Here is a 205,714-nt window from a genome sequence, read left to right on the forward strand (position 1 = left end):
CCCACTCTCCTGGACCACAAACTCCTGGAAGACAAAGCTCTGTGTCCCTGGGCTGTACACCTCTGGCTGGGGACGAGGTCTGGCACCAACTCGGCCCACAGAAGCATTTACTGCATTTCGGGGAAGGGGGGCCAGGCCGGCACAAAGGGAGACAGAAAAATGGTCTCAACCCACACACCCAACGCTGAACCAGAGGCTCCGCTTCACGCTGCGTCCTCTGCTGGCCCCTGTCTCTGCTGAGTGACCCACAAGGGTCCCAGCAGGACACCCACCCCTCATTCTGCCTACTTTTTTTTTTTTTTTTTTTTTGAGACAGAGTCTTGCTCTGTTGCCCACACTGGAGTGCAGTGGCGTGACCTCTGCTCACTGCAACCTCCGCCTCTCGACATGGTTTCACCATGTTGGCCTGGCTGGTCTCAAAGTCCTGACCTTGTGATCCGTCCACCTCAGCCTCCCCAAGTGCTGGGATGACAGGCATGAGCCACTACCGCCGATCTCTCCACTGATATTTACTGTATTAGACATAAAAAACAAAATTTAAGGCCGGGCGCGGTGGCTCAAGCTTGTAATCCCAGCACTTTGGGAGGCCGAGGCGGGTGGATCACGAGGTCGAGAGATCGAGACCATCCTGGTCAACATGGTGAAACCCCGTCTCTACTAAAAATACAAAAAATCAGCTGGGCATGGTGGTGCGTGTCTGTGATCCCAGCTACTCAGGAGGCTGAGGCAGGAGAATTGCCTGAACCCAGGAGGCGGAGGTTGCGGTGAGCCGGGATCGCGCCATTGCACTCCAGCCTGGGTAACAAGAGGGAAACTCTGTCTCAAAAAAAAAAAAAAAAAAAATTTAAAGTTGTATTTATTTAGAAGGAATAGTACATTCATTATATATTAACAAATTTTGTGGGTTTTTTTTTATGAAACAAGGTCTTGCCCTGATGCCCAGGTTGGAGTGCAGTGGCGCCATCTTAGTTCACTGCAAACCTTTGACCTCCTGGCTGAGACTACAGGTGTGCACCACCACGCCCAGCTATGTTTTTTTATTTGTTGAGATAGGGTCTCGCTATGTTGCTGAGGCTGGTCTCAAACCCCTGTACTGAAGCAGTGATCCTCTGCTTCGGCCTCCCAGAGTGCTGGGCTTCCAGGTGTGAGCCACCGTGCCTGGCCCATGGTAATTTCTTTTTTTTTTTTTTTGAGATGGAATTTTGGTTTTATTGCCCAGGCTGGAGTGCCATGGTGAGATCTTGGCTCATCGCAACCTCCGCCTCCCAGGTTCAAGTGATTCTCCTGCCTCAGCCTCCCGAGTAGCTGGGATTACAGGCATGTGCCACCATGTCCAGCTAATTTTTGTATTTTTAGTAGAGACAGGGTTTCTCCATGTTGGCCAGTCTGCTCTCAAACTCTCGAACTCAGGTAAACCACCTGCCTCGACCTCCCAAAGTGCAGGGATTACCGGCATGGGCCACCACCCCCATCTCCAGTAATTTTTTATTGTGGCAAAATATAGATAACATACAATTTATCACACACACACACAGAGACACACACACACATATATAGAGAGAGAGCTAATTTTTGTATTTTTAGTAGAGACGGAGTTTCACCATGTTAGCCAGGCTGGTCTCGATCTCCTGAGCTCAGGTGATCCACCTGCCTCGGCCTCCCGAAGTGCTGGGATCACAGGTGTGAGCCACTGCGCCCTGCCTGTTCCTCCTGCTTCTTCAAGGCTGGGGCTTCTTCTGGCCATGAGCATCTCAGGTCCCCCTGCCTGTGCAGCCGTCAGCCAGAGGCAACGCATGTGACATCACAGCTCAAAGCCCTGCCTGGATACCTAGGCTGGGCGCGGTGGCTCACGCCTGTCATCCCAGCACTTTGGGAGGCCAAGGCGGGTGGATCACCTGAGGTCAGGAGTTCGAGACCAGCCCAGCCAACATGGAGAAACCGCATCTCTACTGAAAACACAATTACCCGGGCATGGTGTGGCGCAGGGAACCCTGCCCTCTCCCCCTCGGGGTGCAGCCTTTCCTCTGCTTCCAACACCTGCGAGGCCTGCCTCCCCCACCTCCCCGCCCCGGCACCCCACAGCGTCCCCGGGGCTGCTCTTCCGCGGACCTCGTGGAACCTGCCTGCAGGCCATTTCCTGGGGCCTCCCCGTCGCCTCATCCAGAAACAACCCCGGCGCTGCTCCTGAGGTCAGGCCAGTGACCCGCCCCGGCAGCGCCCTCCCTCCTCCCGGCCCCGCCGCCCCGGCCCCGCCGCCCCGGCCCGGCTCGCGGCAGCCGCTCAGCCACAGACCAGCCGCGTTCCTGGGACTCGGTTCTCTGTGGCTTCCAGGACGTCCTGAGGCCGCACCCACGTGGCGCCGGTGCCTGCCGCGCCGCCCCCCGGAGCCCACACCGCCAGCGGGGCCTCGGGCTCCAACCCGGGACCAGGCCGCGCCGCGCCCCTTCTGCGCGCGTGAGCGGCGGCGCGGGACCGGCAGGCCTCGGGCGTCCGGGCCGGGGGCGGGGGCGCGGGGGGGCCGGCGGCGGGGCCGCGCCCTCGGCCACTCCCCGGGGCCCCCGGGCGGCTCCACACGCGCGGCCCCGTCGTCCGCGCCGCGGCCCCGCAGGATGAAGAAGGACGAGTCGTTCCTGGGCAAGCTGGGCGGCTCCCTGGCCAGGAAGCGGCGGGCGCGCGAGGGTGAGTGCGCGCCGCGCCCGCCGACCCCGGGGACCTGCCCGGCCGCGCCCCCCGCGCCCCCCGCGCCCCCCGCGCCCCCCGCCGCGCCGCGACCTTCGGGACGGGCCAGGCCTCCGCCCCGGGACCCGTGAGCCGCGGCCGGGCCTCCGGCGTCTGCCGATCGCGCGTGCGGGCGCCTGCGCGTCGGGGGCCCGGGGTCGCCGTGCGTGTCCCGCGCCTGCTCCGGCCGCCGGGCGCGTCGCTCCTCCCTGGGGCGGCGGTTCGGGGCGCGGCCGGGGGGACTCGCTGCTGGGGGGTGGCGGGCGCCCTGCGGGGCGGGGGTGCCGGGCGTGCGGCCCCGAGGCCTGCGAGCGAGGATCGCAGAGAGCCCATGGCGTGTTTTAGAACGTGTTTCGTTGCGTGTGCTCACGGAGCACCACCGGCCTGCTCGGTGATACAGATTGTCGGAGCTGCCAGGGGCAGTCTGGCGTCTCCAGGTGCCTGCGCAGCGCCTCCCGGGACAGGCGTTCTGGAATTTTCTGTTGGGTGCGGAGGTTGTGCCCTTGGGAACCGGCCGTACCGTGGGATTTCGGATCCGGATCCGCGCGGAGCTTACGAAGAATGGAGGTGGGGGGCGGCTGCGGAAAGGCGCGGGGAGAGGCCGGCCTCAGGCGGGTCTCCGCGAGGGAGTCCTCCCGTAGCGGGTTTCTTTAAACCGCCTGGGCCTGGCACCTCCCCTGGGAACTCCGTACCTCCAGGGCTGAGAGTCCCCCAGGATGCAGGTCCCCCGTTCGTTTCTTCCCTGGGACTCTTGTATTCCTAGGCATGTGTGTGCCTCGGAAACACGTGACAGATGTGCCTCTAGGCATGTGTGTGTCCCCCACGCACCCCCTCGCCAGGCTTTGCGTACGGTGCAGGGAACGCCTGTGTCCCCAGCCATTTTCTCCCAGGGCTGCCTGTGCCCAAAGGGGATGCGTGTCTTGCCACCCGTGATCCTGTTCCAAGAGGGCAGGGTCTTGTCCCCTTCGGTAGGTCTCGTCGAGGGCAGGCCACTCTTGTCTCAAGCCTTACACTGGAAGACCCACGGTGGCCGGTGTTAGTCTGTCATCGCTCCTAAATGAGACGGTCAGTGACCGTCACCCGTCACCCTCCTCTCTGTCATCACCTCCGTTCCTCCCTGCAGTCACCAGCACCCTTACCAGAAATCATTTCAGTTCCTCTTTGGGGCTTGCAGCAATTACAGACGCCGGTGGCTCTCCCCTCCCGGTTCAGCCCACAGCCTGCAGACGCCTGCCAGGCGCCAGGTGCAGCTAATAGGAAGAAAGCGGGCGGGGTGGCGGGGGGCTTGCTTTCGCGGAACCAGGACTGAATAAATAGACAAGTGGCACTGTGGTGACCTGTGCCTGGGAGCACAGAGGACAGGGCGATCGGGCAGGGCCAGAGGAGGCCTCTGAGGAGGGGACCCTTGAGTGGAGGCCAGAAGGAACCAGAGGAAAAAGCCTTTCACAGAACGGCGAGGAACCGGAGTGTTCTGGGCTACTACGGCTGGTTATAGGTGCCATTTATGCTCGTGGAACCCAAAGTAGCGGACTGGGCGGAAATCCTGCAGGACGGTGCTGCTCCTCCTGGCCTGTGTGATTTGATGTGTGCCTAGAACATCCAGGGCCCGCGTGGTTTAATTCAAATGCACCAGAATTCCAGTGGCGGGAAGCCTCCTGTGCAGAATAGAAGGCGTGGAGGCAGGAGGGGGAGCAAGCTTTGCTGGGGGTGAGCTGGGCGCCCTGCCTCGGCTCTCAGGGTTGGGGTTCCTGTCACCCTAGGGGTCTGCCGTACACACACAGGGCCACAAACGCTCCTTGGATCCAGACACAGGAATTGAGGGACAGACTGGATCGGGAAGGATTTAGTGGCTTCTGTGTGGACTCCTGGGAAGGAGAGGAGCCGGGAACGCTGGGTCATGAGGCTTCAATAATCGAGAGTTGCCAGTATTTCTGCCGGCCCGTTTGCCTCGGCAACGTGCCCTTCCGGCCACTCCAGGGTGGGAGCAGCCCCTGGCCCTGACTTTGGGCCATCAGAGCTGTGCTCGGTGGCCTACCAGGGAGTGCCAGGAAGAAAAGGAACTGGAGAGGTTTTCACAGCCCGGCCCACTGCCCCGCTGGCTGCGTTTCCTCCTTTGTTAGAAAGTTGAGGGTGGGTTCGGGAGAGCAGAGCTGAGCGGGTGTGGCTGCCACGCGTTCCGGAGTTGAGGACTCTAAGGGAGGAGGGGAAAGCTGGGGGAGGGGGCGGGATCATCCGTGAGGTTCCTGATTCGGACAGGGGTGTGACCAGGCGTGGAGGGACTTCAGTGGGGGATGGCCTGCTCCAGAGGACGGGGTTAGGGAATGTGGGGCGCTGGGGTTTGGAGGAAGCCTGCAGGAAGTGTCTGAGAACGGGCTTCAGGACGGCGGGATTAAGGCTGATGTGCTACGGGAGGCGTGTCACGTGGTGGCCCAGGTCAGAAAAGGGAACTGTGACCAATTGTGGGCATTCGGAGAACGGAAAGGGGTGCCGGAAACCCCCAGGGGTCCCACAGAAGCGCTGGTGTTTCAAACCCGCGTTCAGTTTTACAGGGGCTTGGAAGACCCCCCAATTGACACGCAGGGTCCCCCACTGTGACTGTGGGATGAGAGGCCTGTAGGTCCAGTGGGCCAGGACGGGGGTCAGGGACAGCCCAGCTGCTGCAGGAAGTCCTCAGAGGTGGATGGCCAGCCCCGGCCAGCAAGGCCCTGCGTGGAGGGCTCCACACCTTTGCCACGAGAGGCCCGTTCTGCGCTGTGCCAGGCCCCGGACCGCAGGCACCGCTGCCCAGTGGCCAGAATCGCGTTTCTCAGAGAGAGCCAAAGCCACCAGGGCCAGAGCAGCCAGTCTGGAGGCTCTGCTGCTCTTTTCTGAAGAACACATTAAGGAAGTTCCTATCCCCTCATCCCCTTAGAAGTGTAGATACCTGTGGGCCGGGTGTGGCCTGTCATCCTGGCACTTTGGGAGGCCGAGGCGGGTGGATCACCTGAGGTCGGGAGTTCGAGGCCAGCTTGGCCAATGTGGTGAAATCCCGTCTCTACTAAAAATACAAAAATTAGCCAGGCTAGTTAGCTGTGTGCCTGTAATCCCAGCCACTTGGGAAGCTGAGGCAGGAGAATCTTTCAAAACCTGGGAGGTGGAGGCTGCAGTGAGCCAAGATCATACCACTGCACTCCAGCCTGGGCAACAGAGTGAGACTCCGTATGAAAAAACTTATATATACACACACTTATGCATATATACACATATATTTAAATATGTATACACATGTACATTTAGGTACAGTTTTAAAGCAGTTTTAGGTTGACAGTGAAATCTAGCAAAGAATACGAAGTGTTCCCAGCCGTCCCTTCTCCCTCCATCAGTGCCCCAGGCTGTGAGCCACAGCCGCGAGCCAATGTGGGGACATCATCATCCCCCAAGCCCCGAGTTTACATTAGGCGTCACTCCTGCCGTTGGCCGTTCTGTGGGTGTGGCTGGATGTCAAGTGACCTGGATCCACCATTACGTCACCTCCGGAGCGGCGTCACGGCCCCCAGAATCCTCTCTGTGCTGCCTCCACTTCCCCAAAGCCCCGCATCCACGGACCCTTGTTTTTTGTCTTTTCGAGACGGAGCTTTGCTCTGTCACCCAGGCTGGAGGGCAGTGGCACAATCTCGGCTCACTGCCACCTCCGCCTCCCGGTTCCGGGGATTCTCCTGCCTCAGCCTCCCGAGTGGCTGGGACTTCAGGCGTGTGCCACCACGCCCGGGTAATTTTTTTGTATTTTTAGTAGAGACAAGGTTTGACCATGTTTGTTAGAGCTTTTTTCTTTCTATTGTCTCTGTGTTTTGGCTTTTTCTAGAATAAGACATCGTTGTGGTCACACAGCATACAGGAGCATTGTCCTTCTTCCTTTCAGTCACATGCGTCGAAGGCTCCTCCATGTCTTCTCATGGCCTGGCAGCTCCTTCCTTTTCAGCCCTGAATAATATTCCGTTGTCTGGATGCGCCACGGTTTGCTGATTGATCACCTCCCGCGGGACGCCTTGGCTGCCTCCAAGTTTTGGCAGCCGTGAATGGAACTGCGGTGTACGTCTGTGTGCAGGCTTTGGAATTCTGACAGGTGTGTCGTGGTGTCTCATTGCTGTGTCACTTCGCATTTCCCTGATGCCGTATGAAATGGAACGTCTCTTCAGATGCTCGTTTGCCATCTGTGTGTCTTCTTTGGTGAGGTGTCTGTTAAGGGCTTTGGCTTATTTGTATTTTATTTATTTTTATTTTATTTTTGAGACGGGGTCTCACAGTTGCCCAGGCTGGAGTGCGGTGGCCCGATCCTGGCTCACTGCGGCCTCAGCCTCCTGGGGCTCAAGTGATCCTCGCATCTCAGCCTCTGGAGTAGTTGGGACTACAGGCACATACCACCAGGCCCAGCTAATTTTTGTGTTTTTTGTACAGATGGGGTCTTGCTGTGTTGCCCAAAGCTGGTCTCAGACCCCTGGGCTCAGGAAATCCACCTGCCTTGGCCTCCCAAAGTGGGGATTACATGCATGAGCCACGGTGCCCGGCTTTGGGCTGTTTTAAATCCAGTCTGTTTCCTTACTGTTGAGTTGGAAAAGCTCTTCAGATATTTTGGACACAAGTCATGTGTTTCACAAATATTTCCTCCCAGGCAGCAGCTTGTCTTCCCCTTCTCCTGACCCTGATATCTCTTAAGCATTTGATGTAGAAATAGTGATTAATGAGCAAGCTATTGAGACCTCATTAACTAGATCTAAGTAAATCACTAGGCCAGATGCATAATCCCAGCACTTTGGGAGGCTGAGGCAGGCAGATCACTTGAGGTCAGGAGTTCGAGACCAGCCTGGCCAACATAGTGAAACCCTATCTCTACTAAAAACACAAAAAGGAGCCAGGCGTGGTGGTGCATGCCTGTAATCCCAGCTGCTCAGGAGGCTGAGGCAGGAGAGTCACTTGAACACAGGAGGTGGAGGTTGCAGCGAGCTGAGATCGCACCGCTGCATTCCAGCCTGGGTGATGGCGCGAGACTCTGTTTCAAAAAAAAAAAAAAAAAAAAGAAAGAAATCACTAGGTAGCTGTGACATTGAACTGAAGGTTGAAAATACTAAGTTTCTTTGTGGACTTTCAATAACCTTGAGGAGTGAAATCTCAAAGCCCTAAACCAGCAACTGAGAATTTCCTTCAGAGCTTCCGTCTTTTACGCAGAGCCTCAGTCAATCCCCAAACACCACAACACATCAGTGAAGGGGATGGGCTGTGGCATTGGGGCCTGCCCTGCCCCCACCTTTACCCCAGCAGCGCCAGGGCTGGGAGCTGGGGGTGGGTGAGACCCTGGCTCAGGCCCCACACAGGATGGTTTGAGGGGCAGGCAGTGGGGCCACTGACCCATGAGGATCTCACCACCCAGACTTAGGGGTTCTGGGCTTCCTTGGAGGAAGTGGTCCTGGCTGAGTACCTAGGATGGCTGGAAATTAGCCCAGGAAGGGGGAGGGGGCTCCTGAAGAGACCCCCAGCCAGGGTCCCAGTGGCTGAGCCACGGTGTGGCTCATGGCCTGTGGTCAGTCCCCGTCAGGGGCTAGAGAGTTTACCAACCGTGGTGTCTCCCAAGCAATGGGAACTTGGAACCCTTGCCGGGGTTTGGCAGGGGTGGCCAATTTCAGAGAGGGGCTTCAGGGAGTGGGGAATGGACGGAATGGGGAAACCCGGGGCGGGTGGGGGTGGGCAGAGGCCATGCCCTGAGGAGGCGCGGGTGGGCTCAGGGTGTGGCCGTGATATCCATGCCATTTTCTCACGGGCTCCAGCCCCTCTGACGCTGACCTTCACAAACAGGAGGACCCAGATCCTTGTCTGTGGGAGGTGTGGGGAAGGGATTGCAGGAGTGTGGTCTCTTTTGGAGGATTTTTCAGACTCCTCATTTCCAGGCCCTCTGTGCTCACGTGACCCTCTGATGATGTCAGGGGCCATAGGACGGTGGCTGTGGCATGTCGGGAAGGCCAGCGGGCCTCCTAGCCAACGAAAAGGGCAAGGGAGTGGCCGGTCCGAAGCGGGGGTTTGTAGGCAGGTGCGGGACCAGGGCCTCGGTCCCTGTGGTTTCTATGGGGAAGGGGGGACGTGGAGGCCCTATTTGGGGCGGTTGTGTCATGAGGCTCTTTACAGACCCTGCCATCAAAGAGAAAGACAGTTCCACACCCCGTTCATTCTCCAAACCCAAACCTCTTTTGAGCAGAGGCCGCCTCCACTGGGGCGTGCACAGCTGTGGGTCCGAGACGGAAAGGCACCGTGAGGTCGCTGCGAGGCTGCCCAGCGCCTGCCTGCTTGGGGACCCGCCTCGGGGAGGCGGGTGGGACTCTCGTTGTCCAGTTGTCCAGCGAGGGGCTGTTTCTTTTCTCCTGGGCTGAGAGGAAGTGGGCGGCTCAGCTACGTTTCCTTTGATTATTCTTCTGATTACTGATTACGATCTGCAAGCCCTGCATTTCTCGTTCTGTGTCCCGCCCATGCAGTCTGTTGTATGGGGTGGCAAAGTCGATCTGCACCACACGGGTTTTTTTTTTTTTTTCCCTGAAGGCCTACTAAGCGCTCCTGGAAACTCTGCTTCTGTAGAAAAGGTCAAGGCACTGCCTGGCCGCAAAGTGATGGCTCTTCCCTGCCTTTCAGGGCTTGGAAGGGAAGGAAGGGCAGCTTCTCGGGGGTTCTCCCAGCACCTCGGTTACACATCTGCCAGCAGAGTCAGATCACCTTGGCAACCCCACACTCATCAGAGGGTTCCTGCCTTGATTCCCGCCCACCTCTGTGGAATGAACATTGATTGCACATTCTGAAGTTGCTTACCCTTGTGCTTCCCTGTCTGGCCGTCAGAATAATTAAGGGGTGTTTATTGGATGTGAGTGGGTCCACCCCTGCTGCGAACATGGGTTTTAAGTGCTCCACTGGATTGATTCCTCCCTGCTGTGGTTGGCACAGGGCAGGTGCCTTTACCTCGCCGTTTTCTTCAAGTACGTGGTTCCGCCACGTGAAGGATGTACAGAAAACGTCTCTGCCTTAGCAACACGCGTTACACTTTAGGTTTCAGGTGCAAAAATTCATTTATCCCCTAATGAGTATATTTGCTACTTATGACATCACAGAGAGGCTGCAAGACAGATTAATGAGCTTTGGAGGACGTTGTAAGCACAGGCTGGTCCGGTGGTGGTAATGTGCTCATCCCTGCTAATTGCTGTTGTGGTGAAAGAATGCAGACACAAGGCAATCAATTCTAAAAGGGTCCCGTGGCTTTGCGGCATTGAGATACCTCAGGCTAAGGCATCGGGGAGTCACCCGATCAGCCCCGGGAAACCGGCGGAGTCTTTTACCTCCTCTGATGTTCTGACCAAGAGGGCCTGGGCCATGGGAACTGAACACACCCTTTGAGGCTGTGTGTGTTCAAGCTTGGGGGCCCGTTTCTTCATTTCTAATATGGGGCAGTGTGGGCAGATCCCAGCTGTGCGTTTCTGAGCTGATGAGTTTGCCCTGGCTCTGAGAATGCCCTGTGGGCGGTGCAGCCCGCACCTTTGCCGTGGATCTGCTGCTCCATCCCCGCCTCGGCTCCTGACGGTCCCTTGTGAAGTGGAGCAGCACTTGTGATGTGAGGCAGGGAAGCCTCGTGGGAAGCAGAAACGTTCCTCTTTAAAGTTTCCTTTCTTGTTAGAGAATAAATGTGCTAATAACTCTGTGAAGCCCTGTCCTCTGTAGCCGTTGGACACGCCATGCTTCCAGGCACGTGGTACATTCTACGTCCTTGTACTTTACCCAAGATCTCTGTGCTGGACGTGCTCACAGGCCTGTCCCAGCTCTCCACTGCTTTTACCTGTTTAGAAAAGTTCTAAGTTGTTAGGCAATCGGGATTTAGTTTAGATTGTGAGGTCTGGCTCCAGCCAGCGGAGAGCAGACACAGCAGTGAGGACGACCCCAAATGCGTAAGGAATAAATGTGTGTTTTCCTTTGTTCGTTGTACTCTTGTGGCCTGATGGTTAATGAGGGTCCCTTCCTGCAGTCCAGGAAGTAAAAATTGCGTTGCTGAAAGATCCTTTGTCTCCGTGCTGATTTTTCTTTGCTGCACCGAACATCTATTTCCAATAAGCCTCACCAGCAGTTGAGTGAGCGCTCAATAAGCATTGGTTATGGATGAATGTGGATGGCCGGGGGCATTGCCACAGACACCGGACTGCAGAGCTGGTGTGCAGTTGAGCAGAAGTGGCAAGTCAGTGCGTTTTATGACGACTCTCTAACCCTCTGTCGAGAAAGATTCTTTGTCTGAGTCTGGGCTTAGGGAAAAAGAATGCTGGGACCAGTCAGCCACGTGACCAGTGTGTATGGAGTGTTAGTTGCTGTGTGGCTGTCATCCCCGGAACAGAAGCCCTTCGCAGCTCTAGTACCATGTCGTTTCAGCAGTACTGGCTGCTTTGTCCCCACTGGGTTCCATGCATCAGCTAGTTGGCTGTTTGTAACAAAAGTTACGTAACTCCTTTAACATAGTGCAATGAGAATGTTGGTACCTTTTTGAAATGGAGTCTTGCTCTTGTTGCCCAGGCTGGAGTACAATGGCACAATGTTGGCTCACTGCAACCTCCACCTCCCAGGTTCAAGTGATTCTCTTGCCTCAGCCTCCCGAGTAGCTGGGATTACAGGCACGCGCCACCACACCCAGCTAATTTTTGTATTTCTAGTAGAGATGGGGTTTCATCATGTTGGCCAGGCTGGTCTTGAACTCCTGACCTCAACTGATCCTCCTGCCTCAGCCTCCGAAAGCGCTGGGATTATAGGCGTGAACCACCACTCCTAGTCTCCAATACTCTTTTGAGATCTATTTGGCTGAGTAATCGTTTCGTGTGTGCAGAGAAGCAGGTGTTTCTGAGCTGGAATTCCTTGTACCCAGAATGTGAGAGCAACTCAGGTGGGCATCGGGAGGCATTCCTGCTTCCTCGCCAGGCTGCGGGGTCAGGGAACATTTGGAAGGGTCTGAGTGGGAGTTCTCTGTGCTTGCCTGCTAGTAGTTGGTGGGATGCTCCTTTAAGCTTTGCCATTTGAAATGGTGAGCTTGGTTTTGGCCTTTGAACCTTCACCTGCCAGCCACCCAGAATCAGTCAGTGACGTTAGTTTCCCCAAGCAACACCATCCTAAGAATTTCTTTAACTTGTTCTCTTACAAAGTCATGCATTATTATACTTGTTTTCGTTTGAACAATTACAATTCCACAGGATCTAGACTTGAATGTGAAGTGATTAGAAAGTTAAAGTGGGGTTGGGTGCGGTGGGTCACGCCTGTAATTCCAGCACTTTGGGAGGCCGAGGCAGGCAGATCATGAGGTCAGGAGATCGAGACCATCCTGGCCAACATGGCAAAACCCTATCCCTACGAAAAATATATACTAAAAAATTAACCAGGCGTGGTGGCACATGCCTGTAGACCCAGCTACTTGGGAGGCTGAGGCGTGGGAATCAATTGAACCTGGGAGGTGGAGGTTGCAGTGAGCTGAAATGGCGCCACTGCACTGCGGCCTGGGTGACAGAGTGAGACTCCATCTCAAAAAAAAAAAAAAAAAAAAAAAAAAAAAAAGAAAAATTACAATTCCACAGGATCTAGACTTGAATGTGAAATGATTAAAAAGCAATCCCATTACTGGGTATATGCCCAAAGGATTATAAATCGTTCTATCGTAAAGACACGTGCATACATATGTTCATTGCAGCACAGTTCACAATAGCAAAGACCTGGAACCAACCCAAATGCCCATCAATGAAAGACGGGACAAAGAAAATGTGGCACATATACACCATGGAATACTACGCAGCCATAAAAAAACGATGAGTTCATGTCCTTTGTAGGGACATGGATGAATCTGGAAACCATCGTTCTCAGCAAACTGACCCCAAAACAGAAAATCAAACACCCCATGTTGTCACTCATAGGCGAGGGTTGAACAATGAGAACAGGTGGACCCAGGGAGGGGAGCATCACACACTGGGGTCTGTTGTGGCTAGAGGGCTAGAGGGGGGACGGCAGAGGTGGGGAGGTGGGGACGGATAACGTGGGGAAAAATGCCAGGTATAGGTGACGGTGGGGGGATGGAGGCACCAGTCACCTGGCCATTTATGTACCTACGTAACAATCCTGCATGATCTGCACATGTACCCCAGAACCTAAAGGATGCTTTTAAAACAGAGTTAAAGAAGGGGGGCCTGCTTACGTCACTGGCTTCAGCCCAGACCCTCCCGGAAGCAGCTGTCTCAGCAGAGCCCCGTCTGTGCTTGTCATTTGCAGCTTCTCAAGTTACTTGACACCAGGGAACGGGAACTAACCAGGCCCCGCTGTGAACATGTGGATAGAGTGTCCCCTGAGAAGGCTGGAGAAAGGGGGTGGTATGCGCAGATGGGGCCTCACGCACATACAGCGTTCAGAATTTATTTTTGCTACAAATGGAGTTTGAGGGATATATATATGAATAGACAAAAATATAAATTATACGTGTATAAAGAATATCTATATAAGTAATATATATACATACATATATTTGAAATGGGGGTCTTGCTGTGTTGCCCAGGCCGGAGTGCAGTGGCTCTTCACAGGCCAGATTATCAGACACTGTAATCTTGACCTCCTGGCCCCAAGGGATCCTCCTGCCTTAGCCTCCTGAGTAGCTGAGACTATCGCTGCACACCACTGTGCCCAGCTCTTGGGAAGCATAATTTCAAGTTTCTTCATCCCTGTCTTTTTTCTTTTCTTTTTTTTGAAAATTAATAGAATTGACCCTTGAACAACACAGGGGTTAATGGGCACCAACCCCCTGCACGGTGAAAATTCACGTATAACTGCTTTTTTTTTTTTTTTTTTTTGAGACGGAGTTTCGCTCTTGTCACCCAGGCTGGAGTGCAATGGCGCGATCTCGGCTCACCGCAACCTCCGCCTCCTGGGTTCAGGCAATTCTCCTGCCTCAGCCTCCTGAGTAGCTGGGATTACAGGCACGCGCCACCATGCCCAGCTGATTTTTTGTATTTTTAGTAGAGACGGGGTTTCACCATGTTGACCAGGATGGTCTCAATCTCTTGACCTCGTGATCCACCCGCCTTGGCCTCCCAAAGTGCTGGGATTACAGGCTTGAGCCACCGCGCCCGGCCAACTATCTGTTTTTTAAGCCAGCCTGTGGTCTGTCATGGCAGCCCCAGCAGACTCATCCCGCCAACTTGAAGTGCTGCAGTGTTCCCAACACAATTGATGGCTGTCCCTGACCCCAGAGACCTCCTTGGTCAACTGTGTGTCTGTGTCCTGTCCCATCCACTGGCTCTTCCCGTGTCCTGCAGTCCAAGCCCCACCTTGGACCTCCATTGGGGCTGTTGCAAAAGTAAAGGCAGCCAGCAATGAAGAGCCTATTGGAACATGGTTCTTTTTTTTTTTTTTTTTTTTTGAGGCAGAGTTTCGCTCTTGTTACCCAGGCTGGAGTGCAATGGCGCGATCTCGGCTCACCGCAACCTCCGCCTCCTGGGTTCAGGCAATTCTCCTGCCTCAGCCTCCTGAGTAGCTGGGATTACAGGCGCGCGCCACCATGCCCAGCTAATTTTTTGTATTTTTAGTAGAGTCAGGGTTTCACCATGTTGGTCAGGCTGGCCTCGAACTCCTGACCTTAAGTGATCCGCCTGCCTTGGCCTTCCCAAGTACTGGGATTACAGGTGTGAGACGCCGCGCCCGGCCACCATGTCTAACTTCAGACTCCCACAGAACTTAACTACTGACAGCCTGCTGTTAACTGGAAGCCTCACTGACAGCATAAACAATGAACACGATCTTGTACGTTCTATGAATTGTGTACTGTATTCTTACCATAAAGTGAGCCCAAGAAAAGAAAATGTCATTAGGGAAATCATGAGGAAGGGAAGATGCATCTGTGGGGCTGTGCCGCGTTCATCGGGGCTCCGACATCGCCGGGAGGGACGCTGTGCAGGGACTGGCAGCGGCAGCTCAGCCCTCAGCCTGCCCCTCGGCGCCTCCGGCCGTTCAGCCTCCTGGGAGGTCGCGGCTCTTCTCTGCGTCTCGAGAGCACGTCCAGCCTCCCCCGTGGTGCTCTGTGTGGGTCCCGTGTTGTTCACGGTCTATGATGTTGCACTAAACACGAGGAACAATGTGTGAGAAGAGAACCCAGAGAGATCACTTTAAAAAAAATACGATACGCAGTTTACTGGAGCGGTGAACTACTCAGGTGGAGGTGACAAGCACGAAGTAGTTCTAAGCAGGGGGGTGGCCTCTGTTACAGCAGTGCGGCGTGGACTGCAGTGAATGTTACACAATTATTGTCAAATACGGCATCTCGGCCGGGCATGGTGGCTCTCGCCTGTAATCCCAGCACTTCAATTCTGGAGGCAGATCGCTTAAGGTCAGGAGTTCGAGACCAGTCTGGCCAACATGGTGAAACCCCTGTCTCTACCGAAAAGGTAAAAATTAAGCAGGTGTGGTGGTGGGCACCTGTCATCCCAGCTACTCGGGAAGCTGAGGCAGGAGAAGCGCTTGCACCCAGTGGGCAGAGGTTGCAGTGAGCCGAGATCGTGCCACCGCGCTCCAGCCTGGGTGACAGACTGAGACCCTGCCTCCAAAATACAAAAACAAAAACAGGCAGATCAGAATGGAGTCTACAGTCGTCGCACTGTAGCTGAGAATCAGGCACGTCTGATGCCCCAGGCGCCGGGACAGGTGCCTCCTGCGTTATGACCTGGTTGACTCCTCACACCCAGCGGGGAAGTCGGCGTTACGTGATTATCCCCATTCTGCAGCTGGGCAAACCCAGGCTCTGAGAGGCTGAGGTGGTCCTGCCAGCGGGTGAGGTCTAACTCCAGGCAGCGTGGCTCTTCATTTCCGAGGACACTGTTAAACTGGAAGAATGATTCAGATGGGAGGCATCTTCCCAGCCGGCTCCCAGTAAGCTGCTCTCGTTCCTGGCCTTTGAGCCGCACTCGGCCCCAGGGTTAGGAAGATTCGCTACAGGAGACAAATTGGAACCCTTTTGTGCTGAATGAACTTGGTGTGTTTGGGGAAAAAGAACCCTGAGTGGCTTTGTGCTGCTCCAGGACCAACTCTGGATTCTTGCCAGCCACACAACACCTGTCCAGCCCCAGCCCCAGCCCCAGCCCCAGCCCAGCCCCAGCCCAGCCCCAGCCCCAGCCCCAGCCCCAGCCCCAGCCCCGCCCCAGCCCCAGCCCCAGCCCAGCCCCAGCCCAGCCCCAGCCCAGCCCCAGCCCCAGCCCCAGCCCCAGCCCCAGCCCCGCCCCAGCCCCAGCCCCAGCCCCAGCCCCAGCCCCGCCCCAGCCCCAGCCCCAGCCCCAGCCCCAGCCCCAGCCCAGCCCCAGCCCCAGCCCCAGCCCAGCCCCAGCCCCGGCCCAGCCCCAGCCCCAGCCCCAGCCCCAGCCCAGCCCCAGCCCAGCCCCAGCCCAGCCCCAGCCCCAGCCCAGCCCCAGCTCCTTCTCTCCCTCGGCCTGGCCATGGGGTCTTTGTTCACTTTCTGTGGATCCCGTGATCTTCCTTGGCTCAAAGCCCTCACGCCTGCTGTTCTTTCTGCTCTGGCAGCTCTCTGCCCTGTTGACTTAATTGTCATGACTCCATCTGGGTGGGGGTCCCTCGTTGCCCACTGGCACCATCATGTCTCTGCTTCCTGCTTCAGGTTGTTGGTGCAGTGCCTGTTTTCCTGGGGTGCGGTGTGTCCCCATTTCACTGGGAGAAAATGATGACCGCTTACAGTGATCTTTGCGTATTTGCCCAGGACGTAAGAGGCAGTCTGGTGTCGTGGTTAGGGTGAGTGCTCTTGAGGCCACACTGTGTGGGCTTGAACTGACCCTTCTGGGCTCTGGAGCTTTGACCCTGGGAAAGGTACTTCCCCGCTCTGCCTCAGTTTCTTCTTCTGTAAAGCATACTTAATTCATAGGGTCATTGGGGAATTGAGTGAGTTATTAACGAAAATGATGTACTTAAAACTGGACCTGGGGCCGGGCGCGGTGGCTCACCTCTGTCATCCCAGCACTTTGGGAGGCCGAGGTGGGCAGATCACTTGAGGTCAGGAGTTCAAGACCAGCCTGGCCAACATGGTGAAAAACCCCGTCTCTACTAAAGATATAAAAATTAGCTGGGCGTGGTGGTGCACGCCTGTAATCCCAGCTACTCGGGAGGCTGGGGCAGGAGAATCACTTGAACCTGGGAGGCGGAGGTTGCAGTGAGCCAAGATCATGCTGCTGCACTCCAGCCTGAGTGACAGAGTGAGACACTGTTTAAAAAAGAAGAGGAAGAGGAAGAGGAAGAGGAATAAGGAGGAGGAGGAGGAGGAGGAAGAGGAGGAGGAGGAGGAGGAGGAGGAAGAATCTGTAAGAAGGCTTATGGTCAAAAAAAGGAATCTGTATGAAGACAGGTTGTACAAACATGTTCATAGCATCTTCATTCATAAGAGCTGGTACTTGGAAACGGCTTGGGGACCTTCAGTAGGTGAATGGATAAGTGGACAGCGGTAATTGACAGGACAGAATGCCACTGGCCAGTGACAAGGAACCAGGTGCCAGTATGTGAAATCACATGTGACTCTCAAAACCAGTATGTTGAGCAAACCAAGACAGACCAAAAGAGTACACCCTGTATGATTTCATTTCGTCTCATTTTTCTCAAAGACGAGATCTCGCTTCAGTGCCCAGGCTGAAGTGCAGTGGTGCAATCATAGCTCACTGCAGCCTTGAACTCCTGGCCTCAAGTGATCCTTCTGCCTCAGCCTCCCGAGTAGCTCGGACCACAGGCGTGTACCACTATGCCCGGCTAATTTCATTTTTACTATGTTCTACAACAGACAAAGCTAATCTGTGGTGGTTGCCTCTGGGGCTGTGGGCAGGAGTTGCTTGTGGAGGAGCAGGAGGGAATTTTCTGTTGTCATGAAAATATTCTTTGCGGGGAGAGTGGTTTGAGATACACAGGTGCAGCGTTTGTCAAAACTCTTTGAATGTGCGCTTTAAATGTGTGCATTTCATGGCATGTGAATGTTAACTCCAAAGAAATAAAAGAACTATAAATAAACGCTGACATCTAGTTAGTGATGTGTGTGCTTAGAGGGAGAGCTACTGATGTCTGCAACTTACCTTGAAATGCGTTAAAAAAAGAAGGTACGGTTGACTGAATAATGGCCCCAAAATGTCTGTATTCCAATAGCTGGAACCCGAGAATATGTTCTCTTACGTGGTCAAAGGGAATTTACAGGGGTGATTAAGTTAAGAACCTTAAGATGGGGTTAGCCTGGATGATTTGGGTGAGCCCACTGTGATTACCAGGGTGCTTACGAGAGGGAGGCTGGAGGGTCAGACTCAGAGAGGAGATGTGACGGTGGAGGTGGAGGTTGCAGTGATGTGGGGCCAGGAGCCAAGGAATGTGGGCAGCCTCTAAAAGCTGGAAAAGCCAGGAAATCGATTTTTTCTTGAAGCTTCTAGAAGGAATGTAGCCCTGTCGACACGTTGATTTTGGCCAGCGAGACCCATTTTGGACTCCTGACGTCCAGAACCACAAGATCGAAATTTGTGTCCCCTGTAGCCCCAAATTTGTGGGAATTATTTCCAGCAGCAAGTGGAAATGAATGCTGATGAGGATCGCTGGATAGATAGAGGGATGGATACATGCGGAATAAAGCAAGTATAGAAAAAGGTGGGTGGTGGACTGTAGGCTGTGGGTGTACAAGTGTTCACTTGAAACTTGACCAGGAGCGGTGGCCCACGCGTGTAATCCCAGCACTTTGGGAGGCCGAGGTGGGTGGATCGTTTGAATCAGGAGTTCGAGACCAGCCTGGCCAACACAGCGAAACTCCATCTATACCAAAATACGAAGAATTAGCTGGGCTCAGTGACATGTGCCTGTTGTCCCAGCTACTCAGGAGGCTGAGGCAGGAGAATCGCTTGAACCTGGTGGGTAGAGGCCACAGTGAGCCGAGATCACGCCATTGCACTCCAGCCTGGGCGACACAGCAAGACTCCCTCTCAAAAATAAAATAAAATAAAATTCTTTACAAGTTTCTGTGTTTGAAACTTTTCATAATGAAGTACTAGGGGAAATGACAGGCCCTGATGCCTAACAAAAGCTCTACAGAGCCGGGCGCGGTGGCTCACGCCTGTAATCCCAGCACTTTGGGAGGCCAAAGTGGGTGGATTGCCTGAGGTCAGGAGTTCAAGAGCAGCCTGGCCAACGTGGTGAAACCGTGTCTCTTCTAAAAATACAAAACTTAGCGGGGCATGGTGGCCGGCACCTGTAATCCCAGCTATTGGGGAGGCTGAGGCAGAAGACTTAACTTGAACCCGGGAGGCAGAGGTTGTGGTGAGCCGAGATCACGCCACTTCACTCCAGCCTGGGCGAAAGAGCAAAACTCCGAAGTGAGGGGGCTGCGGCTTAGGAATGTAGAGGCTCATCCCCCGCAGCGAGCTGTCGCTTCGGATGGAGTCCTGGCTGCGGGCATTTGCAGAGATGGACGGGAAGACTCGCCACCCTGGGAGCTGGCCCGCGTCTTCACCGTGCTGTGCTGCCGCGTCGGAGAATGCCTGCACTTTGTTGGGGGAAGAGAGTGTTTTAGTTAAATTTATCTGGAAAACATATTATTAGTATAATGAGATTTTAATGATCTGAGATTTTGCTGGAGCCGCGCACAGAGAATTTGAATCTTCGCGTGTGCAGCTGGGGCGTTGTTTCTGTTTTATTTCTTTGCTTGGGCCTCGTGGCAAGGACATGTTTCTACAATTATTATTTAGTTTTTCTTTCATGGAGCTCTGCTTTGATGCAATGCCTTTTTCTTTTGTTTTTTTCGAGACGGAGTCTCACTCGGTTGCTCAGGCTGGAGTGCAATGGCGCAATCTCGGCTCACTGCAACCTCCGCCTCCTGGGTTCAAGCAATTCTCCTGCCTCAGCCTCCCGAGTAGCTGGGATTACAGGCATGTGCCACCATGCCTGGCTAATTTAAAAAAAAATTTTTTTAATAGAGACGGATTTCACCATTATTGGCCAGGCTGGTTTTGAACTCCTGACCTTGTGATGATGCAGCTCTTAATTTTCTTGTCTAGAAGATCTGCTGGAGAAGAAGAATATTCTTTTTGTAAATACTTAGCTGGCTTGATCAGAACCAGAGAATGTATGTTGTTACCAAAGGAGGCTTGTGTTTGTTTAAGGTTTACGGGAGCACCCTGTGGTTGCCGCGCGGTGGACCCAACCTAGATGCCCGTTAACTGATGAGGGGATAAGCAAACTCTGTTCCATCCATGCAATGGAATACTACTCAGCAATGAAAAGGAATGACACACTGATTCATGCTACAACGTAGGTGAACCTGGAAAGCATACTTAGTGAAAGAAGCCATTTGCAGAAAGAGAAATACTGTGTGTTTCCATTTGAATATCTAGACTAGGCAAATTGATAGAGACAGGAAGTAAGACTAGTGGTTCCCAAAGCCGGGGAAAGGTACCGTGACCCCTGATGGGTACAGGGATTCTTTTGGGGGTGATGAAAGGGGTTCTTACATTGACCCTGGCGATGGTTGCACAACTCTGTGAATCATTGAATTACACATTTTAAAAGGGCGAATTGTATGGAATGTGATTTCTGTCTCAATAAAGCTGGAAAAACAATAGCATGGTACTGTGAGGTCGCGCTCAGAGCCTGTGAGATGTTTTTCTTCAGTCGGTGTTTCTTGTGTGTTTCCAAGGTGGGATCCTTCACCCTGGAAGGAGGGCGGGTGGGTCCGGGACAGACCCATCTTCTTCAATTTCCTTTAGCAGTGTTTCGTGGTTTTCAGGGTACAGGGCTTTGTCTCTCCAGGCGGATTTGTCCCTGGGTGGTTTGTACTTTCTGATGCTGTCGTTAGTGGGACTGTTGTCCTTGCCAGTGGTCGCCGAGCCTGGCTGCTGCCTTGTCTTTCACTGCAGGGTCTCTGTGTCCCCCACTTTTCTTGCAGGAAGTCAGGAGTGTGCTGATCCGGCAGAGAGCCGTCAGCACAACAGAGCTGCTCCTTGGTGCTCGGAGGTGCATCCCGAGGCTGGCCGTCCATGTCAGAGGACCTGGCACCTCACCCTCATCATGGGCTGTCACTGACCACCTGTGGGGGACGCACCTCTGCTGGGCTTGGCCTATGAGATAGGAGCTGACCGCAGCAGAGGGGAAAGAGCCCTGGCCCCTGAGGGGGCCCACAGTTGGCTCTCCTGTCATTACTTGGCATGTTTGATAGAGCTGTGGGTCTAGCATGGAGAACACTGCCCAGTGACAATCATGAAGCCTGGGCAGGCCGGCCTCGGTGACATGTTATCTCCCCACACAGCCCCTGGACACACTTGATTGAAAGTGTGCCCTGTTGATGCTCCATTGAATGATTTTGGCACCATTGCTGAAAATCAATGGATCCTCAATGTCTGGATTTATTTCTGGGCTTTCAATTCTATTCTGTTAATCAGAGGGTCTGTCTTTATGCCAGTACCACACTGTTTCTATCACTGTAGCTTTGCAGTATGTTTTGAAATTGGCAAACGTGACACCTCCCACTCTGTTCTTCAGTCTTGTGTTGGCTATTTGGGATCCCTTCAGATTCTCTATGAGTTTTAGGCTGTGTTTTCCTATGACCTTCATAGTGTTGGCTGGAGGGATGTGATAACTCCAGAAGTTTCTTGCAGAATCCCAGACCTCGGGGTGTTCTCACCAGGGTCTTTGTGTTCAAGGTTCAGCACAGTGTGGGATGGGAGATGCGAACTTGGAGGCTGAAGCCAGAGTCTGCTGACCGGAGCGTTTAGCTGAGGTCCTTAGCCATGGTGAGAGAACAGCAGCCTCGTCTCGAGGTGGTTTCGAGGTTGAAGCGGGGGTGTGCACACAGAGCTGAGAACTGGTTTGTGGGTGTGCGGGTGTGGGGATGGGCCGGGGGTGGCACCTGCAAGGTGTCTCCCTTCTCCCACCGGCAGGGGTGAAGAGAGGTGTTTTGTCCTGGGGCCGCTAGGCCTATCCGTGGAGGAGCAGGGATCCGCGTGGAGCCTGCGCCCCATCTTAGTCTATTTCGTGTTGCTATAAAGGAAAACCAAGGCTGGGTCATTCATAAAGAAAAGAGGTTTATGGCCAGGTGCGGTGGCTCACACCTGTAATCCCAGCACTTTGGGAGGCCGAGGCTGGTGGATCACAAAACCAGGGGATCGAGACCAGCCTGGCCAATATGGTGAAACCCCGTCTCTACTAAAAAAATACAAAAATCAGCTGGCGTGGTGGTGGGCGCCTGTAGTCCCAGCGACTCAGGAGGCTGAGGCAGGAGAACAGCTGGACCCCGGGAGAGAGCCTGCAGTGAGCCGAGGGGCATCTTCTTCTCGGGAGGCCGCAGGGGCTTTTCCTCGTCGTGGAAGGTGGAGAGGGAGCAAGGAAGGCAGAGGGAGGCGGTGCCAGGCTCTTTTCCAACATCCAGATTTCAAAGGAACTAAGAGTGAGCTGGTTAATCCTGCGGAGAGGGAAGCAAGCCATTCATGAGGGATCCGGCCCCATGACTCACAGGCTTTGCACCAGAGCCCACCTGCACCACTGCGGCTCACATTTCAACGTGAGATTTGGAGCGTCAAACATCCAAACGGTTTTCAGCCCGTACCACCGAGCGACACTCAGCGCCTGTCACCCCGCGTGGGCCACTGTCCCTCTGCCTTGGCTTCCTGTCTGTTGGATGGACATGAGGCCTGCCCTGTCTCCCTGAAGGCTTCCGGGAGGATCAGCTTGGGATGGTGCTGTGGAAGCACAGGGAAGTCTACAGGGGCCTCAAGGCCGCCCCAGGACACAGGCTTAAGGACCTCTTCCCCTGACACTTCCTCTATGTGACCACGCGCAGAGGGAGCAATAGGGTTTGGATCGTGTCCCGCCAACTCTCCTGCTGTGTGTTTGCTTTTTGAGATGAAGTCTTGTTCTTCCCCCAGCCTGGAGTGCCGTGGTGCGATCTGGGCTCACTGCAACCTCCGCCTCCCGAGTTCAAGCGATTCTCCTGGCTCAGCCTCCTGAGTAGCTGGGACTACAGGTGTGCGCCACCATGCCCGGCTAATTTTTTGTATTTTTAGCACAGATGGGGTTCACCATGTTAGCGAGAGTGGTCTCGATCTCCCGACCTTGTGGTCTCCTCTCCTCGGCCCCCCAAAGTGCTGGGATTACAAGTGTGAGTCACCCCCGCCGTCCGGGCTCCAAGTTGCTTTTCTTCGAGAGGAGTCTGGCAGGGTGGCTGGAACAAGGCAGCCTTGTTACCACCATGAAAACGCGGAAGCAGAGCTGGGGATTTGGGGCGTGACCTTTGCTGCTGAGAGTGACCGCTGCCTGGGGCAGACCATGATGTGTCCAGGGGCCACTGGTCATGGGTGTTCACTGCCCAGTGGTTACTCAGGGCACTTGGTACTCCAGGGAGGCAGCCGCTCCCAGGAACCCCACAAACAACAACAACTCCCCCTACCCCAAACAGAACAAGTGCCAGGGCCTGGGGCCTTGCATTGGAATGGGGTAGGAGACAAATCCTCCTGTTTATCTTCATGTGGAGGCGAAGTCTTAGCTCTGAGTGACTTGGGAGAGAAGCTGGTCTGAATTGCTGAGGTCGTAAGAGGCAGAAACACAGCTGCATTATTTTAAGCAAAAAACATTTTGGCTTAGGTCACTGCATTCAGCTCCCAGGGCTCCTGTGCCAAGGCACTAAACGTCGGGCAGCTCTTTGGGAGGCTGAAGCAGGCGGATCACTTGAGGTCAGGAGTTTGAGACCAGCCTGGTCAACATGGTGAAACCCCATCTCTACTAAAAATATAAAAATTAGCCAGGTGTGGTGGCATGGACCCGTAATCCCAGCTACTTAGGAGGCGGAGGCAGGAGAATTGCTTGAACCTGGGAGCGGGGAGGTTGCGGTGAGCTGAATTCACACTACTGTACTCTAGCCTGGGTGACTGAGCCAGACTCCATCTTAAAAAAAAAAAAACCCAGGAGAAACGGATTCCCAGTTCTGGAGGTTAGCACTCCAACATTTCTGTTTTTGGGGAAAGGAGCGTAATTCCCGTAGAAGAGCCAGTAATCTCAGGGAGCCCTTACCCCGATATTGGTCGTTGGTGTAACCTTCTGCTTGTGTGTGTGTATTTGTGGGCATGGGGGACTGGCCTCACATCCCTTTAGCATCTCGGGGGTGGGGTACCTCCCCTCCCACTCCCCTGCTCAGCCCCAGGGAAGAACGATCGTGGGGTTGGGTGGTGTGGGAACCCCCGGCCCCGTCCTGTCTCCAGCCATCAGTGAGGTGTGCTTGGCCTCCGCTCTCCCTACAGAGCCAGTGGGCGCGGTGGGGCAGCGTCGCAGCTGCAGAGGAGGGGCCTCAGGCACAGGCGCAGAGGAGCTGTGTAGATGTGGAGCCGGGCTTCCCGGAAGGCCGGTGGGAGGCGCGAGACTGAGGTCTCCACGCCTTTCCACTGGGACCTGAAAGCTCACTGCAGAATGAGACTGAAGGTCCTTGTCTCTTCGAGCACATCATTCAGGCGGGTTGTTTCTGTAACTGACGTGATTCCAGGCATTAATTACTTGGAGAGCACCCATGACCACGTGGACACATCTTTTTGGGGCCCATGAACCGTCTGAGCCTAATAGTTTTGCTGACATTGTTTTTTTGAGACGGAGTCCCACACTGTCACCCAGGCTGGAGTACAATGGTGTGATCTCAGCTCACTGCATCCTCCACCTCCGGGTTTCAGTGATTCTCCTGCCTCAGCCTCCTAAGTAGCTGGGATTACAGGTGTGCGCCACCACACCTGGCTAATTTTTGAATTTTTAGTAGAGGGGGGATTTCACCGTGTTGGCCAGGCTGGTCTCGAACGACTGTCCGTCCTGGCCTCCTAACGTGCTGGGATTACAGGTGTGAGCCACCGCACCCGGCCTGTTTTGCTCCATTCTGCAGAGGCGGGAATAAAAGCGTGGAGTCCTCCCAGCCATACAGTCTCAGATCTGGGCTGCAGGCCCAGGCTTTCTGGCTCCAGGGCTGGTGACCCCTGTCCGGTACTGCTTCCCCTGCGCAATGAGATGAAAGTGAGTCTCATTTTACAGGTGGAGAAACCGAGGCCTCGAGGCGGGGTGCGAAGCCAGGTCTCTGGCTGAGTGCACCTCTCAGGGAAGACATCTCTGGGTGGAAGGCTTCTTCGAGCTGCAGCGCGTGCTGCCGTCAGAACGAACAAGACCCACCGTGCACGGGACAGGCAGCCGGCAAAGCCGGGGACCCGTTTTCTACTCTCCACCCCCTTTCTCATTTCACATCCTACGCAGGAATTGGAGATCTGTTTCTCAAGTTTAGCTCCTGCCTGATTAAATCTGGACTTGCTCCACTCTTTCTAACGGGCATAAAAATATCTTCCAAGTGAAGATGTGTGCAGAGGAGGCGCCGAGTGCCGGCTGCAGCCCGAGGGGGAGCAGATGCCTCCGGCGATCACAGGCCCGCGAGGAAGCGCCCCGCCACCAGCGCAGCCCTGTCTGTGGGTCTTTATTTCCCTCCGTTGTCGGAGTGCTCCAATTTGAAGCGCTGCTTCTGAGCATGTTGCAAGCAACTCTAGGGGCTACAGCGGCCCTGGAGATGCCGGCTGGAAATCAAACTGAAATTGCTGCTTTCTTTCTTTCTCTTTTTTTTTTTAGACGGAGTTTCGCTCTTGTTACCCAGGCTGGAGTGATCTCGGCTCACCGCAACCTCTGCCTCCTGGGCTCAGGCAATTCTCCTGCCTCAGCCTCCTGAGTAGCTGGGATTACAGGCACGCGCCACCATGCCCAGCTAATGTTTTGTATTTTTAGTAGAGACGGGGTTTCACCATGTTGACCAGGATGGTCTCGATCTCTCGACCTCGTGATCCACCCGCCTCGGCCTCCCAAAGTGCTGGGATTACAGGCTGGAGCCACCGCACCCGGCTGAAATTGCTGCTTTCTTCCCATTAAAGCGGAGACCTCTGCCCGGGAACGGGGCGTTTGCGGGGCTCAGCCAACCGGGACCTGGAATATGTGGGTTTTATTGCCAAAGCAGTCCCGGCCTCGGCCTCAGCCTCTGTGTGGCTCCATGTCGCACCATGAATAAACCCCGTGCCTACTTGAGTTTAGGGTTTCTGTTTTACCACAGTTCTATATCGTGGACACAGGAGGCTGTGGAAATGTGGCTGCACCTGAACTCACTGGCACTCAGCGGCTTCTGCTGGCACAGTCTAGGGAGGGTCGTCCCAGCCGTACTCAGTTCCATCAGATGAACGGGCCTCATCTCCCAGCTCCTAATCAGGAGGGTGGAGCCTTGCTGGCTGCTCTGTCCTCCTGCTGCCGCTGCCTTTACACTTCTTCAGATGCGTGGCTATCTCCTGGGGCAAAAGCGTTCCTCTGTTTTCAGTGCTTATCTGCAGCAGGGCTTGGCAAACTTACTGCAAAGGGCCAGATAGGAAATGTTTGCGTCTTTGTGGGACATACAGTCTCTGTGACGGTTATTCAACTCTGCGAGTATAGCCCGCACGAGGCCATAGAAAGTACTTACATGGGCCGGGTGCCGTGGCTCACACCCATAATCCCAGCACTTTGGGAGGCCGAGGTGGGTGGATCACTTGAGGTCAGGAGTTCGAGACCAGCCTGGCCGACATGGTGGAACCCCGTCTCTACTAAAAATACAAAAATTAGCCGGGCATGGTGGCGGGTGCCTGTAGTCCCAGCTACTTGGGAGGCTGAGGCAGGAGAATTGCTTGAACCCGAGAGGTGGAGGTTACAGTGGGCCGAGATCGCGCCACTGCACTCCAGCCTGGGCGACAGAGCGAGACTAGGAAAAAAAAGAAAATACATACAGGAATGGATGTGACTGTGTTCCAATAAAGTTTTATTTACAAAAACAGCCCATTAGGTTGGATGCAGCTCCCCAGGCTGTAGTTTGCTGGCCCCTGATCTGTGACGGATTCTACGCCATAGATTGGGGTATGTTTCTGGTTCTCTTTCTTTCTTAAACTGTTAGTAGACGAGACATTCCAACAGGTGGCCCCTTCCGGACGCGTCCTGCACTCTCCAAGGCACAGCGTGTTGCTGACAGGTGGGGTAGCAGCCTCGGTCAGAGAGGCAGGACCGGGGTCGCTTGTACCCTGTTAGCTCAGTGACCTTGAGCTCAGCCCAGCCACATTGTCTCTGCACCACGGGGTTGATGGCAACACCTCCCTTACCTGCCTCGCAGGATGATTGGGGGAATTAAATGCAAGAACCCGGGAGAAAGTCCTGGTATGAAGTCAGGGCCACAGCCCATCACCGGGGGCTTGACGGAGGAGAAGGGGGTGTGTATTTCCGCCTGTGCCACGGTGGCACCCCTTTCAGGCACTGGGCATCTGGCTCCTGCTGTCTCATCTCCTCAGAGAGTCCCGGGCGGCCTGAGACTCCCTCACTGCCGCGGGCTCAGAGCAGCATCTGTGCTGAGTAATAGCCACGTGGCGGGGAAGCGGAGATCTCCCATGATGGCACAGCTAGGCAGCCGCAGAAACCCTGCCGCCAGCTCGTGGACAAGGTCTTATCTGACAGGTGTCGTGCCACACAGGCCTGCGCTCCGCAGCTGCACATTCCTGGCTGCAAAATATCACTACTTCTCACAGAGGGAGGGGGGAGCCTTGCAGAGCTGTCGTGTCTCCCCGTCCGTCTGTACGTGCTGGGGGGATTGATAACGAGGTGGGGACCATCCTGCTGGCCACGCTGCCGCTGTAGATGGCCTGTGACTCCTGGCTGGCACCCGGCTGGCCTCAGTCCCAGCTGGGACCGTGTCTCCGTGGAGAGATAAGCCGGTGATGTGCTGGTGGCCGAGGCTGTGCTGGTGACCCGCTTAGCAACAGCAGGAAAAGGAAGAGGATACACCCCCATCCTTTCTTGATGGAGGGAGCCCTTCGTATTGTCGGCACTGCACGTAATCCATGAGGCCAATGTCAGGAGGCATTTGGTTTGTGTGAATCAGGGGAGAGGATTGTGCAGAAGTCAGAGAAGCGACCGTGGAAAGAAACCGAGCGAAGGGCTCTGTGAGGGGTTTACGTTCCCCGAGAATATGTGGCAGTTTCAGAAAGCAGCACTGGAGAGACACACGCCCTGGCTGAGTGGCACCTCCTCTGCCTACCTGAGCCTCACGGGATATCTTTGCTCTTTTTTATCCTCTTTGAAGATCTGTTTAAGCCTCTGTTGTTCTAATGAGGGCAAGTGGGATTGTGACACTGGATTCCAGCAAATCTGTAAAAGGAAAAACATTCTATGTGGTGTAGGCAGAAGAGACTGGAGAAAGAGAATCGAATTTCTCAGCACGGAGGGGAGGCCGGTGAGTTTCACTAGAGACCCCGCAGGCCCATGTTCGTAATCTCAGTAAGTATGTATCCCCATCTGCTTTTGAGAGGTGGGATTTAGTCTTTGCATAGTTGAGGGAAACTGAGGTCCAGGCACATTGAACTACTTGCCCAAGGTTGTTTTTGTTTTTTTTTGGAACAGTCTCACTCTGTCGACAGCCTGGAGCACAGTGGTGCAATCTCTACTCACTGCAGTCTCTACCTCTCAGGTTCAAGCAATTCTGCCTCAGCCTCCCGAGTAGCTGGGATCACAGGCACCTGTCCAGCTAATTTTTTGTATTTTTAGTAGATGGGGTTTCACTATGTTGGCCAGGCTGGTCTTGAACTCCTGACCTCGTGATCCACCCGCCTTGGCCTCCCAAAGTGCTTGGATTACAGGCGTGAGCCACCGCGCCCGGCCCCAGGGTTTTACAGCTGCGTTCGTTCAAGCAGACAGGAGGGCTGGGGCCGTGGGTCAGGAGCTAATAATGGCTCCACAGGATCTTCTGTTCCTCTCATCATTGTCAAACCCCGGTGGGTGATGCCCTGGTTAAACTGGCCACGTGGAGCAGGCTCTGTGGCAGAACTGTGCCTGGTGTTACGGACACACCTAAAGGGTCCTGGTCTCCAGCTCTGGGGACTGATAGCTTATTTGGAAATAGGATCTTTGTGGATGTGCTTGGGATGACGTCCTCCTGAGGTGGGGTGGGCCCCTAATTCAGTGTGACTGGAGCCCTTACGGTTAGGAGAGGCAAGACACAGAGACAGACGCAGGAGGCAGAGACTGGACAGGGACCAGAGGGATGTGGCCGCAAGCCAAGGAGACCCAAGGACTGACGGCCACCACCAGAAACTGGGACGAGGCCAGGATGGAGCCTCCCCTGGAGCCTTCAGTGGGAACATGGCCCCACCCACAGCTGGAGCTCAGACTTCTGGGCTCTGCAATTGGGAGAGAAGCCATGTCTGTTGTTTTAAGCTGCCGGTTTGCGGGACTTTGTGACGGCGGCCACAGGACACGAATATGGTCACCAGCTGGCCTCTGATGCTCTAATTACCCCGCAGTTCTTCTGCCAGTAAGGGTTGTCAGTGAAACTTGAAGGTCACAGTTGGAAATCAGGTTAAAAGAATGAAACTGGACGTGCAGCATGAGAGTTCGTGCCCTGAGGCAGCGTGGGTGCCAGAGACGGGCAGGCAGGGCTGGGTCCGCACAAGTTGTGGGTCCAGAGGGAAAGGCCCGGCCTGCTCTCCTCACTGGATCCTGGGAATGCTGAAAAGATTTGTGTTCCTGATATCACCCCGATGCCAACTTCCCACCCCCTGAAAATTTCGAAACATCGTGTTATGAACATTCTTCGTTGAAAAATTGCAATCTCTTTCTGTAAAGACACGAAGAATATTTCAGGTTCCATGAGCCATCCTGCCTCTGTAGGGATGAATCAACTCTGCCACTGAAGCTCGAAAGCCCCCACCGATGGTTCATGAACACAGCTGTGCCTTCGTCCCCGTGAAGCTATTTACAAAAAGTAGGTGGTGGGCCGGGTGGTGGCTCATACCTGTAATCTCAGCATGTTGGGAGGCTGAGGCGGGTGGATTGCTTGAGCCCAGGAGTTCAAGACCAGCCTGAGCAACATGGCGAGACCCTGTCTCTACGACAAATACAAAAATTAGTCTGGTGTGGTGGGGCGTGCCTGTAATCTCAGCTGCTTGGGAGGCTGAGGTGGGAGGATCTCTGGAGCTCAGGAGGTCGAGGCTACAGTGAACCATGATTGTGCCACCGCAGCCTGGGAGAATGGTAAAGAAGGCTGGTGGGCCAGATGTGCTCACTGGCTGCAGTTTGCCAATCCCGGGTTTAAACCAACGATTTAAATAACACACACGCATGTTTGTATGATGTGACACATTCTGGAAGTTCTCAGCGATGGCCATTTAAAGGGTTCTGCTGCTGCTCCCGATGGCCTTGACAGTGCCGCCCTGAATGGGTGTTAGGGCACTGTGTGGGCAGCTTTCCCAAACCCGGGGAAGCCCAGACCCTTTGTCCTCTGCACACAGCGACACAGCAGCAGTTAAGAGACTTCCCTGACCAGGCCGGGCGCGGTGGCTCACACCTGTAATCCCAGCACTTTGGGAGGCCGAGGCGGGTGGATCACGAGGTCAAGAGATCGAGACCATCCTGGTCAACATGGTGAAACCCCGTCTCTACTAAAAATACAAAAAATCAGCTGGGCATGGTGGCGCGTGCCTGTAATCCCAGCTACTCAGGAGGCTGAGGCAGGAGAATTGCCTGAACCCAGGAGGCGGAGGTTGCGGTGAGCCGAGATCGCGCCATTGCACTCCAGCCTGGGTAACAAGAGCGAAACTCTGTCTCAAAAAAAAAAAAGGAAAAAAATAAAAATAAAAATAAAAATAAAAAATGAAAAAAAAAAAAAATAAAAAAAGAGACTTCCCTGACCAAATGTGCGGGTTTTTCCTACGCCAAGTGGTGGATACCAGCGGGGTGTCCTGTAATTCAATTCAATTCAGTTCGTTCTGACTCTGCCTACCTGGAGATGGCATCAGATCCCACAGGGTGAGGGCTCAGTCCCCTGCGACTCTGAACAGGCAGGGTTCCCACTGCCCCATCTTCGGGTTCAATTATTTGCAAGGGCGTCTCACAGAACTCAGGGAAACGTTTACTGATTTTCCTGGCTTATTATAAAGGATATTAGAGATGAAGAGACGCGTAGGGTGAGGGGTCGGGGAAGGGGCGCGGAGTATCCATGCCCTCTCCGGGCATGCCACTTTCTAAAAACCAAGTGTCACCTCTCCGGAAACTCCCTGAATCCTGCCCTCTTGGGCGTTTTATGGAGCCTTATTGGATAGGCATGATTGACAGCCATGTAGAAATGGGACTGGACAGAAAGGGTGTGATCTCACACTGACAGACGGAGCGGGGAGGCCCCGCAAGGATGTCTGTGCAGCCTTCCGTGCACCAACGTGTGGGGCAGGCCCCTCTCTGGAGCGAGGTCTCATTACTCACGATCTGATGAGAGTCCTGCCTTGGGCAGGAGAAGGTTAGAGAGATTCTGTTTCCTGAGGCATGAAGTGCACCAACATCTTTTACTATTATTATTATTTTCATTTATTTATTTGTATTTGTTTGTTTGTTTGAGATGGAGTTTCATGCTTGTCGCCCAGGCTGGAGTGCGATGGTGCGATCTCGGCTCACTGCAGCCTCCCTGGTTCAAGCATTTCTTCTGCCTCAGCCTCATTAAGTAGCTGGGATTACAGGCATGTGCCACCATGCCTGGCTAGTTTTCGTATTTTTAGTAGAGACGGGGTTTCACCATGTTGGTTAGGCTGGTCTTGAACTCCTGACCTCAGGTAATCCGCCCGCCTCGGCCTCCCAAAGTGCTGGGATTACAGGCATGAGGCACTGTGCCTGGCCCTATTATTATTACTGAGACGGGGCTGGAATGCAGTGATGCAATCTTGGCTCACTGCAGCCTCTACCTCTGGCTCAAGTGATCCTCCCACCTCAGCCTTCTGAGTAGCTGGCACTACAGGGGTGCACCAGAATGCTTGGCTAATTTTTAAATTCTTTTGTAAACACAAGGTCTTACTATGTTGCCCAGGCTGGTCTTGAACTCCTGGGCTCAGGGAATCCTCCTGCCTTAGCCTCCCAGAGTGCTCAGATGACAGCATGAGCTCCTCAGCTAGAGGAGTCAAACTCATAGAGACAGGAATGGAAAGGCAGGTGCCAGGGCCTGGGGGAGCGGGAACAGGGAGTTAGTGTGTCTGCCTTGCAAGAAGAGAAGAGTTTGGGGGGTGGTAACAGCGATGGTGGCACAGTGGTGAATGTCCTTAGTGCCACCGAACTATACACTTTTAAAAAATGGTTAAAGTGGCCGGGCGTGGTGGCTCATACCTGTAATCCCAGCATTGTGGGAGGCCGAGGCGGGCGGGTCACCTGAGATCAGGAGTTTGAGACCAGCCTGGCCGACATGGCAAAACCCCTTCTCTACTAAAACTGCAAAAATTACCTGGGTGTGGTGGCACGTGCCTGTCATCCCAGCTGCTTGGGAGGCTGAGGCAGGAGAACTGCTCAAACCCAGGAGGCGGAGATTGCAGTGAGCCGAGATTGCGCCATTGCACTCCAGCCTGGTGCCTGGCGACAGGGCAAGACTCTGTCTCCAAAAAAAAAAAAAAAGAAAGAAAAAACAAGGTTAAAGTGAGAAATTGTGTGGTAAATGTACGTTCTACAATTCAAAGAATGAAAAAAAGTACCGGAAGAGATATGACTCAAACAGAAGAGTGTACCTATGTCTAGTTTACAGACTAGTTTTAGAGACGTACCCGGGATCCTGCTACCCAGCTTAAGAATTAACGTTGCCTGTCCCCCAAGCCACGTGTCCCATACCTCCGGCGTCCCTTCCTCCCCACCAGAGGTGACGGTGCGGTCCTGAAGGTTGTGTTTGGCATTTTGTATTAGGGTTCGCTGGAGAAACAGAACTGACGGGAGCTGGGTATGTGTGTCCGTCTGTCTCTATCCGTCTCTCTCTCTATATATTTGAAGCGGTGGATGGGAAGGGGTTGGCTCATGTGGTTAGGAAGCTGAGAAACCACAGGATCTTCAAGCTGGAGACCCAGGAGGGCGGATGGCGGATGGTGTCAGCCCGTGTGGGAGGAGACCCAGTCCCGGCCGAGTGAATTCCCTGTGCCCTGCCTTTCGGTCTATTCGGGTCTCAAATGGATTGGCTGGGGCCACCCCCACGGGGAGGGCCATCTGTCGTGCCCAGTCTACCGATTCGAATGCTGAGCTCATCTAGAAACGCCCTCACAGGTACCCCTAGAACAATGTTAGCCACGTCCCGGACGGCTCCTCGCCCGGCCCAGCGGCTCGTCGGCGGGCCCGGACCCACCTGCTGGTCTTCCCTCGCGTTCGGCAGGTGCACGCGCCACCGTCCCGCACACTCTCCAGTTCTGCCAGACTTTGACCCCGACATGACGGGACCCCGTGTCCTCCCACGCGGCAGCCCAGCTTTGGGGCACAGCCCCGGTGACTCGGGGCACCGTTGCCTCTGCTGTGTGGCCACATGGGAGCCCCCACCGGGAGCACCGTCCCTCTGTGGCCTGGGAAGGGTGATTCCAGGCCTGGGTTGCAGTGGATTTCCTCCTGCTGAGTTTTAATTAAGAGGCAGGGAGCAGGTGGGTGAAGGGCACACATGCGGGGTTGCCTGGGTTCGAATTCTGCCTGTGCCATGTTCTACCTGCTGAACCTCATTGGACAAGTTAATCTACCCCTCTGTGCCACAGGGTTTTTTTTTTTTTTTTCTGTTTTGTCTCCCTTTGTTTTTGTTTTTGAGACAGGCTCTCCCTCTGTCACCCAGGCTGGAGTGCAGTGGTGCAATCGCGGCTCACTAAGCCTGGATCCTGTCGGCTTAAGCAGTCCTCCTACCTCAGCCTCCTGACTAGCTGGGATGACAGGCACACACCACTCCTGGCTAATTTTTTTTTTTTTTTTTGAGTCAGAGTCTTGCTCTGTCACCCAGGCTGGAGTGCAGTGGCACGATCTCAGATCATCGCAACCTCTGCCTCCCAGGTTCAAGTGATTCTCCTGCCTCAGCCTCTTGAGTAGCTGGGATGACAGGCACGTGCCACCCACCCAGCTAATTTTTGTATTTTTAGTAGAGACGGGGTTTCGCCGTGTTGGCCAGGATGGTCTCGATCTCCTGAACTTGTGATCCACCCGCCTTGGCCTCCCAAAGTGCTGGGATTACAGGTTTGAGCCACCATCCCAGGCCCCCTGGCTAATTTTTAAATTATTTGTTGAGACAGGGTTTCACTATGTTGCCCAGGCTGGTCTCGAACTCCTGGGCTCAAGTGATTCTCCTGCCTCAGCTTCCCAAAGTGCTGGGATTAAGTGTGAGTCACCTCATCTGGCCTCCGTGCCGCAGCTTTCTCAGTCAGGCGGTGATGCGAGCTCTCAGGTGAGGTGCGGGTGACTTCGTGAGATGCCTGTAATTTGCACCTGCTCTGTGCCCAGGGAGGTAGAGGCTGGGGCCGAGCTGGGGGCTAGCGTTTCTGTTCCACGGCGTTCCTGCTGATAGTTCCTCTGTTTCTCATTTTTTTTTTTTTTTTGTTGTTGTTGCTTGTCTCAACCTGACAGAAATGCTCAGTTTAGAAGCATGTCGTTCAATTTGTGGGAAAAGTAAACACATTTAAGAGTAAATTAAATGAAGGGACTTGTGATCGTTAACTAAATTATATTTTTTAAAAATGTAATGTACCAAGCAGAGCTGGCACATGTGGCCCACTCAGTAAATATTTGTTAGAATGAATGATAATTTTATGAGCCCATCCATTCATATCTAATGGGATTATTTGGTTCTAGAACTAATGAAGTGACTGTTGACTGTAGAGCAATAACGTCTTCTAAAACTAATCTCCATGCTTGCCAAAAATCCAAAAATGGGGGAAGAGGCTCGCACTGGATCTCACCCAAGAGCGAGGCCCGGGAGCCGTCCGAGGGGGCACCTGTGACTTGGCGGGGGTGGCTTTGAAGCCTGAGTTTGCCAGCAGTCTGGGTGGACGGGGTCTCGGGGGAGGCCTGCCTTGGCTCAGCTCAGGAGACCGGTGGATACCGCAGGATGCCCACCTGCATCTCATGGTTTAGATCATGCCCGATGTGCGGCAGCCCGGGGTCTTAGCACTTGGCGCCTGTGGGACTGAGAGGGGAGTCAGTCTAGCGCTGGACCCCTGCTTGGTGGGGGAGGGGAGTGGGAAAGGAGGGAGACGGTCGAGAGGGGGCTGGAGCCCCAATCCCATAGCTTAGGTCCTGGGAAGCCCTGTGGGTTCATGCTTGCCTCGTGGGGAGCTTGGGCAGCCTGAGTGGGAACCAGGAGCCTCCCAGTGTGGCAGGGGCTTTGCTGGAAGCCCGGGCTCTTGGAGAGGGGTGGGGCTTCACCCTCCTGCCTGCCTTTCTGTCTGGGCTGTACCCTGGGAAGGGACATAACCTCCCTGAACCTTGGTCACCTCCCCTGTCCAGTGGAAGAAAGGACGACACCTGCCTAACTGGGCTCTCGAAAATAATAAACAAGATAATACAAAATCTGCATCAGTTTCCTAGGCCTGACGTAGCACCAGGGTACCCCACACTGGCTGGTTTACTGAGCAGAAGTTGATTCTCTCTCAGCACTGGAGGCTGGAAGTTCAAGATCAAGGTGTCAGCAGGTCTTGCTCCGTCTGAAGGCTCCAGGGAGGAAAGCTTCCTGCCTGTCCGGGCTGCTGGGGATGGTGGGCAGTCCTTGGCATATCTGGATCAGCGGCCACCTCACTCCTGTCTGCCTCGGTTGTCACAGGCGGCGTCGCTGCAGACCCTCTGTGTCTTCCTGTGGGCTTCTCTCTGCCTGTCAGCGCCCGCACTTCTCTCTCCCACATGGACACCAGCTGGGCCCACCCCGGTCCCGTATGACCTCATTCTAAGTTGGTTACATCTGCAAAGACCCTGGTTCCAAATAAGGCACATTCTCCGGGTCCAGGTGGACGTGGATTTTATTTTTTTATTTTTATTTTTGAGATGGAGTCTCACTCTATACCCCAGGATGGAGTGCAGTGGTGCGATCTCGGCTCACGGCAACCTCCACCCCCCCAGTTCAAGTAATTCTCCTGCCTCAGCCTCCTGAGTGGCTGGGGTTACAGGCACACCCCACCACACCCAGCTCATTTTTGTATTTTTAGTAAAGATGGGGTTTCACCAAGGTGCCCAGGGTGGTCTCCAGCCCCTGAGCTCAGACAACCCACCCGTCTTGGCCTCCCAAAGTGCTGTGATTACAGGCGTGAGCCACTGCATCCGTCGGACGTGGATTTTGGATGGGACAGCATTCAGCCCATGGGACCTGCTGCTCAGTTAGTGACTAAAACCCACTAGTTGTGGCCACTCTTCTTATTACCTTCACAGATGAGGATGTGATGTGGGGAAACAGAGCAGGGTTGATTGTGTCTCCCCAGTTCTGCACCCACTGTGGTCCCCCGCCCTTTTTTTGAGAGGGAGTCTTGCTCTGGTCACTCAGGCTGGAGTGCAGTGTGCCATCTGAGCCCATCGGCAACCTCCATCTCCCAGACTCAAGCGATTCTCTTGCCCACCACCACGCCTGGCTAATTTTTGTATTTTTAGGAGAGACAGGGTTTCACCATGTTGGCCAGGCTAGTCTTGAACTCCAGACCTCAGGTGATCCGCCCCGAGGTGCTGGGATTACAGGTGTGAGCCACCGTGGCTCATTCTGAAGACTCTTCTAGGTCTTGATGGGAAATCGCAGGAGGACTCGTTCTTCTCTGTGGATTAAATAAAAGACGGTGAGACCTGAGTTGGCACAGTGCCCACAGCTTACCAACTGCCAAGCCCTTTTAGGCCGACTTCTGCTGAATCATTTCATCCCGTTCCATTTGTCAGCCGTAAGGTAAACAGCAGTTTTTCTGACATACACTCCTTCTGAGTAAATGCTACTCGCTGTCAGCCTTGGGAGGCAGAAGGCACCGTGTGCTATCCCAAGCTCATCCTCAGGGGAGAAGAGAGGGCCAGTGCCACACAATGTGAGTGCTGGGGGCACATTCAGGTGTCACATACATGGTGCTGTCTCAGTGTAAGAAAAAAAAGATGTCGGCCGGGTGCGGTGGCTCACGCCTGTAATCCCAGCACTTTGGAAGGCTGAGGTGGGTGGATCACAAGGTCAGGAGTTCAAGACTATCTTGGCCAAGATGGTGAAACCTCATCTCTACTAAAAATACAAAAAAAAAAAAAAAAAAAAAAAAATTAGCTGGGCGTGGTGGCACATGCCTGAAATCCCAGCTACTCAGGAGGTTGAGGTGGAGAATCGCTTAAACCCGGGAGGTGGAGGTTGCAGTGAGCCAAGATCATGCCACTGCACTCCAGCCTGGGCGACAGAGCGAGACTCTATCTCAGAAAACTAAAAACTAAAAATAAAAAAAATTTAAAAAGACGTTGTACACCTTTTTTCTTTAAAAAGTCTCACTTAGCTTGTTTGACAGGCACAGATGTGTTATTAAACACTTGCAAAGCCTGCTGTCATTTGGTTTTCAACAGCATGCGTCATCCGTGCTGGAGTGTGTTAGCTCAGCGCCACGGAAGAGAGGTGAGAGCCGCCCAGCCTGCAGATTCTCCACCGTGATGCGTTCTCTGCTGGCTCTCAGGAGAAATCTTCTTTCCCTGTGTTCTAGGAAGGCAGAAAGGGACTCAGACACGTGAGGTGGTTCCTTGTGTCGGAATTTCATGGCTGAGGCCAGGCGCAGTTTCTCACGTCGGTCATCACAGCACTGTGGGAGGCTGAGGCAGGCCGATCACCTGAGGTCAGGAGTTTGAGGCCAACCTGGGCAACATGGCAAAACCCTGTCTCTACTAAAAACACAAAAAATTAGCAGGATATGGTGGCAACTGCCTGTCATCTCAGCTACTTGGGAGGCTGAGGCAGGAGAATCACTTGAACCCGGGAGGTGGAGGTGGCAATCAGCTGAGATTGCACCTCTGCCCTCCAGCCTGGGGGACGGAGCGAGACTTCTTCTCAAAAAAAATAAAAAATAAAAAAAAAATAAAGAAAAGGAAAAGAGTTTCATGGCTGATTGTTACAGGACCATCTTTAGTCCCAAGATCTGAGGCAAGGGAACCGTTTTCAACAGGAAACTTTTAAACGTTTGAGCAACAGAAAGCGAGGTTGAGCCGGGAGAAATTGCTGGTGGAAGCTGGGAGCTTTGAGGTTCAAAAAGCCTGGTGTGTCGAGTCGGGTGGTGGGGAAACCAGAGCTTAGGGTGAGTGACAGCTGGTTGTACTGAACTGGGTGACTGTCATCCTGTAACCCAGCTACATTAGCATTCATGTCTGGACAAAAGGTGGAATACACCTGAGTTCTTTGGGCCCAGGCCAAGGAGACGCTCATGGTTTGATGTTGCTCAAGAAGAGAAACAAGGCCGGGTGCTGTGGCTCACGCCTGTAATCCTAGCACTTTGGCAGGCTGAGGCGGGTGGATTGTTTGAGGTCAGGAGTTCAAGACCAACCTGCCCAACGTAGTGAAATCTCGTCTCTAATAAAAATACAAAAATTAGTTGGGTGTGGTGATGGGCATCTGTCATCCCAGCTACTTGGGAGGCTGAGGAAGGAGAATTGCTTGAACCCGGGAGGCAGAGGTTGCAGTGAGCTGAGATCATATCACTACACTCCAGCCTGGGCAACAAGAGTGAAACTTTGTTTTAAAAAAAAAAAAAAAAGGAACTAAGAGTAATGCTGGTGTTCCCTGGTTATTATAAAAAGGTGGTAGACTAGGCATGGTGCCTCACACCTGTAATCCCAGCACTTTGGGAGGCGGAGGTGGGTGGGTCATGAGGTCAAGAGTTCAAGACCAGCCTGGCCAATATGGTGAAACCCTGTCCCTACTAAGAACACAAAAATTACCTGAATATGGTGGTGGGTGCCTGTAATCCCAGCTACTAGGGAGGCTGAGGCAGGAGAATTGCTTGAACCCAGGGGGGAGGAGGTTGCAGTGAGCCAAGATTGTGCCACTGCACTCCAGCCTGGGGACAGAGCAAGACTCCATCTCAGAAAAAAAGGAAAAAAAGATGGTAATGGGCGCAGGTGAACTGCAGAGGAGACACAGGACCGGGCCTGGGAGGGCCCTGAGCACAGAGCTTCTGCCGCCCCGGAGTTGGGGTGCACCACCCTGCTGGCACCTGGATGTGTTCACCGATCCGGACGCTCTCTGCACCCTGTAGTTCAGGGATTTTTATGGAGGTTTCACCACGTAGGGCGCGTCTGATTATTAGCTCAATCTCCAGCTCCTCGCCCCTTTCTGGAGAGTGGGATGTTGCGGGGGGGCTTGGGGGGTTGGAGCTGAAAGCTCCAGGCTTCTAATCATGTCTGGGACTTTCTGGTGCTCAGGCCCCACCCGAGAGCCACCAAGAGTCACCTCATTACAATAAAATATGCTTTCATTTCCCTGGAAATTCCAAGGGATTAGGAGCTTTGTGTTAGGAACCAGGGTCAAAGACCAAATATTGGAACAAAAGGTTCTCTTGGCATCTGGAAATTACAAGGGTCTTAGGGTCTGTGTGCCAGGGACCGGTGGCAGAGACCAATATGAGTATTTTTTGTTTGTTTTTTTGAGACGGAGTCCCACTCTGTCACCCAGGCTAGAGTGCAGTGGCATGATCTCAACTTACTGCAACCTCTGCCTCCCGGGTTCAAGTGATTCTCCTGAGTAACTGGCATTACAGGTGTGCACCATCATGCCCAGCTAATTTTTGTATTTTTAGTAGAGACGAGGTTTCACTATGATGGCCAGGCTGGTCTCAAACTCCTGACCTCAGGCGATCCACCTGCCTTGGCCTCCCAAAGTACTGGGATTACAGGTGTGAGATATCGCACCTGGCCCAATATGAATATTTCTTCTGATTTCACAAGCATCTACTGTGTGTTCTCTGGTCCCTGTCCTCAGTGTGGTGGTTTAGAGGGTGCCCGACAGGGAGGGTACGGGGGTAGTGGGGCTGGGGAGTGGTTTCCGGGTACAGTGATCCCCCAGGGTTGTCCAGTTCACTGAGTCCTCGTGACCTGCTCGGTCCTGGGGGTCCACAGTCACAGAGGGCACGGTCTATGCTCCAGGGGGTCGGCAGCTGCTCCTGGTGCAGATGAGTCGGAAGGTGACTTCCTTCAGGGCATGTGAGGGGCTCTCAGCAGGCCAGCTCGGAGCCCCAGCTTTGGCTGAGCTCATACGCTCGCTGTCACCACATCCCATGTGGCTTCCCAGGCCTCCCCTGCAGCCCATTCTCGGGGACAGGGTGTGTTGCCGCCTTTGATGCCAGAGGCCTGGGGTCGCTTTCCTCCTCGGTTTGTGTGGGGTCAGTGGCGTTCTCACCCGCCTCGTGCCCCGCCATGCCAAGGCAGAGGGCTGGTGTCGGGGTGGTGCTGGGGACTGAGGAGTGGAATGACCCTGTGCGTGAAGACGCCCGGGGATCGCGTGTGTGACGCCGGCCACGTCAGCCAGTCTTCCTTCCTGCCCAGGCCACCAGCCCTCGGGACAGCCAGCCTGGTTTTAGTGTCGCCAAAGCCCCGCTGTTGGGGAGGCTGGTGTTTGGAGGCGTGGCTGCGGGGTCTTGGATTCCTTTTCCTTCCCATGTGTTTTGTGGAGAGGAGTAACCCAGACGTGGGCCGTGCCAGGTGGAGGTGAGGTCAGGAAAGCAGACAGGAGCTCAGAGCAGGGAATGTTTGTGGACTTGTGTTTATTGAAGGGCCTGGCCGAGTCCCCCAGAGGCTGGGGTTCGTGTTCAGGTTCTGATGCTTCAGACCCGGAGGCCTTTGGAGGTCAAAGGACGTGACCTTGAAGAAGAGGCAGTTCTCACCTGTGGGCCTAGGACAGGTTGTTGGCTTTAAAACATCACTTTAGGTAATTATAGGTGCTTCATACCTATAATGCCAGCACTTTGGGAGGCAGAGGCTGGAGGATTGCTTGAGCCCAGGATTTGGAGACCAGCCTGGCAAACAAAGTGAGACCCCTGTCGCTACGAAACAAACAGACACACAGAAACAGTTAGCTGGATTTGATGGCATGTCCTGTAGTCTCAGCTACTCAGGAGGCTGAGGTGGGAGGGTCACTTGAGCCCAGGGGGTTGAGGCTGCAATGAGCCGTGATTGCACTAATGCGCTTCAGCCTGGGTGACAGAGGGAGACCGCGTCTCAGAACAGCAGGGGTGAAACCATTAATCCAGATCGTTCTAGGATGGGGGGACTCAGAGCTAGAGGGGCCTCTGCAGGTCCTTTCCACGGATCCCCCGGTTTGGTGAGGAACAAACCTCCCCAACACCAAACCGAGGAAGGAAGGAAGTGGCTGAAGCCTCCTTCACTCGCTGCCCGAGCGTCAGCTGCTCTCCCCTCTTCTAGGCTTAGGACACTAAAGGGGAAACTGAGGCAGAACTCTGTCATTGTCCATTTGCTGGACGTCCGACCTTACAGTCTTTTGGCTTCATCGATTTGCTAATTCGCATGCAGCAGGAGTGGGGACCAGCAGGGGAGGGGGCTCGCGGAGATAAGCCGGAAGCCGCAGGCTGCCCGTGGGCCGTGGACACGCGGGGGCGTGGCCCGGTGCGGGCTGCAGCTGGTGGGGTTCACGCTCACCTGCAGCTCTTGCAAGGCTGACAGACAGCAGAGACGCCGGGAACTAACGAGGGAGTCACGTTCTCAGCCCTTCGGTATCTGATTTTATTTTTTTTCCTTCTTCACCCTCCTTCCCATCTGGAAGAGGGGGAGGGGGAGGTGAAATAGAAGGAGGCCAGGGGGTCTCCCCTCCCAAAACCAAGAGAAAATGTACACAAACGTGGAGAAAGGGAAGTGTCATTTCTCTGGGTTTTACCTTGAATGGCAGTGGGCGAGGCCCTCGGAGCTTATGTGGGGCCAGCCCAGGCTGCCCCGGGTGCCCCGCTGAGACTCTGGAACCCGGGCTCTTTCTCCCACTGGGTTCCCAGTGCTCACTGACTCATTTTGGTGTTTTGTGGGGACCCTTTATCGCTCTGCTTCGTCTTCCGCAGATGAATCGGGGGAAGCGGTGCTGAGGGCTGCTCCTGGGTGGGGGTTCTCAGAAGGAGAAGTTCTATTTTATTACCTTCTCCCTCATCTTCTTTATTTACTTGCTATTTTTTTTTAGAGGCTGGATGTAGCCTCTCTCCATGTAGCCTAGGCTGGTCTTGAACTCCCGGGCTCAAGCAGTTCTCCTGCCTCGGCCTCCCAAAGTGCTGGGATTACAGGTGCGACTTTTAGAAGCGGTAGATTCCACCGTAGCCCCCCACCTGCTTCACAGTGTCCTTTAACTGCTTTTTCTTCCCTCCCCCCCTCCTCCTCCCCTCCACCTCCCCCTCCCCCTCCTCCCCTCCTCCCCTCCTCCCCTCCCCCTCCCCCTCCCCCTCCTCCCCTCCTCCCCTCCCCCTCCTCCCCTCCCCCTCCCCCTCCCCCTCCTCCCCTCCCCCTCCTCCCCTCTCCCTCCCCCCTCCCCTCCCCCCCTCCCTCATCCTCCCCTTTCTCCTTCCTCCTCCCCTCCCCCTCCCCCTCCTCACCTTCCCCTTCTCCTCTCCATCCCCCTCCTCCCCTCCCCCCTCCCCCTCCCCCTCCCCCTCTTTTGTTCTTCTACTTCTTCTTCAACAGGGTCTCACGCTGCTGCCCAGGCTGGAGTGCGGTGGCGTGACCCCAGGCTCAGGTGACCCTCCTCAGTGACTGGAACTGCAGGTGTGTGCCATTGTATCTGGCTGCGTTTTTATGGAGACCGCGTCTCACTCCGCGGCCCAGGCTGGTCTCCAACTCCTGCTTGAGGAGGGCTCAGGCCGTCCGCCTGCCTCGGCCTCCCAACGTGCGGGGATTGCAGGTGTGAGCCGCTGTGCCAGGCCGCCTTCATTTATCCCGAAAGTGGCACGTTAGGAGCTGGGTCTTGGCCGTGTTGCCCACACCGTGAAATCCCCTCGCCTGGCAGGTGGGAGGCAATCGATGCGTACGCGGTGAATGAATGAAATGTTCGTTGCGTTACGTTGAAATGGTCTAACCCTGACTCTAAGACGTGACTACCAGGCTGCTGATTCCTTTATGATTTTTCAAGTGCGTAGTTATTTTCCTTTTAAATCTAGTCACGTTTCCTTTCCTCACTGACCCTATGTTACTTCTGCCTCCTCCCGCAGGGGCTGAGCACCAGCCCCAGGCAGCGTCTTGGCCAGCTGGGTGGACGCACACACGTCAAGAAGCCCCCACAGGTGCTCCGGGCACCATCCTTTGTGGGGGGCGCTGGGCAGACGGAAAGGCCCCCTCTGTGGAGCGCTGGGCCGGCGAGGGCCTTCCTGGCTGTGCCCGCGCGATGTCCTCACTTGGCTGTGGGGGCGTCTCCTGGGCCACCAAGTGCCATTTGCTGTCCTGGCCTTGGATTCCTGCATCAGGTCTCCCAGCAGGAAAACGTGTTTTTTTTTTTTTTTTTTTTTTTTTTTTTTTTTTTGTAGACAGTGATCATTTAAAGAGAGACAGAGAGAGCAGAAGGAGAGAGAAAGAAACAGGTAACTCACACTGAGTGAGAGAATCCAGAAAGACGGAATCCAGGAGAGGAAAGCAGCTTCCACACTGAGTGGAAGGGAATAGAGAGAGAGATGGAGTTGAGGAGGGAAGACAGGCTTCCAGGAGAGCGTGTGGAAGGGGACCCCAGAGGGGAAATCCCGGAGAGAGAAAGACAGCTTCCATGAAAGGGCGTGCTTCTGGAAGGGGATGAAAACTGTTCAACCAAAACCAGTGTTAGGGACCACATCAGCATTGGGGACCCTCATCAGTGTTGGGGACCCTCATCAGCATTGAGGACCCTCATCAGCGCTGGGGACCCTTATTAGCTTTGGGGATCCTCATTAGTGTTGAGGACTGCATCAGCACTGGGGACCACATCAGTGTTGGGGACCCTCATCAGTGTTGGGGACCTTCATCGGCAGTGGGGACCCTCATCAGCGTTGGGGACCTGCATCAGCATTGGGGACCCTTATTAGTTTTGGGGACCCTTATCAGCGTTGGAGACCCTCAGTGTTGGGGACCCTCATCAGTGTTGGGGACCTGCATTGGCATTGAGAACCACATCAGCGTTGGGGACCCTCATCAGTGTTGGGGGACCTCATCAGTGTTGGGGACCCTCAGCAGTGGGGACCCTCATCAGCGTTGGGGACCCTCATCAGCATTGGGGAACCTCATCAGTGTTGGGGACCCTCATCAGCAGTGGGGACCCGCATCGGCATTGGGGACCCTTAGCATTGGGGACCACATCAGCAGTGGGGACCCTCATCAGCGTTGGGGACCTGTTTTGGCATTGGGAACCACATCAGCATCAGGGACCCTCATCAGTGTTGGGGACCCGCATCAGCATTGGGGACCATATCAGCAGTGGGGACTCTCATCGGTGTTAGGGACCCTCATTGGCGTTGAGGACCCTTATCAGCAGTGGGGACCCACATCAGCAGTGGGGACCCTCATCAGTGTTGGGGACCCTCATCAGCATTGGGGACCCTCATCAGTGTTGGGGACTGTCATCAGCGTTGGGGACCCTCATCAGCGTTGGGGACCCACATCAGCGGTGGGGACCCTCATCAGCGTTGGGGACCCTCATCAGTGTTGGGGACCCTCATCAGCATTGGGGACCCACATCAGTGGTGGGGACCCTCATCAGTGTTGGGGACCCTCAGCAGTGTTGGGGACCCTCAGCAGTGGGGACCCTCATCAGTGTTGGGGACCCTCATCAGCGTTGGGTACCCTCATCAGTGTTGGGGACCCTCATTGGCATTGAGGACCCTTATCAGCATTGGGGACCCACGTCAGTGTTGGGGACCCTCATCAGCGTTGGGGACCCTCATCAGTGTTGGGGACCCTCATTGGCGTTGAGGACCCTTATCAGCATTGGGGACCCACGTCAGTGTTGGGGACCCTCATCAGTGTTGGGGACCCTCAGCAGTGTTGGGGACCCTCATTGGCGTTGAGGACCCTTATCAGCATTGGGGACCCACGTCAGTGTTGGGGACCCTCATCAGTGTTGGGGACCCTCATCAGTGTTGGGGACCCACATCAGCGGTGGGGACCCTCATCAGCGTTGGGGACCCTCATCAGTGTTGGGGACCCTCATCAGCATTGGGGACCCTCATCAGCGTTGGGGACTCTCATCAGTGTTGGGGACCCTCATGAGCGTTGGGGACCCTCATCAGCACTGGGTGTCGCTCTGTCATTGCCACAAGTCCTGGTTTCTTCTTTGGACGGAGCTTGGCTTGTGCTGAGTTCTGTGGGAGTGGAGTGATGGGGTCAGGGGTGACCGGCAGGTTGAGAGCCCTTACTGCTGATCCTGGCCTCGAATGGCAGGGGGGCACCAGCGCCCCTGGGAGTGGGCCATGCCCCGGTCCACTGCGTGCCCCAGAGCCCCCGCCTGGAGCAGCTGCGGGGTTGAGACATGGGCCTCTCCTGAACCACTTGGGGGCCTGATGGCTTCAGCGGAGCTGGGGATTGTTAGTCCAGCAACGCCTCCAGGAAGCCAGCCTTGGGAAGGAGCTTCCAGGGGGTGCTGGGGGAAGGTGATTAGAATAAAGAAAAGCTAATCGTGCTTCCTGGGTGCCAGGCACCACTGAAATTCATGGACTCCTACAGCAGCATTTGAGCTTGGTCATTGTTATTAACCCCTTTTACCTACCAGGGACCCAGACCAGACAGGGAGCCCACCTGTGTCACCTGGTGGGGAGGGGCTGGGCCTGGTGTCGAAACCCGGAGAGGGTTCAGGCCCAGGAAATGGGGAGCAAGTTGCCGGCCAAGGTGGGTGTCATGGGATCCTGCCACTCCCCTCATTCCAGGACCTTCCTCTGGGGAAGTGAGCGCTCCGGAGAGCAACCCCCGTGTTGGGGCGGCCTCGGCTGGGCTTCTGGTTTCTGGGTTTGCTATTTGACTTCTGTTGTTGTGGAAACGGAGTGACCAGTGTTCCTCCATGTCACAGTCGGCATGGGGGAGGTGCAGCTGGGGCGGCGTGTGCCCACGGCAGTGCCACGTCTGGCTGGGGGTCAGGCGGAGACCCAGACCCGTGCCAGCCTGCAGACCCCCGATCACCTCTCCTGTCTCGGGGACTAGAGAGCAAAGGCGATGGGACGCCAACATCTGTTGTTCAGTTTTCTCTCTGAGCCACGTGGGTCTTCAGTCACTCTGGGGGCCTTCCTTCCTCCTTTGTGCGTGGGGGTTTCTCTGCGGAGCAGTTGCCCTGGCCCACGAGGCCGTTGGGATCAAGACAGAAATAATGGTCTGTGGTCAGCAAGGCGTTATCTCTGCAAACACCCTGGTCTTCCTGCGGCCTGACCTTCTTGTGGCCTTCCTCAAAGCCTCCCGAAAGAGGCGTTCTCTTCAAGTGCAAGTCATGGGGGCACCCCTGCCAGGTCCCTATATGAACGGGCTGTGCGTCTGCGTGCCCTCCGGCGCCCGCCAGCCGTGCTGGTCCGCAGAGCCGCCGCCGGCCGCAGCCTCCTCGCCAGTGAGTTCTGTCTGCCTTCTTACCGTTTTCAGCAGGAGTGAAGCCCAGGCCAGCTGCTCTTTTCTTTTCTGACAAAAATGACAGAGTTTGGTTTTGTAAGAATGGACCCTGGGTGGCTGCCTGACTTTTCCCAGGAAGGCGATGGGGACGTTGGTGTTAGGACGATGGGGACGGGGGTCCAGATTGTCTCACCGCGGCCCCAGATGGGTGAGAGTCTGACTTGTGGACTGAGGTCTCCAGCCCTCCGCTGGGGCAGGCAGATCTTTGGGCCCAGAAGAATGTGATCTGGAACATTCTCAGGGACACGTCGTAATTCAGATTTTCTTTTTCGTGGGGGTACATGGTACTATGGGTGTCTCTCTCTCTCTCTCTCTCTGTCTCTCTCTCTCTCTCTCTCCCTTTTAGATGGAGTCTTGCTCTTTCGCTCCTGTTGCCCAGGCTGGGGTGCAGTGGCTCAATCTCGGCTCGCTGCAACCTCCGCCTCCCAGGTTCAAGCGATCCTCCTGCCTCAGCCTCCCGAGTAGCTGGGATCACAGGCGCCTGCCGCCACGCCTGGTTAATTTTCGTAGATTCAGTAGAGGCGGGGTTTCACTGTGTTGGCCAGGCTGGTCTTGAACCCCTGACCTCAGGTGAGCCACCCACCTCGGGCTCCCAAAATGCTGGGATTACAGGCGTGAGCCACCGCGCCCGGCCGTGGGTTTCTCTTTAGTGGCCTTCAGCTCCGTGTCTCCCTGCTAAGCAGCCCATCGTGGTGGCCAGTTTGTGGCTTTCCCCTGGTCACCGCTGGGTAAGACATTCGGTCTGTCTTGTCTTTGGGAGACAGAGTCGGTAGAGGGTACTCTGCACTGGGCACGGCTGGGGGTGAGCCCAGCTCTTCCGGGAGTAGCACCCATTGTGACAGTCTGCCCCGTGTTCAAGGTTTCCTCCTGTAAAATGGAAACAACAGTAGAGCCGATGTGTCTTGGGCTTTCTGTGTCCCAGGGGCTGTCCCAGCCTCTTAATGTGCTTTGCCTGGTGCTGTCCTCCTGAAAACTTTTCTTTTACAGTTGAGGAATCTGAAGCCCAGAGAGGTTACGTAACCTGCCCAAGGTCACACAGCAGATGGGACTGGGAGTCAGGCGTGTACCCAACCACCTGGCACCCCTAGTCAGTGCTCTTAACCTCAGCTTGAAGGCTGCCTCCCTGGGCCCTGCTGAGGGACCCAGTAAGATGATTCCCCTGTTTCTGATACCAAGCACATGCCTGGTAAATGCTCCTTCCCCTCTTTGGTGGAATAAAGAATATCTATTTTATTGCACTCGAGGTTCTGGGGTGCGTGTGCAGAACAGGCAGGATTGCTGCATAGGTGCACACGTGCCTCCATCCCCCTGTCCCCTATACCTGGCATTTCTCCCCGTGTTATCCCTCCCCAACCTCCCTACCCGACTCTGTCCCTCCCCTATTCCCCCCACAGCAGACCCCAGTGTGTGACGCTCCCCTCCCTGTGTCCATGTGTTCCCATTGTTCAACACCCGCCTATGAGTGAGAACATGGGGTGTTTGGTTTTCTGTTTTTGGGTCAGTTTGCTGAGAACGATGGTTTCCAGATTCATCCATGTCCCTACAAAGGACACAAACGCATCCTTTTTCGTGGCTGCATAGTATTCCGTGGCGTATATGTGCCACGTTTTCCCTGTCCAGTCTATCATCGATGGGCATCAGGGTTGGATCCAGGCCTTTGCTATTGTGTAAACAGTGCCGCAGGGGACGTAGGTGAGAATGCACGTTTCTTTCTGGGCTCTGCCCGCTGTATCCTTAAGGAGGGGGACGCTCCGCCCAGGACACGGATGAACAAGATAGGAGCTGTTTCCCGGAGGAGCGCCCAGGCTGATTTCTGCCTTTCACCTTCTTTCTTTCTCGTGGGCTTTCTGTAGATGTGTGGGGATATTTCTAGAGGAGAAAGCAGGGGTGGAAGGAGGGGCGTAAGGAAACCGAGCGCCGGGCAGCTCTTAGCTCACATTATCTGAGGCTCTTAGCTGCTGTTACTGCAATAGACCTTGCAGTAAAAGGCAGAGAGGTGACTGCACCAGGCAGAGTGGCTCTTCCTGCCCAGGGCTGGGTGGGGCTGGAGGAGGGCAGACCCTGCCTGCGCCTCCTGGGGCCTGTGTGCGGACTTGACTCACCTTGCTCTTTCTAACCAGGGTGCCAGATTCTCTTCACTCAGGTGTGTCAAGTTTTTTTTTTTTTTTTTTGAGACGGAGTTTCGCTCTTGTTACCCAGGCTGGAGTGCAATGGCACGATCTCGGCTCACCGCAACCTCCGCCTCCTGGGTTCAAGCAATTCTCCTGCCTCAGCCTCCTGAGTAGCTGGGATTACAGGCACGCGCCACCACACCCAGCTAGTTTTTTGTATTTTTAATAGAGACGGGGTTTCACCATGTTGACCAGGATGGTCTCCATCTCTCGACCTCGTGATCCACCCGCCTCGGCCTCCCAAAGTGCTGGGATTACAGGCTTGAGCCACCGCGCCTGGCCAGGTGTGTCAAGTTTTAACCCTTGAGGCTAGAGCCTTGCCAGGCTTAGGGCTTATTCTAAGTCGGTGGTTCCTAGTCACAGGCCCCCTGCCCGAGACCCCAGACCAGGACCCTTCCTACCTTGGCCTGCTGGGGCAACAATCACTGTGAAAGGGGTTCTCAAGCCCAGGATCACTCCAGTGATGTTTCCCAGAGAGCATCCCAGGTCAGTGCAGGGGAGGTGGGGGTCAAATACTGAGTGCTCTGTCCGCTCCCCTCGGAGGGTCTCACAGTACTTTGGCACAGTCAAGGCTCTGAGAAGTCCTGCAGGAACAGACATCCGCTTAGCTTCCCTTAACCTTACAACTCCTCTGTTCCCTTGACCTTTGCTTGATTCATGTGAGACCTGTGAACGTCTACACTGCGGGACTCACTTTGGGAGATACTGAGGGAGACCCAACGGGGTCCTGCTCGTCTATTTACCCTTTTTCAGTTTTTCTCAGGTTCCGTTGGGCTTCCTAAAATGTAAACGACTTTAAAAGCTGCACTCAGTGTGTCTTCTCTGTCTGAAAGTATAGCCGCCGATGAGAGGAGGACGTCCCCAGGCTCTGAATGCTCGAGGACCTGATTGGGATCACCCCCTCCATTGTGACCCCCCGTCCTCCATTCCCCGTGATTTATAGATAACCTCCCAACCGCTACCTTTTCTCCTAGAGGCCCCGACTGGAATCCCTGCCCTCACCCAGTGAGTTTGTCACCTCTTTCCAGGCTTTATGTCCCGTGTGGCCATCGAGGACCTGGAGGGCATGACCGGGCACATGAGTGATGTGTGTTTATTTTGAATTCTTAACTGAGACCGGGAGGAGTCATGTCCTGGCTCCCTGTTTTACTAGTGGTGGGGCCTTGACTTTCCCAAGCCCTGTTTTCCTTGTCAATAACATGGAGATAATTGGGGTAACCCATACCCCCGATCGCTGAGGACCCCTGCAGGCACCCATGCCCAGCCCAAAGCCAGGACCCAGGAAGGGAGACACAGCTGAGCGGCCTCTTCCGCGTCTCTGCCAGTGGCTGGATTCTAGTGCCCTCCCTCCCTCCCTCCCTCCCTCCCTCCCTCCTTCCCTCCCTCCCTCCCTCCCTCCCTCCCTCCCTCCCTCCCTCCCTCCCTCTCTACCAATGAGATCCAAGACCGTGAGTACCTTGGGAGTTCTCTCCAATGTCTGTGACTGCCCCACGTCTGCGTTTTGTGGAAAGGATTTAGTAATTGAACAGACTCAGTTGCAACGTGAACGTCACACAGAGCTGCTTTTCCTTGGCAAGCACCTGCTGTCTGAGCCACTGCCGCCTGATGTGTAAAACCCTCCCTCCCCCGTCCCCCTTTCTGGGCTGTTGGGAGGCTGAGCAAGCTTGTCAGGAGGCCCCGGAAAGACAGCCTCTGTGTCCTGTGGAGCTGAGTCCATAAGTCCCTGTCCCCACCCCACAGACCCTCTCTCATTACCTTTTTGGGTTGGTGAATTTCAAGTTGGGCATCAGGTAGCACAGAGGAAGGGGACTGGAGGGGGCACAGCTGGCCGTTTGACCTCAGGACTTCAGAGCCACTTTTTAGTTTGAGACGGAGTCTCGCTCTGTGGCTGTTAGGGACAGAATGCTTGTTCCCAGGTACTGCAGGGAAAAATGAGCATTCAGACAAAAAGTTTTCTCAGCAAGGCCATTTTACTTTCTGCAGAGAGGGTGCTCCGGTTAGCCGTCTTGCCATGAGAGTACAATGAACAAAGGAAAGGCGGGCATATTTTTTCCTGACCCATTGGGTCTTTACCGCTGTGTCTGATCTCCACTGGTTGGAGCCAGACCTCACAATCTAAACTGAACCCGACTGGCTAACAACTTAAAGCTTTTCTAAATAGGCAAAGGCAATGGAGAGCAAAGGAAAAGAAGAAGTCCACGTAAGGCAGGGGCAGAGGCTGTGAGCTGGGACATGCCTGTGAGCACGTCCGGCACAGCTATCTTGGTTAAAGTACAAGGACACAGAATGTACGGCGTGCCTGTGAGCATGTCTGACAGCTACATAGGGTAGGACTTATTAACTTACTAACTCTAATAACTTAGATCTGTTAGCAAAAAGCAAGAAGCCTTTGAAGAAAGTTAGTCTTTAAAACAAACGATTATTTCTAACATTTATTATTCTTTAACAAGAAGGGGAACTTTTTGCTTTCAACTGTCGCCCAGGCTGGAGTGCGGTGGCGTGATCTCATTTCACTGCCATCTCTGCCTCCTGGCTTCAAGCCATTCTCCTGCCTCAGCCTCCTGAGTAGCTGGGATTACAGGCACGTGCCATCACATCTGGATAAATTTTGTCTTTTTAAAAGAGACGGGGTTTCACCATTTTGGCCGGGCTGGTCTCGAACCCCTGACCTCAGGTGATCGACCCACAGATCTGATTGCAGATTTTGCTTGGAGAAAGCAGAGGAGACCCCAGAGGTACTTCTCTCTGAAAGGCAGAAGCAGGTTGGTCATGGCCGCGGCTCTGGGACCGGCTCTGGGGCCACCTGCTTTTCCCACGCTGGGTCTCCGGCAGGCTCGGTGACTGGCCTGCACACAGTAGATCCTCGGAACAGATGTGCGAGCCTTGTGGGCATGTTCACGCTCCCTCCTGCAGTCCACAGCGCTGGAGGAGATGTGACGATGGTGTGCGTCTTGTGCAGCCAGCGGTGGACACGGACCTGCCGAGGGGCAGGGTGTCTGTCGGCCGGCCTCCGAGGATGCGCGTGGGGACCCTCACTCGGGAGCTTCTGTTCAGGTTGGAGACAGCTTATGAAAACATAAGATGACAGAGTGGCCAACTCTGGGGCAGGAGCCGGGGGTGTGTGAGGGGGGTGGTCCCAGAGGGGTCTCCGGAAGCCAAGAGGAGGAGAGGTCATCTGAGGCTGGCTGAGGCTCCCAGCAGAGAGATGGGGGCACGGGCGGAAGCCTGCCGTGCCCGTGAGTCCTGGCATTTCTGAGCCCCTGCTTGGTTCTCTTGCCTACGCCGTGGCCTGGGTGAGCAAGGCCGATGTCTGTCGTTTTGTGGAAAGGACTTAGCAATTGAACAGAGCCGGTTGCAATGTGAATGTCACACAGAGACCCCCCCACAACACCGTGTCCCCTGGGCTCTGGCCAGTGGCACCTCCTGGCAGCAGCTGTCCAGGCCACACAGGATGCTGGCTACATGCTTGGTTGGTCTGGCTGTCCCTGCACGGCCCTGCTGTCACTGGTATCTGGAGATTGCACCCAGACAGAGCCTGGTGGTTTCCCTGCCTGCCACCCTCAGATGCGTCCTTGGGGAGGGAGGGTGCCCTGTTTCCATGGCAACGCTAGGTGGGAGGCCAGGGCCTCAGGCAGGCTGCTGAGCTGCTCACAGCCCTGGGAGCGAGGACCCAGGGCAGAAGCAGCCGAGAAGGACCCCCACCAGCCCCGAGGAGGGGAGGGGAATGGGGTGGGGAACATTTGGCCATACTCACCGCCCCTCCCCCTTGCCTCCCAGCTGCCCATGGCTGCGGGAAGAAAGTTGCCCAGGTGCCAAGGCAAGAGACTAAAGGCACAACGTGTCCCAGCATAATATGTAACTGATTACTTAGATATAGCAATGACACCAAATATATTTACTGATTACTTAGTTACAGCAATGACACCAAATAGATGTAGCAGCAATCACATCGTCAATTATATAATCAATCATCAAATCATCATTCTCTAGTATTAGTCTTTAGTATTATACTGTAGAGACATTCTTGTCTTATAGTATAGACATAATCGGGTGAAAATATTAGGAGCTGAAGGGACATTGTGAGAAGTAACCACGAGGCGAGAGAGAGAGAGTCAGTGCCCGGGAAGGCGCCCGTTACTCAGCAGGCCGTGAAGGGGAGTTTCTCTTTCATTGGGGGGAGTTCAGAGTTTGGCTCTTGTTGCCCAGGCTGGAATACAATGGCAGGATCTTGGCTCACCGCTACCTCTGCCTTCTGGGTTCACGCGATTCTCCTGCCTCAGCCTCCCAAGTAGCAAGGATTACAGGCATGTGCCACCACGCCTGGCTAATTTTGTATTTTTAGTGGAGACAGTTTTGCCATGTTGGCCAGGCTGGTCTTGAACTCCCGACCTCAGGTGATCCACCCACCTCGGTCTCCCAAAGTGCTGGGATAACAGGCATGAGCCACCACTCCTGGCCCCTTTGAGGTTTTAAAAGAGACACTGCATTAGAGAGAACAGCAGAGCCCTGAAACCTTGATTCATTCGTTCATGAATTCACAGAGCGTTCACGATTCCTGTGACGTGTGTCCTCTCTGCCAGCCTGCCGGGGTGCTCCTGGTGCTTGGTCCGGGAGGCTGATGGCGCTGACATCTGGGCTGATACTCACTGTAGTGACGTGAATGACGTCCAGGAGGAAGAGCCAGCACACCATCCCTGTATGTGCAGCTGCCTGGGCTGCTGCCTGAGAACCTGGCAGGCGGCCGGTCCTTGGAGGGACGGTGGCAGGATGGAGAAGCCATCTGTGTCTGGCGTTCTTGGGGACAAAGATGAGACACAGGCTTAAGGAGCGGTCAGGCTTGGGGGACACAGCTGTGTCTGAAAAGGTTAAGCAATTAGCACGTCCCCAGGCTGAGGAGAACAGCGGGTAAGGGAGTCTGACTCTCCACTCAGCCCTGCAGCCGGTGGCTACGGTGCTAAGCCATTCCGAAAAGCCGCCAGTGGAGAACTGACTTCAGGTCCTGCTGACTGCGAGCCCGTCCTGTTTGTTCTTGCACATTAAAAACAATACGTTGCACCTTGGGAGGCTGAGGCAGGTGGGTCACTTGAAGTCAGAAGTTCGAGACCAGCCTGGCCAACATGGTGAAACCTGTCTCTACTAAAGATACAAAAATTAGCTGGGTGTGGTGGTGGGCACCTGTCATCCCAGCTACTCAGGAGGCTGAGGCAGGAGGATCGCTTGAACCTAGGATGTGGCGGCTGAAGTGAGCCGAGATGACGCCACTGCATTCCAGCCTGGGGGATGGAGCGAGATTCCTTCTCAAAAAACAAAACAAAACAAAACAAAAAAACCCCAAACAAGAAACCCTATTGTTTTATGTTTGCTAATAAGGAGCCAAGCTCCTCGGACGTTGGTGTCACAGGAGAGTGGCCTGCAGCAGCCTTGGGGACAGTGGCGTTTTTATCCGTGGTGGTGGCCAGATGGGTCCTCTGTGCTCATTTAATGCTCATTCTGCTTGTGTGACCAAAGCCATGTCAGTTCCAGTGACCCTTGTGCCGCGGGGCACGCGCCGTGGGGCAGGGCTTGGTTAAACTGGTGCAAAGAATGTTCCAGGCCTTTTGAAATGATGTGGACTTGCTGGGACTGTCTTGAAGCTGTCAGTTTCTTAGGGCTGCTGTGACGAAATGCCACAAATCCAGTGGCTTAGACCAACAGAAGTGTATTCTTTTTCTTTTTTTTTTTTTTGAGACGGAGTTTCGCTCGTTACCCAGGCTGGAGTGCAATGGCGCGATCTCTGCTCACCGCAACCTCCGCCTCCTGGGTTCAGGCAATTCTCCTGCCTCAGCCTCCTGAGTAGCTGGGATTACAGGCATGCGCCACCATGCCCAGATAATTTTTTTTGTATTTTTAGTAGAGACGGGGTTTCACCATGTTGACCAGGATGGTCTCGATCTCTTGACCTCGTGATCCACCCGCCTCGGCCTCCCAAAGTGCTAGACGTCTATTCTGTTACACTTCTGGAGGTCAGGAGTCCTAACACCAAGGTGGGGGCACATTTGGCTCCTTCCGGAGCCTCCGGGGGGAATCCCGTTCCTTGCCTTTCCCAGGTTGCAAAGGCACCTGTGTTCCTTAGGGTGTGGCCTCTTCCTCTGCCTTCAGAGCCATCCGCGCAGCGCCCCCCGATCGTTCTGTGCCTCCGTTACCTTACCTCCTCTGGCTCTGGCCCTCCTGCCTCCTCTTCTGAGCACCGTTTCCATCCCACTGGGCTCCTTGCATAATCCAGGCGAATCTCCCACCCCAATCCCCCTCACCTAACACATCTGCAAAGTCCCCCTCTTGCCACCTAAAGGCACAGGTTCCTGGGACCGGTTGTGGACATCTTGGCAGGGATCACGATCCAGCCTTGTTCGGAGAGGCGGTGACAGATGGAGTAGAATGTGAGTCCTTTGAGTTTTTAAAAGAGACCCTGCAGGGGAGAGAAGGGGGGAGTCCTGAAGCCCTGATTCACGCGTTCGTGAATTCGCCGAGGGTTCACAGAGCGCCGGCTTTGGTCCAGACGTCGTGTCGGGAGTGGGGGGGACAGCAGGCCACGCATCTGGCCCTTCGGAGCGCTGCGGACACGAATCCTGCAGCACAGATGTGCCTCGGATCGACGGTGCCTTGAAGGGAGAGGAGTGGGGACGTGTATGTGGGGCGGGGAGCCTGACTTGCTGTGTGGGGTCAGGGAGGGACTCTCCGCCTGCCCGTCATCCCTCCGTCCCGCCTTTGGGGCTGTTCCTCCAGCAGGGGTGTGGGGACCCCCGCGGGCCGTGGAGCTCTTTCCCCTTTGCTGCTGTGGACGTGGCATCCGTTCCAGATGGGTAGAGCTGTCTGCGCCCGGCGGGGCCCATGGCGGTGCCACGGAGGCTCTTTGAGTATCTGTCTCAGGTGGGAACTGTGCTGCCAGCACCAGAGGCCAAGGGCTTCCAGCAGTCCCCAAAGCCACCTGCTGTCCCGCCTGTCGGCGTCGCGTCTGCATGGCAGACAGCCGCTAGGGGGCAGCGTCCTCCTGGCCTGTCCCGCGTCCCCGCCTGGCCGTGTTTCTGTGGCAGGTGCACAGTAGAGCCGTTTTTTTTTTTTCTAATGACTTAATGATTTAATCTTCTTATTTTCTCAGCAGAGCAGAGCGTTGGACTTCCCTGGATACAGTGGGACGTTACCAGTAAGATTAATTAATACGAGTCTCACAGCTCGGAGCCTGCGCTGAGCTCCCCAGGCTCAGCCTGGCACGCCGTCGCTGCTCTCCGTCGTGAGGCGGGTTCTCCAAGAGCCTGGCTGTCTCGGGGACTCGTCTGCCGCTGGAAGCGAGTGGCGGGCTTCACTGTCCCCCACCCCCGTGGGGCTCCCTGTGCAGCTTGAGGCAAATGGCTGGGCTCGGAGGGGCGGTGGCGCTGACACACGCCGGGGGAAAGGGTGGCATCCTCTCCTGAGAATTGTTCCTTTTGGGGTTCGTACTCCGCCCCCACCTTCTGCTGCCTCGAGGCTCTTTCCTCCTTATTATTAACTGATGACAGATTTCATGATCCGTGAATGAAGTTGCTCGGAAGAACCCCCTGAAAGCCAGTGTGATGGATTGGCAGGAATGTGACAGACGTACCCTCTGAAAATCACAGAGGCAGAGGCTCAAGTCGAAGGACTTGGCAAGGGGTGAGGATGACAGTGGTCAGGAGGCAGCAGCTGTGGGCACTGGAGTGAGGGCGAGGGGCCGAGAAAACGGGGGGGGGCAAACAGGGTAGTTCTTTTGGGAGGCAGGGGAGGCTGGCTTTGCAGATGTGTGTCCTGCTGTTCACCGCAAGGTGGGGGCTTGGGGCAGTGGGTCCCAGTGCTCTGGAAAGGTGGCAGTTGAAGGGAGGAACTGAAGAAGTTGACCGGGAGCGGTGGTTCATGCTTGCAATCCCAGCACTTTGGGAGGCTGAGGCAGGTGGATCCCTTGAAGTCAGGAGGTCGAGACCAGCCAGGCCAACATGGGGAAACCCCGTCTCTACTAAGAATACAAAAATGAGCCAGGCATGGTGGGTCATACCTGTAATCCCAGCTACTCGGGAGGCTGAGGCAGGAGAGTCGCTTGAACCCGGGAGGCGGAGGTTGCAGTGAGCCGAGATTGTGCCACCGCGCTCCAGCCTGGGCGACAGAGCGAGACTCCGTCTGAAAGAAAAGAAGCCGACCCACGCAATCAGATCGACACTTGTCTCTAAAGCCTGTGTCCTCCTTTGTAGATGAGAAGGCCACCAGCCCCTCTGTGGCCTGGTTTCTCGCCCAGGGCGTGGTTAGCTGGTAAACCTGACATTTTACTGCGCACCTAGAAGTCCGTCTTCCTATTTCCTGTTCGATTCCTTCTTCTGATCACCCCAGGGACACAGGGGAGGAGAAGGCCGTGTTTCCCGGCCGAGGAAATCATCTGTTTAACTTGGGCTTCGGAGCTTTTTTGTATTTCTGTTTAAACAACTTTTAGTATCAGAGGGATGGTGGCAGGAGAAGCCTCTTTGTCAGATGTTCTTGTGAACAACGAGGAGACAGAGAGACTCAAGGAGGGTGAGGTTTGTGTGGCACATCTGTGTCCAAGAAGGTCAAGCAATGAACACAGCCCTGGTGACTTCCTGTGAGCCCATTAAGTCACCAGGCCGAGGAGGGCAGAGGTGGTGGGTCTGGCCCCCTCACACAGCCCTCGAGCCAGTGGCTGCTGTCACGCTGAGAAGTGACTGCAGGTGTCAGGGATGGTGCCTCGAGCCTGGCGCTAAGGTCCCCAGGAAGCAGCCTGATGGCCTGAGCTAGGCCCACTCTGTGCTGCATTCCAGTGTCACTCCAGTCCCTAGGGGGTCGCTTCTGAGCCCCTGCAGGCCCCACGGCTTCCACCCCCTGGGTGACCCCTTGCTGGCGTGGTTTTCCCGGTTCTGCCCCTGGCTCACTGCCACTGGACTTTGGGAGCCCTTTGCACTTGTCGGGATTGGCACGGGGGCGGGGGAGGGTCGGGCTGTGCCGCCCGCACTGCCCCGCAGGCACCTGATGTTTCTGTGGAGTTGGAATCTGTTATATAACAGTTCAGCTTAATGACTGTCGGTTTTAAATGCCCAGGGACCGTATACACGCGTTTGTGGTGATGTGTGAGCTGTCAGTTCAGGGTCATCGAGATCCCATCCTGCCTGGGTTGTGGTGAGGTGGGTGTTTCATGTCTAGACTCTCAGACAGTTGCTGACCTGGGGGGCACGTGGCCCAGCTGAGGCTTAATGGGGCTACCCCACAGCTCCACACTGGCAGACAACCGAAGCTCTCGGGACTCAGCTGGATTCGGGCCAGCCCTTGTTGAGTGGAGTGGATGACCCTGAATAATGCCACACGGCTCCGCGGAACCTGGCACAGGTGCTGATGACGGGGACGAGGAGCAAGAAAAATCAGCCAGGCGTTTAGCAGTGAATGACTTCTCCGCGCACACCACCTTAAGTTCACTGTCACGACCGCCTTAGGATCGGGGCCGGCTACGGACCCTCTGCCGAAAAGTCCGTAAAGGATCTCAAGCGTTGAAGCGTGTGGCCGAGGCCACGTGGCCTTCCTGCCAGGAACCTCTGAAGCCTCCGTCCTCTCTGATCTTCTGTCTGGACCCGTGCTGGCCCTGGGCTGGGAGGTTTGGAGGAGGAGCAGGTGGCTTCTGGAAGGGGCGTGGAAGGGAGGATGTTTGTGGTGGGCCCTGAAAGTGCAGAGCGTTGGGTCCCCTTGGAGAGGTTGTGGGTGTGTTGCTGGGGAGCGGGGCACGGTGTGAGCAAAGGCATGGCGGTCCCTAGCTGTTCAGGGGAAGGCAGGAGGCAGGGTTACGCTCAAAGGAGCAGAAGAAGGTGCAGGGAAGGTCAGCCGGGCCAGGTGGCAGTCAGGTGTGTGCTGGGGGTGAAGTCTTGAGACGCCATGGGGTGGGCTGGGAGAGGGCAGAGGCCAGGAGCCCTGAGACCCGAGAGCCGGCAGAAGCTGGCGCGGATGCCCCGGCCATCCTGTGTCCAGTTCCCATCATGGCCTCCGAGGATTCTGCCTGACGCACCTGGAGGGGGTAATTGAAGAAGCTGACCCATGTGGCTTTCAGTCTGAAAAACCAATCGGATCGTCACTTTGTCCCTAAAGCGTGTGTCTGTGCCCTGCTTTACAGATGAGAAGCCCACCGGGGCCCCCGTGCCCTGGTTTCTCGCCCAGGTGGGTCAGCTGGTAATCCTGACGTGTTACTGGGCACCTGGAAGTCTTTCTTGCTAGTCTCCTTCCCACAGACAATGTATTTTTCTGTGGTTCTCACATTTTTCTGATCACCCCAGGGACACAGGGGAAGAGAATACCGTGTTTCTGGGGCAAGGGAATCGTCTGCTTAACGTGGGCTTTTTTTGTATTTCTACGTAAGCCACTTCTCCTATGCAGAAGACCCAGTTTCCCTGAGCCAGATGGGCTCCTTCCATCTCGGATTCCTGCAGCACGTGGCTGGTCTGAACGCACGTCCCCGGGAGGTGAGGTTGGGGGGATGTCAGCTCCGGGGCCTTTTGTACCAGCAAGTCCCTAATTTGTGGAGCGGATTTCTTCCTCCTGAGCCCTCAGCCTCTGCATGGTCACAGCAGGGTAATTGGGTTCCCGGTGACCCACGACTGCCAGGCTAATGAAAACCTTAATGGAAACCCTCTTTTTCCACCCAATTAAGTGGCTGGAGGTAGGAGGCTGTGTGAGAGCCGCCTGTTTCAGTTCCTTGACTTTCCCTTGCAGAAATGATCTGTTCGGCTCCGTTTGGCTACGTAAGCCTAACATTGGCGCTCGTTCGTTCATTGATTCCACAGATATTCGCAGAGCAGTTATCCACGTATCGGTGTTACACAGCATGCGAGGCCACGGTCATGAATGGGATGTGGCCCCTGTGCGCTCCTTGAGGGATTGGGGGATACAGGGAGGTGAGCACACCCCACAATCACATGACTGGGGAATAGGATCTGTCATTGTCGTGTGTACGGTGGTGGGGGGAGATGTGGGAGCCCAGAGAGGGGCCTGAACTGCACCCAGGGGTAGGGGATGTCCAGAGAGTGCTTTCCAGACGGGTGGGGAATGGGATGGCGCTCGCTGGTCTAAAGCGAAGGGCGTTTCAGGTTGTGGGAACAGTTGAGGCAGAGGGGGAGAGCTATGACCCACAGAAGCGGCCTGGAATGGCCTCATGGCCTCAATCAGACAGTGAGTAGAAGCCTGGGAGCTGCAGCTGGATTGAGAGGAGGGATCCATTAGGTATCACTATGGAGGGTTTGGGTTTTACCCTGGAACTGGTGGGAACCAGGGGGTACACTGAGCAGGAAGTAGCCAAAGCCAGCTTTGTGGGTTGGAAGGATTTCTGCATCGAACAGGACTATTCGCTTTGCAAAGAAAACCCAACTCAGAATGGCTCAAGAGCAAAGCAGAATTCACTGTGCATTTGCCAGAATGGTCCATGGGAATGGATGGGCTCAGGTAAGGTTTGATCCAGCACATAGACGGTGTTGCTTGATTCTGGATTCTGTCCTCTCCTTCTCTGAGCTCTTTCGATTTGGCGCCTTCCTCTCCGGGCTCTGTGTGGTGGTAAGATAATGGGACAGCTTCAACCTGCATCCTTTCTGGGTCAAGGCCAGTGGGAAAGAGTGCCTGTCTCATTCTCTGTTCCTGGGAGGCCGGTGTGTCAGCTGGCTTTGTCCTGGGCTGCCTGCTCCATCCCGGGGCTGCACTACAAGGCCCGAGCGTGGTGGCAGGAGGCGTGGCTCTCTCCGAGGGAGGCTGAGTCTTGTTTACTTGAAAGGATCGATGGATGCTGGGGAAGAAAAGCTGTGGTATCCAGGACAGTCACCTGCAGAAAGGGAGAGGCTGGGATGGGGTGGGAACAGGTTAGGGCAGGGCCTTCAGGGGCCAACGTGGGTGTTCTGGTGAGAGAGCCCCACTAGCCATCCTAAGAACTGGGCACAAGATGGTCCATGGGGATGGATGGTGTCAGGTAAGGCTTGATCCAGCACGTGAAAGGTGTTGCTGGATCGTAGATTCTGTTCTCTAGATGTGAGTCTGCTGAGGGTACTCCTGGGTCCAGCGTCTCAGTTCCTCCTTCTGTGTTCTTGACTGTGACACTTGTGCCGGGGCCTTTGCTGACGCTCATAGTCTCGGAGTCAGATTTTTGTTCCACAGTCATCTGTAGGGGTGAGACCGTGCAGGGCTTTCCCTCCCCAGCTTCCTCCCTCCCTTCGGGTCGCTCACTGTGTCCCCTGAGGCTGCCAGTGCTTCCAGGAGAGGCCCGAGGCTCCTTCTGGGTCCCAGAGCCATTTCTGCGGTTGAAGCCACGTTGCAGCTTGCCCTGTAGAACTGGCTGCCACGTGCCCCAGGGCCCCGTTGTACCCTGGACATAACCCTGCCAGGACGTCCGTTGATTTCCTTTCTTGTGGCTTTATTTTTATTTCGAAAGGAGCTTAAGAACGCAGTCTGGTGGCAAAGCCGCCCTCTCTCCTCCTTACCTCAGCCACGCGGCCCTTGCAGGGGTGATGCTACTTGGTCATTCTGGGGCATGATGCCCTTTCATTCCTTTTTCTGTGAATTTGGATACGCACACATAGAAATACAGAGTGCTGAGTGTTCTAGTTGGTATTTTCTACGTAAGTATCATGCTGTATTTTTTAAAGGGTCTTACCATGTTGCCCAGGCTGGGCTTGAACCCCTGGGCTAAAGTGATCCTCCCGCCCCAGTGCCAAGTAGCTGGGACCACGGATGGACACCATGGGCAGACTGCACTCAGACTTTGCTGTATTGCTGTATTGTTTTACGACCTTTTTTTTTTTTTTTTTTTTTTTTTTTTTTTTTTTTTTTTTTTTGAGACGGGATCTGGCTCTGTCATCCAGGCTGGAGTGCCGTGGTGTGATCTCGGCTCACTGCAACCTCCGCCTCTTGGCTTCAAGCTCTCTTCCCAGTCTCCTGAGTAGCTGGGACTGCAGATTCACACCATCATTCCTAGCTAATTTTTGTATTTTGTGTAGAGACAGGATTTCGCCTCGTTGCCCGGGGTGGTCTTGAACTCCTGAGCTGAAGCCATGTGCCCACCTCAGCCTCCCAAAATGCTGGGATTACAGTTGTGAGCCACTGCACCTGGCCTGACCTGTTCTTGCCTTTGTAAAAATCTCCACACCATGCTGTGTATCGCATGTGATTAATTATGCATTGAATCCATCACGAGCGTCGGTGCCAGCTGTGAGGTCGGCGGCTGGGTGGAGGTGATCAGGGTACGTCTTCCCTCGGCTACATGCGGACTCTCCACAGTGCAAGGGCAGGACCTGCCCAGTCCCGTGCCCAGCCCTTTGGCATCCACCTGCCAGCGTTTGTTAGAGCAGCAGGCTGCCATGCCCAAGGCTTGCTGCCACCTGCCTAGGACAGGGCTTCAGCTGTGAGCTCTTGATGTGGAGTCCACACCACCTGTTGACCTCCTTTGGATTTTACCTTATTGAAATGTTCACACATTTATTTTAGCTTCTGAACTTATTTCATCTTGAGAAATGGGCTGGAATCTCATGCCCCAGCAGAACGAGTCCCATAAATCAGACGTTCAAGCTGAGCAATCCTTCTGGTTTGGGCCACAGTCATGGCTCCTACCTTCCTTCCTTCCCTCCTTCCCTCACTCCCTCCCTCCCTCCCTCCCTCCCTCTTTCTTGACAGACTTTCACTCTTGCTACCCAGGCTGGAGTGTAATGGCTCAGTCTCAGCTCACTGCAGCCTCTGCCTCCTGGGTTCAAACAATTCTCCTGCCTCAGCCTCTCTCGTAGCTGGGACTACAGGTGTGTGCCACCATGCCCAGCTAATTTTTTGTATTTTTAGTGGAGAGGGGGTTTCTCCATGTTGGTCAGGCTGGTCTCCAACTCCTGACCTCAGGTGATCCCCCTGCCTCCGCCGTCCAAAGTGTTGGGATGACAGACGTGAGCCACCGCGCCCGGCCATCACGGTGCGTTCCTACCCCTCTGGTCTTGTGAGCACCGTTCAGAAACTCATCAGCTTAGAGATGATAGTGAGTTAAATGTGCATGAATACACCAGCCTCATTACCCTGGGCTGGCTTCCTGCGTGACAAAGCCCACGGCCATTTCTCAGTAAACTCAAACTGCACCTGCCACTTGAAAGGTCGAGAAGCGCTTTCTTGTCAGTTGCGCTCCGTGGATCACTGGAGGCCCTTCCGGTCTTTTCCCGTGTCTGGGCCGGGAGCAGCAGCTGCTCTCTGGCACCGCTGGCCTTTGCTGCCTTTACCCTGGGCAAGACACACTGTCATTCCTCCGATTTGTGATCCCAAGGAACTTGGAGATGGGACTCAGAGTTCATCACCTCCTGGGGAGGACCAGGCCTCACATTTCAAGGCCTTTGCACGTGTGACGCGCCAGAAATAGCTGCGTCCTTTGAATGATGATCCTCGGCCCCTTCCCATCACCGTCTTTCTGGGCGTCGGAAAGGACCGACCGACAGCGTCTCCTCCCAGCCGCCGAGGCTGACGCTGTTTTTATTCTTGTTTAGATCTTACTTCGGTCTTATTTTAACTCCACTGAGCTGTGAGATCTTCACCAAAGTACAACTGGGCTTATTTTTGGAAGAACTGCTCTGTTCAGAAGACCTTCGTGCCTGATGAATTTAATTATTCTGATAAATTACAGCTTCTGCGGAGAAACCACACCCCTCTGAGTGCAGATGGAAGTTGGAAAATTCATAGAAAGCTGCCATGTCCTGGCGGAGGCCTGGAAAACAGCATTTACCAGAGATGTCTTAGGCTTCCCTGGTGGGCACGGGTGAAGGATCCCGATGCCCCTCCGCAGCTGCGGAGAGGAGCTGGTGGCGTGGAGCCAGGCCTTTGTTTCCCCTGTGGTATCTTCCGCACGCTCCGAAGGCCGCTCCGTTTCTTGGAGCAGCATCAGCGGTAACTCGCAGTGGGCAGGGCCTGAACGGGGCCGCCGACGTGTCTGACATGAGGCCGCTTTCCTGCCGTGCTCAAGTTCTGCTCTTCGACGGGTGGCGGGTGGAGAATGGCTGTTTTTCTGGGGGATTTCTCTTTGATCCCGGTTCAGACGAGGCCCTCTGAAATCTCTCCCACGATCTCTCGTTCTCTATGAAAACCAGGAAGTGCAGGGCGGGTGCAGCGAGTCCCCACAGGTGGAAAAGCGTCTCTGCTACTGAAATGACTCGCTTAGAAAAGTCGGAAAATGGAGTTGGCCTTGCTCCGGCCTCCCAGGGCCCTCGTGTCTGGGCCAGACCCTCCAGACGAGCCCCCCGGGGGGTTGCGGTGCCCATTGCTGCAGGGGGGACATCGCCATCCTCCCCCCCGTCCTGCCCTGGTTCCCCTCATGAAGCACGAAGCTGGTCGGCCTTTTCCCGTTCCAGATTTCTTCTCTGCATGAAGCTAACCTTGTTCTTTAAAGCAGCTTTCAAAGTTGTTTTCCTAACAATATCAAAAGCGGGGGAATCGCTGCCTGAAACTCCTTTGTTTGGGAAAGAGCCTGGGTATAAATAAATAGAACCATGCAAAGGAGAAGATGAAGACAAATCAAAGACGGAACCCGCGCGCTTGGCCCGAGGTCTAAGTGGCAGGGTTTTTATGAGCTGCTTTTAGTTTCTGATTCTTTCCTTCCTTTCATGTTCTTGTCATTCCGAATCGGGAGAGATGGTGGTTTTTTTTTTTTTTTTTTGTCAACCTTGCCCCGTCTCTGGGTGCAGGCTTTGGAAACTGTGCATATGCCACCATTACAGACGCTCGAAGCTGACGCTTCCCGAGGGGTCGCTGCACGCTGGTGACCGTGCTCAGTGCACGTCTCGTTGAACCTTTGTCATCTCTCTGAGGGGTGTTAGGCCCCACTTCACAGATGGAAACTGTGGCACACAGAGCAGTCAAGTAGCTTGCCCGAGATGACACACCTGGTCAGCGGTTGAGCTGGAATCCCAAACCAGCAGCCTGGCCCCGGGGTTCTAAGCCCTCTGTCGTGCTGCTCCTGGAACATGTGAAAAGGCCTACTATGTGCAGGAACTGACTTGGCACTGGCAGGGAGGGACGTTTGGGAAGGAGAGAGTTACATGGCTGTGTGGCTTGAGCTGGGGAGAGGGGAACACCCAGGAGGGCTTCTTGGAGGAGGTGGTCAATAAGATGAGGTTAAAGATAGGTAGGATTTAGTAGGGCACAGTGAGGTGCAGGGTCAGGTAGAACTGGGTTCAGTCCTGACACTGGGACTTCACACCTAACAGCACAGGACCAGCCACTCCATCACAGCCTTGGTTATTTATTGTTATTACTTTTATTTTTGAGACAGATGGAGTCTCGCTCTGTCACCCAGGCTGGAGTGAAGCGGTGCAACCTCAGCTCATTGCAACCTCCGCCTCCCGGGTTCAAGTGATTCTCCTGCCTCAGCTTCCCAAGTAGCTGGGATTACAGGCGTCCGCCCCCACGCCCGGCTAATTTTTGTGTTTTTAGTAGACACAGGGTTTCTCCAAGTTGGCCAGGCTGGTCTCGAACTCCTGGCCTCAGGTGATTTGCCCGCCTCACCCTCCCCAAGTGCTGGGATAACAGGTGGGAGCTACAACGCCCAGCCTCCCTCACGGACTCGCTAGGAGACGAGGTGAGTGGCCGGCATGGAAGGTGCCCTGCACTTAGTAGGTGCTCAGGAAGCGTTCGTGGCCCCCCCTTTCCCACGGACAGTCAGCAGTGCGGCTTGGATGTGTATTTCCTGTAGTCCTCGGCTCTGTGCCCTCTGGCTGGCCTGCAGAATTTGAATTATTCGCTCACATTTATAAACGGGGAGACTCCACACCGAACCCCACATTTCCAGCTTCTCTTGACAACTCAGATCTGGTGGCTGCAGCCTGCGCTTCCCACTGGGCCGTCCTGGGCTGAGCAAGGAGCGCCTGTCTCCAGGGACGGCGCGGCAAGGGGCCCTCGTCCCGTCTCTCTCTCCCGACCCGGCCCCCGTGCAGGCCACGGCGGTGCTGCAGGCGGATTCTGGCACAGCGTGAACGAGCTGGCGTCAGCTCCCTCGTGGCTGCTGCGTTTCGTGTGGCCAGAGACATTCATCTTAGAACAATGCGGACACTTAGTCTTTCCCCTTCATCACCCATGCCGTGAAATTAAGCCCCGGTCGCTTGGAAGCTCACGCCTTCCACACCCACCAGACGCCAAGAGAATGCACGCCAGCATGCCCGTGCCAGCATGCCTGTGCCAGCGCACCCGGGCCAGCAGACCCTTCTCCGTGACTGAAGGTAGCCGCACTTCACATCTTTTCAAGTGTTTGTCTTTCTGGCAAGTGGACCGGGACTTTAAAAACCAAAACACTCCTGGGATTCACTGAAAGCCACCGAACTGGCACCGTTCGCGTGGTGGGGAGTGGCGTGGGGGGAAGCCAAAGGTGCCAGAGGAGCCCCTCCTTCCAAAAATCGGACCGATCCTCTGGAGACGACAGTCAGATCCAGGCTGAAAGCTCCCCCGCAAAGGAACTGTGTTCTTTGGGGAGCCCGGGCTGCAAAATGTGGCAAGACCCAGACGGGCACCCTTGGATCCTCACGGGGTTCAGCTTTGGATATGCTGGCTCTGCTTCGGCACCCCTTCACTCTGCACAGAGCCCCAAAGGCCCTTTTCTTAGCCTGGCCATCTTTCAAGGTCGGTTCAATTGCTGCCTCCTCCAGGGAGCCCTCCGTGTTTCACCTCGTGGTCACTCTTCCCCCAGTCTGTGCCTCTCCTGGAAGCTAATCACAGAGACTCTGCACATCCACAGCCGCCTCTCCCACTTGCAGGGGGGTTTAAGGGCCATGTGTGGAGTGCTCACGATTCCCCTTATTCCTCAGGACCCCTGTGAGGCCAGTACTCCCACCACCGCATGTTACAGATGGGGAAACTGAGGCTGAGTGAGGTGACAGGACTTTCACGAGGCCACACACCAGCAAGTGGCAATGCAAGGTGTGGACTGGGGCTCTGCGGCCACAGGCCTGGGCTCCTCCTGCCGGCTGAGGGGTCTGCCCGCCTGTGCCCGCCTCCTCCTGGTCCCCGAAGCCTTTGCACCCCTCAGAGCATCATGCATCACCAGCCCCTGCAGAACGTGCTGTTGAACGGGCCCCGGGTGGTGTTCCTGAGAGCGTGTCTCATTTATTAGGGTCGCAAAATCCCTGGCCCTGTTGAGTGTCATCTTTGATGTTCCAGGGCGGTGTGGAAATCTCTGTTTTTATGTGACCCAATTTCTAGGCTTTCAATTGCGGCTTCTCTCCTCCTCCCACTCTGTGTTTTTGAAATCAGGTGGGCAGGGCTGCCTCCCAGCATTGCTGCTTGCCCCGGGGTCTCCCTCCCCACCCCTTAGGCCCAGGTATGTGGGCACAGTGCCAGCTCTCGGGCCCTGCCAAGAGGACTCACGGGCATGGCACACCTGGGCGATCCTCCACCCGTAGGGAAACTGTGTCTTTTGTTCGTCCTGTGCCGTCAGCGTGAGCACTGCAGCAGCTGTGCTGGACGGGACCTCCCTGCACCTGTCTCGTCCTCCCGTGAGACCAGCGAGGACGTGGGACTTCCACCCGGGCCCTCTGTGCTCCAGGGTTATCGTATTCCGGAGGAATTCTGTGAAAAATCACTTTTCTCTGTTTCCTTTCGGCCTTTTAAGACCCTGCTGGTTACAGCTCTCTTTGTCACTAGTCACGTGGGACCAATAATTGCTGAAATTTGGTCTCTGTTTTCTCAGCTGATCTGGGTGACCCGTGGGGCATCTTTTGGAGTATTTTTAGGGAGCTGGGGCGGAGGGAGTCTCAGAACTCGATGTCTGAATCATTTCCCCATGAAGGCGTTTAGCATTTGTCCACTGCTGGCACAGAGTTAGGCTGTGGATTTTGGAAAATCACAGATGAGTGGTGCCGGGTCTTCCCGTGGGATGTGGAGGGTGTGGAGGGCCGGCTCGTGGCTGGAATGTGCATTACCTGGACAGGGCCTGCTTTTTTTTTTTTTTTTTTGCTTTAAAATATATTGTTGTAAAATAGACATAACGTAAACGTCACCGCCTTAGCCGTTTTCAAGAGCAGCGTTCACCCGCGTTAAGCACATTCTCACCGTGCCGCCGTCAGCACTACCCACCCGCAGGACTCTCTCATCTTTCCAGACCGAAGCCCTCTCCTCACTCGGCGCTGTCTGCCGCTTCCCCCTGCCCCTGGCAGCACGAGTCTGCTTTTTCCTCTGTGTTTCCCACTCGAGGGTCCTCCTATAGCCGGAATTGTACAGTATTTGACGTTCTGTCCTTCTCCAGAAGGACGCTGTGGCCTGGTCCGAATGTCCTTCCTTTTTTTAAAAAAAATTTTTTGACATGGAGTCTCGCTCTGTTGCCCAGCTGGAGTGCAGTGGTGCGATCTCGGCTCACTGCAGCCTCTACCTCCCAGGTTCAAGTGATTCTGCTGTTCAGCCTCCTGAGTAGCTGGGACCACAGGTGCACGCCACCACGCCCAGCTAAGTTTTGTTATTTTTAGTACAGACAGGGTTTCACTATGTTGGCCAGGGTGGACTCGACGTTCATGGTTTGGTTACATTTAGCCCTTCTGGCTGGGCACTGTGGCTCACGCCTGTAACCCCAGCACTTTGGGAGGCCGAGATGGGTGGATCATGAGGTTCGGAGATGGAGACCATCCTGGCTAATCTGGTGAAACCCTGTCTTTACTAAAAATACGACAAATTATCCAGGCATGGTGGCATGCGCCTATAGTCCCAGCTATTCAGGAGGCTAAGGCAGGAGAATCACCTGAGCCCAGGAGGTGGAGGTTGCAGTGAGCCAAGATCGCGCCATTGCACCCCAGCCTGGGCGACAGAGCCAGATTCCATCTCACAAAACAAAAAACAGAGAAAAACCAAAAAGCATCTAGCCTTTCCAAAGACCCTGGCATTTCTGCAGTATTACCTGTAAATGCCATGTGCAGAAACATGGGTTATTTCCACTTTTTTTTTTTTTTTTTTTGAGATGAAGTCTCCCTCTGTCACCCAGGCTGGAGTGCAGTGGCGCGATCTCGGCTCACCGCAACGTCCGTCTCCCGGGTTCAAGCAATTCTCCTGCCTCAGCCTCTCAAGTAGCTGGGACTACAGGTGCGAGCCACCATGCTTGGCTAATTTTTTTTTTTTATTTTTAGGAGAGATGGGGTTTTACCATGTTGACCAGGATGGTCTCAAACTCCTGACTCAAATGATCCACCCACCTCAGCCTCCCAAAGTGCTGGGATTACAGGCATGAGCCACCACGCCCGGCCTGGGTTATTTCCACTTTTGGGCTGTTTTGAGTAGTGCTGCTGTGAACACAGGGTAAAAGAGGGTCCGCTTTTTAAGAAGGTGGGTATCAGGACCTTTGCTGACGCGAGAGGAGCCGGCCTCCTGGGGCCTCGCCGCCGTTACACGGGATGGGGGTTGTGTTGTCCTGAAAGCTGGTTACAGCATGTCCTGAGAGCCCACTGCGTGCCGTGCTCTGGGCTGGGCACTCGACATTCGTGGTTACATTCAGTCCTTCCAAAGGCCCTGGCGTTTTTACAGTCTTATCTATAAACGCCACATGCGGAAACAGGCGCAGAGACGTGAGTGGGACGTGCCTGGGGTCTGTCTCGTGGCCAGCACGGGCGGGACCCGCTGGCCTGCTGCTCCGAAGCCATCATGCCCCACCCCCCTGCTGCCCCATCGCCTGCCACGGCGGAGGCTGGGTGTCCAAGATGGAGGTGCTCAAGGTGCGAGGCGACAGTGGGGTTAAAAGAGGACATAGTTTAGCTGGAAGAAGCACGTCCTCCTTTGTGGGTTTCTGTCCCAGTCTTAAAATGTAAGTCTAATTATTCAGCGAGGGAAGCCAACAGATCAGGAGAAGGCTGACCTGGAGAGATGGTGTGTTCATTCAGATACTCCTCCGAGTCTGTTTCATCGAGAAGGAGGTAGAGCTCCGGACACCCTGGCCTGGCTACTTTTGTGGCGTGTGATCAGGGACTGCTCCCCGTGGCCCTCCACCAGGGCCGTGAAAGCTGCCAGGACCGTGCCGCCACTGGAACCACAGGTGTATCTTGGGGCTGGAACCTGGGGTCCCACGTGCAGCAGGGGCCGAGGCTGTGGACTTTGGAAGAAGTGTGACATTAGAGAAGCAAGGGGTCGGCCCCCGCATTTCGTGGGCGGACATTCCTCCCTGCTGGGTGTGGCTGAAAGTCCTGGAGGGTCTCACTGGTGCAGGGAGGCGAGGGGTCATTTCTTGTTCTGGGATTGTCCCTAATCACTGGGCGTTCCAGGCCCTGTCACTGTCCAGGAGTCCCTGGGGATGGGAGGTCGTGCTGTTTCTGACTTGAAGCCTCTGGCTCCCTTTATTAGATTTTGTTGTATGTCCCAGCAGTCCTGACCTGGGTGTTCCATCAGATTTCTGTCCCTGTGAATGTGGCTGTCACCAGTGACCCCACTTTGAACTCCAGACTCACGCGTGTGCATGACCGGAGGGGGTTAGCCTCTCGAGTCCGTGGCTCAGGACGCAGTCCCACCACAGAGGGAGGGCAGCCCCGCCCGCTCACGCCCCATCGCTGTGGTCCGTGCTTTGTCTGCCTCGGCAGCCTTGGTCAGATCTGGAAGCAGCTGGAAGCTTTGGTGTCTTAGTTATGAGTTTCAAAGAGCAGTGAAAACAGGCTGGCAGGGCTCGGCGAGAAGTGGGAAGTATTTGGGGTGGGAGGGACCGCACGGTGCATTCTTGATTTGGTGCATTTTTCCCTCTGACTCTTTCTGGGCAACAGACCTCTAGGAATGTCTGTGAAATGCCGAAAAAGCAGGAAGTGATGTCCCTCTGCATCCACAGCTGACACACGAGGCCGTGGCGCTCCGTGTATGCTCACCTGGGTTTCTTTTCGCCCCACAGTGAGTGACCTGCAGGCAGAAGGCAAGAATGCCATCAACTCGCCGACGTCCCCTGCCCTGGCGGATGTTCACCCTGAAGACACCCAGCTCGGTAAGGGCAGCTCCTCCGCTCCCGGCCCTGAAACGGTTGAGCGTCTGTGGCGCAGCGTTGGTCTTGCGGAGGCCAGCGAGGAGCCCCGTAGATCTGGCCTCTCGATCAGATGCTGGGGGTATTTGGGAGTCTAAGTTCTTAGCTCAAGGTCGTGGTTAGAAAAGTCCCCTGGGAAACACAAGTCCTTTGTGGGTTTCTGCCCCAGTCTTAAAATGTAAGTTTTATTATTCCGGTGGTAAAGCCAACAGATCAGGAGAAGACTGACTTGAAAAGATAGTTTGTTAAATTCAGTTCCGAAAGCAGGTGTAGCAGGCCACTCAGGGCTATGCCGTGCCATGCCACACCACGCCACGCCATGCCACGGAAGGCCACGTGGGAAGCATCAGGCAGAGGCAGAAGGAGCAGGGCCAGTGCCTTTATTTTGTATTATATATATACGTATTTTCAGATAGAGTCTCAGACCGGGCGCGGTGGCTCATGCCTGTAATCGCAGCACTTTGGCAGGCCAAGGTGGGTGGATCACAAGGTCAGGAGATCGAGACCAGCCTGGCTAACATGGTGAAACCCCGTCTCTACTAAAAATACAAAAATCAGTTGGGCGTGGTGGCATGTGCCTGTAATTCCAGCTACTTGGGAGGCTGAGGCAGGAGAATCGCTTGAACAAGGGAGGCAGATGTTGCAGTGAGCTGAGATTGTGCCACAGCACTCCAGTCTGGATGACAGAGCAAGACTCCATCTCAAAATAAAATAAAATAAAATAGAGAGATAGAGTCTCAGTCTGTCACCCCAGCTGGAGTGCAGTGATGTGATCATGGCTCACTGCAGCCTTGGCCTTCCAGGTTCAAGTGACCCTCCTGCCTTAGCCTCCTGAGTAGCTGGGACTACAGGGGTGTGCCACCACAGCCACCTAACTTTGTGAATTTTTTGCCATGTTGCTCAGGCTGGTCTCCAACTCCTGGGCTCAGGCAATTCTCCTGCCTTCATCTCACAATGTGCCGGGATCACAGGTGTGAGCCAGTGCGCCCGGCCCCAACACCCTTACCGTGGCTTTCTCTGAAGGAATGGGTGAACAGGCCTGGGCCTGACTGGCTGGAATCATTTCAGTAGGCTCTGGGGTACAGGGACTATCCTGAGTCTTCTGGTACCTGGCCCTGGGGAGATTAGGGTAAGGATATTGGCTGGGAGTGTAGGAGCCACAGAAGAGCCAAGAAAAGAGGTGGTTGGGGGCCGTGGGCTCGGGGCTGTGGGCTCGGGGGCCGTGGGCTCAGGGGCTGTGGGCTTGGGTCTCCGGGCTCCGGGGGCTTGGGCTCTGAGTGGGTTTACATATGGAAGGTGTGGTCACAGAGGGTGGTTTACCATCTCTAAGAATTAGCTCGCCCTGAGGTGCAGCCTCTCCAGAGTCAGCAAGGCCCCAAGATGCCAAGTCCCAGAAGATACAGAAAACAGGACGGGCACTGTGACTCACGCCTGTAATCCTAGCACTTTGGGAAGTTGAGGCGGGTGGATCACCTGAGGTCAGGAGTTCTAGACCAGTCTGGCCAACAGGGCGGAACGTTGTCTCTAATAAAAATAGAAAAAATTAGCCAGTGTGGTGGCAGGCGCCTATAATCCCAGCTACTTGGGAGGCGGAGGCAGGAGAATTGCTTGAATCCAGGAGAGAGGAGGAGGGTGCAGTGAGCTGAGATGGCGCCACTGCACTCCAGCCTGGGTGACAGAGACCATCACCAGGTGGCCGGGAGACCCCAGCAGGATCTGCAGACACAGCCACCTGCCTGGGGCCCTCAGGCCCACTGTCCTCCTCCAGGTGGGGTCAGGAATGAAAGCCACCCCAAGGGACAATTAGAGGCCGGAGACGCGTCTGAGAAAGTGTTTGGTGACCCTAAGGCTGAAACGACGCCTGCCCTCCTCCACCCTTCACAGTCTCTGGTTCAGGTGCTCCATCCCCCTTGGTGGCCGACTGAGGCAGGACCCCTCAAGGAGCCCACAGTCCTGGGACATCAGAGCAGGCATGGCATGCTGCCCAGTCCAGGGGTTGCTGCGGGGTCACACGTGGGCTCAGAGCCTTCAGCAAGAGCAGAAAGTTCCCCTTGAGGTCCACATGAGCTGGCTGGGCCCGAATTTTGTTTCTTCTCTGTTCAGCGAGAGCAAGGGGTGGGGATACAGGGCAATGCTTAGATTTGTAGTGTGGTTTGAAGGGAATGTTCCCAGAAATGGCCTCTCTGAAGGCTGGGATTGGGTAGTGACCTACTCACTCTCCATCCTGCACCCTCCACATACGCGTGTGGACTCACGGCCTGGCCCTGCTCCTTGCCCGCCCGAGATGGGTGGTCTGGAGGGGGTCTCAGGCAGGGGTCACACAGGTACACCAAGGCCTCCTTCGGGTAGGAGAGCTTGGAAGATTTGGCGTTTGGACTCAAGGATCTCAGCTGGGGAGCTGAGGTCTGAAGAGTGAAGGAGACATGAGCCAGGGAGAGAGAGTCAGACGGCAGGGGCAGGTGCCACGGCCCGGGGAAGGTGGCGGCGAGGCTTCAAGGAATGAGGCGAGACAGGACGGGCTGGAGCAGATCGCACCAGGAGGGTGGGAAAGGAGCCTGGAGAGGGGCCTCGGAGGCTGCCTGGAGGATGCCAGCCTTGATCCCAGCAGGAGCGGGAGGCTGCGGGGGCCTTGGAGGAGACGTCACCAGGACTCCCGAGTGCTCCCTGCACGTTACCTGGAGGGTCCTTCCCAAGCATCAGATCTGCAGGACTTCAAAAATAGTTTCCCCACATCGTCAGAGTTCAGACGCTGCCGCTGGGAAGTGGCGTCGCATCCGTGTAGGAGCAAAGTTTCACTCAGTCGGACGCCAAGTGGGGATTAACAACAGCCATGGAAAGACTCCCTCAAAGCCATTTGCTTTCTTTCTTTTGTATTTTATTATTTATTTTTAAAAATAGAGACGGGGATTTCACTATGTAGCCCAGGCTGGTCTGGAACTCCTGGGCTCAAGCAGCCCTCCCACCTCAGCCCCCCGAAGTGCTGTGATCACAGGCAGGAGCCACTACACGCAGCTTCAACGCCGTTTTCGTTTTGACCAACACGGTCAGTGTCTCCAGCCCTGTCCCAGCCTGTCTGGGCCCTGGGACCTGGTCTCTACTGTGTCCTGGCCGTTTCCACATGTATGTCCTAGGGGTATCTGGCTTCTGCCTGGAGCCCCTCTTGTGCCCTTTCTCCTCTTTAAGAGAGAAGCATGGTGTAGAGCCTCCTGGCGAGTGGACCCTGGGCCCCACCCATCCCATGTTCTGCGCAAATCCCGGAGCTGGACAGCGTGGGCGGCCTGAGACCCCCTTGCCCTTCCCTGAGTGTGTTCAGAGGTGCTTGGAGCCCGCTGGCTTCTGTGTGGCGCTGGGCATTTCTGCCACGGAGCATGCCTGGCCTCTGGGGGTCCCACCTCCCCCGCCACCACCATGGCACCGTCCTCCGTGAGGGGCTCAGCTGGCTGCCTGGTGTCCGTGGGATCCAGGCTGAAACATGGAGGGAAAGCAAAAGGTAGAGAAATGGAAGAGGGTGAGGATGGGCACATTTCGCTGATAAACATCATCCCCCCGCCGCTTTTTTTTTTGCCATTTCTTTCTCAATATGTTTTCCGCATGTTATTTTACATACAAGCTTGCATGTTGATTCTTTTCCACTCAATGTACCAAACGTTTTCCATCTCATGACCATCCCAGTTCTTCGCGTGTATTTGTGAATAGCGGCCCTGCGGTACTACCTGGTGCCTGAAGCTTTCCCACATGTCAGATTCCAGGCCGGGGATGCGTCTCATGCCCTGTGAATGCTACTGTCTCATTATTTCTCCTGAAAAGTGGAAATGGTTTGGACCGGTTGTTGGTGAAGTCTGGGAGAGGCAAGGCCAGGCAGACCGATGGAGTCTGACTTCATCCCTTTACAGAAGAGGGGAGGCTGCCCCGTCCACCTTCCAGAAGGTGGTTCTTGCAGTCACACAACCCCGAACTCCCTAGTGCTGGGCTCTCTGCTTCTTCACTTGTCAGAGATGAGGCCGGCCCGAATCCCTGCTAACCCTACAGTCGCTGACTGTGGCTTCCTTTTGTCCCTGGCAGAGGAGAATGAGGAGCGCACGATGATCGACCCCACCTCCAAGGATGACCCCAAGTTCAAGGAACTGGTCAAGGTAAGGAGCCCCATCTCGGTCAGAACCTTCCTCTTAGGGTGAGGGCTTGGCTTTGGGGTTCAGGGCTCTGGTGGACAAAGGGAGCTAAATCCGGGAGCTCCTGAAAGGGACGCTGGTGCAGCGTGAGAAAGTGTACGGATGTGTCGGCAGAGCAGGATGGCAGGGAGGATCCGTCCCGCAGTGCCCAGCGCCTCCTGTGTGCCCCGCTCCGCTGGGGCTTTAACAGCCAGGCTCGTGAGCTCTGTGCTGGACAGAGCTCGGCAGGAGGGGATTTCAGGGTTCGGAATGAGCGCCGGTGTGAGCTAGCGTAGCTCCCTACGGATGGAGTTGGAACTCCCTCTGGAGCCTGGTGGGGTCTGGATTTAGACGCAACCCTAAAACGCAGGAGGGCGACCCTCCGGCCACTCCTGCCGAGGAGCCAGCTGATGTTGACCCCTGTGCTGGGCGGACATCTGGTTTCCACCACGTCTGGAGGTGTGAATCGCAGCTGGGCGAGGAACCTGGCTGCCCCACTTTCAGAAGCCGGGGAGCGTGGAGGGGAGGGGCCCGTGGCGCTGGCCTTGGGCTGTCCCCCTCCAGCGTGGGTCCTGCTCATCACGAGGCAGGGCTTGTGCGGGTCCAGAGTGCAGTTCTGTTACTCTGACCTAAACCATGGCAGAGAGTCCCTTGAAGAGGAGAGGCTGTGGGCTCTGCCTGACCCTGGGGGACCCGGGGCTGGCCCTTGGGCAGATGGCCATGGCAGACATGGCTTCTGCAGCCCACAGCCAGCTTGGGTGCCCTGGGAGCCTTGAAAATGGTGATTGTGACAGTGTCTGCCAGAAACAGACACTTTTTTCTATTAGAAGTACTTTTTAAAAAGCTTCTCCACCTTTACCACCTCATTGGACCTGACGCTGGGCTGTACAACTGTGTTTCCATGAGGGCTCATTCAGAATCAGTAAAATGGCTTGCAAGTGATATTATCTTAAACTTTATGTTGAGGCCGGACGTGGTGGCTCACGTCTGTGATCCCAGCACTTTGAGAAGGCAAGGCAGGTGGATCACCTGAGGTCAGGAGTTTGAGACCAGCCTGGCCAACATGAAGTCCTGTCTCTACTAAAAATTTAAAAAATTAGCCGGGCATGGTGGCAGGTGCCTATAATCCCAGGTACTCAGGGAGGCTGAGGCAGAAGAATCGCTTGAACCTGGGAGGTGGAAGTTGCGGTGAGCCGAGATCGTGCCACTGCACTCCAGCCTGGGCACTAAGAGTGAAACTTCATCTAAACAAAACAAAAAAAACAAACAACAACAACAAAAATCCCCTTGAAAAATGTCAGTTTTAGGACCCACCCAAAGATGGTGATTCTTAATAACTTAAATTACTTAACTTTTTATTATTATTTTTTCCTGAATACTTACTCCGTTATTTTGAACAGAATAATGTCGATGAGGAAATTCGCTGTCTTTTAGCCATCAAAACGTTGTACTTGGGGGATGTTCAAGCAAGGGATGTCAGAGAAGTCAGGCCTGTCTAGATAAGCAGATCCAATTGTGTCAATATCTAGAGCAGGTGTCCCCAGACTTTTTACACAGGGGGCCAGTTCGCTGTCCCTCAGACCATTGGAGGGCCGCCACATACTGTGCTCCTCTCACTGACCACCAATGAAAGAAGTGCCCCTTCCTGAAGTGGGGCAGGGGGCCGGATAAATGGCCTCAGGGGCCCGCGTGCGGCCCATGGGCCGCAGTTTGGGGACGCCTGATCTAGAGAGAGGTTGATGATGGTATTGGCTCACGTGACTATGGAGGCTGAGAAGTCCCACGACCTGCCATCTGCAAGCTAGAAAGCTGGAGGGCCAGTGGTTTAGATGCCAGCCTGAGTCTGCAGTCCGAAGGGACAGGAGCGGGGTGGGAGAAGACCCACATGCTGGCTCCAGCAGCCCTCAGCAGAGAGAAGCGACTCCCCACCTCCTCCACCTTTTTGTTCTGTGGGGTTGGATGAGGCCCATCCTCCTTGGAGAGGGCTGTCTGCTTTACTCCATCCACCAGTTCAAATGTTCATCTCCTCTGGAAACACCCTCCGAGACACACCCAGAAACAACGTTTCACCGGCTGTCTGGGCATCCCGAAGCCCAGGCAAGTTGACACAGAAGATGAACCATCCGTGGACCTTTCTCAACTTTTTTCCTTTGATTTTTGAGCAATGCTTGAGAGTTCACAAGCTCCATTCGCAGGATTATCTCCTTGAAACAACTGTGGGGGGCTGTGTCATCCTTGCTGCCATATGGAGACTCAGAGAGGTGAAGGAGCCGGGGGAGGGGCGGGCGCTGTGGCTCACGCCTGAAATCCCAGCGCTTTGGGATGCCAAGGTGGGGGGTTGCTTGAGCCCAGATGTTCAAGATCAGCCTGAGCAACATGGCGAAACTCTTGTCTCTACAATACAGTACAAAAATGGACTGGGTTTGGTGGGAGGCACCAGTAATCCTAGCTCCTCAGAAGGCTGAGGTGGGAAGATTGCTTGAGCCCAGGAGGTCATTGCTTGAGCATGTCTGTGAATAGCCACTGCACTCTAGCCTGGGTGACAGAGCAAGACCCTCTCTCCAGAAAAAAAAAAAAAAAAAAAAAGAGCGAGAGGTTTAAGGCTGGGGTCAGTGATGTGTCTGTGCCTTCACTGAGCTGGGTTGTGTGTGGGGTCCTGTGCTCGGCCCTGGGGCTGGGGAATGGGTAGGTAAGTTCCCTGCTGTGCGGGATTTGATTTATGGTCCTCCCAGATGCATGCAGCACCACCCACCCCTGCGTCCGTCTGAAGGCCTCCAGGCTGTTTCCCCGTGGCGAGGCGAGGGCTGGGCTGCAGTGTGTGGCAGCCAGCACCGAACTGGAGGGACCTGTGGAGGCTCCAGCTGCTCTCTCTCTTCCAGGTTCCAGATTGAGAAGACGGCCACATCGAGGGCCGTGGGGTGGGCTGGCTGTTTGGGAAAGCTAATTCACATTCTGCAGGGCAACGTAGGACTAAGGACAGGAAGGAGCCGAGGAATAAATGCCTCTCCCGACTTCCCTGAGGTGGGCTTCTGAGACCATGGCTGGCGGAGATGGGCCGTGTGGCTGAGCAGCATCTGGGTTTTCTTCTGAAGCCGTAGCCAGCTCATGCACCTGCCTCGCCTCCCTTCCCCTCCCTCTTGCTAGTCTGGGATGCCCTCCCCTCACCTCCAAGCTCCTGCCAAAGAAAATGCATCAGCAGTGAGTTTTGCCCTGGCTCTGTTTTGCAGGGAACCTGGGCCAGAATCGTGGCCCCCAAAGACGACGATAATCCCTGGAGCCACTGAGTAGCACCTTGCATGGCAGAGGGACCCGGCGGGTGGAGTTGAACAACCTAGCAATGAGGGGGTCATCCTGGAAGATCCAGGGGGGGCCAGTGGGTTCGCTTGTGTCCACAGAGGGACGGGGGAGCTTTGACTGCACATGAACATGGCAGCTTGACCCTGGAAGCAAGGTGGCAGCTTCTGGCTCTGAAGATGGAAGAAAGGGCCACACGCGGATGGATGCAGGTGACCTCTGCCTCTAGAAGTGGAAAAGACAAAGGAAGTGGAGAATCCGGGAGGAACCCTAGAACCTCCAAAAGAAACTAGCCCTGCGGACTCCTGGATTTTGGCCCAGTGAAACAGATTTTGGACTTTGACCTCTGGGACGGCAAGAGAATCCATCGAGCTATTGGAAGCCCCTGGGTTTGCGTTACTCTGTTACAGCAGCCACAGGCAACTAACGCGACCCCCTTCTCCAAGCTGCTGCCTCTCCTGCAGCTGGCGGGCCCCGGCCCCTGCGGCCAGGCAGGGTGGGTTTTGGTACCTACAGCAGCAGCAGCAGCATCCTTGGCCATTTCCTGGTAGGACCAGTTGCCAGACACTGAGATGCCTGTTACTGCAACTGTCCCAGCAGGCTAGAGCATGTGTTTCTGGAGACAGGCAATTTCCCGAAGCCTCCACCTGCTCTCGGGCTGCAGGGTGGCAGACGCTTTCCACTTCTGATCGATCATTTTCCAAAATAAGCGTAGACACAGCAACCAGGAGAGCAGCATCGGTTCAGCTGCCGGTGGCACGGAGGGGATGTGCATTAAATATTAGTTCTCACCGACGACGACAGCCTTTTAAACAGAGAAGTGCGGGCGGTGGCAGGTGAGGCGATGGTGCTGAGCTGGGGCTGCGTGTGGCTCATTCGCGTTTGTCAGGCGTGCAGGGGGCTCTCTGTGCGGCCGGGGTTTTCCCTGAGTGGATTTACTGACGTCTGTGGATTCTCCACACTGCCCTTCTTTTGGCTTGCAGAGGAGTCAGATGCAGAGTGGCGTGTGTGTGCAGGTAGGGGTGAGCAGGGGAGGGTCAGCCTGCCAGCCACTGCCTGAGCCGGAGGCCAGCACAGTGGCCCGTCCTTGGGCTGCAGCTGAGCTGGGCACCCCCAGACATGCTCTGTCCAGCCCCTTCCTGTGTCATTCCCTCCCTCCCCTCCTCCTCCACTGCCCCTGCCACCCCGGTCACCTTGCTCTTCTGAGGACACACTGAGTAAGTACCCACTGGGTGAAAGGAGACGGTCCCCCAAGCCCACCCTCACTTCTGACACCAATGGCAAGTTCAGGATTTCCAACACTGCCCTGAGGTTTGAACACTTGCCTGAGGGACTCCCAGAGCCCACCTAAAGCTGTCACACTGCCAGTTATGGTTTCGGATGGTGAAGGGACACAGACGAAAAGCAGCCGAGGGAAGAGTCTCCCAGGGCGGAGTTGAAGGCACCCACCCACGCCTCCATTGTCCCTTCACCGTGGGCTCACGGGCAGCGTTACTCTCCTGGTGATGTGGGACCATCCGCACGCGGTCTCGTCAGCCGCGGAGTCGTCTGAGCGTCCCTGTCCAGAGTTTCTGCTGGGGTTCCCTGGCATGGGCGTGGCTGACTGTCCACGTGGCTTATCTGTCTCCAGCCCCTCCAGCAGCTGGCTGATACAGTGCGGCCAAAAGCCCCCTCCCTGAATCACACAGCTACTCTCTGGCTGGCCCGAGGCCCCTGGGTGAGCAGAGGTACTTTATCAGGCAGGGTATTCTGGGGCTTAGGCGGTTCGGTCCCAGGGACTGCGGGCAGAGGCCCGACCTCTCTCTGGTGAAGGTTAGGCTCATTCTCACGTACCCGGCCTCTGCCCGGAGCTCTCTGCTCTGCTTCCTTCCGTTTCCTCCCGGGGGATGTATCTCCTGCCCCGTCACTCCGTCACGCTTTTCCTGACTCCAGTCCCCTTTTCTTTGCCGGGCTTGCTGCTGCCTGGAGTCGGCTCTTGTTTGTGGGTTTCTTTTCCATCTTTCTCCTCCCTCAGCATGTAATCTTACGCCGTGAGGGACCGTGAGCGTTCTGTTCCCAGCCGAATCCCCACGGAGAGAACGGATGGGGGGTTTGGGTCAGCAGCGCCAGCAGGAGGTTCACACCAGGATCTCCCAAGATGGCATGCGGTTTAGAGACGAGACAAATGTGGTGGTTTGTGGTGGTGGTTTTGAGATAGGGTCTTAATCTATCACTCTGTCGCCCAGGCTGGAGTGCAGTGGCATGATCTCAGCTCACTGCACCCTCTGCCTCCCAGGCTCAAGCGATTCTCATGCCTCCGTCTCCTGAGTGGCTGAGATTAGAGGCATGCGTCACAACACCTGGCTAATTTTTTTATTTTTATTTTTAGTAGAGAGGGGAGTTCACCATGTTGGCCAGGCTGGTCTTGAACTCCTGACCTCAAGTGATTCGCCTGCCTTGGCCTCCCAAAGTGCTGGGATGACAGGCGTGAGCCACCGCACCTGGCCAGATGTGGTTTTTTTTTTTTGTTCCACCCCAAACCTGTGGGATGCCATCAGGGAGGAGGCTCTGGGAGTAGGGGTGAGGACTGGGGTAAACCTGTGGATTGGACGCTGACGGAGGTGGTCCCAGGTGCTTGCCTTGGGAAGAGATGGCCAGTCTGGACGGTGCAGACAAAACACCTCCACGTGACCTGTGCGATTCTCTCTGCTTTTCAGAGCGTCCTTTGGGGGCTGCAGGCTGTGGTGATCTAATGCTAGTGGATTACAGCTAAGTAGCCCTTAGTAGAGGCCACCTCCCAATGGTTCCTCGGAGGCATTTGGTCCAGAAGCAGATGTTTTTAGTGCAAAGCATAGACCATATGTAGGCCTGAGCAGGTCAGGGGGCAGGCAGGTCTGACTGACACCCTGATCCATTGGACATGGTGGCGTGGCCATTGCCTGTGGCCACATCACAGTCTTGAGACTGGGGGACATTCTCAAGGAAGCCTGGCTGGTCATCTAGTTTTCTCTTTCTCTGTTCTCTGTCTTCTGCACTTTCCCCTCCTTATCTTGATTACCTGTCCTGCCTCCCCCGCAGATACCCGCCTCTGACCTCTGCTGCCTCGAGACTGTCGCTGTATAAAATATTGTGAGCTGCCCCCTGCTTCTGTTTAAAAAAAATTCCTTCGCTGTGGCTAAGGCAGGCACGGAGAATGAGGCCAGTCATTCGAAACTTGTCTCTGAGCATCTATTATACTCATGTATTATACTGTTAAGGGGTGAAGATTGGCTCTGGGGTCAGCTTCCTGGATTCAAATCCCAACTCAGATTAAAGTGGGATGTTGTATGATTTCTGGTGCTGCAAAAGCAGTAGCACTTGAATATAAATTTCCTCAGCAAGGCAATTTACTTCTAGAGAAGGGCGCGTCTCACAGACAGAGCAATGGCGAGCACACCTGGATGAGGGAGGGAAGGGGTTCTTATTCCTGATGCAGGTAGCCCCCACTGCTGTGTCATTCCCCTGTTGGTTAGGGTTGGACCACGCAGTCGGAGCTAATTCCGTTTGGCTATTTTAAAGGGAGCTGGAGTATGAGCCAGAGTGGTGGGGTAAGTAATTTGGCAGGAAGGATGGTTACGGGACAGGTCAGAGCAGGTGACCAGGGGCAGCTCAGGTCAGAGCAGGTGACCAGGGGCAGCTCCGGTCAGAGCAGGTGACCAGGGGCAGCTCCAGTCAGAGCAGGTGACGGGGAACAGATGTGAACTATGGATTAGAACTGATGGGAAAGTTGTTTACTGAAACTAGTGGCAAGGGGGCACAGAGAACCAGGAGGTTAAACTGTAAAATGGACGATGAAAGAATAAGAGAGGTGAACATACCGACTACTGATTCTCCGAAGAGAAAGTTGGAGTTCACTGTAACAGGGAGAATAACAGCGCCAACCTCAGAGTGACTTTGTAAGGATAACGTTACATCATACACCCGGTCACCCGGTGTCACTGTCAGGGCAGTGCTGAGAACACGAGTGTGAACAGGGCAGCCTGGGAGGGAGGTGGATGGACAGATGGGCAGTGCCAGTTTGGAAGTGGGCACAGGCATCCGGTGGGTTCAGGAGCCTGGAAGACTTATCCTAAAGTCGTCTTTGCTGGCGTGTCTTCCTGCAGTATTTTCTCCAACCTTCTCCAGCAGTGACCTGAATTACTTACGGGCGAACAGCTGCCCAGGCACCGATAGGATTAGAGATGAGATACTTTATATTTTTAATGATTCTCAAAGGAGGGAGTGGTTATTTTTATGCTTTCCAGACTGAATAGCCAGGGGAAGCCTATGCACCTGTGGTATAAGGGGAAACCTAGACCCGGTCTGAGCCTCCAGGTCCTGGTGCAGATTCCTAGCACACGGTGCCTAAAACCTTTGGGATTTCCTGAGTGATAGGTGCATCTTTTGTTTTTTCATGATGAGACCTGGGTTTATGCTAGTGAGGTGACTCAGGGTGGGGGCTGGCCCGGGAGTAATCAAGGGTTGGGGCTATCAGTCCCATCCTGCCAGCCTCTGGTTGGGGCAGAGAGGGGCTGGAGAGTGAATCAAATCACCAATAGCCAATGATGTAATCAGCCATACCTACCTCATGAATCCTCCACAAAACCCATCAGCGGTGGGAATCAGAGAGCTTCAGAGCTGGTAAAAGCATGGAAGTGCTAGGAGGGGTCACACAGAGAGAGGGCACGGACACCCCAGCCCCTTCCCCAAAATGCTACCCTACGCAGCGTTTCTATTCATTACGCTGTCCCTGAGTTCTAACCTTTGTAGTAAGCTGATAATCCTAAGTGAAGTGCTTTTCTGAGCTCTGTGCGTTCTGGCAAATCACTGAACTGGAGGTGAGGAGTCCTGATTTGTAATCAGTGGGCAGAGGTGCGGGCAGCCTGGGAGCCCCTCTGCAGCTGGTGTGTGGGGTGACGTCAGCTTGGTGGGACGGAGCACTTCGCCTGTGGGGTCAACTTCAGGTAGTTCGTGTTAGAATCAGAGGGAATTGTAGGACACTTTGTTGGTATCAGATAATCACAGAATTGATTTGTTGGAATGACACGTTTGGTGTCGGAAAAAAAACCACACATGCAACATTTCCTGAGCAGATTGGCTGAAAGCAGGCTGCCTGCATCTCATCTGGGGGTGCACATCCCCCCAAGAGCAGATTTCATATCTCATTCCCTGGTTGGTAAGACAAGACCCTTCCTGGTCTTTAAGTTATGTTTGCTTCCTCTCTTCGTCTACATGAAGAAAGTCAGCTGCATGAAAACGATCCTCTAGGCAGAAACCGGTGCTGCTGGAGCCACATAGGGTGCCCTCCTGTGCCCCCGGCCGCTGCCGGGCCACGTCTCCTCCTGCCTGTAGCAATCAGCCCTCGTCCGACTCTTTTTGGAGGTGATTAAAACGTAACTGTCATAGCTCTTGGGGAGACAGGCTGCAGATCCTGATTATAATTCAGAAGGATCTAAAGGAAAAGTAATTTTTTAAAATTCTGGTTAAAGCAAGCTTGTGAGACATGCGTGATGGAGTGGTGTGCAGAAGCATAATTAATGTACGTCCTAGACATCTGCCCGCAGGATTCGGGGTTGGCAAATGAGTGTGTCCCTAAAAATAATGGCTGGTGCTATCTTTAAAAAGTCTTTTGTGGCACAGCGGATTAAGATGGATGGCTGGGAAGTACAGCAGCCGGGTGAGCTGCGGTATGCAGGAAGAAGTTGTACCTCCTGGGGCTGGCGGTGAGGCTGGGCTGTGAGCGGCATTTGCTTCCCAGAGCGGACTGCCGTGGCCTGCTGCATGGAATTTGATGGTAATCTCTTTCTGTTGGTTATTTTTGGGTTTGGTCTTTGATCAGGTTCGAGATCCAGATGTGATTCTTTTTTTTTTTTTTTTTTTTTTTTTTCATAGTAGCAACATTGTCTCTTGTCCCTAACAAGTCAGAGCTCTGGGCCAGGCGGCCTCTGGAACCAAATGTCCGCATGCCCAGGAGACCTTTCTAGAAAGTCCACAGGCGGTCCGGCAGTTCGAGCCCTTTCTGTGGGTCTGTGTGTGCTCCAGCCGCTGCAGCTGTGGCACTGAGCAGAGCCCCGGCCCCGCCGGCGGGAAGACAGACCTGCCGAGTGGAAATGAGATCACGTGGCCTGCGTGCTCTGACGGCTAGAACGGGAAACAGGACTGTGTCTTCCCTGCAGAACTGTCTTGGTTTCCTTAGAGTATCAGTTGACTGTGACCTGAGATTTATCCTGGACTCCCCGTTCTGTTCCACGGGCCTGTGTGTCTGCCTTGACATCAGTACCCCAGTTTCAATGATTGGAGCTTTGTAGACAGGTTTGAAACGGGGGAGCCTGGGCCCTCCAGTTTTGTTCATCTTTTTCAGATTGTTTTGGCCATCCAGGGGTCCCTTGAATTGACATATGCATTTTATTTTAATTAATTAATTTTATTTTTTGAGATGGAATCTTGCTGTGTTGCCCAGGCTGGAGTGCAGTGGCACAATCTCGGTTCACTGCAACCTCCACTGCCTGGGTTCCACAGATTCTCCTGCCTCAGCCTCCCGAGTAGCTGGAATTACAGGCGTGCACCACCACGCCCGGCTGATTTTTGTATTTTTGGTAGAGCGGGGTTTCACCATGTTGGCCAGGCTGGTCTCAAACTCCTGACCTCAGGTGATCCACCCACCTCTGCCTCCCAGAGTGCTTGGATTACAGGCGTGAGCCACTGTGCCCGGCTTGTATGTGCATTTTAAGACCTGCTTGTCACGTTCTTTACAAGCCATCTGGATAGTGATTAATTTGTAAAAATGATACTTATTATCTTTTCAAACTGCCGAAGTAATATACACTGCTGAAAACCTGGAAGACGGAAAAATCCAGCAGAAGGCAGGCAGGGCTGTTTTTTTTTTTTTTTTTTCATATGTGTCCCTTCAGGCTTCTCTGCGTTTTTCGTGTTTCCTGCACAAATTTGGAATCATTCCACAGCTGGTGAATGTCTAGGGCCACAGTTGAATTAGTACCTTGAGATAAATTAGAGCTGGTCTTGCTGGGTCACGTAGTGTGCACAGGGCTAGGGACTGACATATTTTCCTTTCTGAATGAAGATGCTGAGGTCCAGAGAGGTTATGTGAGTGACTCAAGGTCACATGGCTAAAACCCAGGTGGAGCTGGATTTTTGTTTGTTTGTTTGTTTGTTTGTTTTTGAGACGGAGTTCTTGCTCTGTCACCCAGGTGGAGTGCAATGGTATGATCTCAGCTCACTGCAACCTCCGCTTCCTGGGTTCAAGAGATTCTCCTGCCTCACGTGCCACCACGCCCACCTATTTTTAAATTTTTAATAGAGGTGGAGTTTCACCATTTTATTCAGGCTGGTCTCCAACTCCCGACCTCGTGATCCACCCACCTCGGCCTCCCAAAGTGCTGGAATTACAGGTGTGAGCCGCTGTACCCAGTCGGAGCTGGGTCTTAATGCAGACCCTCCATATTCATGCCTTGCTGTATTTACACAGGCGTGTACACCAGCAGGTCAGGATTTTAGGGGGTGTTTTAAAATTCTGCCTACAAACTTTTTTTTTTTTTTTGAGACAGGGTCTTGCTGTCACCCAGGGTGGAGTACAGTGTCACTGACACAGCTCACTGCGGCTTTCTCCCAGGCTCAAGCAATCCTTCTGCCTCAGACCCCCAAGTGTCTGGGACTACAGGTGTGCACAGGAGAATCGCTTGAACCCGGGAAGCAGAGGTTGCAGTGAGCTGAGATCATACCAGTGTACTCTACCTGTGTGACAGAGCCAGAAATCCATCTAAAACAAAACAAAACAAAACAAAAAAAACCCAGCTCCGCCAGAGTTTTAGCTATGTGACCTTGAGTCACTCACTTAACTTCTCAGCATCTTTATTTGGGAGGGAAAATAAATCAGTCCCTAGCCCAGCTGGCTAATTTTTATTTTTATTTTTATTTTATTTATTTATTTATTTTTTTTTTGTAGAGACTGGGTTTTACTTTGTTGCTCAGGGTAGTTTTAAATTCCTGGGCTCGAATGGTCCTCCTGCTCCAGCCTCCCAAAGTGCTGGGATTGCAAGTGTGAGCCACTGTGCCCAGCAAACCCATTTTAAAGCCATTAGCCAAAAATTATGAGAGACACGCAGAGCACTATGGGGGTCCCTTACCTGGTATTTGCAGCATCTCTTGGGCTTGGGGCTCTGAGGAGGTAGAAGAGGCACCGTCACTGGCTTTACCAGGCTGTCGAGGGCTGAGTGATTGGTGAAGGGAAGAGGTCTGGAGCATGGGGGGGCTGCAGGTGGGAAGGAGGTCAGCTGGGGAGCCGGGAGGATCACGGGGAATCCGGGCTGGTAATCAGGCCGGCAAGAGAGTGGAAGCAGGTGGAGGACAGCTTTGAAGACCGAAAAGCGTAGTTAGGATTGCCGTCCAGTGTGTCTGGAAACTGTTCTCGCTCACATTTAAATGACACACTTCAAAAAAGAAAAAAAAAAAAAACCCATAAAATGCCCTCAAGCAGCCAGAGCAAGTTCCTGAGGGGTGGGGCATGGAGGCAGGGGTCTTGGTTCTATGGCTGGGGGAGCTGGCTCGGGGTCAGTGGCGGGGTAAGTCTTCAACAGCCACTTTGGGTAGCATTCCCGGTCTCTTGGTCTGGGGGAAATACCCTGACCTGAGCGGCTTCATGGCCCCCTCCCCTCCCAGCCTGGGGGAGCGTCCAGGGTTGGCCCCGTCCTCCTCCTGTGCCCAGCTCACTGGCAGGGCTCCTCCTGGCTGTCCCCTCTGCCTCCAGCCCTCTCCCCTCAGGTGTCCATGCAGCTCGCCCTCACCCCTTCCTGTCTCTGCTCAGATGCTGCCTCATCCCAGAGGCTCCCAAAATAGCCACTGGATCTTAATACAGACCCTACATATTCATGCCATGCTGTGTGTTCCATAGGCAGCCGTGTGTAAACAGGAAAAGCATGGTGCTGGCTGGGCACAGTAGCTCATGCCTGTAATCTGAGCACTTTAGGAAGCTGAGGCAGGAGGGTCGCTTGAGCCCAGGAGTTTGAGACCAGCCTGAGCAATATGGTGAGACTCCCCACTTTTTACAAAAATTAGCTAGGTGTGGTGGTGCCTGCATGTAGTTCCAGCTGCTCAGGGTGCTGAGGAGGAAGGATCGCTCCAGCCCAGGAGCTGGAGGCTGTGAGTGGCAATCATGCCACTGTGCTCCAGCATGGGCAACTGTCCCTACAAAAGCAGGGGCGGGGAAGTGTGCCGTGTGGAAGTGCGCACTGGGGCTGCGGGTGGCATCATGAGAAATGGTTCTGTGACTTCAGCTCGGTCTTCCATCCTCTGCTGGGTACCCAGCCTCTTCTGCCCGCCCAGCCTCCCCCTGCCCTGTGCACCCCTTTCTGCTCAGCTTTTCCCCCCTGGCCCTCCACAGTGCCCTGGGCTGGATGATCCTCATGTCTTTGAGATCACCCTGACTTATATTTCGTCTCTGTCTGCCTCCCCCTTCCAGCCTGAGGGCAGAGGACACAGTTACCTTTGTCTCCCGCAGCGGCCCGGCAGGAAGAGGCTTAGTGACATTGTGGAGCTGTGTGTGACACCATCACCCAGATCCGATCATCACCGTACAGTCCTTCAGCAAAGGACAGGGTCGTAAATCCTGGATCGCAGTGGAGTTGAGGGGCCCCAGGACGAGGTTGTGGGGGAAGGCCCGGAGGAGCTGTCCTGGCAGCTGGTGGGTGGAGGGAGATGTGGGTACGGGCAGGTTTGCTTTGCCGTTCAGTCAAATCCGTGGTTTGTGGCTGTGTCACCAAGGCCTAGGGAGAGGAGGTGACAAGGTCAGGATGGCTGAAGGGGGTCTCTGCCTTGTCCCATGGGCGTCAGGGCCTGGGGAGCTGGCAGGTGTCCCCCTACTCTGCGCTCCATGGGCGTCAGGGCCTGGGGAGCTGGCAGGTGTCCCCCTACTCTGCGCTCCATGGGCGTCAGGGCCTGGGGAGCTGGCAGGTGTCCTCCTCCTCCATGTGCTGTGGGTGTCAGGGCCTGGGGGGGGGGTGGGCAGGTGTCCTCCTCCTCCCTGCCCCGTGGGCGTCAGGGCCTGGGGGGGGGCAGGTGTTACCCCCACTTCCTCAGTGCTGCTTCCAGGCCTTCCCCTCTCTTCCTTCCCCAGCCCTGCAGCCACAGGCTCTACCAGCGACTTTCACCTCATGCCCCTTTGCTCAAGGGACAGGGTCATAAAACCTCTGACCACTGACCCGCTCCCTTCGGCCTAGATACGCCAGCCTCGGGGGCAATGTCTTCCTCCACACCCCTTGCCTCCACCATTTCTGGCCTCAGCAGCATCCGTGGAGGGCGCTAACTTCCTCCATCTCCTCTCTTCTAATTCCCGTCCTCTGACGGATGGTGCCCACCCCTTCCCAGGCCTTGCCAGACCTGCTCCCGGGCCCCTCCATGGGCTCCATGTCCAGCCTCCTATGCCCACTAGTGTCTGAGATCACCCTGACCCAAGACGTTTCACAGCCTCCTCCCGCCCCATCCTGGGGGAGAGACCAGGGTCGGCCTATCCCCCTTCCCCCCTCCTGACACTATCAGTCCCCTGCACCCAGCTCAGTGGCAGGGCTCCTCCTGGCTGTCCCCCGTGCCTCGAGCACTCTTCCCTCAGATGTCCATGCAGCCCGCCCTCACCCCTTCCTGTCACCCCAGAGGCTCCCAGAACAGGGTCTCGCTCTTTTCACCCAGGCTGGAGTGCAGTGGTGCGATCACCGCTCACTGCACCCTCCACCTCCCGGCTCAAGCGATCCTCCTGCTTCAGCTTCCTGAGGAGCTCAGACTACAGGCACAGCGCCATGCCCCACGAATTAATTTTTTTGTGGACATGGAGGTCTCTCTATGTTGCCCAGGCTGGTCTCAAACTCCTTGGCTCAAGTGATCTACCTGCTTCAGTCTCTGAGAGTTCTGGGATTGCAGATGGGAGCCACTGTGCCTGGCCACCTTATTATTTTTTTCAGAAAGTTAACCTGGAAAGATCAGGGGGCGCTCCATATGCCCCACACTCCTTTCCCTAATAGTAACAGCTCACACCAGCGTGGTTGTCACAATTCCTGCATCAACACGGATACATTGTTACTAACTCAGGCCCTGAATCAACACAGATACATGTTATTAACACTGACACAGACACATGGTTACTAACAAAGACCCTGCCCCAGCACAGAGACACTTACTAAGGCAGGTGCTTTGTCACCTGCTCTCCTTCTGCAGTCTCAGGGTTCCTCCCAGGGCACCACATTGCATTCAGTCCTGAGGCTTCTCTGGGCTCTGACAGTTTTTCAGACTTTCCTTGTTTCTGATGACCCGGACAGTTGCGAGGCGTATAGCTGAGAGAGTTTGTAGACTGCCCCTCCATTGGGGTTTGTCTGATGCCTTCTTCATGATTCGATCGGGGTTATCACTCTGGGGAGAAAGGCTGCAGAGATGAAGTGCCGTCCCATCGTGTACTGGGGCACACCCACGTGCACGCCTCTGCGATTGGCATCGGCCTTGATCACCTGTGCAGGTGTGTTCATCTGGTTTCTCCCCTGGATCCGGCTTTATTTTCCTTCCTAACAACCATCACAGCCCAAAGCTGTGGGCGTCCATGTGTCTCTTGGAGTCTCATTAGAATGTAAGGCCCTAAGGCACAGGTCTCGTTCGTCCTGTTTGTCACTTGCAAAAAACGCTCATATCCATATCCCATAAAAATCACAATCACAGGCACCTCCATCATTAGACTCATCTCTACAACGTTTACGTGCATAAGCCACGAAGTCATTATTTCAAACTGACATTGAATGACAATTCAAACTCTTCAGTCACCACTCAGCTGCAAACTAGACTTCTCCACAGTCTTTATCCTGGCCCACGATAGTGCGGTGAGTCAGACCATTGATTCACCACATCCTTACAGGGCTCTGGTGCCAGAGAGCAAGTTGTTGGTGCTGGGGAGCCACAAACGCTCTGGCCACAGCTCCTGACCTCATAGACCTTGAGGTCTAACAGAGGAGAGCCTTTCAAAGCTTTGCCCCCATTGCTAGTGGGACAGGGTGAGACCGGGTGCCGGGGTACTGGGAGCTGTGATGGGGGTGCAGCCTGGAGTGCTGGGGTGGTCTGAGCTCTGGCGGAGTGAGTGCTGCTCAGGCAGTGAAGGAGGGGGTGGTGTATGCAGGGGGTGGGGGGTGGGGGAGTATGCAGAGGCCTTGCTTCGGAGATGAGCTTGGGCATTTGAAGAACCCCAGCGAGGAGGCAAAGCGTTCAGAGTGGCTGTGGCCCTGGCCCAGGGGCAGGAGGAAGATGGGGAACGTAGAGCTGGTTGAGAAGTGGACAGAAGTGGGGTGATGGACAGAAGTGGGGTGATGGAAGGCGAAGTCCAGGCTCTGAGACAAGGATGGAGGCCCTGCTTCCTTCCTGCCTTCCCTGGGAAGGAGCAGACCTGGAGTGTGGCGAGTCCTGTTAGAGGCTTCCATGGAACTCCGGAGTGGGAGGAGATGGGGAGGCGGGCTCTGTGCTTAGGGGGTCCTGGGTGAGGGATGAGCAAGAGGGAGTGGGGAGGGAGAACGGGAGCTGTCCAGGGCCCTCAGAAATGCACCATGTGAGGGTCAGGGGAGTCGGGGATGATTCCCCAAGGGAGGCTGCAGAGGGGTGAGGGAGGAGAGCAGGCCTCCGGTGAGTGTGGCCCATGGAGGGTAGCGTGAGGCAGCTCCTTGGGAACGGAGGGGGTTCGGGTGCTGTCGTGGGACTCCCAGGCCACTGGTCTCCCTGCCCCTGCCACCCATCTCGCAGAAAGAGCCCCGGGCGGAAGCAGGGTAGCTGGTACTGAGCCCTTGACCTTCAGAGGTGGCGTTGACAAGACCAGAACGCCACCGGGCCATGCACCTCTCCCTGCAAACCGCCCTTTAACTTATTTTTACCTCTGTTCCTCCTGGGCTTGTGTGTCAGGTTTGATATTTCTGTGCCAGTGGGAAAATAGAGCGTGCTTCGCAGAAATCTGCCTTGTGTCCGATGTCTTGGGTTGCAGCTGTTTCAGAGTGATGGGAAACAGGATACTCTGGGCTTGAGCCCTTTTGTTCGTCTCTGAGAGGGACATAAACTCCCGTTTCCAAGAGGTTACTGGGACCCGTGGGGTCGTCGCACTGATTTCTCTTGCACAGGAAAATCACGCACTCCGTGTCGTTGGTGGAGTCTGTTTTATTTTGTGGGCTAGATGTGTCAGAAGCAGGATTGGCCGATGGAATTGTGTTCGGCAGGAGTCCTGTCTTTCCATAGGTATTTTCACAATGGAAGCGAGCTTCCTCTGAAGTACATCTCCCGGCGAGCTGAATAGAAAATCTGTTGTGAAAAGGCTTAAGAGGAAGGCTGGACTGGAAGAATGAAACTGACATCCACAAAGAGGCTTGTACCTGAACGTGCGTGACAGCGCCACAGCCACCCCTGAGCACCCAGCCTCCTCGCTGGGGCTCTTCAAATCGCCCAAGCTCATCGCGGCCGCGCGGCGTCTGCGTACGCCACTCCCCCTGTCTCAGACACCACGTCCTCCTCTCCCCTCCATGACCCACAGACCCCCACACTCAGTACCCAAAAAGGGGTGAGAACCCAAATAACCATCAACCAAGGGATGGAAAAACAACAGGTGGGCCCCCATGAGCTGGAATGTGATTCAGCATAGGGATGAAGGTGGGGCTGAAACATGCCAGCACATGGATGAACCTTGAAGACACGCTCAGTGAAAGAAACCAGACACGGAAGGTCACACATCACCTGCTCTTGTTTATATGAAATGTCCGGAAAGCAAATCCGTAGGGACGTACATGGGTGGCTGTGAGGGGCTGTGGGAGGGAGATGTGGACAGTAGCTCCTAATGGGTGAGGAAAATGTTCTGAAATGGATCGCGGTGATGGCTGCACAGTTCTGTGAATATACTAAAAGCCACCGAATCACACACATTTCAAGGAGGAATTGTGTGGAGTGAGAATGCTGTCTCAATAGCGGTGTGTACGATGCAGCTGAGGGTGGGTGCTCCAAGCTTGTCCGGAATGGTGCATAAATCCCCCTTTGCCATCCTGGGTTGGGGCGGGTTGAGGCTGAGGGTCACCAGAGAGGAATGGACATCTTGTCGGCTACTTGACTGTCTCGGGGTGACGGGGGTGCAGTATTACCAGTGCTTAATCTTTTGGCCCTCTGTACGTACCAAGGTGAAAAGCAGGTACTCTGGTCCTGGTGGCCGCAGAGCTGTCCCTGCGTTTGCCCTGTGCAGCCTCTGTTCCCGCCTTTGGCCTTGTCACCACGGCGTCCCCACGGTGCTGGCGGATGAGGCCGTAACGCCCGCGTCTCCTGCAGGTTCTCCTCAGCTGGATTAATGATGTGCTCGTGCAGGAGAGGATCATCGTGAAGCAGCTGGAGGAAGATCTCTATGACGGGCAAGTGCTGCAGAAGCTCTTGGGTGAGTCCCCAGCGGGGACAGCTCTGTCCCACCCCCCATCTCCCTGCAGCAGCCCGGGGCTGGACCAGGATTCTCTGCATAGTGACGTCGGTCACGGGTCCTAGGAAGACAGTAAAGCTGCAGGGCACAGCTCCCAGGTGGTGCCCCCAGGCCCAGGCCGTGGCTTCGGGGTCCTCTGTCCCACCCTCTCCACTACGCCCTTTCAACTTGAGCTCCTTCTGCTCCGGATGGGAGGCAGCAGGAGGGAAGCGGGTCCCCAGCAACATTCTGTGAGTGAATGTGTCATCAAATACACACATTTTTTTGTATACTAAAAACACAAAAAAGTAGCCAGGTGTGGTGGTGCACACCTATAGCCCCAGCTACTGGAGAGGCTGAGGCAGGAGAATTGCTTGAACCCAGGAAGCGGAGGTTGCAGCGAGCCGGGATCACGCCGCTGCATTCCAGCCTGGGCGACAGAGCAAGGGTCTGTCTCAAAAAAAAAAAAGAGTGAGTTCACACTGATAGCTCTAATTCCAGGTCAGTGCTGCTAGTTTCTCCCTTACCTGTCAGCATTCTCTATTCCAACCTCCAGGGTGAACCTTGGTTCCAGAAATACATTTGCTGTTTACTCTGATTGCATATAAAATAGTGTCAGAGTTACGGTATCGGCACCTCTGTCCACTACAAACGTGCTAAGTACAGGATTTCTTTACCATTAATTTTTAAGTATCTGATATATCCACTGAGAGTGCATACTCAGAATTCTGTGTTCAGAGCGTCACTGAACTATTTCCTGTTGTAGTGGTCATGTCATCCGTTTGCTGTATGAATAATTTGTTTCTGTCTGTATTTAGGTTTCGGGTATATGTTTGCATTTATTTTTATTTAGTATTACTTTTAAAAATGTGAAGCATTTATGTGCTTCAGAAGTCAAAACTGTGAAAATGACATACCTTGAAAGGTCTTGGCCGGGTGTGATGGCTCGGCCTGATCATCCCAGCACTTTGAGGGACTGAGGCAGGAGGATCACTTGAGCCCAAGAGTTTGAGACCAACCTGGGCAACATACTGGGACCTTGTCTCTACACATTACCAGACGTGATGATAGGCACCTGTAGTCCCAGCTGCTTGGGAGGCTGAGGCAGGAGGATTACCTGAGCCTGGGAGGTCGAGGCTGCAGTGAGCCATGATTGTACCACTGCATTCAAGCCTTGGCAACAGAGTGAGAGCCTGTGGGCCGGGGGAGGTCTCACTGCTTTTTCTCCCACCTGTACACTCTCCGCTAACCATTTGCAATGGATTCTAATTGTATCCTTATGTTTCTTTACAAAAATGTCCGTACACACACCTACTCATTTCCCTTTCGTTCCGTGCATAAAAGATGGTATATGCGATACATCTTTTTACGCACCTTGCCTGTTTCACTTAATAATACGTTCCAGGAATCCTTCCATGTGGAGATCACCTTTCTTTTTCTTTATGGCTGCATAGTACTTCGCTGTGTGTCTGTTCCTTATTTACCCAGTCTCCTGTATTGAACACATTTGTCATTTCTGGTATTTTTCTATCACCAGTAATATTGTGGGAATATCCTCATGCAGATGGTGAAGAAACTAGAATCGTTGACCTCAAGTGTAATGAGTGGCTTCCTTGAGCTCACCGCAGCAGAGGAAGGAATTCCCACATGGTGAGATGGGCCACCTCTCACCTCTGGCTTTCCCGGGTCTGTTGTGCCCTGGTTGATCTTTTCTGTAGCCACTTTCTGTGTTCCCTGGACTGTGGAGTGTGCAGACCTGATGTCCTATTTCCGTTAAAACAGTGGTCCCTTGCTCCTGCCACACTGCAGTCTCTCTGCGTCACACAAATGCATTGACCACTAGTTTTGGCATCTGGTTGGTCACTGGTGGCCCGGATGAGAGCAGCTTTGGTGCAGTGGCGAGGTTAACATCCTGATCCGGGAGGGCTCAGGGGCAGAGAACTGTGCCTTTGAGGTGCATGATTTTGAGAGGAAGAGACAGGAAGGGAAGAGAGGCTGTAGCTGCTGCAGCTCCTTTTCTTTTTGAGACAGGGTCTTAGCCCATCCCCCGTGCTGGAGTGCAGTGGTCCAACCACAGCTCACTGCAGCGTCCACTTCCTGGTGATTCTCCCACCTCGGCCTCCCGAGTAGCTGGGCGTACAGCTGCTTACCATCATGTCTGATGAATTTTTTGTACTTTTGGTAGAGACGAGGCTTCGCCATGTTGCCCAGGTCGGTCTCGAACTCGTGGGCTCCAGCAATCCACACACCTCAGCCTCCCAAAGTGCCGGGTTACAGCATGAGCCACCGCGCCCATCCATAGTAGCTCCTTTCTGTGTCTGTCACTGGGCACCATCCAGGCTGCCTGCTGAAGTCGCGTGCGAGGCGCACTGGGCACTGTACCTGGCACAGGTCTGTCGTCAGTAAGCAGGAGTCGCTATTGTTACCGTTGTTGTTTTCTAAACAGACAGATCAAAGCCAAGAGCAGGACTGAGGAGTGTCTGGCTCCCTGCTGGTCCCCCACCCACTCCAAGTCCCCTGGGTGACTGGCACATGATCAATATTTGTTGATTAAGTCCATGAAAAAGGCCCCGCAGTTTCATTACCTATAAATGTTGTGGGGTCTTCCTGCGGGAAATGAAAACGGGACAGATAGATCTGAGTGTCTGTCTGGATTTTTGGTCCTCAGCGCCATCCACAGGCTCTGGAAGGGACCAGCTATTTGCTGACCGATCTTTCAGTTCTCATAGAGTTCTGATATGTTTTCAGGTCCCAAAGTGCCTGTGACAGTGGCCTCGAGAACTCAGTGTCCCCTTGTACGTGGGACAGCACACCTCTTAAAGATCAGGAGGAGATTCCACCCGCATCATCCCCAGCACTGGTGGACTCAGCAGATCCTGTGTCTGGGGTTTCTTTTCTGCACCACCTCCCCTGCTTTGATGGGCTGCACAGACAAGCCCCATCCTGGTGGAAGGGTCTCCCCATGGGCCATCCCGGCGGGTCATTCCTTCAGGGCAGGGCTGGTGACTGGGGTGGGATCGTGTTTTTCTGCACTGTTGTTACAGAGGACTGGCTGCTGCAGGGGGGGGGCGCTGCTGAGAGGGCGTGAGTGGGTAGGGCGCTGTTCTGGAGAGAGACTAGGGGAGCCCCTGCCCGAAAAACTTGGCCCTGGAAACCCAGGGGTGCAGCATCGATAGCTGCCTCTGGACAGAGTTTGCACGCTCTGCACAAAGGGCACTTACAGGTCGGTTCTCGGAGGGAAACCTGGGCTTGTGACAGGTGGTGGGTGGGGGATGAGGTGCTAGGGAGGCCCGTAACTCACTCTGAAGGAGACAGTGACACTTGGACCACGCTGTGTGTCCTTATTCAGCTGGCCCTCAGGAAGTACACATGTACTTGGAGGGAAACATGTCTGTGTTTGTTTTGGTCACACATTCATTCATTCACTTATTCATTTGTCTGATGGATGAGTGTTCGTTGGCTTACATGTGTTGGGTGGGTCTTGGCTCTGGAGACACAGTGGGAAACGAGAGATGAGCCCCCCACCCCACCCCCGTCCGCTCCCCCAGCACACAGTCTAGCAGAGCGAAGAAAGGCAAGTATGAGGCAGGGCGGTTCAACCTGAGATGCAGATGTTTTAGGGCGTGACAAGTGCTAGGAAGACAGTGACAGAAGACTGTGGGGTAGAGTGGCGGGTGGGAGTGGGGCAGGCAATCCAGGGCAGCTCCTCTGGGGAGGTGACATCTGATCACACGTCTGCACAGTGAGCTTGGGAACTGGCGTTCTGGGCGGAGGCTCTAAAGTGAGAAGCAGCCTGCTGTGTTGGAGGGGCAGTGAAAGGAGGTGGAGGCGAGGCTGAGATGGCAGGGAGGGGGAGAGAGCCAAGAGATGAGGCTGGGGCCAGACCTCATCCAGCCCTGCGAGACAACAGCCTCTATTGCAGGTGATAGGAAGTCACTGGAGGTTCTGAATAGGGCTGTGACATGGGCTGGGTTAGAGTGTCCAAGGGCACTTGGGCTTCTGGGTGCAGGGCGCGTGGGGAGGGGAGTCAGGAGTTGGAGCTGAGAGGTCAGTCAGGACGCCCCTGCCACGGCCCAGGCATCTGATGAGGTGGCTCAGCCCCCGGAGTGGAAGGGCAGACATGGGGACGTCTGTGCAGTTAAACTGTCAGAGAAATCAAGGCTGCTGGCCAGGTTTGTGGCATGAGCAACTGGCGAATGGGAAGCTGTTGGGAGTAGGGCGGGTGGAGGTGGGGAAGGTGGAGGTCTGTGTTGTGCGTGCTGGGGCTGAGATGCCTGCCCTCTTGGAGGCGATGCTGGGTGGCTAAGCCTGGAATCCAGGCTGCAGGGTACATGTGAAGCCAGCAGCCCTGAGCTGATGTTTAGTGCCATGGGACCGCACGGTTTCATCACCTGGAGAGGGCGTTCCGAATTATATTTGGCCAAATGCCAAATGACCAAGAATTAACATCTCTACTTGGCTCAGGTGAGAATCCGCATCTTAGAATGAGCTCCCATGGTACAAGAATACATCTGAAACGCTCATCAAGATGGTGTCATACTTATCACGGTTTTATTATAAAAACATTAGGCGTCGAAGTGTTGATGTGTTGCATTGCACCGTCAGTAGCCACGCCCGCCCAGCACTGTCGGGTGCCACGTGCTCTCAGGGTCTTCAAACCAGACTTTTGTGGTCCTGGAAGCTGTGACGCTTTCAGCTGGGAAGGCTGGAGGAGGATGTGGACCTTTGGCCGACGCTGTCTGCAGGGATGCGCCGCACGTGAAGCCGGCCCTGGGCTGTCGGCCTTCCTCCCTCTCTGAGTGGCGGGTTGTGGTGCAGACTCACCTCCTCTCTGATCCTGGATGTGACGTTTTGGCTGCTGCTGGTGACGGCCCTCTGTTGAAACAGTCCCGCCCATGGCACTTTGCTCCCTGCCGGAAGCAGATACGTTCTAATATTTTCAGAAGCAAACCTGAGTGTCGTGTTCACTTTTTTTGGTAGGGGGCGGGGATGGAATCTCGTTCTGTCACCCAGGCTGGAATGCGGTGGCACAATCTTGGCTCGCTGCAACCTCCACCTCCCAGGTTCGAGCGATTCTCCTGCCTCAGCCTCCCGAGTAGCTGGGATTACAGGTGCGTACCACCAAGCCTGGCTAATTTTTGTAATTTTAGTGGAGACAGCATTTCACCATATTGGTCAGGCTGGTCTTGAACTCCTGACTTCATGATCTGCCCGTCTCAGCCTCCCAAAGTGCTGGGATTACAGGTGTGAGCCACCATGCCTGGCCTGACTTTCATTTTTTTATTTCTGATTCTTTTGTCTGTACCTGTGGCTTCTCCCACCCAATCACTTGAAACGGTATGTCCGCACGCTCTGTATCTGGCAGCCTGACCGCGGAACCGACCCTCGGAATCTCAGGGCAGGCTCTGAATTCACACCTGCCTCTCAGACGTGGCTGCCTGTAGACCACACCAGTGCCTTCTATGGAGCAGAATTGCAGGGGCATCTTTAAAGCCGGCATCCTCCCCTCTCCAGGTACACCGTTTTCTTCAGTTAGCCCTGGCAAATGCAGCCCTTACTCTGGAGTTGCTGCGATTGTCCGTGAGTCCTGCTACACAAGTCGTGTTATCCATAAAGTATAACACGAGGCCTCCTTTGCCTCAAGCATCCTTTTTCTTGTGGAATAGCTGCTGTCCCATCTTGTTTGAATAACTGCATAAGCACTTGAGAAGGCAGCTCTAAAATCTCTTGAGTATCAAGTGGTTTGACATATTAATACGACTTTTTTTTTTAACTGAAAAAAAGAACAATGGATGAGAATATTCAGATGGTAACAGAGCATCAAAAGGTCTTGCCTGGTTTTGTGGATGCTGTTCGACTGAAAATACGTAATGTGCTGTTGATGTGATATACTGTTGATGTGATAGCACTGTTGTGATCACCTGTTCCTCGAGCCCCGGGATGCCAGGAATGACAGTGGTGTAGGCATTCAGCTCTTCGGCTTTCCAAAGGCAGAAGCCCAAACCAAATAGGAGATTTGGGCTGAAAACCAAAGCGAAGCTACCTTCTGTGCATGTGTAGTAGAGAAGAGGTCTGAGGACTGGGCCTGGGCTGTCAGCTGTTCGTGGTCAGGAAGAGGAAGTTCTGGGAAAGGCGTCTGACGGGGGGTCAGTCGTGATGGGAGGAGCCAGAGGAATGTTGCATTTGGGAGGGGTAGACGAGGTGTTTCTAGGAGGTGGGAGAGAGTGAGAGGAAGAGAGAGAACAGATCTGTGATTTGGCCGTGTGGAAATTGCCTAGGGTGAGCCAGCAGGACACCAGAGGAGTCCTTTTCCTTTTTCTGCTCTTGAGATGGGTCTCACTGTGTTGCCCAGGCTGGAGTGCAGTGGTGTGCTCACAGCTCACTGCAGCCTCGACCTCTTAGGTTTGGACGATCTTCCCACCTCAGCCTCCCTGGGTAGCCGGGACCACAGATGCATACCACCACACCCAGGTAATTTTTGCATTTTCTTTGTAGAGCTAGGGTTTTGCCATGTTGCCCAGGCTAGTCTTGAACTCCTAGGCTCAAACGATCCTCCCACCTTGGCCTCCCAAAGTACAGGGATCACAGGCATGAGCCACTGCACCCAGCCGAGTCCCTCTTCTTGAAAGTAGATTTTGGAAGCGGCTGCCGAGTTCTCTGCCACATACCAGGTTTCCGGGGGTGTAGCTCTCAAAGTAGACCGCACGTGGCCAGAGTGAGGTGCTCACCCTGGGGGAGCTCCTCTGGCTGTGGTTGTCCTGCTGCTCACTCATGGGTATACCCTCTCCTTGTGAAGGTCAGGTCCTTCCTCACGTGTACCCAGCCCCACATGTGGCCATCACCCAGGGTCACCTGCTACGTGGGAGAATCCTTCCCGGCTTGCTTTGTCTCTTCTTGTGTAAGGAAGATAGGGGTCCTGGCCATGACAGAGCCCTGAGCTGCTCCTCAGCCCCTGTCAGTGGCGACAGTGATGTCTGGTGATGCAGGTGGCCATGTGCCGTATTCTCTGCTGTGCAGGAGTCACCGAAGACCCAGCCTATGGCAGCACCGGGCTCGGCCGGTCTCTGGTCTCTGTGGCAGGCTGTTTCCACCACCAAATTCATATGTTGAACCAGGCAAGACATTTTGATGCTCTGTTACTATCTGAATTCTACGTGTGGGGCCCACCCCTGGGACCTCATTTTACCTTAACTGCCTCTTTAAATACAGGCACATAGGCCGGGTATAGTGGCTCACGCCTGTAATCCCAACACTTTGGGAGGCCGAGGCAGGTGGATCATCTTTGGTCGGGAGTTCGAGACCAGACTGGTCTACATGGTGAAACCCCGTTTCTACTAAAAATACAAAAAATTAGCCAGGCATGGTGGCGGGCGCCATAATCCCAGCTACTTGGGAAGTTGAGGCAGGAGAATCACGTGAACCCCGGAGGTGGCAGTGAGCTGAGATCACACCACTGCACTCCGGTCTGGGTGTCAAGAGCAAAACGCTGCCTCAAAAAAAAAAAAAAAAAAACAGGCACATTGCAAGATATGACAGCCTCAGCCACTAGGAGAGACGGGCAGCCTGGCGGGTTGAACTTCGGAATGTGACTGTGTTTAAAGAGGTTATAGGCTGGGTGCGGTGGCCCACGCCTGTCATCTCAGCACTTTGGGAGGACGAGGTGGGCGGATCACTTGAGGTCAGGAGTTTGAGACCAGCCCGACCAACATGACAAAATCCCAACTCTACTAAAAATACAAAAATTACCCAGGTGTGGTGGCAGACGCCTGTAATCACAACTACTGGGGAGGCTGAGATAAGAGAATCGCTTGAACCTGGCAAGCGGACGTTGCAATGAGCTGAGATGGTGCCATTGCACTCCAGATGGCATCACTCCTGGGTGACTAGAGTGAAATTCCAACTGAAAAAAAAAAAAAAGAGGTAATGAAGGTAAAATGAGGTCGTATGAGTGGGCCCTAATCCAATATGTCTAGGTTCCTATAAAAAGAAGTGATCAGGACACAGACACACACAGAGGGAGACCGAGTGAGGACACAGGAAGGAGAGGGCAGCCATCGACCAGCCAGGAGAGGGGCCTCAGAAGGGTCCACCCTGCTGGTGTCTTGGTCGTGGACTTCTGGCCTCCAGAGCTGTGACATACGTCTCCGTTGTTGAAGCCACACGGTCTGTGGCACGCTTGGTAGCAACAGCCCAGGCAAACCAATCCATTGTCCTCCACTCTCTGCCGACTCCTCCTCCTCCGCCCTGGCTGACGTGGCCGTGTTCTGTCTGCAGGGCTGCATGCTGGCAGTTGGGCAGTTGCAACGGGGGCACGGCAGGCTCCCCGTCCCCCCGGCGTAGGAGGCTCTGTGACCACCCAGCCCTGTGCCATCCTCTCTCTGTCGTTCCTTCTCCAGGCTGCCCTGCTCTGCCCTGTCTGGTAGTTGAACACCTGTGGGACCTACTTGCTCTCTACTTCCAGGGCGCGAATTGAGACAGACAGCTGTGGATGACTCAGCGAGGAGCTGTTAGATCCAGATGGAGGGAAATCAGCTGAATAAGTGGGGCTGGTTTCCACTCCCCTGCAGGATGCGCATCGTCGGCGGCTTTGTTTCCTCCCTTGCAGTCGCTGCCACCCAATCTGATGTTATTTACGGGTGTCTCTCTCCACGAGGGACCTCTGTTATCTGTGCCATTTCCAGCACCTAGGACAGTGCCTGTCACACACGGGTGCCCAGTCCCTCTCTGTGAGCCAGCAGATGCATGATTGAAGGGGTCTTCTGAGCCCAGCAAACCCTCCTCTAGAATTGTATTGTCCGGAAAGGGATACCAAAGCTGTTTATTTTCCAGCTGGGAAAAGGGGGGCTGTTGGGGAGATAATGCTGGAGACTTGGGGGCCTCCAGCTAAAACGCTTTAAACAGAACTTTGCACTGGGAATCACTTGCAAAACAGAAACCCCATTTGTGACCAGCCTGGGCTTGATTGCTGTCATGATTGCCCGTCATGCTGGCGTCACTGACAGCAGCTGTGTGTGGAAGGCTCCGTGCTGAGAGCCTGCAGTCACCCTCCCAGTAAACCATCTCGTGGTGCTCTGTGACATGGCTTTTGTCGTTTTGCAGAGGAGATCTTTCAGTAAAGACAGGAGTCTTAGAATCGGAGACGAGCAGGGAAGCTGGGAGTCCTTCCTGCCGTGGGGCCCTGTGGCAGGCCTGGGGTGGGGTGCTGGTGGCCATCACCTACTGCTAACCAAAGGAAAATTGAAGGAGGTGCGGGCCTGGCTGGAGCTCGGTCTCAGTAATTGAATCTTGACGGAATGTGACAGTTCTCGTCCGCGCTCCTCCAGATTGCTTCCTGCTCGTTCTTGGTGATCAAGTCATCGCCTGTTCTGTGAATATCTAATCCAACTTCCATTGTGGTGTCAGAATGTTAGAGAAACAGGAATGGGAGCCTCAGGTGCGTGGGGAGGCAGAGGCAGCTTCTAAGACCGTTATTATTATTATTATTATCTTTATCAGTCCTCTCCCTCCCGGGACCCACGGGGACGGCCTTCCTCTCACCTGCCGACCCCACTCGTGTTCTTCCCGGGTAACCTCCTTGCCTCTCAACTGTATCTCGAATTACGTGTCCCCCATTTGGTATGCATGGAATGTTCCCGAGTATAACAGCCACAGTTTTATCCTTAGCTCTTCTCCCCTTTCCAATCTGGAGTCATTCTCTAAGAAAGATGAGTGACCTGAATGTCAGAGTTCCATGGCTCAACGTCTCAAGATGCCTCCATGGCCACATGGTAACCGGCCGGCTTCGGGACCTCCTTGCAGCCAGGGTCCTGGTGGTTCTGAGTTCCTCCAGCTAGATCCTTCCCTTCTCCCCGCCTCCCTCCCCGGCTTTCTCCCTCTGCAACTCCCTCCCTCCCCCCTCCTCCCCCTCCCTTCTTCCCTCCCTCCCTCCCTCCCTCCCTCCCTCCTTCCTTCCTTCCTTCCTTCTTTCTTGACAGAGTCTCACTCTGTTACCTAGGCTGGAGTACAGTGGCACAATTTCGGCTCACTGCAATCTCCACCTCGTGGATTCAACTGATTCTCCTGCCTCAGCCTCCCAAGTAGCTGGGATTACAGGTGCGCACCGGCACGCCCTGCTAATTTTTGTATTTTTAGCAGAGATGGGTTTTACCATGTTGGTCAGGCTGGTCTCGAACTTCTGGCCTCGGGTGATCCACCCATCTCAGCCTCCCACAGTGCTGGGATGACAGGTGTGAGCCACCGCGCCTGGCCCTCCCAGCATTTTCTGACCCTCTCCGCTTGTCCTTCTCATTGCAGAAAAACTGGCAGGATGCAAGCTGAATGTGGCGGAGGTGACACAGTCGGAAATAGGGCAGAAACAGAAGCTGCAGACGGTGCTGGAAGCAGTACATGACCTGCTGCGACCCCGTGGCTGGGCGCTCCGGTGGAGCGTGGACTGTGAGTTCCATGCCACGGGGCGGGGGTGGGGCGGGGGGTGGGAGCATCTGGAGGGAGCCCGTCCTCTCGACATTCGTCATCCACATTTGCCATCCACATTCATCATCATCCCATCTGGCCTTGCATTTTAAAACTGGGTTCATCTCCCTGCTCTGCGAGAGGTGGTGTTGCAGGGGAGAGAACAGGGGTAGGGTTAGGGAGCTCCTGGGAAAGGGACCTGGTCAGGCCGCGATTCCCCATCCGCCCCGGGCTGCAGAGGAGAGAGGAGAGAGAGGCGAGAGGAGAGTTTCTGGCTGGGTGGATCAGAGGGACTTCGAGAGAGAGAAGCAGCCTTCTGGGGTTCTTGTTGGGACTCAACCCCAAATCCTGGTGGCAGCGTCACCCAGTGGGCTGTTTGCCTGTGACCCTCTGGAATGTGTCCCAGAGCGGGCTGGCATGAGGAGGGGTGACATCACGGTATTTCCCAGAGAACACATGAAAGTGGAAGGTGAAAGACTGAGCCAGAAGAAGGTGGAAAGTTCTCCTCCGTCCTGGCCACTCCTTCCCCACCTCCTTCCCCTTGAAGCAGGGCCCTCAGGGTGTGGCTTCAGGACTCTCTGTGCGTTGGTGAGCTGGGCCCTCAGCAGTGGGCAGGAGGCCCTTGGAGCCTGGCCCTGCACCTGGTTTCTCGGCACTGAGACTTTGGGCAGACCCAGGCTGCCTCGTGGGTTGCTGGGTCTGTGGGTGGGGATTCGGGTGCTTTGTAAGCTCTGAAGCCCTGCACGGGACAAGTGGTGATGAGGACCAAGCCTGAGTCCGCGTGCTGAGGAAGAGAGAGGGGGTGCTCAGGCATGGCAGGGCTGATGTCCAGTGTCCCCAGAGCCACATCTGCCCTTGGCAGCCTCCCGTGGTTGGGAGGGTTCATCGCACAGAGCGAGCCCTTCTGTAGCGCCAGAGAGAATAACACGCATCCTTGTGAAGGGGCAGACGGCCGCGGCCTGCTTCCCGTGATCTTTTCCCTTTGTGCTAATTTTACTACGCTGCTCCTTCCTTCTCCTCACCCCTGCCCAATTTATGGCTTTTAAGAACAAAATTGTGCTTCTAGAAGTGCTTGCACAGGTCACCTTAGGCCAAGAGGAAAGGAGGCGTTGACACTGGAAGTGCATTCACCCGGGCCGCACACCAGCTGTCTCCATTTGCCCGCACTGCGGCCGCTCCTTGCCTCCCTGGGGTCTCATTTAGACGCTGCGGTCTCTGTGGCCTCCTGTATGTGGGCTCAGGGTCCTGTCCAACCCAATCTAAAGCGTCTCCCTTCCTTCCCACTTCCTCCTCCCTCCCACAGCAATTCACGGGAAGAACCCGGTGGCCATCCTCCACCTGCTGGTCTCTCTGGCCATGCACTTCAGGGCTCCCATCCGCCTTCCCGAGCATGTGACTGTGCAGGTGGTGGTGGTTCGGGTGAGTAGAACCGAGCGATCAGCCTGCCTGTCACGCCGCCCGAGAGGCCAGCTCTCCCTCCTGTGGTTTTCCTGCCCTCCCTCCCTGCACGAGGCCACCTTCTGTTTTTCCCTTTTGACAACATGTGCGTCTCACCCTGGCTCCGAGATAAATGATTAGAGTGGGAACAATGGCATTGATTTGATGAGAGGCAGAGGCACGAGGGTGTTGAGGTTTGATTTTCCACATTTTTGAAAAGAACATTCATTTCTCTCCAAAGGCAACTGGTTGGAATTCAATCCCCTTGAATGTGCTTATTACTCACTGGGGGAGGTTGGCCCTGCGGGATGAAACAGACACCCAAATTAAAGCCGCTTTGCATTCGCTGGAGGTTGTTCATCATGCCCCATTCTTTCTGTTTTTGGGTTCATTTCTCTTGATTCATTTGGAGAAATGGAAGCAGGACCCAGGGCCTTCTAACAGAGGGTGAGGCAGAGTCACCTTTCTCTTGCTGCTCCTTTTAGGTTTATATTTTTATTTATTTATTTATTTTTGAGACAGAGTCTTGCTCTGTAGCCCAGGCTGGCATGCAGTGGCACAGTCTTGGCTCAGTGCAACCTCCGCCTCCCAAGTTCAACCGATTCTCCTGCCTCAGCCTCCTGAGGCGCCCACCGCCACGCCCAGCTAATTTTTGTATTTTCAGTAGAGATGGGGTTTCACCATGTTGGTCAGGGTGCTTTTGAACTCCTAAACTCGTGATTCACCCGCCTCAGCCTCCCAAAGTACTGGGGTTACAGGTGTGAGCTATAGCGCCTGGCTATTTTTTATTTTATTTTATTTTTTGAGACAGATATTCACTCTGTCACCCAGGCTGTCACCTGTGACTGCAGCCTCAACCTCTTGGGCTCAAGCGACCCTCCCGCCTCAGCCTCCCAAGTAGCTAGGACTATAGGCACAGGCCACCACATCCGGCTAATTTTAAATTTTTGTAGAGATAGGGTCTCGCTGTGTTGCCCAGGCTGGTCTCAAACTCCTGGGCTCAAGCGATCCTCGCATCTCAGCCTCCCAAAGTGCTATGATGATAGGCGGGAGCTGCCGTGCCTGGCCGTGTTTCCCTTACGTTTCAGTGGATAGTTGATGCATAGGTTCGTGTGTGCGGTTTTCCTCAGTTGCCCTCACTGAGCATCCTCTGTCCTCCGAGCACGCAGCACAGGCTGCCGAGGAAGGAGAGGAGAGACGCACGCCTGGAGTCTGCAGGGACGTCGGCTGCTGCCAGAGCTGAGGTCACGCTGGGAGCCTTGGATGGCTCCGTGTTGATCTGACTCGAGACATCTGGCTCCACTTTCCTCTGGCTTTTAAGCTTCTCAGTCCTGTGGTCTCTGCGGTCCGGGAGGACCTGGCTGCGGCCGTGTTTTTCCGAACCCGTTCTGACCCCGCTGTCACCCTGGGGGCTTGGTCTTGACCTGACGGCAATGCCCGTCTCTGGCATCGGGCGAGGGCCACCTCACGTTACCGTGGTCTGTGGTTGGCGGTGGTGACTCAGGACCTCAGGCTCCGTTGCTAAGCCCCTTATCTGGGCCACAGGTCCACAGGCAGCCGTCCGGGAAGGTCTTCCTAGGGTACACGGGGATGTGGTTCCCAGCCCCACCTACGTCAGCCCGGGGCCCCAGGAGCCCTGTGCAGCCTCCAAAACCCCAGTATTTCCTTTCGGCCTTGCGCTTGGGGCCAAGATAATCTTTGGGGTTTGCAGCAAGTTTGAACCAGGCAAGCGCTTGTGACGCTTCCTGCCGTAACTGGGGTTAGAGAAGTGTTTGGACCATCAGAGTGGAATAAAACGGGGAGCCAGGGGTCCTGTGAACTGGGCACCTTAGAGCTGCCTTCTGTCTTCCCTGCAGCCCCCTCGGAGCTTCCTCAGGGGACCCCTTATCAAACTCCAGACAGGGTGATGCGAGGGGTGTGGCCTTTCCTGGGCAGGAAGGAGGGAAGGGAAGGGCCTTATTTGCTGCCTGGCCACGTGGCTTTGCGCTGATCACCTGCTGTTGGAAATAGATGCTCGGTGCCACGAAGAAAAATGAGCACTGAGACATCGGATCAGCACGCAGTTTTTACTTTCTGGACTGCAGGAAGGGTCCTCTCGGGTTTTAGTTTCAATTGTGAGGCCTGGCTCCAGCCGACAGAGACCAGACAGAGCAGTGAGGACACCCCAAATGTGTAAGGAGTAAATTTGTCTGTTTGCCTTTGCTCATTGTGCTGTCGTGGCAAGATGGCTGGTGCCACCAAGCATCTATTTCCAACACTTGCCTTTGCCGAGCTCCGGTGCTTTCCCCCATAAAATCAAGATTTTACTGCAAACCTTTGAAACATCCAGCTTTATGTCTCCGATCCCTAGACCTGGGCCCAGCACCTTTTGGGTGGGTGCGTCATGCATGTCTGGTCCGTGACTGAGTGAATACAGTCTCTCTGGACCGTCCGTGGCAGACCCCCCTGAGAATCAGGGTAAGCGTTGCCCACAGAGTTGTTCTGTAACCAGCGCCTTCCCTGAGTGTTCGCCGGAGGCCAAGCCCCGGAAAGGGATGGAAGCCCAGGTCTTGGTGGTGCCCATGGTGGGCTGGCCCAGTGGGAAGTGAGTTTCTGGTCCCTCGAGGGGTTCAGCCGTGCTTGGATCAGCCACCCGGCTCTGCCTGGAGCTCCCGTGAGAGGCGGGCTGCCGCCCCCACTGTCACCACTGCCGTGCCCCTGCTTGCCACCATCATTGCACCCGTCATGCTCTGGGGGAAGTGTGACCTGTACTATGTCAGTTTCCTAGGGCAGTGGTAACAAAGTACCACAAACCAGGTGGCTTAAAACAGCAGGCATTTATTCTCCTGCAATTACGGAGGCCAGAAGTCTGAAATCAAGACGTCGTCGGAGCGGTGTGTCCCTCCTGACGCCTCCTCCTCTAGGAGGGGGTTTTCCTGCCTCCTCCAGCTCCTGATGGTGCCCATCGGTCCTTGGTGTTCTTGGCTTGTGGTCGCATCTCTCTGGTCTCTGTGTCCATCATCACGTGGCCTCCTCCCTCTGTCTGTTTCTGTGTCTATTTCTCCTTCTAATAAGGATGTGAGTCATACTGGATTAAGGTGGGGCTCACCATAATCATTGCAGCCTCATCTGAGCTGGTATCTGCAAAGACCCTTGTTTCCAAATGAGATCACGTGCCGGAGTGCATGGTGTATATGAACTCTGGGGGACCCTCTTCAGTCCCGTGCACACACACGGTCGCAGGGGTGTTCTCTGTTACTTATGTTCCTTCCAATTGTGAGCCTCATCTCTCCTAGCTGCAAAGCGTAGAGGATCCCTTTGGGCAATCCTGACCTGGGGTGTTTCTCCTGAGACCTACCCAAAGGCCAGCTCTCAGGGCCATGGGGAGACCAGAGGGTGGGGAGGAGGATGGGGACAGGTTGTGGCCACTGAAAGGCACCCTGCCCAGGGTCCCCTGCTGTGCCCCAACCAAGGCCTGGCATGCCTGTTCAGCACCACCCCTCCTTCTCCGTGGCTCTCTTCTAAGAGGGTCTCCGGCCCCGCAGCTTCATCCGCCCTGTCGCTGTGTCCTTCCTCATCTCTCTCCACTGCCTGATTTTGTGTTTGTTTGTGCTGGGGTTTTCAGAAGCGGGAAGGCCTGCTGCATTCCAGCCACGTCTCAGAGGAGCTGACCACAACCACAGAGTAAGTGGACCCCTGCCCTGCCCTTCCAGGCCATGCTGCTCTGCGCGAGCTGGACCCCAGGCTGCCACTTCAGCCAGGGACGCCAGCGCACGTGGGGCCGCTCCTGGTCCACGCCCCTTCACTTTCGCATGTGATTCTCCGGCCGCTTCCTGCCCCAGCTCTCCTCCCTCTGCACACTCTCTTCAGAGCTTTTGACATTAGAACGGAGTTACCTTCCACAGCCTTTGAATTTTTCATTCCTTATCTTGAAAGGTGAGCTTGAAGAATGTTCAAGGTGGGGCAGGCAGAGTGGGAGTTCAGGATGGTTAGAGAGACCCATCATCTCCGTTTGTCTACGTTAGCCCTGTCAGAGGTGGGGGCTGCATGTTAAGCCAGAACTTTCCTCTGACAGACACAGCTAAACCATCTCTTATCTCCGAGAGAAAGCCGAGGGCAGGTGTTCAGAAGTCTAAAAGTCTTCAAATCTATTGAAAATAGCAAATCAAACAACATCTGTGGTGTGTGGTTTTAAGGACCCCTTGTGATAACCTGTGAAGGATCTTTAGAATTCACTGCATTTGTGCCTCTTGACTAAACCTGTTTCAGATGAAACAGAACATTTAAAAATTGATTGTCTCGGCTAACCCATCAGCTAAGTTCACAGAGTGATTAATTACTGTGTTGTGAATTCGTGGATGCTATTTCAAAAATTGGAGCTGACACAGGAAACCACTCGTGGCTTGCAAGCTGTCAGGGAAGATGATGGGATGGTGGAGTGCAGGCTGACGCCTGTGTGGAGGCCGGCCGAGAGGGCTCCCAGTCTGCCCCAGGCCCGGGGAGGGAGCAGAGAGAGCTGGAGGAGGGGAGGATGGGAATGTGGTTCGGTGCCCGGCACAGTGGGCCTTTGGCAGCGGCTCCGCCTGTTCAGCCGTAGGAGAAGGGCTGCTTGTGAGGAACTGGGATTGGGCTGGTGTCTGTTTATTGTTGTGTAACAAATCACCCCCAAAGCTGAGTAGCTTGAAACAACATCTGTTTCAATTGCTTCTCACAATTCTGTGGGTCAGCAATCTGGGCTGGGCTCAGCTGGGCGGTTCTTCAGCCAGTCTCACCTGGGGTTGCTCGTGTGATGCAGACACCTGAAGGCTGGATGGAGGCTGGGGAGGCTTCTCGGCCTCCCCCTACCTCTGGCGGTTGGTGTTCACCTCCCCTGGTCTCTTTCCTCCTCATGGAGCTGGACATCTTCCCAGAGTGCCCTCAGGGTCTGGAGAGAGTGAGAGTGCAGCTGCAGGCCCCTTGAGGCCTTGTCTCAGACATCCATACACATGTCCTCAATTCTGTGAGTCAAAGTGAGTCACAGGTCGTGCTGGATCAAGGTTCAGGAAACAGACTCTGCTTCCTTGTGCAGAAATGGCCTAGGTTGTTGGAGGTGGACACGCTGTGATAAGAGTCCCCTTCCAGGTGATGGGGGTCCCATATGAGGGCAGCAAGGAGGAACTGGGGCCTCCACAGTCATCCTAAGTAAAACCAGAATGGTCCAGAGACAGAGTATGAGCAAGTGGATGGGAGAATAGCCTCAACTATTCACCAGCGGTAACTGGCCCTGAGGACCTGCTGCATGCCAGGCTCCCTGCTGGGTCCACAGAGACACGGAGAGGCGGGCTGAGCACGGTCCCTCTCCTCTAGGGCCGCCCGTCCTGCTGGCGAGAAAGGACGCATCCGAAGACATGTACGATCCAGCACAGGGGGCTCGTGGGAAGTGCCTCAGGGCCTTAAGGGAATTTCCAGGAGGAGGGGAGTGCCCCAAAGTCAGGGCAGGGGAAATTCCAGTGGAGGCCACCTCAACCAGGTGCCAGGTGGCCCTGAGCAGCAAGGAAGGGAGTTGGGGTTTTCTAGCTGGAGTCAGCGTCCCTCTGCAAGCCAGGGCAGGGGTAGGGGAGAGGCTGGTGTCTCCTCTCCAGGCTGATGCCCCAGGTGGGTCCTCCTCAGGGCTCATCATGCCATCCTGGTCACCTGTTCCTGTTCCCCTCTGTGGCCACAGAGGCTCTGACGGAGCTTCTGAGTCATGGGATGTCTGCTGAAAACCAGCGGCCCAAAGATCCACGTTCAGTTTCCTAAGGCGGCATCACCACCTCCCATCCAGTCTCAGTGTTGTCCTTTCTAGAGGCAGCTACGAGGTCACCACCTCCAGGAAGCCCTCCTATCTGCCAAGCAGGAGTGCTTGGCTTCCCGTTAGTTCCCGTGGCCTCTGGATACACATGGCCAACATTGAAATATTGGCTTAGGAGGTCTCTCACCCCCGGCCATCCCGAGGGCAGGGCCACACGGTATTTATCTCCAAGGGATATTAATTTCTGTTATCTGCGTAGCCGGCATGTAGTAGATGCTCAAGTAAGCGCTTGTTAAATAAGCTGGAGCCAAAAGACTTGAGCGTAGAGGGATTTGGGGACAATGGGAAGGCAGTGCGCGGGAAGGCTCTGGGCACTCACGCGCTGGGAAGCTGTGAGAGGATGCCAGCCGCCCCCATTCCCCCCACTGCGTTCACCGCCCGCTGCCTGAGGTCAGGGCCCCGCCTCGTGGTTCCCCAGAATCCTTTAATTCCGTGAGTCCCGCAAGTACACTGTGTTTATCCTGGAAACATAATACTTGGGTAACCAGCAACCTTGTGTGTTTATTTATTTATTTTTTTGAGAGAGTCTCTCTCTGTTGCCCAGGCTGGAGTGCAGTGGTGCGACCCCAGTTCACTGCAGCGTCGACCTCCCAGGCTCAAGCGATCCTCCCACCTCAGCTCCCGAGTCGCTGGGACCACGGCCCACACGCCGTCACACCCAGCTCATTTCTTTGCGCTTTTCTTAGAGGGGGTTTCGCCACAATGGCCAGGCATGTCTCTCCAGCCATGGTTTTGTTTGTTAGTTTTTGAGACAGAGTTTTACTCTCATTGCCCAGGCTGGAGTGCAATGGCGCGATCTCGGCTCACTGTGACCTCCACCTCCTGGGTTCAGGTGATTCTCCTGCCTCAGCCTCCCAGGTAGCTGGGATTACAGGCACCTGACACCACACCCGGCTAATTTTTGCATTTTTAATAGAGACGGGGTTTCGCCATTTTGGCCAGGCTGATCTTGAGCTCCTGACCTCAAATGATCCATCTGCCTCTGCCCCCCAAATGCTGGGATTACAGGCGTGACCCACCGGGCCTGGCCCAGCCTGTGTTTTGAGCCTTCTATGGCTGCTGGAAGCCCTATTATCTGCTGAAATCTTCAGGTTAACTAAGCACTGTCTTGATTTAAGCACCTCCCCTCTGAAAGGCATTCCCGACGGCATGGTTAATGCGCAAAGAGAGGTGGGGATTTGCTGCTGATCTTGTGCAAACGTGAATAATCCACACAAACACCTCTCGTTTATAATTAGAGCGGGCCAGAACGTAGCACAGTGTGACATGCGTGATCAGTAGGCCTTCACGTGGGCAGCGAGGGGCCTGGCGTTCTGGCTGGCCTGTCCCTTACCCTCCACGTGCTGCTTGCGAAACTGCATTTGGGGTGACCCATCTGACGCCCTTCTCTGTACTCTTGTTTGCAGGATGATGATGGGCCGGTTTGGTAAGTAACCCCGGGGGAAGTGGGGAGACGGAGGTGTGTTAGGGCTGCCCCAGGAAGCTCCCCGAGACTGTACATGGTCCTTTTGGGGGGAGTGGGAAGCTGGGTGGGTCTCACTCCCCCTGTAGTTCTGTAATCCTAGAGAAAGCACGCTGTCCGCCCCCACCTTTCGGTGCAATGGGCTTGTTTCTCAGAGCGGAGAGGGGCTGGGTGGTGCTAGGTAGAGTCGGGTGGGGCCAGGCACAGTGACTCACACCTGTAATCCCAGCACTTTGAGAGGCCGAGGTAGTTGGATCACCTGAGGACAGGGGTTCGAGACCAGCCTGACAAACATGGTGAAACCCCGTCTCTACTAAAACATACGAAACTTAGCCAGGTGTGGTGGCAGGCGCCTGTAATCCCAGCTACTCGGGAGGCTGAGGCAGAAGTGCTTGAACCCAGGAGGCGGAGGTTGTAGTGAGCCGAGACTGTGCCATTGTGCTCCAGTCTGGGCAACAGAGTGAGACTCTGTCTTAAAAAAAAAAAAAAAAAAGAGTGGGGTGGAAGGCTGGGTGGCTAGCCAGGGGAGTGGGAGGGGCCTGGGACGTGACGTCACCGGCTGGAACTGTCCAGGGCTGGGGTGGGAGCGGTCAAGGGGAAACGGGAGGGAGGAGAGGCGGCTGGTACGTGGCGCGCCGTTGACTGGCTGGGGGAGAATGGCTCCCCTCTGTGATGTCCTTCCACGTGTATTGTTTCCTCCTGGAAACGGCTGCGTTAGCAGACTTCCTTGAAGTCAGGCAGCAGGGGCTCAGTCCGGGCTGGTGGCCTGTGGCCTGCCCTTTCCTCTCTCTGCTCCTCATCTGTGAAGTGGGAGCTGGGCTGCTGTGAGGATGGGGTGAGATCACAGGTGAGTGCCCTGCTTGGCCACGGGCAGCCCTCTATGTGGGGTGGTTTTATTAGTGTTGGTTTTCAGTGGCTCTTCCCAATGACTCTCTCTTCCCCCCAACTAAAGCCTGAGACCCCATCTTACTCTCAATAAGGGATGGCAACATTTCAACCCTCAGAGCCAGGATACCCCAGCCCTCAGCCTGGCCAGGCTCCCTGCTTTGGGGAGCATTTCCAAAGGGAAACCCCTTGACCCCTAAATAGCATGGTCTCCAGTGAGCAGGGAGTGGAGAACCGTTCTTAAGAGGAAGAATGGAATCCAAATAGAAATTTCCCGTGTGCCTCTCCAGCCCGCCAGCCCGGAGCTGATGTCTGTCCTTTTAGGGTCCTCCAGCCGGGGGTGCCACCCACTGAGTCCTATACATTGAGGGCTGGGCCAGCTCGGCCATGGGGCTCTGTAACCTCGAAGTGATTATGGGGACCAGCTAGGATGCCATCGCTGCTTACCTGTAGTATTAGGGTTCTCTAGAAAGACAGAAGCAATAGGACAGATCTATATATTAAGGGGAGTTTATTAAGGATATGAGCTCACACCATCACAAGGTCCCACAATAGGCCATCTACAAGCTGAGGGGCAAGGAAGCCAGTCCAAACCCCAGAGCTGAGGAACTTAGAGTCTGATGTTCAAGAAGCATCCAGCGTGGGAGGAAGCAGCAGCCTGGAAGGCGAGGCCCGTCGAGTCTGTTCACGGTCTGCTGCCTGCTTTATTCTGGCTGCTCTGGCAGCGGGTTAGATGGTGCCCACCCAGATTAAGGCTGGTCTGCCTCTCCCAGCCACTGACTCAAATGTCTGTCTCCTTTGGCAACACCCTCACAGACACACCCGGGGACCACGCCCTGGATCCTTCAATCCAATCCAGCTGACACAGTATTAACCACCATGCCTGTGGTGAGGGGAAGGGGCTCCGATCCCACGGGGCTTGAATTGAGAAGACTCGGTGAGGATGTGTCCGAGGGGCTTCCTTTGTGAGACCTTCAGCTGTGCGGGGACCATTCACAGGCCTTCGCTTTTTTTTTTTTTTTTTTTTTTTTAAGGAGACTTTCAGCTCTTTTAAAACGTCTCTATTATTAAAAAAAAAAAAAAAAAAAAAAAAAAAACCAAGGATGAGAAAGAGAAGCCTCCTGTGTCTAGTTGCTGAGGGAGGCGAGACCTAGTGGGGCACAGCTCCCGGGGCCGGACTGGGGCGTCGCCCCACCCTGCGTCTAGGTACAGGCCCACTTTGGGGGCCCAGTGCCCCCCTCTGTTAACTCCTCTCCTCCCTTTCTTCCCAGAGGAGGCTCAGCACCCCTTTGGAATTGTAGAGGCCTAGAGATGAGGAGAGTGGGTGCATCAAGCGTTCTGGAGTGTTTTTGGCTTTCTGTGACACCGTCACTTCTGTGCTTGGTATGGGCCTCATTGGAGATGTAGGGAAAAGACAGCCTGGACCATTGAGTTGGGAGCGCACGGGCCTCGGGCTGTGTGTAGCACCCTGTGGCCCGGAGCCCCTGCCACCCTAGGAACGAGCTTTAGGGTCTGATGTGCAGGGCAGTGGCTCCCTAGGTAAGAGCCAGGTGTCACATGTGAAAAGTGGACCCAGCTGCCTCTCCAGGGGCGGCGGAACTGCGGGATCACAAGACCAATTTGCACAATGGGCTGAAGGAGTTGTTCTCATTACGTCGTAGGCTTCATGCTCTGTGCTCCGGGAGATGCAAACGGGCTATTAGTCGGTGACAGGCAATTAGTTCTGCCCCCGGGCTTGCTGCTGCCGCTGACGCAGGCTCCGAAGTCTCCTGGTTACCCAGCCTGCCACCCTCAGGCGCAGCAGGGCTTCTGGCCCGGCACCCGCTCCCGTGGGGGCAGCAGCGTGCCTTATCTTGGCTTCCCTGTGATGCCGCTTGCTCCTCCAGCCCCCAGGAGCACGCTGGGGCGCGCTCTCCTCCAGCAGCCTCCACCTGAATGCTCTCCCTCGGGATTACCCCATGGCTCACTCCTTCAGCTCCGCCAGCTCTTGGTTCAAATGTCACTGATCTGGGAGGCCCTCTCTGACTCCACTGCCCTAAACTGCCTTCCGCTGGCTGTCCCCCCGCCGCCCGCCACGTCTTAGTTATCTCTGCAGTCATGTGATGAACCAAGCAGCACTCTGCTCAGGGGGATGGCCTGGCTCTTCTCCCCTGCACCAGTGTTCACACAACGAAGCCTGCACGTGCCTGGCAGACACTGGTGCCAGCAAAGGTTCAGGAGCACCCAGAGCCCCTGCTTTTCTCCCTCCACACACGGCTCCTTGACCCAAGGAGGTGCCCTGTGGGCTGGAGCTGGCCCTTTCTCAGGCTGCCCCTTCACCCCACCCTACCAAAGCAGCCAGCCTGGCCAGTCTGCCATGCAGCTGGTGCCAGATGTTCTAGGAGCTTCTGGAAGGCCGGGCAGACCCTCCTTGGCTCATGTGCTGAGCTTTGCCAGAAGCGGTCTTCTGGGCCTCAGTTTCCCCACGAGCACCCTGAGCCAGGGAGGGATGGGGGCTCTGCTCTGCCCACTCCCCATCATTCCAGCAAGAGAGGTGGCTCCCCAGATCCTCGCTGCCTCTTGATGGCATCGCTGCCCTGGCCGAGGTGGGTGAGGAGGCTTCTCTCCACGGAAACAAGTCTCAGGGGAGCCAAGGAGCTTGCAGCCTGGTCTCCACGGCAACGGGCCAGCTGCTGCGGCTTCTCCGCCGGCCGCCCTTCCCCCTCCTGAGCCTGCCCTGGGCTGGAGGGGAAAGGGGGGGACAGGCCTGCCTCACCCTCTTCCCCCTCCTTGTAACTCCCAGTCAGACCCCTTCACGTCCCTCCCATTTCTGCCAACAGAGCTTGTTCCAGAAGTGCCAGCTCCGCCCCGGCACCCCTGGCTCCTGGTGCCCTCCGTCGCTCCCACGCTGCTGGCCACAGCCCCTGTTCACAGCTCTCTCAGGCCACCGGCTCTTGAACCTGCTCTGGGCTTTCTGGCATCTCTCCTTGTGCCTGCTGCTGGCACGGAGGAGCGCCTTTCCTGTCCTCTGGCCCCAGCAAGCCGGGCTTGACCCCCAGGGCTGCCTCGTGAAGCCTTACCCAGGTTCGCCAGCCCTTGGTTCAGACGCAGGTGCCTCCAGGGACCAGCTGATCATATAAAAGGGGAGAGTGGCTAGATTGTGCAGTGATAACGCCAGCTGCCCCTTCACCCCAGCTGGGTGGCAGTGGGGAGTGGTGGGGTCTGGGGCACCCTGCAGAGTCCATATGCCCTTCCCCGGGGCTGCTCCCTGCTGCCAGGCTCACTGTTGCCAAAGCCTCCAGTTCAGGCGTCCCCAGACTTTTTACACAGGGGGCCAGTTCACGGTCCCTCAGACCGTTGGAGGGCCGCCACATACCGTGCTCCTCTCACTGACCACCAATGAAAGAGGTGCCCCTTCCTGAAGTGCGGCGGGGGGCCGGATAAATGGCCTTAGGGGACCGCAGTTTGGGGATGCCTGCTCCAGGTCTTCGAGAGAGGCCAGACGCTCAGAACTTTTGGACAGACCTTCCCATTTAAGAGCTGTTGACTCTGGCCGGGCACCGTGGCTCACGCCTGTAGTCCCAATGCTTTGGGAGGCTGAGGTGGGTGGATCACCTGAGGTCAGGAGTTCAAGACCGGCCTGACCAACATGGCAAAACCCCGTCTCTACTAAAAATACAAAAATTAGCCTGGCGTGCTGTTGGATGCCTGTAATCCCAGCTACTCAGGAGGCTGAGGCAGGAGAATGGCTTGAACTCGGGAAGCGGAGGTTGCGGTGAGCCAAGATTGTGCCACCGCACTCGAGCCTGGGTGACAGAGTGAGACTCTGTCTTACAAAGCCAAAAAATCAAAATAAAAACAAAAACTGTTGACTCAAATCAGAACATGACGGGGACCGACCTGAGTGTTCTTGCAGATTGAACTTGGGCAGACCCGGCCTGGATTCCTCTTTGCTGACGCTAACAGGACCGCACGATCAGAGCTGCCTCCCTCTCCAGACCCTCCCCGGAGTCTGCGCCTCTCCCAAGAGCAGGGCCGCTCCTTGTTTATCTCTGTGGCATCTCCAGAGCCTGCGGAGGCTCTGGGGGACCGGACGAGAGGGAGCTGTAGGGACTGAGGGCCAACATCGCTCCTGCCTCTGCCCACTGCCCCGCTTCCTTCCACACTGAGGGCGAGGCAGGGGCCGTCAGAACGCCACCTTTAACCTTTACGGAGGAAGAGGTGGGGCTGGAGAGGGGAGGATTTGCCCAAAGTCATGGGGTGTGAAGTCAGGCGGCTGGGATCTGCATCTAGTTATGTTCCCAAGGCCAGGCACATCTCAGCAGTACAGTATGTACGCTCTCTCCCCCTCCCCCTATGTCTCTCTCTCTCTCTCTCTTCCCCCCTCCCCCTCCCCATCTGTCTCTCTCCCCCCCTCTCCTCTGTCTTTCTCTCTCCCCACCCCTCTCTCTCTCCCCCTCCCCACCCCTCTCTCTCTCCCCCTCCCCACCCCTCTCTCTCTCTCCCCCTCCCCATCTGTCTCTCTCCCCCCCTCTCCTCTGTCTTTCTCTCTCCCCACCCCTCTCTCTCTCCCCCTCCCTACCCCTCTCTCTCTCTCCCCCTCCCCACCCCTCTCTCTCTCTCCCCCTCCCCACCCCCCTCTCTCTTTCCCCCTCCCCATCTGTCTCTCTCCCCACCTCTGTCTCTCTCTCCCCCCTCCCCCTCTGTCTCTCTCTCTCTCTCCTCCCCCGCTCCCCCTGTCTCTCTCTCTCTCTTCCCCCTCCCCCTGTCTCTCTCTCTCTCTCCCCACCCCCGCTCCCTCTCTGTCTCTCTCTCTCTCCCCCTCTCCTCTGTCTCTCTCTCTCCCCACCCCCTCTCTCTCCCCCTCCCCCTCTGTTTCTCTCTCTCTCTCTCTCTCTCTCTCTCTCGCTCTCTCTCTCTCTCTCTGTCTGTCTCTCTCCCTGCTAGGTGAGGGCAGTCCCTGAGGAGGCCCCTGGGCCACCCCTAGACAGGTGGGAGGCGCTTCCTACCCCACCCCTTCCTGTCAAGCTGGGCTCTGCAGCTCCCCAGGGCTGCTCCTTGGGTTGGGGTCCCAGCCTGGCTGGTAACAGAGGGTCTCTCCACTGGGCTCGGTCTTCTCAGCATGCTCCGTCCCCAGGAGCCTGGAGGATGGAATTTGGCGGCCCTGGGTCCCTTCCAAATGCCCTGGGTCCTGTGCCTGGCCCCTGGTGCCCGTTTTCAGAGCTGGGGGTCCCTCCCTGCTGTGTGGACTGTGTGACATGATGCCAGTCCCCAGGTCCAGGGACACGGCAGCCGGCAGAGAGGCCTCTGCGGCACCGATGCCTCCCTGAGTGGCTTGACTCTGCCAGCCCAGCGGTGGCCCGGCTAAATATACCCTGGCTGACGTCAAGCACTCTTCTGCTCCTGGGGTTTTTCTTAAGCTGCGTTTAGAGTTTACGTGCTGCTTTGTAAAGATGTCACTTTTGGGTTTTTTTGGCCCCTTAGCCGACTGCCGTATTGAGTGTGCTCTGACTTAGATGTTTTAAAAATACTTTACAGCTGCCGCAGTAGAAAGCTGCCAGGTGTCCGGAGGCATTTTGATCAGTGTCGGTCTTTAGGTGAAGAAAACTTCCCTTCCCTCCCTCCATGCACACATACACACGTGTGCACACGTGTGCACACACACTTTCCTTCTCTCCTTTCCACCTCCGCAAGGCCAAGGAAGAGCTGCCCGGGCCGGGCTGGGCAGGGGGCTGTGAGCTGCCTTCTGGGCAGCCCGGCCTGGAAGGAAGGGGCCCGCGTGCTTCCTCTGGGAGGAGGCCTGGCCGGCTTCTGTCCCTGGGCCTCTGGCTTACCTGGGCCTAATCCCTTCCTTCTTATTCTCTTTCTTGGCTTTCTCTGTCTGTATCTCTGTTTCTCTCTCTCTCCTGCCCCCCAGGCCAGGGTGGTCCCTGAGGAGGCCCCTGGGCCACCCCTAGACAGGTGGGAGGAGCTTCCTACCCTCCCCTTCCTGTCAAGCTGGGCTCTGCAGCTCCCGAGGGCTCCTCCTTGGTTGGGGTCCCAGCCTGGCTGGTAACAGAGCGTCTCTCCACTGGGCTCGGTCTTCTGAGCTTGCTCTGTCCCCAGGAGCCTGGAGGATGGAAGTTGCCGGGCCCTGGATCCCTTCCAGATGCCCTCGTCCCCCTCTCTTCTGCCCTGGCAGTGACACCCCACAGCTCTGTGTCTACCTAGAGACCTCAGCCCTCTCTCTGCCTGGAGTCCAAGTCTCTGTCCCTTATGCCCCATGGGACCTCCCTCCATGGCAGCAAAGGCTCTGAGGCAGGTGCGTCCCAGTGTCAGGAGCAGCTGGAAGGCCGGTGGGTGGGCGAAGTCACGTAGGGCACGTGTTGGAGGATGACTCTGAGCCGGAGTGTCCCATGGCCCGTGAAAGAGGATGGATTTGATCTGAGTGTCCCGTGGCCCATGGAGACGGGATGGATTTTATTCAAAGCATGATAAGAAGCAGTTGGAGGGTTTTCCTTGTGGTGGGAGTGGAGGAGGGGAGCAACTGATTCTGTTTGCACTGGAAAGGGCTTACTCTGCCTGCTGGGAAGAAGGGATCAGGGGTCGGGAGGAGAGTAGGAGGCTGCAGCTGCTCCCAGGCAAGGAGCAGTGAGGTGTGGGCGGCTGGGCCACGGCCGCGGGGGAGGTGGGTGGATTCACAGGTACCATTTGCTGGTAGACAGGGAGCGTGGGAACAGGGAGGATTCAGGACGCCTCAAGTCCTAGGACGTGGCAGGGGCGGATGCCAGGTGCCGTCTCCGTGTTTCATGTGAAAAGGTCAGGAGCAGGTGGCAGGGACCCTTTGCCGCCTCTAGTCCACGCTGTTCCGGGTGTGCTGAAGCGCGCTTGCCCACCGTGGTTTGGCCAGGACTGATCGTCGGGGTCAGCTCTTTCATTCTGGCAGGAATTGGAAGGATTCTAGGCAGGTGTGGGAGATCAGGCTGAACCTCCTCGGAGATCAGAAGCTGGCATGTCCCCGGGGTGTGGGGGATTAGGGCAGCACCACGGGCCCCCATAACTGCTCCTCTGTGTCTCTCTGCATGTCCTCAGAGCGGGACGCCTTCGACACGCTCTTCGACCACGCCCCGGACAAGCTCAGCGTGGTGAAGAAGGTGAGCTGCTGGCGGGGTGTTGGGTGGCTTCTCTTCTGGCTCCGGCTTTTTGACAGCACAAATGCCCACTGGGAAGAAGGTGGGAAAATGTTTGGAATCTCAGAAATGTTTGCCACATGGATTGAAATGTCATTACAGTCAGAAAACGTAACCACAGTGCATAAAATTAGCGCCTTGTAACTCAAAATCTCTGCTCCCCGGGCATCTTCCTGCCGCTCTGCTTCTGTTCAGTGAATTACCCAGCCAGCAGTGCTTTCTGACCCCGGGCCTTTTTGCCATGTGCCTGCTGCTCTGGCTGGCCTCCTTAGCATCTCCGGCCTGCGCCGTAAACACGCAGGCCTGGGTACCCACTCAGCTCACTCCCACTTGGCACTGTCCAGCTCTGGAGATGCTCCCACTGAAGCATCCTCAAGTCCAGCTCCAATGTCCCCTCTCCTAGGTCTTCATGGGGCTCCGCACACCTCTCCTCTGGGTCATGAAATCTCCCCTGCACTGCGTGTCTCCCTGCAGCACCCTAGCTCCTGATGTCTCCGTCCCACCACTGCGTGCGTGTGGAGAAATACATCAGAGGCCCTGTGTCAGGGGCTGGGGATGGAGCTCTTAACTGTGTTTCTGTCCTTAGCACCAAGTGGCATGCTTGGCACATAGTAGCTGCTCAGTCAGTTTGAGCAGAATGGGTAAGAAATCATATCATGGGCAGTGGTGGGTAGTAGTGAGTTTCCAGAAAATTTCAGTTCAGTCGCTGAGGAATGACAGGTGACAGGTTTTGAACTGCTGGAGAGAAGCCAGTGCCCCTTGGGACCTACATAACAGGGCTCAGAATCCCTCAGATCCACTCCCTGAGTGGATCTCCCCATGCACTGAAAATCCACAGGCGGGCCGGGCATGGTGACGCATGCCTATAATCCCAGCAATACGGGAGGCCCAAATGGGCGGATCACCTGAGGTCGGGAGTTAGAGACCAGCCTGAGCAACATGGAGAAACCCCGTCCCTACCAAAAATACAAAATTAGCTGGGCATGGTGGTGCTTGCTTGTGATCCCAGCTACTATGGAGGTTGAGGCAGGAGGATCCCTTGAGCCTGGGAGGCGGAGGTTGCAGTGAGCTGAGATTGCACCATGGCACTGCAGCCTGGGCAACAAGAGCAAAACTCCATCTCAAAAAAAAAAAAAAAAAAAAAAAAAAAAGGAAAAAAACCTCGATGGGCGTGGCCCAAGGCAGCGCCTCCCTGTCAGTCATTCTGAGTGTGCCGTTCACAGTTCCAGGTCACATCCAAGATACATCTGCAAATGTAACAATCCTCCCCTGGCCATTTTGTATCTTTCTTAAGAGCACAGTGTTCTTCAGTGTGATTGTTACATAGGGCACGCGTGTGCAGATCGGCCTGTGTATGCATGGGGTGGTGAACAGGAACGTGCGTAGCCAGGACAGACGCGGGCACAGTGCTGTGAACGCTGGGGGCTGTGGTCGGGATGTTGCGTTTGAAACACCGGCTTTTTATTTCAGCAAACGGGAGGTGATGAAAGCGTTTCACAGCGCCGGGGCTGGCGGATGCCAGGCCTGCCCCTCCAGATGGGGCCTGCACGTGGCCACTCACGGCGTCCCTGTCTCTCTTGTTCTTGGCAGTCTCTCATCACGTTTGTGAACAAGCACCTGAACAAGCTGAATCTGGAGGTGACGGAGCTGGAGACCCAGGTATACACGGTTTGGCCCGCCCCTGTTTTCAGTAGGCGTTTTCATCCCAGGTGGGACGGGCGGACACAGCTGGCACCATTTTGCTCATCTCACAAGGAATTCCCGTGGCGCGGGCAGAACTAACCACCTCGGCCTTCTCAGCCCCTCTGTCTTCCTTTCCTGGGGCTGCCGCCGCAAAGCACCACAAGCCGAGTGGCCGCAACAACAGACCTCTGTGTCCTGGAGTGCTGGAGGCTCGAAATCCAAAATCAAGGTGTGGTCCGGGAGGGTTCCCTCCGAGGCCGCGCGGGAGGGTCTGTTCCTGGCCTCTCTCCCAGCTTCTGGGGTTTTGCTGGGATCGTTGGCTTCCTCGGCGTGTACACGCGTCGGTGTGGTCCTTGTGTGCGAGTCTCTGTGTCCACATTTCCCCGTTTAATCAGGACCTGGTCATGCTGGATGAGAGCCTGCCCATGACTTCAGCTTCACCTGGCTGCATCTGTGTAAACCCGTTTCCAATACGCCACATTCACAGGTCCTGGTGATTAGGGTTCCGCTGCGTCTTTTTCTGGGAGACGCAAAATCCCAAAACACCTGAGGGTGTTATTCAACCCTTAACACTCTCCTGGGCTCCACCCCAGCCCACCACAGGGCCTTGGCACCTACAGTTTCTCCATCTAGAATGTGCTGGCCCTTGGGAGACCGAGGCGGGTAGATCACCTGAGGTTGGGAGTTCAAGACCAGCCTGACCAACATGGAGAAACCCTGTCTCTACTAAAAATACAAAATTAGCCGGGTGTGGTGGTGGTGCGTGCCTGTAATAGTCTCAGCTACTCTGGAGGCTGAGGCGGGAGAATAGGTTGAACCCGGGAGGCCGAGGTTGTGGTGAGCCGAGATCGCACCATTGCACTCCAGCCTGGGCAACAAGAGCGAGACTCACTTTGAAAAAAAGAGAAAGGAAAGGAACGCGCTGGCCCCTTTAGCCTCTGCTCAGTGCCACTGTCACCCTGTGGCCGGGACCTGGCAAATGTCCTCCTGGTCAGTATGTATAACACATCCCTTCAGCAGTGAGTATATCAGGTTTACTCCTCCAGCCCCAACCCCCACTCAGAGCTAAAGGAGCGTCGTGAAAATATGTTTCTGAGCACTCAGTGAGCATTAAAGACAAAAGACAATTTTCCCAGGATTAGCAGGGTGCTTGGATGCGGAGGCTGTTGAGCTCCTGGTACAAACATCCCCGATGCACAGCTGATCCTTCTTAAACCCCAGGGCGGCCGAATTCATTCCCTTCTTCTTTAACTTTCCTCGTTTGCTTTTCTAATTAAAAAAGTAATTCAGGTTCATTGTAGAAATGTCTAAAATGCAGATAAGCAAAACAAACGAAAACCATCCTGCACAGTCATCTCCCGTCACCCGGAGCTGACTGCGGACGCTTTTGTTCAGACCTGTTCTCCACGTGGACAGCGGGTCGCGGGCAGTGTGGGTCTGTCTGGGGCAGCATCACGGCCCGTTTTTAACATGTCTGTTTATTTGTGTATCGTTTGCCAACCATTTATTGATTTCCGCAGTTTACAAACGTTGCGCATTCAGCCTCGGGTTGTTTTCTGTTTGAGACCTCAGCACCCCAGAAGCAGGGGAGGGGAAAAGTGAAAATCCTTTTTATCCTTTTCTGCACACCTCCCCCTTCAGACCCTCTGGGGTAGCTGACTGCAGTTCGTGGTTGGCTGTGTATTTTTCTAGATATTTTTTGTGCATAAATGTATTTTCCTAAATGACGGTGGATCTTGCTGTCCACTGTTGTGTAATGTGTTTTGTGTCACTAGCTACACTGTGGACATCTTTTGGTGTAAGAGAAAGTGCGTGTGTGTGTGTGTGTTTCTGATTCTTTTTCCCTTGCTCAATCTATCCATCTATCTATATTTTGTCACTTTTTTTTTTTTTTTTGAGACAGAGTCTCATTCTGTCACCCAGGCTGGAATGCAGTGGTGCCATCTCAGCTCATTGCAACCTCCGCCTCCCTGGTTCAAACGATTCTGCCTCAGCCTCCCGTGTAGCTGGGACTACAGGCACCTGCCACCACACCCGGCTAAGTGTTGTATTTTTAGTAGAGACGGGGTTTCACTGTGTTGGCCACTCTGGTCTCCAGCTCTGGACCTCGTGATCCACCCGCCGTGGCCTTCCGAAGTGCTGAGATTACAGGTGTGAGCCACCTCGCCTGTATTTTGTCCCTTTTAATGGGAAGTGTATCTCGTCAGCTGGAAGTCTGCACTGCACTTCATCAAAGCAGCGCCTCACAACTGGATTTTTTTCTGCTCCTGTAAATAGCAGTGCAGAGAGCATCTTTGTGCACAGCTGTCTGTGCCCCGGTCTGCTTCCTCAGGATAAACGCCTGGAAGTGGAGTCATTAGAGCGAAGCCCGCGCCGTACTCTCTGAAGGCCTGGGAAGGTTTGCTGTGTGGGGGCCCCGGTACCGTCACGGGGCGGTGACGGGCAGTGCTCTTCCACATCCATCCCAGCTGTCCCCACACCCCTTCTCACAGGCGCCTGCACATCGCTATGAGCAGCCGAGCCTCTTAGATTGAGACTCTGAAATTAAATTTGCATTTATTTCTATTTACTCAATATCAACATTTCTTTTTCCTATTATACTGTGTAGAGTCCTAAACGTATGTTTAATCACTGGCCCACCAGAAGAGGTCACCGGCCACAGAAAGGCAGGGATTTGTTTTTGATTTGTTGCAAAGGAATTTGGGTGTTTGTATAAATACCATATATCATTTATAAAGACTATAAATCATTAATGTCTTGATGCCCTGGGAATCGGAGAGACCCTGGTTTAATTTCTTCCATTTCTGTGTGTGTGTGTGGGTGTGTGGTTTATGTAGCATGTGTGGTGTGTGTGTGGGTTATGTAGTCTGTGTGGTGTGTGTGTGTTTTATGAGTCTGTGTGGGGTGTGTGTGTGTGGGGTGTGTGTGTGTGGGGGGTGTGTGTGTGTGTGTGTGGTTTATGTAGTCCGTGTGTGGGGTGTGTGTGGGTTATGTAGTCTGTGTGGTGTGTGTGGGGGTTATGTAGTCTGGTGTGTGTGTGTGTGCGCGTGCGTTATGTAGTCTGTGTGGTGTGTATGTGGGTTATGTAGTCTGTGTGGTGTGTGTGTGTGGTTTATGAGTCTGTGTGTGTGTGTGTGTGTGTGTGCGTTATGTAGTCTGTGTGGTGTGTGTGTGGTTTATGTAGTCTGTGTGGTGTGTGTGTGGGTTATGTAGTCTGGTGTGTGTGTGTGGTTTATGTAGTCTGGTGTGTGAGTGTGTGTGCATGCGTTATGTAGTCTGTGGTTGTGTGTGTGTGTATGCGTGTGTTATGTAGTCTGCGTGGTGTGTGTGGGGGTTATGTAGTCTGTGTGGTATGTGTGTGTGGTTTATGTAGTCTATGTGGTGTTTGTGTGGTTGATGAGTCTGTGTGGTGTGTGTGTGTGGTGTGTGTGTGGTTTATGTAGTCTCTGGTGTGTGTGTGTGGTTTATGTAGTCTGGTTGTGTGTGTTTGTGCGCATGCATTATGTAGTCTGTGTGGTGTGTATGTGGGTTATATAGTCTGTGTGGTATGTGTGTGTGGTTTATGTAGTCTATGTGGTGTGTGTGTGGTTGATGAGTCTGTGTGGTGTGTGTGTGTGGTGTGTGTGTGGTTTATGTAGTCTGTGGTGTGTATGTGTGTGTGTGCGCATTAGTCTGTGTGGTGTGTGTGTGGGTTATGTAGTCTGGTGTGTGTGTGTGTGTGGTTTAGTCTGGTGTGTGTGTGGTTTATGTAGCCTGTGTGTGTGTGTGTGTGTGTGCGCGCGCATTAGTCTGGGGTGTGTGTGTGGTTTATGTAGTCTGTGGTGTGTGTGTGTGGGGGGTGTGTGGTTTATGTAGTCTGTGTGGTGTGTGTGTGTATGTGTGCGTGCATTAGTCTGTGTGGTGTGTGTGTGTGGTTTATGTAGTCTCTGTGTGTGTGTGTGGTTTATATAGTCTGTGTGGTGTGTGTGTGGTTTATGTAGTCTGTGTGTGTGTGTGTGTGTGTGTGTGTGTGGTTTATATAGTCTGTGTGGTGTGTGTGTGGTTTATGTAGTCTGTGGTGTGTGTGTGGGGGGGGTGTGTGGTTTATGTAGTCTGTATGGTGTGTGTGTGTGTGTGTGTGTGTGTGCATTAGTCTGTGTGGTGTGTATGTGGTTTATATGGCAGGTTGCTGAGTGAGAACACCACCCTGGGTGCTGGTGAGAGTGGAGGGCCACCTGCTCGCAGCTGGGCCCCCAGGCCCTGCCCTCTCCGTGTGGCGGTCCCTCCCGCCTTCCCGTGACCCCGTGTGCCGGGACAGGGAGGAGCCGCAGTGGGAGGAAGCTCGGTGCCTGTGGGCGCAGCAGGGTGGCCTCCGCAGACCTCCTGGGGAGAGGTGTGGGGTGGCGCCTTCATTCACACGGCAGCTTCCGTTCCCTGGAAGTGAGTCCTCAGAGACGTGGGTGCCGGCCCCTGCGCACAAGCCGGCTCGGTGCTATTCTGGTGGGAAAATGCCAACATGCTTGACCAAGGCGCTGTGGGCGCGAGGCTTCCCTGCGGAGACAGACTTAAAAGAGTTCTTCAGCCGGGCGCGGTGGCTCACGCCTGTCATCCCAGCACTTTGGGAGGCCGAGGCGGGTGGATCACGAGGTCGAGAGATCAAGACCATCCTGGTCAACATGGTGAAACCCCGTCTCTACTCAAAATACAAAAAATTAGCTGGGCATGGTGGCGCGTGCCTGTAATCCCAGCTACTCAGGAGGCTGAGGCGGGAGAATTGCCTGAGCCTAGGAGGCGGAGGTTGAGGTGAGCCGAGATCGCGCCATTGCACTCCAGCCTGGGTGACAGAGCGAGACTCCTTCTCAAAAAAAAAAAAAAAAAGTTCTTCAAACCTGTCTGATCTCCTTAATGAGAGGGGTTGGAGAATCTTCCGGACCAGCACCGATGAACAGACCTTTCTTTCATAATGCAAGTGTCCTGTAGCTGTGCTGGTCAGCACGGCAGCCACTGGCCACACGTGGTTACTGAGCACCCGAAAGGTGGTCATGCTGCTGAGAAATGAAATGTTTCATTTTAATGAATTTTTCAAAACATTCAGATTTAAGAATCCTGGAGATTTTTTGTACAACAATGTGAATGTACCTAACGTGACTGAATTGGACGCTTCAAAGTAGTTAAGATGGTAAATGTGATGGTATGTTTTATGGTATGTTTTTACCACAATTTAAAGAGAAAAGTCAGCACAGGCGAGATACAAAAAGACAAATGTCTATGCGATTCCACTGACAGGAGAGACCCAGAGGAGTCAAAGTCATAGTGACAGAGAGTAGGATGATTGGTGGCTCTCAGGGGCTGGGCGGAGAGTCAGAGTCTCATGTTGGGAACACGAAGAGTATCTGGAGATGTGCCTGTGTGTGTTCCCAACGATGAGAAAGTACTTACTGCCACTGACCTGCGCACTTAGGTTGGAAACAGACGCTCGGTGCCACGAAGAAAAGTCAGCACTGAGACAAAGGATCTCTCAGCAAGCAATTTTTACTTCCTGCACTGCAGGAAAGGGACCCTCACTAGCCATCTTGCCATGAGAGTATAATGAACAGAGGAAAGCAGACGTGTTTATTCCTTGCGCATTTGGGGTCGTCCTCACTGCTGTGTCTGGTCTCCGTTGGCTGGAGCCAGACCTCACAATCTAAACTAAAACCCGATTGGTAATAACTGGAAACTTTTCTAAAGAGGTAAAAGCAGTGGAGAGCTGGGACATGCCTGTGAGCACGTCCAGCACAGAGATCTTGGGTAAAGTACAAGGACACAGAATGTACCACGTGCCTGGAAGCATGGCGTGTCCAACGGCTACAGAGGACAGGGCTTCACAGAGTTATTAGCACACTTATTCTTTAACAGGAGAGAAATTTTGAAGAGGAACTTTCCTACTTCCCACAATTTAGAAACAGTTAAGATGGCGAATTCTAGCCTGTGTATATTTTATCACAACAAAAAAGAATTAAGTCAGCAACATTCAGACACAAACATTTTTTACTTAAATAGCTGCATGTGGCCATGGGCTACCATGTTGGACAGCAGCTCTAGAGCCATGGAGGCTGGGGCTGCAGTCACTGTGGTCTCTGCTGCAAGACAGAGTGGTGAGGGCCACCCAGTCCCAGCTCTGTGCCCTGCAGGTCTGAATGAGTTATTCCAGCAGCCGATGCTGAGGGAGCACTCACTGTGCCAGGGGCTCCCTGCCCGCCCTCTCGCTGTGTCTTTACGGTAGCCCTGGGCGATGGGAGTCAGTGCTATCCCTGGGGTCAGCAGGAGGGGACGGTTCCAAAGGCACAGTCCTAGCCAGGCCGCTGCACTCAGCTCCAAACACTCATCTCATTGTATTTAGTATTCGCAGTGCCCACGTATCACAGCCCTCCCGCCCTTTTGCTTTTCCTAGATTAGGCGCCGGGTCTCAAAGGATTTCATGATCATCCCTTCACTTGATTCCAGATTCTCCTGCCTGAAGTGAGAGGAGGGATGGATTGCTTTACTTTAAAATATTTCTGGCTAGGTGCAGTGGCTCTCACCTGTAATCCTAGCACTTTGGGAGGCTGAGGAAAGCCGATCACTTGAGCCCTGGAATTTAAGACCAGCCTGGGCAATATGGCAAAACGCTGTCTCTACAAAAAATACGAAGGCTGATACAGGAGAATCACTTGAACCCAGGAAGCAGAGGTTGCAGTGAGTGGAGACGGTGCCATTACACTCCGGCCTGGGCAACAAGAGCAAAATTCTGTCTTAAAAAACAAAAACTAAAACAAAAAGCTGGCCGTGGTGGTGTGCACCTGTAGTCCCAGCTGCTTGGGAGGCTGAGGTGGGAGGATCACCTGAGCCCGGGGGGGTCGAGGTGGTAGTGAGGCTTGATTGCATCAGTGCACTCCAGCCTGGGTGACAGAGAGACTGTCTTAGAAGAAAAAAATATGCCCCCCCTTGAGTTTGTGCAAAGTATTTGCCAACCCCATACCCCACCCGGAAACATCACAAGCTTTCTCTGCAGTTTGCAGATGGTGTATACCTGGTTCTGCTCATGGGTCTTCTGGAAGACTACTTTGTTCCTCTCCACAACTTCTACCTGACGCCGGAAAGCTTCGATCAGAAGGTATGTGCGCGGTCTCCGTCCGTGGTCGTGGCTCAAGAAACGCTCATTGAAATGCAGGGCATAGGACATCCTGGCAGCTCTTTCTGCGGCCTGGCTGCATTCTTCAAAAAGTAAAAAGCGCACAAGTGATACTGCAATTAGCAGGAAGTCTCAGCAGAAGAAATAGGAAGCCCATCAGCAGGGCACAGCGCATCCGAGTTTTGTTTGCCACATTTTCTCTGGGGTCTTTTCCACGGGACCGTGTGGTTTTTTTGCTTTGTTTTTTGAGGTGGAGTCTCACTCTTGTCACCCAGGCTGGAGTGCAGTGGCGTGATCTCAGCTCACCGCAACCTATGCCTCCTGGTTCAAGCGATTCTCCTACCTCAGCCTCCTGAGTCACTGGGACTACGTGCCTGTCACCACGCCTGGCTAATTTTGTATTTTTAGTAGAGACGGGTTTTCAACGTATTGGCCAGGCTGGTCTCAAACTCCTGACCTTATCATCCTCCTGCCTCGGCCTCCCAAAGCGCTGGGATTTCATGTGTGAGCCACCGCGCCCAGCCGGGACCGTGTAGTTTTTAATAACTGTGGTCCCATCTCAGGAGAGCTGTAAACCTTTCCCCTGTCCCGCTGCAGATCCAGCACGTGTGGTTTTCCCTGCTGCTTCCCAAGCTTCCCAAATGCCATGTGCAGTAGTGGCACAAAGTCCCAAGCATGGCTCCGTTACCAGTGTCTCCCCATTCCCTATTCTTGGCCATCAACTTGAAAGTGTTTCTATTTTTTTTTCCTACTGAAACGACAGAACATCTTTTTGACATAGAGCTTATTTTTTCATCCCTGTGGATTGTTTTCTTGGGAACATTTCTCAGATAGGGTCATCTGGGTCATTCCTCTCAATCGGGCTGGCCCATGCCCCTGGTCCCACCGTGGCCGCCCTGTGTGTGGGCTCCTCCCTGCTGTCTGCCCTCTGCCAGGGCTCCCGCAGTGGAGCCGCTCGTGACGGTATTTAAGAACTTGGCCATGGGTGGTCTGCATTGCTTTGGATTCACGGGCATCTGTCATTTTATTTTCTCGAAGTGTTAGACCCATGAGTCAGGGAGGCAGACGATGTGAGCTGGTGGTGGCAGCCAGAGGAACAGCAGAAATGGGGCCAGTGTTTATCAAGCTGCCCACTGCTGGCTCAATGCGGTCTGTTTGCTTGTGGCCAAATGTTGTTCCTGTCTTGCCTGCTGAGATGGAATCAGGACAGATTAGAGAGGTCTTGGCACATGGAGTCCATGTTGAATCCAGAGAGAGAGAGAGAGAGAGAGAGAGAGAAAGGGGGTGGGGAGGGAGGGAGGGAGAGCAGGAGAGCGCGCAGAGGGAATGAGCAACAGCTTGCAGGACTCCCCGGAACCGTGGGTGCCTGTGCCGCCGTCCTGGGACTGGAAGGGCAGGCAGTGCGGTGAAGACGCCCGCACCTCTCCGGGCCCTGACACGGCTGGTTGCAGAAACATTGTTTTGGAGAGTTCTTTTCTTTGTTCAAACTAGTAAGAACGCTGGCGAGAGCAGTGAGTGTAGCCAGGAGACGCAGAGCCGGTTTCTTTCCAAGACAAGGCTTTGTACAAATGTCAGAGGCGTCATCTCCCGGGCCCTGGCCTTCTTCCCTTGGAAACCGGGATGAACGTCTTTGACCATTGCTGCCCTGGCCTGCGAGGCTTGAGGAGGCGCGAGTCATCGGCTTTCCCCTCGGACTCGCAGCGAGGAAGGGAAGGCTGTTTTCAGGTAGAGCGTCAAGCAGACCATTCATCGTGTTCAGTCAGGAGAACGGGAGCCTGGGGTGGCGGCGTGGCTCTGCGGGTGGCTGGAGATGGGAGGATGTCAGCAGCTTTGGAGGATGGGAGGATGGGGGATGGGGGATGGGAAGATGGGGGTGGGGGATGGGAAGATGGGGGTGGGGGATGGGAGGATGGGGGTGGGGGTGGGGGATGGGAAGATGGGGGATGGGAGGAGTTCCTCCGGCCCTTGCGTTTTTCCCCTTTCTCCTGGTGGTTTGATGGTTATAATGGCAGCGGCTGTCAAGTCTCCATGGGCCCACGGTATTTATTCTCTTGTAGTCCTCATGACCCCTGGACAGGTGGGTGGTCCCCTGCTGCGGAGGACTCGCCCACTTCGGGCTGGGCCCGGCACCCATGTGCTCAAAACTGCTCGCAGACAGGATGTTGGTGACGTCCCCTGCTCATGTCTCTTGTGGGCTGAGACGCCCTGGGAATCCTTAACAGCTGCTCCACATTTTTGGAGGAGGGACTGAGGTTCAGAGCAAAACCAGAGATGCATCGTGGGCTGCTGTCCCGAGGGTAGTCATGGCTTATGGTTTTAAAAAACTGCATTGGATTAGAAAACAAAAAATCACGCTGGACAGCTCACAGCCTATAGGGTTGTGCCCCGTGAGCTGCCTCAGAGGCGTGAGTGTGGCCTGGCTTTTTTTTTTTTATTAAGAGATGGAGTTTCACTCTTGTTGCCCAGTCTGGGGTGCAATGGTGCCATCTCAGCTCACCGCAGCCTCCGCCTCCCAGGTCTAAGTGATTCTCCTGCCTCAGCCTCCCAAGTAGCTGCGATGACAGGCGTGTGCCACCTTACCCGGCTGATTTGTATTTTTAGTAGAGACAGGGTTTCTCCATGTTGGCTAGGATGACCTCGAAATCCTGACCTCAGGTGATCCACCCACCTCAGCTTCCCAAAGTGCTGGAATTCCGGGCGTGAGCCACCGCGCCTGGCGTCCCTGGCTTTCTGTTGCAAAGCCACCGTGGAGCCTCACCCTACACAGGCCGCGTGCTCAGTGCCTTGCACCCCTTGACCGTCATTCTGGGAGACTCTGCAGGCCCCCCGTCTCTGTGGAGTGGGTTGTACCCTGGAGACGTGGAGACGTTTCCTAGAAGAAAACGTGAGTTGCTTCCCCTCAGCATTACTGGATGAGGACAGGCAATCTCAGGAGGGCTTCGAGGCCAGCCCAGGGTTGCACAGCCAGCAACCGCAGAGTCAGGAGGGTCGACTCCTGTTCCAGAACCTTCTATCCTTTCTTCACCCGGCCAGGTTGACTGAAACCTTTTGAACTGTGGGAAGGATTTCTGCCCATGTGGCTGGCTCGAAGCAGGGCTGCGTATGGCCCGATCTTCGTTGGGCCGTGGGGCCTCCCACGGCAGTCAGGGTCAGAGTCAGGGTGGGTGGTCCCCAGGCCTCCCCAGGAGCTGCATGCTGGGAATCTGCCCTGATCCTGTCCTGCGGGGCATGGAAGGTGGCTGAGGGCAGAGGAAGGGCCCTGAGAGAGGACAGGCACGGGATGGTGGCAGTTTCCTGCCCGACATTCCCTCCGTCTGAGAAGAAAGCAGAAGGAAAATCTCACTTCCAAACCAATCACTGTGGGGTCCAGTGTCTGCAGAGCAGTGAGGCCTGGAAGGGGCTTGGAAGGGGCTTTGCTCTCCCCGTGAGCTGTTCTCTCCTGGGGCGGGGGTGCCCACCTCGTCGCCCGATCACGCCCTCCAGCTGTCTCTGAGCGTCTCCACGTGGCCGCACCTCCTCCTGAGCATCCCCCCTTCTCTGCATGGAAGAGGGTTCCTCAGGCTTCAGAGGCGTCCGGGAGAGGCAGGAAAACAGACTGGTCCAGATTGGTGCCAATTTCACACCAGGGAAGAATCTTTCCTTAAAGGAAAGATGCCCGAGTAGTAACAGACGCTTGTCTTTCGGGGGAGGTCACGGTAGGTGGGGAGGTGGTCCGCTTTCTGCGGCGTCCAACAGCGTCTTTTCCTGCCGTTCCCTCTCTTTGCTCTCCTGTCTCCTTCTCCATTTGGGGTCGAGCCTGTTGTGTGTGCGTGTGCACACGTGTGTGAGAGCTCATTTGATGACGTGGACGGTGGTCAGCCAGAGGGACCGGTGTTGCTAGGGGAGCCGAGGCAGGAGGCTCCTGGAGGAGGATGGGCACAGATGCCGGATCAGACTTAAATGTGTTTCCGTCCTGGTTGCATCCCTTTGAGCCCTGTGCCTTTTTAGGGCACTGACGTCCCAGCACCGTCCTCTGAGAAAGAAGAGGGCACCCAGCCTCACACAGGGCCGGGAGGGGAAAGGGAGCCTGTGCCGGACGCGCCTGCCCCATGGCGGGTGCCAGCATCCACAGGCTGCCCCTGCCCTCTCCTTAGGGGACCTGCTCTCTGCACCCTCCACACGGGCTGTTTTGCTCCTTCCCCTTTCCAGTGTTCGGCCACCCTCAGGCCTAGCCTGCGGCAGCGCACCCCCATATCCAGGCAGGCTGTCCTGCAGGGTTGGGGCGTCTGCTCTGCTGCCTGTTCTGGAGCAGGGTCTCGGTTTGCTCACCCTCCCCGCCTCCGGGGTGGACATGGCCTGCCCTCCTCCCGGGCAGTGTCTTCCCCACTGACCCCGTGTCGCGGTTGGCACAGGCCGTGTGCACTGTGGAAGCGTTTCCAAAGCCCCCCACGCTGTTTTCCAGTGCTGTGCATTGGATTAACCCAGGGAAGCCTCTTTTTCCTGGTTAATTATTCAATTACATTCCAAGTCAAATTGTTCATGCTTCTGATTCATTGACTTCAGAATCATGAAAATATGATGACTGAAAGCATTTTTTGCCTTGTTTGTTTGTTTGTTTGTTTCAAGACAGACTTGCTCAGTCGCCCAGGCTGGAGTGCAGTGGCAAGATCTCAGCTCACTGCAACCTTGCCTCCCAGGTTCAAGCGATTCTCATGCCTCAGCCCTCAAGTAGCTGGGATTACAGGTGTGCATCACCAAGCCCAGCTAATTTTTTAAATTATAGCAGAGACAGGGTGCTTCTGCTCGGGACTGTCTGTAAAATGGGGCCAATGTGGGCCAGGCACAGTGGCTATTACCTATAATCCCAGCACTTTGGGAGGCTGAGGCAGGTGGATCACTTGAGCCTAAGAATTAAGAGACTAGCCTGACCAACTTGGCAAAACCCATCTCTAAAAAAAAAAATAATAACCATACAAAAATTAGCCAGACACAGTGATGCATGATTGGAGTCCCAGCTACTGGAAAGGGGAGGCAGGAAGATGGCCGGAGCCTGGGCAGCGGAGGCTGCAGTGAGCCGAGATCTTGCCACTGCACTCTAGCCTGGGTGACAGATCCTGTCTCAAACAAAAGGAAATAAGTAAGGAAATAAAGAAGTAAAATGGGGTCACTGTGACTTCTCATCACACGGCTGGCGTCCGGGGCAGAGCAGGCTCTTGTCGGCTGTGAGCCCTTGAAAGCTGGCCAGGCGCCTCACCCTTCCTTATCTCAGTGTAGACCAGCAGCGTGAGGAGTGAGCATCGCCCAGGAAGTACACGTGGCCCTCTGCAGGCTTCCCCGTCCCTGCCCACCCTGTGGCCTGCCCTGGGCTCGGCGGGTCCTTGTGGACCTCAGTGTTCCAGAGGCTCCGTCCTGTCTACACTGGCTGTCCTCAAGCAGTGAGCAGTGGACGGGCCTGGGTAGGGGACGGCTGCTGGACCCCACCGCTGACCTGCCCCCTTCCTCGGCAGGTCCATAACGTGTCCTTCGCCTTTGAGCTGATGCTGGACGGAGGCCTGAAGAAACCCAAGGCCCGCCCTGAAGGTAATGTCTCTGGCTCAGGATCCCCGGGAGGGCTGGGCGTGGAGGGGAGGAAAACCGGGTCCCAGAAGTGGCTGGAAGGCTGGCGTGTTGTTCCCCAGATGGGCCCCGCATCTCTGGCTCTGGGGCGAGGGTTTGCCCACTCCAGCTCCCCGGTCTCCTCATTTTGGGGACCAGGAGGACTTTGCTGGTGGAGCTGGCAGGGCTGGTTCTTGAATAACCGCTTTGAAGGACGTGGCCTCTGCCCACAGAACTCAGGATGAAGTGCGTCTCCAGCTGGCCACGTGGGCTGGAAATGCAGCTGTGTGGCCTGAGAAGGTATTAAAGGCTTACTCAAATTTAGTGACGCTTGGGGTGGAGTTCTCCTGGTGCTCAGCCAAACGCGGCACTTGGGAGCGGGGACTTGGCGCGCTCCTGCTCTGTGTGGGTCTGAGCTGGGGGTAAGAGGCCAGGAGAGCCGGGGCGAGCGGTCACTTCACTGTCCTCACCTGGCTCCTGTGCTGAGTTGCCTGTCCAAGGACTCTAACCCGAACGAGCCTCAGAATTCCTGGGAAGGGTTCTTTGTAAGTGCCTGGGGACGGCCAGGCTCAGTAGATCGTGGGTGGAACTGCCCGCAAGCCCTGCTGGAAAGTTGCAGGGCAGAGCCGAACATGAAACGCTCTGATAAGTCCTGTGTGACGCCATCTCTTTGCCGCCATCAAAACGTTTGCCACGTACGAGGAGCCCACAGAACTCAGACACTGTGGTTTATGCCCGCGGGCCCCTGCCTTGACTGTGGCTCCTACCCAGCCCTGCTCCCTCTCCTGAGTCCCCCATCGGAGTACATGAGTCAGGGGTCCGTGATGCTTCTTCCGTCTGTTGCCAGCATCCCCTCAGAGGCGGGCATGGACAGTCTCCGACACAGTGAGAAAATGGCTCCCGTCCCTTCCATCCACCCGCTGCCCTCGCCGTCCCCTGCCAGTCCACGGGGAAAGCCCTGGCCGGTCCCCTCCTGCCCAGGCGTCCTCCTCTCAGGGTTTCACAGGACGATTCCACACCCTCCGGTCTCATTGCCTGTGTGGCTGTTTATTCTTTTTTGTTTCGAGACAGGGTCTCACTCTGTCGCCCAGGCTGGAGTGCAGTGGTGTGATCGCAGCTCACTGCAGCCTCCGCCTCCTGGGTTCACACCATCTTCCCACCTCAGCCTCCCAAGTTGCCAGGACTAAGGTACGCACCACCACACCGGCTGATTTTTTAACTTTCTTTCTTTTTTTTTTTTTTTTTTGTAGAGGCGAGGTCTCACTATGTTGCCCAGACTGGTCTCGACCTTCTGGGTTCCAGCAATTTGCTGCCTCCCATGACGGGCACAATTCCCCATGCCTGGCCTTGTTGATTTTTTTGGTTTTCTTTTTTGAGATGGAGTCTCACTCTGTCTCCAGGTCGGAGCACAATGGCATGATCTCAGCCCACTGCAACCTCCGACTCCCGGGTTCAAGCGATTCTCCTGCCTCAGCCTCCTGAGTACCTGGGATTACAGGCGCACCACCACATCCAGCGAATTTTTGTTGTATTTTTAGTAGAGACGGGGTTTCACCGTGTTGCCCAGGATGCTCTCCAGCGAGCGTGTGGCCAGCTGCTGCCCTTCAGGGCTGGCATGGCCTGGGTCTCCGGGACTCCTCATGGCCGCTGCCCTGCAGCCCTTTTGTGGCTGTGAGGCAGGGGCATGAGGGAGTGGCTGGGGGCCCAAGGGACCCTGCTCTGCCTCTCCCAGCTGTGTGTCCTCGGGCAGGTTACTTTGCCTTTCTGTGCCAGGGCCGCCTCATCTGTGCAGGGGAGTGACCACGGCACCTGCGTCCACACACCTCCTGGGGTCGCCGGGGGAGCAGGTGCATCCCACAGGACTTGTCAGAGCCTTCCGTGTTCAGCTCTGCCCTGTAACTTTCCAGCAGGGCTGATGGGCAGTGCCACCCATGTTCTGCTGAGCCTGCCTGCCCCTCAGCACCTAGTAAGCTCAAGTGAGCTGCTTCTATGAGCACTGGAGGGGGGTCCTGCTCACAGAATTAAATACATGATGAGATTAAATATATGAGATTATACTTGATGAGATTATAGATGATGAGATATAAATGAGATTATAAATGATGAGCTTATACATGAGATTGTACATATGATACATATATGATGAGATTGAGGAGATCATATATATGAGGTCATATATCAGGGGATCATATATGATGAGATTATAAATGATGAGATTATAGATGGTGATATACATATAGATTATATATGATGAGACTATCTGATGAGATTATATATGATGGGATTATATATGAGACCATATATATGATGAGATATATATGATGAGTTTATATGTAATGCAATTATATATGATATTATATATGATGAGATTGTATATGAGATTATACGATGGGATATATATGATGAGATATATATGAGGAGATTAAATATATGTTGAGATTAAATGTGTGATGGGGTTATGATTGGATTATATATGATGAGATGATACATATGAGATATATGTGATGAAATGAGATCATATATGATGAGATTATGTATGTGATGAAATGAGATCGTACATGATAAGATTATCTATGTGATGAGATCGTACATGATAAGATTATCTATGTGATGAGATCATATATGATGAGATTATCTATGTGATGAGATCATGTATGCTGTTGGTTAGCATTAGTGTACGGTGGGGTCACACACCGTCAGGGAGGAGAAATCCTTGCTCATGTCCGCCGAGGGCTTAGCTGGGGCTTTCTTTAGTCTCCTGTAACCCAAAGCCTGGGCCCCATCTGCAGCACGGGGTGGCCCCCCCCATACCCTTGGAAGAGCCCGTGGCGGCCCTTGGCCTCTGAGCTGCTGAGGGAGCTCTGTTTCTTTGTTCCCACAGCCCCCACCCTTTTTCTTTTTCCTGAGACACAGTCTTGCTCTGTCACCCAGGCTGGAGTGCAGTGGCCCCATCCCATCTCACTGAAATCTCCGCCTCCCGGGTTCAGGCAATTCTCCTGCTTCAGCCTCCCCAGCAGCTGCAATTACAGGCACCTGCCACCACGCCTGGCTAGTTTTTGTATTTTTAGTAGAGACGAGGTTTCACCACGTTGGCCAGGCTGGGCTCAAACGCCTGACCTCAGGTGATCCAGCCGCCTCAGCCTCCCAAAGTGTTGGGATTACAGGTGTGAGCCACTGCGCCCGGCCCTTTGTCCCCTTTTTGAGGAGTGAGGCAGGAGCATGTCCAGAGGCCAGGACATGCTCTGACAGGCCGGCCTCCGAGGAGGGGTGTGCCCTGAGCCGGGATGTGCTTTGCACTCATCTGCCTCTGGGAGCGAGGCTGGATGGCACATTCGGAAAGCCGCCACGGAGCCCTAGAAACCAGGCCAGAGGCAGAGGCGCTGGCCCCGGGCAGATCGCGAGTTCTGCAGCCTCCCAGGCAGGGTCCCTCCCATGTCCCAGGGCCTTTGTCCAGCCCGGCAGGGGACAGACCTGGTCTGCAGTGCTCATCAGCACCTTCGCTGGGCCAGCCCTGGCCAGGGGCCAAGCCGTGGAGATTTATGAGACGGGGTCCCTGCTGGGCCTCTTTACTTTGTGGCTGATGCAAGGAATGAGAGATTTTTCCTTCTTCATTCAAAACCAGCTGGGGAGCAAGAATTGGGGGGTGCCAGAGATGAGAATGATACGGAGAACGGGGCGCAGTGGCTACGGCCTCCCTGACACCCTCCGCCGAGCTAGGCAGACTTACCTGGTACTCGGAGCTGGTGGGAGGGAGGCAGTGGCTGCGGCCTCCCCCACGGGCCTGAGACTGCCCTGCGGGTGCCCCCCGGAAGAAGCAGGGCAGTCTCACGCTCCCTGCACGTGGCGCATCTGAGCAGCCAGGCCTGCACCTGGTTCCCCAGGCCCCCAGCTCTGATGAGCATCCCAGCCCCCTGCCCCCTTGGGGGGAGCTGGAGGAGACTCCAGTGGGGTCCCCAGCCCTGCCCTTAAGGAGGCCCCTTGCCTGGGAGAGAGCCTCGTCACTCGCTGGAAGGTCACAGGGCTGAGTGCCTGAGCTGGTCGGTGAGGTGGGCCTTTGGGAGCACAGCGGGACTGGAGTTCACGGGTCACAGAATGGGATTCCTGTCTCCCTGGGCGCAGGTGCTGAGTGGTGGCCATGGTTATCAGGCTCTGGCAGGGCTGCGAGGGCGGGCTGAGTTCTGTTTGCCCAGCGAGGCTGTCTGGAAGTTCTCAGAGCTCAGACCTGGGGGCATCAGTGCCAGGCTGCTGCTCTGGTCTCCCTGTGAATCCCCCGTGGGAGTGGACTCAGTGGGGCTCAGCGGGTGACGGCCCCCACCTCTGGGATCTCCTGTGTCCTCGCAGTCCCCCTCGCCTTGGTCCCCTCCAGCTCCATGGCGCCACCCTCCCTCCCCTGCCTGCGCTGGGCTGTCAGGAGCTGGGGTGGACCCTTCCGGCCAGGGGGAGACCCCAGGATCCTCAGCAGGGCCCCAGGTGCGTCCTCAGCCCGCCGAGCCGAGTTCAGCACACTTGAGGCCGGTCCTTTCCCCACGCTGAGTCTCGGTCTTCTTTGTGAAATGGGAGGGAAGGAAAGGGGGCCGTGCGGGCTCTGAGGAGGCTGCTCGAGTTGAGAAACTCCACCCCAGTGACAAGGACAGTTGCTGATTCTTAGCAGCCACCCCGCCTGCTCTCTCAGTGACAGATGCCATTTCTTGCTCTTGTGGTCAGGCTAAAGCACAGGGTCACCCGTGGTTACCTTTGGATCACAGGGTTCAGGGCTCAAAGGGTCTCGAGTGTGTCATCTGGTCCGGGCCCATTTTACTGATGAAGAGACTGAGCCACACCTGCAGCATGGGGTGCCCCCCCATGCCCTCAGAAGAGGCCCTGGCCAAGGGCCACTGAGCTGCTGAGGGAGCCCTGCTTCTTTGTCCCCCTGCCCCGCCCCCACTGGAGTCTGGCTCTGTCACCCAGGCTGGAGTGCAATGGCGCAATCCCAGCTCACTGCAATCTCCACCTCTTGGGTTCAAGCGATTCTCCTGCTTCAGCCTTCCAAGTAGCTGGGATTACAGGCACCCACCACCATGCCTGGCTAATTTTTGTATTTTTAGTAGAGACGGGGAAGTCACTTAGAGGTCACAGAGCAAGTGAAAGGAACAAGGTGTCTGGTTGCCAAGAAGGTTCTCTTCCAACCAAAGAAAGTGGCCCAAGACTTCCAGGGCCCCAGAGGGAGCTGTCGGGTCCACCAAGTGTTACTGGGGTTTTTGGCCCCAATAAGTGTCATTAGCTACACCCCCCAACCGGTCCTTAGACACGTCCGGATGCGGATCCAGGAGGGGCTGTGGGGGTGTCTCTGTCCTTGTATCCCAGGTGCTTGTCCCTGCCGGGTGTCAGCCTGCACCAGGAGCTGTCACACAACCTGTGTGGCTGCGGAGACATTGCCCAGAGCGCCCTGGACAGGGTGGCGGTCAGTCTCTAAGGGGAAGCACTCATGGAGATGCAGCAGCTGGTGTCATGCTGGAGACGTGGCTTCTGAGAGTACTGACCGCAAGGACGGGGGAGGGCATGGCCCCTGAAGTTTCTCTGTTTCCTTCTGCAGACGTGGTGAACTTGGACCTGAAATCCACACTGCGGGTTCTTTACAACCTGTTCACCAAGTACAAGAATGTGGAGTGACGGGGGACAGTGCTGCGGACGGTGGCAGGAGTGACCAGCAGGAAAAGCAGCGTCTGTCTGTGCCCTGTGCCTTTCCAGGGAGGCAGGCGCCGGGGGCTTCTGGTCCCAGCTGTGTGACTGTCATCCCCACCCCACCCTTACCCCCCTCTACCCTTAACCCACCCCCAACCCCACCCCTACCCACATCCCAGCCCACCCCCACCCCTCCACCACACCCCCCACACCCACACCCCCCCACTCCACCCCCCCCACGCCCACATCCCCCCACTCTCCCCAACCCCCTCTGCCTTTTCTGGCTGTTGTCCCCAGTCCCCTTTCCGTGTCATTCCCATGGTGAGAGCCTTTGAACATGCAGGATTCCGAACCCCGGTGCTTGTGTCTGAGGCCTCGAGTCACCCCGGTTGCGTGGGATGCTGAGTCCGTTGTTATCTGCCTTGGCCAAAAGATGAAAAAAAAAGAGCCTGAACCCCTGTCCCCGCTGATTGAGAACACCCCGCATTCTGCCTGCTGGTGCAATTAGTGATCACAGGCCCTCAGAAGCTGTGGCGTCAGCTCCGCAGGAACGCCTGCTCCCCGAGGACCCGCGCTTGACGGCCCACCGGGGCTCTCCCGGGCCGGGCTCTCCTTTTAATAAAAGGGTTGTGCAGTTTGAAAACCTTTAAAGTGACAGAAGCTTAGATGTGGCACACGTGTTCTCCAGCCACATTCCTGTCACTTCTTGGCCAGTCCTTGTTGTTTTAATGTAGCTTTTGCACAAACATCCAAGACCCAGGACGGCCCAGCTGCCACCGTCCTTGGAAGGAGCTGTCTGCTGGGGGCGTTTCCGCATTTCTCACTGTGGTTGAGGGGCTGGGGCTGGAGAGGGTGGTTCTAATTGTGCTGCTGGAGACGGCGGGGGCCCGAGCTTTCCCCTTCAGAGGCCCTTTTAGGGAATAAATGCGTCTTCAGACACCTTAAAATGAGGGTGTGCATTGGTTTGAGGGCCGTGTGTAATAGAGGCCACAGGTGAGTCGCCCAGATGTCAGAGTCATGTCCTCAGGCCTCTCGCCGTGTCTTCACGTGGTCTTCCCCCTGTGCGTCTGTGTCCTCACCGCCTCTCTTATTTTTATAATGTATTTTTTGAGACAAGGTCTCACTGTCCCCAGGAGTGAAGTGGTGCCATCTCAGCTCACTGCAGCCTTGATCTCCCAGGCACGAGTGATCCTCCCACCTCAGCCTCCCGAGTCGCTGGGACCACGGCTGCACACCACCATGCCCATCTAATTTTTTGTATTTTCAGTGGAGAGAGCGTTTCACCGTATTTCCGAGGCTGGTCCCAAACTCCTGGGCCTAAGTGACCCACCCACCTCAGTCTCCCAAAGTGCTGGAATTATAGGCATGAGCAGCCATGCCCAGGCTGACCTCCTCTTCTTAGAAGGGGTGGCCGGGTGCGGTGGCTCACGCCTGTAATTCCAGCACTTTGGGAGGCCGAGGTGGGTGGATCACGAGGTCAGGAGTTCAAGACCAGCCTGGCCGAGGTGATGAAACCCCGTCTCTACTAAAACTATAAAACTTAGCCAGGTGTTGTGACATGCACCTGTAGCCCCAGCTCATGGGTAGGCCGAGGCAGGGAACTGCTTGAACCCAGCAGGTGGAGGTTGCAGTGAGCCAAGATCGTGCCACTGCACTCCAGTCTGTGCAGCAGAGCGAAGACTCCATCTCAAAAAAAGAAAAAAAAAAAAAAGAAGGGCTGCCGTCCCACTGGATTAGGGCCCACTTCTATGACCTCATTTAACCTCGATTACCTCCATAAGGACCCTCTCCAAATCTTGTCATGCGGGAGGGGCTGTGGATTAGGACTTGAGCCTGTGGATTTGGGGGGATGAGGTTCCCCTTGTAATGGGAGGGTAGGAAATGTTCATCTCCTTCTCCCTGTAGCCCCGATAGCATCTTCCTTTAGAGCATCCTATGAAAGGAGACACTGCTCACTCGGTTGTGGGCTAGTCACCCCCTCGCTCACCCCAGCTCTGGATCGAGCCACTGCACTCCAGCCTGGGTGACAGAGTGAGGCTCTATCTCAACATGAGCAGTCCTGGCCCTTTCTGTGTCGTCAGAGAGGCCTTTTGTAACCTTAAGAAGTAGCCAGATAGTCACATGGCTGGCTGATGAGCAAAGCTTGCTGCTCTCGTGCAGAAGGTGGCTTGGATGTATAATGAAACTGACTGGAACTAAAAACAGTGAAGCAAGGGAGGCAGTCACACCAAACTGGGTCTTCATCTAGGAACGGGGTCCCACGGGGGCGGGGGGTGTTTTAAATAACTTGATGCCATGTGCATGACGCTGGTGCTTGACCATGAAAGGAAAGTCTCATCCTTCAAATGTGTGTTGTACTTCACAATCCTGGGCTGTTGCTTCAAGTAAACAATATCCACATTTTGAAAGGAAAAAAAAAAAAAAAAAAAAAACCCTCTGGGAGGAGGCTTCAGCTTTCCAGAATTGGCGATCCCATCGGCCATGCCCTCTGGGCCAGCCTCTGGTCGCAGTAGGTCCCTCGCTGTGGTGCCCCCACCATGCCCCCTCCCCAGCGCTATGACCCGCCGACCCCCTGGGCGCACCTGCCGCAAAGCGGCCCCTGCCTTGGCTTCTCACAGAGTTCTCTGCAACGAGCCGGGCCTCTCTGATTGCTTTAGCTTTTTGTCTTCCTGCCGCAGATCAGAGCTGTTGAGTAAGTTTTAATATGAAATCAAATGCCAACACGGAAGTTTTAGAAAACAGTTTAATATTCCCCTCAGTTCCGGCTGTTGCTAGGCTGGGGATGGGTTCAGAAGAGCCATTTTGATGAGGTGGCTTCCCAGCAGGGGAAAGAAATAATTAAAACAGCATTACAGTGGCTCCTGCGGGATGCGGTGACATTAAAGAGCCTCACTGACAACCTGGTGCCGGAACGTTCTGTGCTGCCTGTGTGACACGCACAGGACCGCGGCCCCTGGAGCCCATGGAGTGGCCCGGCCCTGCCCTGGCCTGGCCTCACAGGCATGGAGAGGGCGCTGCGCCTTCCCGGGGATGGACATTTGAAAAGAACAGAGCTTGGATAGGTGCGGTGGCTCATGCCTGTAATCCCAGCACTTCGGGAGGCTGAGGCAGATGGATCGCTTGGGGTCAGACGTTCGAGACCAGCCTGGCCAACATGGTGAAACTCCATCTCTACTAAATATACAAAAATTAGCCAGGGGTGGTGGCACATGCCTGTAGTCCCAGCTACACCAGAGGCTGAAGCAGGAGAATCGCTTGAACCCGGGAGGTGGAGGCTACAGTGAGCTGAGACTGTGTCAGTAAACTCCAGCCTGGGCAACAGAGTGAGACTCTGTCTCGGAAGGAAAGAAGGAAGGAAGGAGGAAGGGAGGGAGGGAGGGAGGGAGGGAGGGAAGGAGATAAGGTCTCACGGGCTGGAGTGCAGTCATCATTCACAGACACACACGTAGCACATGACGGCCTTGAACTCCTGAGCTCAAGTGATCCACCTGCTTCTGTGTCCCGATTTCCCGGGACACAGGTGGACGCCACCACACCTGGCTTGGATGTGATCTTTTGTCCGAATTCTTTTCAAACTGGTTTCGAGGTGTGGGTGTGCCTTCTGCATACCTGGGAGGCCCCATTAGGCTTGACTCCCTCATTTTTCTCCATCTACCATCAGTTTGGATCTGAATTCACAGCCTGGCCTGGCCAGATGCGTCAAGGGGCCGGTTCCAAGGCGGGATTCAGGGCGAACTCGATTCCCGTGGGCTCGGGACAAATGGTCGCTGGGGCGCGAGGCGGGGGTAAGACCGCCGGTCTGCTGCTGTTCCTGGCGCTTAGTTCAGAGAAGTTCTGGCCACCACATTTTCAGTGAATGGTTCTTTGAAGAGGAACCCTGGTTCGTAGGAACTAAGGGAAAGCAAAGCCACGTATCTCCACCCCCGGGGACAGACGTCCCAGCACAAGGAGGTCCCAGGTCTGCCAGGGCCGAGTGGACGCTCGGACGAGGGCAGGAGGGCGTTTACTGGTCCTCCTCCTCCGTGTGATGTGCCTCTCAGCCCACAGCAGCTCGGGGAGCCTCCCGAAGCTTCCGTTCCCCTCTGCCACCCACACAGTGTCACGCAAGCGTGGAGCCCAGAGCCCCGCCGGGCCGCGGTATCCTAATTGGAGGTGACAAAGAGCAGTTTCATGTTACAGCAACGGAATCCCTTCCCCCGTTCGGTGTGCCGGGATTTCATTGTCTTCTTAATTGTTGTAAGCAGTGTTGACTTTGGATTTCTGGATGTTAAATAAAAGCCACGGAAACCCTGGTGCGGCCGTTGGTCAGGCCCGCCTGGCTGACCGCAGGAAGCAAGCGCTTTTCGGGAGCCCACTGCCACGCCAGGCAGGCGCTTCCTAAGCCAGAGACGCGGTTAGGAGGAGGCCTCGTGGTGTCGCAATACGCTCTTATTTATTCCAATAAAGAGCTCGTGAGCAGGGGCCTGTCCGCCGTCTTTGTCTGGCTTCTGTTTTTATCTTTCATGCGTTTAGCGGTCGTGGATGGAACAGGTGCCAGGGCCTGGCGACTCCACCCAGCCCTGCTTCCGTGGGACTTCCAGGTGGACAGGAGCTCAGGGAAGGGCCAGTCACAGCCCTCTGTGGGGGATGGCACTTTGGGAACCCAAGCTTCTTCGGGGACCCCAGGGAGAAGAGGGCAACAGTCACAGCTGCAGATGAGTAACGAAGGCTCGTCTGCCCCTCCGCCTGGGTCCAGACCACACGAGCACAAAGCTAGTGGCCAGGGGCACAGGCTGCGTGACCACGTCGGTGGGGGGGTCTCCTTACTCTTTATGATGTGATGTCGCGGGGCCTTGCATGCTGACCAGTGAGTGGCCGCTCTTGACTCTGCAGGGCAAGGGACCCCTGTGTGACAGAGACGGTGGCCTGCCCTCCGTGCTGGCCCTGCCACAAACCCTCCTTGGCACAGGTCATGGTACGGCTTCAGAAGCATCAAACTTGACATGATGATAAAATTGCGACTATTCCAGGATAGCTAGCCTGGAGAAAAAGGCAACCATGCTGTTAAAAAATACGGAACTACAAATTAAAACTGTGGATGGAAGGAATCTGCGCTTGGAGAAGTGCCTGGGTTTGCGTCCAGCTTTGTCACCCTGTGACCGTGACCTCAGGGACCCGTCACCCACTCCTTCCAGCTCGGGGTTCTGGGTGACAAGTTCAACCTCCTTCCTTCGAAGTCAGCCGTCCTCAGTGGGAAGGGAGGTGCTGCCCCTCAGGGGATCTTTGGCAATGTGTGGGGGCAGTTTGGGTTGTCACAACTCGGGAGGAGGCGTTCTGGGCAGGTAGCTGGTGGAGCCCCGGTTACCACTTAACATCTGCAGCACCCGGGACAGGCTCCCTTCTCCCCAACGGAGACTCATCCGGGCCCCATGTGCAGCGTGCAGAGGTTGGGAAGCCCTACTGCGGGGTGCCATGTCCTTGAGCCGGCCTGTCTTCAGCTGTGCTTTTATCGGATGGGACTCAGCTGTTCCTATGGATGAGGATAAAACATTGTTCGCTGAGATGCTGAGTCTTTGAGGCCAGCAAGGGATCTTCCGACTGGTCCTGTCGAGCGGTCATTTACCAAGGGTCTTGTTTGTCCAAGGCTGGGGCAAGTGGCCAGCAAGAATGTCCCCTGCCTTTAGCCGGTGCAGTGATAGGTAACTCCCAGGCTGAATTACAAGAAAGGAGGGGTGCAGGGTGGGGCAGGGGAGTGGTCAGACCTGACTGGGGAGGGACAGCTGAGGCCTGGAGAGGGTGGGGTGGAAGCCAGTCTTCGAGAAGGACCAGGACCAGGGTACTTTAGGTGGCCCGGAGTGGGGCTAGTCCAGGTGGTTTTAGTCCTTCGTCTTTTATAAAAATTGGTTTTAGGCTGCAGTGGCTCTGGCTCATGCCTTTAATCCCTGCACTTTGGGAAGCCAAGGTGGGTAGATTGCTTGAGGCCAGGAGTTCGAGGCCAGCCGGGCCAACATGGTGAAACACTGTCTCCACTAAAAAAAAAAAAAAAAAAAAAATTAGCCACCATAGTGGCATACATCTGTAATTCCAGCTACTGGGGAGGCTAAGGCATGAACATTGCTTGAAGCCGGGAGGCGGAGGAGGTTGCAGTGAGCCAAGATCACAGCACTGCACTCCAGCCTGGGCAACAGAGAGAGACTCTGCCTCAAAAGCAAACAGAAAAATGTAGGTGATGTAAGACGGTTCTGAAGACGCTCTCAGACTGACCTGACTCTCCCATCCTTCTCACCTGTAGTTCTCAAATATACCTGCAGTCCGGGCGCGGTGGCTCACACTGGTAATCCCAGCACCTTGGGAAGCTGAGGCGGGCGGATCACCTGAAGTCAAGGGTTCAAGACCAGCCTGGCCAACATGGTGAAACCCCATCTCTACTAAAAATACAAAAATTAGCCAGGTGTGGTGGCAGGCGCCTGTTCGTCCTGTCTCTCCAGCCTCCTGTAGTCTGGAGTGGCCCTTCAGTCTTTCCTTATGTTTCATAGCCTTGACTCTTTGGGGAATACGATCAGTTATGTTCCAGAATGTCCTGGAGCTTGGATCGGTCCAGCACTTTCCTCGTGATTAGATTCAGGTCACGCATTTTTGGCAGAAGTGATGTGTCCTCAGCCCATCGTTACCAGAAGATGTGTCATGTTGATGGATCTTATTTCTTATGATGTAATGTTGGTTACTTAGTCGGGCATGTGAGCACACGCCTATGGTCCCAGCTACTCAGGGGGCTGAGGGGGGGAAGGATCACTTGAGCCCAGGAGTTAGAAGCTGCAGTGAGCTGTGATCCTACCCCTGCACTCCAGCCTGGGTGACAGAGTGAGACACTGTTTCTATTTTGAAAAAATACATATTACTTAGCTAACACAGTGTTTATCAAATCTGCACACTAAAAAATGTAACTCTTCTTTCTAATCAGTCAATATTTATGAGGAAAGAATTTTCACTTTTGGAGTTTCCTTTCCATCAGGAATAACTAGGAACCTCCACAAAACACGGAAAACAGTTTTCAGACATTGGGACGTGACTTTGCTTCCCGTTCGCTGTCCACCATGGTGGTGAGACCTCCTCAGCCATGTGGCACTGTGGTCCATTAAACTGCCTTCCTTTATAAATTAGCTGGTCTTGGCTATGTCTGTTTTAGCAGCCTGAGAACGGACTAATACACACAGAAACTCTTTGCAGTATTCCTGCAGCGTTTCTGTGAGTTCAAAACTATGTGAAAGTAAAACGTGAAGGGGTGGGTCAGATCTGTGATCCCCAAGAAAGGGGTGGAAGTGAGGTGAGCCCTTCCCTTGCCTTGGCTTTCTGCCTGGACGTCATTCCTGGGCTGTGCTGCAGTGAGGGGGACCCAGACAGAGCCAGTTCTCACTGATTTGAGGAGCCAAAGATCAGAGCTTGAGGAGGTTATGCTTACTCAAAACAGACACCAAAAGAATATTTCTGCCAGAAAAATTCCAACACCTCTTAAAGAAATGCAACAAAATTCAGGAGCCAACAACATGAACATTTAATGTCTAGCATTCAACAAAAAATTCTTATGCCTATAAAGAAGCAGGAAAATGCGACCCAGAGTCAAGAGAAAAATCAGTCCACAGAAGCAGACCAGGAAGTGACAGAGGGGACAGATTCTGCAGGACAACTGACCTGGATGCTTATAAAAATGTTCACGTCAGGGAAGATTGTTCTAGATTAAAGGGCTCTAAAGAGACACGAAAACCAAATGCAATCAGTGTGATAGGTGATGCCTCAATGGATGTTGGAGTAAAAGAAAAAACAAATGCAGCTGTAAAAGATACTTTCTGAAGCCTTGGTGAAATCTGAATGCGGATGGAATATTAGGAAACCTTCTATCCATGCTCATGTTCTTAGGTGTCGTAATGGTACTGTGTTATGCAGGAGAATGTACTTGTTTTTAGAAGAAACACTCTGAAGTATTTAGAGACATGATCCCTAAAGTGATATGATCCCTGCAATGTATTTATTTTTATTTTATTAATTTTTTAAATTCTTAGTTGTGGTTAAAATACACATCACATAAAATTTACTTTAACTATTTTTAAGTGTACAGTTCAGTAGTGTTAGGTATATTTTAGACTGTGTCTCTAAAAAAAAAAAAAAAGGCTGGAATAATTCCCTTCTATCTGTGCCTGTTTTTTGTTGTTGTTTGTAATGAAGTCTCACTCTGTCGCCCAGGCTGGAGTGCAGTGTTGTGATCTCGGCTCACTGCAACCTCCACCTCCTGGGTTCCAGCAATTCTCCTGCCTCAGCCTCCTGAGTAGCTGGGATTACAGGAGCCTGCCACTGCACCCAGCTAATTTTTGTATTTTTAGTAGAGATGGGGTTCCACCATGTTGGCCAGGATAGTCTCGATCTCCTGACCTCCTGATCCACCCGCCTTGGCCTCCCAAAGTGCTGGGATTACAGGCTTGAGCCACCGCGCCCGCCCAGCCGCCTTCTTCGTTGGGGTTTGGGGCTGCTTGGACTTATCTCCGTGTTACTCTTCCACTTCCTGGAGTCCCCCTCTTCCCCTGAACAATGCTCGACACATGTTGCTTGGTGAGCTGTGGATTTAGTTGTCTGTTGTAACTCCACACCATATAGGATGAGATTCTGCATCTGATTTTTACCTACAGTGGCCCTGCAGACCCAAGAGATAAGAGAGGCTTTGAGGGCTATCAGAGAACTCCCTGTACTCTGAGTATGCCTTGAGCTGAGAATGTAAAGCCCTGGGACTGGTCTTTCCTTGCCTTAAACTCTCTGGTGTGATGATAACAAGCTCACCCCACAGTCCTTGGATAACCTGTTCTTGTACTGCCTATGGAAGAGAGCTAGGATTGAGTGGTACTTAGTGCTGAGTGATGACAGGTAATTATTTTGCCATCACATACTATGAACTGTTAGAACTCCATTCTCTCACAGTGACTAGGTCCCCACTGCTTTTAAATCAGCCAGAACCAGTCACCAATCCCAGTTCCCATCCTGGAGGACATGCTGCCTGCAATCGTTTCTGGTAACAAATCCGAGGTTAATTGGGAATCAGCGGCCGATGACGAGAGCCTCTTTGGTTCTTTGAAGGAGAAAGGAACCTAACACAGGAAACGGTGCGATTCCCGAGCCGTCGGAAGGCTGGAGGCTCTTGGAAGAATACTGCAGAGCTAGCCCCTGAAGGAAGCTGCCACGGGAGGCTGGCCCTAGAAGCGTGGTTTCCGGGTTGAATGCTTTAGGCTCACCTCTGCAAATCCACTCCCCACCATTGTCCCTCCTGGCGTCTGTGGACTGCAGCAGGGCGCTTCTTCCCTCTGGCTTCTGTCGGGATGTGGCTGGGGGAGGCCCTGGCAAGAGGGAAAAGACAGGTCTGGGTACGTATTCCTGCAGCAGAGCCCTTCTGTGGGGTCACCCTGAGCCAGCTGTGTCCCTCTACTAAAGGCCACAGCTCCTACCCTGAGCCCCTGTTAGCGCTTCGGTGATTCTGTTCCTGGGCTCTGGCGTCCACTCCCTCCTCTGCCCTGTAGGTTTTGAAGAAGTAACAGCTCTCCCGTGTTGCTAGCCAGGGTGCAGGGCCATCTCTTCTGGGTTCCTTTAACCCTGCCCCAGCTGTCCCTTTTCCAAACAGCATTTAGTCAGCACATGGGAACGTGCCGTCCCTTTGCTGCTAGGACTGTGACTGCTACAGCTAAGTCGCTGTGATCCGGGGTCAGAAGCCACCACCAGAACCACTGGGTCCAGAGCTGGGCTGAGCCTGCTACACACACTCCAGCAAAAGAGGCCCCGCTTCAGGTCGCTTCTCTCCCCGCCTGTCACGAGCCTCCGTCAGGCACAGGCACATCAGAATGGCAGAGACGGATTCGTGCATCTCGGTTTCTTCCTCTGTGATATGGGGGTGATGACTGTACCTACCTCATGGGGGTTCCAGTAAAACGAAGGCCCTTAAAATGATGTTTGTTTCATCACCAATATGAGCAAGAATGCCAGTCCGACGTTTGGTCATTTTTATATGAACGTTTTACAAACACCCTACTTTCCTGCTCTCACCCACCGCTGCCTCCTGCTTCCCACCTGATCTGTCCACGTCCTGCCTAACCTGTCAGAAAGGGTGGGTAGCTTCCCCGTCACCTGTTGCAAGGGAAACTCACCATTTCAGCCCGGATGGTGAAGATTCCAGCTCGAGAGACCAGCTGGGGCCTGAAGTGTTTCTCTGAGTATCTGCTATGCTGAGATCTCTCCTTCTCGGACCCTTCCATGCCTTTGCATATGCTGTTCCCTCCACCGGCCACGTTCTCACCCCTTCTTCTTCCACTGCAAACTCCTATGCAACCGTCAAGGCCCCATTCTCCTCTGGAAAGGCTTCCTGATCCCCTCCGCAACAACCACCATCAATATCTATTCACCCAGCCCACGTTGTGCCAGGCATTGTTCTAGATGTAGGTATGTAACCAGGATCGGAAGAGGCAGACCATAGCTGCTCCTGAGGAGCAAAGGTCTGGTGGTGAGGCAGGCGTCACACAGCAGATGGCTGACCGGCTGAGCCAACCCAATGCCATGGGTAAGGAAACCTCCAGGGGCTATGGTAAAAAATCGCAGAGAGGGCCAGCACTTTGGGAGGCTGAGGTGAGTGGATCACCTGAGGTCAGGAGTTCAAGACCAACCTGACCAACATGAAGAAACCTCCATCTTTACTAAAAATACAAAATTAGCTGGGTGCGGTGGCACACGCATGTAGTCCCAGCTACTGGAGAGGCTGAGGCAGGAGAATCGCTTGAACCCAGGAGGTGGAGGTCGTAGTGAGCCGAGATTGTGCCATTGCTCTCCAGCCTGGGCAACAGGAGCGAAACTCCCTCAAAAAAAAAAAAAAAAAAAAAAAAAAAGGGTTATAGGGAGGGGACGGCCTTCAGGTGAGGCAATGAGGGAAGTTGAAAACGGGGGAGGGGCCTCTAGGTGGAGGGAACAGGATGTGTGAGGAGGCCGAGGCGGGAAGGCAGGTGGTCCCCGTGGCGGGGACAGAGGCTGGGGGTGAGGGTGCAGGTACGGCCGGCAGGTCACCCATGCTGGGGCTCGTGGGCGGGGCTGCACAGCCTGGGGCTTATTTTAAGAGCCATTGGGTGCCGTTGGTGGTTTGCCTGAGTGGGGACAGGAAGTGACTCCTCTGACTGTTTGTGGGAACCCCAGCTCAGGGGCGGGCAGGGGGTGTGGGGAAGGCTGCAACTGAGGCCAGGTAGGAGGCTCCCTCGCGGTCCGGGAGAGGAAGGGGCCTGGCCTGGGCGGGGTGTGGACGTGGAGGCCGGGCTGGCAAGGTGCGGCCGCTGGTGGTGGGTTGTGGGGGTCGACCCCAGGCTCTGGCCGAGGTGGCTGCCATCGTGGACGTGAAAAGCCTGCGTGGACACTGGTGTGCTTGGGGAAGGCGGGCAGAGGGAGAGACGCGGCAGCGCCGAACTGAAGTGGCCTGTGGGCCGGGCCGGGCAGGAGGCGGGCGCCGCAGCTGTGGGCAGAGCTGTCGGTGGGGCCGGGGCAGCTCCGCGTTCACAGCCTCCCCGCCTCGGGCCCTGCCGCAGAGAGGAAGCTCCTTCTGGAGGAAGTGAGCCGCCGGCCTCCCACCTCCTGGCCTGGCCCCCGAACCCCCCAGAAGAACCCCGAACCCAGGACCACCCCTCGTGCCCCGTAGGCCTTGGTTTCCTGCCTGGAGAAAGCGGCCGGGTGAGCTCTGGCGTCGGGGCCACCGTCCTTAAGTGTTGGGGGGCACGGAGGCGGGGGCCGGACACCACCCGGGAGCGGAGGCCGCCTGGGTGAGGGTGTCGCTGAAGTGAGACCTGGAGTCCCCACGGCAGCTCTGCTGCCCCTGCTCAGAGGTGGGTCAGCGTCCTTCCTGTTCTAGGGAGGAGTTGCCACCCCCGAACTTCAGCCCCTCTGTCTCCAGGTGAAGAAACTGAGGCCCCGGGGCCAGGAAGGGGCTTGCCCAGGCTGCTGAACCCTTTGGGCAGCATCGAGTCCAGGCCTTCCTTATAAGCACGCGTCAGGACCAGAGAGGGCAGGGGGTTTGCCCAAGGCCACACAGCCTGAGTGAGGAGGAGCTGGCCTGGGGCAGGGCTTCCTGATGCCCAGGTCGGGCGCTTTCGTCTTCTCTGGCCGTGGCCCTCAGCTTGGGGATTAAGGGACTGGGAGTCAGTTCTACTGTCTGTGTTCCCCATCACCCCACGCTGCAGGCCACGATGCAGTCCGGCGCCCCCCGCCCCAGGCTGGCTGCCAGTCTGACACAGGTGGCCGAGCAAATGCCTCCGTCTCCCACAGCTCTGGGGGCTCCCTGCTGTGGTCACCAACATCTGCCGTGTGACCCCACCCCCCACCCCCAGGTCTGATTGAGTTTGAAAACACCGAGAAGACGGGGGGCTGCAGAGAGAGGAAGGAGGGGGCCAGAAGCCGCCAGCAGAGCCGGCGAAGCCTCCGCGGGAGAGGAAGTGGCCCGGGGGGCAGGAAGGAGGCTGGGGCGGCCCCTGTCTTGGCACGTGGCGAGCCCAGCCTTCTGCCTGTAACGAGGATGAGGAAGATGAACAGGGCCTCTGTCAACCCTGAGCCTTCCGGTTTATGGGATGGGAGATGTCACCTGCTGCGTCTTCACCCCAGCCAGCCCCACACGGGCCGGCCGGGAAGGTTCCCCTTGAGCTGTACCCGCTTTGTCCTGACGTCTGGGGTAGGGTGGGGGTGCATGGATAGGAGGGCGGGGGCCGCAGGATGGCGACGGGCGGCCGCTCTGCCCCTGCCTGGGGAAGGGCTGCGTCCCCACCGAGCCTTCGCGCAGCTGCGCCCTCCCCCTCTGCCTTTTTCTACCCCGTCACCCAGCGAGGGTTGGCTCAAGGCCTCGTTCTCACGGGGCCCGTACCCTGCCTAGGCTGGTGCTCGGTGACATGTCCCCGGAGCCCGGCTTCCACCCTCCTTCTGTGCCTCTAGGTTTAGAGGACATGCGTTTGGGGCTTCTCGGACCGTGACACCCTCTCCCGCATCCTCCGTACAGGCGATGGAGCTGGAGTCCTTGTATGATCTGCTGCAGCTCCCCAAGGGCATGGAGCCCCCGGCCGCGGAGGAGCTCCCACAAGGTGTGTGCCGGCAGGGGTCTGCGGGCGGGGGGTGAGGGTCTGCCTGGCGAAAGAGTGAGCCTGGCCATGCCTGGGATGTGCAGTGCCTTCCCAGCTGCCAGCTGAGTGCCCAGTTGTGCCCATCCCTGCCTCCACCTTCCGCCCTATGCTCGACCCAACTCCTCCTCCTGGGACCTTCCGAGGGGCTAGAAGCCCTCTCTCCAGGTGAGAGATGGTGTGGAGTACAATGGTGAATGGCGGTTGCTCTTGTCCCGTGAGCCTTCTGTATGCCGCTACCCACCAGCACCTCTTAACCTGTAGCAACTCATTTATTCCCAAGGGTGGGCATCAGTGCCTGCTTTATACAGATGAGGAGACTGAGAGACAAGGGGTGACATGCCACAGTAGCAGGAAACTCTTAGCAAGTGGTGGAGTGGGGGTCTGAGTGCAAGGAGGTTCCCAGAACTGAGGTTCCGTGACCAGCACGCAGCGATGCCCACCACGCAGCATGCCCACCACGCAGCGATGCCCACCATGCAGCATGCCCACCACGCAGCATGCCCGCCATGCAGCGATGCCCACTACACAGCATTCTCACCACGCAGCATGCCCACCATACAGCATGCCCACCACACAGCGATGCCCACCACGCAGCGATGCCCACCATACAGCATGCCCACCACACAGCGATGCCCACCACACAGCGATGCCCACCACGCAGCGATGCCCACCATACAGCATGCCCACCACACAGCAATGCCCACCACGCAATGCAAACCACACAGCATGCCCACCACACAGCGATGCCCACCACACAGCATGCCCTCCACGCAGCGATGCCCACCACGCAGTGATGCTTTGCAGGGTGTGGGGCTCCTGATGTGCTTCCCTCACATGTGTGGGTTTCTTTCAAAAGTGGGGTGAGCATAGGATGGAGCAATTCACCGAGTGTGGGTCACGCTTTCAGCAAAGCTCTGTGTCGTGAGCCCTTTCGGGAGCTGGTGACCACAGTCCCTGAAACCTCCTTCCTGGGAGATGCCTCAAAAGAAGGGCAGGGGCAGGTCCCAGAGCCGTCACCGTCCCTGTGTTCTTTGAAAGAAACAGACCAACAGCAGCACGCCAGGGAGCAGCCAGATGCCCCGGTGGGGAAGGGCTTTGGGTGAACTCATTGGAATTTATGTAACCATGAGAACATACACAGCCAGGTGCAGTGGCTCACCCCTGTAATCCCAGCACTTTGGGAGGCCAAGGCAGGCAGATCGCCTGAGGTCAAGAGTTCAAGAGCAGCCTGGCCAACATGGTGAAACCCCGTCTCTACTAAAAATACAAAAAATTAGCTGGGCATGGTGGCACGTGCCTGTAATCCCAGCTACTCAGGAGGCTGAGGCAGGAGAATCGCCTGAACCCAGGAGGCGGAGGTTGCGGTGAGCCGAGATCGCGCCATTGCACTCCAGCCTGGGTAACAAGAGCGAAACTCTGTCTCAAAAAAAAAAAAAAAAGAAAAGAAAACCTAAGCATGCTGACAAAACGTGTGAACAATTTAAGGGAAAGGAGCGGAATGGGGCTTTCTCCAGCTCCTATGAATACCGTCTTTTTATTTTTATTTATTTATATTTTTTTTCTTGAGACAGAAATCTCACTGTGTCGCCCAGGCCGGAGTGCAGTGGTGCGATCTCGGCTCACTGCAATCTCCACCTCCCGGGTTCAAGCCATTCTTCTGCCTCAGCCTCCCGAGTAGCTGGGACTACAGGCACCTGCCAGCATGCCCGGCTAATTTTTGTCTTTTTACTAGAGACGGGGTTTCATCATGTTGGCCAGGCTGGTCTCAAACTCCTGACCTCAAGGGATCCACCCGCCTCGGCCTCCCAAAAGGGCTGGGATTGCAGGCGTGAGCCACCACACCCAGCCCTGAATGCCGCCTTTTAAGCAGGTGGTGTGGAGTGAACTCCAGCGCCAACAGGGTCCCCAGCGTGGCAGGTCCGAGAGTTGCCTGGCTGACTTCTTCCCCGTCTGGTATTCTGTGTTTAAGACACTGAAGATTGGCAGGCGTCTGAGGAGAGAGGCTGAGCGAGGACCGTGAAACCTGGTTACTGCAATAATAATAATAATTTATTTCTTGTGTTACAATTGATTTAAGAGACTTAAAGTTCTGGTAAGCAGAGCTGGGACATTGGATGACTCAAGCCACAAGAAGTCTGCTCCGGGAAGGAGCAGCACCATGTTCATTCATTCGTTCCTTCATTCATTCGGCGGCTCACTCTCCTGGGTGTTTGCCGAGAGCCTGCCCTTTGCTGGGCGCTCAGCCCATGATGCTGTTACCTTCTGTTTCATCAGGAGACACGGGGCTGGGCAGCACTCTAAGGTGTTCAGCAAGTCTAGGAAAAGCCTTTACTGGGGTCACATAGGAGACAACGAAGTTCGTGAATTTAGGCAAGACAGTCCGCACTGCTGACCGCTTTCCCCCTGTGCATTGGGACTAGCTGCCCTCAGAGGTCCTTCTCCGCCCTGAGATTTTGTGGGTTCTGTGCATCTGAACTGTGGGCGGCTGCTGGCCTCGGCCTTGGAGAAGGGGAGCTGCTGGGTCTCCGAGGGCCGCCCCGGGGGGTCCGACTACAAGGGGGACCACGGAGGGGCCTGGGAGACCTGGGCTGAGCCCACCTCAGCCCCTTAGAGCCTGGTGAGCCTGGGCGCCGCCTCCCCTCTCTGGCTGGGGTTTCACTTTACGTAAATAGGGAGGGTTGCCAGATAAAACACAGGATGCCCAGTGAGCTTTGGATTTCCAACAATCAAGAAATCCCTTCCGAGTTTATGCCTCAAAATAGAAATGCTGCAGTGTCTGAGGATGAGCTGGTGCCGGTGAGGCGAGGCTTGCCGGGGTGGCAGTGGCAGGACCGGTGCCCCGGGGCCGAGGTGCTGCGCTCTGTGGGTGACCTGCAGGGAGTGTGGCCAAGCGCCCCACAGGGTCCCCACGTGCTTGTCATACCCACTCTGCTTCCAGGAGGAAAGAAGAAATACCTGCCACCCACTTCCCGGAAGGACCCCAGATTTGAAGAACTGCAAAAGGTACCACAGCCTCCACAGCTCTGACTGCCCTGGCCACACTCTCGGGGCGGGGACAGCGGGATGTCCCTACTCCCTGGACTCAGGCTGGGGGGTGTCGACCCCCGAAGGGCCCTAGGAGCAGGTTACCCACAAAACCCGCACATAAAAACATGTATTGAGCACCAACTGTGTGCCTTCACATCCACCATCCCAGCAACCTCGTGCGATTTGAGGCGAATCTATTATTCCCCACATCCCGGGGAGGGGACAGATAGCGAGGCTTAGAGAGGGGACCTGATCTGTCCGGGGCACGCAGGTGCCTGTAACAGAGCTGGGGTTTGACGCGAGCTACTGGCCCCTAAGCCTGCGCTCCTCCCCAGCTTGGCTGCCCAAGGTGAAGGAGAACTTGTGGGACAGTGGCAGTGGGACCGTGGCAGTGGGACAGTGGCAGTGGGACAGTGGCAGTGGGACCGTGGCAGTGGGCCTGTGGCACCCATGCTCAGTTCTCTCCTTGGTCGTGGGTCTTGCTGCTATGGCCACTGGACCAGCTGGGCACAGGTGGGCTCCAGGCCTCTGTTTCCCTCAGCCTCTGTCTCCAGTCTCCACGTGGCCTCTCTGTTGCCTCCTCCAAGGAGGCCTCCTGGGCTATGCATCTTCCATACCCAGAGGCTTTGTGGACCATTTTCCATCCTCCTTCCTATTCCCTCACTCCCTCCATTGCCTCTCCCACCTTTGGCCAGCACACCGGGTGCAGCCCTGCACCTGGCACTAGGGATGCAGAGAAGAGCCATCCGTGGCCCCGCCTGGAAGAGCTGGGGGATGCTCGGCTCCTCCAGAGGCTGATCCCGAGGCGAGGATCTGGGTGCCAGCAGTTGAGTTGGGAGGTTGTCCCAGGGGTCATGGGAGGAAAGGGGCCAGCACACGGTTAGTGATGGCGCTGGTTATGGTTCTGGGGGCTGAAGCCTGCTGGGTACCCTGGAGCCAGCCTAGAGCAGGCTCAGCGCATTCCTGCCCGAGGGCTGAGGGAGCCGGGGTGTGGATACGCCGCCTTCTGGCAACCTTTAGCAAACAGCTGCTCCTGAGAAAGGGCTGGGCCTTGACGGCGATTCCCTGGCACTCTGACCTTTTGCGCACAAGCAGATGGGGACAGCTTCCAGCAGAGCGGCAGGTGGGAGCCGGGCCAGAGGGCTCCAGTCAAGGAGGGGGCGCCAGCACCCCTGCATTAGCTTCCTGGGGCTACTGTAACTTGTGGCCGCAGACTGCGTGGCTTAAACCGCAGGAACGTGTTACAGTGCTGGAGGCCAGAGGTCCTCAGCCACGGCGTCGTCAGGATTGGCTCCTTCCGGAGGCTCTCGGGGACCTGCGTCCCCTCCTCTCCCCCAGCTCTGATGGCTGCGGCCTCCTGGGCTCCCAGACCCGTGGCTGCGTTGCCCAATCTGCACCTCCATCTTCACGCCCAATGTCGTGCCCCCCGTTCCCTCCTGGGACCTCAGCAGGAGCGCCTTTAACGGCCGTGTGTCTACCGACCAGCTCTCAGGGCAATCTAGGCTTTTTCTATCAAGTGTTCAGTGTCCAATTCTTTTCCTTTCTTAAGCTATCTCCCCATTTTCAGGTATTTGCTATGGTAGTACCCCACTTCCTGGTATAAAACCTCACACATGGTAATGACAGCCCCACACTGCTCAGGGTTGTGATGGAGAGAAGCAGGGAGTCTGCAGGAGCCCAGAGCAGGCCCCCAGCTCAGCCTGGGAGATCAAGGAGGGCTTCCCAGTGGAGGTGACATTTGAGCGGGCCTTGAAGGATGGGTAGGAGTTGGCAGGTGACAGACAGGCATTCCGAGCCAGGTGTGGGGCCAGGTGGGAAGTTCCCACCGCCGCCAAGAGTCGTCCCCTGGGGGCCTGCAGGTGCTGATGGAGTGGATCAACGCCACTCTCCTCCCAGAGCACATCGTGGTTCGCAGCCTGGAGGAGGACGTGTTCGACGGCCTCATCCTGCACCACCTGTTCCGTAAGTGGCTGCTTCTGGGGCTGCCTGGGCCTCTGCCCCACAGGCGGGCTCCCTCCCTCAGTCCCCACAATAGTCCAGGGTGCAGGGACGCCTGTCTCGCTTTCTAGATGGGCCTGGGCTGGGGAGCTGGGGGCGCTACCTGCGGCCCGGGAGCGAGGGGCTGGGCTGGGGCTCAGGCTGGGGCTCTGACGCCTGGGGTCCTTCCAGCACACCACGCTGCCTCTCCAGCGCTAACTGGGAACCTGCCGTCTTCAGGTGCGGGGAGGCAGCAAAAGAACCCACGGTCCCTGCCCTCCTGCCGCCCCAGGCTGCTGCAGAGAAAATGGGCAGTCTTGGGGGGCTGGGGGCGGGGCTCGGCTCCTGCTGCCGTGTTCCTCCTCAGTCTGGAAAGTTCCAAGGGGCTTTGCAGTGGGTGTTTGTGCCCAGGGCCTCCTCCTGGCCCTGGGCAAGTGCTCCCCACCAGCCCCAGGGTCGCCCGCTTTCCCCTTGTGTGGTCATGTTGGTCTGCACACCTCTTCTGCCCAAAACTGTGGTCTTGGAGGCCACGGATAGACCCGATGCCACCTCCTCAGCACCCAGCCTGGGGCGGCCTCTGCAGCATTTCCTGAACTCTTTGCAGATGGGCGATTCCATCCCACGCCTGTGGCTCGCACTTCCGGGCACGGCCCGGGTAGCAGGTGCAGCTCATCCCGAGAACAGCCGGTGCTGTTACTATCCCCATTTCACAGACAGGGAAAGGGAGCCTCTGAAAGTCCTCATAATTTGTCCAAGGTCTCACAGTTAGGGAAGCAGAGGAGTCAGGATATAAAACCAGGAGTGTAGGCTGTAACCACTAGCCCACACTGCCCTGCAGAGACGAAGCGAAACAGCTGTGCAGAAGTCCAAGGGCTGCAGGCCCAGGGTGATCAAGGTGAGGTGGGCTCTCTCAGCCAGCTCAGGGGGCTGAGACTGGCTCACATCACGTGGCCTGCGTGCCCCACCAGTCCTGTTCTGTGTGGATGAGGGTCTCCCGGGAGCTGGGCGGCACACCGGGTTGAGGCTGTGGGTGTGGCCCAGGCCCCAACACCATGTTCCTCCTCAGTCTGGAAAGCTCCAAGGGGCTTTGCAGGCAGGTTCAGCCCCCCGGAGGGGCCCCGAGGCGCTCTCTGGGCTGCCCCCAGCCAAGGGCCCTCACCACCCTCTCCTGCCTCCAGAGAAGCTGGCAGCGCTCAAGCTGGAAGCAGAGGACATCGCCCTGACAGCCGCCAGCCAGAGGCACAAGCTCACAGTGGTGCTGGAGGCCGTGAACCGGAGTCTGCAGCTGGAGGACCGGCAGCCCAAGTGGAGTGTGGAGAGTATGTGGGCTGCGGCCAGCCACCCCGGGGAGCGTGCGGCCACCGGGTCCTTCTGCCCCAGGCATCTCCTGCACCGGGAAGGCGTGCTCATCCTCCTCCCAGCAGGGGCACAACCTGGGAGTGAGGAAGGAGGTGGCAACCTCAGGCAGCCACAGGCAGGCATCTGGCCGAGCAGCCAACGGCCCCGGACATGTCTGTGCCCCAGAGGGTGTCTCTGCAGCAAAGAGCGGCCCAGGATAGCAGACGGTCTCGTGGAGGGTGACAGCCACTGCTGAGCCCCGAGTACCGTGGCCCGCCCATCCACACCCCCATTTCCTTCGAGTACTGGGACATCTGCAGGGCCTGGAAAAAGTGCGTGTGTCTGGCCGGGCGCGGTGGCTCCTGCCCGTTCCAGCACTTTGGGAGGCCGAGGCGGGCAGATCCCCTGAGGTCAGGAGTTCCAGACCGGCCTGGTCAACATGGCGAAACCCCATCTCTATTGAAAATACAAAAATTCGCCAAGTGTGGTGGTGCGCACCTGTGATCTCAGCTGCTCAGGAGGCTGAGGCAGGAGAATCACGTGCACCCGGGAGGCGGAGGTGGCAGTGAGCCGAGATCGCGCCATTGCACTCCGGCCTGGGCGACCAGAGCGAGGCTTCATATCAAAGAAACAACAACAAAAAACAGGGTGTCAAACCCCTGGATCTCCCCACCCCGCCCGGGCCACAGTGCGGCACACGTCTCCTTCCCTTCCATTCTCTGTATCGTCCCCTACCCCAGATGGGAACGGCGAGGCTGAGAGATGTTAAGCAGCTTCTCCCAGGTTGGGCGGTGAGGGCTGATCCCGGGTTTTGCTGGGTCACATGCTCCTGCACCCGCTGCTTTTAAGGTCTCAGATTCAGTGATGGATGTTGATGAAATCAACCCTGAATTAAGTCGCACTGAGCTGAAATCCAGCGATGGCTCAGCCAGGGCCTTACCGTAGGTGAGGTTGCTTCCAGTTGTGGACAGTCTACAGTGACCATCTTTGTGTCCAGAGCTCCTCCCACAAGGCAGACTGTCCCCTGGGGTTATATTCTAAGAAGTAGGATGGCAGAGGCAAAGTGTGATGATTTTTTTTTTTTGAGAAGGAGTTTTGTTCTGTCACCCAGGCTGGAGTGCAGTGGCACAATCTCAGCTCACTGCAACCTCTGCCTCCCAGTTTCAAGCAATTCTCCTGCCTCAATCTCCCGAGTAGCTGACACTACAGGCGCATGTCACCACCCCGGCTAATTTGTGTTTTTAGTAGAGACGGGGTTTCACCACATTAGCCAGGATGGTCTCGATCTCGTGACCTTGTGATCCACCCGCCTCAGCTTCCCAAAGTGCTGGGATTAAGGCACGAGCCACTGTGCCCCGCTGAAGTGTGATGATTTTTAGGTTCTGAACATGTGTCCCTAGATCAAGGCCGGACACAGACCTCCTTGGTGTGCAGGTGGTGGTCGTGACGATGAAGAAGGCTCCATTCGGCTGAACGTTTTCGCGCCCCCTGGGCCCTGACCTGTCTCTTCTTTCCTTCCAGCCATCTTCAACAAGGATCTGCTGTCCACCCTGCACCTCCTTGTGGCCCTGGCCAAGCGCTTCCAACCCGACCTGTCCCTCCCAGCCAACGTCCAGGTGGAGGTCATCACCATTGAGGTAGCAGCCTGGGCCCCCAGGGCTTTGTAGGCAGAAGCTGAGCATCTTGGGTCCGCACTGCTGTGCCCTGCGTGGATGGTACTGGCTGGGGTGGGCTGACCCAGGGTGAGTTTCACGGAACCCTGGGACATAGAATCCTGCCAGGACAACCAGGGATGCTGTCTGGGGCTGGGGGTGGGCTGTGAAGAGTCCAGTGGGTCTGGCAGCATGAGAGCTGGGGGCATGAGGAGGTCCCTGGCTGGCCAGCTTCTCTTGACCTCAGCAGAGGGCATTTGGCTCGCAGAGGCTGGGGCCAGGGGCTGTCAGGCCACATCCCTGAGCCATATGTGGCCATCTGTTCATGGCCACGAGGGAGCCTTCACACCCCTGAGGCAAAACCACTGCTCTCACCACAGGATACTATCTCTTGTAGAGAACTGGCAGCTATGACACCGCCCGTTCTCCTCTTTCAGGAAGCCTTTCTGGATTTCTCCGCCCCAGATGCTGTCTAGCGTGCGGCCTGCCTGGGCTGTAGTTAATACCTGGGAATCCATGGCTTCTCTCTCCAGACAGACTCTGAGCATCGCAGTAGGGGGCCCCACCAGCTCTTTCCTTCCTCTGAACCCCCGTCCCACCACAGCCTTGGGTTCCTGGTACATAGGGGCTTCCTGTCTGAGAGTGTATTTCTGACTCTCCCCAAGAGGATAAGCCAAGTTTGGCCAAACCCAAAGTCATATCTACTTTTTTTTTTTTTTTTTTTTTTCCAGATGGGGTCTTGCTCTATTGCCCAGGCTGGAGTGCAGTGGCACAATCTCAGCTCACTGCAACCTCCACCTCCCCGGCTCAAGTGATCCTCCCACTTCAGCCTCCCAAATAGCTGGGACTACATGTGTGAGCCACTGCACCTGGCTAATTTTTTGCATTTTTTGTAGAGACAGGATTTCACCATGTTGCTCAGGCTGATCTCAAACTCCTGAGCTCAACTGATCCACCTGCCTCAGTCTCCCAAAGTGCTGGGATTACAGGCGTGAGCCACTGCACCCGGCCTTCTACTGGGTTTTAAAACCATTGACTATAATTCCCTACCAAGCAGTTGTGTGGCTTTGTCTGTACTGCCAACATAAATCAGAGGTGACTTCATTGATTCACTCCTTCACCATTCATTTGTTCACAGCCACGTGCTCACTGATGCTGCCCTCCTCCCGCCGTGAGACTCTGGGGATGCCTCAGGGAGTGAGGCCAACACAGCCCCAACCTCAGGACTCCTGGGGACAAAAGACAATTAATCAGGAGGCCATCCTGAGGAGGGGCCGAGGCAGAGCAAGCGGGTCCCTGGGACCGCTCTGGGCCCGAGTTTTCTGGATTATTTAATTTCTTCCCTCCTTATGTTTCTTAGAGCACCAAGAGTGGTCTGAAGTCAGAGAAGTCGATGGAGCAGCTCACTGAATGCAGGTGAGGGCAAGACAAGGGCTGGGGCTGGGGCTCAGCAGTGGACGGGGCAGGTGGGGGGCCGGGCAGATCTGCCTGAGCCTTGCGGGAAGGGCCCTCACGCTCTGGCTTTCCCTCAGACCAGAGAAGCCTGCACCGACTCCTCCATCCCGTGGTAGCACTCGGGACCCCTTTTGTTCCGGCCTCCACCCTGGTCCCTGCCTGGCCCCTCCCAGCCACCCTGCTTTGCTCTCTGGGGTGGCCCCTGGCTTTGGGACCCAGGACCCAGGGAATCTTAGTCTCTCTAGTCTGAGCAGGATGTGCCTCTGCCTTTGCAAAGCTGTGAGAGTCTTAGAGGCCCCTGCATCGCCAGGGACTGGCCATCTTGCTCCTCACCCACTGGGGTGTGTGGGCGTCCTGCTTTGGGGTGTGGCCATCCTTTTCCCTACCCACTGGGGGCATGGCCATCCTGCGCCCCACCACTGTGGGCGTGGCCACCCTGCTCCCTGCCCACTGTGGGCGTGGCCATCCTGCTCCCCACCCACTGGGGGCATGGCCATCCTGCTCCTCGTCCACTGTGGGTGTGGCCATCCGGCTCCCTGCCCACTGTGGGCGTGGCAATCCTGCTCCCCGTCCAGTGTGAGTGTGGCCATCCGGCTCCCTGCCCACTGTGGGCGTGGCCATCCTGCTCCCCACCCACTGTGGGCATGGCCACCCTGCTCCCTGCCCACTGTGGGCGTGGCCATCCTGCTCCCTGTCCACTGTGGGCGTGGCCATCCTGCTCCCTGCCCACTGTGGGCATGGCCGTCCTGCTCCCTGCCCACTGTGGGCGTGGCCATCCTGCTCTCCGCCCACTGTGGGCGTGGCCATCCTGCTCCCTGCCCACTGTGGGCGTGGCCATCCTGCTCCCTGTCCACTGTGGGTGTGGCCATCCGGCTCCCTGCCCACTGTGGGTGTGGCCGTCCTGCTCCCTGCCCACTGTGGGCGTGGCCATCCTGCTCCCTGCCCACTGTGGGCATGGCCCTCCCGCTCCCCACCCCCTGGGTCATGGCCGCCTGCTGCTGCCTGGCTTCGCTCTGCAGCCGGCTCTGTATGTCTTGTCCAGACAGCTTTCCGCTTTAGTTGGGAGGAGGCTATCAGCAGGAAATTAGATTCCCCTCCCTTACCTAACTTTCATTGAAGGCCTATTATGCGCAGGCATTGGGCTGAATGTTTTCGCCTTCACAAAGCGCAGTGAGGTATGGTCAGTTTTCTTTAGCTCGGAGAGGATAGGGGAGTGTCCAGGGCCTCACAGGTGGGGCAGAACTGGGATTCAAACGCAGGACTGGGCTATGCTTGGATGGAGCTGAGGATTGAGGAGGAAGCTGGGCAGAGGGAGTCTAAGAGGAATCAAGACCTTCTAGAAAAACGCATTAAATAGCCTCCCTGTTCTCAGCAGCTGCCGTCTTCCCCCTCCCTCCTGGGTCCCTACTGTCCCCTCAGGTCCTGTGACTGGGCCTGCTCAGGTCTGCCCTCCACGCTCTCTCCCTCCTCCCGTCAAAGTCAGGCACGCTTCCTGTTCTTGGTCCAGGCTCTGTCCTGCTGGACCATCAGGTCCTCTGAGCCAGGCCCAGCACTGCGGGTTCTCAATGCCTGTGTGGCCCTGAGTTCCGGTTTCTCTCCATTAATTGGGGGAGTGAGGCCAAATGCCATCCAACTTTAAAGGTTCTGGATTCTGTGCAGGAGTCTAAGGTTGGCACGTGAGAGCCGCCCAGATCACTCAGTCCACGCGCTGCAGAGAACAGGTGGGGCCTGGAGAAGGATGGGCCCCAGGGGTGACACAGGCTGCCAGCAGGTCCACTTTGCTGTCTTCCATGTGACGCTGGCTGTGGCTCAGGCTCAGGGCACAGCTGCTGGGCGCCTCGCTGGTGATATGGCAGCTGTGGGTGGTGCCCAGGATTTCTGACTTCTTGTATTAGTTACTGATTGCTGATTAACAAGTTCCCCCAAAACTTTGAAGCTGAAAATGACAGTGAACGTGGATTCTCCTCACAGTTTCTGTGGGCCTGGAGCTCAGGAACAGCTCGGCTGGGTGCTTGGGCTCAGGATCTCTCACGGGAAAGCAGCCAAGAGGCTGGCCATGGGGGCTGCCATCCACTTAAGGCTTGGCTGGGGCTGGAGTGGTGTGGACGGAACATGGCGTCTGCCCTCCTGGCAGCCTTGGCCCTGTGTGCTGAGCCTGGGTCCCTGTCATAGGCTGCTGGGCTCTGCCCTGTGGGGCCCAGCTCTCTTCTGGAGGGCTCTGGTTGGAGGGATTTCGGCTTCCCTGGACCTACAGAACTCCTTTTCTATGAGGTGGGATGGAGCTAAAAGCTTGACCCAAAAAATCAAAGAAAAAATTTTCAAAAACAGTAAAAATGGAGTGAAAGAAGCCAACCCCAAAGAGGACATGTGACCTGGTTGCAGTGACATGATCTACCAGGACAGGCAAAGCCAACAGGAGGGAAGAGCAGTCACGGCTGTGATCAGTGCAGGGAGGACACTCGGGCGGCTGGGAGGTTCTGCATCCTGTAAGTGGCGGTGATCACACAGGCGCATGTGTGTAAAACGCACACGCTGTAAGCTTACTTTTGGACCTTAGGATATATGTGATGGATCTGCCTTAGAACAAAACAGGAACCACAAAACCAGCAAAATCCAAAAGTTTCTAGGTGTGGAAGCCTCAGAGAAGGGCATGAACCTATGTCTGCTGTTTGCCTCCCACAAAGACCCTCTCTGCTACCTGCCCTACCTACCAAGCTGCCAGGATAACCACGAACATGCCAGTTGCTTTGCAACCTTGCCAGCACTGACGTTTGTCATGTTGAGAAGCTGCAGGTTGGCAGGGCTTCTTTCTTAACCCTTTGTTTGCTTTTTCCTCCCCCTTCGACGTCTCCTGTAGCACAGACAAGGACCAGCCTCCGAGTGAGTACTCTCATCAATTTTAGAAATCTGTTCCTATCTGATATGTATTAATGCAGATGAGTCTTGATGCAGGGTTGGTTACTTGCTGAGCATTCTCTCCTGTCCTCATCATCCGCTGTTTGTATCTCAAGCCTCATTCTTATTCATTTGTCCCTCTTTCTGTCTGTCCGTCCACGTAGCTGGCTGCTCCTTCTCATGATACTGTCTCTGGAGGGAGAGAGATTTATCATTGACATGGCCAGTGATGGTGGAGTGTGTGGGCTCTGGAGTCAGTGGCCTGGGTTCAAACACCACTTTTCCCACTCATGAGCCACTTAAGCTTGGGCAAGTGTCCTCACTTGTCCTAAGGTGTCCTCATCTGTAAAATGACCCTGACCCTGACCTTTTAAACTGGCAGCGAGGGTTGAAGGAGATCATCTGTGAGTGCGTTCAGCATGTGGGTAGTGCTCAATAGTGAGTGGGCAGTAATGTGGCTTCTGCCCTTCTGACAGAGCTGTTCGCCAATTGGTTGATTTATCTAGTTACTTCTTTCATTCATCCCTTCCTTCCTCAGTAATCTGGCCAGCTCTTCTCCATCCATCCATTCATTTATCCATCTATCGATCAATCCATCTATCCATCCATTCTTCCATTCATCTATCTGCTCACCCCCCCATCCACCCACCCATCTATCCATCCATCCATCCAGTCACTCACCTATCCACCTACCCATCCATCCATCCATCCATCCATCCATCCCTCCCTCCATTCATCTATCCAGTCACCCACCTGTCCATCCATCCATCCAGTCACTCACCTATCCATCCACCCACCCATCCATTTATCCATCTCTCTATCCATTCCTGCCTCTCTTCATCCATCCACCTACCCATCCATCCATCCATCCATCCATCCCTCCCTCCCTCCCTCCATTCATCTATCCAGTCACTCACCTGTCCATCCATCCATCCAGTCACTCACCTATCCATCCACCCACCCATCCACTTTTCCATCCCTCCATCCATCCATTGATGCCTCTATTCATCTATCCACCTACCCATCCATCATCTATCCATCCACCCATTCCATGTAACTGTCCAGCCACCCAACCATCCATCCATTCATCAATCCACCCATCCACCTATCCATCCATCCGTTCATCTATCTACACATCCAACCACCTATCTGTTCGCCCATATCCGTCCATCCCCCACTACTTGTTCTCCCTTCACACTCCCCACTTAGACACAGGGCTCTGTGGGCAGGGCCGCTATGAGGAGCGTCTCACCTGCAGAGACAGAGACACTGACCTGCCAGGAAAGTGAGTAGCCTCTGAGAATGGGGGCTGACGGAGACTGAGTTTTGGGAGAAAGAAGTGGGGGGCAAGGAGGGCTGGCTGGGGATCTGTGTTTGCAGGGGGAGGGGCAGCCTGAGGACATGAAGGGTTGCTCAGGAGCAGTATTTTGGGCAGGGGGCAGCATGAAGCGGGTGTCACAGGGCGGAGAAAGGACACAAAACAGGCTCTCATTTCCTGGCTCCTTCAGTGATGCGATTTCCCTGACCAAAGATGTTTCTACCATGTCGATTGTCACCTGGTTTCCGGGGACTTTAACGTGCACGATGCTGTTTGGTGCCACTTTCCCCCCTTCACGAACAAGTGAACCGAAGCACAGAGAGGTGCTGTGATTTGCTTAGAGTCACACAGCTCCTGAGTGGCAGAAGAAGCCACAGACAAACTTAAGCCAGTCTGTGTATTTGGTGCCCGAGGACCGGTGTCCCCCTGGGAGGAGAGCTAGCTGCAGATAGCAGGAACCCAGCTTGTGCACAAAGGGCATTAGCCACGGGGCACCCAAGGCTGGGTCCCGGGGCCTGAGCCGCTGTTCCCGGACTCCAAGGGAGTCACTGAGTTGCTGAGAGAGCTGGCCTTTTGCAGTCCGCAGGTTCAGACACTCTTGGGGGTGGGGCAGGGTGGGGTGAGGGGTGGGCAGTGGGGAAGAGTCCTTACTCCGCCAATTGAAAAGCCAGGGGAGGGGACTCATGGAAGTAGCGTCAGCCCCAGGCTGGCCCCAGCACCCACCTGTAGCAGCTCCTGGGCGCCGGGGAGGCGAGCAGGGCCCGGGGAGGAGGGAGGGCCAGCTGGCAGAGGAAGGGGTGCAGCTGTGCCTACACTGTAACAAGTGCCAGCTGCAGGAAGAGCGGCTGTTTTCTGAAGTCCTACTGTGTGCTCAGTCATCATGCTGCTGGGCCAGGTGTGTTATCTGCTATCAAACAATTCCGTCTCTGCAAGGACTCCAGCTAGGGAGGCAGAGGGAGGGAAGGCGAATCCCTCCGGGGGCACACGGCCAGGGGAGCAGTGACTCAAATCCAAGTCGGTTTTATGTGAGAACCATGATCTAAGTCGGCAGCTCCCTCTGGACTGGTTATTCTAAGAAACTTTTGTGAAAAAAATTCCCTGTTTGGCACCAAGATAATAGCATCGTAATGAGGTGTTTATTGGATCTGTGTCTGCAGAGGACGTCTTTGATGAATTATTTAAGCTGGCTCCGGAGAAAGTGAACGCAGTGAAAGAGGTAGGAGAGATCAAACCTCCCAGCGGCTCTCGGGCCGCCCACCCCACCCCACCCACTGCCCACCTGCGCCGTAGGAGGGAATCACGGGTCCTCGTGCCACACCTGCGGCCTGCTAGGCCCTTGTTCTTTCTTGGTTAGGCCATTGTGAACTTTGTCAACCAGAAGCTGGACCGCCTGGGCCTGTCTGTGCAGAATCTGGACACCCAGGTAGGGACTCGGCGGCGTCTCCAGGCAGGGCAGGGCCACTGGCCACAGGAAGGAAAGTGCGCGCCCTAGAAACCCGCTGTGTGGTGGTGGGGGTTGCATCGCCTCTTGGAGCCTCTGGGTCCCCCTCCCCAGTGTGACTGCCGCTGGCAGGCAGCACTGGCCACCAGGGACACGGCAGAATCCCGGGGGCGGGGGCGTGGGAACACTTCACCAAGCTGGAGTCACCTCGGCTGTCGCTGCTTCTCATTGTTATAATTTTATTTCATAATTAATCTTAGCCTAGCCCATGCCCAGACTTGAAGCACGTGAGTCTTCCCTGCGTGGTCGTGTTCGCCCAAACAGAATTTATTAGGTTGGTGCCATGTGCCAGGCGTAGGTGACAATGAAGGCCCGCCGTCTGCAGGCTGTGCGTCTCTCACGAGCACCCCGAGGAGCCCAGCCCTCCCCTGGCTGCCTTGGGCCGAATCGTCCCAGGCGCAGAAGCTCAGGGGTCGGCACTCACCGTGGGCTGTGGCTTTCCACAGTGGCACTGTGCCCGCAATGCAAGGGACGGGGGCCGAGGAGCAGAGTGGCCAGCTGCCAGCCCGGCGCCCACAGAGTGGGCATGGAGTCTGCTGGATGCCAGTGGTCTCAATGGGACATGACGTAGGCATCTAGCCACCTGGTTCTGCTGGGTGCTGGGGCCTGGGGTGGGGAGGGAGTCTGGTCCCAGATGGACCCGTTGGCTCATGAAGAAAGTAGCCAGAGCTGCTGACCTCTCAGAGGCTCTGGATGGGCGTGGGCTGGGGAGGGAGGGGGCCGATAGACTCCCACTCCCAGTAGCTAAAACCAATAAAGCCCTTACTAGGTACCAGCCCCTCAGCAAAATGCTTCCTACATTAACTCGTTGAATTCTTCCCCAAATCCCCTGAAGTAGGAACTGTATTACCTCACTTACAGAGGAGGATGTTAAGGCACAGAGAGGTTAATTAACTTGTCTAAGGTCACACAGTGATGTGTATTGGATCTGGGATTTGAACCCAGGCAGCTGGGGCCAGAGTTTGTGCTTATAACCACCTCACATGTGGCCACGTGAGAAGTCTGTGTGTGAGAGGGTGTGGCAGCGTGGCAGGGTGGAAGTACCAGACTTTGAAGCCAGACAGACACCCATTTCCCTCCTGCCTGCACCAGGGATGGCCCCTGGGCTCTGCTGATACCCCTCCACGTTTGCTATGTGACCTTGGGTGAGTTACTGGTCTTCTCTGAACCTCAGGCCCCTCTTATAAAGTGGGTGCAAGATGGCAGCCTCACAGAATTGTAAGTGGTACATGAGCCGGTAAGCCCCACGTGTTTGGTCTATTACTTGGCACGCTGCCGGCGTGAAATAAATGAGGGATTTGCAGGTTGATTATATTTCATGCGGGTATAAACAGGATGATTTCTGAGATTTACATACTACCTATTCCATCTTTATCTCCCGCTTGGTAAAATAATGGCTTTGGATATTCATGGCATGTGCGAAGTTGGCATTTAGAGACTGTTCAATAAAACGGGGTGAGGAATTCCCTTGCATTCCTGTTGTATTACTGAGGAATAATGGCAGGAAAGATTTCAGGCCCAAACTAATAACATTGAAACAGACGTAATAGGAGGAAATTCCATTAAGGGCTTTGAATGGCGGTTTCTTCCAATATCCCATCCTGGGTTTTGTGTCTTTGAAGAGACTCAATAGGATTATATTAGCATAGGATGTGCTGGTGGTAGGGACGGCAGCTTTATCTCGGAACAGACAGAAATATTAATATGGCAGCTGGCAAGATGGGCCCCGTGTGCCGCTCTCTGCCTTTCCCTGATGGAATAATTTTACATGTAACTCTGTTTTCCCGCGTTTCTGTGGCTTGTGGAACAGCGTGGTGTTTAAAAACGGGCATGAGGCTATTGTACAGCGAGTTTAGGAAACACTCCTTTTACTGAGCACACACTATGTACCAGGTAGCCTGAAACCGCATTTTACCTGCAACGCTGTGAGGCCAGGAAAGTCTTCCCCACTTCTCACCAAGGCACCAGAGGCTCAGAGAAGTTGTGTGATTTCCGTAGGAGCACACAGCCTGTAAAAGACAGAGTGGGTCTCCCCAGGCTTCTTCCAAATCATGGCCTCCTGCTCCTTCCTTTGTAGTTTGCAGATGGGGTCATCTTACTCTTGCTGATTGGACAACTTGAAGGCTTCTTCCTGCACTTAAAGGAATTCTATCTCACGCCCAGCTCTCCCGCAGAAATGGTAAGCTCTCCTAAGATTCTTCTTGATTGTCTACCTCTGGGTGAACAGATAAACGGAAATGACATGACACGTGTGTTTATTCAGTTCCAGGTGAAGTGAAGGGTGTAGGGGAAGCTTGTTTATCTATGTCTACCTGCCCACCCATCCATCCACCCATTCACCAATCCATCCACCTATATACCTATCCATCCATTCACCAATCCATCCATCCACCCATCCATCCATCCACCCACCCATCCACCTATCCGTCCACCCATCCATCTATCCACCCACCCATTCACCTATCCATCCACCAATATACCTATCCATCCACTCACCCATCCATCCACCCACCTATCCACCTATCCATCCACCCATCCATCCATCCATCCACCCATCCGTCCACCCATTCACCGATCCATCCACCTATATACCTATCCATCCATTCACCCATCCATCCACCTATCCATCCACCAATATACCTATCCATCCACTCACCCATCCACCTATCCATCCATCCATCCATCCATCCACCCATCTGTCCACCCATTCACCGATCCATCCACCTATATACCTATCCATCCATCCACCCATCCATCCATCCATCCATCCATCCACCCATCCACCCATCCATCCATCCATCCATCCACCCATCCATCCATCCATCCATCCACCCACCCACCCACCCACCCACCTGTCCATCTACCTGCCTGCCTGTCTACCCGTGCACAGGAAGTTTCTTTATCTATATGTCTTTCTGGCCATCGATTCATCTTCCACCTGCCTACCTGTGCATCCACCTGCTTCTCCATTCATGCATCCATTTGGCTGTCCTCCAATCCATCTTACCGTCCTGTTGATTTCTGCACCCAATCCATCCATACACCTGCCTGCCCATCCGCCCACCTGCTCATTTACCCGTCTCCTACCCACACACCTGCTCCCTCATTCCCTGAGGGCCTGCTTCTGCTTAGTGCCAGCCCTGGGCTGCAGGGGACATTAAGATGATCCAACACAGCTCCTGTTTTCAGGGACTTCTCTGTCTATACCCACTGTTCTCCCACTGATGTGAGCTCTTGCAGGACCACAGTGAAATATGTTGGTTCAGATGCATGGTTCAGAGGAGGGGCCTGGGAGAATGAGAGCTTAGTATAATCTCAAGGAGTCCGGAAGGGCATTGGCTCAGAGGTGAGCCGGGAGGTTGATGAGGGATTGGTTTGCAGAGTTATTGAGGAAGGGCTCCCAGAGGGGAGGGAACAGCATCAGCAAAGCCTCAGAGCGGGGCACAAACAGGGATGGGTCAGCGAAGCGTCGGTGCTCCCCTCCGGCTGCAGGAGCTGGAAGGGTGGGGCCTGAGCTGGGGGGATCAGGAGTTCCCACGTGGACCCTGGAGGCTGGTGGGGTGGCTGGGAGCCGCCTGCCTGCCTGGAGACACCAGGGCTGAGGCATGACTTGGGGAAGAGGGCTGCAGAGAGTGATGAAGCTGAGGGAGACTGAGGTAAGGTGGGAGGGCAGGTGAGCTTGCAAACTCTCAGCTCCCACCGCCTCTTCCCCAGCTGCAGCCTTCAGTGCCCGCTGGCTGGTCCTGCCTCCACCCCCACGACTTCCTTGAGCTCACTGGGCTCTCCCACCTCTGGGCTTTGGCACAGGCTGTTCCCCTGCCAGGAATGCCCTTCCTACTGGTAGACCTGGCCCATGAGAAGGGATTTGCACTATTTTCCAAGCAAGGAAACAGAGGTCCATGGTAGGGGGCCGAGGCTTACCCTGGGTCACTACCAGGCGAGAGACCTGGGTCTCAGGCTCTCCACCAGCAGCTCCTTCCTGCCTGGGCCTCAGGTTTTCTGTCTCTGAAATGGGCTGACAGTCCCTGCCCCCGACCCAGGACCCACAGGTAGTAAGAAGGAGTTTGGAGAACCGTCAAGCAGGAAGCATTGAGGGACGTGAGGTCCCTAGTCCCCTCAGCCTCGCCCCCTCCAGGAGGTGACATTGCAGGTGTGCAGCCTCCATCCATGCCTCCAATGGACAGGCCGGAGTGCTGGCGGCTGGTGGCGTGCCCAGGATCCCGGGCGGCCAGCTTATCTCTGTCCATGCCGGTGGCCCAGGACGGGAGGATCTCTTTCTCTCTCTGCAGCAGTAGCTTTTTCTAAAGAGGTGAAACATCAGGCAGGGCTGCATGCCCAGGGCCAGGCTTCGGGGCGATTTCTGAGGGAGACAAAGGCTTTTTTCTTGTTTTGTGTTTTTTTGGTCCCTTTCACATGCCCAGGGCGTCCCTGGCACTGGATCAGGCCTCTTGGCCTACCTGGGGCCCAGTAGCAGGCGAGGTCCCTGCTGGGCCCCTGCCAGACTCCCCCGTTTACTGGTCCCTTCTTCCAGGCCCCTCCCCTCGGCCCCTCCTGCCCTCCTGCCCCTGGGCCTCTTCCCTGCTTCAGGTGCAGCATCCGCCTGCCAGGCCCCATCTACCTCCCCAGCCACGTCCCCTCCTCCCGTCCTGCCGACTCCCAGCCACAGTCGCGTGCCGCAGCCACGTGACCCCTGGCCCCGCTTCCAGCTCTCCAGGGCCCGGCCCTCCCCGAGTCCCTCGCATCCACCCAGGCGGTGCTCTCAGCCCAGCCTACCCCGGCTTTGCTTCCCACCTTCTTCCCCGGGCGGGCGGCCAGCTCTGCCCACCTTCTCAGCTCCTCTGCCGTCCCCCGGCGCTCTGTGGGGCCCTGAACCGTGGTCCACACCCCGTTGGGGTTAGGCCCCTGCACATAGAGTCTCCCGGCCCTCTCCCCCGTCACCCTCCCTCCATGCCCTGTGAGGGCGGGGCAGGGTTGCATCTCCATTTTACAGAGGGGAGCCCAGGGCGGAGGGGCTTCACCAGGACCACCTTGCTGCTCAGTGGCAGCCTCACACCAGGACGGGCCTGCCGTGTCCCTCGACCCCACAGGAATGTGTCTTGGGTGTGGCCTCCACCTTCCCTGGAGGCCGGGGTGCTCCGACTTGGTTCCCAAGAGCTGGGCTGTTGGGTCAGAGCAGTGAAGCCGTGGCAGCCAGTGTCTGTGGTCCCGGGTCGTGGCAGGCACCGTGGCAGCTGCTTCTTAGGTTCTGCCATTCAGAGGTACCACGTCAGCCAGCCGTTGCCACAAACGTGCTTCCTACCAAACCACCCAAAATCCCAGGGGCTGAAAGCCACACTCATCTCTTCCCACGGACCAGCAGGTCAGCTGAGTTTAGCTGCCGGAGGCTCAGCTGGGCTTTGTCACTCCTCCGTGGACTGGATGGAGAGCTGCCGTGGCTGGGTGGCTCGGCTCTGTGCCACAGCCTGCCACGCTCCTCCTGGGACTGGCGGCTGACCTGGGCATACTTTCCTCCTGGCAACAGCAGACACACGAGAGACCAGGCATGAGGCAGGAGGCCCTGGCTTGGAATGGGCAGGCCGCCACTGCGGAGCGGGTCCTGTGGCCTTGGTGGTGACGCGTGTGGGTGCGGAACTGGGCTGGTGGGGTGATCACCCGCATGCAGCGTGAACGAACGTGCTGGCAGATCCTCGCGTTGGGTCTTGGAGTTAGGAACTCTTCCCATCCCGATTTCCGCAGAGAAAACAGTTCAGAGAGGCACCGATGTCTGGCCCAGAGCACACGGCGAGTTGGGGTCCCCCCTGTGGTCCTCCTGAGCCCCTTGGGAGATGGGGGGGTGCCAGGGCTCAGGGGGTTGAAGCCAAGGCTGAGAGTGGGGTCAGAGCCTGGCTCGAGAAGGCACTGAGGTGTGCGCGGTGAGGGAGGGGCAGCCGGGACCACCTGCCGGGTGAGGGCCGGGCTCAGAGCCCAGCGGGGAGCCGCTCCGGGGTGCCCCGCGCCCGCCGGCCTCTGCTCAGTTTGTTGCACCGTCCAAGCCCCAGTGACAAGCCGGGAACAAACACGCTGACTTCCATGTCGCTGTGAGCAGCCGCGTTGCTGAATCCACTGATTTTAGAACCTGCTTCTGAATATGAGTCAGATTCGATGTGGGGGAAGAGCAGCCGCCTCTGAGCTCAGACCCCGAGAATGAATCTTGACAGCGCATTGTGGGCAGTGTCTGCCGCAGGAGCGCGGAGTCGGAATGCTGAAGAGGCCGCGGCTGCGGGGGCGCGCGGCAGCCCTGCGGAAGGTGGGCACCTGTGGGATCCTCGGCGTGGCGGAGCGGCCTCTCGAAATCGGCTTTCTCATGATCAGACCTTCTTTGCCAGTGGCGTTTACGGGAGATAGTCATTCATTTTGGGCAGAGGAGTTAGGGATGGAGGGAGAGAGGGGATCCTTTGCTTCCAGAAATGGAATCCCTGGAGCCGGGACTCCTTGGCATCCTTCTATATTCTGTTAGGTTTCCCCAGGAGCGTTTGAATTCGTCCTCCGGGGTTGCGACGTCCCCTCGGCCCCGGGGAAGAGCGTAGTTTTAGCTTCATCATCTCAAATCGCACACAGAAGAAAAATCTTTGGGCAGAGCCTGGGGAGAGAGCTCTGGAGCCAGGCCCAGCTCTGCCGGGAGAGGGTCTTTTGTTCAGAGTGAGTGTCATTGAGGAAGAGTGTGACAGACAGACGCCGATGTCATAGCTTTCAGTGTCGATGGCAATTCCCAAAGCGTAAACTCCATGAGGGCAGGGGTCTGGTCTGTCCTGGGCACTACCTGCGTGGCCAGCACATAGCAGATGACAGACCTTTTTTCGATCAGTAAATGAACAATGTTTCCAAAACACTGGTCCCAGGAGGTGCTCTGTGACACATGGGTCCTGTGAATAAATAGCATGCCTGTTCTTGAAGGTTTGTAAGACCCACTGACACGTCCAAGGCTCTGATAAGTCCTGCAGCGAAGGAATTCCATGTTATTTTATTTAACCCAACAGTTTCCAAAGATGTTTGGCCTCAGATCCCTTTGCTGTGCATCCCAGATCACACGTTGGGAGACGCTGGCTCACTGAGTCTATCAGAGGCGGGGCTTTGAGGCAGGAGAGCACAGTGCGGAGGCCACAACCTCAGGGTCCTCGGGATCTTGATCTCCAACATTCACCCTCCGTGGAACTGCAAATAATATTCATGATGAGAACGTCAGCAACAGCTGCAACCCTAGCTTTCCAGAAGATTCCAGTGTAGGGGGAGGAACCGGGGACACAGTGACGGAGCTCTCAGTGGCACCGCTGCCTGCAGCATGGGCACCGTGTGATAGCTTTTGTTTCTTCATCTCCTTTTTTTCTTTTTTTTTGTTTTGAGATTGAGTTTCACTCCTGTCGCCCAGGCTGGAGTGCAGTGCTGCGATCTCGGCTCACTGCAACCTCCTCTTCCCGGTTTCTTGCCTCAGCCTCTCAAGTAGCTGGGATCAGAGACACATGCCATCGAGCCTGGCCGATTTTTGTATTTTTAGTAGAGATGGGGTTTCACCATGTTGGCCAGGCTGGTCTCGAACTCCTGACCTCAAGTGATCTGCCCACTTTGGCCTCCCAAAGTGCTGGGATTATAGGCGTGAGCCTCCGTGCCTGGCCTGTTTCCTCTTGCTGAGCGACTGACTATACAGGAGCGGCCGTGCTGCTGCTGGGTGCCCCACCCATGCCCTCCTTCCTGTCTGGGACCCACCTTCCACCTTCGTATCCCCAAGTGGAGAGGGACTCTGCTCACCCACTTCCAGCTCCTGTGCCTTCATCATCTTCACCTTCAGATCCTGCTGTGCGGCTTCAGTTCAGTGTCTGTCATCACACTGGACACACATGCCAGCCTTGGAGAGGGAGGCTGACAGAGGCGTCATCCCCATGACGCAGATGAGGCAGCTGAGGCCCAGCCAGGATGTGTGACTTGTCCGAGGCCAGACACTTAGTGGCGGGATGGGGGTGGCGGGACACAGACAGCCACGCTGGATCCCAAGAGTCCTGTTGCTGTGGCCCTCTAGAAGGTGGCTGGAGGTGGCCTGGGCCAGGCTGGCATTTCCTAATGAGTCTTGCCTGGCCTTGCTCACCCAACGCTCAGCCAACCTGGCCTTTTGGCCCCTGGCTGGGTTGCCATGGGAACTGCCCTGGCCTAGTGGGGCTGGCATGGCCAGGCAGATACGGAGGGAAAGGGACCAGGCATGGCTGACCCCGGGACTGGGAAGTCCAGGCCTACTGTGGATCTACGGGTGGCTGAGGCGTCAAGGGGAGGGCCTGTCTGAAGTCACACGGTGAACCAGGAGCTCGTCCCTCTTCAGCCACACCAGGCTGCTGCTCTCAGGCAAAGGGCTGGGCTCTGCTGGGCTTGGACCTGAGGCCCAAGGGAGAAGCCAGAATGGAAAGGGAGGGCGCCCGCCGCAGGAGGGCCGGCAGGGCTCCGGGACTCTCCCTGCCGCCTGGAGCGAGGCCCCCGGGCACTGCGGTAGCCACTTCGCAAGTGAGCGAGGGGAGGCCCCGGGCGGGGACTGTGCCGGGCTCTGAACCCCTCGGGGACCCGACAGATGCCCGACGCCCTCCACCCTACAGGGAGCTGTGTCTGAGACCGCAGCCCCGGCGAGGGATGACTGGAAGGACAGCCACCCGGGTGGGGGCCGCTCCAGTCTCTAGCCTGCTTTGCTGGGCGCTGGAGTGGACAGACCTGGTTCCCGCACATTGTGTCTCGTGAGCTCCAGCGAGCCCCTTCAGTCCTCCGAGCCTCAGTTTCCTCGCTGTGCTTTGCCCTGGGAAATGGCTGTTCTCAAAGGGGCTCTGCCACCCCTGGGCCCTTGCTCCTTTCCCTGGGTAGTTCTCCTTGCCTGGCAGGATGCACCACTGGGTGACACCTCCACCAGGAAGCCTTCCTTGATTCCTACTGGGTATCGTCCTTGGTGTCTGCCTTTTTCACTGACGCTGGCCCCTGGACGCATGTGTGTGCCCGGTGCGGTATAGCGTCTGCTCAGAGTGGGGCCTGAGAGTGGCTGGGGAATGAGGCGTGCATGTCTTGTGTGACGGAGAGAGTTCCCCGTCCGTGGGGGCTGTAGGGAGATGCTGGGTGAGCATGGATTGTGGTCGTGGCCAGGGATGCCCACCCTGGATGGGACTTTGGGCTCGCGACGGACGTCACAGACAACAGGAAGGGCTTGGCACCGGGGACCCAGGGCCTGGGCTGGGGATGATCCTTGTGCCCACATCTGATGGGGCCTTCTCACCACAGCTGCACAACGTCACCCTGGCGCTGGAGCTGCTGAAGGAGGAGGGTCTGCTTAGCTGCCCCGTCAGCCCTGAAGGTGAGTGTGTGGCAGATGCCCACGCGGTGGGCAGCCTCGTGCGGGAGACACAGAACAGGGTGCAGGGCGTCAGGGATGAGCACGCGTTGGCAGAGTCTTCTTGCCCTACAGGAGTGGAGAAGGGGCACTGGCCAAGGATTCCTGGGTGGGGGCGCTGCAGCAGCGGGGGGAGGTCCTGGGGAGGGGGGTCCGGGGTCTCTGGGGACAGGCTGTCCAGAGAAGCCAGGCCTTGAGGAGCTGCTGTGTTGGGGGCACCCCAGGAGGGCTCAGGGGAGGACTGGCCAGGAGGAGGTGGCAGGTCGTGCAGCGGGTGCCGGACTCGGGCCTGCAGTGACCAGCTGTCCTGGCTTCCAGGGATTCTCCTGGTGTTAGCACTGAAATCCTGAATGCCAGGAAACCCCTCAGTGCAGGGCACTCTGGGATGGCGGGTCACTGCCACCCAGACCTGACCGGCTGCCCTGCCCTCCTCTGGTCCGCAGACATCGTGAACAAGGACGCCAAGAGCACTCTGCGGGTGCTGTACGGCCTGTTCTGCAAGCACAGACAGCAGGCACACAGGGGCACGACGCCCCAGGGAGCCCCGAATTGACCCTCGTCGGCCCCACAGCCTGCCTGCAAGCCCAGTCGGAGGCTCCGAGGCTGCAGGGGTCCTCCCACAGTCCCACTGTTCTCTGTGTGTTCGCGACCCATTTCCCTCCCACCCCACCTCCTGTCTCCGTCATCGGATTATCTTTGAACCCCCTCGAGTGGATCATGTTGAGCTGCCTGGCCTTGCTCAGTTTATTTTAATAAAAGTATTGCTGGCCAGACGCGGTGGCTCATGCCTGTAATCCCAGCACTTCAGGGGGCTGAGGTGGGCAGATCACGAGGTCAGGAGTTCGAGACCAGCCTGGCCAACATGGTGAAACCCCGTTTCTACTAAAAATACAAAAATCAGCTGGGTGTGGTGGCGGGCACCTGTAATCCCAGCTACTTGGGAGGCTGAGGCAGGAGAATTGCTTGATCCTGGGAGGCGGAGGTTGTAGTGAGCCAAGACTATACTACTGCAATCCAGCCTTGGCAACAGAGTGAGACTCTGTCTCAAAAAAATTAAAAAAAGAGTGTATCTGGGAGGGATTCTGGGAACTTGCCAGGGTCCCGGGGACCATCGTTTCTTATATCACCAATCCATGGCTTTAGTAAGCATCATTATATGAGCACATGCAGTTTGTGTATGCATTGGCCAGCTGATGGCCCTTTGGGGTTCTTTTTGGGTTTTGGTTTTTATAAGTGGCATTGGCATTCATGTTCAAGTCTTGGCGTGGGCCTAAGTTTTTGTTTTTCCTGGGTAAGTATCTAAGACTGATGTGGCTGGGTCATTATTAGTTATATTAGTGTATGTTTTACTTTATAAGAAATAGCCAACTCGGTGGAGTGCATTTGCTCATGCCTATAATCCCAGCACTTTGGGAGGCTGAGGCAGGCAGATCACCTGAGATCAGGAGTTTGAGACCAGCCTGGCCAACATCTAACATGGTGAAATACCGTCTCTATGAAAAATATACAAATTAGCCAGGGATGGTGGTGGCCCCTGTAATCCCAGCTACTTGGGAGGCTGAGGCAGGAGAATCACTTGAACCCGGGAGGTAAAAGTTGCAGCGAACTAAAATCATGTCACTGCACTTCAGCCTGGGCAATAGAGCAAGACTTTGCACAAAGAAAGGAAGGAGGGAGGGGGGAAGGAAGGAGAGAAGGATGGAGGGAAGGAAGGGAAGGAAGGAAGGAAGGAGAGAGACTGCCAGCTGTATTCCAAAGTAAATGTACTATTTGCATTTCCACCAGCAAGGTATGAGAGTTCCAGTTGCTCTGCATTCTTGTCAACACTTGGTATTGTCCATCTTTTCCATTTTAGTCATTCTGGAGCGTACAATGGTATCACATTGTGGTTTTAAATTTATTTCCCTAATGACTCGTGGTACTGAGTGTGTGTGTTAGTCAGCTTGAGCTGCAGAATACCATAGAGATTGATTTCTTATAGTTGAGAAGGCTGGTAAATTCGAGATCAAGGTGCTAGCAGATTTGGCTCCGGGTGACGCTCTCTTCCTGGTATGCAGATGGCTTCCTTCTCTCAGTCCTCACAAGGTCAAGGGTGGAAGGAGAGCACGCGAGAGAGACAGGAGAGAATAAGAGTATCAGAGCACTCTGCTGCTGCTGCTGCTGCTGCTGCTGCTGCTGCTGCTCCTCCTCCTCCTCCTCCTCCTCCCCCTCCCTCCTCCTTTCTCCTCCTTCCCCTTCCTCCTTTCTTCATTCTTCTTCTTCTTCCTCCTTCTTCCTCTTTCTTTTTCTACTTCTTTCTTCTTCTTCTTTTTCTTTCTTTTTTTTTCTGAGACAGTCTCTCTCTCTGTCGTCCAGGCTGGAGTGCAGTGGCACAATCTTGGCTCACTGCAACCTTTGCCTCCCAGTTTAAGCGATTCACCTGCCTCAGCCTCCCAAGTAGCTCGGACTACAGGCACATGCCACCACACCTGGCTAGTTTGTTTGTTTGTCTGTATTTTTGTAGTAGAGACGGGTTTTTACTGTGTTAGCCAGGGTGGTCTTGATCTCCTGACCTCGTGATCTGCCCACTTCGGTCTCCCAAAGTGCTGGGATTATAGGCGTGAGCCACTGCTCCCAGCCTGCTTCCTCTTATAAGAAAATGAATCCCGTCATGAGGCCTTATCCTCATGACCTCATCTGACCCTAATCACCTCCCAGAGGCCCTACCTCCAAATACCACTACACTGGGGGTTAGAGGTTCAACGTGTAATTTTGAGGGGACATAAACATTTAGTCCATAACACCATCTTTTCATCTACATTGCCATCTGTGGTATCTTTGGTAAAGTGTCTGTTCGAATCATTTGCCTTTTTAAAAAATCTGGAACCAGTTTTGTAATTTGAGCTCTTATATTTAGGTCTATGATTCATCTTGAGTTAATCTTTGTATATGGGTTGAAGTAACAGGTCATTTTCTTTTCTTTCTTTCTTTCTTTCTTTCTTTCTTTCTTTCTTTCTTTCTTTCTTTGTTTTATTTTTAACATATAGATGCCTAATTGTTCTAGTACTATTCATGTAAAGATTTTCCTTTCCTCATCAAATCACATTGGCATCTTTATCAAAACTAAATTTGCGGCCGGGCGCGGTGGCTCAAGCCTGTAATCCCAGCACTTTGGGAGGCCGAGGCGGGTGGATCACGAGGTCAAGAGATCGAGACCATCCTGGTCAACATGGTGAAACCCCGTCTCTACTAAAAATACAAAAAATTAGCTGGGCATGGTGGCACGTGCCTGTAATCCCAGCTACTCAGGAGGCTGAGGCAGGAGAATTGCCTGAACCCAGGAGGCGGAGGTTGCGGTGAGCCGAGATCGCGCCATTGCACTCCAGCCTGGGTAACAAGAGCGAAACTCCGTCTCAAAAAAAAAAAAAAGAAAGAAAAAAAAACAACTAAATTTGCCATATATATATATATATATATATGTATTTCAGTAGATTTCTGGACTCTCTATTCTGTTGTATTGATCTGTGCAATGTATATCTTTATGTGAATATGTGTATTTTTATTCCAGAACTATAGTCTCGTGATTACTCATGGTTCATTATAAGTTTTGAAACCAGGTAGTATAAAGATGGAGTCTTGCTCTATCCAGGTGGATCACCTGAGGTCAGGAGTTTGAAACCAGCCTGGGTAACATGGTGAAACGCCATCTCTACTAAAAATACAGAAATCCAATTTTGTTCTTCATTTTAAAAAATTATTTTAGGGAGCCGCGGTGGCTCTGGCCGGTTGTCCTGGCGCTTGAGGAGGCGAGGCTATGCGTTCAAGGCCAACCTGGGCAAAATAAAAACCTCTCATTCACTAAAAGAAAATTATTTTGGTTCTTCTAGGCATTTTTGCTTCTTTTAATTTCTACATAACATTTAGAATCAGTTTGTCATTTTCTGCAAAAAACCCTGCTGAAATTTTGATTGGAATTGTGGTCTTTAGATGAAATTGGGGAAAACTGACATCTTGAAAATATTGGGGAGCTAGGATCATTGATTTGAGAACGTTCTTCTTTTATAATATAAACATTTAATGCTATATATTTTTTCTTTCTTTCTTTTTCTTTTTTTTTTTTTTTTTTTTTGAGATGGAGTTTCGCTCTTGTTACCCAGGCTGGAGTGCAATGGCACGATCTCGGCTCACCGCAACCTCCGCCTCCTGGGTTCAGGCAATTCTTCTGCCTCAGCCTCCTGAGTAGCTGGGATTACAGGCACGCGCCACCATGCCCAGCTAATGTTTTGTATTTTTAGTCGAGACAGGGTTTCACCATGTTGACCAGGATGGTCTCAATCTCTCGACCTCGTGATCCACCCGCCTCGGCCTCCCAAAAGTGCTGGGATTACGGGCTTGAGCCACCTCGCCCGGCCAATGCTATATATTTTTTCTAAGCACAGCTTTAGCTGCGTCCCCAAATACTAATATGTTGTGTTTTCACCTTCATGAAGTTCAAAATATCTTCTAATTTCAAATGAGACTTCCTTTTTCACTCATGGATTATTTAAAAGTGTATAATTTCCAAATATTTTGGGATTTTTTCCCAGCTATCTTTTGGCATTGGGTCTTGTTGTGGTCAGATAACATACTTTGTATGATTTAAATCATTTAAAATACGTTATGATTTGTTTTATGTACTGGATTATGGTCTATCTTGGTAGACGTTCTGTATACACTTGGAAAAAGAGTGTGTGCTCTGCTGTTGTTGGACAAAATGTTTCATAAATGTCAGTTAGGTCAAGTTGGTGGGGTTCAGATCTTCTATATCCTTACTAATTTTCTCTCTACAACTTCTATCAATTACTAAAAGTATTCAAATCTTCAGCTGCAACTATACATTTTTAAATTTCCCCTTTCAGCTCTATCAAGTTTTGTTTCATACCTCATGTTAGATTATAACGCCCTTTTATGTCTCCGTTATCCCTTGTGATGTCTCTTACTTGAAATCTGCTTTGTCTGACATTAATATAGCCACTCAAACTTTCTGTTAGTATTAGCATGGTGTATCTTTTTCTATACTTTTAGACTGCATCTATTTAAAGTAGATTTCTTATAGACACAAATAATTGTGTCTTTTTATACAATCTGGAAACCTCTGCCTTTTAATGAGAAGGTTTGGTTCACTTACATTTTTTATTGTGGTAAAATACACATAACATAAAATTAACCATTTTAGCCATTTTAAGCGGACAGTTCAGTGACATCAGATATATACATACTGTTGTGCAATCTCACCTCCATCCATGTCCAGAACTTTTGCATCAACCTGAACTGAGACTCTGCACCCAGGAAATACTAACTCCCCATTCTCCCCTCTCTCAGACCATGGAACCACTATTCTACTTTCTGTCTCTGGGAATTTCATGATTCTAGGTATCTCTAGTCCACTTACATTTAATGTAATTATTAATACCATGTGGCTATTTGTTTTTCATTTGTCCCATCTGTGCCTTGTTCATAAGTTTTTCTTATTTCTTTTGGATTGAGGACTTTTTAGTGAGGTGATTTTATTTTCATTATTGGCTTACCAGCTGTATTTCTTTATTTTCTTTTCCTAGTGGTTGCTCTAGACTTCATATATACATATGCATTCATGTCCTGTGGTTGCTGTAACAGATTACCACAAACTTTGTGGCTTAAAACAGAAGAAATTTATTCTCCCACAATTATGGAGGCCAGGTGTCTAAAATTAAGGTGTTGGAAGGGTCACATTCCCTCCAGAGGCGCTAGAGGGAAAGCTGTTCCTTGCCTCTTCAAGCTTCTGGTGGCTACCAGCATCTCTGTGCTTGTGGGTGCATCACTTTAATATCTACCTTCACAGTCACTTCGCTACTTCCTCCTTTCTCTGTCGGCCCCTCCTCTGTGTGTCTCTTATAAGAGCACTCATTATGGGATTTAGGACCCACCAGATAATCCAGGATTATCTCCTCTCAAGATCATTAATTTAATTGTATCTGCAAAAACCTTTTTTCCAAACAAGTTAACATTCACAAGGTCTGGGGATTAGCATGTGGACAAATCATTTTGGAGGCCAACATTTAATCTACTACAACATGTTAACTTATTACAGTCTACTTTAAGTAATATTACTTCTGTTTCACTCTTCTGTGTCCTATGGTTGTCATGTGTTTCATTTTTATATAATAAATTTCATACTGTATTATTTTTACTTAAAAATGTCAATTGTCTTCTTGTGAGACAGGATCTCACTCTGTCACTCAGACTGCAGTGCTTATCGCAGCCTGCATCCCCTGGGCTCAATTGATCCTCCCACCTCAGCCTCCTCAGTTGCTGGGGCCACAGCCACCACTCCAGGCTAATTTTGTTGGAATTTTATTTTGTAGAGATGGGGTCTCTCTATGTTGTCCAGGCTGGTCTTTAACTCCTGGCCTCAAGTGATCCGTCTGCCTTGGCCTCCCAGTGTACTGAGATTACAGGCATGAGCCATGGTGTCCAGCCACATAAATTGTCTTTTAAGATTTTTTTTTAATTGAGAAGAAAGTCTTTTAACCCACATACTTATTCTTTGTGCTCATTTCTTCTACCATTTGCTATCATTTTCCTCCTGCCTAAAATACTTTATCATTTTGTGTAATTGGTTATATGTTCGTGAGCTTGTGTACCTACAGAAATAGATTGTTTTGAAAGATATTTCAAAGGATATAGAATTATAGACTGACAGCTTTTTCTTTCCCTGTTTTCAAGATGCTGCTCCTGTGTCTTCTGCCTTGCATAGTTTTCCACGAGAAGTTAGCTGTCACTCTTATCTTTGTTGCTCTGCAATGTGCCTTTTTCCTTTGGCTGCTTTTATGACTTTCATGTTGTCACTACTTTTAGTGACATGATTATGATGTGTCTTGGTGTAGGGCTGTCCGTGTTTTTTCTGTTTGGGTTTGTTGAGCCTTTTGATTCTGTGGGTTTATGATTTTCATCAAAGTTTGACCATTACTTCTTCAAAAAAGTTTTTGGTCTCCCTTTATTTCTCCTTTCCTTCTTAAACTCCAAGTACACATTTGTTGGGTGGCTTGATATTATCTTACAGATCACAGCTGCCATCTTCATTTTATTTTCAGTCTTTTTTCTCTCCGTGTTTCATTTTGGATGGGTGAGACGTTAAACACTACCTGCGAAGGTCTTGCCTACAAACCCTCACTCAACGATGGATGAATAAAGGCACTCTCACACCATTACTGTGATTCAAGTGGGCTGGGGGTGGTTGTTGGCTACTTTCAGAGGATGAAATGCAGCCAGTCGACCAAGACCCCCTGTATATCCACATTTATTCATTATTAACCTTGTTGAAAGAGTGTGTTTTTTTTTTTGAGATGGAGTTTTGCTCTTGTTACCCAGGCTGGAGTGCAATGGCGCAATCTCGGCTCACCGCAACCTCTGCCTCCTGGGTTCAAGCAATTCTCCTGCCTCAGCCTCCCGAGTAGCTGGGATTACAGGCACGCGCCACCATGCCCAGCTAATGTTTTGTATTTTTAGTAGAGATGGGGTTTCACCATGTTGACCAGGATGGTCTCGATCTCTCGACCTCGTGATCCACCCGCCTCGGCCTCCCAAAGTGCTGGGATGACAGGCTTGAGCCACCGCGCCTGGCCGAAAGAGTGGTTTTAAAAGGATAAAAGCTTTGGGTTCTGGGCCCATAGTAAACTCTATTAACAGGTAATTCTCCTTTGATCTCCCCCTGAGAGGACCATCCAGCACAAAGTTTTCATGAGTAAACAGAATAGACACCAAGGGATGTGGGGTAAACAGATTTAAACTGGGAAAGCCTTTTATCATCCCTGTCTTTTCCCTAACATAATGGACCGGCCACCTTCGGCCTGTCCCAGTAAAATCTTTCAGCCTTCCAAAAGGTTTGAGACTAATCTGTAACTTTCCCTAATACTTTGTCAGCCACCCTAAGTGAATCTCAACAGATGGGTTCATTGCTATGTTGTCAAGTTCATTGTCTTTTCTTTGATGGTGGCTACTCTGCTTTAATCCACCCATTTTATTTTTCATCTCAGAAATCGTATTTTTTCATCTAGAGAAGCTCAATTTGAAACTTTTACATAGTTTTCCAATTCTCTCCTGGCTTTCCTCCACCTTCATGAACATATGGAGTGTATCTGTAATGTTTTAACATCTTTATCTACTAATCCTATTGTCTGTGTTATTTCTGGAATTTTTCCTATTGATTAATATTTATCCTGGTTCTTATTCATGTTTTCCTAAAGTTTTGCCTGTCTGGTAATTTTCATTGGGTGCTGGACATTATGAAAATTTACATTGTTGAGCACTGGAATTTTAAATATATATATCCTTTACGTATTTTCAGCCTCTCTGAGATGCAGTTAAGTCACTTGAAATCAAATACTTTTGAGGCCTGTTAGGATGGGTCCAGAATAGACTTTAAGACTTCTTTGGCTCCAACTGAGGCAATACCTTTCTGAAGATCCTTCCCATGTCCTGTGTGTTAGGAGATCTTCCCTCTGTGGCTGGTGGGGCCACAAACTTTGCCCTGCTTGAACCCCAGTGATCGCTTTACTTACACATTTCAAAATGTGGTTCTTTTCTTGACATGATATGCCAGGAAAGTTTCCTCCCATGTATGTGTAGATTAATACTTGACTCAAGACTTCAGGGATCTTCTACTGCTCTTTGGAGCTGTCTCTCTGTGCAGCTCCTTCTCCGGTCCTTTGGCCCACAAATTATAGTTACCTTGGTTTTCCCACAATCCGGGTTCCATCTCCTCAACTCCGGGCTGAGTTTGCATTCCCCTCCCCGTGCTGCAGCCTGGAAACTGTCTCCAGGCAGTGAGCAGAGGCACTCACAGGGCTCGGGGATTGCTCTCCTGTGCTGTGTTCTCCAGTGCCTGAGAACCATTGCTTTCAGATGTTTTGTCTGGAAGACAAGAAGGTAAATTCAGCCCCTGCTGTTCCATCGTGACTGGAAGATGGAGTCTTCATGTCTCCAGACCCAGTTGCCATTTCTGCCTCAGCCTCACCCTCATCGGGAGTCACCGACCCAGCATTTTCCTTGGCTTCCTGGACCGCAGACATCCTTGCTGCTTCTTCCATTCTCCCTTTGGGTGTTTTGGGCTCCTTGTCTGTTGCCTTCCTGGAAGATTTAGGGTTGACTCTTGGTCCTTCTCACTCCAAACAGCTTTCCTGGTGGTGCTTTCTGCTTCTACGGTTCCTGTCCCTCCTCCCTGAGGGTCGCTCGCCAATCTCTACTCCAGCTCTAGCTCTGAGCTCCAGACGCACGTTTCTTTCCTTTTTGTTTCTTTTACTTTTGTGTGTGGTAACATACGCATAATACAAGATGCCCCGTCTTACCGTTCCTAAGTGTATGGTGCAGCAGCGTTATGTACGTTCCTGCTACTGTGCAGCTGTCAGTACTCTCCATCCGCAGAACTCTTCTCATCTTGAAAAACTGAAACTGTGCCCATTAAACAGTAACTCCCCCAGCCGCCTCCCCTAGCCGCTGGCAACCACCATTCTACTTTCTGACCTAATCTACATTTTGAACTGCCCAAGGCATAGCTCTGCCTGCGGTGCCTACCCCAAGCTCACCACATCCAAGGCAGAGCTTGCCCCATTCCCTAATCCTCACTCTGTAACTTTCCAGCTGGCCTCTTTCTCTTCTCCCCTCTGACTTTAATTCTCCAGGCAGCGTTTGGACTCCGGGTGCTCTGTTGCTGCTGGCTTCGTGTTCTGTCTCCTTCCCTGCCCCAACATTTCCACGCTGCTTCCAGTTATGTTCCTGACATCTCTGTGATCTTTCGAAGTCTCCTGATCCTGTTCTCTCTGCCCAAGATGCCCTCATCCTGCCCACCCGAGGAACTTGTCATGCAGAAAAGGAGTGGGGACGTTCTTTGAGGAGAGAGTGGGGAAGAGGGCTCACCGTGGGACAAGGTGGATGCCTGGGGGCCCCAGGTGCCTGTGGGTGCGTGGAAGAAGTGGTTTCCACAAAGAAGACTGAGAAGAGGCAGGAGCAGGGAGCCTTCCCTTCCCCTTATTTCACTATCCATCGCCTTCGCTCTCTTTCTTTCTCTCTTCCCCCATCCCAATAAACCCGACTCCAGTAGAAGTTGCAGCAGAAGTTGGAAGCAGGATAATTATAGCAAGCTGAACAGGAAGGCGTCCAGGGCCAGAGAAGGAGCTGGCAGCTTGGGCTGGGTGTGCAAACAGCTTCGAAGCGAAGGGAAATGCCTCGAAGGCTGGGGTGCCTCGGAGTTGAGCTGCTTCCCAAAATAATCCAGAGGGCAGCTGTCTTGGAGTCTGAAACTGGGTCTGGCCGCCTGAGCTGCAGGAAGCCCCAGGACTCACACCAGCTCTGCTCTGGGAACAGATGGAGCTAGGATTTTTTTTTTTTTCTTTTTACCAAAGTCAGCTGGTAAGCGAACAGCTTGTCTAGAGAAAAGTGTGTTCCTGCCCCCATATCTTCTGGCAGTGTATCAAAGCTGCCAATGCCATCCCAACCCCCATCCCTTCCCCACCAGCCTTCTTTCCTTGTAAGACTTGGGCAGTGGTTCGCAGAGGGACATCATGGGCCTAGAGACACATGGAGTCCTCACCCATGTGTCTCTAGGTCCATGACGTAGAGACATCTACTACTCCCTGGGGCGTAGCCCAGGAAGTGTCCGGGGCTCCTAGGTAAATGGGGGACTGGGCAGAGGGGCCTGACTGGTGAGTAAGTAGATGGTGAAGATGTCCCAGAAGTGATTCTTCCAAGAAGACTCAGCCAGTGGACCTGGGTTGGTCAGCAATTGCATGAATTCATTTATGTATCCACAAGCATTTCATATGGGTGGGTTTGTTATTACCCAAAAAGGTGATGCATTAATACCCAGGTGGGTTTTTATATCTGTGTAAAATCATAGTGCACACACCATTCACCCAGGGCACAGAGCTGGGTATAAAGAGAGGGCTCAGACTGAGGCTCTATCCCAGGGGAGGTATAGCCCAGGGTGGAGGGGGCTGGGAGGTGCAGTGGTTAGACTGTTATGCCACCATAATTATCACCACCACCACTGGCACCATCATCACCATTACATCATCATCACCATAATTATCACCACCACCGTCACCATCATCACCTCCACTGTCACCATCATCACCATTGTGTCACCATCCTCACCACAATTATCATCATCACCACTGTCAGCAGCATCATCATCACATCACCTCCATCATCATGACCAACACGTCATCACCTCCGTCATTATCACCGTTCTCGTCACCATCATCACCACCACTGTCACCATCATTACCATTGTCACCATCATCATCATCACTATAGGCACAAAAATGGTGCTGGAAGTCCCTCCTCCATAGGTCCTGGTGAGGGTGCAGTGATGTGAGGTATGTGAGGTTAGGGGCCTGGCATGCCTTTTGGCACTCAGAGTTAGGCACTAAAAGGCCAGCTCATCAGGTGAGTCCTACCTGGATTTTGTGTCCCTGCTTCTAGGCTCTGCTTACCCACAGCAGCACCCAGCCCTGGGTAAATACTTGTGGACTGACCCACTACCATGACCTCTTAACTCTCCTGGGTGAGGCAGCTCCAGACCTGCCACTTCAACTTGCAGCCCACCCAGCTGGCCACCCCAGCACCCCAGGATGCCAGCGTTCAAGCGGGGCTCAGCTCTGACCTTGAGCCCACGTCCTTGGCCCCTGTGCTAGGCAGGTAGGCTCAGCAGCTCAGCTGAAAACGCAGGGGCGAACGGAGGCCCTCTGGCTCCACGATCCCTCTCCTTTCCCCTGGTTGTCTGGAGTAAGAGGTAGCAGTGTGACGTGGGAAGTCCTGGTTCCAGTCTTACCGGACCCCTTAGCAGCTGTGTAGTCTTGAACGGGTCACTGCTCCTCTTTGAGCCTGGGTTTCCTCATCTGTAAAATGAAACGATTCCCCCTGCTTAGTTAAATCCCAGGATGGGAATCCATCTTAAGGAGGAACTGAAATAATGACGGGCAGGGTTTTGAAAAGTGCGATCGGCCAAACAATGGCCGTGGCTAGCGCCCACCGGGCTCTCACCTTTCTCCAGCAGCCGTGGCCCGGATGGCCCGGCGGCTCGCCAAACCCATGCCCTCTTCCTGCTGGGCACGCAGCAGGACCGTGTGTCCCTGCCTTCATTGCCATCCCAAGCGGTCATATAACTGAGTTCTAGTCAGTAAAATGTGAATCAGGTGAGACACGACCTTGCTGAGCCTGGTCCCCTGCGTGACCTCTGCTGCTCCCTCCCTGATGCCCTGGTCATGCCTTCAAGCCTGGAGAGCTTGGAATCCGCGTGCTGAGACGCTGGAGCCATAGACGGGCACCCTGGGAGGAGAGCTGCCTGCCAGTCAGGAACACTTGTTTTGAACTGTATATGAGCCGGACACCTTTGAACCCCTCCTTACCTGGTGTTTGTTCCAGCAGCAGGAAACAAACACGGTCGCATTCAACTGAAACAGCCGCGTCGACTCTCTAATCGTCCATGAATCCATTTTCAACTGGATATATATTTTTTTCATTTCTACAAGCTTTATTTGCTTCTTTTAAAAACTGTCTTGGCCCTTTTTAGGGTCTGTTGTTCTTGATTCCCGTTATTCCCGTTTTCGCACCCTGCCTTTAACTCTTTCTGTGGATTATCCTGATTTTCTGTCCTGTGCCGGATAACACTGATGTCCGAGGCCTCTGCAGCCTCCCGGGGCGCTCTGTTCTCCTCGGCTCTCACTCCCGGTGCCTTTTCCCTTGTGGGTCTTTGTGGGTTTCCTCTGTGGAACTTTCAACTTCATTGCGGAGAATTCTTCAAGGCTCAGGTAGAAAATGGGAACTTCCGGAGATTATTCACATCTGCTTCTGCCGGCTCTCCGTTGGCTCTTTTGTATGAAAATCCGAGTCTAAGGATTTGGGGTCCACACAGCTAATGTAAAACCCACATTATGGCTGTGGTTAAGAGCCCTGGGTAAGCCCATCTGGCTTGTGGTTATGAGTTTTCAGGGGAGGTTTTTATTCATTTTTTACTCACGTCCAAGATTGATAGAGACAGGCGTCCTGGCTTGCGCCCCTCTTCCGCATGTTATTCCAATAGTGAAAGCACAGCCCTTTGGGGACACCAGCTTTATGTGGGGGTTTCCTTTTTTTTTTTTTTTTTTTGACACAGAGTCTCACTCTGTTGCACTGGCTCACTGCAGCCAGGCGTGGTGGCTCACACCTGTAATCCCAGCACTTTGGGAGGCCGAGGCGGGTGGATCACGAGGTCAAGAGTTCAAGACCATCCTGGTCAACATGGTGAAACCCCATCTCTACTAAAAAAATACAAAGATTAGCTGGGCGTGGTGGTGCGTGCCTGTAATCCCAGCTACTTGGGAGGCTGAGGCAGGAGAATTGCCTGAACCCGGGAGGCGGAGGTTGCGGTGAGCCGAGATCGCGCCATTGCACTCCAGCTTGGTGCCTGGTGCCTGGCGACAGAGTGAGACTCTCTCAAAAAAAAAAATTGGCTCACTGCAACCTCCACCTCCTGGGTTCAAGTGACTCTCCTGCCTCAGCCTCCCAAGTCGCTGGGACAACAGGCACATGCCACCACACCCGGCTAATTTTTGCACTTTAGTAGAGATGGGGTTTCACCATGTTGGTCAGGCTGGACTCGTACTCCTGACCTCAAGTGACCTTCCCACCTCGGCCTCCCAAAGTGCTGGGATTATACGCGTGAGCTACGGCGCCCGGCCGGGTTTCCTGATTTCCCTTGCTGGGTGGACCCCGGCTTTTCTCCCATCCCCAGAGCCGCATGTGTTCATGACAAAGGAAGATCTGGTAACCAGGCGTGGCTGAGGTCTCCCAGGTAAAGCCAGCTTTGGCAACTGATCACCTCTTGGGATTTCACTTTGAAGTTTTCCGGCTTGGATTCCTTGTTCTTGCATGTTCATTGTGGTACGTTTTAACACACGCATTCTAGATATCTATGTATGTATGCACATAGAAAATACATTCATATACATACATACATATACATTATATTCCCTGTTGCTTTGCAGTGGGACTCTTGTTCAGTGATCAAGTCTGTCATACTGTGGAAAATAGAAGCATTCTCTGGTAGCACATAGTAGATTTTTCATAAGCGGCAAAAAGCATCTTCAAAATCCCCCCTCTCCATCTCGAGTCCCCACACGGAGGCATCTGCTCTCCCACCACCCGTTCTCCTCCATCCGGGAAAGCCCTCCCCCTGTGTAGCTCTGTCTCCCAGCCCAGCCCTGATCCAGCCAGACAGTGAGGGGAGGGGTGCATGGATCTATAGATAGTCTTCTCCATCACGTCGTCGGTACAGTCGGCCTTCAATACCTGCGGTTCCACCTCTTCAGATTCAACGACCTCAAATCAAGAATATTCGCAAGAAAGGCTGGGCGCGGTGGCTCACACCTGTAATCTCAGCACTTTGGGAGGCTGAGGTGGGTGGATCACTTGAGGTCAGAAGTTGGAGGCCAGCCTGGCCAACATGGTAAAATCCTGTCTCTACTAAAAATACGAAAATTAGCTGGGTCTGGTGGCATATGCCTGTAATTCCAGCTACTTGGGAGGCTGAGGCAGGAGAGTCGCTTGAACCCGGGAGGCGGAGGTTTCAGTGAGCCGAGATCACGCCACTGTACTCCAGGCTGGGTGACAGAACGAGACTCCATCTCAAAAAAAAAAAAAAAAAAAATCAGAAAAAAACACGAGAATAAAAATAATACAAATTTTAACATATAGCATACTATTTACATAGCATTTGCATTGTATCAGGGATCAGAAGTAATCTAGAGATGATTTGTAAGTACACGGGAGGAGATGTGTAGGTCATATGCAAACACTAGGTCGTTTTATATCACGGACTTGAGCATCTGTGGATTTTGGTATTCTTGGGGGGTCCAGGAACCCTTGCCGGGGATACTGAGTGACAGCTGTGTACATCACCAACACAAGGCTTGGCGCTTTCTTCTCAAGGGCACCGTGAGTGTGGGGTGTGCTGGGAGATGGAATCTTCTTGAACAGCTGGCCCTGACTCCGCTGGAGGACAGAGTGGGCGGAGGTAGCTGTTCTGGAAGAAAGAACTGACCTGAGCCCCAGGGGCTGAGGGAGCCCACAGCCTGAGACAGACTCGGCTTCCCTGTGGGCTCACCCACAGGGAAGTGGGGCACAGTAGGCAGATTCTGTATCAGCATCAGGCAGAGTGGGTTTTGTTTGTTTTGTTTTGTTTTGTTTTGTTTGAGACAGGCTCTTGCTCTGTTGCTCAGGCTGGAATGCAGCGGTGTGATCATGGCTCACTGCAGCCTCAACCTCCCAGGCTCAAGCAATCCTCACACCTCAGCCTCCCGAGTAGCTGGGACCACAGGCATGTGCGACTATGCACAGCTAATTTTTAAATTTTTTAGAGATGGGGTTCTGCTATGTTGTCTAGGTTGGTCTCAAACCCCTGGCCTCAAGTGATCCTCCTGATTCAGCCTCCTGAAGTGCTGGACTACAGGTGTGAACTCCTGTGCCTGGCCGGGCAGAGCTTTCTAACAGGCAAGAATGGCATGCATGGCCTTCGAGGCAGTGAGCGCCCACCCAGAGGGGTGTCAGCAGAGGGAGGAACCACTTTCTGGGGAGTCTGCACAGGGTTCTGGCCTCCCATGTGCAGGGAAGAATGGGTGTTCCTGATGGATTGGGTTCCGTGCCCTGGGCGGGATGCCTTGTTTAGGCCACCCTGGGCACAGAACCTGTACCCTGTCCTGTCTGCCCTGGCTATCAAAATCTGGGCTGCGGTGGCCAGACAGGGTCCACCAGCTGATGTCCATTCATCATTCAGGAGACCCTGGGGACCACGCGGATGTCATCAGGATCAAGGGTAGGACCAGAGTGCCCAGGTTGCATAGAAAGCCCCGGTCACGCTGCCCTCGTGATGCTGCTCAAACCGAATCGTGCAGAACTCACCTGAGGGGTGCAGGCACACTGACTCCGAGGATCGAGACCCTTCCCTGCCCCAACCTCCGTCCCCTCACCTTTTAGGGCAGGAGGCGCCGACCTTGAGATTCCAGGGCATCACCCTCCCTGCTCTGGGTATCCCAGAAGTACCCCCCACCCCCACCCCACAGCACACATACATCTCTGGCCGTATTTCCCAGGGAGCAGCGGTGGATAGCAGGGTTCTGTGTGGGTGCAACGGGAGCCCGGTGTAACGTGGGGATGGTTTCTGGAGCAAGGGGCGGGGTTCCTAAAAAGCAGACTGGACTTCCTAGGAGCTGGGAACACCTCAGGGCCCCTCCCTCCCTCACACAGCAGCTTCCAAGGTGCTGGGAGGGCCCCAGTGATGTGTGTGCAGTGGCACGATCTTGAATCACTGCGACCTGCACCTCCCAGGTCCAAAGATTCTCCTGCCTTCGCCTCCCAAGTAGCTGGAACTACAAGCACCTGCCACCACACCTGGCTAATTTTTGTGTTTTTAGTAGAGACGGGGTCTCACCATGTTGGCTGGGCTGGTCTTGAACTGCTGACCTCAGGTGAGCCACTGGCCTCGACCTCCCAAAGTGCTGGGATTACAGGTGTGAGCCACCACACCCAGCCCACATGGTGTAGTTTCCATATACCCGGTAAGAGGAAAATATCTCTGTGTTTCTTTAGTTAAAATGACAAATTGTAGAAGCTTTGAACCCCGTAATGCCTGGACCCGGAGCTAGTGAAATGGGGCTGCTCCAGGAAAGCTGTGCTCTGAGAGCCCTGGGGCTGGGACACTTGGCCACGTCTTCCCAGTGGAGCCCCCCGGGACCCTACTCAGGGGCTGACCCGCCTCCCCACGGCCGGGAGACCCTGCAGGTCCAATGAGGTCCCCTGACCTCACACCCAGGCTGCTCTCCAGCAAGGTCGCAACTGCGGGTGGGCGGACAGTGGAGTTCAAATCCCCGCTCGCTCTTTCGTGCCCGGCCCCTGCGCCAGGGAGCCTTCCTCGTGATCGGGGTGGGGGTTAGGGTGCCAGGATAACAGCTTCCTGTCCTTCCTCTGGCTGCCCAGTGAACTTCCCCAGACACAGCTGCGTGAGAGAACCATGGTTTTGGGTCTTGCTGTGTTCTTAGTCCTGTGAGTGAGGAACCCCGCCCGGGGCCGGTGGGGGGCTCAGCTCCGCCCCCCAGTGTCTGGCGCCTCAGGTGGGAAGGCTGGCCGGGCAGGAGGTGACCGCATGCTGGGCTGAGCTCATCCTGGGGGGCGGCTCTCTCCCCCTCGGCTCAGGTGGGCTTGGCTGGCGCTGCTGATGGAGCGAGGGGGTGCCAGTGCTTCCCTGTGTGCCTGTGTGATTCTCAGGGCGTGAGAGCCGGTTCTGCGTCCCGGGAGTGGTCACACCCCTCGGCCTCACTGTGCCTTGTGACGGAGGCACTCACAGCTGCTGTGGACTCCGGCCTCGTCCTCTGCAGAGTCCCAAGGTGGCAAAGGGCACCACCTGGCGAGGGCCGGAGCGTGCTGGCTCAGGTCTCTCTTCCTCCTTGTGTAAAGCCACTAATGGCACGCTCATCCTAACCCATTAATCCATTAGCCCATTTATCTATAAAGCTACTAATCTGTGAATGGATTAATGCATTCACCAGGGGGGACCCTCGAGACCCAGTCACCTCTTATTCTTATTTTTTGCCCAGGCTGGAGTGCAATAGTGCGATCTCAGCTCGCTGCAGCCTCCACCTCCCACATTCAAGCAGTTCCCCCGCTGCAGCCCCCCTAACGGCTGGGACTACAGGTGTCTGCCACACCCTGACTAATTTTTATTTTATTTTATTTTATTTTTAGTAGAGATGGGGTTTCACCATATTGGCCAGGCTGCTTTTCAGTTCCTGAACTCAAGGGATCCTCTGGCCTTGGCCTCCCAAAGTGCTGGGGTTACAGGCGTGAGCCGCTACGCATGGGCCAGGCACCTCTTAAAAGCTCCACCTCTCAACGCTGTGGACCTGGCGATTCAGTTTCACATGAGTTTTGAAGGGGGCAAATATTCAAACCTATCAGTGGGCTGCTGTGGCCTCAAGAGCCTTGTGGGGTTTGAGGGGTGGGAGCCGAGGACCACCAGGGAGCTGGGCCATGGAAAGGAAATGTTGACCCGACAGCAGATACGGCCTCGCGCAGGCCTTGTAGCAGCCGGCTGTGCAGAGCTGGTCCCCACCGGGAGGCAGCCCAGATCCCCTCCTTCGAATGCAGCTTTCCTAAGGGCACAGCTTCTGTCTCACAGCAACTCCGGGGACCACGTGGCCTGTCCAGAGGGAACCGGGAAGAGGGCACTGGGAAGGTCGCGGACCCTGTGCCTTCCAGGCGCCAGCAGGGAGCCCCGTCCTGGCAGGCGTGGGGAGAGGCCGGAGCAGCACCGTAGCCAGCTGGAGCGGGGACGCATCTGACAAAAGACTTCCCCCACCCCCTGATTTGTGAATCTAATTTTAGGACAAATTTTACATAGTGTAAAAGCCTTTAAACACACATAGCTACACATTTTACAAGCTGCTTCTATCGATAAGAATAAAATGACATAGAAGAAACATCAGCTTCAAGCAAAAACATCCCCCATTCGGGGCGCGGCTCACTGGCCACCTGCTGTGGAGGTGGAGGCTCTGATGCGTTTGCAGGCACGGCCAGTCCCCGCGGTTGGCATCTATTATCTGAGTCTCCACAGGCTCCGTTGACAGGAGCTGCCAGGTCACACAGACATGGCATGGCGGAGTGGGGTTTGACGGGATGCCCCGGGATGCTGAGAGGGGCCGTGGCCTTGCAGTGTTAAAGAGAGAAGGTTAGGGCTGGGGGTGCTCCACTCTTCAGGACCAGCCTCCCATCCACGCATCCCACTCGTATTTATGGTGTGCCTGTCACCTGAGCAGTTTTGATTCCTCCGTGAGTTAGCTCAGGGTGGCCATAACATATGACCACAAACTGGGTGGCCTAAACCAACAGCGGTGTCTTCTCTCACAGTTCTGGAGCCCAGCGTCGGAAATCTAGGCGTCGGCAGGGTTGGGTCCTTCTGGAGGCTCTGAGGCTGAGCCTGCTCTGGGCCCTCTCGCCCAGCCTCTAGTGGGTCCTGGAAGCCCTTGGCATTCCTTGGCTTGTGGGCACATCCCTCCGTCTCTGCCGGCAATGTCTCATGGCCCTCCCTCTGGGTCCCTTCTGTGTCTGAGTGTCTCAGACCTCCCTTGCCTTTCTCTCATGAGGATGCCAGTCAGTAGATGGAGGTCAGCCGTGTTTTAATCACATCGACAAAGGCCCCATATCCAAATCAGGTCACATTCACAGCTTGCGGGGTTAGAAGGCAGGCATGTCGCATCTTACTGCCTCCCACACTGGGGGTCGGCTTGAATATTTGCCAGCTGCTCGGTTATTTTCTGGGTGATTGATGGAAAGGTGTTTATTTTGAAATGGAGTCCCGCTCTGTCGCCCAGGTTGGAGAGCAGCGGCATGACCTCGGCTCACCGCAACCTCAGCCTCCTGGATTCAAGCCAGTCTCCCACCTCAGCCTCCCGAGTAGCCGGGATTACAGGCGCGCGCCACCATGCCTGGCTAATTTTTGTATTTCTGCAGAGACAGGGTTTCATCATGTTGTCTAGGCTGGTCTCGAACTCCCGACCTCAGGTGATCTGCCCTCCTTGGCCTCCCAAAGTGCTGGGATGACAGGTGTGAGCCACTGCGCCCGGCCGCTTCCATGTTCCTTTGCCCTTCTGGATAGCAAAGCTCTTGGAAAGAGCAAAATTCCTCCCCACCTTTCTTGACCCCGCTCCAGCACACTCTTGACACCGTGGATTTCCTGAGGCTTAATGAAGCCGGTGGTGACCCCCAACCCCAAACCCCCGGGGTCGACAGGCAGACGTCGGCTGTCTGAGCCACCCACTGAGTCGGCCTCTGCTGGCTGGTCTCTCTCCTCCTCGCTGCCCTCGCCTCACCTGGCTGCCAGGTCCCTGCGGCCCTCAGCCTGCTCCCACCTCGCTGGTAGCTCTTCCCCACTGCCTTGCTGGCTTTTCCTCATGTCCTTGACCTTGAACATGGCGCATTCTGGAGCACAGTCCTTACTCTGTCTGCTTTTGTGACCCTCTCATTCCCTTGCCGATCGCATCCTGCCTTGGGGTTTTCAGCGCCCTCCGGGTGCCAGTGACTCCCATGTGCACCTGCAGCCTGGGCCTCCGTCCTGACCTTGAACTAGGTTTTCAACGTGGATGTCAAAGCCACCTCTGCTCACATCCAGCACGTCCGACACCGAACCCCTCATCTCCTCCCACCTCCCCGTCTTGGTGGGTGGCTGCCCTGTCTTCCCCGTGGCTCGGGCCAGGAGGCCGTGTTTATCCGTGGGTCCTCTTTCTCCTGCACCCCACACCCAATCTGTCAGGAAATCGTCCTTCTGTTGCCCTGACCGCTTCTCTCCACCCCCACTGCTTCCATCCCACTGCAGGCCACCTTCATCCTTGCCTCTGCAGCCCGTTCTCAGCACTGCAGCCGGAAGAAGCCTTTCCATGGTAAGCCAGATTATGCTACTCCCCTGCTCAAACCTTGTGAGGCTCCTCCTTTTCCCTTGAAAGGCAAGCCAGCGTCCTTCCCGGACTCTGCAAAGCTCCAGATAATGTCACTGGCTCCCTGCGTCTTCTCTAACATCCCCTCTTCACCTTCTCCTGTTCACTGGACTCCTTCCCATTCTGCCAACCTGCCAGGCACGCTCCTGCCCCAGGGCCTTTGCACTCACACTGCCTTCTGCTTGGATGCTCTTCTCTCAGTCATTTGCTGGCGTCACACCCTCACCTCCTTGACCTCCATGCTTACCTTCACCATGCAACCCCTCTCAACCAACTTATTTGATAATTCAAACTCCTCACCTGTCCCTGCTCTTCAATGCAGTAGCTACAGGATGTGACACACTTTTTTCTTTTTTTTGAGGTGGAGTCTTGCTCTGTCACCCAGGCTGGAGTGCAGTGGTGCTACCTTGGCTCACTGCAACCTCTGCCTCCCGTGTTCAAGCGATTCTTCTGCCTCAGACTCCCGAGTAGCTGGGACTACAGGCACCCACCACCATGCCTGGCTAATTTTTGTCTTTTTAGTAGAGCTGGGGTTTCACCATGTTGTCCAGGCTGGTCTCGAATTCCTGACCTCGCGATCCACCCACTTCTATCTCCCAAAGCACTGGGATTACAGGCATGAGCCACCATGCCCGGCCAACACACTTTTAAATGGAATTTGCATCATTAACATTTCCTTCATCACTTGCTTGTCTAGACAGTCAACAAAGCCATCGATCAGGCCCTGATACGCATTGTTTGCCCATTTCCATGGTGTGTACGCTTCCACCAAGGCCGATTTTAAACTACTTATATGACATCCCTGAGCCCAGTCCTGGCCTTGCACAGAAGCACGCCATTATATAGCATTTTATAATAAATGTAAGTCACCTCAGGGGCATCAATAATAGTAAAATGAGGTAAGATAATTAGGAAGTGATTACTCTGCCTATGTATTACCTTTGTTTTTAATAAAATGTACCTAACTGGAAGTTTGTGTAATTTAATTTTTTTTTTTTTTTTTTTTTTTTTTACTGGCTGCATTTAACAACTGACTCACAAAATTCCTGAAAAATTAACAGTAGACTTTCACCAGCCAGTATGTGCTGGCTCCAGCATGCCCCTGAGAACAGCTGATTAATATGGCATGGCCATGCTGTGGGATTTTATGCAACTATTTAAAATAATGAATTGGAGCTCTACAGAGGATTTAGAGGAATTTTCACGAATAATTGTCAAATAAGAAAGCAAAGTATAGAACCACAGAGTCATTTTATAACACAGTGATCCCCTCCGTCAATAAAACCCTCTCTATATGTGTCTGTACACATTAATAAATAATTGCATAAGTATTCAGAATCAACTTGATTTGGGGGCATAGGATATGCTGTGTGGGAAGAGAAATGAAAGCCAAGCAAAACAGGAAAACAGAACCAAAAAGACTGCCAGGAGAGCAAACTATACAGATGGTAACACATTTTGGCATTTAAGTATAATATATGTATGTATTTGTTCATGTCATTAAAATACATTTTTAAACCGAGTCCTCATTTGGACAGTTGTTCAGATTCTCTATTGCTGTATAACAAACCACTCCAAAAGTTAGTAGTTCGAATTGCCAACAACCATCTGTTAGGACACGCCTGTGGGTTGCACATGTGGCGTTTCTGCTTCACATGGTGCTGGGATACTGGGATGGCTGCAAGGTTCAACACGGCCTCCCTCACATGGTTGAGGGTTGATGATGGCTGCAAGCTGGGAGCTCCGCTGGATCTATCAGGAGGGGACCTCAGCTCACCTCTATGTGGACCTCTCTGCACGGCTGCTTGAGCTTCCTCACAGCATGGTGACTGAGTTCTAACAAGCAGCACTCCAAGAGGCAAAGGCTGGAGCTCCGTCGTTTCCGCCATATTCTGTTGATCACAGTGATGACAGGGTTCTCACAGATTCAGGGGGAAGAGATACAACATTCACCTTTCAATGGAAGCGGCAAGATAACATCATAGCAGTGAGTGTGGTACGGGAAATATCGTGGTGATTGTCTTTGGAAACACAAAAGACCACAGTGGTCCAAGCCCTTGATCATGTGGCACAAAGTCTTCACTTCCCTGGGATGAGAACCCAGTGAAACCCTCAGTGACAGCCCCCACGAAGGTTTTTCTTCCAGGCTGACTGAACTGTCTGTGGGTAACATTATGTTATATTTATTATGTTATATTTGCTTATTGGTTGCAACTATCAGTTGGCTACAGATACAAGACTTTGGCAAGAATCAAGAAAGCATTCCGTGAGAATGCGCTGAGTATATACATTTTGTAATACAGAGTATCGTATATTATTATTTGTTAATTTTGTCACACATCTTTTAGTGTTAATAAATTTTATAATAAAAATAGACATGCACGTGTATATGTGATATATATGTATGCATATATATGTATATGTATGCATTTTTCTTCTGTAGCACACCCCTAAGTCTGTCCCCTGTTGAAAAGCATCACTTTGTTTCTGTTCTCCCGTGGAATTCCATTTTACTCATGCTGGGTTCAAGGGGTATGTGCGTTTTAAATTTTACTAGATGTTTTCAGATTGCTTTCAACGGCAGTTGTAATTCTCATTTCTAGCAGCAGTGCATAAGAATAGCCTTTTCTCACACAGCTGCCAACAGTAGATTTGTCGATTTATTTTCTTTCCAGTCTGATAGGTGTAAAGTGGTATCTCGTTATTTCATCTGGCTCCCTTCTGCCATCCCAGTAAGTCTGAGGGTCTTTTCATATGTTGGGTGCCATTTGGCTTCCTTCTGTCATTTGTTTCTTGGTTTTTCTTTATCTTTTTCTTTTGGGTTATTTGTTCCCTCCCTGTTAATTTGTGGATGTTCTCTGTATATTAAATTTAAACCTTACATATAGCTCTGTGTTCCAAATCTCATTGACATTATATTTTGTCATACGAAAATTAATTTTTGCATTACCAAATATTTATAACTTCTTCCATAACTTTCGGGTATCTGGTCTAGAACCCAGGAGCCTGTCCCTGTGTGGAGAGTGTTCATAGAACCCTTCAGAATTTCTTGCTGAATCTTTATTGTTCTATTTAAGCGTTTAATATAAATCTCATTTTTATATGTGGTTAAAGCAGGAGTCCAATTTTATTTCATTTTTCTGGATAGGTAGTCTGTTATGTCAGTTAAATGTTTGTGGTTTAGTGAAAAACAAAATAATTATGTATTAAATAATAATTCCCCACTGTACCGAAATGCTACTTTTGTTAAACTATTATATATATATTCACATATATTTTATATTCTAATCTGTCATTCTTCTGCTAATGACATACCAATTTGGTCATAGTGTTTTTGTAGTATGTTTTAGTGTGGGGAGTTTTAGGAAGGTAATATATAACTCTCTTTCTGGGACGAGGTCATGAAGAGTGCCTCTGTTCTGTCTCCCCTTCCATGACATTCACTGCCGGGAGGCTCTGTGTTGACATTGTGGAGACAAAAGATGAAAGCAGCTGGATCCCTGTATCACTTTATGGAAGAGAATTTCTTCCGTGGAGCTTTGCCTGATTGCATCATCTTTGTGTGAGTGATAAACAACCCTCTGTTGTTTTTTTTTTTAAATCTCAGAATAGCCTTTGCTATTAATCCTGACTAACCATTGGTGCTGCTGTATCAAAAAGCCAAAATGTCCAGCATTAACTTAGTGGCTGGGGTGGGTGCCAAGGACACTGATGCTGGAGGCTGGGGCATGGCAATCTGTGCTGTTAATGGTACCACACTTGTTCAATGGCCTACCTGCATTAAGAAAGCTAAGAAAGAAGGCGATTGTAAGCATCTTGGCTGTTGGCGCTATTCAACAAAGTCTTACAAGAAAGACATAAACTCAAGAAGTAAGTGGCTAGTTTGGGAGCAGTAATAAAGGAAATAAAGTCCAGAAAATTAGGGCTTAGCAAAATTAAAAAGCGGACTGCTTCCAGATGCCAACTAACTTGGTACAGGACTGACGCCACCATTGAGCAACAAAGGTCCAAACTACCTCCAGCAAAATGCAGATGAAAAAGATCCAGATAGACTCGTAAATGCCATGATACTGTGTGTGAGAGAGATCGGGGGGTGGACAAGAGGAAAGTAAGTTGAGATCTACATCTCAGAAAGAACTTTGGGGGGTGACGGTACAGGGAACTCTTTGGAAACAAATCAAAAGCAGACTCAGTTTTTAAGGACATCGTATTACAAAAGAAACGCGCAGTTTTAACTAAAAAAGGCACAGACTGTTAATGACTTATAGCAAGCCATGGCTCCCCAGTTTTCCGTGGGCCAACAGCAGCTGAGTTTCACAGTCCTAAGCTCAGCATATTCTTCTATGTCCATTTGAGATGTGGCCAAGGAGGGTGATGGAGTGACAGAAAAGTCAGGGACAACAAGGAGCCAGGGACTTCCTCCTAAAGAAGCTTAATCAAGAAACCTTCTCTAAGGAGCCTGGGAGCTTCCGCAAGGCCTGTTCAGAAGGACTCCAGACTTGCTCCCCCTTCCTGTCTCCATTCTCTCCATTGAAAAGTAAAAGTGTTGATTGCAATTGTCCTAACCCTACTCATCATTGAATATCGGGTCTGTATAGGGGGCAGGTAATGTAGCTCTTCTAGTTTAGAAATCTCTAGACCAAGAAGAGGCAGGTATAGACCTAATGGAGAGCACAAAGCAGGCCACTGGAAGACCCTCGATTTCTTTTTTCTTTTCTTTTCCCCTCCCCTCCCCCTCCTCCCCTTCCCCTCCCCCTCCCCCTCCTCCCCTTCCCCTCCCCCCTCCCCTCCCCTCCCCATCTCATTCCTCCCTCCCCCTCCTCCCCCTCCTCCTCCCCTCCCCCTCCCCCCTCCTCCTCCTCCTCCTCCTCCTCCATCATCATCATCATCTTCTTCTCTTTTAGAGATGGGGTTTCACCATATTGGTCAAGCTGTTCTCAAATTCATGACCTCAGGTGATTCACCTGCCCTGGTCTCCCAAAGTGTTGGAATTACAGATGTGAGCCACTGCGCCTGGTCTAAGAAGACCCTCAATTTCAAGCTGGATTTGCTGATTTATGGGAGTCGGATTTTCTCTCTTGAGAAAGCGAGACTATGTTCTACATATGGGCAAAAGAATAACCAGAGGGACACACAGAAAGTTTACACTTCCTACTTCCTGGTAGTTAGCTGGGGCCATGTGACCGGTTCCAGGGAATGAAATGTGAGTGGAAGTGTCCTGGATCGCTTCTGGGCCAGGTGTTTAAAAGTCGATGTGTTTCTCTAACAGTCTGTCTTTCCTCGTGGGGATCTTGGAGGTTACCGGGATGAAAGATGCCTAGAACTAAAGGGGTTTTCACCAACTCACATTAGATTTTGCCTGAATGAGATAACATCTTTCTTTTTCCTTCTTTTTTTTTTTTGAGACGGAGTTTCACTCTTGTTGCCCAGGCTGGAGTGCAATGTGGCTTACCACAAACTCTGTCTCCTGCGTTCAAGCCACTTTCCTGCCTCAGCCTCCCCAGTGCCCAGCTGATTTTGTATTTCTAGTAGAGATGGGGTTTCTCCATGCTGGTCAGGCAGGTCTCAAACTCCCGACCTCAGGTGATCTGCCTGCCTCGGCCTCCCAAAGTGCTGGGATTATATGTTTCTTAATGTTTAGCTACTGGGAGTAATTTACGTTAGATTATTTTAGGTGTTCTACCTGTACGGCTGTATCATCTGTGAAAGCTGATGTTTGAAAATTTCTTTTTGATCCTTATACTGCTTGTTTCTTGTCTGTGTCTTGCTATGCTGCCTGGGATGTCACAGTCAACGTAAGGTAGCCGTGGCGACAGTGGGACCATGCATGGACTTGCTTCTAACAGAAAAGGAAAACTTTCAGTATTTCAAGCATTGAGACATGGAAGATGTTTTCTGTAATTTTTTGTGGCTATCTGGTGTCTTTTTTTTTTTTTTTTTTTTTTTTTTTTTTTTTTTTTTTTGAGACAGTCTTGCTCTGTTGCCAGGTGCCAGGCTGGAGTGTAGTGGCACAATCTTGGCTCACTGCAACCTCCGCCTCCCTGGTTCAAGCAATGCTCCTGCCTCAGCCTCCTGAGTAGCTGGGACCACAGGTGCCTGCTATGATGCCCAGCTAATTTTTGTATTTTTTAGTAGAGATAGGGTTTCATGGTGTCTGTTAAAAGAAAGTTCCCTGCCAGGCACGGTGGCTCACACCTGTAATCCCAGAACTTTGGGAGGCCGAGGTGGGTGGATCACAAGGTCAGGAGATTGAGACCATCATGGCCCACATGGCGACACCCTGTCTCTACTAAAAATACAAAAATTAGCTGGGCGTGGTGGCACGTGCCTGTAATCCCAGCTACCCGAGAGGCCAAGGCAGCAGAATCACTTGAACCAGGGAGTCAGAGGTTGCAGTGAGCCAAGATTGTGCCACTGCACTCCAGCCTGGCCAAGGAGCAAGATTCTGTCTCAAAAAAAAAAAAAAAAAAAAAAAAAAAAAAATTCCCTTGCCCTCCTAGCTTGCCTGGCTGTCTTTACCTCGAAGGGCTGTTGAACTTTACAATTTTTTGGTATCTCTTGAAATGCTCATACATTTTTCTATTAAAGAAAAAAATCTGAATTCTCCTAATTATATTTATTGTTTTCTGAGGTCAAAGCAACCTGATTGATAATGGTTTGGCTCTGTGACCTACCCAAACCTCACCTTGAATTGTAACGATCCCCATGTGTCAAGGGTGGGACAGGTGAAGGTAACTGAATCATGGGCGTGGTTTTCCCCATGCTGTTCTCATAACGGTGAGCGAGTTCTCGGGAGAGCTGATGGCTCGTCATGGGCTTCCCCCTTCCCTCTGCTCTCATTTCCTTCTCTTGCTGCTCGAGTAGAGGTGTCTTCTCATATCGAAAGTTTCCTGAGGCCTCCCCAGCCGCGCAGAACTGTGAGTCTTTAAACCTCTTGTCTTGATAAGTTCCCCAGTCTTAGGTCTGTCTTATAGTAGTGTCAGAATGGACTCATACGCCGACATTTCTGTTCGTGTACCTGATTAGGTCATGCTGAGTTCTGTTTATGGTCTTTTAATTGGGATTTTTGCGTCTATGCTGATGCCTGAGAGTCTTTGTCAGGTTTTAGTTTTGGGTGATTCTAGTCTCAAAAATGAATTGAGGCCATTTTATGCTCTTTAATAATCATTTTATATTTCTTTTCTCCAGAAGAGCTTTTATATGATTGGCATGATTTCTAGACGAAGTTATGATGGCCGTGATGTCTTCCTTAAATGTTTGGTTGAATTTGCAGGGCCTGGTGTTTTTTTCCTTGTTCCTTTTATTTTAGTCTAAATTACGGGATACATGTACGGGACATGCAGGTTTGTTCCATAGGCACACAGGTGCCATGGTGGTGTGCTGAACCTATCAACCCCTCATCTAGGTTTTAAGGCCTGCATGCATTAAGCATTGGTCCTAACGCTCTCCCTCCCCTTGCCCCCACCCCCGACAGGCCCTGGTGTCTGATGTTCCCCTCCCTGTGTCCACGTGTCCTCACTGTTCAACTTCCAGTTACGAGTGAGGACATGGGGTGTTTTGTGTTCTGTTCCTGGGTTAGTTTGCTGAGAATGATGGCTTCCCGCTTCATCCACGTCCCTGGGGTTTCCTTAGTGGGAAAGATTTGGTGATGGATCTGATTGATTTAATTACTATAGGACTCTTTAAATTTCCATTTTTCTGATATCAGCTGTATATCCTCTTTATTAGTAAGATGTCTCTTCGTGTCTAGTTTGATCTTTTCCTTTTTAGTTTTGAGCGTTTTTTTCTGTCTAGCTGACATGTTTTACCGTCTAAAGCTTGTCTCTTCCTCCCTTTAACTCTCACAGAGCAAAACGTTTTGATTGTGATTAAGTCCAATTAATTTTTATTTTAAGAAATATTTTCCCATATTTTTATAGTTGTTTTATATTTAGCATTTAAATTTTACATGCCACTCTAATATTACTTTCACTTAATGTATGAGATTTAGGTACTTACATCCAGGGTCTATTTTCTTTTTCCTATGAAGGTCCGATTGCTCCGGCACCATTTGTTGAAAGCCTGTCTTT

At 54.4% G+C, this 205,714-nt stretch overlaps 2 protein-coding genes across 10 annotated transcripts; both read left to right on the forward strand.

The window, feature by feature from the left end:
* The first annotated feature begins 2,447 nt into the window (after window positions 1-2,447).
* On the forward strand, window positions 2,448-139,611 carry PARVB (parvin beta). 2 transcript variants are annotated; one of them, XM_039463225.2, is made up of 13 exons: window positions 2,448-2,679; window positions 70,171-70,260; window positions 74,359-74,429; window positions 92,067-92,169; window positions 102,481-102,621; window positions 103,943-104,058; window positions 107,681-107,739; window positions 111,292-111,311; window positions 119,283-119,344; window positions 120,971-121,039; window positions 128,076-128,177; window positions 133,682-133,754; window positions 139,342-139,609. In XM_039463225.2, the coding sequence occupies exons 1-13, from the start codon at window positions 2,610-2,612 to the stop codon at window positions 139,416-139,418; spliced, it is 1,053 nt and encodes a 350-aa protein (XP_039319159.1). In that variant the 5' UTR covers window positions 2,448-2,609; the 3' UTR covers window positions 139,419-139,609. The 2 variants fall into 2 exon arrangements, with proteins under 2 accessions (XP_039319159.1, XP_003932792.1); XM_003932743.4 differs by lacking the exon at window positions 2,448-2,679 and adding an exon at window positions 45,927-46,075 and having other exon boundaries at window positions 139,342-139,611.
* A 10,770-nt stretch (window positions 139,612-150,381) lies between these two features.
* On the forward strand, window positions 150,382-177,899 carry PARVG (parvin gamma). 8 transcript variants are annotated; one of them, XM_074390964.1, is made up of 14 exons: window positions 150,656-150,745; window positions 151,004-151,145; window positions 152,458-152,539; window positions 155,517-155,581; window positions 157,465-157,567; window positions 158,761-158,901; window positions 160,442-160,557; window positions 161,933-161,988; window positions 164,885-164,907; window positions 167,398-167,456; window positions 167,595-167,663; window positions 169,819-169,920; window positions 177,021-177,093; window positions 177,573-177,899. In XM_074390964.1, exons 3-14 carry the CDS (start codon window positions 152,461-152,463, stop codon window positions 177,680-177,682), a joined length of 996 nt encoding a protein of 331 aa, XP_074247065.1. In that variant the 5' UTR covers window positions 150,656-150,745; window positions 151,004-151,145; window positions 152,458-152,460; the 3' UTR covers window positions 177,683-177,899. The 8 variants fall into 8 exon arrangements, 7 of the variants coding, with proteins under 7 accessions (XP_074247062.1, XP_074247064.1, XP_010341596.1 ...); XM_074390961.1 differs by lacking the exon at window positions 150,656-150,745 and adding an exon at window positions 150,382-150,476 and having other exon boundaries at window positions 151,004-152,539; XM_074390963.1 differs by lacking the exons at window positions 150,656-150,745; window positions 151,004-151,145 and adding an exon at window positions 150,382-150,476 and having other exon boundaries at window positions 152,394-152,539.
* Window positions 177,900-205,714: the final 27,815 nt, after the last annotated feature.

This window comes from Saimiri boliviensis, chromosome 21 (assembly GCF_048565385.1).
Source record: "Saimiri boliviensis isolate mSaiBol1 chromosome 21, mSaiBol1.pri, whole genome shotgun sequence".
Taxonomy (NCBI): Eukaryota; Metazoa; Chordata; class Mammalia; order Primates; family Cebidae; genus Saimiri; species Saimiri boliviensis.

What these genes read in the sequence shown, in the direction of transcription:
- PARVB (XM_039463225.2), top strand. Translation starts at nt 2,610, where the DNA reads ATGAAGAAGGACGAGTCGTTCCTGGGCAAGCTGGGCGGCTCCCTGGCC. An exon ending in TGCAGGTGGTGGTGGTTCGG is followed by an intron (nt 104,059 to 107,680) that starts GTGAGTAGAACC and finishes TGGGGTTTTCAG; the next exon opens with AAGCGGGAAGGCCTGCTGCA. An exon ending in TGACGGAGCTGGAGACCCAG is followed by an intron (nt 121,040 to 128,075) that starts GTATACACGGTT and finishes CTTTCTCTGCAG; the next exon opens with TTTGCAGATGGTGTATACCT.
- PARVG (XM_010343291.3), top strand. Translation starts at nt 155,276, where the DNA reads ATGCCCAGTGAGCTTTGGATTTCCAACAATCAAGAAATCCCTTCCGAG. An exon ending in TGGAGGTCATCACCATTGAG is followed by an intron (nt 160,558 to 161,932) that starts GTAGCAGCCTGG and finishes TATGTTTCTTAG; the next exon opens with AGCACCAAGAGTGGTCTGAA. An exon ending in AGACAAGGACCAGCCTCCGA is followed by an intron (nt 164,908 to 167,397) that starts GTGAGTACTCTC and finishes CTGTGTCTGCAG; the next exon opens with AGGACGTCTTTGATGAATTA.